A 234,075-nucleotide genomic window follows, 5' to 3' on the forward strand; every position below is an offset into this window, starting at 1 on the left:
ATTGCAAGAAATTCACACTGCCATAGCTAGAAAAGACGGTTGGGGAGTAGGACCGACTGACGTGGTGTTACGAGACCAGTTAGTGACCGGGATGAGAGATGCTCTGATAAAACAGGCCCTGCGGAAACATTTGCGCGCGAAACCTCACATGACCTTTGCAGAGGTGGGAAGTGAGGTGCGTGCATTAACAGGAGCAGGGGGTGACAGTCTCGGTGGCGAAGGTCCAGAGCGGGGAGGTGGCCGTGAATTCAATTGCTGAACCAGGATGGGTGGAAGATCTGCGGAAAAAGATTCAATCTATGAGGGAAGATCTGACCGATACTAAAAGGAAGATGTCCTCGTTAAGTACACCCAGAAGCAGAACATTCACAGAACCGCGACAGGATGGAAGAGTATCTCGTCAAGAAGGGCCCCCAACTTGCTACCACTGTGGAGTTTTAGGACATGTGGTCTGGGTGTGCCCGCAATGGGGTTGGCCACTACAGTGCCACCCGTTAAACTAGGAGGCTCCGAGGCTGGGGGACGCTGCCCGGAGCCAGTACAACTCGAAAGGAGAACCAATAGTCCCAACAATTTAGTGTCAGTGTGTCCATTAGTATGGGCCAAAATGGATGGACGGGCTGTACGCTGCTTGGTAGATACGGGCTCAAAAGTAACCATGATGCCTGAGACGTACTTTAAGACACTTACCAGAAGCCATGAGACCTGAGAAGGGGGTCAGTGATCAAGTTGATGGCAGCCAATCAGCTACCCATCCCAGTCGCAGGGGTGGCATGGATGCAGATTAAGGTCTGTGGCCGCAAGGGAGTGGTGTTAACCGTGGGCAACTCCACCCAAGGACATACCGTCACACTGGGATTGAAAGTACTCCGGGAGTTTGGAAGTGTTCTCACTAATGAGTCTCCTAATGTGTTCCTGAAACAGTGGAGCCCACATACACCACAAAGAAGAGTATTGCAGCAGTTGATTCGGATGGCCCAGGCACAAGAAGCTTCCTGTGATGGGAACATGCTGGGAAAAGTAATTCCAGCTGAAGCCAATCTTGACTTACCACTGGGTCAAAGTGTGCTTTCACTACCTGTTCGAGCTTGCACCCCGCTGGAAGGGGTTGAAGTACAACTAGAACTGGCTACTGTGGAGAATTTACCTTTAGGGCTCTTAGTAGCCAGGACATTAGCTACCGTACGCGATGGAATGGTATCCGTGCGGTGTGTGAATTTAAGGGAAGACGCTTTCTCCCAGAAGGGAAATTGGGCAAAACGTAGGTATGCCAGAGGAGCCGATACCATCACAGGCCATTCAATTAAAGGCAAAAGGGGAAGATTCATGGACTGTAGCTGTGGAGACAGCCTCTGTGTTTGAACCCCAACCACAGAGAAAGGGGCATCACCTCTTGGTACAAACCCAGACTGAGTTGACAGTTCATACCATAGCAGGTGGAGGCCTTACTAGGAAGTTACCAGAACGCGTTTGCTCGACATGAGGATAATTTCGGCTGTACGACTGCCATCACACTTGAGATTCCAAGGGATAATGCTGTGCCTCAGAGAGTGTGATCGACAGATTCCTCTGCAAATGTACCAGGAGGTAAAAGGGATGCTCACACAAATGCTACAGAACGGTGTCATTCGACAGAGCCAAAGTCCATGGGCTGCGCCCATAGTCCTAGTGCGGAAAAATAGACTGTACGCTACGGTTCTGTGTGGACTATCGCAAACTAAATGCCTGCACAGTGCGAGATTCTTATCCACTACCCTGTATCGAAGAATCCTTGTCCGCTCTGGGGAGAGCCAGATACTTCTCCACTCTAGACCTGGCTAGTGGGTACTGGCAACTGCTGATGTCAGAACATGACCAAGCGAAGATGGCCTTTATACTACCTATGGGCCTGTACGAGTTTAATAGAATGCCGTTCGGATTGGCTAATGCTCCCGGTACTTTTCAGCGACTCATGGAAAGATGTCTAGGAGATCTAAACTTTGAAGCCACTCATTTACCTGGATGACATAATTGTGTTTGCCACCACATTTGAAGAGCATTTACAGCGTCTGGAGCAAGTACTCAGCCGGCTCCAGAAGCATGGGCTGCAAGTGAAACCTTCTAAATGTCATGTGTTCCGCACTCAAATTGAGTACCTCGGGCATGTGGTTTCTGCAGAAGGCGTGAGACCGTCCCATGAAAAGATTGCAGCAGTGCAGGACTGGCCTACCCCGAGTACCATCAAGGATGTTCGAGCCTTCTTAGGGTTGACTGGGTATTATCGACAGTTCGTGAAAGACTTGACCCATATTGCAAATCTGTTACTAGAGCTGTTAAAAGGAGTGCCATATAGAGGGAAAAAAAATTGAGAAATTCAGTGGTGAGAGCGTCAGGAGAGAGCGTTCCAAGCTTTGAAAATGGCTCTGACAGAAGCCCCAGTCTTGGCCTATGATGACTTTTCGCAACCGTTTATTCTCCATACAGATGGGAGCTTACAGGGGCTGGGAGCTGTGTTGTCGCAGATCCAAGATGGAAAAAAAAGAGAGTGATTGCCTTTGCGAGTCATTCCCTCCATGACTCTGAATGTAATCCAGGCAACTACAGCTCGTTCAAACTAGAATTGTTGGCATTAGTATGGGCCATGACAGAAGTTTGCAGAATACCTATCTGGGTCTAAGGTTCTGGTGCACACTGAAAACAACCCACTGGCTCACCTGGAGAATGCAAAGTTAGGGGCTCTGGAGCAGCGCTGGGTGGCTAGAATGACGTTAATGGGAGAGGCTCCAATGAAAGACAGATTGCTTTATAGAAAGGTCCAGCTGCAGCAGGCACCGTGTCACTTGGCAAGTAGTGATTCCTGAGTTGCTGATACATCAAATGGCCACAGAGGCACATGAAAAAGGGGCCCAATTCGGTCAGGAAAAGACCTTTCAGTGGTTGCAGAGACTGGTGTACCATCCATTGCTAAAAACGGTGATGGAAGTAGTGTGTCGGCTCTGTAGGAACTGCAAACTGTCCAAACCTCCGGAACAGAGGGTCCTCACACAAATTATAGTGACCTTTGCCCAGCTAGAAGTATTGATGATTGACTATTTGACAATTGGGTCGGCCCATCAAGGGTATGAACACTGCTTGGTAATGATGGACCATTTCACCAAATTTGCTGTTGCGACTCCTACCCGACACCAAACTGCGGAGTCCACGGCCTATGCCATCTGTAAAAACTTTATCCAGGTATATGGCTGTCCGAAGAGGATACACTCGGACCAGGGGGCCTGTTTTCTAGGACGAGTGATGGAGGAACTACATCGCATGTACCAAGTTGGGAAGTCTCCAACGATGCCCTATCATCCACAAGGTAATGGAGCATGTGAATGATTCAACAAGACTCTTATTCAGATGTTGGGAACGCTGGAAGAAGATCGTAAGATACACTGGCCTGAATTCGTAGCAGAACTGGTGTGGGTATACAACAACCGCGTACATTGTACCACAGGGTACACCCCTTACACCCTGCTCTTCGGCAGACCAGGCAAAGAGATCACAGAGCTGGACCCAGAGGACTACCCACGGGCGGGGGTGTCCCACCTGGGTACGAGAACACAGTCATTGGTTGCAGACACTACATCGTCTGGTGCAGTTGGATCATCCAGAGATGGCTCCACTACGGGGGACAGCTCTACAGGCCAGAGAATGGGTATTAGTCACAGAGAAACGTCCCCAAGACAAGTTAGATCGATGGGAAAAAAAACACCATATCGTGTGCGTAGACAAGTCAATCCTGAAGGGTCTGTCTATGAAGTTCAGCCCAAAGGGGCCGAAGACGCTCCTACTCGTGTTGTACACCGAAACATGCTACGTTCCTGCATGTCTAGAGACTCTGCTTGAATTGAGAAAGAAAAACATGATGTTCCTGAGAATCTTCCATTAGTCACTAGTGAAGAGGAGGAATGCCCCAAACAATCACGGAAAGGAAACCCCCCCCCCCCCAACCGATTTGATCAGGATTGTTTTGTTTGGCAACAAGTTGTTCGAAACTTAGAGAAGTGTGTCCACGGAATGGTGAGCACAAAGAGGGGGAATGTAAGGAGAACCCAGCTAGGCGTGCCTCCTCCGTGACGGGTCAAGAACCGTTGGGGCTGTCACCTATCTTGCAGGGTGGAAAGAGTAAGGCTTCAGACCGTACTCTGTACTTGAGAAAAGGGGGCATGGATAAGCTGAGGGAACTGCAGCGTGCGAGTAATCAGAGTTTGGGCGGGAAATACGAGCGTGCAGAAGACCTGTGAGGAGGCTCGAGCTGACAGGCTGTGCAAAGGTTTAGGTCCAGGCTGGAGAGGACACAGCAAGACCACTAGAGACTGTCAACGGAGTTTTGGTCCGACCTCCCCATCACCGCGGACTTCGTTAACATCGCGGACACCGTTGACACAGCTGACTCCGCCTAGAACACTGACTGAGAATGACAAGGTCGGTTAACGGGACGCAGGCATGCATCGAAACAGTACGATGAACCAGGCCGCCTGTGGTGAACTGTGTCTTGACTGTGCTGTGCGCCTCAATGGGACAATCACAGCGGGTGATAAGGACGATTTTGTTCTCTCCGTTTCTGTGCCCAAGACCCGCATTCGTACCACGAGGAATCCCCGCATATGACAGGATTATCAGTAAACATCGCCATCAAAGGATTGAAGACACTGTTTTCCTCAGGACTGCGACGGATCCTTACTGCGGCACAGTCCAAGTGCCATCAGCGATACTCAGGATTCCAACTGTGACTGGTGCCAGAGTGATAATTTTATTATTGTATAATTGCTTTTAGCCCATTCCTGTTCTTCTAGCTGTCTGTTGTTACCAGCTGTTTTGGGGAAAATCATCTCTCAATTCCCTCTCTGTGTGGAGAATCCGCTGTAAATAAACCCGTTACCCTTGGTCTGGGTACGGTCCGTTACTGCATCATACGTGCCTTCTCACACTGGTCTATGATCTTGTCCCTGACATCCATATAAAACTCTTTGGTCTTGCCCATGTTGCAAAGGTTAGAGTCTGACTGAGTCTGTGGACAGGAGTCTTTTTATAAAGGTGACTATGTAAGACCGCTTTAATGCAGGTAACGAGTTGATAAGGAGTGTCTAACTGGTCTGTAGGAGCCAGAACTCTTAATGGTTGGTAGGGGGATCAAATACTTATTTCTCACGGCAAAATGCAAATAAATTTATATAATTTATACAATGCGATTTTCTGGATTTTTGATATTCTATCTCTTGGTGTTAAAAATAACCCACCCTTAAAATTATAGACTGTTCATGTCTTTGTCAGTGGGCAAACTTACAAAATCAGCAAGGGATTAAATAATTATTTCCTTCACTGTTTATGGAGGAGGCAGATTGACTTACAAAGCCATCCACATTTGTTAGCAGATTGAACTGGATCCATTGGGGAATTGGGAGCCAATGAAGGGATATGGAGAGAGTTAAGGATGGACTAATGATGCGAGAGTGTTAGCAGGGAGGCCACAGTAGTCGAGGTGGCACATAAATTTTAGTAGGTTCAGCATTGAGAAAAGAACGTATTCTTGAAATATTTTTGAGTTGAACGTGGCATGAGCTGGCAAAAACTTGGATATGCAGTTTGAAGGACAGAGCAGAGTCGTGGGTTACTCCGAGACAATGGACTTCTGAGATAGCATGATATTTATTGTGATAGAGCGGGTAATAACGGGCGATCAAAAGTTTGTATCTGCATCAAAATGGCATCATTAAATAAGTCCGCTCGGCACACAAAAAATAAGCCCTAACCCAACCTAAGTTCCCGAAAAATGGAGATGCTACGGGTATCGGGAAATGGCGCTTTTTCTTTTATTTTAAAACAAACTTTGTAATTTTTTTTCACCACTTATATAAAAAAGAACCTACACGTTTGGGGTCTATGAACTTGTAACAACCTGGAGAATCCCATAAACTGTGGGATTGCACTTTTTTGGCAATTTCACCGCACTTGGAATTTTTTTCCCGTTTTCCAGTACACAATATTTTAAAATCAATGGTGTTGTTCAAAAGCACAACTTGTCCCGCAAAAAAATAAGCCCTCACATGGATATTTTGGGCAAAAAAATAAAAAAGTTAAGGCTCTGGGAAGAAGGGGAGCAAAAAAATTAAAATGCAAAACCAAAAATACCTCTGGTCGTTAAGGGGGCCACAATGCGGAAAACACATTTTAATAAGTGACATGAGGCTGTGCTTTTTATAACAGTAGTATGCATACTATTAATACGTATCTAAAACATGACATAACTTTTTGTTTATATTCCTGTGACATTCACTTATGCACCTACAATTAGACAAATACTTCAGCCAATAATTTATTTTCTGTTTTACCCAATCTTAACTTCATCATCCATTTCCATAGGTGATTCCATAAAATGCTGTCAAAAATTTCCAAACATCCAAGTCCATTTGGCAAAATATTTATTTATAATAAATCTGTTCAAAAGCAGTTGGTCACATCAGTTATTCATTGTACATTATTGGGCTATTACAATGGTATTGATAAACGTATATAAACGAACTGCTTTTTTTGTACATTTTACAAAAGGAAATTAAAAAAAAAAAAAAGAAAAAAAAGAAAAAAAAACACAACAGAAACACATGGAAAAAAAAAAGAACAGGCGGATTCCGTTAAGACAAAAGGCAAAGCAGGATGAGTCGTCTGCACTCAGGCAATTGCTGCCATTATTCTTACCCGTACAAGTCCTCTGCACCATGAATGCAACAAGGCTTTAGTTTAGGTGCAGGCTCTGAAGAACGGAATCAGATGTCATGTACAGTAGCAGCTCCGGTCAACTGAACAACAGTACTGTATGTCAACACTGGGAATGGTTTCTGATAGAATTTCAAGCTGCACACAGTACTTTATACACCAGAATAAAAAACACATTACTCCCATTCAGTAGTTCCTGGTGGCTTTGATGTCAAATCATACATTACTCGAGAAATTCCTGGGATCTTCTTAATTTCTGTCACCATTTTCAAAACAACCTACAGATAGTAGAGGTGGAAATAAACAAGCAGTTTAATTAAAGAAAAAAAAGTATATTTTGGAGACAAGTCTTATATGCTAGTTCATTGCTAGATTTATTCTATTAAAATGGAAAGTGTTGTGAAATTTATTTTTGCATTATTATTGATTAGACAATACATTTTAATACAGAATCACACGTACTGTTTTAACATGCTAGCATTAAAATTCCGGAGCTATCTTGCATTAGGGACCCAGGAGTCTTCGTCCCGGGGCTGGCTCTGCCCCCCAGTGACAAGGATCGCTACAATTGACTATTCAGTTCTGAAGAGCCAACCATAGCGTTTTTCAGTGTTTCAGGCATTCAGATTTCCTGAAACACAGATGCCCAGCCTACGATCGGTGCTGCAAGACCACCAGTCATAAGCCGGTGCCCAGCAATGCTAGGATCACAAGAACCCGCTCCGATCCTGTAAAGCACCTGAAGGGTTAATAAAGTTCTTGAATATAGTTTTGAGCATCTCGAAGGTAGGACATTATTAGAATAGTGACACTTTTGGGTATTTTCTGTCATATAAGCCGCTCAAAGTGACTTCAAATGTGAAGTGGTCCCTAGAAAAAACAGTTTTGTAAATTTTGATGAAAAAAATGAAAAATCGCCGGTCAACTTTTAACCCTTGTGTAAAACAGGATTTTTTGGGTTGCTTACCGTAAAATCTGTTTCTCGGAGCCTTCATTGGGGGACACAGAGACCATGGGTGTATGCTTTGCTGCCACTAGGAGGCTGACACTATGCACAAAAAAATGTTAGCTCCTCCTCCGCAGTATACACCCCACCGACCGGCACCAATTTCTTCAGTTAGTGAGAAAGCAGTAGGAGAAGTAACAAAACAGAATGAAAACAGGACAACTCAACTGTAACCAACCGACAAACATAAGAACAGGAGTTGTAAAACATGGGAGGGTTCTGTGTCCCCCAATGAAGGCTCCGAGAAACAGATTTTACGGTAAGCAACCCAAAAAATCCTGTTTTCTCGTTCGCCTTATTGGGGGACACAGAGACCATGGGACGTCCCAAAGCAGTCCCTGGGGTGAGAAACAAACTTCCATCAGGCCAGCGGACTCACCACCACGGCCTACAGAATCAGTGTACCTAGGCTGGCGTCCGCCGAAGCGTAGGTGTGGACTCTGTAGAATTTCACAAACGTGTGAACCGATGACCATGTTGCAGCTTTGCAAAGCTGCAGCGCGGAAGCTCTGTGGCGCACCGCCCAGGAGGCACCCACTGCCCGAGTAGAATGGGCCCTGATCACCGGAGGGGCTCCGCGACGCTTAACTCGGTAGGCTTCCAAAATTGCCGATCTGATCCAGCGAGCAATAGTGGCCTTTGACGCCGAGTGACCTTTCCGCGCCCCATCAGGGATAATGAAAAGAGACTCTGTCTTTCGCAAGGAAGTCGTCCTAGACAGATAGACTCTTATCGCCCTAACCAGGTCCAGCTTGTTCAAGGACCGCTCTCGGGGATGAGTTGGATACGGACAAAAGGATGGTAGCACGATATCCTCGTTGAGGTGAAACGAGGACACCACCTTCGGCAGGAAAGAGGGCGGAGGCCGCAGAACTACCTTATCCTGGTGGAGCACCAGAAAAGGGGAGCGGCACGAAAGAGCTGCCAATTCCGACACGCGCCGGACGGAGGTGATGGCCACCAGAAAGGCTACCTTCCAAGAAAGGAGAGAAAGGGAAATATCCCTGAGGGGTTCAAAGGGAGGACCTTGCAGAACCTCAAGAACCAGATTAAGATTCCATGGATCCACGGGCGCCCGGTACGGCGGAACCGTGTGAGCCACGCCCTGAAGAAAGGTCTTAACCTGAGGACGGGAAGCCAATGTTTTCTGAAATAGAATGGACAGCGCCGAAACTTGACCCTTCAGGGAACTGAGGGCAAGGCCCGCATCCAATCCTGCCTGAAGAAACGCTAGGACTGAAGGGAGCGAAAAGGACATGGGCGCGATGTCATTGGTCTCACACCAAGTGAAATAGGCCTTCCAAGTACGGTAGTAGATCCTGCCCGTTTCAGAACCTCGGTCTCAACAGCCACGCCGTTAAATTGAGCGGCCGAGACTTGGGGTGGCAAATCGGTCCCTGAGACAGCAGATCTGTAATGTCTGGAAGCTTCCAGGGGGCGTCCGCGAGAAGGTTGACAATGTCCGCGAACCAAGACCTTCTGGGCCAATTCGGGGCGATGAGAATGACTGGAATTCCTTCTGCCTTGATCTTTTTCAACAGGTTGGGAAGAAGAGGCAGAGGAGGGAACAGGTAGGGAAGGTCGAACTGGGACCAAGGAACGGCCAGGGCGTCGGCGCCCACTGCCAGAGGGTCCCGAGACCTGGACACGAATTGTGGGACTTTCCTGTTGAGGCGAGACGCCATGAGGTCTACATCCGGGGTTCCCCACCGAAGGCAGAGCAGATGAAACACCTCCGGATGGAGGGACCACTCTCCCGCCGCGAGACCCTTGCGGCTGAGAAAATCGTCGGCCCAGTTGTCTACGCCGGGAATGTACACCGCGGAAATTGTCGGAACGGAAATCTCCGCCCAACGAAGAATCTTGGACCCCTCCGCCAGGGCTGAGACACTCCGTGTTCCCCCTTGGCGGTAGACATATGCCACCGCTGTGGCGATGTCTGTCTGAATCCGTACCGGCAGTCCCTTGAGGAGCCTTTCCCAGTGAACAAGAGCAAGATGGATAGCTCGAATTTCCAGAATGTTGATCGGTACTGATTCCCGATCCGACCATCGACCCTGAACAGTGTGGTTGCGGAACACTGCACCCAAACCGAGGAGACTGGCATCTGTGGTTACTATCTGCCAGCGAATGGGAAGGAAGAATCGACCCGATAGAATGAGGTGACGACAACCACCAGTTGAGGGACCGCTTGATCCGGTAAGAAGGAGGAACAGGGCGATCCAGGGACCGAGGCGACCTGTTCCACTTCGACAGAATGGCCTGCTGGAGAGGTCTGGCGTGAAATTGGGCAAAGGGAACTGCCTCTATCGCCGCCACCATCTTTCCCAGGACCCTCCTGGCTGTACGGAGGGACGGGAATCGTGAGATCTGCAGCGATCGTACTTCCTGCTGCAGAGAGAGAATCTTCTCTTGTGGGAGAAAGACCCTTGACCGAGGAGTGTCGAACAGAAGGCCTAGAAAGACCAGGCGTTGGGTAGGAACCAGACAGGACTTTTTCCTGTTGACGATCCACCCGAAATCGGAAAGAGTGTCCAGGATGATTGACAAACTTTGGTGAGCCTGTTGAAATGAGGGAGACCTGATCAGAATATCGTCTAGGTACGGGAAAAGAACGAGACCTCTGACTCTCAACAAAGCCATCAACGCAGCCACGATCTTCGTGAAGAGTCTGGGAGCGGTGGCAAGACCGAAGGGGAGTGCGACGAGCTGGTAGTGGTGCTGTCTGAGGAGAGAGGCGATAGCCGTAGAGAACCCCGGGATCAAGGCTGGATCCTTTGGAGGCCGGGATTCGAAGAAACGATCCCGTGGGAGAGAGACGAACTGTATCTTGTATCCTGAGGATACGACCTCCCTGACCCAAGCGACCTCTACGGAGGCCAGCCAAACGTCCCTGAAGGAAGGAAGTCGGCCTCCCAATTAGAAAGGCCCCTCGCGTGTCCGACGATAGTCATGCTGAAGTAGACCGTCCAGATCCAGACGGTCTGCCCTGGGAAGAGTGGGATCGCCAGGAAGGAGTGGGTCTGAAGGAAACTTTCTTTCTCTCCTGGCGAGCCTGCGGTCTCTGTTGGCTGGAGGAGTTGTCCGCCGTATTGAAACGGCGGAAAGTCCGAAAGGGTCGAAACTGACGCCTTAGTGGAGGTCTGCGAGGATTGGACTGAGGGAGAAGTGAACTCGTGCCTCCGGTGGAGTCCTTAATAATCTGGTCCAATTGGGACCCAAAGAGGCGCACCCCCTGAAAAGGCAGGTTAGTGAGGGACTTTTTAGAAGACAAGTCCGCTTGCCAGGCCTTTAGACAAACTGTACGTCGAATTGCAACTACGTTGCTTGATGCCTGAACTGCACAGGATGCGGCATCCAAGGAAGCGGAAAGAAGATAGTCCCCAGCATGGGAGATCTGATTGGCGAGATCGGCCAAACGCTCCGGTTGCGCCTTATCTAAGACGCCTTGACGAAGGTCGTCTGCCCACGTGGCTATGGCCTTTGCTGCCCAGGATGAAGCAAAGATTGGGCACACAGCCGCTGAAGCCGCTTCAAAGGCAGACTTCGCCAGGGATTCTATAATCCTGTCATTAGAATCCTTTAGGGACGCCACGCCTGAAAGCGGGAGAACCGTGTTATTGGAAAGCCTGGACATGGGCGGATCCACCGAGGGAGAGGCCGACCAGTTGTCCGTGAGCTCCTTAGCAAATGGGTAGAGTACGCCTAGACGTTTTCCTCTTTGAAAGCGTCTGGTCGGATCCTCTCTTTCCTTGGTAAAAATCTTCCCAAACTCGGAATGGAAAGGAAAAACCCTGGAGGGAGTTTCTGCCCGTCTGAACGAAACCTCCTGATCTGAGGATTTCGCAGGGGAGTCAGCAATATCGAAAGTATGATGGATCGCTGCAATGAGGTTCTGCACTGTGACCTTTATGTTTGCATCTTGGTCTGAATCCAGCTCTAAAATCCCCTCAGATGACCTGTCCGAAAACGCTTCACCTGACTCAGGAGAGGAGGCCCGAGAGGGAGGCTGCTGAGAAGGGCTATGCGGTGAGATGGGACGAGGAGAGGAATCCGGCTGGGCATCTTGCCTGGGTCTTTTGCGACTAACGCTGGCTGACTCAGATGGAACAATTTGGGACCTGCTTGGCCCTGCTGAAGAGTCCAGGGGCAACTTATCAAGAACGGCCACCAGGGACTGAGACACCTTAGTGAGGTCTGCCACTGATTGAGATAGCGAGGAGGCCCAGCCAGGCATGGGGTGTTCACTCTCACCTGGAGCCATAGATGGCTCCTGGACGGCGTCAGGCTGAATTGGGTTGCTACAATCCAGGCAGAGGGGAGTGGACTGGCCTGTTGGAAGTTTGCGATTGCACGAAGAACATGCAAAGAACTTGACTAAAGTGCAGGGGGGGCAGTAGAGCGGGTACGATCAGACTTAGAGGTAGACATAGTGAAAAGCTGAGGTAATGCCGGAAGGTTGGGGGACAGAGGGCGGAGAAGGGTCAGTCTGCAGTGCAGAGCTACTCACGGTCCGGTGTCCCCAGAAGCGATGCTCTGCGACCTGTCAGTGGATGCAGGTCAGAGCGAAATCCGGCCGATAGACCTCCTGAAGGAAAAAAACCAACTGGCAGAAGATGATCCGATGACGAGCTGGTGTCCGGCTAACAGGCTGGTAAAATGGCGCCTGCCTGAGAAAGAGCGCGCGTCCAGGAGAGGAGGGAGGGCGGAGCACATCGCAGGGTTAAAATTCACCGCCCTCTAGCCAATAGCAGGCTGGGCAGGTGAAGGACAGGCGGTGGGAGGGCCTGGGAAGAGCGGGAGAGAAGCCCGCTTAGAAGAAAGGGGCAGGGGGGCGTGGCCGCGACGCAGCGGTAGGCCCGAACTGAAGCCGGGGCCTAAATTAGTTGTGGCGGCCGCCTGTCAGCAGGGGGTCAGCGCGGAGGTCGGAAGAAGGGGACGCCGCAGCCGCAAGCCGCTCTCAAGGGGAGGAAAGGAAAAAGGCCCTGTGCTCCCTGTCTCCAGAAAGGGGGGGGAATGGGGGGCCAGCAAAAGAGAGCATGGTGTGCCTATAGATGTAGGGCGACTGCGAGCGCCCGCATCCCTGTGCCATTGAAGAGGCCCCCTGTCCGTCGGGAATGAGCAGCCAGGTAATAAAAATTAAAAAAAAAAAAAAAAAAATCTATACTCACCCATCCCCGATCCGTTACCTGGGTCTGAAGAAGTCCTGCGTCTCATCCAACCGACAGGCTCTGGTAGGCGAGTGGGAGGGAGACTGGCGACAAGGACCCCTGGAGTCGCTGGCACGTCTTGGTGTCGGCGTCCGTCTGGCTGGTCCTGCAGCGGAGAACTGCAAGGATACGGGGTGGCAGTACACGCCGTACTCGCAGACTCCATGTGTGAGTACAGATGTGACTTTTCACTCTGTATCCCTCCGTAGAACCTGTAAAGGAACGACGCACGACAAGGTAGATATGGGTCTAATGAAAGACCCGTGTCCACCTCCTACTGACACCAAGCTAAACTGGGGAAATTGGTGCCGGTCGGTGGGGTGTATACTGCGGAGGAGGAGCTAACATTTTTTTGTGCATAGTGTCAGCCTCCTAGTGGCAGCAAAGCATACACCCATGGTCTCTGTGTCCCCCAATAAGGCGAACGAGAAAGTAGACATGTGGGAAATGTTCTTTATTAACCATTTTGTGTCACATAGCTCTCTGATTTCAGGGCATAAGCATTAAAAGTTTGAAAGTAGCAACATTTTTTCAAAAAAAAATTTTTTTTTTAATAAATAAACGCGTCAGATCGAATAAATTTTACCACCATCATGAAGTTCAATATGTCATGAAAAAAAAGTCTCAGAATCTGTGGAATACGTTGAAGAGCCTCAGAGTTATTACCACATGAAGTGGTTGTACTGGTCAGAATCGTAAAATTTGGCCTGGTCATGAAGGTGCAGACAGCCTTGCGTGGGTCAAGGGGATAAATACTTTATATTTTTTCAATTGTGGAAGGGGAAAAAAAAACTTAATATTGAAGTGTTTTTACCAGTGAAGACACATTGGGATCATCCACTGAATAGTGAAAAAGGGGTGAAGATCACCCGCTCTACTTCTGCCAGAAATAAATGTAGCATGGTGGAATTTAAGCGATGCTGTTGGAAGAAAGGAAGAACATGGGACCAAGACCCACATTCTATATACAAAGAACGTTACAGTTCAAGTTGCCTGTTCCTCATCACTAATCTCTACTGTACTGTGACAAAACACCAGATGCCTACATTACATTAGGCAGCACAGTGACATTACATCTCTAGTAAGCACACACACCTGACTGAGAATAAAGCAAAAAATAAATTGTACATTTCTGCTATCATTTCTTAAGGTGTGTGTTTCATAAAATTGGTGGTAGACTCCCCACATTGCACAGATTTTGTTCCCTTCCCATTGCAGAGGGTGAAATCTGAAGTCTAAATAATTTCAGCTGGTCATTTTCTGCAGCAGATTTTTTATGTTTCATGTAGAGGAGATTTCGTAAGATGCAGCAAATTTTCCAGATGGACAATTCACTGTACAACCGCCTCGTGAACTCACCCTTTGAGTACTGCAAACTACAGGTCATTCATGGGGAATTTTGAATTATTTGGTAGCTGCACCAGTTTTCTGGAATGCACTGCTCCGGACCACCCGACTAATACCTAGCCCATGCTTTCAAGTGGGCTTTAGAAACATCTCACTAGACAGGCCTATCACCTCACTTCACTAACATAACTCTCTCCTACTCCACAATTCTAAAATTTTTCTCATAATCTGCTCCCTCCTATTCATCTGTGTCCACATCCTCCATGCGCACCACAGCACTTGGTAACTGCACTTAGATACTGGCTAAAGACGGATCATGCAGCATAATATGAAACCCTATAATGATGATGGTTGGGACCATACATGACAGGCACGTTCTGCCTGTTGTATCCCCCTATATCCTTAGAGATTCTATACCTGTGAGCAGGACCCTCACTCCTCCTGTCACTGTTGAACTCTGTTACTTTGTGATGTCACTATTGTCTGTAGATGTCACTGCTTAATTGTAAAATGGTAACATTTTCATTTTCAGGGGAAGGGGGGGGGGGGGGGGAGCGCACAAAAAAGCTTTTTAACTGTTTACATTTTACCCCACTTAAACTGTAAAATTACTCAGGTAAAAAAAAAAAAAAAAAAAAAAAAGGATGTAAGAAGAACACGAAAAGGATAGGAAAAAAAATACCTCTTCTGGAATCTCATTGCCGGGAGTAGCAGCAATGCCAGTCATAAAATCGCTGGTGATAAAGGTACGGATAACCACAGACCTCTGACACGACGGCTGTTTTTGCAGAGGATCTCGATCAAAATGTAATGGTGTCAATATAACAGGCATCTGGCTTATCTTGCTGGCGTAACCTGTGAAAATAAAGAGAAATAAACCACGAGTGCAGGACTGTATGGAAAACCACACTATACCTAGTACCTAGTGGAGATGTAGCGAAATTAGACACACAACAGTCAGGTTTATATAGCAGGTTTGTATTCCACATTTATAAAAAAAAAAAAAAAAAAATATATATAACCCCTTAACGTCCAACGAGGAACAGTCAGTCATTGACCATCTCCCCCGCTTTGATGAGGGCTCTGGCGGGAGCCCGCATCAATGCCGGAACATGTCAGCTGTTTTGAACAGCTGACATGTGCCCGCAATAGACGCAGGTGGAATCACGATCCACCAGCGCCTATTAACTAGTTAAACACTACTGTCAAACGCTGACAGCAGCATTTAACCAGCGCTTCCGGCCACACAGCTGGAAATGCACGCATTGCTGACCCCAGTCACGTGATTGGGGGTCAGCGATGCGTTGGCTTAACAACCAGAGGTCTCCTGGAGACCTCTATAGTTATTGATGCCGGATTGCTATGAGCGCCATCCAGTTGTCGGCACTCATAGCAATGTTGTATTTCTGCTACATATGAGCATCGCCTCTATGTAGCAGAGCCGATCGTGCTATGGCAGCTTCTAGCCTCCCATGAAGGCTATTGAAGCTTGCAAAAAAAAAAAAAAAAAGTTTAAATCACTCCCCTTTCGCCCCATTCAAAATAAAACAAAAAAATCACACATACACATATTAGGTATCGCCTCGTTCAGAATCGCCTGATCAATAGCATACAGTCCCTTACATATACCAAATGTGGAGGAGACGTAGTGCATAACCCAAGGAAAGTTCTCTACAACTCCACACGATCCTTACCAGACTCTCTTAAGATATTATGTGCCTCAAAGTCGGCTTGCCGCAATGTGCTGAGCACTCCTGTTGTTAAAAATGTAGGAGTGACATCAGTGGGGGACTCTTTCACTGGTGGTCCAAACACATATACAACTCTGCAAACAAAAATGTACAGGGCAGGTTAATCTAACCCCAAATAATCAGAAGGCAAAATATTGGGCATTTGAGGACAGAGGAATACCACACAGAAAGGAGCCCCATCAGATCGCACAGACTAGATGAGTACGTGACATAGTACGTGGCATACCTGTTAATGTTGTGGCACATGCGAGGAATTAGTCTGGATAGGTACATGAGAGACTCCCAGTGTGGGGCGTCTTTACTGGAAATACCACAAACGTAGCTGTAAGAGCGACAGTCTCCCTACAAGAAAAAAAGAATCTGTAATCATCTTGGTACACAGAAAAATAATTCCACATTTCTTTTTTTTTTGCCTGCAGAAATCAGATAGCTTTCAAAATGAGTGGTTGTTAGGAGGCAATACGGACAAAAATTTTTTGCACATAGTTACAGTACACAAAAACAATTCTAATGTTTAGCCAGAGTCTCATTATTAGGCCGGAGTCACACAAGAAACTCCCGAGAAACTGGCACGAGTCTGGCACCTCAATAACCGACATTCGGGATCGGAGTGTGCGGCTGCATGTATTTCTATGCAGCAGAGCGCTCCGATCCCGAGTGTCAGGGATTGAGACGCCAGACTCATGTGACTTTCTCGCAAGTGTGACCCCGGCCTTAAGTAGAAAAAGGTAAAGAGTTTAAGTTTTTTAATAGCTAGATATTACCTTTTTAAAAAAAACAAAAAAAAAAACAAACATCTTTATTTTATTTTCTGTACAAGATTATGTGAAGCATCTACCAAAAAGGTATTACATGAATGGCCCCTAAGAAAAAATCTGAAAGATGTCTTATTTTTTTTATTTTTTTTTTTTTTTGAAGAAGAATTGGGCATATCTTGGCGATATTCATTATACAGTAGTTACATAATATATGTAATCTTTCTTTAAAGTGGTTGTTCAGTCTAAACCAAGAAGTTCGCAGTCACTATGTGATTGCAGACTTGTGAACCCTTACAGTGCAGGCACTGTGCTCTGTGAAGATTTACTCGTGTCAGACCGGGGAACGGAGGTCACGTGACCATAAGTATGTGAAATGCACACTCCTGGCCAGAATTCGACAGGACAGTTTCCGGCACGCTCAATGCAAGTGTATTGTGAGAGGCCAGAAACAGTTTTGTCGGATTATGTCCTGAAGCATGCACAAAGCATAGCTGTGGTCACGTGACCGCCGTTCTGAGCGTCCACACCAGTGAATCCTCACAGTTCGTGAGCAACAGAGAAAAAAAAGCAGACTTGTCTTTGTTATGATGGTAACTTCACAGTATAATGTGTTAACTTATTACCATTTGTCTCAACTGAAAAAAAAAAAAAAACTACTGAGTTTTTCACAAAGAATGTGTACAAGAATACATAATTATGAACAAGTAAAAAGCTAAACACTGTTAGCAAGTACTTCTATGCAAAAAATAGAGTTCTTTTTGGAACTCTAATGAGCCATAGTGATCAAGCTATAAGTGGTGGTGGGCATATGCGAGGACCCCATTTCTCAGTTATTTCCCTTGGTCAGTATAATGGAACAAACAAGTGATCCACTCACGTCGCTGCTTCATCCATTTTATGCAGGCCGCTTTACTCTTATTTTTACTTTAATTATAATATTAATACATAATTAAGCCCACAAAAAATCTCTTATTTCTAACAGAAATACCAGAGTAACTGCACAAATACAAGTCCTCACCTGCACTCCAACAGTTTTGATAGGTAACAAGAAGGCATTCAGTGAATGTAGACTAGTGATGTGCATCAGTTTCTCCTGGTCCTCTTCTGTTGTACAAGCTTTGACTCTCTGAAGGAGAGTGTGAGGCTGCAGGGATTAATAACATACGTAAGAAACACAGCATTACAATATCACACAAAGCGGGGCAATGTGCAGGCCGCTCAGGAGCAATTTTCATACATAATATATACAGCACATGATAAATATATCTATGATATGTACGTACAGCATCATGGCTTACATATGTATATACACAGATATATCTCTATTAGTGATGAGGGAACGTGCTGGGATGAGGTGTTATCCCGCATACTCGGTGCTAACCGAGTGTCATCAATGTGATCAAATAATATGTTTGAGTCCCCGTGGCTGCATGTCTCGCGGCTGTTCGACAAACCTAACACATGCCGGGATCGACTAACCAACAGGCATCATTACCAATCTCCATTTATATAAAACTACCAACGCTTACATCATGACAGGCAGAGAGAATATATATTATGTGTATATCAGCATTTCCCACATGTCAGGTTTTCAGGATTTCCTTAGTACTGCACAGATGATGGCATTATTATTAAAGTATCAGACATTGCCACGTTCTCTCACCTGTGCAATATCAGGGAAATCACGAAAACTTGATGTGATGATGGGGTTTGGGATCTACACACACCAATTAAAACCTAGTGCTAGAACACCACTCTTTGATACCTGGGGATCAGACCTTTAAAGTGATCCACAAATCCTAGTAGTCCGATGTTCCTGAATGAGCTGACCAACAGTACCAGGTACAGCTGCCCCTATGGACAAGCCACCACGCCTGAGTACACATTGCAGGTGCAGAATTTTTGTTCCGATGGTCATGAGCTCTAACCACCTCCGATTACTCATTGATCATCTAATAGGCCATTACGGTGGGTTGTTATTCTTTGTATCTTAAAGGAAACATCCCTTTAAGATACAAAGAATCCCTTAAAGTTTTACTGCTGCTCTATAATTTTAATACATGGCAAACAGGCGAACAAATGCCTGATTAACCACAAGATACACAGAATTAGCACACGTACCTTTTTAACACTTGCTGAATAATCTGCAACTATTTTTAATATGTTATTTGTTTCAGCAAAGTCTTTACAGACATAAGGCTCTTCGGCACATATAACACGAATTGCTAATCCGGGACCTAAAAGGAAAATACTTTAAATGAAAAATTGATCTGACAAATTTAACTCCAGAGTAACATTCATCAACCACTCATCAAGACTGGCGCGCACAACACCAAAGATACAATCTCCTCCACTGCATGTTTCTTTGATGCTTTTGCTTGCGTACCTGGGAAGGGATGTCTGCTCACAAGTTCCTCAGGAAGCCCAAGCTCTCTTCCCAATATACGAACTTCATCCTTGTGAAAATCTTTTAATGGCTCTATGACTTTTCCCTAAAGAAAAGGTAACAGTAGTAATCTTATGAATGTGGAGCACAGAAGTTGCTGAAATTATTTTCTGTCTGCCATAAATTCTCCTACAAAATTACTTTATAAAATTTCGCCGGGCTCTTCAGCTAGTTACTTTATAAAATTTCTGAGACCCTTATAAAAATTAAACATTTGGGGCCAAAACATTTTAGTGGTAAAACATGGATTTTTGTGAGTACTCACCGTAAAATTCTTTTCTCCGAGACGCTCATTGGTGGACACAGGTACTGTGGGTGCATGCTACTGCCGTCTGGAGGCTGACACCAAGTATACAAAAAAAGAGTTAGCTCCTCCGCCGCCGCATACACCCTCGCCCCGATTGCGGCAGAAACCAGTTTAGTGCAACAGCAGTAGGAGAACACAAAACCAATTTAGCCTTAAAGCAGAATACCATATGTCTGAAAAAGGACCACCCTAATTTTAAAAGGAACCATATTAATTAAATAAACAAGAGCCCACTGGCTACTAGGATGGGTGCTGTGTCCCCCAATGAGCATCTCGGAGAAAAGGATTTTATGGTGAGTACTCACAAAAATCCATGTTTCTCGTTCGTCTCATTGGGCGACACAGGTACTGTGGGACGTCCTAAAGCAGTCCCTGGGTGGGAAGTTGACTCACCGATCCAAGCCACATGCACCTCCTGTCTAAAGGTGCGCCACTGCTGCTTGGAGAATTCTTCTACCCATGCTTGCATTTGACGAAGCCTGAGTATGCACATTGCAATGCTTAGAAAAAGTGTGCAGGCTGGATCAGGTTGCTGCCTTGCATACCTGCTCTGCCGAAGCGCCCAAGAGGCACCCACTGCCCGAGTAGAGTGCGCCCCTATCCCTGCTGGAATTGGTGCACCTCTAATATGGTAAGCCTCTTGAATAGTTAGACGGATCCATCTGGCTATGGTAGACTTTGAGGCTGCGAGTCCCTTCCTGTGCCCTTCAGGGACCACAAACAGTGAATCTGTCTGGCGAAAAGGTGCCGTCCGCGACACGTACCTTCTGAGCGCTCACTAGGTCCAATGCGTGGAGCGCCTTTTCCACCTGATGTACTGGCGGTGGACAAAATGAAGGCAGAACAATGTCCTCATTAATGTGAAATGAGGACACGACCTTCGGCAGAAATGGGGGAGCTGGTCTAAGAACTACCTTATCCTTGTAAAAAGGTAAGAAACGGTGCCCTACAAGATAAGGCTGTCAACTCCGAGACCCGCCTAATGGAGGTTATGGCTACCAAGAATGCGACCTTCCTGGAAAGATACGACAATGAAATTTCTTGTAACGGCTCGAAAGGAGTCTCCTGCAGGACACTCAGGACCAGGTTAAGGTCCCAGGAGTCTATGGGTGCTCTATAGGGGGGTACCAAATGAGAGACCCCTTGAATGAACGTCTTGACCTGCATATTAGTAACGATTCTTCGCTGGAAGAGGACAGACAAGGCCGATATTTGTCTCCTAAGGGAACTCGGGGCCAACCCTGCGTCTAGACCTGACAGAGGAAAAGCCAGGATGTTGGGAACCGAGAAGGACAGTGGAGCAACCCCGTGCTCTCGACACCAACCAAAGAAAACCTTCCAAGTGTGATGGTAAATTCTCGCCGAGGTAGGCTTCCGGGCACTAACCATTGTAGCAACCACTTCACGCCCAAACCCTGCCTGGGTCAGAATCCAAGATTCAATGGCCATGCAGTCAAACACACGGCCCCCGAGTTCGGGTGGCAGATCGGCCCGAGATAGTAGGTCTGGTCGTTCCGGCAGACGCCAAGGAACGTCTGCGAGGAGCTGCACTAGATCCGCGTACCATGCCCGACGGGGCCAGTCTGGGGCCAGCAGAATTGCCGGAACCCCGTCTTGATTTTCCTGATGACCCTCGGAAGTAGCGGCAGCGGGGGAAACAGGTATGGGAGCCAAAACTGGTTCCATGGTAGGACCAACGTATCCACTGCGATCGCTAGCGGGTCTTGAGACCGAGCGACAAACACGGCCACTTTGGCGTTTACCCTGGAGGCCATCAGATCCACATCCGGTGTCCCCTACCGTTGGCAAATCTGCTGGAAGACGTCGGGGTGCAGGGACCATTCCCCGGACACGACACCCTGCCGGCTTAGGAAGTCCACTGCCCAATTTTCCACGCCTTGTATGTGGACTGCTGAGATTACCGAGTGGTTCACTTCGGCCCAGCGTAGTACATGCTCTATCTCGCGAATGGTTGCCCTGCTGCGCGTGCCTCCCTGATGATTCAGGTACGCCACCGCCGTGGCGTTGTCCGATTGAATCCGGACAGGACGTCCTGCTAGAAAGTGCTGGAAATGTTGCAGTGCCAACCGCACCACTCGTATCTCCAACAAGTTGATCGGGAGGCGTGCCTCCTGTTGCGACCATTGCCCCTGGGCCGTGTGATGGCGGAAAACTGCTCCCCAACCGAGGAGACTCGCATCGGTTGTGATCACGAACCATTGATCTGGGGGGGAAGGGTTTTCCCTGAAGAAGAGAGGAGTCACGCGTCCACCACTGCAGTGACCGTTTGATCTGAGAAGACAACCTGCACTGATGATCGAGCGTGAATGGACTCTTGTCCCAAGATGACAAGAGGGCGTGCTGCAGGGGACGAAGATGAAATTGGGCAAACGGAATTGCTTCCATTGCCGCCACCATCCTCCCTAGAACCCTCATCCCGAACCGAATGGTGTGAGGGGCTGGATGTTGAAGCCTCCGAACTCCCTGCCGGAGCGCTCGAGCCTTGTCCTGAGGGAGAACTACCAACTCTCGGGAGGTGTCGAAAACCATCCCTAGGAACAAAATCCTCTGAGCTGGGACAAGAGATGACTTCTTACCGTTGACCAACTATCCTAGGCGGGAAAGGGTATCCAGCGTGATGTTGACATTTTCCTCGCATGTCCGAAAAGACGGACCTTTCACCAAGAGGTCGTCTAAGTACGGCAAGATCACTATGCCCTGAGAGTGTAGAATGGCCATGACGACCGCCATTACCTTCGTGAACACTCTGGGGGCGGTGGGCAACCGGAAAGGCAGAGCTACAAATTGGAAATGCCGACCACTGATAGCGAAACGTAGGAACCTTTGATGCAGAGGAAAAATAGGGACGTGCTGGTAAGCATCCTGGACGTCGATCGAGGCCAAGTATTCTCCCTGCTCCATGACCGATATAACTGAACGGAGGGATTCCATTTGAAAGTGTCTGATTCTGATGAAACTGTTCAAGAGGTTTAGGTCCAGAACCGGCCTTATTGTACCGTCCTTCTTAGGGACCGCGAACAGGTTGGAATAAAAACCCTGAGTTCTCTCGCACTCTGGTACCGGAACAATGACCCCGTTGCGCTGAAGTACCTCGATGGCCCCTAGCAATGCCTCTGCCTGGGCTTCCGCTTTGGGAAGCCGGGAAAGAAAAAATCGTATTGGAGGGTATCTGACAAATTCTATTTTGTACCCGGACTATACTAATTCCGCCACCCATGCGTCGCGTGCTACTGCAACCCAGACGTGGCAGAACCGGAGTAGACGGCCGCCCACTCTGCCGTCTTCGGGTAAAGGATGCCCCCAGTCATTTAGCTGAGGGTCTCTGGGACCTGGCTCCCCTTGACCTGGGTAGGCGGCCTCGCATCCTGCACAGCGGGTTGTCTCTATACGTGACCTGACGATCCTTGTCTTGGTTGTAGCGAGCTGGGGCGGAAGAACTGGCCGCTGCCATCCACCCAGGGCTGCGAAATGCCCGAAAGCGTGCCTGAGGCTGACGCAATGGCAGTTTAATTTTCTGCTGTGGGAGAAAACTGCTCTTTCCCCTTGTAGCATCTGAGATGAGTTTGTCTAATTTTTCCCCAAATAGGCAGCTACCCTGATAAGGCAGGGAAGTCAAGGATTTCTTGGAAATCAAATCAGCCCGCCACAGCCTTAACCACAGGGCTCTCCTAATGGCGATTGCATTCGCCGCCGCTAGTGCTGCGCAATTAGCCGCATCTAAGGATGCATTGATTAAATAGTCACCCGCCATCACGATATGACATGCTATCTCAGACACCTCCGTCGGTAGGTCTCTATCCTGCAGGACCTAAAGATTCTGACCATGACATCATGGCCTTGGCTACCCATGTTGCCGCAAATGAGGAAGAGAGTGCTGATCCTGATGCTTCATATACCGAGCGGCCAAGCTCTCTATGAGGCGATCCGTGGGGTCTTTAATGGAAAAAAACACTAGGCACCGATAAAGTTTTTGAGGCCAAGCGTGACACTGGGTGATCCACAACCGGAGATTCTGCCCATCTCTTACAGAGCTCTGGTGCAAACGGATATCTCGTTTCTAGTGTTTTCTGGCCCGAAAAACGCTTGTCTGGACGTTCCCTGTGACACTGCACTATGTCCTCGAACTCTGGGTGAGTGCTAAACACCCCATTCGGTCGCTTGGCCTTCTTAAAGGACACCTTATGACCTGAGGTTAGGGAGACGTCCTCCTCAATACCCAAAGTCTGATTGACAGCTTCAATGAGACTGTCCACCGTCTCCCGACACCCCGGGGTATCCAGGTCCAGGGATTCCTCCGCGTCATAATCTGAACTCTGCTCGCTACCGGAAAATGGTGATGGTGAACGAGACGCCGCACTCACGGATGCCGAAGCACCGTAGGGGCCCGGAGACGCAGTGTGGGTTCTTTTCCTATGCGTCTGCCTAGAGAGAGTGCGGCCCCTGCAGGCCGGAGGCTCTTGTGAGGCGGATGAACTCTCCCAGACAGGCGAGCCGTCGTCTCTTCCCCTATGCGGGGCCTGAAGGGTCTCGATCGCCTTTGTAAGTGAAGCCATGGACCGCGAGAGCGATAACGCCCATTCCGGGGGATCCAGACCTCTGGGCTCCGTCGCAGGGGAGGGCTCTTGGGCGCGTTCGGAGTCACAGGCCTCACATAACTTAATAGTCTGCGCTCGTGGGAACATAACCCCACAGGAAACGCATGCGGCATAAAGGAACGTGTGCGTTTTTCCTTTCCCAGACATATTGCTGCTTAGGCTTAACCTATGAGAGTTGAGGGGAAAGGAGGAGGAGGAGGAGGAGGATAACCCCCTATCGCACGTAGCGTGGCTCCAGGGACGGGGCCACACTTACCCTGCTCCTGTGTCCCCCCCTCCTGGTCGCGGCCTACCCTATATTGAAGCTGGGGCTTCAATTTGTCTGGTGCCCGCCCTAGCCACGGGGGGCGGCGCTGGATGTGACGTCACGCCGGGGGGCAAAACTTCCACCCGCGGCCTAGGCCGAAGCCGCGGTCTAAATTACTCACTGCCCGCCCGCTGGCGGCCCTGCTATCCAGGCGATCCCTCCAGCACCTCCATGAACCGCTCTCCTCACCCACGTGCTGGCGGTCTTCCACATCCGCGGCCCTGATGAGCCACATGCAGGTAGTAGGGAGGGAGGGAAGGAGGAGAGGAGGCGAGAAGGATGCGAGGATAGGAGAATGGGGGGGGGGGGGGAAGGAGGGGAATGGAGCCTGCCGGATTGCAGCCTTAGGCCCATAACCGGTCAATTTTTGGCCGCACCGCTGACCTGGAGCCTCTCCCAAAACGCTGCCCAGGGCCCTCCCCAGCCATCCATACCTGCAACTCCAGCCACTAGGTAGAGGAAATGGGGTAATTCATTTGGACGGTGCAGGCACCCTAACTCCGTCCGCCTTGCAGGGGTGAGGAGAGGGACAGCCCGCCATGCGTTGGTGGAGCAGTGGGGGCCGCACAGACTAGTCTTGTGCCTCTGTGCAAGCCCATGGTTTCAATACCTAGGGGTGGACAGGGCTAAGTCTGGCATAATGTCCCACGCCGCAGGAAAGGATACGTGGAGGGATACTCGCACGTGCTCGCCTGTTGATGGTTTGGGGAAATGGGATCCTTTCAATAGGATGCGTTGCCCCTGTCTTATCTTCATAAAATAAAGAAAAAATAGAAGTCTGGGGAAAAGTCCCAGATATGTCCCTCGGTGCGGGAAAGGATACGCGGAGACGATACTCAACGCGTGCTCGCCCGTTGATGGTTTGGGGAGATCGGACCCTTTCAATAGGATCCGTCGCCCCTGTCTCATCTTCACAGTAACATAGAAAAAAAAAAAATAGTCTGGAGAGATCCAGACTGTGTGTGCCTGCATAGAACACTAAGCAAAAAACTGGTTTCCGCCCGCAATCGGGGTGAGGGTGAATGCAGAGGAGGAGTTAATTTTTTTTTTGTATACTTAGCGTCAGCCTCCAGACGGCAGTAGCATACACCCACAGTACCTGTGTCCCCCAATGAGAAGGAGAAACTAATTATTCTTGCTTCACCACCCAATGTGGTGTCAATATGCTCACTGCACCCCTAAATGAATTCATTGAGAGGTGTAGTTTGTAAAATGAGGTGACTTATGGGGGGGTTTCTGCTGTTATAGCACCTGCCAATGTGACATGGCACTCAAACCAGTCCAGCAGAATCTGAACTCCAATATGGGACTTCTTCCCTTCTGAGCTTCGCACTGTGCCTCAAAAGTAGTTTTCCTCCACATATAGGAAACTGCACAAAAAATTATAAGGTGCATTTTCTCTGGATACCTTTGTAAAAATAAAATTTGGGGCTACAAGAACATTTTAGTGAGAAAAATATATATATTTTTTATTTTCACAGTTCTACCTTATAAACTTCTGTGAAGCACCTGTGGATTCAATGTGCTCACCACACATTTAGATACATTCCTTGAGGGGTCTAGTTTTCAAAATGGGTTCACTTTTGGGGGGTTTCCACTGTTGAGGGACATAAGGAGCGTTACAAAGCAACATGGCATCCGCTAATTATTCTAGCCAATTTTGCACTCAAAGCCAGGAGAAATTGAAAAACAAATTTTAGGGTTTATTTTCTCCTGTTACTTTTGTGAAAGTAAAAAAAATTGGGACTAAAATTAAATGTTTTGTGAAAAAAGTAAAAATTTTCTTTTTTATTTCCACAGTGCATTAATTTCAGTGAAGCACTTGAAGGGTTAAACTTCTTGAATGTGGTTTTGAGGAGTGCAGTTTTTAGAATGGTGTCACTTTGGGGTACTTTCTGTCATATAGGCCCTTCAAAGTCACTTCAAATGTGATGTGGACCCTAAAAATTGGTTTTGTTTTGTTGGAAAAATGAGAAATTGCTCATCAACATTTAACCCTTCTAACTTCATAACAAATGTATAAAAAATTATGTTTCAAAAATTGTGCTGATTTAAAGTAGACATGTGAGAAAATGTTACTTGCAGTGGGGGAAATAAGTATTTGATCCCTTGCTGATTTTGTAAGTTTGCCTACTGACAGAGCCATGAACAGCCTGTCTGGTCCAATGGGTGTCGCAGGTCCGGGTTCGGCGCCTCCCATCTTCTTGGGACGCCGACCTCCTGCTTGATTCCTCACTCCCGGCATCGCACTTCTGTACAGGTGTATTATCTGTCCTGTTGAGGGCAGAGCAAAATACTGCAGTGTGCAGGCGCTGGGAAAGGTCAGAGAGGCCAAGTGCCTGCGCACTGCAGTACTTTACTATGCCCCTCAACAGGGCAGATAAATACGCCTGTGCAGGACCACGATGCCGGGAGTGAGGAAGCAAGCAGGACGACGGCATCACAAGAAGATGGGAGGCATCGGACACGGACCTGCGACACCCATCTGACCGGACCGGACCGCCCCCCCCCCGGGGGAGTATAATAAAACCTATTTTTCCTATATTGCAGGTTGGACCGGAGGGCTTGTCTACAGCATTATTGAACGCTGTAGATAGGGAGCGGCCGCAACAGGTGACAGGTTCCCTTTAAACACAAATCGGTAAACACCATAACGAGAATAAAAATGCATACACAAGAATTATGGTTTTCTGGTTTCGGAAAAAAAAAAAAAAAAATTCAGCTTGCCACAACAAAAACAAGCAGTCACACAGGTGCATTGATGGAAAAGTAAAAAATTTTTGGGTCTCGGAAAATGGCGACAAACTGGAAATGCATATTTCTAACCATTTCACCCCACTTGGCATTTCCCCCCTCATTTCAATACACTGTATAGTAAAATTAATAGTGTAATTCCAAACTGCAACTCACCCAGCTAAATACAACCCCTTTGGATAGTTTATCAGAAAAATACAAAACTTAGGAGGTCTTGGAAAAAGAGGAGGAAACCACCATGGTTACTTACCGGTAGCCGGTTTTTCCGGAAACCATGACAGCACACCTGAGAAAGGGATCCGCCCTGCCAGGACAGGAACCTACCTACTGAGATATAAGGAGCTGCACCTTTCCCCCGCTTCAGTTGGGTTACAGAGCATTGAGAGGACTTCCCGGTTAGTACATGTTAATCCAACACCACATCACACAAAAGCACCCTACTAAACGTGCACACCCATACGGTGAAAAAAGGGGGGGGGTAGGAATATACGGGTGCCGTCATGGGTTCCGGAAAAAACTGCTACCGGTAAGCAACCATGGTGGTTTTCCCTTCACCCATGACAGCACACTTGAGAGATTTTTGGAGACTTCGAAACACCTTAGGGAGGGACAACCGCTTGCAGCACCCTTCTACCAAAGGTTAAGTCAGCAGAGGAGGATAGGTTTAATCTATAGTGTTTAAAGAAGGTTGAAGGTGAGGCCAAGGTAGCAGCCTTACAGATTTGATCAATCGATACCGCTGCCTTTTCAGCCCAGGAGGTCGCCACGGCTCTGGTGGAATGAGCCTTAATGCCGTCAGGAATCGGAACACCAGGAACACCACTAGCTGAGTAGGCTACACTAATGGCTTCCCTAATCCATCTAGCAATAGTTCCTTTTGAAACCCCATAGCCTTTCCTGGCACCCTGAAAAGCTACGAATAAGGACTGGGACTTCCTCCACTGGCTAGTGACAGATATGTATTCTAGCAGGGCTCTCTTGACGTCCAAACTATGGAATTTTTCCTCCCCTGAATTTTTTGGATTGTCGCAGAAGGATGGAAAGATAATCTCCTGACCCCGATGGAAATCTGATGCTACCTTAGGCAGATAAGCGGGGTCTGTTCTTAGTACCACCCTGTCCTGAAAAACTTGTGTTTAGGGTGGATTCACTGAGAGAGCCTGCAAGTCGCTTATTCTATGGGCCGATGTAAGGGCCACTAAAATGGTTTTTAGGGTCAGAAGTTTTATGGGGAGCTGATGTAACGGCTCATATGGTTCCTTTGTAAGGGCCTCTAGTACTAGGTTTAAATTCCAAGGGGGCTATTGTGGGTATTGGAATCGGTCTAGCCCTATGACAGGATTTGATGAATTTGGCTATCCATCTATTTGCTGCCAAGTTGCAGTTATAGAGCGCCCCTAGTGCAGACACCTGAACTTTAAGCGTATTTACCGCTAACCCCAGCTGCAACCCCGATTGCAAAAACTCCAAGATGGCACTAATCGGGGGTTCTTGCTCTAACGGCTTACCTAGGAACTGTAGGAATTTATTCCATGTTCTGCCGTAGATATTAGTCGTCACCGGTTTTCTACTCTTAAGCAGGGTGGCCACCAACCCGGGAGAGAAACCTCTATCCCTTAAAAGCGACCTTTCGAATTCCACGCCGTCAGATGGAATCCTTTGACTTGAGCGTGGAATATTGGGCCTTGAGCTAGTAGGTCCGGGATTTCTGGCAGAACCCATGGATCGGAGAGGGACATTCTCCGCAGTGGAGTAAACCAGGGCCTTTTTGGCCAAAATGGGGTTATTAGAATCACTCTGGCTTGATCGCTCCTGATCTTCTTGACAACTGTTGGGATCAGAGCCACTGGGGGGGGGGGGACGCATAGGCTAGCCTGAAGTTCCACTGAATGTGCAATGAGTCCACTGCCCATGGATTTTCCCTCAGGTTTAGTGAGCAAAACCTTTGTTTGCCTGTTATGCTTGTTGGCAAAGAGGTCTATCACTGGTTTTCCCCAATGCTGCGTTATTTTTTTGAAAAACGGACCGATTTAGAGCAGATTCTCCTTGCCTCAGAGTATTGCGGCTCAGGAAATCGGCCTTCATGTTTTCTGCCCCTTTTATGTGTAAGGCTGTTAAGGAGTGTAAGTGTTGCTTCGCTCTGCCAAGGATGTCGTCTGCTGCTTTCATTAGGGAGTGTGATCTTGTCCCCCCCCTTGGTGGTTGATGTACGCCACCGTTACTTTGTTGTCCGACATGATGCAGACATTGCGACCCCTGAGTAGGGGAATAAAGTGGCTAAGGGCTTTGTTCACTGCCCACAGTTCTCTCAGGTTGGAGGATGACCCCATTTCTTGAGGCGTCCAGGAACCCTGACCTACGTGACCCCTTAGGTGTGCCCCCACCCCGAGGAGCTTGCGTCTGTTAGAATCACGTCTGTTGTCTATTTGTCCCAAGGTATTCCTGAGGCCAAGTTTGTACTGTCCAGCCACCAGTTGAGAGAGTCTCTGAACTCTAAGGAAAGCTCCAGCCTTCCTTCTAAACGCCCTCTTAGCAATCTTTGTGCTGATAGGATCTCCCACTGGAGTTGACGGGTGTGAAATTGAGCCCACCTGACCGCCGTAATACAGGACATCAGGGTATCTAGTAGAGACATTGCCTTCCTCAACGTCATCTGAGGTTGGTTTCGGGCAGCCAAAGCAATGTTCTGCACCTTCTCTATTTTGGTATCCGGAAGCAGACACGCCTGCTGCCCTGAGTCAAGGATAAATCTCAGGAAGGTCTGTTGCTTTAGGGGTTGTAGTTTTGAATTTTTGAAATTTATTATCCACCCTAATTCTTGTAAGGTGTCGGTCACCCGGCTTAACTGTGTTGTACAGTGGTCCTCTGAGCTGCCCACTATGAGGAAATCGTCCAGGTAGGGTATTATGACCGTATCGTGAATCCAGAGGAAGGCTGTTACCTCCGCTATGACCTTGGTGAAAACCCTCGGGGCTATAGATATACCAAACGGAAGAGCTCTGAATTGGAAATGCCTCACTACGCCTTGGATATAAAGCGCTACCCTCAAGTATTTCTGGTTACCTGGATGGATAGGGATGTAATAATATGCATTCTTCAGATCGACTATGGTCATAAAACAATCTTGATGTAGTAGCTTTATGGCCGTTGTCACCGACTCCATCTTGAAGGTCTGATTCCTTATCCACCGATTGAGCCCTCTGAGGTTTATAATTGTCCTGAACAATTGGTCCGGTTTCTTTATCAGAAAAAGGGGCGAATAAAACCCCCTTCCCTTCTGTGTGTCTGGGACTTCGTAAAGGACCTGCTTGTCTATCAGGTTCAGGCTCTCCGCTTCCAAGGCCAACTGTTCTTCGGTCGCCTTTCTGATAGGGGTAACGACAAACACAGCTTTTGGCTGGTGAACAAAGGGGATTCTCAGGCCTTCTCTTAAGACGCCTAGGATCCAGGTATTGGAGGAGATCTTTACCCAGGCCAGGGAAAAGAGTGCTAATCTCCCCCCCTACTGGAATACTGGCGTCATTGTGGCGATTTTTTCCTTTTATTCTCCCATCTTCTTCTGTTGGCCGGAGGACGCCCCCTATTGAATCTTCCACCCCTCCGAAAGGGCCGTGTTCTCTCTGTCGGGAACCTGGGGAAGCCTTTTTTCCTATCGCTTGCCTTTTCCAGGATATCGTCTAAGTTCTTCGGTAATAAGAACCGACCATAACAGGGGAGGGAGCACAGTTTAGCTTTAGACTGCAGCTCACCTGGACAGCCTTTAAGCCATAGTGCACGTCTGGCAGCATTTGATAATCCTGCTCCCCTAGCAGTCAACCTCATAGAATCCGCCGAGGTATCTGCTAAAAAAGCTGCTGCCCCATGCAAGAGATACATATTTGCCAATATCTTCTCTCTTGGGACCTTTGATGCTAGCTTCCAGTCTAGCTGCTGCAGCCAGATCATCAGGGAGCGTGACGTGCAGGTGCCTGCTATCGCCGGCATTAATCCTCCCGTTGTCGCTTCCCATGCATGCCTCAAATATGAATCCCCTTTCTTGTCTAGCGGGTCCCTAAGAACCCCTGAATCTTCCAGGCCAGGGCCGATTTTTTAGAAGACCTGGATACCGCTGCGTCTATTTTTGGGACCTTGCCCCATATCTCCGCATCCTTGTACTCAAAGGGGGTATCGTCTCTTTGAGGTGGAGGGAAGAGCCCGATTTTTCGGGTTTCCTCCACTCTCTCTCAATAAGCGCTTGGATCTTTTCATTCACTGGAAAGGTCCGTTTTTTTTCGCTCTTGGAGCCCACCAGATATAACGTCCTCTAGGGTTTTAGCCGCTTTCTCTTCCTCTAGGCCCATCGTTGTTCTAATGGCCTTTGGAGAGCATCTGTGTCTTCTACCGGGAAACATGGCTTACCCCCTGTGTCGCTGTCTGAGGAGGATGCCTGTTCTGTCTGAGACGAGGCCGAAGAGGAATTTGAGGGAGAACTAGGGGGATTCTTTCTACCTTTCCTTCCTTTTTTCAATAGGGTCTTAATTGAGCCCTCCATTTCCGACCTAAAGGCCGATATCAGATTAGCCGCGAAACTAGGCGCTTCCTCCGCCATGGTCCGCTGAATGCAACTGGCGCAGAGGGTCTTTCTGCCAGTCTCTTGCTAGGGCCGTTTTACATATGGCACAGTCCCTATTATTCTTCTTACTTCCCGCTTTTTTGGGCCTTTCCTACGGGGTCAAACATACAACAGAGAAACCCTATTAACATAAATGCTAGCATTCACCACCCGTAATCAAGGGTACCGGACTAGGAGGCTGCGTCGGAGCACGTGACCTGTGCTCTCTGAATCTCCCGACCTGCGGCTGGGGCGGCTGCTGCTCGAGCGGCTTCCATGTTTGCAGCCGGAGAGCTGTGAGGGAGGCAGAGACAAGGACCTCTCCTGCTCTGACTCCATTCTTGCACCGCCTGCCCTGCCGCAGCTCCTCATTTAAATGTGGCCTCCGTCCTGGTGTGTGTCTCCTCCCCTCCCCCCTGCCATGACAACGTCGCCACCTGCTGACGTCAGCCGGCGCATTTCCCACAATCCTCTGCGCCGCTGACGTCAGCAGCCGGAAGACGCCCGCGTCTCTCCCCTACCAGACGCCTGGGGGATCGAGATGCGGGCGCGCGCGCGCGCAAGGGGAGGGTGGCGCGGTGGGGGCTTCCAGGAGCCACCGGGATCCCACCTGCACCCACACAAACCCAGAGCCCCGGAGGACCCCAGAGACTGTGCCTCCAGCACCCGACGGCCAGCGCTACAGGTAAGGCACCTGTTCTTCCCGCGCCGGGACAGGGTCCTTTTTTTTTTTCTTCGCCCATGATAGGCACCGCCGACAGTGGGATTCCTTCCAGGACAGGAATCCAACTGAAGCGGGGGAGAGGTGCCACCCCTTATATCTCAGTAGGTTCCTGTCCTGGCGGGGTGTGCTGTCACTTGGTGAAAGGAAAAAAACGAAAATCGCCTGGGAGTGAAATCCATATACAGGGATGAACCTAAACTATTTGTGGCCAAACAGAAGGTAAAGTGCACCCCTTTACACCCTGGCCCTTTTCCATTTTCGCACTTGCTTTTTCCTTCCCTTATTCCCAGAGCTATAACTTTTTTATGGCCATGTGAGGGCTTTTTTTTTTTTTTTTTTGAGGGATGAGTTGTACTTTTGAACGACACCATTGGTATTCACATATTGTATACTGGACAACGGGAGAAAAAAAAATCCAAGTGTGGTGAAACTGCAAAAAATGGGGAAATTCCACAATTTTTTTTAACCATGTTGACCAAATACTAAAACTGACCTGCCAATATGATTCTCCAGGTCATTACGAGTTCGTAGATACTAAACATGTATAGGTTATGTTTTATTTAACCGGTGAAAAAAAAATTCCAAAGTTTGATTAAAAAAAAAAAATAATATATATATATATATATATATATATATATATATATATATATATATATATAGCGTCATTTTCTAAGACCTGTAGCGTCTCCGATTTTTGGAATTTGGGGCTGGGTGAGGGCATATTTTCATGCGCCGAGCTGATGTTTTTATTGATCTCATTTTGGGGTAGATATGATGTTTTGATCGCTCTTCATTGCATTTTAATACAATGTGGGGGAGACACAAAACGTAATTCTGGCATTTTGACTTTTTTTGTCGTTACGTTGTTTACCAATCGGATTAACATATAATATATATATATATATATATATATATATATATATATATATATATATATATATATATATATATATATATATAATATGTTAATCCGATTGGTATATATATATACCAATATATATATTTATATATATATACATACATACACTGATAGATCGGGTGATTCAGAATGCGGTGATACCAAACGTGTATTTTTTTAATGGTTTTATTTTGAATGGGGCAAAAAGGGGGAGGGGGTCATTTAAACTTTACTTTTTTTTTTTTTTTTTTTACAAAAAAAAAAAAATTCTTTATACTTGCTTTAATTGTCAAGGGAAACTAGAAGCTGGGATCATCCAATCATTTGTGCTACACAGAGCAGGTCTTCAGCCCTTCTCTGTGTAGCAGAAATGCTCACTTGCTATGAGCACCGACAGCTGGGCGGCGCTCAAAGCTATCGAGCTATGACAACCACAGGGCTCTCCTGCAGACCCTGTGTTGTCTTGCCAACCCATCGGTGAACCTCAGTCATTTGACTCCGGCACAGATGGTTGGGATTAGGGACGTTCTTCCAGCGGGATCATGTTAAATGTCGCTGTCAGAGATTGATAGCGGCATTCAACATGTTAACAGCCACGGGTGGATCATGATTCCACCCGTGGCTGTTAGGGGCACGTCAGCTTTTGAAATAAGCTAACATATGCTGGTAAAGACGTGGGTTCAGCGCCCACATCAAAGGGGGAGACACATGTGCCGTACATATACGGCACATGTCGTGAAAGGGTTAAACAAATCATTTGTCATAGGCACAGATTAATATGCAGATGACACTAATAATCTGTGCTACTTGAAAACAAGGAATATCATTAATAGCCTAAAATGAATCGGTCATTTCCAGGAATACAGACATTACCTCTTCTCTTAGCTTCCTGATGAGTTCTGTATCATTGTGATGAGTTTTAATAACTTCTGCTTTAACGCTGGCAATGAGAGATGCACTTTCAATCAGATCTGGTCGTAATGTACCTTGTGCAAGGAAAACTTCATCAGGGTTAAGGTTCATTTCACCAATAACTTCATTGGCAATCTAGAATCAAATTATAGTATGTATAGGTTACTGTACATATGAATGTCAGTGATTCATTCTCATTAACAGCTTGTTAAGATGTCTACCAGTGTCTTACACTGATCTAAGCGCCACCAACATATACACACACCTTTACAAAGGTGTCACCAATAATTTTCCTCTTCTCCTCTGGATTTGTTGTCATGTTAAGGGTCTTGCTGATTCTTTTACGCGGAGTCCGGTCCTCCTCGGATATTGGCAACGTTGTGGTACCATTGTAAAATGAGTGTGCTGCGTTCACAACTGTGGAGAACACGAGGGATGAATGATTGTTTGTCATATAGGACATGAAGAACCAGGCTAGGTATCAGTCTGAACTAATTAAAATGGTGATATACAGTAATTGCTACACAACGACCTGCTGGCTAGGTGAATGTAGAATTAGACGACCGGTAAAGGAGGATTGATTTAATTAGGTCAAAGTAACTAAAATGTAACCTGTTTCTTCACAGACATACCCGTACCAATGTATCACCCAACTTTACTATGAGTGGGGGTGGCCGCCAACTGCATTTTGTATTACAACTTCCACAAAAGAACTGACACTCAAGTTTCCCAGACTCAAAACCAAGGCAAATTTGTCATTTTACTTACAACATGGAAAGTTTATAAAAAGGGTAAAAGGGAAGCTATAGGCTCAATTCAGATTTATTTTAATAATTTTTTCAATACGTTGCAATCTAAAAATGAGACCTTTTAAGTAAACACATTTTTTTTATTTTAGTTACTTGTAAATGATTTATGGGAAATTAAAATGTGCCCTAAAGGGACAGACAAGATTGCTGTTAGAAAATGGTGTAACACTGAACTGTAAATCAGATTGCCAGAGCACTAAATCTCTCAAAAATCACCGTGCAGCAGATAATGCCCATGTAAAGACTAGCCTAGAAGATGTATGGAAACATGCTTGTCCAGCATCAATCAGACAAGGAGCAGCAGCTGACAAACCACAATTCCAAAAGCCTTTACCAACGTTATGCCTGCAATTGTGCTAACCCAGAAGTGAGCATATCCCACACTAATCTGCAAATATTGTGGTAGGAAGCAGTGTCTATTATCTTCCGTTTTTAAAACGAAAACTTTGAGTCCAACTAAACCTGGACTCATTAAATGCTAAATTTCTTATAAGGCTGGTTTCACACTTGCGTTTTTTAGCGCTGCGCCTTGTGCGCTATTGTGCATTGCTCCCCTATCTTTAACATGGCAGGCGCATGGTATAGCGCTTGTATGCGTTCATGTGCATTTTCGTGCGCTGCATTTTTTCCAGGTGTGCGCCCAGGCGCGCCACACGCAACATGTTGCAGTTTTCTGTGCACCCAACTGCTGCCAAAAAACGCATGCGCACGTTAGCGCACAGAATGGGCAAAAAAAAATTACAGTCTATGGGATCGCACACGTGCACTAGGACATGCGCACGCATGCTTTAAAATCGCATGCATTTTTAGAGTTAACATGGCGACAAACTGGTTAAATCGCATGCGCAAAAAAACAGCAAACACATGCAAAACGCTTAATGCGTTTTTTTGCATGCGTTTGGAATGCGCACGAGGCGCAGTGCAAAAAAACGCTAGTGTGAAAGTAGCCTAAGACGGTCAATTCTGACTTTTTTTTTTTTTTTTTTAAAGTTCCAGCCTCATAGGTTCTAAGAAACCTATTAATGTAGTTTGTATAGGGAAATATGATGACAGCCGCTTTAAAGGCATTCTTTATTAAAAAAAAAAAAATCCCATGTACCTAAACTGCTGGTGAGAAGTAGCTGGCTGCTAGTGTACCGATCTGCCCTGACTGTATATACACACACTTATGGAGTACTATTAACATTTTGCACAATCTCACAGTAAATTTAGCTTTTTAGGACAACTCCTATACTGAAAATTTCTTAAATGTTCTTATCCATGTGAGTAAAGGGGCATTTGTAGTATACAACAGACCTCTGCAACTGGTGAAAACTAAATGCGAAATAGAAAAGACGCCCCATTAAAGGAGACAGACCTTTAACTTGGATTCCCAGCTTTTTCAGTGCCTCCTCCACAGACTGACTCTCTCTTTTCCGCATAAATCCATTGTCTATATGAACGGCGATAACTTGATCTTGGTTTAAGGCTTTGTTCAGCAGAGCGGTGCAGACAGTAGAATCCACTCCTCCACTCAACAGTACCTGGAGGGGACGATAACAAAACTTTTCCATGGCACTGTGTATGAATCCAACTGCAAACTATTACCTCCGGCCATCTGTATGACAATTACAAATATGAAATTATTACTCACCAAGACCTTTGATGAACCGACTTTCTCCTTAATATCCCGTATACATTCAATCTCTCTATTCTGAACTGTGAAAGTGCCGCTACACCCAGCAACATCGTACAAGAAATTCTTCAACATGACTTTGCCATTCTCAGTTAGGCCAACTTCTGGGTGGAACTGTACCCCATACAGTTTTTTGGATTCATTTGCTATGCCTTGGAGAGAGAAAATAAAAGTAGCAATAATTCTATGAATAAATCACATTTCGTATTTGCAAAATTTTAACAAATAAAATATTGTTCGATTAAATATTTCTCTCTTTCCCCCATGATGGCACCATTGAGAGAGGGATCTGCCTTCAGGGACAGGAAACCTACAGATGAAAAAGGCGGTACCTCTCTCCCACATCAGTTGGTTTCCTGTCCCGGACGGGGAACCTAAAGCACGTACCTGCAGTCGACGAGGGATTCCGGGGACCGAACCAGTCCGGTAATAGGCAGCGGGGCTCCCTGCCTCGGCTGGGTCGAGGCCTTGGGCGGCCTTCCCCCGAAGCACCACCACCGGGGTCGGCGGGCCTTGAGGGTGAGTGAGGAAAGGCAGTGAAGATCAAGGGGGGCTGCCTCCTGCAAGTATAGTGGCGGCGGTCACTACAGGAGAGCCCCCCGAGCGCCGGACGCGGACAGCCTGTGGAGGGTGGCGGCGGGCACCGGGAGCCGCAAGTCACAGAGCCTGCTTGACCTCGGAGCGGCCTGTGGGGGGTGGCGGCGGCCACCGGGAGCCGCGAGCGATACGGCCCGCCGAGAGGAGGGCGCAGGATACCGGCACCGGGGGCACGCAGGACGTCGGCAGGGCGCGCGCGAACACAGCTCCCTTGAAGGGAGGCGCGGTGCACTACTGGGTAATCCGCAGTGCGCATGCGTCCACTTCCGGCAGGGCGCAGGGCTCGCTGGGAAGACGGCGGAGCCAAATTCAAAAAAAAAAAAAAAAAAAAAAATGAGATCATGTTTAAAACCCCACTGAAGGAGATAGAAGCGGTCACCATAAGTGGGAAGCCACAGAAAGAGGACAAACAGCGGCGGTCCCCAAAGCAGGGACCACGGCAAACGCAGGAACAGCGCCAGTGCGACTCTTCCCAGCAGCGCAGCAGTAGCGGTCATACAGGATCGCGGCGCAAGCCAAAGCTCCACCATGGAGGCACAGCCAGAAGTGGATTCAGCAGTGGAGATAATCCCTACGCCCGAGACGGTATCTCTCGTTCCACAAGGAGGGTGAGCGATCACCGTGAATGCCCACTCGCTAATGTGCGATTATTAATTTTTTTCTTTTTCAGGGGCGTAAATGCACAACCAAATCCAATCACATGGTATGTGCTATATGCACGTAGGAGTTACCCCCATGTGGGGAAAAAAAAGCTCTGTGCGGCGTGCATAGAGCAGACCATACAGGAGGAATCCCCGAGGTTTGCTTTAGACCTCAAAACACTAATAAGGACCCAAGTCGAGTACGCCCTTAAGGGCGTTAGAACCTCAAAGAAAAAGTGTAGGTCCAGTCATAGATCTCCAGAGTCCAGCGTTAGTGAGTCAAGAAGTGAACTATCTGACTAAAGTAATTCATCATCCTCCCAGTCCTCTTCATCATCCTCAGAAGGGGGACACAGCTGCTTCTCCATTGAAGAAACGGACGCCCTGGTAAAAGCTGTGAGGACAACTATAGGGTTGGTAGATGAACGCCCTAAGAAAACGGACCAAGATCTAATGTTCGGTGGGCTAGAGCAAAAAAAATCGGAGGGCGTTCCTGGTCAATAAGAAAATTCACTCCCTAATTAAACGAGAATGGAAAAAGCCAGACAAAATGTCCTAACACCAAAGAGGAAATACCCCTTTGTCGACCCGGCCTGCTCCCTATGGAGTAAAGCACCTAAATTAGACGTAGCAGTTGCAAAAGCCGCTAAAAAATTTGCCCTGCCCTTCGAAGACATGGGCACCCTGAAGGACCCAATGGATAAAAAAAGCAGATACTTTTTAAAAAAATGCTTGGGAGGCGGCAGGAGGGGGGTTAAAGCCAGCCATAGCGGCCACGTGCACGGCACACGCCCTAATGGTCTGGCTGGACCACTTAGATTCACAAATAAAGGAAAAAGTCCCAAGAGAAACAATACAAAGATCAGTTTCTGTAATGAAGGGAGCAGCAGCTTTCCTGGTAGATGCGTCCGTAGACTCGACCAGGCTGGCAGCCAGGACAGCAGCCTTCTCGAATCCCGCAAGACGTGCCTTATGGCTGAAATGCTGGCCGGGAGACTTGCAGACAAAAACCAAATTGTGCGCAATCCCATGCGAGGGGGAATTCTTATTTGGCCCAACGCTAGACGACATCTTGGACAAGGCAGGGGACAAGAAAAAATCCTTTCCCGGGTTCCCTAGTAAATCATACAAACGGCCTTTTTGGAACAGAAGGCTTATGCGACGAAAGCCCCCAAAAGGGAACAAAGAAGGGAGGATAGAAGGATTAAAAATAAAGGCTTTATGTTTAACAAACCCCCCGACAACAAGAAGCCACAATGAAGGTACTCCCCAGGTCGGGGGAAGATTATCCTACTTTCTCCAGGCCTGGAAAAAAATATCTGCGAGTTCATGGATACTGAGCATAATAAAGGAAGGTCTGAGGCTAAAATTCAATACCCTCCCAAACATTTCTTTTGTGATAACGCCCCAAAGGACATCACACGAGCAGCTGGCTCTGCAACAAGAAATCGCAAATCTAAGGGAGAAGAACGTATTACAAGAAGTCCCCTACCAAGACAGAGGTAAAGGCTTCTACTCCCCTCTCTTCATTCACAGGAAGCCAGATGGATCGTAAAGGGCGATCATAAATCTAAAAAGACTGAACAAGTTCCTGGAAATTCAGCACTTCAAAATGGAGACAATAAAATCTTGTGTAAAAATGCTTCCCCCATCTTGTTTCATGGCAGTATTAGACTTGAGAGACACACATTACCATGTACCTATTCACAAAGACCACAGGAAATACCTCAGGGTGGCGGTGACGATCCAGGGGGAGATAAAACATTATCAGTTCAGAGCTCTCCCCCTCGGGCTAGCTATTGCTCCAAGGGTATTTACAAAGATAATGTCAGAAGTAATGGCCCACATGAGAGCAAAACATCCGGATAGTCCCATACCTGGACGATCTCTTAATAATAGGCGTCACCTTTCACCATTGCAAACAACATTCATCCACTCAATGCCGACTTTTATTCCCCATTGACTTGCATTGGGGTCGGGTTTAGGACAAAACTCCGACTTTTTTTTTGCCCTAGTCGGACCAGTTTCATCTGAAACAAATTTTGTTTCATGAAACCCGATCAGACCAAAGTCGCTCAACTCTAGTCATGAGATCTCTACTGAGTCTAGGATGGATGCTGAATTTGCCCAAATCCAGACTTGTACCAAGTCAGGTGCAAGAGTACTTGGGGATAATATTGGACTCAACCGAACAAAAATGCTATCTTCCGCAGACACAAAGATTCAAAAGATGACACTGATGGTGTCACAAATGATAGCTTCCCCAGTCACTACTCTGAGAAAAGCAATGTCTCTATTGGGGTTAATGACAGCCTGCATACCAGCAGTACAGTGGGCACAAAGCCATACTCGAGACTTACAGTGGGAAATATTAATGTATATAAAAACTATAGGAAAAAAAGAGCGCAATAGGGTCTTATCCGAGTTATTGTTTGAAAGAAATAAAGGAATACACTCACCTTTTCCAGGAGAGATTTAAACACATAGGATCAGTTATCAGCTTGCTGCACGTCCAAAGGTTCACTCTGTGACCGCCGTAACATTAAACTTAATGGAACAATAATTCATGGACTTAAGTGCGCTGCTGAACAAATAACGAATCCAGATGAGATAAAAGGATTAACCATTTCCCAACGCGTTTCGAAGTAGATAGTACTTCTTCCTCAGGGGATGACATATATGACATCCCCTGAGGAAGAAGTACTATCTACTTCGAAACGCTTTGGGAAATAAATGGTTAATCCTTTTATCTAATCTGGATTCGTTATTTGTTCAGCAGCGCACTTAAGTCCATGAATTATTGTTCCATTAAGTTTAATGTAGTGGGAAATATTAGACGCAGACGTTTCCCTACACGGGAATTTAGACAGGCAATTTGACAGCTCACCAAGCACAATACAATCCTTAACATGGTGGTTGGATCCAGTCAGTCAATCTAACCAAGGGGGTTCCTTGGGCATTACCAGCAACAAAGATCCTGACTACGGACGCAAGCCCCTGGGGGTGGGGTTCACATCTAGGCAACCAGATGGCGCAAGGGCCCTGTACTCAGGGAAGAGAGTCAGTTTCCTCAAATATGAAGGAGCTACTGGCAGTAAAGCTAGCTCTCGTTCATTTTCTAGATTCACTTCGCTCCCAACATACAAGGGTCTTCTCAGACAACCAGGTAGTGGTAGCATATCTAAACCACCAGATCTTGAGAGCTGATGGAGGTGACAAAATTCATCGTTCACCTAGTAGAACACAATCTAGAATCCCTGACAGCAGTTCACATAAAAGGTTTGGAAAACCGAACAGCGGACTTCTTAAGCAGAACAAGCCTAAAACAGGGGGAGTGGGAACTAAACCAATCAGTCTTCAGCCAAATTGTGAAACTCTGGGGCCGGCCAGAAATAGACTCATTTGTGAACAGTCAGAAACGGAAGTTGGAAATGTTCTGCTCGATCGATCCCTGGGGGGGCCCAATAGCTCTAGACGCCTTCACGATCCCCTGGGATTATCATCTGGCTTACACCTTCCCTCCAATATCTTTCATCCCTTTAGTACTGAGGAAAATACGGGGGGACAAGGCGACGGTAGTGGTAATAGCGCCCTTCTGGCCACGGAGAATATGGCTCCCCTGGCTAAGAAGAATGTCCGTAACAGATCCCTGGGTTCTACCATAAGCTCCAGACCTTCTATCCCAGGGACCAGTATATCACCCCCATATAAAAAACTTACACATGACAGCTTGGCTTTTGAGAGGGAACTCCTAAGGCCTGTTTCAGACATCAGTTTTTTCTGTCAGTCTAAATCCGCCAAAATAGCGGAAAACGGATCCGCAGGTGGACTGACAGAAACGGGGGTCAGCGGATGTACGGATCCGCCGATGTTAAAAGTTTAAAGGAACCGCGCCTGGGAAAAAAGAAAAAAAATTAAAAATTAATACTGTCGGATGTAGTGGTATCCGGAAGAGAGCGGGCATCTGCGGTGAGCGATCATCTCGCAGGATGGGGGTGAGCGCGCGAAGTGAGACCATGAGGGAGGAGATCGCGCGATGAGAGACGTGGAAGATCGCACGATGTGAGACCATGAGGGAGAGGAGTGGAAGATCGCGCGATGAGAGAGAATGTTCATCCAGCAGCGAGACTTGATTCAGGGTTAAAAGGGGAAAATGTGGATACGGACAGCAAAAAAAACGTTGCATGGTCTGTTCGGTCATCTCAGCGGACACCAAAATTTTGGCGGATCCGCACAAATACGGACGCAACGGATGATCATCAGTCAAAATCCGCCGATAATGAAAGTCAATGGGGAAAAAAACGGATCCGTCATGCAAAATGGCGGATCGGTTTTTTTTTTTTGCAAAACGGCGGATTTTGACTGATGGGGAAAAACGGATGTGTGAAACAGGCCTAAGCAATAGGGGCTTCTCGCCAAACTTGGTTTCTACGCTACTACAAAGCAGAAAACCAGTAACCACTAAAGCGTATGGCAAAGTATGGAAAAAATTCATGTCAGTGTCAGGCTCCAACCCAACGGGAGAAATCCCAATAGACAAAATTCTGGAATTCCTACAGAAGGGGTTGGAAAAGGGGTTAGCTACCAGCACCCTAAAAGTACAGGTAGCGGCCTTGGGAGCTTTGTATAATCATAACCTAGCCAAAAATAGATGGGTTATGAGATTTATTAGAGCCAAGTAGATCCAGGCCGATCCCCCTATGCACCCCCCACCCCCCCCCCCGGGATCTAAACCTAGTGCTAAACGCACTAACCAAATCTCCCTTCGAACCTCTAGCAGAGGTTCCCTTAAAAATATTGTCCCTTTACACATCCCTTCTCGTAGCCTTCTGCCCCCGCATTAGTGATATGCAAGCTTTGTCTGCCCACTCACCCTTCACGCAAGTACTGCATGATAGGGTAATTCTTAGAACCGACCCAGCATATCTCCCCAAGGTATCGTCACAGTTTCATAGGACCCAGGAAATCTCCCTACCCTCCTTCTGTCCCAATCCCAAGAACAAAACAGAGGAGGTATTATACACTTTAGATGTAAAATGGTGCCTGGTCCAATACTTAGTAACCACAAGGGAGTTTAGGAAGGATACGACTCTGTTTGTCCGTTTTCAGGGTCCTCGGAAGGGTCAAAAAGCATCGAAGGCCACACTAGCGAGATGGATAAGGGAGGCCATCAACCTATCCTACTCCTCCTGCGGGGCGGCCATCCCGGAGGACATAAGGGCCCATCCAACCAGGGCAGTGGCATCATCCTGGGCGGAAAAAGCCGGCACTTCAATAGACCAGATATGTAGATAGATCTGCCACTTGGTCTTCCCCCCTCTACATTTTTCAAACATTACCGTCTAGACTTGACCTCCTCTTCAGATCTCGCCTTTGGGAAAAGGGTTCTGGAGGCGGTGGTCCCTCCCTAGATGTACAATCTTTGTAATTCTCTCCGTGGTGCCGTCATGGGGGATAGAGAATTTTAGTTACTTACCGATAACTGTATTTCTCTGATCCCATGAGGGCACCCGTACATCCCCTCCCTTTCACACACAGGTGTGCACATTAGAATGAGTTAGCATGCTTCAGTACTTAGCCACACGGTGCCTCTATTAAGCTTAATTTGCTTAATTTTGGATTTTTTATAACCATTTGAGTTGCAGCTGAAAGTTCTGTGTAATGCTCTGTAAAACAACTGATGTGGGAGAGAGGTACCGCCTTTTTCATCTGTAGGTTTCCTGTCCCTGAGGGCGGATCCCTCTCTCTCTGTGGTGCAGTCATGGGATCAGAGAAATACCGTTATCGGTAACTAACTACGATTTTTGTTTACTTCCTATTGTACCTACCACGGATACGTTCTAGCAGCGGTAGCCAAACATGCAGGGCTGTGGAGTCGGAGTTGTGGAGTCGGTATAAAATGGACCGACTCCTAAAATATATAATAAATTGGGTACAGTTCAATGCAGAATGTGCTGAATATTTCTTCATAGGAATTTGGGAAAGTTATGAAATGTCCTATAAATGGTTGTTCTATTACTGATCTAAGGCTACATTCACACAAGAACAGGTTCTTGCTTTTGTAACGGTCAATGCTTCAAACATGATAAGTACAATTAAACTGATGAATGAGAGTAATGAACAACAGCTAGAAGAAAATTTAGGATGCAGTATGTTTGAGATGGAAGGCCACAGTGTTGTTCATGTAACTGAGGAACAAACAGATATTACAACAGAAGAACAGCAAAATTATACTTTAGAAATAGATGATCTTGTTGAAGCTGCTTGAAAACACATTCATATTCATCACATGCACTGTGTTGTGCACACGCTGCAGCTGGCATTAAGAGATAGTCTGCAAGAGGGACATGCTGGAAATCTGATTGGAAAAGTGAGGAAATTGGCTATTGCCGCCAGAACCCCTAAAATTGATTCCATCTTGAAGAGACGTGCAGGGAAAGGGGCAATTGTCGATCAAGCCACTCGGTGGGGCAGCACTTATTCAATGATTGAGCGATTGCTTGAACTAAAACAGTTTCTTATAGATATGGCGAACCCTCAGGTAACCCTAAATGAAGGTCAATGGACACAAGTGGCTGTATTGAAGGAATTGCTTAATCACCCATTTACCGTGACTAAAAAATTACAAGCTGAGGATTTAACTCCTGGCATTTTCATAAGTGAGTGGAAGAACTTGCTATTTTGCCTGTCCCAAAGAGGAGGTTTAATCGCAGATGGCATTTCTGCTTCAATTAAACGGAGAAGTATCATTTCTCCTTGCGGAGAATGACATGCTAAGCATGGTTGAGATGAGGAGACTTAAAGCCGCAATGCTCCTCTGGGAAATATGCTAATTATGCAAATTGTCCCTTCAGGGAGGAAGAGGACTAGAACTCTAGTGCCACCTATTGGAAGTAGCAATCCTAAAAGTCAATGTCGACCCTTTAACGAGCCTTGTTACACGACTTAGGATAAAAGCCAAGCCAGAATCTCAATTTGCAGACACTGTGTTTCGGGGTACTGCCCCTCGTCAGTGCAAAGTGTGAGATCTGGTTTGGCTGTGAGAGGCGTCTGTTGTGAGTTCATTTTCCCCTTCACCATTGAGGTCTGATGAACTCCCTCTTCTGGTGAAGGAAGGTAGTGAGGCTGATTACAAAGCACCTGAGCAGAATGATGATGACTGGGTGACTGGGATTGCTGATTGGATATAAGGCAGGCGACGCCCTTCTGCCTTGCGGGTGATTTCTCTGAGGGATTCTTGGAGACCAGTCTGATTCCTGCTCCTCAAAAGCTAAGTTTTCTGCTCTACTTTTTGCATTTGTGTTTTGGTTTTGTTTTGCCTTGTTTTTCTGGATTTCTGCCTTTCCCTGCTGGGTGAGCTGAATTCCTTTGTGCTCTGTCTTCAGATAATACCTGAGTACTTATATAGTCTTTTTGAAGCCTAGCGTCTTCAGGGCTTTTTTTCCCTATCAGTCTGTTGGCTCTTGTTTTTGAGAGGGTTTTGGCGGATTGCTGACAGCAGCTTTTCTATTCTGTCCTATTTAGTTAGCTTGGGCCCCATCATTTGCTCAGCCTATCTTTCTATCTGTGTGTGTTTTTTCACCTTGCTTCACCGTCATTATATGTTGGGGGCTGCCTATTGCTTTGGGGTCTGCTCTGGGGCAGTTTAGATTTCCCTTTCTGTCTTTAGGCTATGTAGTTCTCCGGCTGTGATCGGGGGTCTAGGGCACTGTAGGAACCCCCCACGGCTACTGCTAGTTGTTGTTGTTAGGTTCAGGGGTCTGCAATCCGATAGCTGCCAACTTCTCTGGTTTTCTGGACTTAGCTAGTATTTCTGTTTTTGCCTCCTACGGTGACTCATTCATAACAGGCGTCTGACCGATATCCAAGAAGTATCATTTCTCCTTGCGGAGAATGACATGCTAAGCACATCTAGATGAAATTGTCTCTCTTCAGAGAGGAAGAGACAACATGTAACAAGGCTCGTTAAAGGGTCGACATTGACTTTTAGGATTGCTACTTCCAATAGGTGGCACTAGAGTTCTAGTCCTCTTCCTCACTGAAGAGACAATTTGCATAATTAACAATGAAAGAGAGACACAGCTATTGGAAAATAAAATTTTTCTGTCAGCTGTTTATGTGGACCCAAGTCATCGTACATTGCTTGATGATCAACATCTTACTAAAGGAAAAGAAGCTCTGACTGAGGTAGCAGTTAGGATGAGTGGCCTACAGGAGGACTGCCAGGCGCAAGAGGACTCTGGTCCTGACAGTGCTACTGCTGCCATATCTTCATCCTCATCAGATAAGGAGTTTGACTTTGACAAGTACTTGGATGACATGGAGCAGGAAAAGCGTTGCCGCAAGGAAAAAGATTTCACTCCGTCTCCTATAGCAAGCAGATTGACCATATTTCAGCAAAATGTTTCACTTGGTCTCAAAGAAATAGAAAAATTCAACCGTTCATCAAAACTGACCGTGCATGAGGCAATTCCTTTATACCCGGAAATTGTTCGAGATGTTGCCCATGTGGTTACGGCTTTGCCTCCAACCCAAGTTAGTGTAGAGAGGTTGTTCTCTGGCCTTAAAATTATTAGGTCAGATTTGAGGTAATCTATGAAGGAGGATCTGATGGAGGCAATTGATATTTCTTAGAACAAATTCATAGACTGCACAAATGTTATTTAGTATGTTTTTGTTGAAAACGGTTTTTTGCCACTTATATATCTATGTAATAAACTATGTATCTATCTCTATCTCTCTCGCTATCTCTATATACACTAGCTGAAGAGCCCGGCGTTGCCTGGGCATAGTAACCAACTGTGGTTAGTTATAACAAATTATAATGATTTTATTGCACATAAAACCATTTCACATATATTCAACACTGCAGATTTGCAACACAAATTAATCAAACGATTACCCAAGTATCCTGTCCTGTGTGATACTTTCTGCTGAGCTGTGTATCTAATCCTATCGTGTGTTACTGACTGCTCAGCCGTGCATCTAATCCTATCCTGTGTGATACTGACTGCTGAGCAGTGTATCTAATCACATCCTGTGTGATACCATCTGCTAAGCCGTGTATCTAACCCTATCCTGTGTGATACTGACTGCTGAGCCGTGTACCTAATCCTATCATGTGTGTTACTGACTGCTCAGCCGTGTATCTAACCCTATCCTGTGTGATACTGACTGCTGAGCTGTGTATCTAATCTTATCCTGTCTGATACTGACTGCTCAGCTATGTACCTAATCCTCTCCTGTGTGATACTGACTGCTGATCCGTGTATCTAATCCTCTCCTGTGTGATACTGACTGCTGATCCGTGTATCTAATCCTATCCTGTGATACTGACTGCTGAGCTGTGTACCTAATCCTATCCTGTGTGATACTGACTGCTGAGCCGTATATCTAATCCTATTCTGTGTGATACTGTCTGCTGAGCCGTGTATCTAATAGACGATAACACCATAGAAATGATAAGAGTAATAGCCCTCAGTTACCACGACTGTCTACAAAGAAAACTGTTGCTGATAGCAACCAATAACAGCTCATTTTTCATCTTTTAAACAGCTCTGGGACAGCGTGGCGAGTTTTGAGTTTTGTCTTTTATGTGGTGAGGTAGGTGTATGTGTGGTGAAATGTGTGCTGAGGGTGGTATATGTGTTGAAGCACGTGGTAGTGTGTGGCACATTTTGTGTGTATGTTCATATCCCCGTGTGTGGTGAGTATCCCATGTCAGGGCCCCACCTTAGCAACTGTACGGTATATACTGTTTGGCGCCATCGCTCTCATTCTTTAAGTCCCCCTTGTTCACATCTGGCAGCTGTCAATTTGCCTCCAACACTTTTCCTTATCACTTTTTCCCCCCATTATGTAGATAGGGGCAAAATTGTTTTGTGAATTGGAACGTGCGGGGGTAAAATTTCGCCTCACAACATAGCCTATGACGCTCTCGGGGTCCAGACGTGTGACTGTGCAAAATTTTGTGGCCGTAGCTACGACGGTGCAGATGCCAATCCCGGACATACACACACGCATACATACACATCGAGATTATATATTATATATATTACAGTGTTTTACATATTTACAATTTATTAGATTTTTGTGTTCTAAAGTTATATTCCAATAAAAATATATTATGTTCTAAATATCTTGATTATTGTATCATAAAAGTGATTAAATGTCTGATGTTCACATTGTACTACAATAAATTTTTCACTTAAATATAAGTAATATATGTGGGAGTCGGAGTCGTGGAGTCGGTGTAAGGGAAAATGAGGAGTCGGAGTCGCAGGTTTGGCTTACCGACTCCACAGCCCTGCAAACATGTGCAGTGCTGATGTTCTATTGAGCTTGTGAGCGCTGCACTAAACAGGCCAGGATTCCTGGAGCAGGATTTTAGCTCCTGATCCCAAAGAATCGTCATTTTAATTTTTATTTAAAAAAAAAAAAAGGTTCCCTTTAATTACCACTGCGCTGCCAATGAAGTAGAAGAAAACGAATGGTCAGGAGTTATATAGAATCCGTCATCTCAGCAAACATAAAAGGCTTAGTAAATCATTGCATTTCCCATAATAAAGCAACTCTGACATTGTTTCCTATTGTGGTATTAGCAAAAAAAAAAAAAAAAAGATGAATACATTGACAAACTGCTGTGTCTAGCGCCATTACAGACACGCTATCCAATCAGTGCAGGACTGTAAGGGCACACCCCTTTGCAGGTAGGATGGTAACACCCACATGACAATTTACGTCTACATCTATCGGGAGCAACAGCATGACACAATATTATAAGACAACACGCTCATGAATTGTTATTTCAAGTGACTACAAGTATTAACTAAAACAGGCATGTCAGGAGACATGAAAGCTCCTCCTTAAATTGCAACTAAAAAGTACAAGAATAACAGTTTTTGTGCCCTCGAAGTATGGAAATGACAAGTGGAAGCCAAGCTTCGTAGTCAGTGCAAATACAAGTCTATTTTTTGGGAGGCACAGACATTGCCAATGTCAGCATCTTGTAAAAATGTGATAAACCCCAAGTGCACAAATAAGAGCAGGCTGCATCAACAACACACAGGTGTCTCAGCACCTGCTCCATCAAGGGATAAGATGCAGGCTTCCATCTGGAGGATGGTTTGTTACCCTGGTAAGGTATATGTAAGCGTGGGACAGATCCATTCCTATAAATAGCACTTGTAAGAAGACAACTCTGATCTGACAGAGGAGTAAGACTAGGACAGAAGTCACTAGAAACAGACGTGCATGTACGAGCAGGGCGACCCATAGTCACATACGGAAAACATCACATATATACCTGCTACTATGTTTCCAGATTGTGCAACCACCTTAAATCCGTCAGCAACCTTGTCCACGCTGTCTCCATGTGTTAGCAAAACGACCTCCTCCTTCTGCAGCCCCCTGCAAGCAAAGAGCACAACTAGTACAGAAGCCCAGACAGTTTCCATGAAACCTAAGAGGCAAGGAGATAACATCACTGCGACTCGCAGCCTGGCCAAACATCCCGGTACCAGCTCTACGGTTAGGTGGATTAGGCAAACCATTAACCTATAAAACATGAACCATCACTACAAACATCTCGATAATTCATCTTCAACCACTAGGAAAGTGCAGAGCTCATACAGTGACAGGACACCTCCTACCTGAACAGAGAACATGTATTGTCAATGCTGATGCTGAAAACTCCATCTTCCCTCACATTTTTCTTGTGGACAGTGCCTCCAAATACTTTATTCATCATCTGCAGGTGACAGGACAGGAAAGAATAGTGGAGTACGTATTTAACGCAATCAATACCTTATTCTACTTTCATAAGGATTCGTCTTAAAGGGGTTATTGGGCGCTAATGAAATTATGACCCCACACCGGCTGATACAAATGCATGGTGAAAACTAGATCTGGGCATGTAGGAAATAGTCTGCATGTCCTTATCTTTAGATTAGGACACATGCACAATACCTGCCAATCCGAAGTGCATGTCAGCAGGTATGGGGCTATTAATGTTATTGGCTCAGCTCACTCCGGATGAGGATGTGAGTGGTACAAGTTTAGCGCCTGATATCCCCCTGTAAAGCATTTATTGTATGTAACTATGTAAAGCAGTCAATACAAGAGAATATTCTGCTACAGATGGATCTGGATAAGTTGGAAACTTGAGCCGAAAGGTGGCAGATGCAGTTTAACAATGATAAAGGTTATACACATGGGAAGAAGTAATCAATATCACCATTACACACTGAACGGGAAACCACTGGGTAAATCTGACATGGAGAATGGCTTGGGGATCCTAGTTAATGATAACCTTACCTGAAGCAGCCAGTGCCAGGCAGCGACTGCCAAGGCAAACAGGATAATGGGGTGCATTAGAAGAGGTCTGGATACACATGATGAGAGCATTATACTGCCTCTGTACAAACCCCTGGTTAGACCACACATGGAGTACTGTGTACAGTTTTGGGCACTGGTGCTCAGGAAGGATATAATGGAACCAGAGCGAGTACAAAGGAGTGCAGCAAAATTAATAAAGGGGATGGGGGAACTACAATACTCAGAGAGATTAGCAAAATTAGGGGACAATACAAATATCTCTCCGAGGATCTGTTTATACCAAGAAAGGTGAGGGTCACAAGGGAGCATTCTCTGCGTCTGGAGGAGAGAAGGTTTTTCCACCAACATAGAAGAGGATTCTATACTGTTAGGGCAGTAAGAATCTGGAATTCCTTGACTGAGGAGGTGGTGATGGCAAACTCAGTGGAGGGGTTCAAGAGAGGCCTGGATGTCTTCCTGGAGGGTAACAATATTGTATCTTACAGTTATTAGGTTCTTTAGAAGGACGTAGATCTGGGGATTTATTCAGACGGAATATAGGCTGAACTGGATGGACAAATGTCTTTTTTCGACCTTGCTAATAACTATGTTACATGCCCTTCCACCGAATAGCCCTGTATAGCTGTGATCATGAGGGTCCATTGCAATCATGCAGAAATTATAGCCTCCTTCCTTCTTACACTTCAAAAAAAAAAAAAAAACGACATACAACAGTCATTTAATTTCAGCTCCACAATCAAAACTTCAAGGGGGCATTTAGTGGGCACTATTGTACCTGGTCAGCTTGTGTCATAATGACATTTATGTATTTATTTCCCGTGAACCCTGCAGATTGTGGGGTCCAGTCTAAAGGGCAAATCCAGATCACGCTCAGCGCCAAACCAGTACCTTAACCGGCCACCTCTTCCATCTAGATGGAAATAGACGATGTCTCCTACATCATGCACACACTGTTTGTAGTGTTGAACTTGCACAGTGGAATGAGATACCTGCGAGGGTGCACCTCACTCTGCCCTACTGAACAGCCAAGGCGCTGGCAACGTAGGAGTGGAACCAGCACATCACATGAATTCACTCCTCTAGTCTCATATTGCACTATGTGGAAGACAGATGTCATGGACTTCCAATCCACATAGAAGAGGTGGCATTTGAAGAGCCCTGAGTAACGCCGAGCACGATCTGGCTTTGCCCATTGGAACGGACAGTGCAGTTTCCATGTAGCACGGGACATGAATAAACACTTTCAGAGGTATGCAAAGGTACCTATGTGGGCATAAAATGGTTCTAGGAAACTTGTTGACAGGCTTTTAAAAGGTCATGCACATGGCTAATAAAATGCACAAAACTGGTGACCGGTTCCCTTTACCCCCGAAGGCGGTTTGCACGTTCATGACCAGGCCAATTTTTACAATTCTGACCACTGCCCCTTTATTAGGTAATAACTCTGGAACGCTTCCATGGATCCCGGCCATTCTGAGAAAGTTTTCGTGTGACGTATTGAACTTCATGATAGAGGTAAAATTTATTTCATAGGACTTGCGTTTGTGAAGAAAAAAAAAAAAAAAAAAACAGAAAATTGTGAAAAGTTCGCAATTTTCCAACTTTGAATTTTCATGCCCTTAAATCACAGATATGTCACACAAAAATGTTAATAAACAACATTTCCAACATGTCTACTTTACATCAACACTATTTTGGAACTAAAATTCTTTTTTGTTAGGAAGTTATAAGGGTTAAAAGTTGACCAGCGATTTCTCATTTTAACATATTTTTTTTTTTAGGGACCCCCTCACATTTGAAATCACTTTGCGGAGTGTATATGATAGAAAATTCCCAAAAGTGACACCATTCTAAAAACTGCACCCCTGAAGATGCTCAAAACCACACTCAAGAAGTTTATTAACCCTTCAGGTGCTTCACAGGAATTTGGAAGGAGAAAACAAACATTTAACTTTTTTTCCCTCGAAAATTTACTACATTTTATTTTGACAAGGATAACAGGAAAAAAGAATGGCCCCTGAAATTTGGTTTGCAATTTCTACTGATACCCATATGAGGGAGAAAACCACTGTTTGGCCACACCGGAAAAAGGAAGGAAAGGAGCACCATTTGACTTTTTGAACGCAAAACTTGCTGCAACAATTGTCGGATGCATGTAGCGTTTAGAAAGCCCCTTATGTGCCTAAAGAGTGAAAATCCCCCACAAATGACACCATTTTGGAAACCACACCCCTCCGGCGACTGATCTAGATGTGTGCTGAGCATATTGAACCCCCAGGTGCTCCAGTTTATAACACTGAGCCATCAAAATAATAAACTCACATTTTCCTCACAAAAATGGTGTTTTAGCCCTAAGTTTTTAATTTTTCTAAAAGCTAATAAGGAATTTATTTTTTTTTTTTTTTTACAAAAAAACTGAGGGCCATTTTTTCCTGAGTGCACCAATACCCTACATGTAAATCGGGAAATATTTTTCAGGCACAGTGCGAAGCTCAGAAGGCAAGGAGTGCAGATTTTACTGCTTTGGTTTGCAGGTACAATGACCCACTGGGAGAGCCCATGAAGTGCCAGAGCAGAAACCTCCATAAGTGACCCCATTTTTCAAATTACACCTCTCAATGAATTCATCTAGGGGTGCAGTGGTCATTTTGACACCACGAGTGTCAGAATTTTATACCATTGAGCAGTGAAGAAAAATTAACTAGATTTTTATCATCAAAATTCAGTTTTAGCCCCAGATTTTACATTTTCACACAAGAGGAGGGTAAAAATGGCACCAAAATTTCTGCTGAACATGGCAATACCCCATATGTGGCTGTACAGTACTACTTAGCCATACGGAGAGACTTGGGAGGAACGGAGTATTATTTGCCTCCTGGAGCACATATTTTCCTAGAATAGTTTGCGGACTCCATATACAGAGCCTTTAATTGCGAGAAGAGCAGAATCCCCTTTCAAGTGACCCAGTTTTGGAAATTATACCCTTTTGGGAATTTATCTATAGGTGTAGTGCTGATTGACTCCATGGGTATTTTCCAGAAACAAGCAGCAATGAATGTTGCCAAGTAAAATTGCAAACTGCAGTTGCAGTCACCCTTAAGTTAGGCGGACTCTCATTGCTTCAGAAATGCCAAACGTGGACGCTATATGTGGTTTAGGTACACTGTGGGGATCAGAAGGGAGGGGGCATTTGGAAGCACAGAATTTGCGGAATTTCTTTTGTCGGGTCAGGAGACGTTTCGCTTTTCCAGAGCCTTTGTACTACCAGTAACGTGGCAGCCCCCTATATTTCCAATAACAGATCTGAGTGAGAACTTTTTTTGAGGATTGAGTTGAAGCTTTTATTGGGAACATTTTACATGACGTTTGGGAACACAGTTATCCATCGCTCTACGCTGAGCACTTAATTTGGGGTTTCCATCCAAATCTGAGAGACGTGGTTCAAATGAAACTCCAGAGGGATCCATTCACTATATTGAGGCAGCAGGGTTACTCTAGACTCTGTCTGGCCTCTGCTCACGGTGTCCTTTACAGAAGTGCACAAAACTGTGCCGATGGCACTTTCATGCAGGCCTACAAAGACGGACACCGCTGGATCACAGGCTTAGACGGTGTCCATAGTGCCTCCATCTGCCTTATTTAATGGAATCTTCTGCCAGCAGTTCTGTCTGAATCATGTATTTCAGAGATTTAAACAGAAACCCCGATTTAACCGCTCAACGCAGAGCACAGGATAAATGTGCGCCAAGCCTTTCTGTGATCTTTGGGAGGTAGAATGAAAAAATGTACAGTAGGTGAAGAATTGGTTTTATTAATTTTTTTACGCCATTACTCGTGCAGCATACAACTGATTAGGCGACTTTATTCTTAAGGTCGGTGCAATTACAGCGATACCAGATTTGTATCGGGGTTTTAAGTTTGGCTGCTGTCACACTATAAAACGCATTTTATTGCAAAAAAAAATAGTTTTTGCATCACCACATTTTGAGAACTATAATTTCTCCATATTTTGGTACACAAAGTCAGCTGACGTTTCTAATGGTACCATTTTTGGGCACATGACATTTTTCGATCGCTTTCTATTCCGATTTTTGTGAGGCAGAATGAACAAAAACCAGCAATTTGGGAATCTGTGTTGAGGAGGGGGGGGGGATTTATGCCATTCTGTATGTGGTAAAATTGATAAGGCAGTTTTATTTTTCAGATCAGCACGCTTACAGCGATACCTCGGATTCATATGTTTATCTATTTAAGGTTTTGGCGATTTTATACAATAAAGACTATTTTATAGAAAAAATAATCATTTTTGCATCACTTTATTGTGAGAGCTACAACTTTTATTTTTACGCTGATGGGGCTGAATGATGGCTTATTTTTTGGGGGACAAAATGACGTTTTCAGTGGTACCATTTTTATTTATATCCATCTTTTTAATCGCTTTTCATTTTACTTTTTGCTCAGGGATATGATAAAGCATTGTCTTTTGCCTTGTTTTTATGGTGTTCACTCAAGGGGCTAGTGGGACAGATTATAGGTCAGGTAGTTGCGGACACGGTGATACCAAATATGTGTACTTTTATTTTTGTTTTGTTTTTTTCTTCATTTAAATATTGATTTAGAGATACAATATCTTAATTTTATTTGATTTTTTTCATATTTTTACAATTTAAAAAAATGCTTTTATTTCTTTCAAATTTTTTTTTACTTCGTCCCACAATGGTAAAATCATTTTTTGCAAACTGATTGCTTCTACAGCATGGAGATGAAGCAGCATCTCCTTGCTATGGAAACTGTCAGCTCTGCACTGACAGACAAACTTGCTCATCATGCACTGGGCATGATCGGCAAGGTTGCTAGGTCTGTTGACGACATCAGATCACCATGGCAACGACTGAAAAGGCAGATCTAAAGGCAGAGGGGCCGTCAGCCACCTGCCGACTTCCGGAATTCTTCAATTGTGTTCGATCACAGCATTTCAGGGGGTTAAAGTGCCGGGAGTGGTTTGTGACCGCTCCTGGCACTTAGTGCCAGGTGTCAGCTGATTCTGTGAGCGCGAGCGATCACGATATAATATTCCGTCCATGGTCAAATATGCCCAGGGATGGAATATTACATCTGATGTCAGAATAGAGTTAAACACAGATTATATAATATTACACATTATATATATAAAAAAAATTTTTACACACACACACACACACACACACACACACACACACACACACACACACACACACACACACACACACACACACACACACACACAGATGGGCTCCTGGTTCCTAAACCCTCAAACATGAAAATTTGTATATAGAACATCGCACAGCTCCTGCCTGAGAACATGCACAGAGGATTATGAATTCAATAGAAAACATGTATAGCCACCCACCGATCTGCAGGCAATTAAAGAGCTTAAAAAATTAAACATGACAGTTGGAGGTCTATTTAAGACCCCCATCGCAGATCTTTGTCTCCTTTTGAAACTCAGCCACAAGCCGAGCTTAATAGACTAAGATTTTTCACCGTATACTGTAATATACATAATATAGATATCGCAAGTGTTCAAATTATAAGCCATTAGCTTTTGGTGGTTTTGGTCACACTTGCATTTTGTCATTGCTCTGACCCCTAGAGGTACAGTAGCATGAGGCGGTGTCTACAACCCACAGCAGTTGCTCAGGTAGTACAGCTCATCCACGTGAGCTGTGGCAAGAAGGGTAGCTGTGTCTGTCAGAACAGTGTCCTAAGCATATAGCAGACACCAGGAGATGTGGATGGGGCAGTAGGATGGCAACAACCTCCTCCTCCTTTGTATAAAGGAGGAACAGGAGGTGCAGTGCCAGAGCCTTGCAAAAAGACCTCCAGCAGCCACTAACATCCTTGTGTCTGCTCAAACTGTCAGAAACAGACTCCATGAGGGTGGTATGAGGGCCCGACATCCACAAGTGGGTGTTGTGCTTACAGCCCAACAAGGTGCAGGGCGATTGGCATTTGCCAGAGACTATTAAGATTGGCAAATTCGACATTGGCGCCCTGTGCGCCTGACAGTCTGGAGACACCGTGGAGACCGTTCTGCTGCCTGTAACATCCTCCAGCATGAACAATTTGGCAGTGGGTCAGTAATGGTGTCGGGTAGCATTTCTTTAGAGGGACACAGCCCTCCATGTGCTCGCCAGAGGTAGCCTGACTGCCATTATGGTGAGACCATATGCAGGTGCACTGTGTTCCTTCTGATGCATGACAATGCAAGGCCTCATGTGGCTGGAGTGTGTCAGCAGTTCCTGCTGTGATGAAGGCATAGATGCCATGGACTGGCCTGCCCGTTCCACAGACATGAATCCAATCGATCACATCTGGGACATCATGTCTCGTTCCATCCACCAATGACACGTTGCAGCAGACTGTCCAGGAATTGACTGATGCTTTTAATCCAGATCTGGGAGGAGATCCCTCAGGTAAACATCCACCGACTCACAGGAGCATAACCAGGCATTGTAGGGAGGTCATACAGGCACGTGGAGGCCACATACACTACTGAGCATCATTTCCTTGCTTTGAGGCATTTCCACTGAAGCTGATAAGCCTGTAATTTGATTTTCAACTTTGATTTTGAGTATCATTCCAAATCCAGACCTCTATGGGATATTCATTTTGATTTGCATTATTCATTTTTATATTTTACTGTTCTTAGCACATTCCACCATGCATTGAATAAAGATTTGCAACTCAAATATTTCATTCAGTGATATCTAGGATGTGGTAATTTAGTGTTCCCTTTATTTTTTTTGAGATATATAGATAAATGCACACACAGTATGCTCACAACAGTGAGTACACCCCTCACATTACTGTAACAAGACTGAAGATATGACACTTACTGTTTGCCACATGGGTTTTTTTGCCTTCCTCTGGATCAACATGTTAGGGAAGGTTAGGACAGGATATGGGTTGAACTAGATGGACTTAAAGTCTGCCTTCAACCTTAATAACTATGTTACTTTGATACAATGTACAGTGGTCAGTGTACAGCTTATACAGCAGTGTAAATTTGCTGTGTCCTCTAAATAACGCAACACAGCCATTAATGTCTAAACAACCAACAAAAGCCTACGTGAAAATGGCCAAATTGTACCCAATTAGCTATTTGCCCTCCCCAGTGTCAAGTGACTTATTAGAGATAAAAAGTCTCAAGTGTGAATAGGGAGTAGGGGTGTTAAATTTGGCGTCTTCGCTCTCACACTGATCACTAGAAATTCAACATAGCAACTCATGGCAAAGAACTCTGAGGATCTGGAAAAAAAAATTGCTACTCTATTACATAAAGATAGCTGGGGCTATAAGAAAAAATTGCTAAAACCCTAATATTGAGCTGCAGCCCAGTGGCCAAGACCATGCAGCGGTGTAACATGTCAGCTTCCACTCAAAACTGGCCTCACCATGTTCAACCAAAAAAGTTGAGTGAATGTGCTCAGCGTCATATCCATAGGTCGTCTTTTCAAAATAGACGTATGAGTTCAGCCAGCATTGCTGAAGAGGTTACAGGGGTGGGGTGAGGGGGTTAGCCTGTCAGTGCTCAAACCATTCACCACACACTGCATCAAATTGGTCTGCATTTCTGTCATCCCAAAGGGAGCCTCTTCTACAGATGATGCACAAGAAAGCTAGCAGAGTAGTTTGCTGAAGACAAGCAGACTAAGAAAATGGATTATTACAACCATGTCCTGTAGTCTGATGACCAAGGTAGACTTATTTGGTACAAATGGTGTCGACCAGGTGAGGAGTACAAAAACAGTGCAGGGCAGCATTTCAACATGATAAAAACACACCTCCAAGACTACCATTGCCTTGCCAAAGCTGGCCAAGCATGTCTCCAGACCTAAACCCTATTGAGCATCTGTGGGGCATTTTCAAAAGGAAGGTGGAGGAGCGCAAGGTCTCCAACATCCACCAGATCCGAGATGTTGTCATGGAGGAGTGGACACCTGTGAAGCTCTACTGACCTCCATTTTCAAGAGAGTTAAAGCAATGCTGGAAAATAGTGGTGGACACAACATTTTGACACAAGAGCACAATTTTTACATTTTCACCTAGAGGTGTATTCACTTTCATTGCTAACAGTTTAGACATTAATGATTGTGTTGAGTTATTTAGAGGGCACCCTATGTTTACACTGTTATACAAGCTGTACAACAACTACTTTACAGGAGTAAGTGTGTGTGTGTTACATGCACCCCCCCCCCACACACACAGTTTTTCCCCCTGTAAAAAGGGGGGGGGGGGGAACGTGTTATTGCAACATTCATAAAGTCTGATCTTTTAAAATATGGACTAAAATAACCTGATTGGCAAATGACGTAAAGAGAAGAGGAATATAATAAAATTTGTCATCTCACTAAAATTAAATAAAATATGGTTGCAGAGCTCTTTTTATATTAGTTTATAGCAAATGGGGAAGAAAAAAAAATTGGGCAGGGAAGAAACTGGCAATGGAGGAGTACAGCTCATACAGGCTCACATGATCCCAGGTAGGAATTACAGAGAAAGTGATACCATGTATAACCGCCTCTCGTAGATTGAGTTAAAGAAACGCTCCCCTTAAAGCAACAATTTACAAATACCTGCATGCCATAGCAGATCCCAAGCACTGGCTTGCCAATGGTGAATATAGCAGAGTCAAACCATGGAGCATCTTCAGCATACACTGAGTTTGGTCCACCTGATATGATGATTGCTCTATATATAAGAAGAAAAGGAAAAAGTTGTTTATAAGATCAAACAAATTTAAATGTAAAAAGAATTTCATATTTCATTAACAGCATATACTGCCACCGGGGACTGAGTTTTCTCCGGTGATCATCTTCAAGCTTCGCTGTGTTCTGGCAGGCTGGATGATAGCATAATGCCACCGTTCAGCAAAAGGCAACCAGGCATAGCAGAGATGGACTCGTCATGGGACAATATGTATATCGTCTTGGCGGACAGGTAAGGATATTGTTGATTTTTTTTTTCTCTTCCAGGAGACGAGGGTGTTGGCGGAATAGGCGATGCAGTAAGTATGGTTTAATTAAGACCTATTAGAGGAGTCTGTGTCATTATTTCAATTAAAGGACTTTATTCTGGCTTTGTCTTTATTTACCATGTAACTATAGGATTAGTAATGGATAGGTGTCTTAAGGGGGTTTTACACATAGCGATATTGCTAACGATATCGCTATGTGTGATACTTACCTCCGACCGGCTCCCCCGCTGTCTGATCGCGCGAGATCGGCCGGCTCCATTTCTCGTCGGGCGCTTATTTCTGGCGCCGACTAGCGACGCGTGGACGCGGGCGGGACGACGTCAGGATCGCCACGTCTGAAAGGTAAGTAACGACCGCTGTATCGCTGCTGCATCGCTGTGAGATCTGCCTGTGTGGCAGCTCACTAGCGATCATTTAGCGATGCACCAGCGATCCTGACCGTGTCGTATCGTGGTCGGAATTGCTGGCGCATCGCTATATGTAAAAAGGCCTTTATAGACGCTTCTCCATTACTAAGCTGTGGGCTTGATGTCACCAGACAATACAAAGGTGACATCAACCCCACAAATATGAACCCGACTTGCCACCGCTACAGGGCAAATGGGAACAGCCAGGTAAAGTGCCAAAATTGGCGCATCTTTGGATGTGCCAATTGTGGGTTGGCTGCGGGCTGCTATTTTTAGGCTGGTGAGGGATAAAATCCATAGGCCTCGCCAGCCTGAGAATACCAGGCAGCAGCTGTCTGCTTTTTCCTTGCCCAGTTAACAAAAATAGGGGGACCCCACGCTATTTTTGTTTGGAGGGGATCTCACCATTTTTACTCACCATCCAAGGTAAGCTAACTGCTGCGGCCTGATATTATCAGGCTGGTAAGGTTCATGGATATCGGATCCTTACCAGCCTGAAAATACTCGTCCCAGTAGTCCGCTTTACTCTGGCTGGTTAACAAAATATAGGGGGACCACCACTTTTTTTTTTTTTTTTTTTTTTTTTTAGATTATTATTTATTTTTTAAAAAAGGAGGGGACCTCTGTGCTTTCCTCCACTTCCTGTGTCATGTTCTTCTGGCTGTGTCACAAGATTCACCATTAAGTAAATTAGTACACATGTGTAGCAAGCTGCGTACCCGCACTTAATACGCATGTGACTAGTAAGATAATGCGGTTTTACCGCATCTAATGATAGTGAATGGGTTATTTACGCAGCGGAGACTGAGCGTGTCCGCTACATAAATTGACATGCCGCGGTCTGGAGAGACGTGCCACATGTCCGTCTCCGCGGGTGAGCTGCGGATACATAGTGGACATGAGATTTCCTAAAATCCCCATCCACTATGCTGTAACATCTGGATGCTGCAGGTTGGACATTGCAGATGTACGCAGCATCCAACCCGCACGGTTTACTGACTGTGGAAACATACCTCAAAATACTGTATCTGCAAGCTGGAAATCACTTTTTTTTCCTTTTTCAGAAGCCAAATTTCAATTATCTTTATTTCAAGTGAAAAAAAAACGGACGCAATGAAAAAAACGCATCAAAAACGCAGGTGACCTGCCAGTGACATCAGATGCAGATTTCACCTGCGTCAAATCCTGAACAAATACTGAGCCATTCCTGATCATGCGCTTTAAGAGTATGTTCCCACGGTCAGTAAATGCTGCGGGCTGGACGCTGTGAACCTCCGCAGCATCCAACCCGCAGCAGCCAGACGTTACAACATAGTGGATGGGATTTCAAGAAATCCCATGCCCACTATGCGTGCATAGCTGCCTCCGTCTTTCCAGAGAGCAGCATGTCTATCTGGCGGAGATGCGAGTCTCCACAAGATAAATATCACCAGTTCAATGTATTGGATGCAGTGAATCTGCACGGTTCAATAAACACGTGCGGAATCACCTGTGTTCAAAAGCCAGCAGCGCTTTGGATGGAGCGGACATGTGCTGCATCCAAAGCACTGCCAGTTACAGACTGTGTGAACGTAGCCTTAAAGGCTGTACAAGGCTCTCATAGACGTGCATTGAGAGCTTGTGACAGTCACATCGGACTTCCGGTCAATCAGAAGTTGAGGTCACAAGATGGAGCCGTCAGACCAAAGTAGCGCCGGGAGACAAGTATACTAGAGGCACAGAATTTACAATAGTAGAATAACACCAGGGGTGAAACAAAAAGCGCTGGTGTGATGCTCTAACATACATACTAAAATATACTCTTCAGAGGAAGAGTGCAATAGATGTCTAGTGGGGGTAGCAGTCCTGAAAGACAATATCAATACGGTAACAAGCCTTGACTCAGGAATTAAAATAAAAATCCAATCCAACCCCTTCTTTCCTGGTGTTTACACTCTTTATCTACTATATAATCATCTAACTAATTCTGTCTGTCTCTCTGTAACAGAAATCCCGCGTCGCTGATTGGTCACGACCGGCCGGGCGTGACCAATCAGCGACAGGCGCAGTCCGGCCGCGAATTGGCGCGGAATTCGAACTACGCACGCCACCGCTTCCGTCGGGAGATCTGCGGCGCTAGCCGCTGATCTCCCGACGGTTCCCCGATGAAACGTGAAAGATAAGAAAAAAAAAGTTAGATTATACTCAGCCAGGCGTTCGGTCCAGTCCAATGGGTGTCGCCGTCCCGTCCGTCGCCTCCCATCTTCATACGATGATGTCCTCCTCTTTGCTTCTCCCTCGGCTCCTGCACACGCGTACTTTATCGGCCCTGTTGAGGGCAGAGTACTGCAGTGCGCAGGCGCCGGACCTCTCTGACCTTTCCCAGCACCTATGCACTGCAGTACTCTGCTCTGCCCTCAACAGGACAGATAAAGTACACCTGCGCAGGAGCCGAGGGAGAAGCAAGGAGGACATCGTATGAAGATGGGAGGCGCCAGATCGAACCGCGACACCCACCGTCCCCCGGTGAGTACAATCTAACGTTTTTTTTTATTTTTCAGGTTTCATCGGGGGCTTATCTACAGCATTATAGAATGCTGTAGATAAGCCCTTGATGAAAGTGGCCCCAGCTTATGGAGCAAAAGTGGGGTGACAGATTACATACATATTCTAGAATACCCGATGCGTTAGAATCGGGCTTCCATCTGGTGGCTTATAAGTCTCCTTAAACCAGCATGGCATTCTCTACAATGGGAACTGTACCCACATAGGTCAACTCAACTAAGACACATGTCACCTTGGTTATAAGGCTCAGAAACATTAGTCAGTGAAAAAATTGCAGCGATAGCTTATTTAATGTAGCAAGTCCCTTTGGAGTTTCTGTTGGCAGTGCCGATAGAATGAATGGAGCAGCAGGCTATGCTTTCTCTATAGGACTGCACTCTGCTTTTCCAGCAGACCCATATAAAATGAAGATAGGTAATAACTTATTTTAACTAGACACCCATTTAATCAGGGATGTAGAGTTGGAGTCGGTGTCCATTTTGGTGAAGTCAGAGTCACTATGAAATGGACCTACTCCAACTACTAAAATAAATAATACATTGGGTACAGTAGTGCAATGCAGGATGTGCTGTAAATGTTTTCAGAATAATTTGGGAAAGTTATGTACTGTCCTATAAAGGTCTGTTCTGTTCCTGATCTAAGGATCTCGGCTTGTAGCGGAGATGAATCTGTGCTGCACTTTATGTACATGCTCAGTAGCGACCAGGGCTGTGGAGATGATTCTGTGCTGCACTATATGTACATGCTCAGTAGCGACCAGTGCTGTGGAGATGATTCTGTGCTGCACTTTATGTACATGCTCAGTAGTGACCAGGGCTGTGGAGATGATTCTGTGCTGCACTATATGTACATGCTCAGTAGTGACCAGGGCTGTGGAGAGGAGTCTGTGCTGCACTTTATGTACATGCTCAGTAGTGACCAGTGCTGTGGAGAGGAGTCTGTGCTGCACTATATGTACATGCTCAGTAGTGACCAGTGCTGTGGAGATGAATCTGTGCTGCACTTTATGTACATGCTCAGTAGAGACCAGTGCTGTGGAGATGAATCTGTGCTGCACTTTATGCACATGCTCAGTAGCGACCAGTGCTGTGGAGACGAATCTGTGCTGCACTTTATGTACATGCTCAGTAGTGACCAGGGCTGTGGAGATGATTCTGTGCTGCACTATATGTACATGCTCAGTAGTGACCAGTGCTGTGGAGATGATTCTGTGCTGCACTTTATGTACATGCTCAGTAGTGACCAGTGCTGTGGAGATGAATCTGTGCTGCACTTTATGTACATGCTCAGTAGTGACCAGGGCTGTGGAGATGATTCTGTGCTGCACTATATGTACATGCTCAGTAGTGACCAGTGCTGTGGAGATGAATCTGTGCTGCACTTTATGTACATGCTCAGTAGTGACCAGGGCTGTGGAGATGATTCTGTGCTGCACTATATGTACATGCTCAGTAGCGACCAGTGCTGTGGAGATGAATCTGTGCTGCACTTTATGTACATGCTCAGTAGCGACCAGTGCTGTGGAGATGAATCTGTGCTGCACTTTATGCACATGCTCAGTAGCGACCAGTGCTGTGGAGATGAATCTGTGCTGCACTTTATGTACATGCTCAGTAGCGACCAGGGCTGTGGAGATGATTCTGTGCTGCACTATATGTACATGCTCAGTAGTGACCAGGGCTGTGGAGATGATTCTGTGCTGCACTATATGTACATGCTCAGTAGTGACCAGTGCTGTGGAGAGGAGTCTGTGCTGCACTATATGTACATGCTCAGTAGTGACCAGTGCTGTGGAGATGAATCTGTGCTGCACTTTATGAACATGCTCAGTAGAGACCAGTGCTGTGGAGATGAATCTGTGCTGCACTTTATGCACATGCTCAGTAGCGACCAGTGCTGTGGAGATGAATCTGTGCTGCACTTTATGTACATGCTCAGTAGCGACCAGGGCTGTGGAGATGATTCTGTGCTGCACTATATGTACATGCTCAGTAGTGACCAGGGCTGTGGAGATGATTCTGTGCTGCACTATATGTACATGCTCAGTAGTGACCAGTGCTGTGGAGAGGAGTCTGTGCTGCACTATATGTACATGCTCAGTAGTGACCAGTGCTGTTGAGATGAATCTGTGCTGCACTTTATGTACATGCTCAGTAGAGACCAGTGCTGTGGAGATGAATCTGTGCTGCACTTTATGCACATGCTCAGTAGCGACCAGTGCTGTGGAGACGAATCTGTGCTGCACTTTATGTACATGCTCAGTAGTGACCAGGGCTGTGGAGATGATTCTGTGCTGCACTATATGTACATGCTCAGTAGTGACCAGTGCTGTGGAGATGAATCTGTGCTGCACTTTATGTACATGCTCAGTAGTGACCAGTGCTGTGGAGATGAATCTGTGCTGCACTTTATGCACATGCTCAGTAGCGACCAGTGCTGTGGAGACGAATCTGTGCTGCACTTTATGTACATGCTCAGTAGTGACCAGGGCTGTGGAGATGATTCTGTGCTGCACTATATGTACATGCTCAGTAGTGACCAGGGCTGTGGAGATGATTCTGTGCTGCACTATATGTACATGCTCAGTAGTGACCAGGGCTGTGGAGAGGATTCTGTGCTGCACTATATGTACATGCTCAGTAGTGACCAGGGCTGTGGAGAGGAGTCTGTGCTGCACTTTATGTACATGCTCAGTAGTGATCAGTGCTGTGGAGTCGGAGACAGGGAAATTGAGGAGTCGGAGGTCTGGCTTACCAACTCCACAGCCCTATTTTACGCCATCATTAAAGGGGTTGTCCGGGCTTTGTATTGTAATCATGGAGTGGCCCAGAATACAGGACGATTTTCCCTCCTCACTAGTTTCACTTTCCATAGAACACTGTTCAGCATGTGTCTGGGGGAGGAGCAGCTGGGTGGTTCTGCTCTCTGCACTGAGGATGCTAGAGGGGGAGGATTTGTTACTGTGTAATGAGGGCTTCTTCATGTGGACGGGGAGGGTGGGGTTGTTGCTATAGAGGGCATGTTTGGAGTAGAGTAGGAGGCTACGACTAGTACTCATTTCAATGCCATAACACACACCCCCAGACGTTCTGTTCAGAATATCTAGAAAACCGTGCAAACTAGTGACCGGAAGTAAATTACTTATTGTCATAATTCTGCAGCCCAGATATGTACTGAGATTATGTGAAAAGCCCGGAAAACCTCTTTAAATTATGCCACAGAATTAGAGTTCCTGCAATCTAGCATGGCCAGTCGGACCCCTAGTTATCAGCCACAGTTCAGGACCCTGAGGATTAAACAGAAAAAGTTTTACACTACTTCTGTCTTTTTTTTTCTTTACATCTATTGAGTGTTACTATACAAATTAGGTATCCACACAACCATAACCTGATGAATTCAATTAACCGGTTATTTAGTGTAAAACTTGAACAGTTTCTATAAGTCAAGAATGCAAAAACTTGTCTGGTCATCAAAGCAGTTTTAGATCAAATATTTTCAACATAAAAAGTCTTTCTACAAAATATGAAAAAAATGCTTTGCCATTTTCACAGAAGGCTATAAAAAAAAAAAAAAAAAAAAAGTAATCTGATTTTCTGCAGGTCTAGATTCACCAACACCTACCTTTTCTAAATGTAACGTCTGGTGAGCCGGCATAGTGTTGGGAAACACTTTCCTGCATTTGTGGAGACAATTCTACCTATCTCAGTCCATCAGATGTGGGATGAATATAATCTCAGGACCGACATATACAGTGGATGTGAACGAGACTCCTCTAATCTTCCCATGAACCCAAAATATTAAGTCTGTGTGGGAGAGATTCGGTCTACATGACACTGGCATCCTGAAAAATTCTTATACAGAAACATTTCAATGTTATGAGAAAATCCAGATAACAGGAGTAAGTGGCAGCAGGGCCCTTACCGGAATCCCTGCTCTCGTATAGCAAACGCCGGCGTCTCCAGAGGATAGATCTCCGACTGCACAAAAAACTCTCGCACCCGGCGGTCTATGACTTTCCCATACTGTGCACCAGCATCCAGAATCACCACGGCCCCCTCGTAGTGATGCTCGCCATCCTTTACTTCAGCTCCGGGCTTGGCAAGCTAAAAAAAAATAAAAATGAGAAGCACAGATATTAGGACAAGGCAGCGCTCACAGGTCACACATTACCATTCATCCATGTGAACAGGATTGCAGGAAAATTAAGATAGAAATCTGGACTTTGTGTAGTCTGTTTTTACCTTGGCCATAACAGTCTGGGAATATGTGGCAGAGACCTATTGTAGCAGCCAGGCTGGTGCGTTAGTGGGGTGATGGGCAGAGGGTTCAGTCCCTCAGAGGGTCCAGTAACGGGTGTAGACGTCCGATAACTACACTCAATGAGCAGAGCCCACGGCAGATTAAACCCGCACACACGTGACCACACACAGGAAGGCATCAATGGCTGGAGGACTAATTCCATTAAATGCTGGTGATACAGCTCAATAGCAGGGTGAGGAGCCCTGCCTGGACCATGTGAGGACATGGAGACAAAATCTGCACACATCCTGCTCATCAGCCTCACGCCAGAGAATCACAAGACTTCAAGTCATGAGTCTCGGCCATTCATAAGGGGGAGTGCAGCCAAGTGGAGTGGCGGACCATAGCTGCTGAGTTTTCCAACAAGACGACGCTTCAAGAAATGCTAGAAGTTTTTTTTTTCCCTTTGGTCTTTTCCTGTACACTTTTTCATTGTTTTTGGCTGTCTTTAGGTTTTTTAACCTTCCCTGCCACTCCATTTTGTAACAAAGATAAAAGTTCCTTGTTCTGCCAATCATTGCAGGTCCAAGTGGTCAGACACCCATTGATCATCGACTTGTCAGTGCTGCTGTGCATAGGCAGTAACCTGTATTCATCACAACGCCCCGTTAATACAGTACTATTATCTGTGAACTTTAACTGTTCCGTCTATGAATGTGAAATATATGGTAGACATGGGGCGTCCACTTATCAGAGAAATGGCGTTGATACTTGGAAACTACTCCTATAAATGCACCAAGAGTGATTATATTGGAATGAGCACCACAAAGCTTTGGATGAAGCTTCTCCAAATCTATCAGTTATGGTAGGACTGGGTGACCATCTAATGAGTGTGCGCGAGTTTACCTACACTTCCCAGGTAGCAGATGATGGAGACAAGAAAAATGGGGCAAGAGAAGAGTCTCCCGACTCCCTAATAAACATGAACCCCACAGTGCTTGTGTCAGAAGTGGGAAGAGTGAAATGATGGCACATTTAGAAAGGCCAAACAGGCGTGAGTCATCAGCCTGGGTAAACAAGGTCCAATCTGCCAAACGAGCGGAATGAGAAAAGTCACCATTACCAGCAGTGCATCGAGCCATGAAAACAGGTGATGTTCTGCCGCTGACACGACAGTATGGGGGCAGAACGATCGTATTAATGACAGTTGGCTCCTGACAGTACTCATCGGCCTCTAAACATGACAATAAATGAGCACCGATAAAGTGCTGGACTATAAACAAGTCTATCTACAGTACTTGAGAACAAAACACTATGGGATTTATCCTAGATCGCCTATTCTTATTATTGCACTTTATACAATATTAGTTATAAAACTGTAAAGTGCTGCGGAATATGTTGGCGCTAAGATTATTATTAATAATAAGAACATATACCTATAGAGCTGTTACCCTTGTATCCCCCTCTGGACTTGCTCCAGGCACTGGCCTGTACGCGATATCTAGGTGTCGCCACCCCTGCTGTATCGTGTCTTAGAATTGCTTTTACTTAAATGTCCTTAGTGCTAAGATTTTATTATTCCGTGTAAAAAAAATTAATAAATTTGAATATTGCTTTCGTGTCCACTCCTTTCAGTTATTCGCTCCCCATTCAGCAGCTTGTCTTAAAGGTGGCGTCACACGTCTATGAGACACGGACTGTGCCCAGATCTCCTGTCACATACACGACTACGAGACCGGTCAGGTCGGGCGGAGGACTGCAACCCAAACACAGACCGCTGCCAGGAGCCCATGTGTGGACCCTGGAGCTCGCACACGTACGGGGGGAGGGGGTAAATACCATACTAATCAGAACATAGCCCAACACTACAAATATGTATTAAATGCTCAGGCTCCCTTAGATAAGTTAGGCCTCTTTCACACATCAGGTTTTCTGCTTCAGGCGCGATCCGGCGCTTTTGACTAAAACCGGATCCGTCAAAATGCAATGCCGGATCCGGTTTCCCCCCCATTAACTTGCATTAGAGCCGGATCGAGCCGGATGGCCATGCGTTTCATCCGATTTCCGCCGGATCCGGCTTTTCATACAATGAAAGCCTATGAGCGCCGCAATGCGCCGGATCCGGCGGCCGGATCCGGTTTCTTTGGTCTGAGCATGCTCAGTAGCTCTGCCCACAGGACATATATAAAAGCAAGACAATGGGACCCTCAGCCACACCCAACATGCCACCCAAGCCAAGAACCAGGAGCAGGAGAAGGCAGCAGACATCTGCAGCAGCAGCACCATCAGCACCACCCCAAATGGAGCAGCATGCTGAACAACGGGAGGGGAGTCCAGCAGCAGATGAGAGACGGTAATTATCAAATCCCCCATTCCTCCAAACTAGGGCTATGGAATATCAAGATATTCATTGGCCCTTTGTTTCTCTTTATTCAACAGCCGCCCAATAGATGCAGCAGCAGCAGCAGCAATGGCAGCAGCAGAAACACCACCCACAGCCATGGAGTCTGGCCATGAGGAAGACAGCACATCTTCTGGGAGCCCTCCCTCGCATCGTCAGCGTTTGACGGTAAGTTTTTATTTCCAAAATCCATCATCTCTGTAATATATGTGTATTCATTGCCTTTTATTTCAAAACAGGAATCACAAGATGAAGAGGAGCTCCCAGAAGAAGAAGGAAGGGGTGGACAGACACTTGGAGTGGGCTCACAATTGGTAAGTTTTTTGCATCAAACGCAGAAACACAACATCACACTACACACAACACATAGAAAACAATGTTCTGTAGACCACACACAGCAAACAAATGCCTACATCCAAAGACACAACATTTTTTGTTTTCTTCTCTAGTCTTCCCAATCTGGTGCTCGGCCAAGAGGTCCTCGCAGTGCCTCCCAGGGTCGTCGGCGACAGCAACGCGGCGGTCACCAGCGTGTAAGTATAAATATTTTTGCTTTGTTTTTTTTGCACTTTTTATTTCATTTCTTTTGTGGAGGCTAATTATGTTATTTTTGTCTTTTTCTTTAACAGCCTTCACAGCGTGCTCCCGACTCTGACGGTGAGGATGGAGGGATTGATGTGGACCGCCTCATCGATCTCGTCAGAGAAAGGGAGCCGCTCTGGAATATGGCTGACCGACGCCACGCTGACCTGATCGTTACCCGACGACTCTGGGAGGAAATCTGTTCGCTCCTTGTGGACCGCTGGGAGGACCTCGAAGCTCGGGCCCAGATTAAAGAGCGTAAGTATATACAGTACCGGTTGCTTGATTTAAACCAGTGTTTCCCGAACTCCAGTCCTCGTGGTCCCCACGGATCATGTGTTCAGGATTTCTATTTACTTTGGAAATCCTGAAAACATGACCCCTGGGGACCATGAGGACTGGAGTTTGGGAAACACTGATGTTGTATACTAACCACTTTGTCCTTTCTCGTTTCAGGGGAGAGAATTGTGAAGCGGTGGCGGTCTGTGAGGGATCGTTTCAAGAAGGAGTTCAATAAAGAGATGCGGGCCCCGAGTGGATCTGGAGGACGCAGGAGCAAGTACAAGTACGCACGAGCCCTGTCGTTCCTCCGGGAGACAATGCTCACCAGAAGGTAAATATTACACACCACATGTGACAAAAAAATGTTTAGATGTAACTTTTTTTTTTCAGCCAGGGCCATACCATGTCACTATTTTAATTGTTTTTTTTTCTCTTTATTCCACAGCACGGTGAGCAGCACTCGGGAGCCTGCACGATTGGACCCTTCTGAGGCGATCCCTGAGGAGACCGGCACCGAGGGACACTTCGACCGCCCCGGTACATCTGCACCTTCCCAGCCTCCCCACACATTCGACCCATCTGTCCCATCCACCAGCACAGGAGCATCGTGGCTGCCTACATTACATGAAGCTGCTGGTGAGGAGATCGCTTTCCCTTTACCCCACCCTTCTGCCCCTGCCACCTCTAGTACACCTGCGGGTACTGGGCGGCAGCGGCAGAGGGGTCAGGAAAAGACTTATGCGCCAGAGTTCTTGCATCTGAATGCATCTTTCCAGAACTGTCTAAAAGTCTTGTCAGAGCAAATCTCCGCAGGCTATCAGCAGATCAACCCCAGCATTCTGGAGGTGAAGACACTTCTGCAAACCATGCATTCAGAAGCAAGATCTTCGCCAAACCACACCTTTTTCAGGTCTGTTGTGGAGCGCATGGAAACGCTCTCTCCTGCCCAGCAGATGCATGTAATGCATTCATGCCACGCTGCTCTCCAGCAAGTTACCTCCCAACCTCCTCCTCCCACCACAGTAGTTCCTCCACCTGCACCCCCTCCAGCCACTTTCCATCCTCCCCCTCCTATTACATCTACACCCCCTCCAGCCACTTTCCATCCTCCCCCCTCCTATTACATCTACACCCCCTCCAGCCACTTTCCATCCTCCCCCTCCTATTACATACCATCCACCTCCCCAGCACCATCCACCTCCCCACTTCCAGCAACCTGCCCCGTACCAGACATCTCCCCACTTCCAGCAACCTGCCCCGTACCAGACATCTCCCCACTTCCAGCAACCTGCCCCGTACCAGACATCTCCCCACTTCCAGCAACCTGCCCCGTACCAAACTCCTTCCCCATACAACTTGCCATCAACATCATCTGCTCCTACAGTCCCTGCCCAACCCTCCACTCCACCACCCACCACCTCTTCTGCTTCCCACATGTCCACCCATTCTGTAGTTTTTTCCACACCTTCACCTCTGTTCCTTCCCCACCACGATCCCAGTCCTCTCTCCACACTCCCAGTGTCGAAGTGTCCCGCAGCCCCTACAGCAGTATTTCCACCACACACTACACAGATTTATAATGTGTGTATTTAAATAAAAATGACCAGTTTTATGGTTTCAAAGCTTTATTAAACAAGTTTATTAAAATTTTAAAAAAGTTTACTAAAAAAAACATTTTTCAATAAAAGTTAAATTATTTTACACTGGTTGTCTGTCATTTCTTTCTGCGGCGAAAAAGGTTAAATACAGGGTATTTAAAAGGTGAAATGGTATTCAAAACTAGGTATATAACTGTGGGTAAATTTTAGCTTTTTGCCACAGTTGTGTTCCTGGTTGTGTTTGAAGCAAAGTATTTCACCTAAAAAGTTGTGTTTATTGTTGGTGATTTCCTAACAATGTACACAACTTTTGTTAAAAGGTGAAATACTTTGCATAAAACACAACCAGGTACACACCTGTGGCCTAAAGCTAAAAATAGAGACCATGACAAGATAGCCAACTTTGGTTGGCAAAGGTATATACTGTTGGTACAGAAGGTACACAAGTTTGGTTGGGCACAAATCTTTCACACTCTGTCATCCTGCCAGTGTACTCTGCCTTGAGGTGACAAAGTATAGTGCAAAATTGTCCCTCATTACTGAAACCGTCACAGAACTTCTAGTGGTAATGTCATGGTAATCTTGCAAGGTGGTTTCTTCAAAGGTGTCCTCAATGGAAATGGGTTCCTTGCAGAAAACAAAATTGTGGAGTACCACGCACGCTTTGATCACCTCGTCCACAGTTTCTGTCTTGAGGTTGATCGCAGTCAATAGGACCCGCCATTTGGCTGTCAGAATACCAAAGGTACATTCAACCATTCTTCTTGCTCTTGTGAGGCGGTAATTAAAAATGCGTTTTGGTCTTGTCAATCCTCTGCTAGAGTACGGTTTCAAAAGGTGTTCTGACAGCTGGAAGGCTTCATCCCCTACTCAGACAAATGGCATAGGTGGACCAGATGTTTGCGGCAGCGGTCTAGGTGGTGGGAACTGGAAGGTGTTTCCATACAGTTTACGCCCCATGGCAGACAGTTTGAAAACTTGAGAGTCATTGGAGCGGCCATAGGCCCCAATATCAACCGCAATAAATTTGTATTCCGCGTCAGCGATGGCCATGAGGACAATTGAAAAATATTTCTTGTAATTGAAATATTCCGATCCCGATCCGGCTGGCTTTACAATGCGGATATGTTTCCCGTCCACAGCGCCCAAGCAGTTGGGAAACTGACATATCTGTTGAAACTTGTCAGCAATTTCAATCCACCTCTCTGTTGTGGGCTCTGGTAAAAACTCTTCAGCTAAGGAGTCCCACAGTGCACGGCATGTGTACTTCACAATTCCAGATATGGTGGAAATCCCGAGTCTGTACTGGAAATGCAGTGACGAAAGGGATTCTCCAGTTGCAAGAAATCTGTGGGGAATTAAAAAACAATAAATTAGTTTTAAATCACAGCATTACATACCAAAACTGAGCTATAACACTTGGAGATACAAACTACCACCAACAAGATTGCAGTGAAAGTGTGCTCTGATGCGATCACATCCAATAAATGTGGCTTACCTTAAAGTCACCATCAGACGCTCTGCGGGTGAAACAGAGAAGCGGCAATAGGTGTCCGCTTTTCTTATGAGGTGTGCAATGCGCTCCACCAAGTAATCAAAATTCTCCATTTTCATCCTAACATATCCAAAAAATTTCTCCGGGTTTCGTCTAAGGTCCATGCAGAGTGTAGAATAGACCCCACGCGTCATTCTCTTGGCTGTGATGGGGTGGATCCACAAACGTCGTCTACGATGCCTGATGCGCTGCTGTCTCGCTCTCTCCTTCTCCAGAACAATCACCCTCAAACGATTCGCCTCCGCTATAAAATCCGCCAAATTCTTCAAAATATTTCCAATGACAACATCCATCTTCGCCAGTAACTTGCTCTTCTCTCCAACCTGCACTTTCTCCTCTACAACCTGTCAAAGAAGGGCTGTAGGAACATGCTATATATAGTTTTCCAGTAGCCAATCCCGTTCGGAAGGCCACAAGGGTCAATTTTAAAAACCGGATCCGGCGTAATCCGTCGAAAAATGGATGAACCGGATGAGACGGATCCGGTTTTGTCTGTCAAGAAAAAGACGGATCCGGCAGAAAACCGGATCCGTCACATCCGGTTTTACTAAACATTTGCCGGATCCGGCGTTCCGGCACGACGCCGGATCGCGCCTGACACCGAAAACCTGAAGTGTGAAAGTAGCCTTAAGGGCCGTCTATAGTCTCCACAGGAGACCACTGTAGGTGATACCTCATGTTTATAGAGACCCCCAAACTGCACTGCCCACCATGTGCTCAGTTATAGGATAGTCGTCATATCCTAGGAATGTGAGGGGAAGGGGAACATTAGGGTCTATATCAGGGGGAAGGAGCACATTAGGGTCTATATCAGGGGGAAGGAGCCATGGAAAGTTTAACGTTCAAACCCAAAAATAGGGCGAAAGCGAAGTGGTAAAAAGTAGTTGAGGCGACACAGCCGCACCCTCCCAGCCACGCAGTTACTATTGTGCTGAATTTGGCCATAAAGCAGTCGCCCTTCATAGATCCGAGAACGCGGAGCCCATAAGCCCTGGTACAGGGTCAGCACCAGACGATGCCCGCTGCCACCTCTGGGCCTTACGACCTGGGAATAACACCACTGCCCGGCAGCACCAGCCATGCCACAGGATCATACAACTGGACAGAAGTCAGGGGGCATGTCAGGCTGTGAGCGCATCATCACACCCCACACTGTCACACACAATCAGCACTTGGGGCTCAAAGAAACAATCCCCTTAAAGGGAATCTGTCCCCCCTTTTCTGAGATATCGTATAATGATATCATTCAATTGTGTGTCACATAAGGATTCTCTTAGTACTTTTGCTTCCCCCTGACCCCGCACCTTTCATGCATAAATACCTTGTTTAGCTCTACGCAAGAAGAAATGAATAGAGCAAGACAGGGAGGGGGAGGGGGAGTTGAATAAGCCCCGCCCATCGGACCAGACCGCGGCAGTTTATATACATCTGAACCGATATAAACAAGATATTTATGCATGAAAGGTGCGGGGTCAGGGGGAAGCAAAAGTACTAAGAGAATCCTTATGTGACACACAATTGAATGATATCATTATATGATATCTCAAAAAAGGGGGGACAGATTCCCTTTAAGGGGAGGTGTGTCCTAAATGATTGGGGGAGGGGTGAAAGTTCCTGGCAGGATCCCTTTAAGGTCCCTATTGAAATGAATGGGGAAAATCGGAATGAAAAACTTGCATTTCCACAACTGACGAGAACCCAAACCCTGCAGCCCACGGACGGCAATACGGCAGCGCCCCGCTCACACGTGGGGTCCCGCGGGGCAGTCCGGGATAAACTGGAAGGGTTTTTTCTTTATGAGGTAAAGCTTTTGTGGCAGATTCCACATGGAAATGGCTGCTGCATCTGGTCTCTTCTGCGGACGATCACCTGCAGCAGATGTGGGTTGTGGTCGGGTCTGTGGGGATTTGGGAGCAGAAGCCGTTCCCATCCGACCAGTGTGAACTGCGCCTAAAGGGCCAGTGCCGCTTCCTCGCTGCCATCTCTCCCGGCACCGAGGCTGGTGCGGTGCGTTACCGGGCTCACACACACGACAGCCCAGGACCGCCGTGCACCGTCACCACCGACAAGGCCTCGGCTCTGCCCCCGGCTCAGTGCTGCCCCCGTCTGTCCTCCCCGCTTCCCCCACGCTGCGGCTCGTCACTGACCTTGGCGTCTCCGTTACATAGAGCCATGAGTGGCCGCGGGGTGAGCGGCAGGCCGGGACGTCTCTGAGCGCGCGGCTTTGGCGCCGGATAGAATGGTGGTAGAGAGTGTGTGATCCGCAGTCTCCCCGCCTCCTGCTCGTCCGCCTCTAGGGGGCAGCAGAGCTTCAAGTGAAAGCGAGACGGCCACGCAAGACGCCATGTTAGGTCCGGGAGAGACCCACTTTGTAGTTCTCTCGCTTTAGAGAAACAGTTACAGCCCTCACCACTAAGGTACAGGAAGACACCAGGGTCCTCGCTGTCCGTCCGTGCTCCCAGCGCCTCGTTACTGACTGCTGCCACCAACTACTAGACCTGCCGGAAGGTGCGTGCCCTCATTAAACATGGCGTCCGCGAAGTCTCGTCACGTGCGTTACACCTGTGGGAGCCAAGCCTCGCTCACGGTACAGCGGGATTGGATTGGGAGGTTGCTGGCTCCGTAAAATATCTTCCCCAAGCAGCAAAATACCGAATACTCAGTTCCGAACAGGTTTCATGGCTTGGAAATTGTTCTAGGACGGACGTTATTACCAAGCTGGCCGGTGAGAAATGGTAGTGATGAGCTGTCAGTGCCAGGTAAGAGAGGACGGCTAGGATAAGGGCGTAACGGGCGCCGGGGTCCACGTACGGGGTGGAGGGACAAGTGTGGGACTGTCACTCTCAGCGTGTCTGTATACTGCGGGAGTAGTACTAAGCACAGGCTCACGGCGTACACACATTACACACTCAGAACAGCACACGGTGTACACCCACATTACACACTCAGAACAGCACACGGTGTACACCCACATTACACACTCAGAACAGCACACGGTGTACACCCACATTACACACTCAGAACAGCACACGGTGTACACCCACATTACACACTCAGAACAGCACACGGTGTACACCCACATTACACACTCAGAACAGCACACGGCGCACACCCACATTACACATTCAGAACAGCACACGGCGTACACCCACATTACACATTCAGAACAGCACACGGCGTACACCCACATTACACACTCAGAACAGCACACGGCGCACACCCACATTACACACTCAGAACAGCACACGGCGCACACCCACATTACACACTCAGAACAGCACACGGCGCACACCCACATTACACACTCAGAACAGCACACGGCGCACACCCACATTACACACTCAGAACAGCACACGGCGCACACCCACGTTACACACTCAGAACAGCACACGGCGCACACCCACGTTACACACTCAGAACAGCACACGGCGCACACCCACGTTACACACTCAGAACAGCACACGGCGCACACCCACGTTACACACTCAGAACAGCACACGGCGCACACCCACGTTACACACTCAGAACAGCACACGGCGCACACCCACGTTACACACTCAGAACAGCACACGGCGCACACCCACGTTACACACTCAGAACAGCACACGGCGCACACCCACGTTACACACTCAGAACAGCACACGGCGCACACCCACGTTACACACTCAGAACAGCACACGGCGCACACCCACGTTACACACTCAGAACAGCACACGGCGCGCACCCACGTTACACACTCAGAACAGCACACGGCGCGCACCCACGTTACACACTCAGAACAGCACACGGTGTATACACATAGCACACATGGTATATACCCACGGCACAGCATACATGGTGTATACACACACGGGTAGCATAAGTCACCAGTACCCAGGACAAGGGAAGTATTTTGAGCCCCCCATCATTGGACCGTCCGCCTTACTGAAAGTGCGGATTCGGGAGAAAATGAACTTCTTTTCTCCAGGGAGCCGCCGGCTTTCAGTCATGGAGACGTGCTACAGTCACCGCTGACATTACAGCACAACTCACTATACTGTGTGGCTGGCAGCCGGTTGTGCAGGGCGAGCTGTCGGTCAATGTTCCGCTTGCAGCTGCTTCTGACATTAGAGTATGCGATGTCTGTAATTGCATCGGTTTCCCCTCTACGCCTGAAAGTCGGTGGCTCCTTGGAGGAAATAAGTTCATTTTCTTCCGAGTCCACTCTTTCAGAAAGATGGAGGTTCAGCTTTGTAACCCTAGTTACTTACAAATTAACCCTATATGTGCAGGTTACAAGCATTTTCCGCAGTAACAGGTCCCCTTTAAAGTACAACACAGTGCAGCGAAGATTCACCACCGCTCATCCTCGGATGATTTCACATAGGTGGGGTAGAATTTTTGGACTTCCATAGAATTTGGAAATGGCAAGTAGGTGGGATATAGAGCAGTCATTTTTAATTGGATCTGAAAGGCATCTTTTTATCTGGGTCTAAAGCCGCTTTCATGGACTTGTTGTGTTCTGACCAGTGATGGAGAATGTGCTTAGATAAGGTGTTATCCGAGTGTCTTCAGCATGCTCGAATAATATGTTCGAGTCCATGCAGCTGCATATCTTGTGACTCTTAGCTGCAAAACATGCAGGGATTACCTAACAAACAGGCAATCCCTGCATACAGGGCTGCCACTAGGAATTTTGGGGCCCCATACTGGCAACAATTTTGGAGCCCCCTTTAGACTCCGCCCAGGCTCTACTCCAACCCCGCCTCCACTCCTCAAACTGTCCACAGTCCCACCGCTCTCTTGGAAAAACTCCACTTCTCACCAATCACACATTAACAGTTCCCATCACCAGATCACACATATAGCCCGCAGCTTTTGCTTTGGACAAAAGATTTTTTAAGCCGCCATCACAACACTGTAGACTGTTTTGGCCGAGCCCTACTCTAATGTAACCTATTAAATATTTGTTAAAATATGCAATACAATTTAGGTACAGTATATTTTTTATTTATTGACCTGGGAATGCACATCCCAGGTCAATACGATTAGTCCCCAATCCCCACAATTTTAAGCGTGCCCTGAAAACGCATTTATTCAGACTGGCCTACCGCCTCAACACATTAACCTAATCTATCCCTGTGTGGCACAGCCAAAAGTTTTACCATAACCAGGTTCCCCGCTTCATGTTCCCACATGCTTTATGCATCCATTAGCCCTCTGCATCTGTACTGTTACAGCGCTTAACATTATGGCTGGTCCATACAATCAGGGCAACTGTTACCACCCACCTTTCGTGTCTCCCCTTTTTTGCTCATAGATTGTAAGCTTGCGAGCAGGGCCCTCATTCCTCTTGGTATCTGTTATGATCTATGTGATTACTGTTATGCTGTAATGTATATTGTCTGTACAAGTCCCCCCTGAAATGTAAAGTGCTGCGGAATATGTCAGCGCTATAGAAATAGAATTTATTATTTATTTTTCAATTTTTAAAATGACCAATAATATCACATACAAGGGACAAATACCATCGCACCAAGTCCAGACCACATATTACCACCACATAGAGACCCATAATACCACATACAAGGAACAAATACCGCCACACCATGACCAGACCACATATTACTACCATAGTGACCGAATAATATCACATACAAGGAACAAATACCATCGCACCATGACCAGACCACATATTACCACCACAAAGTGACCAAATAATAGCACATACAAGGGACAAATACCACAACACCATGTCCAGACCACATATTACCACCACATAGTGACTGAATACTACAATGCTGATCAGTAATAAAAAAAACACAATACCATCACCATAAGTGCCATTATACACAGGAGTTCTGGACTTAGTATGCCGTGTCTATGTACAGGTAATACAGTGATCAATGACATTATACACAGGAGCTCTGTATATAATGTACAGGTAATACAGTAATCACTGGTGACATTATACACAGGACCTCTGTATATAGTATACAGTATATAGTGTCAGTGTATAGATAACAGTAACTCACCAGTGATGTATCTAGGTGAAGTCCTTCATCTTTGCTTTTCATCTTTCATCCAGCACAGACCGCCATCACGTCTTCCAGCCAGGACTCGTCTCTGCAGGCAATAACACAGTTTTCTAGAGCTCCGCTTGCAGAACACATTACTTATTTTTTCCCAACTTCTGCATTACATCACATGAAGAAAAAAAGGCGACATAGTGTCACTCTACACAGTAACAGGACCATCCCCCCATTTAGAACAGTATACTCAAAAAATAAAATAAATACATCTTGTCTTGCATTCTGCCCCCATCATGTCTTGCATTCTGCCCCCATCATGTCTTGCATTCTGCCCCCATCATGTCTTGCATTCTGCCCCGGGCCCCCCGGATCGCCGCTTTCAATTTAAAAAAAAAAAAAATTTGGCTGGCGGCTGTTAACTATTGACGTGCGGGCCGATAGGCCCACATGTCAATAGCGTTCAGCTGCCGCAGCGCCGCTAGGGGCCCGGGTTAGCGTGCTGGTAGGGGCCCGGTGAGCAGATGAGACGGGGCCCGATGCGGGCCCCCTCTGCCCACCGGGCACCATACGCCAGTCAGGGCAGTGATGCCCTGATGGCGGCCCTGCCTGCATGTGTTGCAGTTGTCTAACAGCCGCGAGACATGCAGGGACTCAAACATATTTTTCGAGCTCTCCGAAGACACTCAGTTACCACCCGAGCATGCCGGATAACACCTTATCTGAGCACGTTCGCTCAACACTGCTGACTTCTGACTTTGTCCTTTCTTTCCTCAGATTTAACATTTCCAGAACGGAGATTTCCAAAGAAAGAATAAGAAATGTCCCTCACCCAGAAAGACAGCAGACAGCGTCGCCAACATTTGCAGTTTTCTGGAATGAACAGTAACAACCAAAACTACCAAGATGAACTGGAGGAAGGAGACAGAGAGGCGTTGTTACAGGACTCAGAAGTGCCTGCACACAGAGGACTTTCCGGTCTCAGAGGAGAGCTGGGGAATATCCTCTTACTGCTCTTCCTATATATTCTGCAGGGAATTCCTTTGGGACTGGCTGGTAGTATTCCTTTAATTCTGCAGAGTAAAAATGTTAGTTACACGGACCAAGCCATTTTCAGCTTTGTATTTTGGCCTTTCAGCCTGAAGCTGCTGTGGGCACCGTTGGTGGACTCTCTGTACATCAAGAGGTTCGGCCGCAGGAAATCCTGGTTAGTTCCTACACAGTACCTCATCGGGCTGTTCATGATGTACCTGTCCTTAACAGTGGATGATCTTCTAAGTGGAGAGCATGGACCTGATATGTTGGCTATAACCGCTACTTTCTTCCTGTTTGAATTTCTGGCTGCCACTCAGGACGTTGCTGTGGACGGCTGGGCCCTGACCATGCTCTCGAGGGAAAATGTAGGTTATGCATCTACATGTAACTCTGTAGGCCAGACGGCTGGATATTTCATGGGGAACGTTCTGTTCTTGGCTCTTGAATCTGCAGACTTTTGCAACAAATACTTAAGATCTACGCCGCAGCCTAAGGGAATGGTGACACTTCCAGGTAGATTTTCTTTCACACTCGCTCTGGCTTATAATGTTTATCAGTTCCTATATATGTGAATTGTTTGTCCAAGTTCTATTGAAAAAATGTTTAAAAAGGATTCCCACCTTAGATCCGCATTATAGGCCATGTCTGATTGGGGTCTCGCCTATTGGAAGCATAGGGGTCTCCTTATCCTTGTGCTGCAAGTCAAGAAGGCCATGTCCAATGGAGAGAGGTTGTCACAGACGTACACAGCTGTCAGTATTGCAGTATGTGGGAATGAAAGTTTTTTTTTCCTAGTTTCAGAAAACCCCTCTCCCTGAGTGCAGCGTGTTTGTGTTTTCCCCATCTTCCCTGCTGAGTCTCCACCATTGCTCTTGCTGTCTGTTATCGTCTGCATCCCCTGACGTCATGAAAACAGCGCTGCCACTAATCGAGGAGCTCAGTGGCTCTGCTCAAGCTGCTCAGAGTCGCTAAGCTCGCCGATTGGCTGCATCACTGTTGACATAACGTCAGCTCTGCAGACATCACAAGCAGCGGAGGAGACTCGGCTCTTGATCTGGGGAAGATGAATCAGGGCTCAGTCAGAAGTCATTGATTTTTCTGCTATGCAAAAAAAGACCAGTCCAGGCTTCGTCAGATTTTCATCTGCGTTTGGTCAGAGTCTGTTTTTTCCATCCGTTTCATCTGTTTTTCTCATATGGAAAAAAAAAATGGAGGTTTTTTTTAAGCTTCTCCTATCAAACAGTCTTTAAAAAATGGATAACAGATGGATGGCAACTGAATGCTTTCTGATTTCCTTATCACCCCCCCCCTTGGACCCATAGACTTGTATGGGAAATTTTGATCCATGAATCATATCAGAATTGGACATGTCTCACTCTTTTGCTCAGTCTGAGAAAATACACGGACATGGGGACAGTCCCATGGACTGCAGCAGGTACCAGTTCTATCACTGAAATTATACATAACCTGTATGTGAAAAACTGACATCCGAATGAGCCCTAAAATGCCACAAAAAAACAAAGTGCCGCCATTAGTGAAAAATGGATTAAGTTATCGGTCTCGTGATGCAGCAGCTCAAAGGAACATGGCCTTAAAGGGAATCTGTCAGCAGGATTTTGCTATGTAATCTGAGAGCATGATTCCAGCTAAGTCACTTTCTGGGGTAAAACCACACCACTGATTGGCAGCTTCCAGTGTACACTGTATATTGTCTTCAAACTGCCAATCAGTGCCGGGGACACAGATTAGCTGGACTGGCCTGTGTTAGTGGACATGAGGTCTGCCTGGGAAAAAATCATGGATGAGGCAGTATCGGTTCAAATGTCTGACGGCTCCACAAACCATGTGTGTGAACTCGTCCCAACGCTGGTTCCCGCTTGCAGGAATAAATGGTCCCATTCTGATGGTATCCAGGACTCTTGAAAATTGTGGGGAATTAAAATGCAGTTTCTATGGTAAAGCTGTACTACATTTTTTTTGCATGACCATTAATCTTTATTTAGTATAGAGATGAATCCTTTTTCCAGGTTGCCTGTAGTCAGACCTGAAAATTCATACATCATACTTCTAATGTTTTTTTTAACGGTCATTTACTTTAGGTGAGTGATTATCCTACAGGACAAATGTTTAAAAAAAAAAAAATGTGCTCATTGGTAAGTCTTTGGATTTTAGCGACTATTTGAAGTTTTCAGAATTTAAAGGGGTTGAACCATTACTGGACGAACACTGCTTAATAAATTCTGGGCCCCACAGAAGATATAAAAAAATGCATACTAGCCCCCCCTAGCTGTTACATTTCAACAATTTTGGAATTGTTCTTGATGTGACTTGACCGCTGCAGGCAGTCAGAGGTGGCTGATCAGCTGCAGCTCATCGATATTCCATTTAGAGCAGCAGTGGTCTATAGATTGTGGCGTTGCGTGACCAATGCAGGAAATGTCATGTAACCCACCGGGACCTGTAGTGCTGACATCGCTGCAACAGGGCAGCTGCGGAGGCGAGAATATATTGTTTTTATTTTCGACTGGGCCCTGAAGTGATGAAGCAGTGGTTGTCCAGTTGAACAATTCCTTTAAAAAAAACTAAGATGCCTATCCTCATTTGACAAGTTGCTCATCACTTGGGAAATACCGCACAGCACTCTACTACTGCAGTTATACACTAATGTGAACCTGGGTGTTAAAGTGATAGCGATTCTGGACAATAAATGAATATTAGATTATTCATGATGGCTATTTCTATTTAGCTTATATGTAGACTGAGAAAGTTAAAGGGGTTTCCTACCTCTAGGGACAAAATACTTGTGTTTGGGGCTAAGATTAATTGCCTTCTATAACATCTGTATTGCACTGTCTAGTTCTGGCTGCAAAATGAGTTAACTGAGAATCTGTCAGCTGGCTATGATGGGGACTATGTAATGCTAGGTTCACATCGCGTTAGTGCCATCTGTTTAACGTATGCGTTAAGCGGATGTGCTAACGCTGATGTCCTTTTTGGCTTTTTTGGACCGATTGCGCTAACGCATGGTAGCATTGCGTTAGCGATACAGGTCTATTTTCAGCGGACGCATCCGTTTGCTGTGTGTTGTGGTAGGCCGCGTTTGAGGGTGCGTCACAAAGTAACGGAACATTGCTAACGCATGCTGATTTTTGACATGCGTTACGATAATGCCTGGCAATGGGTGCGTTAACGGATCCGTTTTACAGTGTTAGTGCCGCTTAGTAACAGAAGCGTTAAACGTATGGCACCTAACGTGATGTGAACCCAGCCTTACTCTTTTGTCTGGCTTTTTGCTGAACTCCTCTCAATTGATTTATGACCAGGAATCACATCAACATTTTATGTTAAGAGAAACAAAGTGACTGTAAAAGCAAAACCGTGCAACAACTCAATTGCAAACAAAAAGTCCCCCAGAGGTGGAGAGCCCCTTTTGGCCAGTAAGATTTCTCTGTGTATTGTAATGCTATGTGATTTTACACGTGTCATGCATATAAGCGATTCCTCTTCTGACCGCACTTCTTGTCCTGTCCTCTGACCGGTGTTATATCAGGAATTTCACAGATTGTATCGCAGCGGATGTATAATCCTTGGTTCTGATCTTGCAGACTTCTTGTTCTTCTGGGGAGCAGTATTTCTCGTCACCACAACCTTAGTGGCGGTGCTGAAGAAGGAGCACACAAATAACAGAGTTAGCAGAGAAGAGACGGAAAGTGTGAAAGAGGCGTATGGCTTGCTGCTGAGCATAGTGAGGATGCCTGCTGTCCAGAAATTCTGCCTCATGATCCTAACGGCCAAAGTGAGTACCTCGCATGTATCGCATTAGATTTATATTTGTTGTACGTTTAGGCCAACGCCAAATGTTTTGAGTTTCAGGGACCGTGTACAGACCGCGATCCTAGATCTCCTACCCATACTAAACAGCCTCCTGGCCAATGCCAGGCTCCTGAGACCCCCGACTGTCTGCACATCACACTGAACACGGGCCAGGAATTGCAGACTTGTAAAGCCACCTTTAAATGGGTTGTCAATGATATTTATATTTTTATGAAGGCTGGAAATGCTTTAGAATTACTATAAAAAACAAAACACACATTTATTCTGCCGTCTCTCCTGTTGTCTAACCGTTAAAACTGTTCATTGATTGGTTTCTATGGGCAACAAGGACTTTGTCTTTTAGACAGTTCTGAGGCCAATAGTGAGTAGGTAAACCTTCACATCAAGAGCACTATGGACTATGTACTGTATTGTTTGGGAGTATAAGATTCACTTCTTAGCAAGAAAAATCTTGCTGAAATGTGTGTCCAGAGCAGCCCTCCTCCTTACTGATCTGGGAGTGTGGTCAGAAAGCTGCTCCTCCCCAGTCACCTAAATCACAGAAATGCGCCTCTCCCTGCTGTATACTGACCTGTCTGATCAGTGCAGGGTAGGAGACATGTGGGTCAGTCTGCCAGACCCTCCTCTGCTCCAGCGCTGGTCTCTCACATACATCTCCGCTGGTCAGCGGGTCCTCCTTTATCCTCTACTCCAGGGGTGAAAGGGAATGTGTAGAGGTGACTGCTGCCACAGGGATTCTGCTAGGAGCTGTAGCAAGGCAAGCTGGCAGTTTTGTTACTTTGTGCCACAAGATGTAGATAGTATGTGATTTCATGATGCGATGGCTCAGCTCTGCTACATCTGTCCAGAACCTCCTGATTCAGCTGTTGCTGTGCATTCTCTCAAGTCCCAGTAAACAGCCATTTTGCATCGGTGAAAGACGTGTATGCAAACTTTCATGCAAAGATGTCACCTAATCACCTAGCCATAAAGCAGCTGAGACCTGAAGTAATGTTTGTACAGTTTAAAGTGCAAGAATGACTGTTTTTCTATAGTAATTTAGTTTGTGTTTTTGCCACATTCTTTTATCCCTGTGCAGTTTTACCACAGGAAAAGTGTTTTACAGTACCAGCAAAGTGACCAAGGTTTCTGAAATCTCTTGCACATGCTGCTTATTTTTTTCTTGCAGATTTGAACCTTTAATTCATTTTTCCAGATCCGCAGACTGTCAATTCTTTCAGCGATGTTGCAGCGTTTTTCACCCATTCAAATAAATGAGGTTAAAAGACACGTGAAAGCTTATCAGAAATGCTCATATTTTACACATTTTGGTATTCTGTGCAAAAAAATCTGCCACAAATACTCAACTTGTGCCGCAGAGTCTGTTACCTCGCCCTTTTCCTACTTCTTAAGGGCCGTTTACATTTAGAGATGGACCAGCGATCCGACCTGGTCAGGATCGCTGGTGCATCGCTAAATGATCGCTAGTGAGCTGCCACACAGGCAGACCTCACAGCGATGCAGTAGCGACGCAGCACACGATACTCACCTTTCACACACGGCGATCCTGACGTCCTCCCGCCCGTCTCCACGCGTCGCTCATCTGCGCCAGCAGGAAGCGCCCGACGAGAAATGAAGCCGGACATTCTCGCGCGATCAGCGATGGACAGCGGGGGAGCCGGTCGGAGGCAAGTATCACACATAGCGATATCACTCGCAATATCGCTATAACGTCACAAAATTGGTGACGTTATAGCGATATCGCTATGTGTAAAACCCCCTTTAGATCATCATGGAAGTTTTAATTACTATGACAGTTTTTTCTTATTTTCTTTTGTCTAAGCTTGAGTGCGTCCTATAGTCCGATGCGGCACTTGGCATAGAGTATGTTACATGGGCTTCCAAGTATGATGGAGTACAATGGCACTAGTCCTGACATCCCAAGATAGTGGACATTTACATACAGGGGCCAGAGGTGCAAAGGCTGTGTACCAGTTACAACAATACATATTGGCTAAATGCGCTGTGAATTGGCCCCTCTGTGAGGAGAGCATGGCTGACACCATCCTGCCTGATGAGGATGAAGGACATGCTCGCTTTGTGCTGTTGAAGGCTACATCAGAGTTTGTTCTTTCATAGCTTTAATAGGGTTAAAAAGTCTTTGGCAGAGAATTGGTCCCTCTGCATCCTGCAATCAGGGCTGCGTCCATGTTTAGCGTGTCCTTATGGCCTTCTGTTTGGTTGCTTTGTCAGCACAAGGCTAAAAAAATGATAAACTGACACTGAGAACTGTTCCATTCAACAATAACCAATGAAAAATCAAGTATATATATTTTACAATGTCATCCTTCCCAATCTATAGACAGTATGAAATAGGGGGAGAGACCCCACTGGTTCAGCACTGTCACTCACTGGATGACTTGTACTTGTCACAAATTCAGTTTTCCCTGCGGCAGATCTGCAGCTCTGTACCAACCCCATCCACAACATTTCTAGCTCTTCTTTCAACACTGGGTATATGCAGAAAGTTGCCACTAATGAAGGGGGGGGTTTGCCATAGATCAGTGGTCCCCCAACCTTTCTGACCTTGAGAGCCACATTCAGCCTACAGAGACGGTCATGAGCCACATTCAGCACTGAGAGAGGGTCGCAAGCCACATCCAGCTCCCACTCCCTTCAAAGTAGTGTCAACCAAAGCCCCAATTATCGGTAAAATGATAACCGAAACTTTTCCACAGAAATCACTCCAAAGCAGTACACCGAGATCCATGGGTTCCCACAATACCCCCATTCAGTATTCTCCCATCAAGGACTCCCAACACACTGTCACTTTGAGCACCTCCGCTAACAGGTAATATCATCCTCCAGCATACCATACCTAAAACATCTCCAAACCCCTAAGACCAGTAAATGTGCATCCAGATCTGCTCTTCTGTGCAGGGCTACTCTCAAAATTCACCATTATGAGATGTATTCTTCATATGTGTTTGCTAGACCTGGACCTAATGCACCAAGCTGACAGTCGCGAGCCACATGTGGCTCCCGAGCTACAGGTTAGGGACCCCTGCCATAGATCATGAATTTGAGGACTACCTTACATTTCAGGAGCTCAACACTTAAGCCCCCGTTACACATAGCGATATCGCTAACAATTTCGCTGTAACGTCACCAATTTTGTGACGTAGCAGCGATATTGCTAGCGATATCGCTATGTCTGATACTTAGCTCCGACCGGCTCCCCCGCTGCTCATCGCTGGTCGCGCAAGAACGTCCTGGACCATTTCTCGTCGGGCGCTTCCTGTGGCGCCAACGAGCGATGCGGGCGGGAGGACGTCAGGATCGCCGTGTCTGACAGGTAAGTAGCGACCCCCGACCCCTGCTATGTCGCTGGTGAGATCTGCCTGTGTGGCAGCTCACTAGCGACCACTTAGCGATGCACCAGCGATCCATATCGTTGTCGGGATCGCTGGTGCATCGCTAAGTGTAACGGTACCCTTAGAGAACAGGCGGCACTGTAGCATATAAAAGTTTTTTACCAAAACTACAGTAGGAAGCCAGTTAGTGCTGGGATTGGAGTCACTGCCCTTAATTTATGCTGTTCTCAGATGGAGCAGGAAAACCAGATAACAGATTCTGTCTTAAATGGGTTTCTCAGCCTTTTAGAATGGATAGCTTGTCCTTAGGGCAGGCCATCAATATGAAATCAGTGGGGGTCCACCTATCAGCCCCTCACCCGCTCTACTGTGTGTTAGCAGCAGCTTGTAGGCTGGCGTGTACATGCCTGCGCTGTACTCCTCACACTGCTGATGCAGGTATGGCAGCATTGTCTTAGTCACTTCAGTGGAACAACAATGCAATATCTTGTACATCGCAGGCAAATACTAATCGGCCTGCAAGCTGCTGTACGCATTCATGAGGTTGTGCAGTTCCTTCAAAAAGCTGATGAGAGGGTATGCCGATAGTTGTCCCCCTCACACACACACTGATCTAATATTGATGGCAGAGGGTAAGTTAGCAATTTTAAAATAATCCTTTTAAGTGGATTACATAAATGTGATATGAACGGAGACTAACTGGGTCTGGATTCACACATGCAATTTTTAAAGCAGTTCTTTTAAACTAGAAATATAAAAAGTATAAAGGAAAGACTTGTCCCTTCTTTTCTATACTCTCATGTGTTTCAGGTGGGAATCCCTCCATAAAGCGATCCTCTACGTATAGCAGATCATCCATCCTGACCAGTTCTATAATCCACTCCCAGTAATGATATTCACCCTGCGGATCCCCTGTGTACACAAGATCATCCATCCTGACCAGTTATGTGATCCACTCCCAGTAATGATATTCACCCTGTGGATCCCCTGTGTACAGCAGATCATCCATCCTGACCAGTTATGTAATCCACTCCCAGTAATGATATTCACCCTGCAGATCCCCTGTGTACAGCAGATCATCCATCCTGACCAGTTATGTAATCCACTCCCAGTAATGATATTCGCCCTGCGGATCCCCTGTGTGCAGCAGATCATCCATCCTGAGTGGTTATGTAATCCAGTCACAGTAATGATATTCACCCTGCGGGGATCCCCTGTGTACAGCAGATCAGCCATCCTGAGTGGTTATGTAATCCACTCCCAGTAATGATATTCACCCTGCAGATCCCCTGTGTACAGCAGATCATCCATCCTGACCAGTTATGTGATCCACTCCCAGTAATGATATTCACCCTGCAGATCCCCTGTGTACAGCAGATCATCCATCCTGACCAGTTATGTAATCCACTCCCAGTAATGATATTCGCCCTGCGGATCCCCTGTGTACAGCAGATCATCCATCCTGAGTGGTTATGTAATCCAGTCATAGTAATGATATTCACCCTGCGGATCCCCTGTGTACAGCAGATCAGCCATCTTGAGTGGTTATGTAATCCACTCCCAGTAATGATATTCACCGTGCGGATGTCCTGTGTACAGCAGATCATCCATCCTGACCAGTTATGTAATCCAGTCACAGTAATGATATTTACCCTGTGGATCCCCTGTGTACAGCAGATCATCCATCCTGAGTGGTTATGTGATCCAGTCCCAGTAATGATATTCACCCTGCGGATCCCCTGTGTACAGCAGATCAGCCATCCTGACCAGTTATGTAATCCACTCCCAGTAATGATATTTGCCCTGCGGATCCCGTGTACAGCAGATCAGCCATCCTGACCAGTTATGTGATCCAGTCCCAGTAATGATATTCGCCCTGCGGATCTCCTATGTACAGTCTGTGGCAGGATTTGTGTGCTCGCCTCTTCTGTGATGGCTGATTTGTTTACTCACTCGTTCGTATGCCAAATACAGTCTCCAAATGATCTGGAGAAGCAAATAAGAGGACTAATAGAGGTGTAGTAATGTCCCTGCAGGAGCTGCTGTCATACTCTGCAGTAGACCGTCCTGGTGTATTTCCTGCTTTCCTCAATCATTTAGTTTAGAAGTCAACTGTCAGCAGGTTCATGCTTCCCTGACCATGTTCATAGTACCCCTGATTACACCAGGCTATGTTTTACTCTGGTGTGCTATACTTTCTTACACAAAAACATAGGTTTAAAATGTGCCTGACTTGTGGAGAAGTGTCCACTGGGGGGCTCCACTGAGCTTTCTTCTAGCCATGCTAAAGCTGGAGTCACACATAGCGACTTACCAGCGATCCCGACACCCGATATCAAGGTGTCAGGATCGCTGGTAAGTCGCTATGTGATCGCTGGTGAGCTGTCACACAGACAGCTTCACCAGCGATTAGCACAGCGATGCCGAGCGTGCGGCATCGCTGTGTTCGTTAGCGCTGATGCCATCCCTGTAAAAAAATAGAATTAAAATAAAAAATATTGTTATTCTCACCTTCCGACGTCCCGTGCAGCCTTCCTATCTCCACGCTCCGGTCCCAGTGATCCTTTGCGAGAATGACCGCGAGAATGTCACGGTCTCGCGGGAGCGCGACGTCTCGCGGTCATTCGTGCAAAGGATCACTGGGACCGGGAGCGTTGAGAGAGACGGAATGGCTGCGTGGGATGTCGGAAGGTGAGAATAACAATATTTTTTTTTTATTATTTTTTACAGTTGATTGGTCTCCTGCCTGTCACACGCAGCGATGCGTGCTGGCCAGCGGGAGACCAGAGACGAAAAAAATGTCCAGAGGTTTCTTGCAGCGATACCGGCAGGGGGGCTGATCGCTGTCACACACAGCTATCTCGCTGGTGAGATCGCTGTTGTGTCACAAAAGTTGTGACTCGGCAGCGATCTCGCTAGCGAGATTGCTATGTGTGACTCCAGCTTAAGTCTGACTGACATATCCCTATTTGTTAGACACAAAAGGAAGCCCAATGCTATATGGCAACAAAAAGGAGGCGGTGACCTAATCAAATAAACCGCCATAGTAATGCAGATTCCACTCTATGAATCTAATGAAGAGAGGAGAAAAAACGGAGTAATGGATTAAAAAAATTAGTAGAAAAGTGTAAATTTTATTCCAAAGTAAATAGCAAAAATTACCATTATAAAAACACAATGACAATACATTTCAAGAGACACAAACAGGACAACATGATGGAAGCATGAACCTGTGCAGACCAAGCCAGTGGCACAAGAAGACCATATATCAAATAAAACCCTAATGGTGCCAAGCATAGCCCTGTCCCAACACAAAATAAGCAAGCAAAAATATGCTAAATGTGTTTAATAATGAGGGCAGGGTATGGGGTAAAATGGCAAAGTGCTAGTGGCATGGAATTGGTAAGCCATATCCATAGATTCTAATAATGCTCAAAAAATGAGGATATAACGTTGCAAGGACTGCTTACCAAGATGTGCACAGCAACCAGGTCAAATAGGGCAACCCCCGACGCGCGTTTCGCGCTCACACTGGGCGCTTTCTCAAGGAGGGTTGCCCTATTTGACCTGGTTGCTGTGCACATCTTGGTAAGCAGTCCTTGCAACGTGTTATCCTCATTTTTTGAGCATTATTAGAATCTATGGATATGGCTTACAAATTCCATGCCACTAGCACTTTGCCATTTTACCCCATACCCTGCCCTCATTATTAAACACATTTAGCATGTTTTTGCTTGCTTATTTTGTGTTGGGACAGGGATATGCTTGGCACCATTAGGGTTTTATTTGATATATGGTCTTTTTGTGCCACTGGCTTGGTCTGCACAGGTTCATGCTTCCATCATGTTGTCCTGTTTGCGTCTCTTGCAATGTATTGTCATTGTGTTTTTATAATGGTAATTTTTGCTATTTACTGTGGAATAAAATTTACATTTTTCTACTAATTTTTTGAATCCATTACTCCGTTTTCTCGCCTCTCTTCATCATATCCCTATTTGTGTATGGGGGGTAGATCTGTCACTCCAGCTTAGGTGGACAGGGAGAAGCCTCAGTGAAGCTGACCACCCCCTGTCAGTCCAGCTCAGCTGAGCAGGGAGAAGCCTCAGTGAGGCTGCCCACCCCCTGTCACTCCAGCCTCAGTGAGGCTGCCCACCCCCTGTCACTCCAGCTCAGCTGAGCAGGGAGAAGCCTCAGTGAGGCTGCCCACCCCCTGTCACTCCAGCCTCAGTGAGGCTGCCCACCCCCTGTCACTCCAGCTCAGCTGAGCAGGGAGAAGCCTCAGTGAGGCTGCCCACCCCCTGTCACTCCAGCTCAGCTGAGCAGGGAGAAGCCTCAGTGAGGCTGCCCACCCCCTGTCACTCCAGCTCAGCTGAGCAGGGAGAAGCCTCAGTGAGGCTGCCCACCCCCTGTCACTCCAGCCTCAGTGAGGCTGCCCACCCCCTGTCACCCCAACTCAGCTGGGCAGGGAGAAACCTCAGTGAAGCTGACCACCCCCTGTCACTCCAGCTCAGCTGAGCAGGGAGAAGCCTCAGTGAGGCCGCCCACCCCCTGTCACTGTAGCTCAGTTGGGCAGGGAGAAACCTCAGTGAAGCTGCCCACTGGATACTGAGTTCAGTCTGTCACTTTTTAAAACTGCATTTTGCTGTCCTCCTATACAGCTAGTTAGAACTGTTTTTGGTGCACATACCAGTCTGCTGTGTCGAGGAACCATCTTGATTCTCTTGCTGTTTTCCATTTCCATTCACTGTTCATGGGTCTCCTGTTGTAAGCTAAAAGCCTAATATATGACTAATTTGGAGCTGTAATTTGCAACAGGCACACATTAGGTAGAAAAGTCTCAGTGACATGGCACATGTACACAGTTGTGTGGTGCATTTTTGTGTTCATGAATGCTTAGTATTGAGAGAAAAAATAAAAGGTGTAATGATAAAAGCAATATGCTCCACCTTTAATAATAATAATAATAATAATAATAATAAATTTTATTTTTATAGCGCCGACATATTCCGCAGCACTTTACATTTCAGTGGGGATTTGTACAGACAATAGACATTACAGCATAACAATAATCACATACAGTAGATTATAACAAATACCAAGAGGAGTGAGGGCCCTGCTCGCAAGCTTACAGTCTATGATTTTTAATCAGTCTATGATTTCACCTTTTAAAGGGTTGTCCCGTCCAACTCGATAAGTGCTGTCAGTCTGTGGGATTCTCCGGTTTCTGAGTCTGGAACGGTGGGTATGTATGAGTTATAATGAAATGGGAGAGAGGTTAGCTCACCAACTTGAATCCTCTAGGTGCAAGGAACTCTGTTCTGATCACACGTGTAACAACAAAAGAGAAGAATACATTCCAGCTCCAGGAAGAATTAAACAAATTTCTTATTTTAGCTTTTACTAAATAAACAATCATGGCTCTAGGCAGAGTAACACAGATAAAAAAGTGACACGTTTCAACTGTGCACACGTAAGCGTTTTTTTTCGCGTTTTTTCCCTGCAAAAACGCTTAAACGCATACATTAAGCATCCCATTGTTATAATGCATTCTGCAATTTTTGTGTACGATGCGTTTTTTTGTTTTTTTTTTTGCAATAAAAACGCATTGCAGAAAACACAGCATGTTCATTAATTTTGCGGAAAAATCCGCATTTACAACTATATTCAATGAGAATGTGGATACTCCGGAAAAAAACGTGCAAAAAATAAAAATGCTTATTTCCTGGGAAGGAATCAGGTTTTGCTCAGGAAAATTCTGCTTACGTGTGCACATAGCCTAACTGCGGTTTCTATCTGGGCTATGTATGAGTTATACATACTCCCGGCCATAGGGCATGGCATCGCTCCTTACACTTGTATAGAGCAAGGCCGCGCTGGTGTAGTTATGCGGCCGTGCAGCGGGCCTGGCTGACTAGCGGCCCTGGCCTCGCTCCATACAAGTGAATGGAGAAAGGCCGCACACACTAGACAGGCCCTGGCCTAGAGTATGTAGAACGCATACATACGCCCCTGTCCCCGACTCCGAAACTGGCGAATCCCCAGTGCAAACAATGCGGGATTCATAAGTCTGCAGTCATATGGAGTGACTGCAGACTTATCGATTTGGACCGGACAACCCCTATAATGTTTGTCTTACAGATTAGAAAATTAGGTAAGGCATTTCTTGTGGTGTGAGTAGTCACCACAGCGTCCTAATAAATGTACAGCAATTTATGTTGTTTACATGTTCTATAGATGTTTCCAGCCCATCATTGCTCATAATGGCAGGTCAATTTTAACATTTAGTGAACATGGTAGATAAGAAACGCCAAAAACAATTGTGAAATTGCACTTTTTTTGCAATTTCTCTCCAGTTGGAATTTTTTCCTGTTTGCCAGTACACTATATGGTAATATCAATGGTGTCATTCAAAAGTACAACTCGTCCCACAAAAAACAAGCCCTCGCATGGCCATATTGCTGCAAAATAAAGTTATGGCTCTGGAAAAAGGGGAGCAAAAAATGGAGAATCGCAAGGTGGTGAAGAGGTTAACCGTTATCTATGTCTTTTCCAGATTGGATTTTCAGCTGCTGATGCCGTTACTGGACTTAAACTGGTAGAAAGGGGGGTTCCCAAGGAACACCTGGCCCTTCTGGCAGTGCCAATGGTTCCGCTACAAATATTACTGCCGCTGGTAATCAGCAAATACACTGCGGGGCCCAAGCCTCTCAATGTCTTCCACAAAGCCATGCCATTCAGGTGAGTGTGTGCGGAAATGTAAAAAATTCTAGGGCTAGTGATGTATCAATCAGGCACTAAGATATCTTCATTATGTGAAGAAAAATATTCACTCATACCAGAAAACCGTTTTGAAACCATTGTGGTTCTTTAGCATTTATATGCTCTGGATGTGCGCTACAATAAGTCAGTGGATGGGATTTAAAAGCTAAATTATTCACATTTCATTACATTTTTGAGCTATTGATGGGGATCTCTGGATGCAGACGACCCTCGGCTTGCAAGATATAATGGGTTGTACCTATCATTAAAAAATAAAATAATAGACAACTTTTTAACGAGAGTCTGTCATCAGTGTTATGCTTACCTTTCTGAGTAAAATAAAAGCTAGTTTTATCAGACCTACTGCATGCAACCTATGAAGTGACAGCACTTCAATCAAACAGGGTCTGTTATCAGTTTTTTTTGTTATATAGTTTAAGACGCACCCCTCCCATCCTCTTAATATATTGCAGTCATATTATACAGCACTGTGTACTTATGGTATTTCTCATTTTGTCTTTCTACCCAGTGAATTCTTCTCTTTTTTCTATATAGAAATATAGAAACAGGAAGTCTCTTCTCCCTGCATTTATCGTTCTCTTCACCGCTGACCCAGCTGCTCCCTCCTCCACCAGCCATTGACTTTTTTAGTGATATATGACTCATACAGGGAAAATGGTCCTCCTGTTTCTACATCGCGCTTAGAAGGATTCAGCTAGTCAGTTTCTAATCACAGTATGTCATAAGGCCCCGTTACACACAGCGAGATCGCTGATTTTGTGACGCCACAGCGATCTCGCCAGCGACATCGCTGTGTGTGACATGTATCAACGAGCGGCCCCCCGCCGGGTATCGCTGATCGTGCTAGAACGTCCTGGGCCGTTTTTTGATCGCTGGTCTCCCGCTGGCCAGTGCGCATCGCTGCGTGTGACAGTGAGAGGTCAGCGACGCTGGGAGCTGGTATCCAACGTGTAAACAGCGGGTTTCTAAGAGCCACGCGGCTCTTAGATACCCGCTTTTTACGTTGGATACCAGCTTACTCGCTGGTTCTGATCGCTGGTGAGTCTGTCTATGTGACAGGTCACCAGCAATCGCCTAACTATGTCCCAGCGATCCCATCCACGTCGGATCGTTGATGGGATCGCGGGGACATTGATGCGTGTAACGGGTTACATAGACCGAATGGAAAACAGAAGAATTAGCTGGGAAAAGGGCAAAATAAGCAATTGTGTAAGCACACAGTGCTGTATAATGTGATCACTGCAATGTATTAGGAGGATAAATATTTTGATGGGAGGAGTGCTTCTTTTGGTAATAAGATAATAAAAAAAATGATTATTTTTAGCATATACTAAAAGACCATATATAAATTTCTTTCAGTTTAGTAGGTAATTGTATTACAGAGAAAAGACATGGCACTTTAGAAAACTAACTGCATATTAATACTTCCTCACCTTTACTCTTTGCATTAAAGGTTACTTATGGGCCTGGAATTTGCCTTCTTAGTTTGGTGGACGCCACATGTAAGCCACCAAGGAGGGTTCCCCCTATACTACTACTTCACTCTACTGCTGAGCTACGCATTACATCAGGTGACTGTACACTTATTGCTCTAATAATAGAGCAGCTTTTGTTTGAAATAATCTCTATTCATACATCAGCACTGTGTGCACAAGACCGTACGGTACTGTGCAAACGTCTTAGGCTACTTTCACACATCCGGTGTGTGGGGTCCGGCGGCGTGCGGCGAAAAGCCGGGCCGCCGGATCCGGCCTGCAGCCGTGACACCGGATGTGTATGCGGCGAGACATACGGCTCTGACATGATTTAAAGGAGCCGAAGGAGGAGGTGGACAGAGGCAGCCGCTGAGAGACAGCTGCTGAAAGGGAGGGGAGGAGAGGAGACAGAGGAGAGGGGGGTGGAGAGAGAGACATGGGGGGTTAACACTTAGTGTCCAGGCGAGAGAATCTCTCTCTCTTGCCGGGCACTTGTGGGGTTAACCCCACAGAGAGAGATCTCTCTCTCACCCAGACACTGTGAGTGTTAACCCCACAAGTGCCCGGCGAGAGAGATCTCTCACAAGTGTCCGGGTGACAGAGAGATCTCTCTCTCTCTCTCGCCGGGCACTTGTGGGGTTAACATTCACAGAGTCCGGGCATGCGCTGTGGAAAAAGCCGGTCCGGCGCTGACAAAAAACGTTGCAGAGAACGTTTTTTGCAGATGCCAGACGACTAATTTTTGCCGTGTCCGGCAGTAACCGGACACGACGCATAACCATCCGGCACGATGCGGCGACCATGAAAGCTTATGGGACAAAACCGGATCCAGTGCTGGATCCGGTTATGAAAAATTTCGCCACATCGTGCCGGATTACTAAAACCGGATGTGTGAAAGAGGCTGGTGTGGCGAAAAGTGCTACAAAGTAATAGTTTGTATTATGTTAATTGATAAATGTAAAGTGAATGAACAAAAGAGAAAGTGAAAATCAATATTCTGTGAGACCGCCCTTTACCTTTTAAGGCTTTGTGCACACGCTGCAGATTCCGCTGCAGGTTTTTCCGCGCGAAAACGCAGGTAAAGTGACCTGCGGTTTTGCCCTGCGGTTTCACACCTCTACTATGGTAAAGGTATGAAACCGCTGCAGAATCTGCACAAACAATTGACATGCTGCAGTTTGTAAACCGCAGCAAAACCACGCGGAAAAATCCGCACCGTCAGCACAGCGTTTTTGAAACCCCATAGGGTTTCATTGTACTGTACATGGTCAGTGGAACTGCTGCGTTTCCGCAGGGCCAAAACCGCTGTGGAAACGCAGCAGAATCCGCAACGTGTGCACATAGCCTAAAGCCCGTACCTTTTCCACTTCACAGTGAGGGGGGGAGTGAAATGTCAGTCAGTACCGATGCTGAGGTGGTCTAAGGAGGTATACTTTAATCAACATGCATGTAGTCAGAAGACTAAGCTTATATAAGCCACCTTCCCTATTTCCATATTTCTTATTATTCTCTGTCTTGACCTTAAACTCAACCTGTCACCAGGTTTTCCCAATATACACAATGGCCATTGTCATTACCTCCTCTTTTACAGTAGTCTAACAACCTGTATAGACGTTTCCAACTCCCTCTGCATATCCCGAAGAAAAACGTTTTATAATCCGCTCCTACAGCACGGTCCGGTCTGATGGGCATCACTGGTCTTACTCGATGCCTCCTCTTTCCCCACAATTGCCACCTTCCTGCTATGCTTCATGTGGATGGCACATCCTACATCATCGTTATATCACAATCTCGGTGCTGCACAGGTGCACTTCTATCTGCCCTGCTGAGGGCCGAGCAGCATACTGTAATGCGCATGGAGCTGACAATAAAAGCCCTGATGACCCGCAAGGAAGGCCGGCGCATGCACACTACAGTACTGTGCTCTAGCCTTAGCAGGCCAGAGTGGTATCCCTGCACAGTAGCGAGAATGCGGGTGCTCTGGGGATCACTATATATACGTTCATTTACGTGAAGCAGGGCAGGAGGGTGGCGAATCCCATGGAGAGAGAAGGCGTTGAGCAAGACCAGCGACGTCCATTGGACCAGATCTCGCCAGATGAGTGGATTATAAAAGGCATTTTCTTTTGGCTCAATCTGCCTGAAGGTGTTTTGTGCACACGTAATCTGTACCTTGAGTGACGGGAGAGACTGTACTTTAGGTGGTATGGATGCCAAGGCAATATGTGATGCCCTGTGCAGGATACTCGCCAGCAGGCTGTTACAGCTCTCTACACAAGAGTATCAGTGGGGTATTATTGGTGGAGGGAGTTAACAGTTTGTTCATCCTGTAAACTCCTGCATAATATCAGGCTCCTGGATTTTTATGGTTTCTTCTTGTTTTCCAGGTTGCTCTGTACAGTATGTTTGTTGCAATCATGGCTTTTAATGCCAAAGTTAGTGACCCCCTTATTGGAGGGACATATATGACACTTTTAAACACCGTTTCTAATCTTGGAGGGAACTGGCCGGCTACAATGGCTCTTTGGTTTGTAGACCACCTAACAAGTAAAGAATGTGTTGGAGCAGATGGACAGAGCTGTGCAGACCATGACGCCTCGGAGGTAAATCTATAGATGTGTTCAGGAGTTTAACAGAATAATAACTTTCTATCATCTATTTATATAATTGCCTTGTAATGTTTTCATTTCCTGTTGTGTCCAGATGTCACCGTATCCCAGAATTCCAAGTGGAGTAAGTTCACCGACCGCCATATTGGGACACCCAAGTGATGGGTGTCTCAATATGGAAACTGCTGCTGGTACCAACCTATTGCGCAGTACCACCAGCGAAACACCGTCGCACCACACACACTATATGCCGTACACACCACACACACTCACACAGCCTCTTGCGCGGTACCACCAGCGGAACACCGTCACGAACACGCTGCCGAATGATTCACTGACTGCCGCCATCTTTGTACAGGAGGAGCGCATGCACAGTTTTAATGTGACCGCCGCTATCTGTCTGCACAAGGATGGCGGCGGTTTGATTTTCTGCGCCTGTGCGAATTACGCGCAGGTGCAGTAAATCATTCGGCTGATCCCGGCGGCTGATGCGCGACGTGTCTACAGGCAGAGGAAGCCGGTCACGTTAAAGGGGTTTCCCTCGAACGAAAGTTCATTTTAAAAATTGACTGTGTCTGACAGTGTAAGGAGCATACCGCATCTCCTGGGCAGAGGAGGAAGCAAAAGACAATACTGACATTACAGCAGGGGATCACAGTGGATTCATTTTGTGAGGTAAAATATTTCACTGACTATTTTTAAAAAATATTTTACCTCACAAAATGTATCCTCTTTGATCGCCTGCTCTAATGTCAGTATTGTCTTTTCCTTCCTCCGCTGCCCAGGAGCTGTGGTATGTTCGGTACACGGTCAGACACAGACAATTTTTAAAATCCAATTTTGTTCCTGGGAAAACCCCTTTTAAAAAGCAAATATCGCCAACATGGCTCCTCCTAAAAAGTACAACAATGACAATGAAAGGAAAGCAGCAAAGGCACAACGTCGAAGACAACAACGGGCAAATGAGACGCTTGAAGAGCAACAGCATCGCTGGGACAAAAACAGTGCATGTAAGCGTAAGCATCAAGCACGAGTCCCCTGATACAAAAGTCATTAGATATCACAGGATGCCATTAGGCAACAACAGCGCCATAAACAGAATTCTGCAGTTTTAACAGCAAGCAGACAAGGGGGACAGCACATGGGGTAGACAGGTCAAAGAAAAGAGCACAGACGGGAGAAGTCAGCACATGGGGAAAGAGAGAGTGGATAGGTGGGTGATCACATGGGGGGGAGATTATCAACACTGCAAAGCCTGCCCCCATCGTGACATTACCGCCCTCCCGATGTGATAGCATCGGACCTCCATCTAGTATTCATATAGTTGTACATTATGGTATTGTAAAAAAGCAAAAATATTCTGTTTGGTTAGTCATATTAATGAGTGAAGTTTGTGGCATTTATTATACAATTGTCTAGATTGATCGCTACTACAATCTTTTCAATGGTGAAAATTGTGTAGTTTTTTCTCCATCCTTTCTGTTTTACTAGGTATTGTTCCTGTATTAAAGGGAATGTGTCAACAGAAAATGACCTATTGTTTTAGTCAGATATTTATGATACTATTTTTTTTTTTTTTTTTTTTTTATAGTTAATTTTGCAATTTTCACACTCGTCACTATGTTTAATATTAGGTCAAGATCCTGTGTTACATACTGTATATAGCGACGTTGTCTTTGTAAACCTGTCTGTGATGATAATGAGACTGCTGAAATACTGTGAACAACAGGAAGTAAGAGTCTAGCATTAGGCTTAATGTGAAAATTTGGAGATTTCTGATAACTATTCTGAGTCCGAAAATTCAACCTCAATGTTTCACTGTTCATGCGTGCCTATGAAAATATCACATGAGGCATGATATTAACCAATATCTTATTTTTTTTGTTTTTTTTCAGTTGTGTACAAAATTGGGTGGCTCCTGTGTTACCATCTTAGATGGCTATTTTATAGAATCGGTAATATGTGTGGTCATTGGATTCTGCTGGTGGCTATTTCTGGGACCTGCATTTAAGAAATTACAGGATGAAGGCCAGACTTCATGGAAGTGTCGGCGAAGAAGTTTCTGTTAGTGAACATCTTTCTGCCACAACGGTGGATCTTAAAGTGTTTCCTTCTATTATCAGAGAGACTAGAGTAAGGGCTACCATCTACATTACAACCACAAACGGCTCCACCATTTGGTCTGTGGCTGGATGTGTATTATTTCTCTAGATTTTTAAACTAATTTCCTGTGCATTTCCCTGCAGTACCTTCCTTATGGGCAAAGCACATGTCGACCACTGAGAGAAGAGCGTGCATACAGACTGGTTATTACCGATATGATGAATGCTTATCCTTCATTGTTTAGATGCTTTAAAATGGAAATTACTTGACACAAGAAGGTTTATTTGAAGAGGATAAATATATATCGGCTCTCTTGACGTGTGTTGTAGTTGTTACTGGTATTCCCAAAGAAATAACAATTTCTTACAACTCTGCATTGTGCTGTTCCCATAATTCCTCCTAGAAATATGTGAATAAATTCTAAACTGGGGGTTACTATTTAATGTGTCCCTGCTCAGTCAAACACCCACAGCACTGATTGGACACATCCACAACCAGTACCGCCCAGTTGTCAGTTTATTCCTAAATTTCTTGATAGAATAATAGAGGATCGGCAAAGTGCAGAATAATAGGAAAAGATGCTTTAGAATTGTTGTTTCATAGGGAATACAAATAGTTATGAAATCATACATGTCAATCAACAGTTGCTCTTTAAAGGGAACCTGGCACCTCCAGAAAGGCTATTTACTTGCAGATGTTAGGTTAAACTGCAGGTAAATATCATCAAAACCATGCCTGTCTTAGGCTGGTTTTACATTTGCGTATGGAGTAGTTGTGGAGGGATGCGGACTTCCTCCGTGAAGCTCTGCTACAGCCGCTCCGCCTCTGTCGGCATGTGGCCTGCGTACCCTATCTTTAGCATTGGGTATGCAGGCCGTGTGGATGCCTCCGTATGCGTCGTTTTGATGGGGCGGCGACCACACCAAAATGCAACACGTTGCGTTCGGCGCAGGTCGCCGCACCGTCAAAACGACGCATACGGAGGCATCCACATACATCCGTACGGCCTGCGTACCCAATGCTAAAGATAGGGTACGCAGGCTGCATGCCAACGGAGACGGAGGTGCGGCTGTGGGCGGAGCTTCTCGGAGGAAGTCTGCATCCCTCCGCAGCTCCTCTACATGCAAATGTGAAACCAGCCTTGCCTGAGCAGCAGATACAGGGAAAAAATGTGCTGGAGAGTGATTACAGCCGTGCACACTGTGTAGTGAGTGGTGAATGTAGCTGCCTCCTGGCACCATCCCCTGTGACCTGAAGGTAGCAGACGCATGGAGAATATAAGCTCATTTTCTCCCTCTAGCCGCTGCAGCAGTGAGATAGGCAGGCACAAATTTAATGCAGTTCATGTTCAGATAAACTCTATATCTGCAAATAGCATTTCTGGACTTGATAGGTTCCCTTTTGAAGTAATATTTATATAAGAGAAAAAAAACTATAATTATACATTTCGAAGTTTATCTGCAGAATTTTGCACCTAAACCTTGATAAAATGTGGGTAATATTTTTAAGGTAAAAGGTAAAGAAAGAGTATTTTTTTTTTTTTTTTCTTTTAATCCGAGACACCAGCATTTAATAATTTGGAGTTTATTTGTTTCTTAATAGTATCGATAATGCTAAAGTGCTCTATTTCTTCAGTACTGGGGTCTGTGCCCACACACATATAGACCTTTGCAAGTGGGCTGGTCAGTATGTGGCTTCTACTAGCCTGACTTGTGGCAGTAGGTATTCCCATATTTCTGCAGATTATATGATCTGATTCATCAAAGCTTTCACACCAGAATTCTGGCGCAAAAGCTTTAAAAAGTTGCAAAATTTAGTCACAACTCAGAGTTGCGCCTAAAGTTTGCGACTCTTTGTGATTACATTCCAGTTTCTCCCAGATCTGCTAAAATGGGCAAAGCTGGGTGGAAGTAGGGCAGGACGTCACAGCTCATCTAATTCATGACAAGGTGTAGTGTTCCATACTCCAGAAATCTCACTCCAGTCCCTATCTGGAGTAAGATTTCTGTGGTAGCGCAATGAGGTACATGCCACCTGTCAGATGCTGTAGGTTCATGAAGAGGCATGCAACTCTTCATGAATTGCCAACTTCTGGCTGCAACACACCTCGTCATCAAGACTGGTATGAAGAACACAGTCTTGATTAATCAGGCCAATAGTTTGAAGAAACTGCTAAAATAGCAGCATACCATAGTCTTATCAATTATATAGGAGAAAGGACAATCTACCTAATTTATTAGAAGGACTCATGAGAAAAATATTATTCGTTGAAAGGTCAACCAAAGAAAACAACCTTTTGTGAAGAAGGTGAGTGTTAACGTGAACTGTGAGCAAGTTCCCACTTTCATTCTGGCGTGAAAATAACTCTCCAAAGTATAATAATAATAATGCCTAATAACCTGGAATAAATAAAATAAAAGGGGTTTGTAAAGCTCGACAACAGACTATGTAAGCCACCTATTGAAATTAACCGGACCCTTTTCTCGTGATTGATGTGGATGACTTCTCCTACGTGTGTCCAAACAGCAGAAGACTGGAGCATGTGTTGTTGTAGGCAGAAGAATCAATGGTCCTGATGCGACTTCCAGGTCATCGGCTTCATCATTCCCTGATGTGGCATCTCTGCCTTTAAAGAGGTGTGCGCTTGGAAGTAATTCCTCTGCCCAAATTATGGAAAAATGGCATGTGTAGTTTAGTCATATAATACCAAAGAAAACAACCAAGCGTATAATCCAAAAGTGTAAATATTTATTCAAAAAATTTCATATAATAAAAATTGCATCGCATAACAGAGGCCACTATACCACAAAAATGACACTGCCACTGGTACACAGTTGTGGCCAAAAGTATTGACACCCCTGCAATTCTGTCAGATAATACTCAGTTTCTTCCTGAAAATAATTGCAAACACAAATTCTTTGGTATTATTTTCATTTAATTTGTCTTAAATGAAAAAACACAAAGAATTGTCCTAAAGCCAAATTGGATATAATTCCACACCAAACATAGAAAAGAGGGTGGACAAAAGTATTGGCACTGTTTGAAAAATCATGTGATGCTTCTCTAATTTGTGTAATTAACAGCACCTGTAACTTACCTGTGGCACCGAACAGGTTTTGGCAATAACTAAATCCCACTTGCGGCCAGTTGACATAGATTAAAGTTGACTCAACCTCTGTCCTGTGTCCTTGTGTGTACCACATTGAGCATGGAGAAAAGAAAGAAGACCAAAGAACTGTCTGAAGACTTGAGAAACCAAATTGTGAGGAAGCATGAGCAATCTCAAGGCTACAAGTCCATCTCCAAAGACCTGAATGTTCCTGTGTCTACTGTGCGCAGTGTCATCAAGAAGTTTAAAGCCCATGGCACTGTGGCTAACCTCCCTAGATGTGATCGGAAAAGAAAAATTGACGAGATTTCAATGCAAGATTGTGCGGATGTTGGATAAAGAACCTTGACTAACATCCAAACAAGTTCAAGCTGCCCTGCAGTTCGAGGGTACAACAGTGTCTATCAGTCGGCGTCTGAATGAAAAGGGACTGTATGGTAGGAGACCCAGGAAGACACCACTTCTTACCCCGAGACATAAAAAAGCCAGGCTGGAGTTTGCCAAAACTTACCTGAAAAAGCCTAAAACGTTTTGGAAGAATGTTCTCTGGTCAGATGAGACAAAAGTAGAGCTTTTGCAAAGGCATCAACATAGAGTTTACAGGAGAAAAAAAAGAGGCATTCAAAGAAAAGAACACGGTCCCTACAGTCAAACATGGCGGAGGTTCCCTGATGTTTTGGGGTTGCTTTGCTGCCTCTGGCACTGGACTGCTTGACCGTGTGCATGGCATTATGAAGTCTGAAGACTACCAACAAATTTTGCAGCATAATGTAGGGCCCAGTGTGAGAAAGCTGGGTCTCCCTCAGAGGTCATGGGTCTTCCAGCAGGACAATGACCCAAAACACACTTCAAAAAGCACTAGAAAATGGTTTGAGAGAAAGCACTGGAGACTTCTAAGGTGGCCAGCAATGAGTCCAGACCTGAATCCCATAGAACACCTGTGGAGAGATCTAAAAATGGCAGTTTGGAGAAGGCCCCCTTCAAATATCAGTGACCTGGAGCAGTTTGCCAAAGAAGAATGGTCAAAAATTCCAGCAGAGCATTGTAAGAAACTCATTCATGGTTACCGGAAGCGGTTGGTCGCAGTTATTTTGGCTAAAGGTTGTGCAACCAAGTATTAGACAATACTTTTGTCTGGCCCACTTTTGGGTTTTGTGTGAAATGATCAATGTTTTGCTTTTTGCGTCATTCTCTTTTTTGTGTTTTTTCATTTAAGGCAAATTAAATGAAGATAATAATACCAAAGAATTTGTGATTGCAATCATTTTCAGGAAGAAGCTGAGTATTATCTGACAATTGCAGGGGTGTCAATACTTTTGCCCACAACTGTATATAATAAACCATGTTACAAAATTTCGCACAATTCCCTTTTTAATATATGTGCAAAATCTGCAATTATAATAAGGTATATGTGCAAAAAAAAGTCTACAAAAACATGGGAGATGGAAATATGAAGTGTAAGAACTTATACAAATGTTTAATAAAAAGACCCCTGATGAAGTGAGACACGAAACGTGCATTGGGGTGATTTTGACAGCAACTGGCTTGATGTAAGTCTCCTTTTATAAATGCTGCTATATGTATGGGATTTATTTTAGCCCCTATTCTCTTGTATCGGTATCCAGTTCCACTTATTTCACTTTGATGGGCACATTATTTATTTTGGGTACATTTGGCAAGTTTTTGCATATACATTGAGGCAATACACTTTTTTTGCACATGCATGTAATCTTGTCTTATAATTATTTAATTTATGCACTTGTCATTATGATTCATCATAAGGGGTCTTTTTATTGAACATTTGTATAAGTTCTTACACTTCATATTTCCATCTCCCATGTTTTTGTAGACTCTTTTTTGCACATATACCTTATTATAATTGCAGATTTTGCACATATATATTGAAAAGGGAATTGTGCAAAATTTTGTAACATGGTTTATTATATATACCAGTGGCAGTGTCATATTTTTGTGGTATAGTGGCCTGTTATGCGATGCAATTTTTATTATATGAAATTTTTTGGAATAAATATTTACACTTTTGGATTATACTCTTGGTTGTTTTCTTTGGTATTATTTACTAGTTTGAGTTCTCTGTCCAACTGTATTGGTTTGTGGACATTATTGTAACAAGACTTGCCAGTCATATGCTGCACTGCAGAGTGTTCAAGAAGGATCCCGATTAAATAGGAAAAGAGAAAGAGGGCCTGGTTTAGCATGATTTCAAAGGGTGTCTTGAACTGTCCAGATTTGCCTAGCTGACAGTTGTGATCCACGTGGCATGCAGCACGGGGACTAAAGTAGATTCTGGGATACTGGGCATTACAAGATATTAGTAATTTTCAAGCCAGAATTCGTGCTGGGAACAGTTCAGTAGAGTAAAACCTAAGGACAGGTTCTCTTAGATTATTCTTAGTCTGAACAGGAATTATTCTAACTTGAGGTACGTCAAATTGTTGCATTTCTTCTTTCCAGAAGTGTTCTGCTGCTCTCATAATGTGACAGTACCATATGGCCATGTTTACATGGGGTATATTTACTTCTGATTTTCTACATCAAACATACAGTACAATACAAGTGAATGGATTTTAGAACAAATTTTAGCACATGATGCAGATTATAGAATCCACAGAATGCTTTGTTCTGCTACGGATTTGCCTCCAATTTCTTAAACAATATTTTTATTGAGGTTTTCAGAGTAATAAGCAAAAATGTAAGGCATACATTTATACAATCACATCCAAATGAATTTTGAGTGATGTAAAGCAAGACATCACAGTGTAATGACATTACAATCTTATCAACACTTGAAATAAGTGCGGTAAACAATAAACATAATAAAAAAAAAAAAGGAAGAAAAATAAAGAACCTTTACAAAAGTACACTAGGCACCTAGATATATGAAATTTTGGCACATCATGAATCAAAAAAAAAAAAAGAAAATAAAAGTTCAGGATATGAAATCTTCTATTTTGGGCTTGAGTTCCACCCATCTATACCACCTTTCATCAAATAACTTTATTGATATATTGTTAATGTAGTGAATCCTCTCATAAACACAGTGTTTATCTACCAGCATAATAAGCGTGACAATATCTGGAGGTTGCTTACTGTTCCAACCTTTCGCTATGAGGAAAGCTGCGGACATAAGAATGTGAGCGGCCAGGAACTTTTCCTTTTTAAGTCTGTGTATGTCTATGAGTAGCAAAGCTAAAGCAGGCTGTGGCTGAATACGCTAATTACATATGAGTGAAAGTAAGTCAAAAACTTTAAGCCAATATAGCTTCAATATAGGACATCCCCAAAAGACATGAAGTAAATCTGCTTGAGATCCACAACCACGCCAACACGTTCCAGAACCCCCCCCTCCAAAGTGCCTGAGTCTATTTGGGGTGAGGTAATATCTGTGAACTAACTTGTAGTGTGTTTCAAGTATGTTCATGCACCTCGTAGATTTAACCGCAATTTTAAGAGATGAAGTCCATTGAGGGATATATATCTGTCTCTGCAGAGTGGTTTCCCATTTCTCAAAGCATCCCTCATTAGTGAAGGTGTCCTTGCCAGTCAAGCTGTTATACAGAGGTCTGAGATAGCTCCCATGTCTGGGGGACATGCTAAATAAAAAATTATAAATAGTGTGGTTAATCAAAACCACTCTGCAGAAGTATTTCTTATATTTATTGTATTCCTCCTTGAGCAAAAGATATTTCATGTATTCTGTATTAGGAATTCCAAATCTGGTCTTAACCAGCTCAAAGGGCATGACTCTGTTGTTATCCAACAAGTCATCCACAAAAGTGATTGGAAACTTTGCCCAACTGTCGAACATAGGTCTTAAGGAAGTCCTGACAGGAGACAAAAAGGGGAGTCTCAATTTTTCAGTTGAAAAAGGGGAAACATTAGATTTTCCTTTACACAAGTGTGACCAACACAACATAGAGGCTCTGAGTATTGGATTATCTATATTCACAATCTCTTTTCTGTGCAAAAGAAAGTATGATATAAACAAAATTGGTTCCCTGTTGGGCATCATATCCCTTTCAATTTTTGGCCATTCCAGTTCAGTCTGTTCCGTGAACCAACTTTTTGTTAATTCAGTCACAGTGGCAAAATAGTATGCCTCCAGATCTAGAAGAGCTATTCCCCCATTTTCTTTAGATTTGAGTAATGTACGTTTCTTCACTCTAGGTTTCCGGTTATTCCAAATAAACTTATTCATCTGGTGGGTTAATTTTTGTATGGATATGGGCAGAGGGACATTCCTATATAGGAACAGGACTTTAGGAAGGCAGAACATTTTGCCTCCAATTTCTCCTACCTTACTATAAAGGTGAAATGTGCTGTAAAATCTTGCAACCACACGTCAATACATTCTAGTTAGAGTGTTTCCAGGAATAAGTGTCTTCTGCTTATTGGTTTGCGCTAGTTTAGTGTAATAGAAAAGAACTGTTACTTCTCCCCTGCTCTGGCTACATCTCCGCACCGCTACTGTGGCCTTTGTTGACAGGCTGCAGCGGTAATGTCACGACTACAGCACATTTCACTGCTGCAGTCATGCACTGAACTCGGTGGCCCATGTCTTCCACATCAGCAGAGCTACCATGCTCAGAGATTGATGCAGTGAATGTTTGCTGTAGTCTTGATGTCACCACTGTAGCCAATCAAAAAAAGCTGGAGCAGGGGTGAAGAGGCATTGCTGGAGCCGCAGAGGGTGAGTAATGACTTGCCTAATGGTACAGATGATTTTACTCTCTGATTTTCATTATCTCAAAATGACTGCGAAACGGTTCTAAATTCTAAACCTTGCATGCAACATATAATAGAAAAGTCATGTAGATTGTGTAGCCCTTACACTGGCATATGCGGGAGCATCCAAGCTCTGGAGCTCCAGCCTATGCACATGTGCTGGTATATACAACATAGAGTGGGATATAAAGTGCTGTCATATTGACAGCTGATAACGATAACTCTAGTATTTCAGCACAAGAAGGTCGATTCTTCTTACAAGAACTGAATTGTGAACACGTTACATAAAGCCTTTTCTATTTCTACGATTATACATCACTACTAGTAGCCTCGGTTGTACATATTTTCTCTTCCGTACTCCTCTACGGGCTGGGACCAGGAAATCCAAAGGTTATTTTACTATCATTTCCATATTTTGTTTTTTATGCTTTTTAAATGTTTGTAAAAGAAATCAATTATCTTTAATCTAACGTCAGGAGGACATGATTATCAAAAAGTTTTTGTATAAACTGGAATCATTACTTATATGATCTATTTTCCTAAATTGCTTGATTGATCACAAACAGGAAATTGCAGAGGGTGAATCTTTGTTAAAATAAATATAAATATTAAAGACAAAGATTATTGATTGTACATGTCGTGTGTATTTTTATTATTGTATAGGCATAAAGTAGCATATGTCCATGTATAGTTGTGCTCAAAAGTTTAAATACCCTGGCAGAATTTTTGCTTTCTAGGACTTCCCTCCTGACAGCACCATGGAGTTTGTCCTCCTCCTTCTTACAGGAACAGGAAACGCGCGAGAGGTTAAAAGACCCCTCCCCACCCCCTTCCCTTAGTGTTTTTCCTGTCTCTGCATGGAGGGACGCACGAGAGCAAGCAGGAGCTTAACGGAAGGGCTCAGGGGGATCGTTCGGCACAGCTAATCCTTACCCCTGTCAAGAGGTCCGAGGCCGACACTCTCCAGTGGGGAGTCCCTCGGTCACAGAGACCAGTCGAGCAGGAGCTTATATGGGGGGGGCTCTCTGCTCTGGCCAGCAGGGCACTGCATCTTCTGGAAAACGCGCGGTGTACAGATCCGTCGCACTTCCGGTGACATAAGAGAGGCGCCGGGTTCCGGGGTCGGCGTGCGTTACAGGATGGAAAGCGGAAGTGATGCGGAGACAGGTAATAAGACCATTACCTGGGTCACCGGAGGCACTCATCATGCACAGGGCTGTTATGATGAGTCACCGAAGGAGGAAAAAACAAAATACCATCTAAGTCCAGAAAAACCAGAGAGGTTGGCAGCTATCGGATTGCAGACCCCTGAACCTATCCACAACAACTAGCAGTAGCCGTGGGGGGTTCCTACGGTGCCCTAGACCCCTCGATCACAGCCGAAGAGCTACATAGCCTAAAGACAGAAAGGGGAAAAACTAAACTGCCCCAGAGCAGACCCCAAAGCAATAGGCAGCCCCCAACATATAATGACGGTGAAGCAAGATGAAAACACTAACACAGATAGAAAGATAGGTTGAGCAAATGATGGGGCCCAAGCTAACTACATAGGACAGGATAGGAAAGCTGCTGTCTGCCATCCGCAAAAACCCTATCAAAATGAGCCAACCGACTGATAGGAAAAACAGGCCCTGAAGTCGCTAGGCTTCAAAAGACTATATCAGCACTCAGGAATATTCTGAAGACAGAGCAAAAGATCAACAGATCAGAGACAAAAATGGAATTCAGCTCACCCCCGGCCGGGGATGGCAGAACTCCCAAAAAAAAGGCAAAACAAAAACAAAACTGAAGAGTACAAAGCAGAGCAGAAAAACTTAGCTTTGAGACGCAGGAATCAGACTGGTCTCCAAGAATCCAGCAGGAAAATCACCAGCCAGGAAGAAGGGCGTCGGCAGCCTTATATCCAGTCCTCAATTCCAGCCACCCAGTTATCATCTAGCTGCCCAGGTGTTTGGTAATCAGTCTCACTACCTTCCTTCACCAGAGGAGGGAGTTCATCAGACCTCAATGGTGAAGGGAAAAATGAACTCACAACACAGGGCAACAGGTAAGTGCATTTGATTCAGTCCCACCTTCTTTTGCAGCAGCCTGATTACCCCTTCTCTCTATAGTAAAATAGGATAAGGGAACCCCTGCTATGTCCCTCCCTATGCCTAAGAGGTCTGGCAAGGCCTCTGTAAGCTCCAGGTGATGCCCTATATGCAGAAAACACCATATCCACATTGGGGTACCTAGGTTGGCTCCTCAATGGGCAGATGTTGAACTTGGTGCCGGGAAACAGGGAGATTTTCCTGGGAATGCTGTTGGATTCCAGACGCGGAGCATCCTTTCTGCCAGAAGAAAAATGAGATGGTGAGAAACAGAATCCGAGAGTTCGTGAAAAATTGGGCTTCACTCGGGTCAGAAATGAAGATTCTAGGCCTCCTGACAGCTTGCATCCCCTGTGTCCACTGGGCCCAGTTCCACTCAAGAGCCTTGCAGAGGGAAATCCTGTCCGTCTGGGACTGATGCCAGATATCACTCAACAGAGGAATGTCCTCATCCCCTGTGGTGAGAAGATCGCTACTCTGGTGGACTCTGCCTGAAAATCTGCAGTTAGGCATTCCTTGGATCTCCTCACCTTGCGTAGTGATCACTGTGGACACCAGCAAGGAGGGATGGGGAGAACACTCGGAGGGAAGGATTCTTCAGGGCAGATGACCATCAGAGATACGGTCCAATTCGTCAAACTACAGTGAGCTCTACGGAGTGTGGGTAGCCCTAAGGCGAAATCAATTGTGGCTAAAGGGGCAACATGTCAGAATCTTATCAGACAATGTAACGACAGTGTCTTTCTTGCGCTACCAGGGGGGCCCCAGATAACGTGCTTCCCAGCATCTGGCGTACAGAATTTTTTCCTGGGCAGAGCAGACTGCCCTTTCAGTGGCAGCGGTTCATCTTGAGTGTTCCCAAAACGTAGTGGCGGATTACCTGAGCAGACAAAAGGTCTGGCCAACGGAATGGGAACTAAACGAGGAGGTATTCCAGCACTTGTGCCAACTTTGGGGTACGCCTCAAATAGACCTAATCGTGACCAGAAAGAAATCAAAGGTCACCAGATTCTACTCCCTGAATCCCACGGACAATTCAAAAGCGGTCAACGCGTTGAGTCAGAGGTGGGACAGGTCTCTGTCTTATGCCTTTCCCCCTATGGCACTTATCCCGAGAGTACTCGGGAAGATCCAGGAGGATAAGGCAAAGGTACTTCTGATCATCCTGTATTGGCCAAAGATAAGTTGGTTCCCGCTGCTAAGACTAAGAACTATGGCCTTAGAAGAAACTGTCATACTTTCCCTGAGGAAATATTTAATTCACTAGGGCCCAGTCTTCCACCAGAACCTGGAAAGACTTCATCTGTTGGCCTGAATCCTGAGTGGAATATCTTAAGGGTTCAGGGGTTGTCGGTCCAGGTTATTACCACGATTCAGGCTAGCAGGAAGCCAGTCACTTCAGCAATATACAATAACATCAGGAAAAGGTTCTGTTTGGAAGGTGGCGGGTCCGATGTTGTTCCCGGTAGGCCTGATATTCCAAGGATCTTAGATTTTCTTCAGGCGGGATTTAATAAGGGTCTTAAACCAAGCACCCTTAAAGTCCAGATATCAGCATTAAGCATACAGTCATATGTTAAAGTGTGTGCACCCCTATTAATGTTAACCTTTTTTCTTTATAACAATTTTGGTTTTTGCAACAGCTATTTCAGTTTCATATATCTAATAACTGATGGACTCAGTTATATTTCTGGATTCAAATGAGGTTTATTGTATTAACAGAAAATGTGCAATCTGCATTTAAACAAAATTTGACCGGTGCAAATGGGTGGGGAGGGGCCTTTTAACCTCTCATGTGTTTCCTGTCCCTGTAAGGAAGAGGACGACGACCTCAATGGGGCTGTCAGGATGGACTCCTGGAAACATAATTACCGGCAGTTCTAATACCTATTTTATTGACTTTTTTTTAGAGAATGAATAATAACACCAGAACTTTTTCTCCACTGATGATTAGTGGTTGGGTGAAGCCATTTGTCAAACTACTGGGTTTTATCTTTTTAAATCGTAATGACAACCCAAAACATCCAAATGACCCTGATCAAAAGTTCACATTCCACATTTCTTAATACCGTGTATTGCCCCTCTAACATCAATGACAGCTTGAAGTCTTTTGTGGTAGTTTTGGATGAGGTGCTTTATTTTCTTTATTTTCTCAGATGGTAAAGCTGCCCACTCTCCTTGCCAAAAAGCCTCCAGTTCCTGTAAATTCCTGGGCTGTCTAGCATGAACTGCGCGCTTAAGATCTCCCCAGAGTGGCTCAATGATAATTGAGGTCAGGAGACTGAGATGGCCACTTCAGAACCTTCACTTTGTTCTGCTGTAGCCAATGACCTGTTGGCTTGGCCTTGTGTTTTGGATTGTTGTCATGTTGGAACGTCCAAGTATGTCCCATGCGCAGCAGAATTTGCTGATAATGTGCTGCATTCATCTTTCCTTCAACTTTGACCAAGTTCCCTGTGCTTTTTTTGGCTCACAAATCCCCAAAACATCAGCAATCCAACTCTGTGCTTTACTGTCGGAATGGTGTTTCTTTCATCGTAGGCCTTGTTGCGATCTCTCCAAATGTAACATTTATGGTTGTGGCCAAAAGGTTCAGTTTTGTTCTCATCACTCCAAATTACCTTGTTCCAGAAGTTTTGAGGCTTGTCTCTGTGCTGTTTGCGTATTGTAGGCGAGATACTTTGTCATTTGTGCAGTAATGGCTTTCTTCTGGCGACTCGACCAAGTGCCTCCTTTATTGTGCATCTTGAAACAGTCACAACAATAGTTTTCAGTGAGTCCTGTATTTTAGCTGATGTTATTTGTGGGTTCTTCTTTGCATCACAAACCATTTTCCTGGCAGTTGTGGACAAAATTTTTGTTGGTCTACCTGACCATGGTTTTGTTTTTACAGAGCCTCTGATTTTCCATTTGTTAATCACCGTTTGAATACTGCTGCCTGGCATTACCAATTCCTTGGATATCTTTTTGTATCCCTATCCTGTTTTATACAGTTCAACTACCTTTTTTCCCATAGATCCGTTGACAATTCTTTTGCTTTCCCCATGACTGATAATCCAGAAACGTCAGTGGCTAGACGAAAGATGCAAGTGTCTGTCTGGATCCCAGAAACTCACTCAGCTTTTATGCACACACGCTGATTACAAGCAAACAGGTCACAAGTGAAGATGTTGCTAGTGATGAGCGAGCATGCTCAGTACTCGCCCGAGCTCGCGATGCTCGGCTAGCGCCCAGCATTTCCAGGTTTGCTCGGCTTGAGCTTGGGTCCACGCCCTGCATGCTTGGCGCTCTTTAGAGTGCCAATCAACATGCAGGAATTGTCTGCCACGCACTGAAATGCCGCAGCCATGTTGGTTGTGGCATTACAGTGATTGGCTGGCCGCGCAGCCTTATCAGGTCTATATCAGACCTGGCGCCACCCTGCTCGTCCCAGTCAGTTCCGGAATCGCCAGTGTCGGGAGGGTTGCTTCAGCGATAGGGACAGAATAGGTGTCCAGGGATAGGGACAGAATAGGCCTCCTCCATAGGGACAGATAGGGAACTTACAACTAACCTCAGTAATATCATTGTACAAACATCATTGTAAATAACTTCTTGCAAATACACCCCTGAATATTTTATCTCCTCAACCTCATCTTAGATTGTAAGTTGTCACTAGCAGGATTGATTTTTGTTTTGGTTTAATTATTGTTCTCGTTGTTACTTAGTGTAGATTGTAAGCTGTTATCAGAAGGGTAGTTTTGTTTTGGTTTAATTATTGGATTATTGTTATCGTTGTTACTTAGGACTGTTATGTTTGAAACTGTTAAATTGTGAATACGTTTTTGCTCTATAATAACTCTGAATCTTCAAATTAGAGCATAGATAAGCAGGATGCAGATATTAATTATGGTGTCATTGACGCTCACCCTCTTTGTGGATTTGTCAAAGTTTTGAAGGATGTTACATATGTTAGACATCCATGTCCACTCCTCACATGTTATGTGTGAAGACAGAACTGAACACCAACAACCTTGTTAATGCTGGTGGACTATTCAACAACTGCCATCTTCTGCTCACAAATCTTGTCACCTATTCTGTCCCTATCCCTGGTCACCTATTCTGTCCCTATCGCTGAAGCAACCCTCCCGACACTGGTGATTCCGGAGCTGACTGGGACGAACAGGGTCTGTCAGAATAGGTGTCCAATAGTGAAGAAAATGACAGTGAGAAATGGAGTGTGATTGGGTAAGTGGAGAGTGTGACACTAAATATGTATTGGGGGATATATACATACAATATAGAACATTATATACTTATATTTATGGCACTTTCAGTCATTTGGTATAAAACATGGATGCATATATGTCTATGTATGTAGCAAGGGGTACTGGGGTGGTAGTCTGGACCATGCTCACCCACTAAACACAGTCTGTAGACACCTACCTTCTCTTTCTTTTGTCTCAGCAGTCCAGGCAGTTAAGAGACTGGGGATACATCTTTACTCCAACAAGGAAAACGTAACTTTTTATTTAACAATGATGAAGGATGGACAAAAAGAGAATTTTAGCATTGGCTTCCTGCTCTCTCCCTGACATTTGCTGTAGTCGCATGCACAACGGCCGCAGCAGCTGAGGTTCGCAGTTGTCCAATCGCTGGAATCTGGGCGCCTGAGACCCCTTCAGCGAAGGCCCTCCTCAAAGTCCTGGAGGCCTGTGTTGTAGTCCTTCAGTCTTTCAGTCTCTAAGAGCCTTTGATCTGGGGCAACATATCTTTCCTGTTCGGGAGTCTGGAAATGCCCCTTCTGCACTATACATCTGCCCTTGCCGAGGATCTGGGCAGTTGTCCCTGAAGCAGCAGCTTTCTCCCGCCTTTCTGCTGCTGCTGCTTCTGGCCCAGCCCATAATGTTAACTGTTGACTGTCCCTAACTCATATACAGCCATTTAAAGGGGAACATCCCAGTACAATATCATACATAATACATTATAATACAAATACAGCATAAAATTACAAGACCTAAAATATAGTGCACGGGGGGACACATAGGAGAAGGAGAAGGCGTAACTGAGGAGACCGGCCACCTATTACATGTATATGAAATGATAACCGATGGAGGAGCCAAAAGCAAAAGGCCAGTTGCTTTGTTTATGAGCATTTCTGTACCATCTACAAAGTTGTTCTCCATTTCTATCCCTCCCTTCTATAAAATTGATTGCAGGCATGCAACATCTTTTTTTTTCTTAATTCCTTTTTGATGACTCTTTGTTTGAAAATCCCAGGGATACTCAGTCAAAACTTCATCAGGAGGCAGAAACTGTGGTTACTGCTCCAGCCTCTGCACTATCCCTGAAATGAACAATTAGCAGTGACCTTCATTTTAGGGGCTTGGCTATTCACTGTGCAATGTGCACTGTGTACTGCGCGCAAAGACTGCGCATCCTCACCAGACTGTAGTAATGAGCCGGCAGCAGATCAGAGCGCACCGTCAGTTCACTTTGTAAGATGAATACTTGTCTAGTAGAGAGGAATACCAACCACCCTCAAGTTACGCTTTTAAAGGGAATCTGTCACCAGGTTTTATGTAAAAATATCATTCAATTTAGTGTCACCTCTGCATTATACAAGTACTTTTGATATCCCTTCACTCCTCACCAATAATATATAAATATCGTTTTTATTCCTCGAGCGGTGTATGTAAATATGCTCAGTCTAGTCTGATGGGCGGGGCTTATTGTCCATCTCCACCACCCATCCACTGCTTGCTGTATGTATTTTCTTCTGTGAATATCACAGATCGCTTAGAGTTACCGCGTGTACACATTCAAATGGCCTCTCGTGTGTGCACAATATGCTTTGCCCAAATATACTTCCAGGCCATAGAACGCAATCACTTATGCCCTATGTGGTGTAGTAACCACTGTTTCCACTAGGGGACGCTGTGTGGATGTCCCAAGAGAGAGGATGAGTGGCAGAATCCTGAAGGACGGTTATGTATCTCAAGGTGGGTGGCCTTGAGATGGAGACTTATGTATATGTGTGGATCAGCAATGACATTGCTGAGGTGTTGCTTCAATGTGTCAGGGAGAAGTCTCCAGGTAACTAGAGAGATGGGTGGACCTGGTTACCTACAAACCCACCCAGGGGGTGTGTTTAAAGAACACTGTTGTAAAGAGTTTGTAAATGCTTGAAGGACCTGTGATGAGGTCAGAGTCATGTGACCCGTTGGGCGGGGTTATGAACCATATAATGTGGCCAGGGTAGGTCACAGGTGGTGAATGCTGGGACCTGGTTGGTCTATTGTGAAAGGCCCTGTCTGAGAGAGAGATGGGGTGTCTTCCTGACAGCAGGGAACGCTGTTGAATGGCTGCACGTGCCTGGGAATTCCCTGGAGGGAATGGACGTCTGCCGCATGGTGAAGGAACCGTGAGCTGACCCTGACGGGGTGAGACATCTGAGGCTAAAGAGCCTGTGTATGATAACCTGTGACCACAGGCTTAGCAGAGTGAAGCTCTGTCACGGACGCTATGCTGTAATGTGAAGTTTATGTGGCTGCTGTGGGTTTATGATGGAGGAATAAACCGCTTGGACTATGTTATGGTTTATGAAAACCCGGTGCCGGATGTGTTTTATTCGCTGCCTAGCGAGGATCCTCTAACTGAATGACAGCGCTACCTCACAATTGGTGGAGAAATGCTATGGGCAGTGTTGTAGCCTTGTTGCTGGGAGCAACGGAAGAGGACTGCAAAATTTCGGTTGCTAAGAGCAACGGTTTCCAAAGGCACATGGTGCAGTGCTGGCAATGCTGAGCGGGGAGAGCCGGTCAGTGGAAGAGACTTATAGGACACCTCTGCTGTAGAGGGGTCCAAGAACCTGCGCGGCCAGCAGGTGACAGTCGTGAAAGCCATGTTGTACTGACCGGGGTCAGTGAGAAAGAGACTGGTGATTGCTGTAGGGTGCCTCTGTGGAGAAGAGGTATCCGAGGACCTGTGTGACTGACACAGGTAACGGACAGGTGTTCGTGTTGCACTGACCAGGGTCAGTGATAAAGACTGTGTACCTGGAGGGTTCAGTGAGCAAGGTCCTAGAGGGTCAGTGTTGGGAGGTTCTGGAAGAAGAATCGGATCCCTGGAGCATGTGGTATGACCTTGGACGTGGTGAGGCGTGAGTGTTGGGCAGTCTCAGGTGGAGACGGATGTCCTGAAAAGCACCCGCTAAGCCCCTGGACCTGGTGAGGCCGGTGTGTTGAGAAACCCTGGGAGGAGGGTCGGCTCCCTGAATAGCACCCGGCGCACCCTGTGTGTTGGACGGTCTCAGGCGGAGACGGTACGTCCTGAATAGCACACAGACAGGACACGTGAGTTTTTTGTGTGGTGTGTTTTTTTTTTTTTTTTTTTTTTCTTCTTTTCTCAATTCAGCCTGCGGTGGCTCAGTGGGAGTCAAGAAGGGGACAAGCGGCTTCCGGTAACTCAGCGGGGTTATGAAGAGGACACCAGCCGCTGTGTGTGAACAGCAGCCGGTGGTGTCGGAGATCGGTGACAGCAGGAGCTGTGGTGGTGCCAACAAGGACTTGTGTGGTATCGTAAGAGACAAACTGTGTTGTGTGAACTGTGGTGTGAGAAGACCGGTATAACGGACATGGGGAAATCCCAAAAGGGGGCGGTGGCCCAAATCGGGGTGGTAGCACAAAAGGGGGTAGATTCACAGAAGGGGGCGGTGAACCAAATTGAGGTGGTAACCCAAAAAGAAGTGGAGTCCCAGAGGGGGCGGTAACCCAAATTGGGGTGGTAACCCAAATAGGGGTGGAGTCCTGGGAGGGGGCGGTGACCCAAATTGGGGTGGTTCAGGAAATGGCAGCACTGGTTGCCTCACTGGGTATGTCTGGGGAACCGCAGTGTGTCTGTATGAGTTTTGAGGAGTGCGATATGTATTTTCCGGATAATGACGGGCCACAGGTGTGTACCATGATGCTGCACCGGGAAGGAGTCTCTGGTAGACTGGACTCAGAGAGTCAGGTGACTCTGACAGGAACTTCTCTCGTTTTATCTCTGACCGAGAAAAGCGCCAGGGTCCGCTGTAAACATGGGGTCACGGTGAACTATGCAGTAGACAGAGTAATGTTCGAGGGGACCAAAGGTCGTAAGTGCCAAGGGAGTGGGATACCATGTGACTTAGTCTATGCCTTGGAGAGGGGCCGGGACTTTGTGTTGTTTGATGATGTATGGTCGAATGAGGGAGACGTTTCAACTGTTGGATTAACAGACGTTGAGATGGTGACGCCTCCTAAAATGGACAGGTCTGATGTAGAAGTGACTGGAAGAAGGGGTACATCTGCCCAACTGACGGACCTGATGTCTCGTGACATGACGGATGGTGGGCTGGGAGATGAGACGACTGGGCTAGACACATTGGTGGTGGACGCTAACTGGAGGGTTCACTCGTCTGGTGGGACTGACCCAGTGGTACCCTTTGACAATATAATTAAAGAGGTAGTGGTGAGACACGTGCTGGCCAAAAGAGAACAGGATCGTGAGATACAGCTGATAAAGGAGACAGTGGAAGGACATCTCGAACAAGAAAGAGTCCTGAGACAAATGGCCAAGCACAGAACTTTGACAGTGATGAACAGCAGCCGGGTCCGACTGGTGGTCGAACGGAGCTGTTGGTGCCCGTCTTGGCAGACGGTCATGAAGAGATGAGATCTCGTGAAGTTGGGGAGCTAAGAACTGAAGAAGACAGTCACCCGATCGGGTCAACTGTAGTGAGGGAAGTGTCCGTGGTAAAGCCAGAGCCTCCTGGCCAGGAAGAGAGCAAGGCCTCGACCTTCAAGTTTGTGATTGATGTACCAAAAGACATGCAAGAGGCCTGTGCTGAGGAAGGTATGCATGAGGCTTTCATAGAGGCGGTCAAAGCGTGTAAGGTGCACTGGGCGCCTGAGACTCGGCAGTTGGTGATAATGTCAGCCAGGGAAGACACAGCAAAGCGGGTGGCTGTCCTGAAAAACATGCATCTGCAGTGTCTCCATGTCAAACAGTTGGTTAGACGGAGTAATATGAAAGCTGCTCGACGCCTAGAATTAGCAAGAGAGGCTATGGATTGGTTGGGTTTGCGGAAAGAGGTAGCTCTGGTTCCCAAAGGTCTGATAGGGAGAATCATTGGAAGATTTGGGAAGGTAATGCAAGACCTTATAAATAGCTCCGGTGTGGTGAGGGTGAGGATCCCTCCCAATGATGAAGACCAGGTATCCAGTGAAGAGGGTAGGATTCCCGTCCTGGTGGTTGGCTCCGTGGAAAGCCTGAGAAACTTTCAGATGCTCTTGGAGTATCGAGTGGGGTACCTGCAAGAGATTGAGCAGTTGAGGCTGGACCATCGGCGAATCACTAAAGAGGTTCGGAACACCAAGTGGCGGCCGCCTTCAACCCGAGATGTAAGGACCCGAAGGGTTCCGCCTAGAAGTGACAGTGCAGATGGCCGAAGAATGTCAGCAAGTGGTAGTTCGACTGGCAGAATGATGGTGAGAGTTCGTAGTTCCTGTGAGACCCTGAATGAGTCAGACTCAGGCCAGACAGTAGGCCCAACTAAGACTGATGACCATACCAATGGGGGGAGCTGGTCGGGGAACGGAACTTACAGGGAGAGGAATGTGGTGACTAGACAGTGTCTGATGACACAGACAGACTGTAACTGGAGGGCCAAAGATCAGGGCCGATATTCAGACTGCTGGGGGCGGAGGAGGCCTAACGTAGAGATGAGGCCGTATGATAGATGGAGACGGTTCTCTCGACCTGTGGGACAAGGTGTAATGAGTGCCCGGTCTCGAGAGCCTGATGTAATGTGTGCACGGTCTCGAGAGCCTGATGTAATGTTGTGTGTTCAATCCCACAAGTTTGAACAAAGGGGGAGGTATGTGGTGTAGTAACCACTGTGTCCACTAGGGGGCGCTGTGTGGATGTCCGAAGAGAAAGGATGAGTGGCAGAAACCTGAAGGATGGTTATGTATCTCAAGGTGGGTGGCCTTGAGATGGAGACTTATGTATGTGTGTGGATCAGCAATGACATTGCTGAGGTGTTGCTTCAATGTGTCAGGGAGAAGTCTCCAGGTAACTAGAGATATGTGCAGGCCTGGTTGCCTACAAACCCACCCAGGGGGTGTGTTTAAAGAACACTGTTGTAAAGAGTGTGTAAATGCTTGAAGGACCTGTGATGAGGTCAGACTCATGCGACCCGGTGGGTGGGGCTATGAACCATATAATGTGGCCAGGGTAGGTCACAGGTGGTGAATGCTGGGACCTGGTTGGTCCAGTGTGGAAGGCCCTGTCTGAGAGAGAGATGGGGCGTCTTCCTGACAGCAGGGAACGCTGTGTTGAATGGCTGCACGTGCCTGGAAATTCCCTGAAGGGATTGGACGTCTGCCGCATGGTGAAGGAACCGTGAGCTGACCCTGACGGGGTGAGACATCTGAGGCTAAAGAGCCTGTGTATAACAAGCTGTGACCACAGGCTTAGCAGAGTGAAGCTCTGTCATGGACGCTATGCTGTAATGTGAAGTTTATGTGGCTGCTGTGGGTTTATGAAGGAGGAATAAACCGCATGGACTATGTTATGGTTTATGAAAACCCAGTGTCGGATGTGTTTTATTCACTGCCTAGCGAGGATCCCCTAACTGAATGACAGCGCTACCTCACACCACGCATGCGCAACATTGTTTTTCGGCTATTCCCACAGTTGGGCAAAGCATACTGCGCACACGCGAGAGGCCATTTGAATGAGCATGCGTGATAACTGTACGCGATCTGTGATATTCACAGAAAAGAATACGTACATCAAGCAGAGGAGGGGGAGTGGAGACGGAAATTAAGCCCCGCCCATCGGATATAACCCTGTGTCATCTGGATGTCAAAGTAGATTATATATGGTTTACATGACTTATTTTATTGTCCAATAGTGAGGAAGATGAGAGTGAGGAGGAACAGGAGGAAACATCTTGGGGGAGTGAGGATTGGAGTGTGATTGGGTAAGAGGAGAATGTGAGACTAAATATATATTGGGGGATATACACATACAATTTGGAACATTATATACTCATAGTTATGGCACTTTCAGTCATGTGGTATGAAACATGGCTTCATATATGTCTATGTATATGCAATGATCACTGATGGAGGAGCTGAAAAACAAAAGACCAGTGAGGTCAGATCCTTTGTTCATGAGCATTTCTGTACCATCTACAAACTTGTTCTCCATTTCTATCCCTCAATTCTATAAAATTCCTTTCAGGCGTGCGACATCTTTTATTTTTTTCTCTCTTTCCTTTTGATGACGCTTTGTTTGAAAATCCCAGTGCGTGCTGGGATATTTAAACAAAACATCATTAGGGGAGAAGCTTCGGTCACTTCCCCGGCCTCTGCACTATCCCTGAAATGAAGCATTAGCAGTGACCTTCAATTCAGGGGCTTGGCTGTTCACTGTGCAATGTGCACTGTGTGATGCGCGCAAAGACTGCTCTTTCTTGCCAAATCAGAAAAGTAGTAATGAGCAGGCAACAGATCAGAGCGCACTGTCAGTTCACTTTGTAAGATGAATACTTGGCTAGTAAAGAGGAGCACCAACGGCCCTCACGATACGCTTTTAAAGAGAATCTGTCATCATGTTTTTGGGATATCATGTAAAAATATCATTCAATTTAGTGTCACCTATGCATTATACAAGTACTTTTGATACCCCTTCACTTCCCACCAATGATACATAAATACCATTTTAATTCCTCCCGTGGTATATGTAATTACGCTCGGTCCAGTCTGATGGGTGGGGCTTATTGTCCATCTCTCCACCCCCTCTCCTCTGCTTGCTGTACATATTCTTTTGTGTGAATATCACAGATCGCGTATAGTTACCGTGTGTGGACATTCAAATGGACTCTCGCGTGTGCGCAGTATGCTTTGCCCAAGTGTGGGCAAAGCATAAAATCATTATTGCGCATGTGCCAGCATACTCCATGGCATTCTTTGGCCCGGAAGTATACAAGTATACTTCCGGGCCATAGAACGCAATCGCTTATGCCGACGCATGCGCAATATTGTTTTTCGGCTATTCCCACAGTTGGGCAAAGCATACTGCGCATACGCGAGAGGTCATTTGAATAAGCATGCGTGGTAACTGTACGCATTCTGTGATATTCACAGAAAAGAATGCACACATCAAGCAGAGGAGGGGGAGTGGAAATGAAAAATAAGCCCCACCCATTGGACCGGATCGAGCATATTTATGTACATCGCGCGAGGAATAAAAATGGTATTTATGTATCATTAGTGGGGAGTCAAGGGATATCAAAAGTACTTGTATAATGCAAAGGTGACACTAATTTGAATGATATTTTTACATGATATCCCAAAAAAGTGGTGACAGATTCCCTTTAAATGCTGGGAAATCATCTTACAATCTGCAGTGACAGTGCGCTCTCCTCTGTTGCTGTTGAGAGAATGCACTGCTTTGTGCATATCACGGCTGATAACTTTTATCTGTAGACTTCCTAAGTATCAATTCTTTTAATAAGAACTTTATTTTTTCATTTCAGCTGCTTTGATTCCAATGAAACACTTGCATCGCTAAGTGAAGTGCCACTGCCGTAAGTAACTGGTGTAATCATGGTCCACAACTTTCAATGATTTAGTCCTCAGTACCTTTTAACTATGAGATATAGGTGCAGTCAGAGGTGTAACTTGCACTTCTTGGGTTTCAATGCAAATTATGTAACAGAGCCTCTCAGCTATTATAACCATTTGTAATAGTGATGAATATATATGTGGCAGATAAGGGTGTCCCAATGCATGTGAGGAGATCTCACATGGCAGACGCAGAGGTATCCAGTGAACTCCTAGTTGCTCAACTCCTAGCTGCAATGTCAATCAATCAGCACCCTACGATCGGTTTGCGTAAGGGCCGATCGCCATGCAAAGTGACAGTCGCCATTTTAAAGCCCTTTTTAATACTGCTATCTTACTTCACAACAGCATTTAAAGGGTTAAACTGATGCAATCATGGCTAGCTGCAGTTGCATCAGATACTGCTTGATGCCACAGGTGGTACAGGGGGGCAGGCTTTACTCTTGAGCCTGCTCCATACACAGATAGTGCGCCCTCAATAAGGGGTTAATCGGGACTTTTCATTCAGCATTTCCAACCCCAATCTTTATATAACCCTGTGTCATCTGGATGTCAAAGTAGATTATATATGATTTACATGACTTATTTTATTGTCCAATAGTGAGGAAGATGAGAGTGAGGAGGAAACATCTTGGGGGAGTGAGGATTGGAGTGTGATTGGGTAAGTGGAGAATGTGAGACTAAATATATATTGGGGGATATATACATACAATGTGGAACATTATATACTTATAGTTATGGCACTTTCAGTCATTTGGTATAAAACATGGCTGCATATATGTCAATGTATATGCAATGATAACTGATGGAGGAGCCGAAAAATAAAAGACCAGTGAGGTCAGATCCTTTGTTCATGAGCATTTCTGTACCATCTACAAAGTTGTTCTCCATTTCTATCCCTCCATTCCATAAAATTCCTTTCAGGCGTGCGACATCTTTTATTTTTTTCTCTCTTTCCTTTTGATGATGCTTTGTTTGAAAATCCCAGTGCGTGCTGGGATATTTAGACAAAACATCATTAGGGGAGAAGCTTCGGTCACTTCCCCGCCCTGCACTATCCCCGAAATGAAGCATTAGCAGCCACCTTCATTTCAGGGGCTTGGCTGTTCACTGTGCAATGTGCACTGTGTGATGCGCGCAAAGACTGTGCTTTCTTGCCAAATCAGAAAAGTAGTAATGAGCAGGCAACAGATCAGAGCGCACTGTCAGTTCACTTTGTAAGATGAATACTTGGCTAGTAAAGAGGAGCACCAACGGCCCACAAGTTACGCTTTTAAAGAGAATCTGTCATTATGTTTTTGGGATATCATGTAAAAATATCATTCAATTTAGTGTCACCTATGCATTAAACAAGTACCTTTGATACCCCTTCACTTCCCACCAATAATACATAAATACCATTTTAATTCCTCCCGTGGTATATGTAATTACGCTCTGTCCAGTCTGATGGGTGGGGCTTATTGTCCATCTCTCCACCCCCCTCTCCTCTGCTTGCTGTACATATTCTTTTCTGTGAATATCACAGATCGCGTATAGTTTTCATGTGTGCGCATTCAGCATTCAAATGGACTCTCGCGTGTGCGCAGTATGCTTTGCCCAAATGTGGGCAAGGCATAAAATCATTATTGCGCATGAGCCAGCATATGCCATGGCTTTCTATGGCCCGCAAGTATACAGGTATACTTCCAGGCCATAGAACGCAATCGCTTTTGCCGACGCATGCGCAATATTGTTTTTCGGCTATTCCCACAGTTGGGCAAAGCATACTGCGCATGCGCGAGAGGTCATTTGAATAAGCATGCGTGGTAACTGTACGCGATCTGTGATATTCACAGAAAAGAATACGTACATCAAGCAGAGGAGGTGGAGTGGAAACGGAAAATAAGACCCACCCATTGGACCGGATCGAGCATATTTACATACATCGCGCGAGGAATATAAACGGTATTTATGTATCATTAGTGGGGAGTCAAGGGATATCAAAAGTACTTGTATAATGCAAAGGTGACACTAAATTGAATGATAGTTTTACATGAAATCCCAAAAAAGTGGTGACAGATTCCCTTTAAATGCTGGGAAATCATCTTACAATCTGCAGTTACAGTGCGCTCTGCTCTGTTGCTGTTGAGAGCACACTGCTTTCTGCATATCACAGCTGATAACTTTTATCTCTAGGCTTCCTAAGTATCAATACTTTTAATCAGAATTTTTTAATTTTTTCATTTCAGCTGCTTCGATTCCAATGAAATGCTTGCATCGCTTAGTGAAGTGCCACTGCCGTAAGTAACTGGTGTAATTATGGTCCACAACTTTCAATGATTTAGTCCTCAGTACCTTTTAACTATGAGACATAGATGCAATCAGAGGTGTAACTTGCACTTCTTGGGCTTCAATAAAAATTATTCAACAGGGCTCCTCAGCTACTATAACCATTTGTAATAGTGATGAATATACTGTATATGTGGCAGATGAGGGTGTCCCAATGAATGTGAGAAGATCACTCATGGCAGATGCGGAGGCCTCCAGTGAACTCCTAGCTGCAATGTCAATCAATCAGCACCCTACGATCGCTTTGCGTGAGGGCCGATCGCCATACAAAGTGTCAGTCGCCATTTTAAAGCCCTTTTTAATACTACAATCATACTTCACAGCAGCATTTAAAGGGTTAAGCTGATGCAATCATGGCTAGCTGCAGTTGCATCAGATACTGTTTGATGCCACAGCTGGTTCAGGGGGGCAGACTTTACTCTTGAGCCCGCCCCATACATAGATAGTGTGCCCTCAATAAGGGTTTAATCGGGACTCTTCATTCAGCATTTCCAACCCCAATCTTTATATAACCCTGTGTTATCTGGATGTCAAAGTAGATGATATATGATTTATATGACTTATTTTATTGTCCAATAGTGAGGAAGATGAGGAGGAACAGGAGGAAACATCTTGGGGGAGTGAGGATTGGAGTGTGATTGGGTAAGTGGAGAGTGTGACGCTAAATATATATTGGGGGATACATACAATATAGAACATTATATACTTATAGTTATGGCTCTTTCAGTCATTTGGTGTAAAACATGGCTGCATATATGTCTATGTATATGCAATGATAACTGATGGAGGAGCCAAAAACAAAAGACCAGTGAGATCAGATCCTTTGTTCATGAGCATTTCTGTACCATCTACAAAGTTGTTCTCCATTTCTGTCCCTCAATTCTATAAAATTCCTTTCAGGCGTGCAACATCTTTTATTTTTGTCTTTCTTTTTGATGATGCTTTCTTTGAAAATCCCAGTGCGAGCTGGGATACTTAGACAAAACATCATTAGGGGAGAAGCTTCGGTCACTTCCCCGGCCTCTGCACTATCCCTGAAATGAAGCATTAGCAGTGACCTTCATTTCAGGGGCTTGGCTGTTCACTGTGCAATGTGCACTGTGTGATGCGCGCAAAGACTGCGCTTTCTTGCCAAATCAGAAAAGTAGTAATGAGCAGGCAACAGATCAGAGCGCACTGTCAGTTCAACTTTTAAGATGAATACCTGGCTTGTAGAAATGAGCACCAACTGCTCAGAAGTTACACCTTTAAATGTTGGGAAATAGTCTTACAATGTGCAGTGACAGTGCGCTCTGCTCTGTTGCTGGTGAGATAGAGCACTGCTTAGTGCACATCACGGCTGATAACTTTTATCTGTAGGCTTCCTAAGTATCAATTCTTCTAATCAACAGGGCCCCTCAGCTACTATAACCATTTGTAATAGTGATAAATATATATGTGGCAGATGAGGGTGTCCCAATGCATGTGAGGAGATCACACATGGCAGACACAGAGGCCTCCAGTAGACCGCTAGCTGCAATGTCAATCAATCAGCACCCTACGATCGCTTTGCGTGGGGATTGATGGCCAAACAAAGTGGCAGTCATCATATTAAAGACCTTTTCAATACTGCTATCAAATATCACAGCAGTATTTAAAGGGTTAAACTGATGCTATCATGGCTATTTCCAATTGTATCAGGTACTGTGGATGCAAGCTATGTAACAAAGCCATCACTGGTGGTTCAGGGGACAGACTTTACTTCTGAGTCCGCTCCATATATAGATAGTGAATCCTCAATAAGGGGTTAATCTGGACTCTTCATTCAGCATATCATACCCCAGTCTTTATATAACCCTGTGTTATCTGGATGTCAAAGTAGATTATATATGATTTACATGACTTATTTTATGTGTCCAATAGTGATAAAGATGAGAGTGAGGAGGAATACACTTGGAATAGTGAGGATTTTACTTTCAGTAGGTAAGTGGAGAGTGTGACACTAAATATATATTGGAGGATACATACAATATAGAACATTATATACTTATAGTTATGGCACTTTCAGTCATTTGGTATGAAACATGGCTGCATATATGTCTATTTATATGCAATGATAACTGATGGAGGAGCCGAAAAACAAAAGACCAGTGAGGTCAGATCCTTTGTTCATGTGCATTTCTGTACCATCTACAAAGTTGTTCTCCATTTCTATCCCTCAGTTCTATAAAATTCCTTTCAGGCGTGCGACATCTTTTATTTTTTTCTCTCATTCCTTTTGATGACGCTTTGTTTGAAAATCCCAGTGCGTGCTGGGATATTTAGACAAAACATCATTAGGGGAGAAGCTTCGGTCACTTCCCCGGCCTCTGCACTATCCCTGAAATGAAGCATTAGCAGGGACCTTCATTTCAGGGGCTTGGCTGTTCACTGTGCAATGTGCACTGTGTGATGCGCGCAAAGACTGCGCTTTCTTGCCAAATCAGAAAAGTAGTAATGAGCAGGCAACAGATCAGAGCGCACTGTCAGTTCACTTTGTAAGATGAATACTTGGCTAGTAAAGAGGAGCACCAACGGCCCACAAGTTACGCTTTTAAAGAGAATCTGTCATTATGTTTTTGGGATATCATGTAAAAATATCATTCAATTTAGTGTCACCTATGCATTATACAAATACCTTTGATACCCCTTCACTTCCCACCAATGATACATAAATACCATTTTAATTCCTCCCGTGGTATATGTAATTACGCTCTGTCCAGTCTCATGGGTGGGGCTTATTGTCCATCTCTCCACCCCCCTCTCCTCTGCTTGCTGTACATATTCTTTTCTGTGAATATCACAGATCGCGTATAGTTACCATGTGTGCGCATTCAAATGGACTCTCGCGTGTGCGTAGTATGCTTTGTCCAAATGTGGGCAAAGCATAAAATCATTATTGCGCATGAGCCAGCATATGCCATGGCTTTCTATGGCCCAGAAGTATACAGGTATACTTCTAGGCCATAGAACGCAATCGCTTTTGCCGACGCATGCGCAATATTGTTTTTCGGCTATTCCCACAGTTGGGCAAAGCATACTGCGCATACGCGAGAGGTCATTTGACTAAGCATGCGTGATAACTGTACGCGATCTGTGATATTCACAGAAAAGAATATGTACATCAAGCAGAGGAGGTGGAGTGGAAACGGAAAATAAGCCCCACCCATGGGACCGGATCTAGCATATTTACATACATCGCGTGAGGAATATAAACGGTATTTATGTATCTTTAGTGGGGAGTCAATGGATATCAAAAGTACTTGTACAATGCAAAGGTGACACTAAATTGAATGGTAGTTTTACATGAAATCCCAAAAAAGTGGTTATAGATTCCCTTTAAATGCTGGGAAATCATATTACAATCTGCAGTTACAGTGCGCTCTGCTCTGTTGCTGTTGAGAGCACACTGCTTTCTGCATATCACAGCTGATAACTTTTATCTCTAGGCTTCCTAAGTATCAATACTTTTAATCAGAATTTTTAAATTTTTTCATTTCAGCTGCTTTGATTCCAATGAAACGCTTGCATCGCTTAGTGAAGTGCCACTGCCGTAAGTAACTGGTGTAATTATGGTCCACAACTTTCAATGATTTAGTCCTCAGTACCTTTTAACTATGAGACATAGATGCAATCAGAGGTGTAACTTGCACTTCTTGGGCTTCAATAAAAATTATTCAACAGGGCTCCTCAGCTACTATAACCATTTGTAATAGTGATGAATATACTGTATATGTGGCAGATGAGGGTGTCCCAATGAATGTGAGAAGATCACACATGGCAGACTCGGAGGCCTCCAGTGAACTCCTAGCTGCAATGTCAATCAATCAGCACCCTACGATCGCTTTGCGTGAGGGCCGATCGCCATACAAAGAGTCAGTCGCCATTTTAAACCCCTTTTTAATACTGCTATCATACTTCACAGCAGCATTTAAAGGGTTAAACTGATGCAATCATGGCTAGCTGCAGTTGCATCAGATACTGTTTGATGCCACAGCTGGTTCAGGGGGGCAGACTTTACTCTTGAGCCCGCCCATACATAGATAGTGTGCCCTCAATAAGGGGTTAATCGGGACTCTTCATTCAGCATTTCCAACCCCAATCTTTATATAACCCTGTGTTATCTGGATGTCAAAGTAGATGATATATGATTTATATGACTTATTTTATTGTCCAATAGTGAGGAAGATGAGGAGGAACAGGAGGAAACATCTTGGGTGAGTGAGGATTGGAGTGTGATTGGGTAAGTGGAGAGTGTGACGCTAAATATATATTGGGGGATACATACAATATAGAACATTATATACTTATAGTTATGGCTCTTTCAGTCATTTGGTATAAAACATGGCTGCATATATGTCTATGTATATGCAATGATAACTGATGGAGGAGCCAAAAACAAAAGACCAGTGAGGTCAGATTCTTTGTTCATGAGCATTTCTGTTCCATCTACAAAGTTGTTCTCCATTTCTATCCCTCAATTCTATAAAATTCCTTTCAGGCGTGCGACATCTTTTATTTTTGTCTCTCTTTCTTTTTGATGATGCTTTCTTTGAAAATCCCAGTGCGAGCTGGGATACTTAGACAAAACATCATTAGGGGAGAAGCTTCGGTCATTTCCCCGGCCTCTGCACTATCCCTGAAATGAAACATTAGCAGTGTCCTTCATTTCAGGGGCTTGGCTGTTCACTGTGCAATGTGCACTGTGTGATGCGCGCAAAGACTGCGCTTTTTTGCCAAATCAGAAAAGTAGTAATGAGCAGGCAACAGATCAGAGCGCACTGTCAGTTCACTTTGTAAGATGAATACTTGGCTAGTAGAGAGGAGCACCAACCGCCCTCAAGTTAAGCTTTTAAAGAAAATCTGTCATGTTTTTGGAATATCATGTAAAAATATCATTCAATTTAGTGTCACTTATGCATTATACAATTACTTTTGATACCCCTTGACTCCCCATCAATGATACATAAATACCATTTTTATTCCTCCAGCGGTGTATGTAAATATGCTCAGTCTAGTCCGATGGGCAGGGTTTTTTGTCCATCTCCACCCCCTATACTCTGCTTGCTGTATGTATTCTTTTCTGTGAATATCAAAATTCGCTTAGAGTTACCACGTGTGCGCATTCAAATGACCTCTCGCGTGTGCGCCACATGCTTTGCCCAACTGTGGGCAAAGCATAAAATCATTGCGCATGCCCGGCATCCCCCATGGCTATCAATGGCCCGGAAGTACACAAGTATACAGGGATACTTCCAGGCCATATAACGCAATTGCATATGCCGACCCATGCGCAATACTAATTTTTGCTTGTGCCCACAGTTGGGCAAACCATACTGCGCATGTGTGGGAGACCATTTGAATGAGCACGCGTGGTAACTCTACGCGATCTGTGATATTTACAGAAAATACGTACAGCAAGCAGAGGAGGGGGAGTGGAGACGGACAATAAGCCCCACCCATCGGACCGGACCGAGCATATTTACATACATATATTCCGTTTTTATTCCTCCCGTGGTGTATCATTGGTGGGTAGTCAAGGGGTATCAAAATAATTGTATAATGCATACGTGACACTAAATTGAATGATATTTTTACATGATATCCTAAAAAAGTGGTGACAGATTCCCTTTAAATGCTGGGAAATCATCTTACAATCTGCAGTGACAGTGTGCTCTGGTCTGTTGCTGCTGAGAGAGCGCACTACTTTGTGCATATCACGGATGATAACTTTTATCTGTAGGCTTCCTAAGTATCAATTCTTTTAATCAGAACTTTATTTTTTCATTTCAGCTGCTTTGATTCCAATGAAACGCTTGCATCGCTTAATGAAGTGCCACTGCCGTAAGTAACCGGTGTAATCATGGTCCACAACTTTCAATGATTTAGTCCTCAGTATCTTTTAGCTATGAGACATAGATGCAATCAGAGGTGTAACTTGAACTTCTTGGGCTTCAATGCAAATTATGTAACAGGGCCCCTCAGTTACTATAACCATTTGTAATAGTGATGAATATATATGTGGCAGATGAGGGTGTCCCAATGCATGTGAGGAGATCACACATGGCAGACACGGAGGTCTCCAGTGAAATCCTAAATGCAATGTCAATCAATCAGCACCCTACGATCGCTTAGCGTAAGGGTCGATCGCCATACAAAGTGACAGTCGACGTTTTAAAGCCCTCTTTAATACTGCTATCAAACTTCACAGCAGCATTTAAAGGGCTAAACTGATGCAATCACGGCTAGCTCTAGTTGCATCAGACACTGTTGGATGCCAGAGGGGGTTCAGGGTGTAGACTTTACTCTTGAGCCCGCTCCATACAGAGATAGTGCGCCCTCAATTAGGGGTTAATCGGGACTCTTCATTCAGCATTTAAAAACCCCAATCTTTATATAACCCTGTGTTATTTGGATGTCAAAGTAAATGATATATGATTTGTATGACTTATTTTATGTGTCCAATAGTAAGGAAGATGAGAGTGAGGAGGAAACATCTTGGGAGAGTGAGAATTGGAGTGTGATTGGGTAGTGTGAAACTAAATATATATTGGGGGATATATACCTACAATATAGAACATTATATACTTATAGTTATGGCACTTTCAGTCATTTGGTAAAAAACATGGCTGCATATATGTCTATGAATATGCAATGATAACTGATGGAGGAGCCAAAATCAATAGACCAGTGAGGTCAGATCCTTTGTTCATGAGCATTTCTGTACCATCTACAAAGTTGTTCTCCATTTCTATCCCTCAATTCTATAAATTTCCTTTCAGGCTTGTGACATAATTTTTTTTCTTACTTACTTTTTGATGACACCTTGTTTGAAAATCCCAGTGCATGCTGGGATACTTAGACAAATCATCATTAGGGGAGAAGCTTTGGTCACGTCCCTTGCCTCTGCACTATCCCTGAAATGAAGCATTAGCTGTGACCTTCTATTTGGGGGTTTAACTATTCACTGTGCAATGTGCACTGTGTGCTGCGTGCAAAGACTGCGCATTCTCACCAGGTCAGATCAGTAGCAATGAGCCGGCAACAGATTAGAGAGCAGTGTCATTTCACCGTTTAAGATTAACACTTGGCTTGTGGAGAGGGGCACCAGCCACCCATAAGTTACGCCTTTAAATGCTGGGAAATTGTATTACACTGTGCAGTGACAGTGCACTCTGCTCTGTTGCCGGCAAGAGAACGTACTGCTTTGTGCACATCGCGGCTGATAACTTTTATCTGTAGGCTTCCTAAGTATCAATTCTTTTAATCAACAGGGCCCTTCAGCTACTATAACCATTTGTAATAGTGATGAATATATATGTGGCAGATGAGGGTGTCCCAATGCATGTGAGGAGATCACACATGGCAGAAACGGAGGTCTCCAGTAGACCCCTAGCTGCAATGTCAATCAATCAGCACCCTACGATCGCTTTGCGAAGCGGCTGATGGCCATACAAAGTGGCAGTCGCCGTTTTAAAGCCCTTTTTAATACTGCCATCATACTTCACAGCAGCAATTAAGTGGTTAAACTGATGCAATCACGGCTAGCTCCAATTGTATCAGGTACTGTGGGTGCCAGCTATGTAACAGAGCCATCACTGGTGGTTCAGGGGGCAGATTTTACTTTTGAGTCCGCCCCATACATAGATAGTGTGCCCTCAATAAGGGGTTAAGTGGGACTCTTCATTCAGCATATATTACCACAGTCTTTATATAACCCTGTGTTATCTGAATGTCAAAGTAGATTATATATGATTAACATGACTTATTTTATGTTTCCAATAGTGAGGAAGAACAGGAGGAAACATCTTGGGATAGTGAGGATTTGAGTTTCAGTATGTAAGTGGAGAGTGTGAGACTAAATATATATTGGGAGATATATACCTACAATATAGAACATTATATACTTATAGTTATGGCACTTTCAGTCATTTGGTATAAAACATGGCTGCATATATGTCTATGTATATGCAATGATAACTGATGGAGGAGCCAAAAACAAAAGACCAGTGAGGTCAGATCCTTTGTTCATGAGCATTTCTGTACCGTCTACAAAGATGTTCTCCTTTTCTATCCCTCAGTTCTCTAAAATTCCTTGCAGCCGTGCAACATCTTTTTTTCTTACTTCCTTTTTGATGACGCTTTGTTTGAAAATCCCAATGCATGCTGGGATACTAAGACATAACATCATCAGGGGGTAGAAGCTGCGGTCACTGCCCCGGCCTCTGCACTAGCCGTGAAATGAAGCATTAGCAGTGACCTCCATGTGAGGGGCTGGGCTATTTCTTGTGCAATGTGCACTGTGCTCTGCTCACAAAGACTGCGCTTTCTCGCCAGATCAGATCAGTAGTGCTGAGTCGGCAGCAAAGCAGAGCGCAATGTCAGTTCACCGTGTAAGATGAGTACCCGGCTTGCAGAGAGGAGAACCAGCCGCCCACAAGTTATGCCTTTAAATGCTGGCAAATCGTCTTACAATGTGCAGTGACAGTGCTCTCTGCTCTGTTGCCGGCGGGAGAGCGCACTGCTTTGTGCACATCACGGCTGATAACTTTTTATCTGTAGGCTTCCTAAGTATCAATTCTTGTAATCAGAACTTTCTTTTTTTCATTTCAGATGCTTCGGATCCTATGAAACAATTTCATCGGTTTCTGAAGAGCCATTGCCGTAAGTAACTGGTGTAATCATGGTCCACGACTTTCAATGTTTGTAGTTCTCAGCTACTTTTCACTATGAGACATAGATGCAGTCAGAGGTTTAACTTGAACTTCTTGGGCCCCAATGCAAAATATGTAATAGGGCCCCTCAGCTGCTATAACCATTTGTAATAGTGATGAATATATATGTGGCAGGTGAGGGTGTCACAATGCGACTGCTCGCTCTACACCCCCTATAGCTATATGTAAATGTCCATCTCAGATACCAGCAAACTATTTTTTTCCTAAGTAATCTATATAGTTATGCTCCTGAATGCTATCATATGTCATTGAATTTAAAGGGAATCTGTCATCCATTTTTAGTGATATCATGTAAAGATATCACCCATTTGTGCGTCGCATAAGGATTCTATTAGGATTTTTGATTCCCCCTGACCCTGCACCTTTGATGCATACAGTAAATACCTTTTTTATCTTGGTGGAGATGTATGTAAATCGCCGCCATCAGGTCCGATAGGCGTGGCTTATTCGCCGTCTCCCCCACCCCACCTCGGCTTGCTGAACGTAATCTTCATCTGTGAATATCACAGATAACGACTTCCGGGGCATAGACCACGCTGGAAAATACCGGCGCATGAGCAGTACCGATTATATGCTTCGCCCACAGTTGGGCAAAGCATACTGCGCAGGCGCCAGAGGCCTTTTCAATGTGCAAGCACGGAAAACAACGTTATCTGTGATATTCACAGATGAAGATTAAGTTCAGCAAGCCGAGGAGGGGGGGAGGCGAATAAGCCCCGCCCATTGGACCGGACGGCGGCGATTTACATACATCTCCACCAAGATAAAAAAAAGGTATTTATGTATCAAAGGTGCGGGGTCAGGGGGAATCAAAAATCCTTATAGAATCCTTATGGGACGCACAATTGGGTGATATCTTTACATGATATTACTAAAATGGGTGACAGATTCCCTTTAATAACGAGACACACTGTATACATGTTATCCATCAAGTAAGAACTTTCATCGCTGCATTTGCATTAATACTGGAAAAAAATGAATACGGTATATATTTTAGAATTAGTCTGACAAGCTAACGTTAAAAGAATTTCTAACACTTTTTCTGCTCAGAGAATTATCAAGTTTCAAGGGTTTATCTATTTGTTCATTTCATGCCTCTCTGTGTCGTAACACATTGGTTCCCATTACACAATTACTGCCCCGCACCCTTCACTTGTCTGTCTAAAGGGGTAAATATTTGTCAGAAAGGAGGTAATGAAGAGAATGTCAGAAAAGGAACAATATATGGATAGTTATGGCACTTTCAGTCACTTGGTATAAAACATGGCTGCATATACGTAATGATAACTGATGGAGGAGCCAAAAATAAAAGACGTATGAGGTCATTTCTGAGTTACTGAATATAGTCTATGTTATGTGTCCAGTAGTGAAGAAGAGGAGCAAGCAGTGGCCATGGATGCCATAGAGTTGGAGATGACAGAGGAAGACCACAGTGCAGAGACCACCAGACTGTAAGTAGAGAGATAGTGACATATACAGATATTATTGGCCCTATATGATTTTAGATATTTATTAGTAACTGATGAATGACTTGTTATCACTGGGCAGAGACTGAGGAGGATATAAAACATGGATGTACATATTGGGGGCTAGTGATTTTTGGGGTCCCCTACACCAGAGTTACAGTAAGCACAATTTTCTGAGCGCCTGGTCTTTTCTGATTATCGATGCCTGCTCCAATGTGGCCACGAGGCACTGAAAACAGACACCAGCCCCTCTATCTTCAACCTTGTTAGTCAAAGTGGCCATCCGGAATACTGTTTCCAGTGCTCACTGGCCAATTTGGGGAGGAAAGAAAAACGTGGATTTCTCTGGAATAAGACATCGGTTCGCAGACATCAATATATCATTTTATTCAGCTTTCCATGATCTGTATGGCCATATAGACGGCATAGGAGGGTTGATCCTACTGACAGATTCTCTTTAAGTCACTGCATTTACTTAGGACACACAAGTATCTCTGTTTCTAATGAAAACTTTATTTTTGTCACAGGCCAGAAGTAAAGACTGCGTGCGCCGACACAAAGCCGATCCCGTAAGTAATAAGAGCGATCGTGGCTGCATTTGCTCTAACGAGACCTTGGGCTTTAGATCGATGACGTCACATTGTGACATAAGCGCAGGACGTTACACAGGATAATATCGCTGTATATATCCTCAAAGACTGATCACAATATCCTCAAAGACTGATCACAATGATAGTGTGAACTGTCTGGGTCTCAATTTGTTTGCTTTGGATTTTTTTTTTCAGATGCAAACGTAAATGGTGGATACCAAAATGTTTCAGGAGGACGAACAGGACCCAGGTCAAAAACATGTAGGTACCTTAACCTCTTCCCACTTATGGACATGTCCTTATGTCCTAATTGCTGTTTTCTAGATGCAAAAGTATTCAATGATTCATCCCGGCAGGAGATCAGTCCCATGCAAATGCTTGTGAAACCGATATTTCTACAATGAGCTAATAATCAGTAATGACATCTATCCATCTATCTGTATCATGTAGAAATGTATAGGAAAGAGATTATGTTTATTGTCTGTGTCCTTATGGGACCAGGATTTTTCCCGATAATTATTTTACAAGGTATTTATTTGTGATCATTTCTTCTATTTCTCCAGCAGCAGAAGTGACAGCAGCAAAAAAGCGCGACGTCCACCAAAGTAAGGAAAAGCTTCCCCCATTGTTGTATGTGAAATGTTGTGACACTGAGGCTCCTGATATTAGGGGTATTAACATTTTGTGTCTTCCCTTTATATCTTTATGCTATATTGTATATTTTAATGGAAGAAGCTATTATATAAATGTCTATCCATACGCCCCATAGTGAAAGAAAAGCATTTCCCTTCTCAGTACTCTACGTCTAAACTCACTAACCCTCTCACCCTTTCTTCTCCCTTCTAAACACTATTCACCAATTTTTTCGCTTCCTCTTAGGGTCCTCAGACCATTTTTATGCTGCTTCGGGATCACAACAACAGATTAAAGAAAAAAAAAAGGTAACTATGGAGACTTGGGGTCAGAATGTGACAGTGAGACACAGGAGGGGGGAGAATGTGAGACACAAGGGCAGAATGTGAGACACAGGAGGGGGCAGAATGTGAGACACGGGGCAGAATGGACACGGGGGCAGAATGTGAGACATGGGGGCAGAATGTGACAGTGAGACAGGGGTCTCAAGGGGGCCCCAAAAATTTTGCCAGTATGGGGCCCCGAAATTCCTAGTGGCAGCCCTGTATAGGAGGGGAGGTCACATTGCGATATTCAATATCAGGAATGATCTAACTTTGTTGCTTGAGCTCCATATCTAGGAGTCCTGCCAGCTGCTGTAATAATATTTCTCCTGTTTCATCATCCCAACGTTGAGCCGAGTTTTCCCTTCTGGCTTATAAAGTGCCGATTACCGGTGGTGCGCATGTGCGGGACAGAAGGACAGGCTGCATCTCAAGCTGTATATAGAGCAGCGGCCCTTGTGGTCATGTGATGAGACTCCCTTCCGCGTAAGACTCCGGTCACATTGTCTGACGTCACACGCTGCATGACTTGTTCAGAGAGTTGAGCCTGATCCGAAACTCTAACCATAGCATACATCAATAAAGTCTGGCTCTTTATCTACGCACATATTTTTACTGCTCTATTAGCCAGTTTGTGCCGAAACAAGCACAAGCACCAGGGTTGGTGTCATGTCTGACGTAGGATAGTCCATGGGTATATAACATATACTGTATAGTTAGAGCTATTCAACTGCCTATTACTCCATGGTATTTCCATCATGCTCTGTGTCCACTTTCTTGCCTATACTGACTCAGATCTTTTGACATGCACTTATATCATGTTTCAGGTGATATTTATGTGCACTTTTGAGCTGTTTATATATTGAGTTACCTTTATAGCCTGGACCCCTACACAACCATTTATGTAATGCGTTGCCTCCTGCTGTGTGTCGTCATTCACTGCATGACTCACTTTTTAATTTGTTATGTATGTAACCTTTATGATCTACTAAATTATTATTTTTTTTCCATGGTACATGACGGCACCACGAGAGAGGGGATCCGCCCTACGAGGACAGGAAACCTTCAAGATAAAAGGGGCAGCTCCTCTCTCCGCATCAGTTGGTTTCCTGTCCTCGACAGGGAACCCTCAAGATGAAAGCCTCTTTGAAGATTCCGAAGAAGAGGATGCCTGGACCTGGGTCGGGTGATTAATGGCAGGCATGGGTTTGCTACACCCGACACCAGGTACCGGTAGTTGCCTCGGGGGCCATATATGCCTATGTCCCCCCTGAGCGAAGGCATGGCCACAGCCGGGCAGATGCCCAGGCGAAGCGGAGTACCTTGGCGGTGGACCCTCCAAGATGGCGGCATACAAAGCAGGTCCAGGAAGGCCACTTGTAGTGTTCCCTCCCTGTCGACGTACAGTGGCCATGCAGCCCAGGAGACACATTGGTGCCCGGGCAGAAGAGCTCCTCGGAGGCCACTGACAGTGACCCTCCCTGTCGAAGCCCAGACACCGGACCCCGCAGCGTACCTGCAGTCATAGATGTGATTCAAGCAGCTGATGTGGGGCTGTTCCAGGTCCATCGGCGGGTAAGGAGTGTCTGGGGGGCCCCGAAACAGGCGGCCCGGGTTCGTCTGGCCGCACCAGGAGGGGCGCGCGTTGGGAGCGCGCATGATGGCCGACGAACCGGAAGTGGTTGCGCGCGACCCGGAAGTGGAGCGGCGCGCACAGCACCGCGGGGCCTGGGAGAAGCAGGAAGTGTGCACGGTCCCGGGGGGGGCACGTAGAGGCAGGGGGCGCGCACGCATCCACATGGCAAGCGGACAGGTGCAAGGCAGGTAAAAAAAAAGGGTGCTATTTAGGATCGCCAGGAAAGGCGAGCAGGCGTCACAGCACCAATTTTGAGTGAGGTGACTACTTGCAGCCACAAGCAGCATAATGGAGAGCCTTTCGCCAGAGCATGTGCAACCGCGCCAGGAAGCAAAGGAGAGGCGGTCGTGCTCAGAGGAGAAAGCAAAGACACGCCGCAGCAGGAGTGAGAGCCACTCGGGCAGCGCATGGGCGGATCGTCACCGCAGGAAAGAGGGGTCCATAGTCTCGTTGGGAGACAGTGAAAGGACCAGCCAACCTCCAGATCCGGTACCCGTTCTATGAAGCGTCCGAGTGGTGAGTGAACTTCGAGAAAGTCCAGTAATCTAATGTCTGTTCTCTTTCTCTCTTTCTCCTCTCTTTCCTTCTCCTCCTCCTCTTATATACATTGACGGGGTGGAGTATAGGAGGTCCTAAATGTAGAGGGAAGTCAAAAAATAAAGAACGTGCTTTATGTAAAAGTCCCGTAGAAGCAGCCTGGAACAAAAAGTTATGCCAGGAGTGCATTAACAAGACCATAGCAGAGGAGACACCCTCATTTTCGGATAGTCTGAGGGCCATAATTCAGACAGAAGTTTCCAAGTCAGTAAGAGCATTACAAACTGTAGATACAGAGAGGAAAACTAGGAGATCAAGCCCCTCAGGGGTCTCTCAACAAGACTCTACAGGGTCAGAGGACGACTCAGATAAGTCACAGTATTCAGGAAGTAGCTCGGACGGGGAAGATACGTTTCCAGTAGAAACTACGGATGAACTCATTAAAGCAGTTAGATCTACCATGGGGCTAGTAGAAGAACGGACAAAAAAGACAGCCCAAGATCTCATGTTCAGCGGACTGCAAAAGAAAAAACGTAAGACCTTCCCTGTTAATGAGCAACTAAAAGCACTCATAAAACGCGAATGGGAAAATCCAGAAAGGAAGTCCCAGATAACGAATTCCCTGAAGAGGAGATACCCCTTTGAGGAAGAGGCATCCTCATCCTGGGATAGAGCCCCTAAAATTGATGTAGCGATACCAAAGGTCGCCAGAAAATCCTCCCTACCCTTTGAGGACTTAGGGTTTCTAAAAGAGCCGCTGGACCGAAAGGCGGACAATTGCCTTAAAGCAGCCTGGGAAACCTCGGCTGGCGCACTAAGACCCGCCATCGCAGCCACTTGTGTGGCTAGGTCCCTGAAGATATGGATAGACAACTTGGAGGATCAATTAGACCAAGGAGTTCCCAGAGAGACGATTCTGGAAGCATTACAGGCTATTAGAGCGGCGGCAGATTTTCTCGCAGAGGCGTCAGCAGATTCGGCCAGGCTAGCGTCAAAGTCAGCAGCCTTAACCAATGTAGGAAGGCGTGCGGTGTGGCTCAAATGCTGGCCGGGGGACACCCAGGCAAAAATGAAACTTTGCTCTCTACCATGTGAGGGAAATTTCTTATTCGGTCCGGCATTGGATGAAGTGTTGGAAAAAGCGAGTGATACCAAAAAGAATTTTCCGAAACAACCGTTTCAAGCCTTTCGGCGCTCCTTTCAGAGGGGCCGAAAATTTAGAAGGCAACAATTTAAAGATCGTGACAGAAATAATTCTGACAGGCGATACAGAGGAGGGAGAAGCTTCTATTTCAGTAAGCCCCCTAGAGAAGCCAAAAAACCCGCCCAGTGACGGTCCTTCTCTGGTGGGGGGAAGGCTCTCTCACTTCCTCCCAGCCTGGGAAAGGATCTCATCCAGCACCTGGATCCGACAGATAGTAGGGTCAGGTCTGGAGTTAAAATTCCACCACTGGCCACCACAGAAATTCATTCAAACTCCGGTACAATCATCCCAAGAAAGACAAAAGAGTTTGGAAGAGGAAGTATTATTGCTTATACAAAAACTCGTTCCAGAAGAAGAAAAGAAGGAAGGCTTTTACTCCCCCCATTTCTGATAAAGAAACCAGACGATTCCTGGAGGACGATTGTAAATTTGAAAGGCCTCAACAAGTATCTAGTAGTCCCATCATTCAAGATGGAGACGATAAGATCTACAGTGAAACTCCTTTTCCCTCGGTGTTACATGTCGGTCCTGGATCTCAAGGACGCTTACTATCATGTCCCGATCCGGCAGCAAGACCGCAAATATCTCAGGGTGGCAGTCCAGATAAACTCTCAGTGGCATCATTTTCAGTACAAGGCTCTGCCCTTTGGGGTAGCAACAGCCCCCCGGGTCTTCACGAAGTTAATTGCGGAGGTCACGGCACATCTCAGAGAAAAAGACGCTCTAGTAATACCATATCTGGACGACTTCTTGATAGTGGGGAAAGATTTCGCTCACTGTCAGGAACAAGTCAAGACAGTGATAGAGACTCTTCAGACTCTGGGTTGGCAACTGAACTTCAAAAAATCCAGGTTGGAGCCAACGATGGTCCAGAATTTTTTGGGCCTAACAATAGACTCGGTAATACAGGAGTGTCGCCTCCCAGAGGAGAAAGAAGAGAAAATCAAAAACCTAATCAGAACAACATTAGGAAAGCCAACAATGACTCTGAGGAAAGCCATGTCAGTGTTGGGGTCCCTAACCTCCTGCATACCAGCGGTAAAATGGGCCCAATTTCACACAAGGGAACTTCAGTGGTGTGTGTTACAAAGCGATCTGACGCTTCAGGGGCAGTTGGAACAAAAGCTCACCATCCCGGATCCTGTACTCCAGTCGCTAAAATGGTGGTTACAGATAGAGTCCGCTCCGAGGGGAGTACCCTGGACATATGCAGCCTCCAGAGTAGTCACGACAGATGCCAGTCCCTGGGGCTGGGGAGCCCATCTAGACACCCTGTGGCTCCAAGATCCTTGGGCTCGGGAGGAAAAAGATCTGTCCTCAAACGAGTGGGAGCTGCTAGCCATCGAAAGAGCGCTGGAAGGATTACTGACACACCTGAGAGGACATCATGTGAAAGTCCTATCGGACAATCGTACAGCAGTTGCATACGTAAACCATCAAGGGGGCACCCGTTCTCGGTCGTTAATGGGAATAGCAAAAAGAATCCTGACTCTGGCGGAACATCAGTTCCTCTCATTATCGGGCCTGCATATCCGGGGCGCGGACAACCTGAAAGCGGACTTTCTGAGCAGGAACCTCTTAAAGCAAGGAGAATGGTGCCTAAAAGAGTCCATTTTTCAACAAAAAAAAGGTGGGGAAAACCCATAATAGACCTCTTCGCCTCAAAAGCCAACAGAAAAGTTCAAAAATTCTGCTCCCTAAGACCAGCAGACATGCCACTGGCGGTAGACGCCTTCAGAATAAAATGGACATCAGGTCTCCTGTACGCATTCCCTCCGATATGCCTCATTCCATTAGTCCTGAAAAAGATCAGGGAGGACCAAGCCAGAGTAATTATGATAGCTCCCTTTTGGCCAAAAAGGCCGTGGTTCTATTGGCTGAGAGTGATGTCAGTGACAGACCCATGGGTGCTCCCAGAGGATCACGACCTCCTAACTCAGGGTCTCTTCAATCATCCTCCGAATTCCAGGCTGCATTTGACAGCCTGGAATTTGAAAGGTCACTATTAGAGAAGAAAGGTTTTTCAGCGAGATTGATTTCCACCCTAATCAGTAGCAGAAAGCCAGTGACTACAAAAATATATGGGAGAATATGGAGGAAATTTTTGTCCACCTCAGGCCCTATACAGGAGGGGGAAGTGCCTGTGAGGGCAGTGCTAGAATTCCTACAAAGGGGTTTAGACTTGGGCTTAGCGGTCAGCACCCTGAAAGTACACGTTTCAGCCCTGGCAGCATTATTTAACTATGACCTGGCAAGCGATGGATGGGTCGCCAGATTTATCCGGGCCTGTACTAGAGCTGACTCCGTCCCATCTCCTAAACCTCCTCCCTGGGATCTAAATTTAGTCCTATCATCACTAACGGAAAGTCCGTTTGAACCGATAAACGCAACATCAGATAAAGTGTTAACTTTAAAAACAGCCTTGTTAGTAGCGCTCACATCGGCACGTAGGGTTGGGGACTTACACGCACTATCAGCAGATCCACCATACACTCAGGTTATGGACGATAGAGTCGTGTTGAGATTAGATCCAGCATACCTCCCTAAGGTAGTGTCGAAATTCCACAGAGCTCAGGAAATAATCTTGCCATCCTTTTGTCCTAACCCCGGTAACAAAAAGGAAGAGAGATTACATTGCTTAGACGTTAGAAGATGTATCCTACAGTATTTAGAGGTGACAAAACCATGGAAGAAACAGAGGGCCTTATTTGTCTCGTATCAGGGAGCAAGGAAAGGCCTTAAAGCCTCTAAGCAAACTATAGCTAGATGGGTGAGAGAGGCCATCATACTAGCATATAGTAGTGCAGGCATGGCTGTTCCAGAGGGCCTAAAAGCCCACTCCACGAGGGCCATGGCAACATCCTGGGCGGAGAAAGCGGACGCCTCCATCGACCAAATCTGTAAGGCGGCCACTTGGTCCTCTCCATCTACCTTTTTCAGACATTACAGATTAGACCTATCTGCTACCTCTGATCTCACATTTGGGAGAAGAGTGTTACAGGCAGTGATCCCCCCCCTAAAGAGAATACAAATCTCTGTAACTCTCTCGTGGTGCCGTCATGTACCATGGAAAAACACGGGTATTACGTACCTGGTAATGTGTTTTTTTTTCATAAGACATGACGGCACCCTTATATTCCCGCCCTATTTGATCACGTCATTAGTTGGGTGTTTTTTGTTAGTATTATACACTCCTTGGTGTTGGAAATTTAGCAGTGTAAAATAGGTATTATTTATGTGTACACTAACCTGCGGAGTTCCTCTCGTGCTCTGTAAAACAACTGATGCGGAGAGAGGAGCCGCCCCTTTTATCTTGAAGGTTTCCTGTCCTCGTAGGGCGGATCCCCTCTCTCGTGGTGCCGTCATGTCTCATGAAAAAACACATTACCAGGTACGTAATACCCGTGTTTTTTACACAAAGTGCCACCACTCAAGATCTGGAAGTGACCCCTTCTGTACATCCCGACCACCAGCTGGCCTCCATTCAGGAGAAGGGGAGACGCAGGCACGGCGCTTCTTTGACCCACATTAAGAATGTGTCGGAGTGGGGCTGGGACTGCCAGCTGCTTCCTCCATTACGATGCTTGTCCCTGCACAGGAGTCCAGAGAATCGTTGACTGCATCAACCCATGGAGGCTCTGCTGATGAAGCAGACAGGTTGTTGAGGCACACTTCAAGCCATGGCGATTCTTCAGTAGGTCTTCTACGAAGATTGGCTGTCAGTTACCCCATGTATGAATACCATTTCTGAAGGAAGAAAGGATGGCAGACAAGCAGGAGCAGGGATCAAGCCATGAAGAAGTTCTCCAGGTACAGATACTCCTTCCGGTCCTTGCTAGCTTTTTATCCCCTTAACAGATGGTCAGATGAAAACCCTACTGCCCAATGATCCCATTATCACTTGGCAGCAGATTAATATTCCCCCCAGCAGTATCCTTGACACAGGTCATAACTTTGATGGAATCTAAGCCTGTTACCCATTAACCAATCTGCCCATATTAGGTGGAAAAAACAATCATTTGGGGCAGAAGATGTCTTTCAAAAATGATCTGTCATTAGCTTTCCTTTGGGATACTTATAATCTTATATGGATCTCTCTTTACTGGGAACATTTCTAAATACATCAATGAGCGATTAAAACTTGTGATGGAAAGTTCGCCCTCTTATCTACATGGCACAGCAGACTTGTTACCGAAGATGAATGTGTTATACACCGATGATGCCCTCATGCTTGTGAGGTGCATCGGGCACTTTAAGGCTGTGTGCACACGATGCAGATTTGCAGCGGATCCGCAGCGGATTTTACCGCACATATCCGCATTGTGATGTACAGTAGCCTTAAAATCAATGAAAAAAAAAAACCGCTGTGCAGACACTGCGGATTTTTCCGCGCGGTTTTCCAGCGGTACAAAATCCGCAGCATGTTACTACTTTTGTGCGGTTTTCCATCTCCCCTGTCACCAAATCTGCAGGGGGAAAGCCGCACAAAAACCGCAATAAAACCACAGGAAAAATGGAAGCAATCCGCAGGAAAAATGCAGGTCATTTGACCTGCGGATTTCTTCTATTCTGCGCGGAAAAATCCGCAGGGCTAAAAAATCCGTCTGCACTCAGCCTAATGGCTTGTATTCTGCATCTTATTTATTATCTATTGCCAACGTTAAACAAAATAAGGCAGAACTGGTTACTCAACACTTGGATCTTGTGCTCCCTCACTCTTTTTTTTGTATTTAATGTGCCTTTCTACCTACTACTTGGGAGCTCAGCTATGGGGGCTGTGGGAGTGAGACCCTTTACTGTCAGATCATCACTCATCAGTGGTATCATCTTTTGGGCATGCAGGATTCACTTTAGGACCTTTGAATGTGAGTTATACCCAGCGTCCAATAATCTGTGGTATCGCCAAACATCGGTCATATACACTTTGGTTCCTTCCTGTATTCACAAAGCTTGAGTTGACGATATGGAGAAAAATCACCCTGCCTGACATATGTATTGTTACTGAGATTAGTATAGACATGTCTTGGCAAGCGGACCTAACAATGCTTATTTTTTCCCTTCTTTTTTTATAGTCATCAGACACAAGATAGCAATGGACCATCATTGGAAGAGAACAAAAGAGCTGGACATTGTCATTTGAATATATGTCATCAATAAAAAAACTTATGTTTTATCACATGTATTATGTATCTGAGTTCAGTCCAAATATTTCATGATATTTTGGGTGAGATGGAAGGAAAGTGATGCTAGAAAATTGAATGAACACACATAGTTGTCATGATATTCAAACTTAGACAAAAACTGGTTAAAGAAGCAATATATTTCCTAATTAATTAAAGAAATGGCCGGAGTGAGCCTCCCGGCCCCCTGTAGGAGGCGTGGGCGGAGGCCATCATGATGGGGGGGTTGGAAGGTTTAGTGAAGGGAAGGGTTAATGGGGAGGGGGAGCTAGGGGGTATTTAAGCCAGGGGCTGGGGTTTCCCACCCTCTGTTCCCGCTTTCCCAGCTCCAGAACAGTCCCACACGCTTACCGGGATGTCTGGAGTGGATCAGGCCCTGGACAGACTGCGGGCAGCACCGGCGGGGCAGCCTCCGGGATGGTTGGAGGCTCAAGTAGCTGGCCTGCTTCAGGGGGCACCAGTGCAGGCCGAGGTGAAAGAGCAGAGATCCAGGCGGGCGAGGCCTCCGGAACGGCTCTCGCCCGACACCGCTCCCCGGGCCTCGCGTCGCCGCCGGAGCCCCTCCCGGGACCCTCCAGGCCGCGCAACGCTCACCCCCCCATCCAGGGCGTTGCGGCCTTGGAGGAATCCTCAGGTGCGGCGAGGCCCTGTGGTGGTATCCGGACCTTCGCCCCAGGGCACGAGGGGGCGGAACCGGCGCGCACCAGGCTTCAGGCTGCACCAGCTCCTTCAGGGGGCCGCGGAGGTTATGGACGTGCCGCGCGGCCTGCCTATTCAGCCACATGTATTTCAGCTGCCGGCAGAGAGGCGGCCTGCTGGGTGGCAGGGCCGGGTTCTTCTTCGTCCCCCAGCAGTGTTGGGGAACCGGCTGTGGCGGTGGGGCGCCGCTGCGCTGGCCCAGCAGCTGCGCCTGCTTCAGACGAGGTGACAACACCTTACAGCTCTGTGGCTGCAGCGGGACCGGCGGGCAGCCTAGCGGGGTCGGCGCCGGCTGCAGGAAGATTTGGACGAAGGAGGACGAGGACGGTTTTGGGCTCCCAGCTGTCGTGGGGGGGCCCTAGACGCCCAGGTGCATCGTGATGGCACATCGCCAGGAGGCTTTCGACTTGGGGATACCGCCGCCTGGTTCAGTCCAGGGGTTCAGGCCTCCCACACTGGCCCTTGCTGCGGGGGTGTTCGGGGTACAACAACGCTGCAGCGAGTCCGCCACCGGGAGTCGCGAGGTCCACGAGGCGTCGGGGGATCCAGGCTTTCCGACTGGAGGGCACACAACCCCCTCGCAGCCCGGTGAGTATGTGTCTATGTCCCCTGTTTGTCACCCGCTTTTATCTTCGTCAGTGGTGGTAGGGGGGCCCTCAGCAGAATCCAGTGGCATCGGGTTTGAGGCTGGGTTGAGCAGTTCAGGGTCGGCCGGGGGCGTGTGTGATATGCTGGCAGATGTGCGTAGCTTGCTGTGGTGCTTGGAGCGGGGTTTTGTTGGGTCGTCACCGGTAGCAGCATGGGTTGGGCCGCAGGGTTGTCAGGTCAGTGCGTGGCAGTGCCGGGCCCTCGCGCTGGCGAGCCAGTGTTGGTGCAAACCGACAGAGAAAAGGAGTGTTGTGTGCATCTGGATGATTGGGCGCATGTCGAGGTGTACGTGTGCTTCGAAGGTTCGTTGGGGGGTCATTTAAAATGGAGGTGAAAGAGCGGATTTGGAAGGATGAATATGTGGAAATATTTTTGTTATTGCCTCTTGAGAAGTTTAATTTGGATTAAAGTAAGAAAGAGGATAGCAAAAAGGAAGAGAAAGAAAAGCGGAGGTGGCCCTTGATTCCTCAGACATTTGTAAATTGGCAGCAAGCTTTTGCCATTTTGGCAAGTGTTATTGGGGAAAAGGCCCCTGACAATTGCTCCGCGCTGTTTTGTTATTTGGATGCTATTGGGGATGCTTACAGAGTATATGGCGGTCAGGCGTGGCTGAGGTATGACGAGCAATTTCATCAGAGGAAAGCTGTGTGTCTGGCTATTCGCTGGGACCAAAAAGATATTGGTCTGTGGATGCGTGTGATAGCGCAAAATATGTTTGGGAGTTCCTTTCATGGGGGGGCTGGAAGCACCAGCCAGAGTAGCGGCACCTCCAGCTCTACGGGTGGCGGGGGTCAAGGGCAGTCAGGAGCGCACAAGGCGGGGGTGTGCTGGCAGTTTAATGACGGCCAGTGTAAGTTCGGGGCCAACTGTAAATTTAAACTCCTCTGCTCAAATTGCAATGGCGCCTCACACGGGGCGTCAAAGTGTTTCAAGAAAGGGAAGTCCAGAGCTGGGGGCGGTAGTTCGCAAGGGGGAGACTCCGGTGAATCTGGAAAGGATGGTTCCCTATCTAAATAGGTACCCGGAGAGGGAAAGAGCGGGGCTGTTGTATTCAGGTTTTAAGGAGGGTTTTCACATACCCAGTCCTCCGTTTGAAATCCTGTTTGTTTTTGAAAAATTTGCGCTCAGCCGTGGAGCATTCTTCAGTTGTTTTGGAGAAACTCAGGAAAGAAGTTTCGTTGGGTCGCAGATTTGGTGGTTTCCCCGTTGGGGGTGGTTCCGAAGAAGGAGCCGAATAAGTTTCGGCTCATGCAACATTTGGCTTACCCACGTGGGAGGTCGGTTGACGATGGTATTGACCCAGAGATTTGTTCGGTGGTATACTCTTCGTTTGACGAGGCGGAGCGTTGGGTGCGAAAATGTGGTCGTGGTGCCCTTATGGCTAAGACAGATGTTGAATCCGCTTTTCGTCTACTTCCGATTCACCCTGAAAGCGTAAAGCTGCTGGGCTGTTTTTGGGAAGGCAGGTTTTTTGTGGATAGGTGTTTACCTATTGGTTGTTCGTTGTCCTGTGCGTATTTCGAGGCGTTTAGTTCCTTTCTTGAGTAGGTCGTGTGCGACGTTTCTGGTTTCGACTCAGTTATTCATTATTTAGACGACTTCTTGTGTGTTGGCCCGGCTGATTCTTCACGTTGTTTCAGGATTTTGAAAGCCATTGAGTGGGTGGCGGATCGGTTCGGGGTCCTGTTGGTGCCCGAAAAAACTGAGGGCCCCAGCATGTGTTTGCGTTTTGTTTTTTGGGGATCGTCATCGATACAGTTGAATGGGAATTTAGGCTGCCTGAGGACAAGCTAGAAGATTTGAGGTCTGAAGTGGTCCGAGCGTGTCAGTTGCGGAAAATATTGTTGCGGGATCTTCAGCCGCTGTTGGGGAAGCTTAAATTCGCTTGTTGGGTGATGCCGATGGGTCGAGTTTTTTCACGTAGGCTGGCTAGCGCTGCTTCGGGGATTCGGGCTCCCCATCATTTTGCTAGGTTTTCGGCTGAGCTCAGGGCTGATTTGGCGGTCTGGGAGTACTTTTTGGAGGAGTACAACGGTCGCTCGTTGGTAATGGCAAATGTGGTTGGTAACGATGCATTGGATTTGTTTACAGACGCAGCTGGCGGATTTGGTTTTGGCGCCTATTTCAGAGGGCAAAGGTGCGCAGCTCAATGGCCTGACGCGTGGTTTTCGGCCGGCTTGGTGCTTAACATCATGTTGTTGGAGATTTTTCCGATTCTGGTGGCGGTACATTTGTGGGGGCAGGATTTTCTGAATCGGCGCGTTCGTTTTAATTGCGACAACATGGGTGTTGTGAGCGCAATTAATGGTCTTACTGCATCGTCCCCTTCAGTTGTTCGGGTTTTGCAGCATTTGGTGCTATTGTGTTTGTCTTTGAATGCACATGTGACCGCGACGCACGTGCCCGGCGTGAAGAACAAGATAGCTGACTCTCTCTCTCGTTCGCAGTGGGATCGTTTTCGTTGCTTGGCTCCAGAAGCAGAGTTCGAGGGTCTAATTTGTCCGGAGGAGCTGTGGAGGGTGGCTTACGAGCCGCAGAGTAACTGATCGAATCGTCATTGGCACCGAAAACTTGGGAGGCCTACTGGGCTGTGTGGCGCATGTGGAAAGAGGTCCTTACGGCCGGCCCCACCAGTGGGGTTTGGCTCGAGCAAGAGGGAATGTTGTTGTCTTGGTTGGGGCGGGGTGCGGGCGAAGGTTGGTCCCGTGCGAAGGTGACGCGCTTGTTGGCAGGTTTGTCTTTTGGTTTTCGGTTGCGTGGGTGCAGGGATTTCACGAAAACATTTCTGGTAAGACAGGTGGCAAAAGGTTTCCGCCGTTTCCGAGGGGGGTTGATTTAAGACAGCCTGTGTCGTTTAATATGCTGGAGCAATTGGGGCTGGTTCTGGGATCGGTCTGTGCTGATCGATATGAGATTGTGTTGTTTCGCCTGGCCTTTTCGTTTGCATTTTTTGGGGCTTTAAGGATTGGGGAGCTTGTGTCTCCCAATAAAGAGTCGATGGGTGGCTTGTTAGCCAGTGATGTTGTATTGACCTCCCAGGGGGTTGAATTCTGGCTGCGTCAGTCTAAAACGGACCAGTCTGGTAAAGGCTGTCGAGTGGTGTTGGGTGGCATGTCTGGTTCTGGAATGTGCCCGGTTCAGTGTTTGCGTAATTTTTGGGAGCTTCGTCCCAGTTTGAGCGGATCCTTGTTGTACCACACAGACGGGGGTAATTTGTCTCGGTATCAGTTTGGTGTGTTTTTTAAAAAATCCATTCGATGTTTGGGGATAGATGATTCCCGATTTGCCTCTCATTCATTGAGGATAGGAGCGGCGACCGAGGCTGCAGAGCGTGGTTTGGGTCCCTCTTTCATACTACGCATTGGCGGGTGGAGGTCTAATCGGTATCGCAGTTATGTTCGGCCTTAAGTTGAGAGGGGGGGTTTGGTTGGTGGTGTTCATGGGGTCGAATAAATGTTTGAGGGGTTGGCGTTAAATTTATACTGTATGTTTTTCCTGTTAGTGTCGTTATGTGTTTCAGGTGCGGAACCGCTTGCTGTCTTGATTTTTGGTCACTCCTTCGTTTATTGGGGAGCATTGCGAGCCAATGTCAGGAACGAAGGCAGACAGTTGGGGATTCCCAGGACTGTGGCAGTAGTGCGGTGGCTCGGTTTTAGGGGCCTGGTGTGGCGTCGGGTGTTGCCGGAGATCCACGAGTGCGTCCGGTTGGACCGGGCACCAGATATTCTCGTTATTCATGCTGGGGGTAACGATCTGGCTGTCCGGCCCTTTCGGGAGTTGATCAAGGACATTAAGCAAGATTGCTTGCGGTTGTGGTTGATGTAACGGGGGATCACGATTGTGTGGTCTGAGATTGTGCCACGCAGGCGATGGTGGTCTATGAGATCGTTGGAGAAGGTCAATCGGGCCAGGATTAAGGTTAACAGAGCGGTGTCTGCTTTTATAGTTAGAAATGGGGGCGTTGCCATGCGGCATTTCAATTTGGAAAAGGGCGATTTTTGGTTGGCGGACGGGATCCATTTAAATGCAGTGGGTTCCGATATTTGGGCCCTCGCCCTTCAGGACGGTATAGAGAAGGCCGTCACATGGCGGGTTGTGGGGGTCTCTGGTCATTGAGGTGTTCAAGGCCCCCTCATTGTGGCGGTTTTAGGGGAGTCCTTGAAGTCGGTGGAAATTGGTTTTGGAGACTCGGTGTGTAGGGTCTCCTTCGTTAAAAGGTATGCTGGTCGCGATCTGGTGAAAGGTGGATGCGGAGTTTTCCGTCGGAAGAGGGCGGATCTCCAAGTAGTTTGTGGACAATATCTATTGGTGTGCTGGTGCTCCAGAGCCTGTGGGGTAACGGCTGGGATCAAATGGACGGGGTTTGTTCACAATATTTTGGACTACTTCACCATGATCTTGTGGCTTCAAGGACTTCTCCTTCCAGTGTTAAAGTCATTGTACTTATGTTATTTATGATACAGTGTTTACTGTTTGTTTTGTTGATATAATAAAAGGCTGCTGTGGCCATAAAAATTCCAAAGAAAATACCGGTGTCTGTGTATTAGTTGGCGCCGGGGAGGTGGTGGGGGTTTTTTCATGGTCACGCAGGGGTATCGGGGGAAAGTCAAGACGCTTGATCTCCCCACGAGGTAAACACTTGACAGTACCAATGTCAAGAAAGTTTTAGCAAATTTGGCTGATTTTAAAAGGAACATGTCAGCAAATACAGAAAAAAACAGTATTTACTTGCACTCAAAGTGATAATCTGCAGGCAAATCCTGTTTTAAACATTATTGCAAATAATGCATAACTGAATACAAGGTCGATGTAATATGAGCTCTGTAAGTGCATTTACTCTCCCTAAGTCCAATTGCACATGTTGAATATATAGTGAGTTTTTTACCGCAGTATTTGTAAGCCAAAACCAGGAGTGAAACAGTCAGATGAAAAGTATAATAGAAACACATCACAACTTCTGGTTTTGGCTTACAAATACTGATGTAAAAAAAATGTACCAATTACGCTACGTCTTCACGTGGCATCAAAGAGTAAAAGCGTTGCAGCAGAAAAGGCTGCAATGTTACTGTTTCTCACCAGTATAAGTCAGATAAGTACAGATAGTGCAGCCTGGCAGTAGGAGGATATGGCGCAGCAGAGAATCACCTGCACTATAGTCAGTTAGCAAGTGGGGAGGAGTAACAATTTCTATAGAAAAAAGTGCTACACCTGGGCTTTAGATAATGCCATGAAGAAATATGCTGAGCCACTGTGTAAGGACTCTTACACCGAACAGACTCATGCCTGAGTGTGAGTGGCTGATATGCATTTGTAAGGGAGGGACAGGACTGTATTCGTGACCTGAAATACTGTAACATCGATGTCCAGTCCTTCCCCTACAGAAAACTGTATTATTCCCTTCAGCATACCTGCATCTCCACCTCCAGACTTCTATGGGCACTTCCCAGGCAACGACGGTCCCTTCTTCAGGCGACCCCCAGTAACAGAGATACAGTCTGGTGTTGTGAACTCTCTTAATCCGACTTTTGAGGCAAGGCTCCCTCTGGTGGATACTGCTGGTAGTGGAGCTGGTCAACATGGTGTTAATCCAACAGCTGCAGAGGATGGTTGGAGGAGTGGGGTAATGGTCAGAAAACAGATCAATATAATCAATGTCATATGAGACAATCACATGACCAAATCATGTGATCGCAACATATCCCAGCACATGGCAACAGGGTAACCCATGCAAAAATGTATAAATATACCCTAGAACAAATAGTCTACTAGCACCAATTAGTACAATTTTTCAGCCGAGATAAAAAAAACTTTAATCAAAAACATTCAAAAAATCACAAGGAATAGAAAGACAAGAAGGCATGGGGATCAACAGACAAAACAATCAATGACATATGACAAAATCTACATAAACTTCAGGACTATTCAGTCCCAATGTCCTCAGGCCATTCAAAACCTAGTAAGAACAAGAAAACAAAACAAAATTAAAAAAACAAATATATACAAAAAACGAAAGAAATACCATCAAGAATTCAGTGGGTAATTTACAGGCAAATCTGTTAATTATACTCAAGATTAAGGCCTTTTGGCTGTAACGTATCCAAAGTAGAAATCCACTTCAGTTCCTTTTTCTTTAATAATTTAATCCTATCCCCACCTCGTCTTGACATAGGGTCCCCATCTGTCACCCTAAATCTCATCTGATTGATGGAATGTCTACACTCAATAAAATGCTTCGGTATTGGTAACTCTAAGAGCTTGGTCCTGATGGTACTTTTGTGTTTACTAATCCGTGCCCGTATTTCCATAGTGGTCTCACCCACATACATTAACCCACAAGGGCATGTGATTACATAAATAGCAAAGTTCAAGGAGCACGTATATCTTTCTCTTATAGTAAATTTTTTACCAGTTTGTGGATGATTAAAACTATCTCCTTTAATCATATTGCTACAACACGCGCAACCTAAACAAGGAAAATTGCCAGACTTAAGTGGGCTAAGCGTCAACTGTCGGAGAATCCTGTCCGGACCAACATCGTCCCTGACAAGTTTATCTCTCAAATTCCACCCACGCCTATAGGACAAATCAGGTCTTCTAGCAAACTCAGGGACATCAGGTAAACCTTTGTGTAGGAGATCCCAGTGTTTATTTAAAACACCCCCAATCCTATTAATGATCGGGCAAAATGTTGACACAAAAGGTACTCATTTGTCATTAGTTTTATCCCGCTTCTGACATATCACATCCGGGGTCAAATCCATGACTTTATCTTTAAAACGTCTGACATTACAAGTCGGGTATCCCCTATTCACAGATTTTTGACACATATCATTAAGTCTAATGTCCAATTTATTCTCATCTTTGACAATTGTTCGTGCGTGCAACATTTGACTCCATGGGAGAGAATCCACCATCCTCCTCGGATGATTACTACTGTAGACCAACAGACTGTTCCTATCGGTCTCCTTAATAAACAAATCCGTACATAGTGTATCAGCCTCCTTGTACTGTAAACCATAGTATCCAAGAATTGTACATGAACCACCGATTGGGTCCAAAGTAAATTTTAATTCTGGAAAAACACCATTCAATTCAGATTGGAAACTATACAAATCCTCAACTGTACCATCCCAGATACAAAAAATATCATTGATGTAGCGCCATCAGGCCCTGACATGGCACCAGTAGATGGACTTGTACACATGCTGTTCCTCGAATGCCGCCATATACTGTAGATGTTTGCATAAGTAGGGGCCACATTGGACCCCATGGCGGTACCCCGCACCTGTAGGTAATAATCATCCCCAAAGAGGAAATAATTCCTCCTGAGGATGAAACCTAGTAGGGTAAGGAGCAGCTGTGCACCCTCTGGGGCCATGTCAGAGCCCAACAGCACCACATCCACGGCCTGTAAAACCTCTCTCATGCGCGATTGAGGTATACAAAGACAACACATCAAAAGAAACCAGTACGATATTAGAATTAACATTGACATCCTTAATTTTTTCCAAACAATCATTCGTGTCCATAATATATGAACGTGCTGATGTAGCAAAACCCCTCAACGCCCTATCCAAAAAGATAGCCACTTTGTTGAAAACTGAACCTCTCCCTGAAACGATTGGACGTCCAGGAGGGTTAAACAAATCCTTATGGATTTTGGGCTGGGTATATAGCATAGGTGTAACGGGAGCATCCACAATCACAAAGCTTCTGGTCAATGAGTCCGTTATCAAGGGACTCACTCACCAGAAGCCGCAATTCTTTCAGGAAACGAGAAGTCGGGTCACCTTCTAATCTGGTATATACGTCTGTATCAGATAATTGCTTCATTATCTCTGCCTTATCTTTGACAGTATCCATTACCACCACTGCCCCACCTTTATCCGCATTTTTGATGGTAATGGCTGTATTATTAGATAACCGCATCAGTGCCTGCATCTCAATACTATTGAGGTTCCCCCCACCAGTAGATCTACAGTATAGTTTTTCTTAAGTTGCATGATATCCCGTTCAACCAACTTGATGTACGACTCAACAAAATTATTTTTAGCAGGAGGTAAAAAATTACTTTTGTTATACAGACCCACTCCTTGAAGAGTAAACCCAGAGAAATCACATTCATCAGAATTATTAGAGGTACCCTGTTTGTCAGAAAATTATTTTTTGGGATTCATTTTGTCCCCGTCTGCTATTGAAATGGACCCGGCCAAGGTACAGGCCATCTATGATTGGGTTCAGCCCACTTCTCTGAAGGCCCTTCAGAAGTTTTTAGGTTTTTCTAATTTCTATCGTAAATTTATAAGTAATTTTTCTGGTATTGTTAAACCACTGATGGATTTGACCAAAAAAGGCGCTGATGTGGTGAATTGGCTAGAGGGATGCGGAGGGCACCATCAATAGTAAGATTAATTGGGAGAGATCCAACCACAGTATGTCAAAAAATGTACATACTGTATAAATCACCAGGAGAAACAAAGAAGACATACATCAAAAGCAGGGATCACCATAGAAAAATTATCAATTTTATTACATGAGATATACAAGACACCAAAAAAAAGATTAAAAACATTTAAAATAGACAAAGGTTATTAGCATAACCTATAACCTTGGGAGCAATAACATGCCCTACAAAACACCACCCGGTTATATACATATGATGTGTGTGGCAAGTCCACATAACAGATATAATATGTATAATACACTAAGCCCTATACAAAGGATCTAGATATATAATATGGCAAGGTACAACAATTTAAATACGCCAAGAGCCAAATCCTAAATGTAGATATTTATGAGTATGCATTCGGGGGGCAAAAAGACACACAATGTGTATGGTTGGCTTTATGCAGCAAATTTAACCTACATGCAAATATTTAGGTAAGGGGAAGGAGGAAACGGGTATAAATATATGAAAATACACACCATAAAAGTTCTAAATAAATCAGAATGGAGTATTGTGGCATCAAATAATAGTCCAGTATAGTGAACCATAGTAAAGGTCACTATTAGCGTTGAGCGACTTTTGCTTTTATTGGGTTGAGTTTCGTTTCATGAAACCCGACTTTTCCAAAAGTCGGGTCGAGCAAAATCGGCCGACTATAGGGAAAAGTCGGGGGTCCGACCGAAACACGAAACCCAATGTAAGTCAATGGGGAATTAAAGTTGGCAGTGAGAGGAGGACAGGAAACACACCTACAGTGCACATTTGAATGCCAAAAGCATCAATTCTTCTTACTTAAGCTTGTCAACCTTAATTAACTTCATAATACAAGTTACGCACTGAAAAATGGGGGTTATTCGGCTAAAGTTGTGGGGGGGTAGGGCTGGCTCCAGGTTTTCATGTGTCCTGGGCGAAAGAGCGCCCCTTTAACACATACCACAACTCATCATGCTCCGATACGGCAGAGAAATAGCGGTATAGTACAATGAAAAATACTTCACTTTTTACATCTCTTGACGAGGCCCATCTATTTCTCCATACAGAATCATTGGTCCCATATAATGTTTGAAACAGTATATGATGAGCTCCACATAATGCTACAGTATATGTTGGTCCCCATGGATGAAGCTCCACTGTCTTATGGGCCCAAATAATGCTCCAAACATAATGGGCCCCATTTCTAATGCTCTAGTGTATAATGGGCCCTGTAAATGCTGCTCCAGTGTCTGATGTCCACCTTTGGAATGTTCCAGTGTATGGTGGGCCCCATCTATCATTCTCCAGAGTATAGTGCTCCCCAAAAATTGCTGTCCCAACATTGAAAACAATTAAATAAGTCTCCTCGCTAGGGAATCCCTGTACTAGTCTGGACTCCTCGTCGTCCCCATCTTCTATCTCACTGCACAGTATTTCAACCTTGCAAGTGCTGTGATCCTGAGCAAGCAGGGGTGCCCACTCTTTTGCAACGGCACTGGCACAGGGCCCCTGATAGTACGGTGGTGTGTCTGACGGCGGGTGGGCCGAACCTGCACTTTCATCTGCAGCTTCCTCTTTGTCACCGTGTAAGATGGAACTGTATATGGGAAGGGTAACCTGAGTTTCATCAGGTCAGATTCAGGCCGTGTAGCGTGCAAGGGGAATGTAGTGGTCTGGGTCAATGTACCAGCAGATTTATCGAGCAGTGGCTAGGCATCAGTGCACTTGTGTCGCCCCCAGGAGTACGGTCGCCACAGTGGCATTACCTTCCTCCTAGGGAGTGTGATGTCATGCTTGGGAGCAAAGAAGGATCTCTCTAGCAGGTTAACTGATTGGACGGCGTTATTCCCACGAGTCACGACCCTCCAAACAGCGTTCATGAAGGCAAAGTGTTTGTTTTACGTGGGCAGTATGGTTGCAAAGCTGAACCTTAAAGGAATGTCCAGAAGGGCACCACCAGGAGTGGAGCCTACAGCGTAATTTGTCTCAACACGAGCAACCTCAACCATCCAGCAAAAAAAAAGATGCACACATTGCAAGCTTAATTCCGTTAACGAAAGAGACTCTGACATGCCCCGCGGTCCGAATCCGGCTTACTAGAGGGACACGCGAGGCTCTGGCACGTGAGATTGGCCACTAACTGGTGTGTCATGCCCTTACATGTCCGTGGCTGCATGTGCGCTACACTGAAAAGGCCAGCGTTTGTCGCTTATAGGTGCAGATAACCCGCTGAACAACGTTAGTGATGGGGATCTGGGATTACAATTATTACCCGCGAACGATGATTTCCCAGTAGGTGCAGGTCAACCGCAGTTCCGGAATTAGGCCTAACCGTCATTCCTGAAAAAATGAAAAACTTACGTGTGCAAACCACAGGTGCTGTAGCTTGCTTAACAGCTCGCCAGCCGTTCTCAGGCCCAGTATGGATTACACGTGATTGCACAAAGGTGAGAAAGGGTACCGTATCCCCGGATAACATGTATGGATAGCATAGTGTACACATTCAAAATATATGTCTATAGATCAGGAGGCAGGCTCAGACGGTGTCAGGCCCAGTATGGATTACACGTGATTGCACAAAGGTGAGAAAGGGTACCGTATCCCCGGATAACATGTATGGATAGCATAGTGTACACATTCAAAATATATGTCTATAGATCAGGAGGCAGGCTCAGACGGTGTCAGGCCCAGTATGGATTACACATGATTGCTCAAAGGTGAGAAAGGGTACCGTATCCCCGGATAACATGTATGGATAGCATAGTGTACACATTCAAAATATATGTCTATAGATCAGGAGGCAGGCTCAAACGGTGTCAGGCCCAGTATGGATTACATGTGATTGCACAAAGGTGAGAAAGGGTACCGTATCCCCGGATAACATGTATGGATAGCATAGTGTACACATTCAAAATATATGTCTATAGATCAGGAGGCAGGCTCAGACGGTGTCAGGCCCAGTATGGATTACACGTGATTGCTCAAAGGTGAGAAAGGGTACCGTATCCCCGGATAAGATGTATGGATAGCATAGTGTACACATTCAAAATATATGTCTATAGATCAGGAGGCAGGCTCAAACGGTGTCAGGCCCAGTAGGGATTACACGTGATTGCACAAAGGTGAGAAAGGGTACCGTATCCCCGGATAACATGTATGGATAGCATAGTGTACACATTCAAAATATATGTCTATAGATCAGGAGGCAGGCTCAGACGGTGTCAGGCCCAGTATGGATTACACGTGATTGCTCAAAGGTGAGAAAGGGTACTGTATCCCCGGATAAGATGTATGGATAACATAGTGTACACATTCAAAATATATGTCTATAGATCAAGAGGCAGGCTCAAACGGTGTCAGGCCCAGTATGGATTACGCGTGATTGCACAAAGGTGAGAAAGGGTACCGTATCCCCGGATAACATGTATGGATAGCATAGTGTACACATTCAAAATATATGTCTATAGATCAGGAGGCAGGCTCAGACGGTGTCAGGCCCAGTATGGATTTGACGGCCCAGACTACACAGCGGAGGAGCAGGGAGAGGTAAAGATTGCAAATGCTGGGGCCCTGCCCAACCAAGGGGGGCCCACTCGTGGGCGTCGGTACTGGCACTGGGCCCCTCATAGTACGGTGGTGTGTCTGACGGCGGGTGTGCACCACCACCGTCAGAGACACTTGATTGCACTATGAGGGACCCTGTGCCAGTGTCCGCGCCCAAGAGTCGGCCTACCAGCCTGTCCATGGCAACGGCACTCGCACAGTTTCGTGCGCTAGGTGGTGACACCGGCCATGGGGGGGAGAGGCAGCACAGTTAGGGAGTTTTAGAAAGTGGCATATGTTGATGTTGGACATTCAAAATCCTTGGAAACCCATGCATGGTTAATTTTAATGAAGATTAGATCATCCACATTTTGGGTTGACAGACGGGTCCTTTTTTCTGTCAGGATAGATCCAGCTGCACTGAAGACTCTTTCCGATAGCACACTTGCAGCTGGGCAAGCGAGCTCCTGTAAGGCATATTGTGCCAATTCAGGCCAGGTGTCCAGTTTAGCGGCCCAATAGTCAAAGGGGAATGACCTGTGTGGGAGAACATCGATATGGGAGGAAAAGTAGTTTGCAACCATAGTTGACAACTGCTGTCTCCTGTCACTTTCCATCAATGCAGTATTACCAGTTGTGTGAGCGGTACTTGAAAAATCAGTCCACAACATTGTCATGAAACCCCTGTCTCCAACGCCACTTCTGCTGTGTGCACCACGAACACCTCTGCCAAGCTGCCCCTGGCCCGTACGGCTTGTGTGAGAACCATCACCACTGCTGTGTGCTGGGAATGCCTCAACCAACTGGTTTACCAGAGTTGCTTGTTTATTAGCCAATATTAGGTCAAGGTTCTCGTGTGGCATGATGTTTTGTAATTTGCCTTTATAGCGTGGATCCTGGATGCTGGCCAACCAGTAGTCGTCATCGTTCATCATTTTGGCAAAGCGGGGGTCCCTTTTTAGGATCTGCAAGGCATAATCTGACATGTGGGCCAATGTTCCCGGAGTCAATGATGCACTGCGAGTGCTGGTTGGAGGAGCACTTTCTGGCAAATCCACATCCCTCCAGTCACGCACAAACCCTGTACCAGACCTTGCCATGCCAACATTTTCACTTGCCCCACGAGATGCATCATCCTCCCCTAAGTAATCATCCCCATCATCATCCTCCTCCTCCTCTTCTTCCTCCACCTCGTCCAGGAGAGGTCCCTGAGCAGACAATGGCTGAATGTCATCAAGGATTCCCTTCTCCTCTTCGTCAACATTGGCTGCAGACGCTCCTTAAGGTGCGTCAAAGTTTGCATGAGCAGACGCATAAGTGGGATGCTCATGCTTAGGATGGCGTCGTCTGCGCTTACCAGCTGTGTGCATTCCTCAAAACACTGAAGGACTTTACAGAGGTCTTTCAGCTTCGACCACTGCACACCTGTCAACTCCATGTCTGCTCTCAAAGTGCCGGGCCGTGTATCCTCCCACAAATGCATTATGGCCTGCCTCTGCTCGCACAGCCGCTCAACCATGTGCAGGGTGGAGTTCCACCTTGTTGCAATTCGATAATGAGGCGGTGGTTGGGAAGGTGGAGCAATCGCTGCAGCTTCTGCATACGAATGGAGTGTACAGGCGACCGGCGGATGTGCGCGCACAGTCTTTGCACCTTCTGGAGCAGGGCTGTTAACTCCGGATAATTGTTGAGGAAGCACTGCACCACCAGGTTCAAGGTGTGAGCCAAGCAAGGTATGTGGCTGAGTTTTGAAAGGGCTATGGCTGCCACAAAATTACGGCCGTTATCACTAACTACCTTGCCTGCCTCAAGATGTATACTGCCCAGCCATGACTCAGTTTGTCACTGAAAGTACTCGGCCAGCACCTCCGCGGTGTGTCTGTTCCCCAAACACATCATCTGCAACACAGCCTGCTGATGCTTTCCACTAGCTGCTCGATAGGGGGACACCTCGTGTGCAACAGTGGCAGCTGCAGATGGAGTGCTCGTATGACTGCGCTCTGTGGACGAGCTTTCGCTTCTGGAGGAGGAGGAGGAGGGTTGAACACCTACAGCCAACTGTTTCCTATACCGTGGGCTGGGCAGCACTGTCCCACCACCGCTGTCCCCTGTGGACAGTGCATCCACCACATTAACCCAGTGCGCAGTGATGGACACGTAACGGCCCTGGCCATGCCGACTGGACCATGCATCTGTTGTGAGGTGCACCTTTCCACTCACTGACTGCTTGAGTGCATGGACAATGCGGTCTTTCACATGATGGTGGAGGGCTGGGATGGCTTTGCGAGAGAAGAAGTGGCGACTGGGTAGGTCATAGCGTGGTACTGCATAGGCCATGAGTTCGCGGAAAGCTGCGCTTTCCACCATCCGATAGGGCATTATCTCTAACGAGATTAGTTTGGCAATGTGGGCGTTCAAACCCAGTGAACGCGGATGAGAGACTGAGTACTTTCTTGACCTACTCATAGTCTCTGGGAGGGTGAGCTGAACTTGAGAGCTGCATATGGTGGAACTAGCGGTGGACAGGGCGGACTGAGAGAGGGTTGATGATGGTGATGGAGTTGGTGTTCTTTCTGATGGCCTAGATTCAGTCTTTCGTTGATATAACAGTGGGATTCCCTGACTGCTTTGGCCTTGCAACGACACCTCAACATTTGCTGCTGTGCTAACCGGTGGGCTTACAGTGGGGGAAACAATGTAGCGTTGCTGACTACCTTCTTTGTGATCAGTTGCACATGTGGTATTGAGGTTTGGTGTTGTGTCCACGCTTGCAAGTGCATGCTGGTTAAATGTCTAAGCATGCAACTGGTATTCAAATTTTTCAGATTTTTCCCTCGTCTAAAGGTCTTTGCGCACTTCTTACAGATAACCTTGGCCTGATCATGTGGATTTTGTTCAAAAAAGTGCCACACTGCACTCTTCCTACTTTGGAAGACATTTTGCGGCCTAGCACGCTGTGCTATTTTGACCGTCTGGACAAGCTGTCCAGCAACTCTTTTGATTTTTGGAACCTGTCTTTGGAGTGCTCCGGGCCTGCCAGATAACAGCTGTTGCGATGTCGATGTCTGCTGTGGATGCTCCTCCTCCTCATCTGAGCTATTGGAAGCAGCACCCTCTTCCCCCAATGGATGCCAATCAGGGTCAACAACTGAGTCATCCATCACCTCCTCTGCAATGTCATGTGCACCTTCCTCTGTGTCACCGTTGGTGGTATAGTATGCGGGAAGGGGCACCTGAGTCTCATCAGGGTCAGAATCTGGCTCATTACACTGCGAGGACAATGAAGTGCTCTGACTGAATGTACCAGCAGAATCATCTATCAGTGGCTGTGCATCAGTGCACTCCATGTCAGATTCATCTTGGCCTGGGTAATTCACCATTTCACTTGATAACCCAGGCATGGTATGTGAAAACAGCTCCATGGAGTAATCAGTTGAATGGCCTGCGTCATCCTTCAATCTTGGTTGGGGTGAAGGACACAAGGAAAGGTGTGGTTCATGAACATGACCCTCCAATGACGACTCAGTGCTTTTATTTTTTACAACTTCAGAAGAGGAGGCGATAGAGCTGGAGGCTGAGTCAGCAATGTTACCCAAAACTTTTTCCTGATGCTCTGGCTTTAAAAGCGGTTTGCCAACTCCTAGAAAACTAAGCCTTCGAGGCCTCGTGGAGTCAGATGATGACGCAGGCTCAACACCTCCTGCATTCGGTCCTATTTTGCTTTTGCCACTACCATCAGATCCACCACCAACACCATCATTACCAGCTGGCAACCCCGCCCAATTCCACGGCCTCTTCCACCAGCCTTCCTCATTTTTGGTAAAAATGTACACAAAATCCCACAAACTATATAGTAATGTAAAACAAGGTACAAGGTGTATATAGGACAGGGGAGACGTCGAATTTCTGAACACACTTGTGGACACTGTTGGATTGTGTGAGGCCCAGTTAATATCACACTGCTATGTCACAGACTCAATGTTGTAGGTGTGAAAAATGTCACTATAGAACAGGGGAGATGTAGAATTTCTGAACACACTTGTGGACACTGTTGGATTGTGTGAGGCCCACTTCATATCACACCGCTATGTCACAGGCTCAATGTCGCAGGTGTGAAAAATGTCACTATAGGACAGGGGAGATTTAGAATTTTTGAACACACTTGTGGACACTGTTGTGTGAGGCCCACTTCATATCACACCTCTATGTCACAGGCTCAATGTCGCAGGTGTGAAAAATGTCACTATAGGACAGGGGAGATGTAGAATTTCTGAACACACTTGTGGACACCGTTGTGTGAGGCCCAGTTAATATCACACCGCTATGTCACAGGCTCTATGTCGCAGGTGTGAAAAATGTCACTAATGGACAGGGGAGATTTAGAATTTCTGAACACACTTGTGGACAATGTTGGATTGTGTGAGGCCCAGTTAATATCACACCGCTATGTCACAGGCTCTATGTCGAAGGTGTGAAAAATGTCACTATAGGACAGGGGAGATGTAGAATTTCTGAACACACTTGTGGACACTGTTGGATTGTGTGAGGCCCAGTGAATATCACACCTCTATGTCACAGGCAGAAATTGGCTAGTGTATGACAAACTACAAGGTGTATATAGAATTGGGCAGAATAGGAATCTCCCTATAGTGTAGGTCTGTAAGAATGGAACATGTCCTCGACTTATCCTTACAGAGTGACACACAGATAGCTTCACTGTTGCCGTGATAACAGCCGTTACACGGTACTGAGAGAGGAGCGTGCACGTACACCGCTGTCCGGTGTCCATAAAATTGTCAAGCTCCGTGTTTTTTAAGTATACGGACTGACACACGCTGTCTCTCTATAGTTTTGAATGTGATCAAACAGCAAATATACTTAACTGTTTGAAAAGCAGACAAAACTAGAAGGTGGAGGTCTGTAAGAACGGAACATGTCCTCGACTTATTCTTACAGCTATCAGGAAGCCTTATAAGGCAGCCTAACAACCAACACAGCTGATCCAACAAAATATAGCCTCCACTTGCACTGCACACACAGTGATTGGTGTGTTGTACAGGCAAAATCGCTAGCAGCAGAAGCAGTTTTTGGTGTCTTCTTCCCTGCCTAACGCTCTCCCTACAGAATCAGCAGCAGCAGCAGCTCTCCCTATTCTGAGATCAGCATGAGTAACATGGCGGTCGGCGTGCACACCCTTTTATACCCCCTGTGACACCCCCAAAGCAAGACAATCACTTGCATGCCCTTCTCAAAGATGGTGGTGACCCCTGCCTATGTCATCACATTGCCCACAGTGTCCGTGGATCCTGATTGGCTGAAAAAGGGTGGAAAACAAACTTTTGAAACGCGACTTTGACGCTAAAGTCGCCGAGCTCGTGGCCGACCTCACCTTAGGGTCGGGTTTCGTTTCATGAAACCCGACTTTACCAAAAGTCGGCGACTTTTGAAATTTTTCAACCCGTTTCGCTCAACTCTAGTCACTATATTAACCCGTGTTTAAAAATTCAAAGAGGAACTATAGGGTTAACCAAAACCAGAGTGTGTAGCAAGATAAGAAATACACGTCCCCTCCCATATACTTTACCACCCAAGGCAGCAGGCAGATAGAATAATGACGGACATGCTCATTGAGTACAAATAACCATCATGCATAAAAATGGTGTAGGAGGACCAGGGATTGCTCCCATAACCCGACGCGTGTCGTCACAACTGTGACTTCAACAGGGGGACATTGAGGTGATGTGGTGAATTGGCCTCCAGAGGCAGTCTCGGCGTTTCAGGAACTTAAGTGGAGAATCACTTCTGCTTTGGTTCTGCGGCAACCTGATGTTTCACTCCCATTTCAGGTATAGGTAGATGCTTCTGAGATTGGTGCAGGAGCCGTTTTGTCTCAAAGGGATCCGGTAACCTCTAAGATGAATCCGTGTGCCCTCTTTTCTCAAAAAATTTCCCCATCTGAATGTAACTACGACGTGGGGAATCGGGAGTTGTTGGCCATGAAGTGGGCATTTGAAGAGTGGAGACATTGGTTGGAGCGAGCTAGACATCAAGTTGTGGTCCTTACCAACCACAAGAATTTGACTTATCTTGAATCAGCCAAGCACTTGAATCCTAGACAAGCTAGGTGGGCCTTGTTTTTCATGCATTTTAATTTTGTGGTCACCTTTCTTCCGGGCACTAAGAATGTTAAGGCGGACGCCCTTTCTAGGAGTTTCTTTGCGGATTCTCTTGATGTGACCGAGCCTACTACCACTCTAGGTGAGGGTGTGGTTCTTTCCGCCATTTCACCCGATTTGAGACTTGCCCTGGAGGAATTTCAGGAGGACAAACCTGAACGATGCCCTGTGGGGAAATTGTATGTCCCTGACCAGTGGAGGAAAAGAGTGATGGCTGAAATTCATTGCTCCGCACTGGCTGGTCATCCGGGTGTTTTTGGTACCAGAGATATGGTGAGTCGGTCTTTTTGGTGGCCTGCCTTATCTCGTGATGTCAGGAATTTTCTGCAGTCCTGTGGGACTTGTTCCAGGTCCAAGTCCTGTTCTCGTTCTAGTGGTTTGTTGATGCCCCTACCGGTGCCCAGCAGGCCATAGACCCATATTTCAATGGATTTTATTTCTGATCTCCCTGTCTTTCAGAGAATGACTGCTATCTGGGTGATTTGTGATAGATTTTCCAAGATGGTCCATCTTGTACAACTCCCGAAGTTGCCATCTTCTTCTGAGTTGGTGCCCCTGTTTTTACAACAGGTGGTTCATATGCACGGGATTCCTGAGAACATTGTGTCAGACAGAGGAGTCCAGTTTGTTTCCAGATTTTGGAGGGCCTTTTGTTCTAAACTGAAAATTCAGCTATCTTTCACCTCTGCATTTCATCCTCAGACCAATGGACAAACTGAGAGAACAAACCAGAATTTGGAATCCTATTTGAGATGTTTCATATCTGCTGATCAGGATGACTGGGTCTCATTTCTGCCCTTGGCCGAATTTGCTCTAAACAATAGAGCTAGTTCCGCCACTTTGATGTCTTCGTTTTTTTGTAATTTTGGTTTTCATCCTCGATTTTCTTTGGGGCAGGTGGAGGCTTCTGCTTGCCCAAGTGTGGATTCTGTGGTGGACAAAATGCAGCAGATTTGGGACCAAGTAGTGGACAAGTTGTCCCACTCTCAGGAAAAGGCCCAACGGTTTTCCAACCGGCATAGGACCTTTGGTCCCCGGTTCAAAGTGGTTGATATGGTTTGATTGTCCTCAAAAAATATTCCGATGAAGGTTGCGTTTCCAAAATTCAAGCCAAGGTTCATTGGACCTTATAAGGTTTTGGAAATCCTTAACCCTGTTTCTTTCCATTTGGCTCTTCCAGGTACGTTCAAGATTCATAATGTTTTTCACAAATCATTGTTGAAAAGGTTTGTGGAGCCAGTAATTCCTGTGGCGGCGCCCCCTGACCCTGTATTGGTTGAGGGTAATTTGGAGTATGAGGTAGAGAAAATATTGGACTCTCGTCTGGCTAGACGGAGACTCCAGTACTTGGTCAAGTGGAGGGGTTATGGCCAGGAAGATAATTCTTGGGTCTCTGCTTCTGATATTCATGCCGAGAGATTGGTTCGTGCTTTTGACCGGGCCCATCGTGATCGGCCTGGTGGTGTGGATGAGGGTTCGGTGACCCCTTCTCAAGGGGGGGTACTGTTGTGAACTCTATTAATCCGACTTTTGAGGCAAGGCTCCCTCTGGTGGATTCTGCTGGTAGTGGAGCTGGTCAACATGGTGTTAATCCAACAGCTGCAGAGGATGATTGGAGGAGCGGTGTAGTGACTGGGAGTACATAAGCGAGCAGATTTCTCTCAGTGGCTGCTGTTGATACTCCTTTCTTTGCTTATTGAGGATATCTGTCTCCTGCCTGATCCTGCATTTTCCAGCTAAGTGTCCTTTGCTAAACCTTTGCATCTGATATTGCCTTGCTGTCAGGGGTCAGCTTGCTCCCCCTGGGGCTGCTGGCTCCTGCCCTGTATTTTGGTATCTTGTGTTTGCTTGTTCAGTCTCCTGCTGTATTAGCCTGCTGCTAGCTGCCAATTCACACCTGAGTGCTGATATAGTGGGGGCGAGGTTGTGCAAACCTCAGTGTTTTTGTACATCAGTCGTGTTGGAATTTTTAGGGTTTTTGTGTGATTGCAGACAGTGCCTTTTCTGTCCTGTGCTATCTAGTCAGTGTGGGCCCCATCATTTGCTCAGTCTATTTTCGTTCTGTGTCTGTTCTTCATCTTGTCTCACCAACAATATATGTTTGGGGGCTGTCTATTCCTTTGGGGATCTGCTCCGGGGCAGTTTAGATTTCACCTTTCTGTCTTTAGGCTTAGTTAGTCCTCCGGCTGTGACGAAGTGTCTAGGGCAGCGTAGGAACACTCCCCGGCTACTGCTAGTTGTGTTGTTAAGATCAGGGGTCTGCAATCCACTGAGTGACCAACCTCTCTGGTGTTCTGGTGGCATAGCCTATTGCATTCGCCTCCTCGGTGACCCATTCATAACAGTCTGGGTAAACTTGAACACTCTCTTTACTTAATACTTCACAGGTTACATCCACAGTTGGCTCATCATGATATTCATTTGGTTCCTCATCTTTCCCTGCTTGGCTGTCACTTCTGTGCAGTACCGTCCTAGACTGCTCCCCGGTTCCTTCCTGGCCTAACCTCACCATGATGACAATTCCTTCTGTCTGTTTCGCCCCAGACTTGAAATCATCAGTCACCAGGTTTGGTTGCCTCTGGTAAAGCATCCGACCCATCTGTACCGAACTCGCCGAAGCTCCAACTTCCTTCATCTCCTCAGTCCAACCGACTACTGCCCTAAAAGCATCTGCCTAGATGATAAGTCACCACATCTTTCCTTGCCTGCACTGGCCCACTGCTATGACACACAGTTGCTGTGGGTAACATGGGCTGCAGCACTTTAACGTTATGTGGTTGCCGAGCTGTCCGGGCCTATAGCCCATGTGGACACTTTGGCACCCTGGCCCCGTCTGATCTAATTTCCTAGAAACTTCTCTCTTACTACACGGTAGCCCCTCCTACAATTAACCCTCTATGAACATCCTATAAACTATGTGCCGTATTTGCGCCCATTTTCGCCATTCCTCAACCGCTGCTGATGGTCTTGCAGCACTTCAAAAGCAATTTAATTTTCCAAACCACAGACTCATTCGTGACCTGCCAACACGGTGGAACTCAACATATCATATGTTGGCAAGGGTAAGTGAGCAGCAGAGGGCACTTGCTGAATACCAGCTTAAACATGCCCGTCACATTGAGACTCCGCCAAGACACATAACAACTGTCGAGTGGGTATGGATCGCTGATATCTGTGAGGTGCTTGATAAGTTTGAGTACTGCACCAAGCTTGTGAGTGGTGATCAGGTTATTATCAGCGTAACCATCCCTATGCTATGTCTGCTGAAAAAATCGCTGCAGAATAAAAAAATGGAATCTTTGCGTGCCCAGCAGCTGGATATGGAGCAAGATTTCACAATGGGTGATCCTACCCAGCCCACCCAATACCATCAGGTAACATTGGGGGATGAAGATGATGATGAAGAAAATGAGGAGGGAGAGGACTTCTTTTTCAGTGGTACCGAGGGGACACCTCATGCTACAGAGGGGAATCCCAACCCCAGCTTCATGTCTGTCCAGCATGGGTGGGCTGGAGAGGAGGAGGTGAAGGAGGACAATCAGTGTGAGGAGAGGATGGGTATTGTTCCTCCTTCTGGAGTCACAGAAGATTTGCCTCTTTGCAGCTTGGCACACATGGCACACTTCATATCTGACTGTCTGTGCCAAGACCCTCGCGTAATCCACATTTTCAGTAGCAACCTATACTGGTTGTCCACCTTTCTAGACCCACGGTACAAGGACAAATTTCCTTTGCTACTGTTGCAGTCACCAAGGGGTTTCACAATGGAATTCTTCAAGAAGGCTGTTGTCGATCATTTGATGGCAACAGCACCCTCAGACACCACTGCTAGCACAGGTACCAGCTCTGTGCAACAGCATGCATTAAAGGGGAGAGACACGCCAAGCAGGTCCAAAAGAGGTAGTGGTAAAATGTCCACAAACTGGGCCATCTTCAATAAACCGGCTCATCACCAAGGACTAGCTGGAACAGTATCAGTGTCAAGGAGGGAAAAGTTGAACAAGATGGTCAACAACTATCTAAGTGACCATACATGCGTCCTTCCAGACGCTTCTGTACCGTTTAATTACTGGGTATCCAAGCTGCATTGTTGGCCCGACCTCTCCTTCTATGCCTTGGAGGTGCTGGCCTGCCCTGCTGCTAGTGTGATGTCAGAGCGTGTTTTCAGTGCCGCTGGGGCAATCATCACAGATACACGCACACGGTTGACTACAGAGAATGCAGACAGGCTGACTCTGATAAAATTTAACAAGGACTGGATTTTGCAACAGTATTTAAGCCCTACAGATGACAATATCCCAACCTAAAGTCACCCAAAACGCTATTTTTAAAAAAATTGGTGATCACATTCATCCCTTCCCATGCAAGCCTCTTCTATTCTTCTTACACATGTTTTCAAATCCTGCTTCTGCCACATGTGCATCATGGTCAATAAGCTAAAAATAATGTTATGCTAATTAATATTTCCCATCGGAGGCACTTGTGGTGAGAGTGAGACCCTTCTTCCTTCATCAACCATGCTATCATGCCCCTTGGGCTAATTTTTTGGAGACACTATGGCTATGCCTGGACACTGGGCACTGCAACCTCTATGCTAGTAGTCCTAGCTTCATCATAATTGTTTGGCCCTTCAGACCTGTCTTGCTTCCTTCATCAACTATGATACAGCCCCTTGGGCTAATTTTTGGAGACACTATGGCTATGCCTGGACACTAGACACTGCAACTACTATGCTAGTAGTCCTAACTGCTCCATCATTGTTTGGCCCATCAGACCTGCCTTGCTTTCTTCATCAACCATGATACAGCCCCTAGGGCTAATGTTGTGAAGACACTAGGTCTATGCCTACACATTGGCCAGTGGCAGTGGAACAACAAGGACAGTAATCCAAGCTTTATTATTGTGAATCCCTTGTGATGATGATGATGGGTGGCTTCTTCCTGCGTTAACCATCACACAGCCCCTAGGGTAGATCGCTTTCCTTACACCACTTACACACTTAGCTGTCAAAAGATCGCCTCCATCATCACTCGTTCTTACGGCACTTCTGAGATATCACTGCTGGCACTGCGTAAGTGGCGTACGAGTCCCGCTCTGCCGGCAAGAAACCACTGTACTTCAAATAGTGTTTGTACATTCTAGTGAAGCAGTGGTGTAAAACCACTCGTGCAGCGCCTGACCAGGTGCCCCCATGTTTTATACATTTGTTTACAGCATACATTTTTTAACATTTACACATTTTTTGCGTTTTCCTCGGCCCCCAGACCACTTTGTAGGGTCCAACAGACAATTACTCGCATTTTCCATTGACTATCATTAGACTCGCTAATCGTACCGAATACCCAAGTATTAGGCCGGAGTCACACTACAGCGAGATACGGCCGAGTCTCACAGGTTAAAAACAAGCTCTAGCACCGGCACTCCGGAGCAGAGCGTGCAGCTCCATGTTTTGCTGTGCGGCTGCATGCTCCGCTCCGGAGTGCCGGCGCCAGAGCTTGGTTTTAACCTGCGAGACTCAGCCATATCTCGCTGTGTGTGATCCCGGCCTTACGGTATACTCGGTACGAGTATAACGAGTCCGAAACTTCACTACTTGCTCATCCCTACTTCTAAACAGACAGCAGGATTTCATACCACACAATATCACAGCAGAAAATTCCAAAAAATACAAGTGAACTTTCATTTGGGTGCTAATTTTACACTGAACGAAATAGAGCCAGGGGCAGTGATAAAAAAAGCACTATCTACGGGAAAAAGAAAACACTAAAATAACCTAGTAAGCAAACAACGATAAGTTGTAGAAGTGAAAAAAGGAGGTATGATGCTGTATGGCAGCAAAAGAGCAAATTTATGGTGTTTACAGATCCTTAGTGAATCTAATGGCGACAACCAGAGGAGTGCTGCTCATTCTTATGGCTCGGTTTTTCTACAGGCATAGTGGGTTTGCGCCGGTAGACTGCCCATAGGAAACCACCTGCTAAGGGACAAAAAAATCAACATTTATACACTATACATTGGGTGTGTGAAGGGGGAGGGTTGTTGCAGCTGATGGCACTGATCAAGAGAGCAACAATCGCAGTCACAGAAGGTGCAACCTTGGCTGGGTCCATTGAGGAAGGGGCCTGACGACACCAGCATACCTTTTTTCTGTATGTGTGTCCTTCAACGCACATTCAGTTGAAATGTATAGTGACTCAAAGAACCTCCTGCCCCCTGCTTCTCAGTAGCTATTCAAGCCACCAGCCAGTCAGAGTCCAGCAGCTGAAATAGACATGCCCGTTGGTGGTGGCGCATGTCATCACTGCAATGCATGGCATCGACCCCAAACCAGCTGTGGAGCATGAAGAGGACACTGCTCATTGTGGGAGGGTGGACAGGAAAGAGGCACCATTTTTTATGTGTTGCAGAAGAACAGTGTACATTATTGAAGGAGGGGGCAAGGGCAAGGGGCATTATTAAAGGAAGGGGACAATATGGATAATATTATTAAAAAGAAGGGCCATGATGGGGAAGATTGTTAAAGAAAGGGACCAAGATGGGGAACATTATTAAGGGAAGAGGACAGGATGGTGGAAAATATTAAACAAAGGGGCTATTATGGGGGACATTATTACAGGACAGGAGAAATTATTATAGGATGGGGTACATCATTACAAGATGGGTGACAATCTATGGGGATCAGAATGAAGAACATACCGTACATTATTTATTCACGGTAGCAAATGGGGTCATTATTACTGTATGAGGCATTTAGGAGATAATATATTATGGGGGCAGATTAGAGGACACTATTACTTCACAATGGGTGACATTAATAATATTCCCCAAGTCAGTCAGTAGAAAAAAATAAGCTTGGCACCAGGACCAGTACGCTAGTATTAAGGCCGGGGTCACACTGGCGAGGAATACGGCCGAGTGAGAGGCGCTAAAAGCACGCATTAGACACGGACCAATGATTCTCTATGGGGTCACTCGCACCAGCCGTATATTTCTCATCCGTATTCTACGGTCCGTGCCAATCGCAGCATGCTGCGATTGTCAGCGTACTACGGCCATAGTACGCCAATGCAAGTCTATGGGTGCGCAAAAAATACGGATTACACACGGACCACACATGTGACTTGCGAGAAATACGCACCCGGTGTCTTTTAGCAAAGCCGGCAATTCAGTGCGCTATACAGTAAACCCACACTGACAGGTTTAATAAAGAAATGAAAGAATAGCTATAGACACATAGAATACATATATATATACATGCATTCTATGTGTCTATATCAATTATTTCGTTTCTGTTATAAAACCTGTCATAGGGCTCCATTATATGTCCATTTTGCAAGCCTGCGAGAAAATCTCGCCATACGGATTACATACAGATGCTGACATGCGCAAAATACGCGACCACACCTTGATTACGGATGACATATGGATCACCGTTTAGGGGCCATTCTTCCGTATTACGCATGTAAAATACTGACCGTATTTTGCGTCGGTTAGTGTGACCCCGGCCTTAGTGTGCATTGCTGATCATCTCCATGGAAATCCAGTGGAGAAACAAGGAACTCAGGTGTTACCAGAAAAAGCAGTGCAACAAAATGTCCAGAGAAAAATAAAGGGCAGCACTCATTGTTCCTGTTGCAATCCTTTATTCAAAGTGATTAAAATATGGTGGCGGGAGATATGTGCAGAGACAACAGTGGATTACAGGCATTTTGCGCTGTGTGCGCTTTACGGGTCCAAAGGTGAGGGAGAAGTGACGAGACACTGAATAAAAAAAGGATCAACCCACCTGATTACATCAAGTGTTGCTACAAAGCGCAAATGGCCTCATCTGTCCGGATAAACAAAAGACAAAAAAGGTTAAAAACATTCACCAAAACAATAGTGGCCGAATGGTTTTGCCGATATAGATAAAAACACATGGACAGAAGATGACGTAACAATAGATCGGGGGAGGAGATGAAATCATGGACCCTGTGTGTAATATTGCCTATATACAGAATGTGAGAGGTGACATGGTAGGGACAAAAAGTGCAAGTCCTGCAATTATGATTACCTATTGCTCTAAAGCCAGGTAACCAATTATTGGATCTTGTTTTAAACCAATTGTGGACTAAAATATCTTTGAGGTTTGTGCTTCTTCTTGAAGATATTAATGGTTTACGGGCCACTATGTCTGCGATGTCATCATCTTTCTCCGAAATGTGCCAGTTTTTTATTGATGGCCGCTCTGATCTCTCTGTCCATGGACCCAAATTTAAAGCTAAAAATGAATCTCTTTTCACCCCCTTCCATGGAGCTTAAATTCTCCTGTAGCAGAGACTTCTAGTGTGCGCTTCTACGGGTCCAAAGGTGAGGGAGCTTTAGTGAGAGCGCGCTTCAAAAAGGGGTTCCTAGGAATAGATTCGAGGAATTTTTTTTTTTTTAATGCTGAAGCTTGTTTCAAAAAACGATCAGCCAATACCAAAAAAACTCATCTTTACAGCTGGTTTTTAAGACCGAGAAGGGTCAACAGCAGCCTTTTCTGAAACAAGCCTCAGCATTAAAAAAAAGATCATGCGCTGACGGGCACAGGCCTGATTGGTTTAACTCCCTAGTGACCACCAATACGTCTTTTTACTGAACTGAGATATGAGAGAATAGCATCCTCATACAGATGACAATCCATCAGCTGTCAGCTGTGCACTATAACTGACAACTTTCTAAATCAGCCACTATCAGTGTTGGCACCAACCATAGCTGTTTAACCAGTTAAATGCTGCTTTCAATAGTGACTACAGCATCTAGATAGTTAACCGAGTGCGGAGACTCCCTCTTTAACCCAATTGGCACCATGAGATCTTGATTGTGTGGTCCTGATGCTTGCCATGGCAGTTCATGATCATGATCAAAAGAATGCCTTAAGGGGGGGCGTGGCCTGCTTGCTAATGGCACCGGTCACTTAGCTGCTGAGCTCCAGCCACTTCGACTCCTAATCGGCTCATTGCGGCTCGCCAGCGGCACCAATCTCTCTGCACACGGGGGGGGAGTGCTGCGGAGGTATCCAGGATCGTAGCATGCCAAGGGGAAAATCCCAGAAGAAGCCGTCCCCGGCGAAAGTTACAGACTTCTTCTCCAGCACGGGGTGAGGGAAAATGGCGGCAGCATCCTCCTCCACAGCTTCCTCACGCTCATCCAGGAGGGGATCCACAGCAGGCCCAGACTTGGACACAGACGCTGCAGATATACCGCTTACCAAAGGTACAATGCAGAAACTGCTCAGTGCCCTCCGCTCATCACTGCAGCAGGATTGGAAAGATATGGTGGCTGAGCTGAGGGGAGATATCACTGCCATAGGCAGCCGTACAGCACATATTGAATCTAAAATGGGGGAGCTGACAAAGTCACACAATAGCCTCATTGATGCCAATGCAGCACTGGAGGAACAAGTGCAAAAGCTCCATACCAAGGTCTTGGATTTAGAGGACAGGTCCCGCCGAAATAATATAAGAATCAGAGGAATTCCAGAGGCCATACCAGACAAGGGGCTGCAGAGTTTTCTGGGCTCCTTGCTGCAGGAGCTGCTCCCAGACCTGACTGCAACTGATTTCCTGGTGGACAGAATACACAGAGTCCCTAAGCCTAAATCCCTCAGTGCTGATGTCCCTCGGGACACTTTAGCTCGCCTGCACTTTTACAAGACCAAAGAAGCCCTGCTGCAAGCCCTGAGAAAGAGACCCCCTCTGTCTGAGCAATTCCGGCACCTGTCCATTTTTCCAGATCTGTCTGCAGGAACCCTGGCAAAAAGGAGGGAATTTGCTCCTTATACCAAAGTTCTCAGGGATGAAGCTATATCCTATAGATGGGGTTTCCCTGTAAAGATCCTGCTTTTCCGAGCAGGAAATACCCACGCCTGCCATTTCCCACAGCAGTTGGCAAAGCTCCTATCCTCATGGAACTTGGCAAATCTCCCGGCCAGATCTCCAAGAGCTACAGGATCATCCCAACAGGATAAAGTGAATGAAGATTGGTCCGTCGTGTGAGTTATGTGATATGTTTGAGTCGCGGCTGAGACTTAGTTGCTACTTTTAAGGTCCGCTGGTTCTGTTCAACCAGGACCCTGAACCCCCATGGCGGTAAATTTCCACCATACCGCAGGCCCCTTTTTTGGGCTTTTTTCTTTGTGGACTGATGCTCCCTACATCAGTAATGTTAGTGTTGTCAATATTGTTAGTGTTATCTCTTTCCTGCCTAACCTTCCTTTTCCCCCTGCAGCTCTAGGCAAGAGACTTTTTTTTCATGTACAATGGTACTGAACTGTATGTCTATAAATGTTAGGGGTCTGAACTCGCCAGCCAAGAGATCCATGTTTTGGCGGGAAGTGGTTAAATCCAAATGTGATGTAATATGTGGTCAGGAGTCTCATCTCCTCCAAGGGGACTCGCACAGGTTAAATAATGCTAAATTTCCTTTCATACTGCTGGCTTGTGGAAAAAAAAAAAAGGCTGGAGTATTCATTTGTGTAAAAAATACTGTTGCGTTCACACTATATTCACAACATTTAGACCCTGACGGTAGATACGCCATTATTAATTGCTCCATAAATGGATCTAAGTATACTATTGCAACCGTTTACGCCCCCAACTCTGGTCAGATCAGCTTTTTGCGGAGGTTTCTTTCCAAGCTTTCATCCGTTAAAGAGGGTAAGCAAATAATCTGCGGGGATTTTAACAAGGTAATGTCCAGCACTCTGGATTGCTCCAATACTGCTGTAAAGAGGAAGGAGATGAGCACAATAATTTCAGAAAGGCATCTCCATGATATATGGAGATACCAACATGCAAATGAGAGGGACTACACATTCTTCTCGCCTCGGTTCACCTCTTACAGCAGATTGGACTACTTTCTGGTTGATAGCTCACTTATTATGGATTGCTCAGATTCAAAAATTGGACTTATAGCTTGGTCGGACCACGCCCCCATATACCTGACAGTTCAGGAGCAAAACCGCACACCTGTTTTTGCCCGGTGGCGCATGAATGACTCCCTCCTAGCCTGTAGACAAATCTCTGAGGAGTTGCAGGCCGACCTCGCAGAGTTTTTTAACTTTAATGATAACAAGGAGGTGACAGAGGAAACGCTTTGGTCTGCACACAAGGCCTATATTAGGGGGTCATTCATCAAAATTGCCACTAGGGAGAAAAGGAGGCGTCAGGCAACTTACAAAGCTCTACTGTCCCACATAGTACTTTTGGAAGCCCACAATAAATCTGCCCCAAACTTGTCGACATCTGACGAACTCAGGAAACTAAGAACACAGCTCCGCCAGGTGTTGATGGCAGACTATGAGAAAAACTTAAGATCCCTCAAACGGCGGTACTAGGTGATGGGTGACAGTTCGGGTGCCTTACTAGCCAGGAGGGTTAAAAAACGAGAAATGCAAAATAAAATTGAATACCTCGTGACGGGTTCTAATGCCACAATACGCAACCCAACGGAAATAGCCAACGCATTCGCTGACTGTTACCAGTCTCTCTACAACCTTAAAAATGACCCCACTGCCCCAAAGCCTACCCAAACGGCAATTAATTCCTTCTTAAACAATATTAATCTTCCTCGGTTATCTGCAGTACAGCTGGAGCAACTAAATTCTCCTTTTCCTCTGGAAGAGGTTCGCCAGGCGGTGACCACAGCCAAAAGAAATTCAGCTCCAGGCCCAGACGGCCTCACTAACTCCTATTATAGGCAATTCACTGAAACCCTGTCTCCTTTCCTCCTGAGACTTTTCTCCTCTTGGCGAGCCACAGCAGATATTTCACCAAATAATCTAGAGGCCATTATAACTACCCTGCCAAAACCAGGAAAACCCCCTATTTCACCAGGAAACTTCAGGCCAATATCCCTCCTAAACTGCGACTTAAAATTGTACGCCAAAATAATCTCAGCTAGAATACATAAAGTTCTTCCATCACTGATTTCCCCGGATCAAGTGGGGTTTGTGGCGGGGAGGCAGGCGAAAGATGGGACGAGACGTATGCTGGATCTGATTGCGGTGGCTGAGGGGAGGAAAATCCCCAGTGTATTCCTGTCCCTGGACGCAGAGAAGGCGTTCGACAGGGTGCACTGGGGATATCTGAAATCTGTTCTGGCCAAGTTTGGTTTCAAAGGCCCCATACTTAATGCCATAATGGCGCTGTACTCTAACCCTAACGCCAAAGTTCTGGCATCCGGATTTATATCTCGGAGTTTTGAATTAACCAATGGGACACGCCAGGGGTGTCCGCTCTCCCCTATCATCTATGCCCTTGCTATAGAGCCTCTGGCGCAGACTATCCGTGAATGCCCTCGGATCTTGGGGATTCGAGTGGGGAGTATAAATCATGTGGTCAGTCTATATGCAGATGACGTGATTTTATCTTGCACTAATGTAGAGGTGTCCCTACAACACGTAATGGAGATCCTGTCCTCCTTCGCTCAAGTCTCGTATTACAAGCTTAATATTACCAAGTCCTTAATTTTTCCGCTCTTCTTGCCAGCCTCTACCAGAGCCACTCTTTCTCATCTTTACCCTTTCAAATGGGAAGACGAGGGAATCCCCTACCTGGGTATTATACTGGCCCCGCTACACTCCGTGATCCGGAAAAATCTGCTGACCCTGCACACCTCATTGGATAAAGAACTTACTCGCCTTTCTCTTCTCCCGCTCTCTTGGGTGGCGAGAATGCAGACTTTTAAAATGATCTGTCTCCCAAAAATTATCTACTTACTTCGGTGCCTGCCCTAACAATTCCGCAACGGTATCTCACCAAAATTCATTCGCTAATGAGTAAATTTATATGGGCTGGGAAAAAACCTAGAATAGCCCTGAGATGTATGCATGCCCCGTTCAGTGGTGGAGGAATGGGTATTCCTAATATTCTAACATATCACAGAGCTGCTATCCTGGAACCGGCTCGAGATTGGTGGAAGAATGATTCAGACTTGAGATGGTTACAGATTGAGTACACCTGGGCACAGGCCCACTCCCCTAAACAATTCATAGACTCCCTGCTCCTAACCCCTTCGCCCCCCGGCGATCTTCTACCCACCACAGCAGCTCTAAAGAAAGCTTGGTCCTTATGGAGCAAGCCAGTGTCACAGGCTCTAGGTCCCAGCCTTCCCCTTAGATCGCTGGAAGCCTTCATTCCGAATTTGAATCTTGCCGCCTGGACACGTGGAGGTCCAATTACCCTAGCAGATCTCTATAGAGAAGGCGTCCTACTCCCGTACTCAGAAATGTGTGTTAAATTTAACCTCCCCCGACACAGTTTATTCCAGTTTTTTCAAATACGTCACTTCCTTCAGTCCGCTCCTCACCTACCGGTTCCCACAACAGCCGACCACGCCGCAATTAAAAAATTCTTTCAAAATAGCAAAATCAAAGGCCTTTCATACATCCATAACCTGCTAAACTCCCCGGAACCGGACAAACAATTGCCGTATATGCTCAAATGGGAAAAAGATCTAGCCTCTCAGCTTCCGTCGCAAGAATGGTTCGCGGCCTCAAAATGGATCCACAAATTCTCTTCATGTCTCAATCACATAGAGCAATTAAAAAAGGTTCATCTGCGGTGGTACAACTCCCCTACTAAACTGGCTTCTTTTTCCCCACATATGTCACCTTTGTGCTGGAGGGGATGCAACCACAGGGGCACCTTGTGTCATATGTGGTGGTTTTGCCCTAAGTTATCTAACTTCTGGCAGGAGGTGTTCAATCTAATCCATGAGGTTACTAGTCTCCGTCTTTCCCCAAACCCAACCTTAGCGGTGCTACACATTGGCCAAGATGGGATCCCGGATCTTTTAAAAAATATCATTTCTCACATTCTCATAGCCGGCAGGTACTGTGTGGCATACAAGTGGAGGTCGGTGAGCCCCCCTACAAAAACACAACTAATTGAGAGGACCAACCTACACTGGCTATACGAAACCAACTTGACCCCCAATCTAGAGAAGAGAACGGTGAGACTTAAACAATGGCATCCGTGGGCCACTTCCCTTTATGCAACGGCCCTCCCCCAGATACAGACACCTACACCATAAATAAATTGATTGTGCCTAAGAATGCCATGCATGTAGAGCTGCTTCCCCTTCCCCCTCCCCCCCCTCTCCCCGCTTCTATGTTCAAGTTGTTGTTGGAAGGGGTATTTAATGTCCCAGATTGATATTCTAATAATGGCTCGAGGTTATTCCACCTCTTGCTACTCATTGCTCCTGTTCTTGATGTTTTTGTATGAGAAGTTTGTATTTTTTCTGAAAACTCAATAAAAACCTTTATGATAAAAAAAAAAAGAATGCCTTAAGAGTAGAGTTGAGCGAAACGGGTCGAAAAAATTCAAAAGTCGCTGACTTTCGTCAAAGTCGGGTTTCATGAAACGAAACCCGACCTTAGCGTGAGGTCGGCCACGAGGTTGGCGACTAGAGCGCCAAAGTCGCGTTTCAAATGATGCTTTAGCGCCCTTTTTCAGCCAATCAGGAAGAACGGACACTGTGGGCAACGTGATGACATAGGCAGCGGTCACCACCATCTTTGAGAAGGGCATGCAAGTGATTGGCTTGCTTTGTGTGTCATCACAGGGGGTATAAAAGGGCGTGCACGCCGACCACCATCTTACTTATGCTGATAACAGAATAGGGAGAGCTGCTGCTGATTCTGTAGGGAGAGCGTTAGGAAGTCCAAAAGAAAAAAAAGCTGCTTCTGCTGATAGTACTTTTCACTGTAGTTAGTGTGCAGTGAAAGGTGAAGATTTTTGCTTTTGTGCAGCAGCGCTGGTGGTGATTAGGCTGCCTTTTAAGGCTACCTGCTTTGCTGTGTGCACACTGGTGTTCAAACTGCTTTTTTAAAAGCAATCCCAATTTTATTGTTTCGTCCTGGTGAGGTACTGAGCGTTCATTTTTTCACACACCGTACAGTGGTGTACGCTCCTCACACAGTACGGTGTACCGGCTGTTATCACGGCCAAATTGAAGCTATCTGTGTGTGACTCTGTAAGGAAAAGCCGAGGAGTTTGTCCGTTCTTACAGACCTACATCTTAGAGTTTTGTCCGTTTTTCAAACAGTTTCGCATATCTGCTGTTTGATTACATTCAAAACTAGAGAGAGACAGCATGTGTCAGTCCGTATACAAAAACACGGAGCTTGACAATCTGTGTGTGACTCTGTAAGGAAAAGCCGATGAGTTTGTCCGTTCTTACAGACCTACACCTTAGAGTTTTGTCCGTTTTTCAAACAGTTTTGTATATTTGCTGTTTGATTACATTCAAAACTAGAGAGAGCGTGTGTCAGTCCGTATACAAAAACACGGAGCTTGACAATTTTACATACACACACCGTACAGCGGTGTACGTGTACGCTCCTCACACAGTACCGTGTACCGGCTGCTATCACGGCCAAATTGAAGCTATCTGTGTGTGGCTCTGTAAGGAAAAGCCGAGGAGTTTGTCCATTCTTACAGACCTACACCTTAGAGTTTTGTCCGTTTTTCAAACAGTTTCGTATATCTGCTGTTTGATTACATTCAAAACTAGAGAGAGACAGCGTGTGTCAGTCCGCATACAAAAACACGGAGCTTGACAATTTTACATACACACACCGTACAGCGGTGTACATGTACGCTCCTCACACAGTACCGTGTACCGGCTGGTATCACTGCCAAACTGAAGCTATCTGGGTGTGACTCTGTAAGAAAAAGCCGAGGAGTTTGTCCGTTCTTACAGACCTACACTCTAGGGAGATTCCAATTCTGCCCAATTCTTTATACACCTTGTAGTTTGTCATACACTAAGCAATTTCTGCCTGTTACATTGCGGAGTAATATACACAGGGCCTGACTGAATACAACTGTGTCCTGAAGTCTGTAGAGAGATTCCAATTCTCCCCAGTCCTCTATACACCTTTTTTACACCATCCAGAATCAGCCTGTTAATTTGAGGTGTAATATACCCAGGGCCTGACAGAATCCAACTGTGTCCTGAAGTCTGTAGAGAGATTCCATTTCTCCCCATTCCTCTATACACCTCTTTTACACCATCCAGAATCAGCCTGTTACTTTGAGGTGTAATATACCCAGGGCCTGACAGAATCCAACTGTGTCCTGAAGTCTGTAGAGAGATTCAAATACTCCCCATTACTATATACACCTTGTACCTTGTTTTACAGTACCATATAGTTGGTGGTATTTTGGGTACATTTTCCCCAAAAATGAGGAAGTGTGGTGGAAGAGTCCGTGGAAGTGGGCGGGGGTTGGCAGCTGGTAATGATGGTGTTGGTGGTGGATCTGCTGGTAGTGGCAAAATAGCACCAAATGCAGGAGGTGTTGAGCCTGCGTCATCGTCTGGCTCCACAAGGCCTCGAAGGCTCCCTTTTCTGGGAGTAGGTAAACCGCTTTTAAAGCCGGAGCTTCAGGAACAAGTTTTGGCTTACATTGCTGACTCAGCCTCCACCTCTATCGCCTCCTCTTCTGAAGTTTTAAAAAATAAAAGCACTGAGTCGTCATTGGAGGCTCATGGTCATGAACCACACCTTTCCTTGTGTCCTTCACCCCAACCAAAATTGAAGGATGCGGCAGGCCACACTACAGATTACTCTATGGAGCTGTTTTCACATACCATGCCTGGGTTATCAAGTCAAATCGTGAATTATCCAGGCCAAGATGAATCTGACATGGAGTGCACTGATGCACAGCCACTGCTAGATTTATCTGCTGGTACATTCACTCAGAGCACTACATTGTCCTCGCAGTGTACTGAGCCAGAATCTGACCCTGATGAAACTCACGTGCCCCTTCCCGCATACTATACCACCATACACGGTGACACACAGGAAGGTGCACATGACATTGAAGAGGAGGTGATGGATGACCCAGTTGTTGACCCAGATTGGCATCCATTTGGGGAAGAGGGTGTCGCTGCCAATAGCTCAGAAGAGGAGGAGGAGCATCCGCAGCAGGCATCGACATCGCAACAGCTGTTATCTGGCAGGCCCGGAGCAGTCCAAAAACGGGTTACAAAAACCAAAAGAGTTGCAGGACAGCTTGGCCAGGCGGTCAAAATAGCACAGCGTGCAAGGCCTCAAAATGTCTTCCATAGTAGGAAGAGTGCAGTGTGGCACTTTTTTGAACAAAATCCTAATGATCAGGCAAAGGTTATCTGTAAGAAGTGCGCAAAGACCTTTAGCCGAGGGAAAAATCTGAGAAATTTGAATACCAGTTGCATGCTTAGACATTTAACCACCATGCACTTGCAAGCGTGGACGGACTACCAAACCTCACGTACCACATGTGCAACTGCTCCCAAAGAAGGTAGTCAGCAACGCTACATTGTTTCCCCCACTGTAAGCCCACCGGTTAGCACACCACCAGCAGCAAATGTTGAGGTGTCGTCGCAAGGCCAAAGCAGTCAGGGAATCACAATGTTATATCATCAAAAGACTGAATCTAGGTCATCAGAAAGAACATCAACTCCATCACCATCATCAACCTTCTCTCAGTCCGCCATGTCCACCGCTAGTTCCACCATATGCAGCTCTCAAGTCCAGCTCACCCTACCAGAGACTATGAGTAGGACAAGAAAGTACTCATCCTTTCATCCGCGTACACTGGTTTTGAATTCCCACATTGCCAAACTAATCTCGTTAGAGATGATGCCCTATCGCTTGGTTGAAAGGGCAGCTTTCCGCGAACTCATGGCCTACGCAGTACCACGCAATGACCTACCCAATCGCGACTTCTTTTCTCGCAAAGCCATCCCAGCCCTCCACCTTCATGTGAAAAACCGCATTGTCCATGCACTCAAGCAATCAGTGAGTGGAAAGGTGCACCTCACAACTGATGCATGGTCCAGTAGGCATGGCCAGGGCCGTTACGTGTCCATCACTGCGCACTGGGTTAATGTGGTGGATGCAGGGTCCACAGGGGACAGCGGTGGTGGGACAGTGCTGCCTAGCCCATGTTATAGGAAACAGTTGGCTGTAGGCGTTTGACCCTCCTCCTCCAGAAGCGAAAGCTCGTCCACAGAGCGCAGTCGCACGAGCACTCCATCCGTAGCTGCCAGTGTTGCACACAAGGTGTCCCCCTATCAATCAGCTAGTGGAAAGCGTCAGCAGGCTGTGTCGAAGATGATGTGTTGAGCGACAGACACACCGCGGAGGTACTGGCCGACTACTTTCAGCGACAAACTGAGTCATGGCTGGGCAGTCTACATCTTGAGGCAGGCAAGGTAGTTAGTGATAACGGCCGGAATTTTGTAGCAGCCATAGCCCTTTCAAAACTCAGACACATACCTTGCTTGGCTCACACCTTGAACCTGGTGGTGCAGTCCTTCCTCAATAATTATCCAGAGTTAACAAGCCTGCTCCATAAGGTTCGAAGACTGTGCTCGCACATCCGCCGGTCGCCGGTACTCTCCAGTCATATGCAGAAGCTGCAGCGATTGCTCCACCTTCCCAAGCACCGCCTAATTAACGACGTTGCAACAAGGTGGAGCTCCACCCTGTACATGGTTGAGCGGCTGTGCGAACAGAGGCAGGCAGTAATGCATTTGTGGGAGGATACACGGGCAGGCACTTTGAGGGCAGACATGGAGTTGACAGGTGTGCAGTGGTCGAAGCTGAAAGACCTCTGTAAAGTCCTTCAGTGTTTTGAGGAATGCACACGGCTGGGAAGCGCAGATGATGCCATCATAAGCATGAGCATCCCACTTATGCGTCTGCTCATGCAAACTTTGATGCACATTAAGGAGCAGGCGTCTGCAGCCGAGGTTGATGAAGAGGAGGAGGGAAGCCTTGATGACAGTCAGCCATTGTCTGCTCCGGGACCTCTCCTGGACGAGGTGGAGGAAGAAGAGGAGGAGGAGGATGATGAAGGGGATGATTATTTAGGGGAGGAGGATGCATTTCGTGGGGCAAGAGAAAATGTTGGCGTGGCAAGGTCTGGTACAGGGTTTGTGCGTGACTGGAGGGATGTGGATTTGCCAGAAAGTGCTCCTCCACCCAGCACTCGCAGTGCATCATTGACACCGGGAACATTGGCCCACATGTCAGATTATGCCTTGCAGATCCTAAAAAGGGACCCCCGCATTGCCAAAATGATGATGACTACTGGTTGGCCAGCATCCTGGATCCACGCTATAAAGGCAAATTCCAAAACATAATGCCACAGGAGAACCTTGACCTAATATTGGCTAACAAACAAGCAACTCTGGTAAACCGGTTGGTTGAGGCATTCCCAGCACACAGCAGCAGTGATGGTTCTCACACGAGCCGTAGGGGCCGGGGGCAGCTTGGAAGAGGTGTTCGTGGTGCACACATCAGAAGTGGCATTGGAGACAGGAGTTTCATGACCATGTTGTGGACTGATTTTTCAAGTCCCGCTCACATGACAGGAGACAGCAGTTGTCAACTATGGTTACAAACTACTTCTCGTCCCATATCGATGTTCTCCCTCACAGGTCATTCCCATTTGACTATTGGGCCGCTAAACTGGACACCTGGCCTGAGTCGGCACAATATGCCTTACAGGAGCTTGCTTTCCCAGCTACAAGTGTGCTATCGGAAAGAGTCTTCAGTGCAGCTGGGTCAATCCTGACAGAAGAAAGGACCCGTCTGTTGACCCAAAATGTGGATGATCTAACCTTCATTAAAATGAACCATGCATGGGTTTCCAAGGATTTTGTCCCACCTTACCCTGATGACACATAGGTTGCCAGAAAAATGGCTTGCTTTGGTCCTCCTCTTCCTTGGACTTGACCAATTTCGCCTTTTGCAGCAGCTGAATGTCCCACATCAACATATGCCATTTTGTAAACCTCTCTAACTGGGCTGCCTCCCCCCCATGGCCGGGGTCACCACCTAGCGCACGCAACCGTGCGAGTGCCATTGGGGGGAGGCCGACTATTGGGCGCGGGCACTGGCACAGGGTCCCTCATAGAGTGTGCCCCCCTTGCTTGGTCAGGGTCACAGCATTTGCAATGTTTACCTTTCCCTGCTCCTCCGCTGTGTAGTCTGGGCTGTCAAATCCTTCACTGGGACTGCCACTACAAATTTATTGAACTGATAGATGATGGTTAAGACGTAGCTATGACCTGTCCCGCTAGCCGGGCTCTAGCTTCAGATGATCAATGGCTTCCATTTCTTATGGACATGGACTCACAATGACATGCAGTGGTGGTTTATCATCAGCTTTCACAGTTTTCCTACTCACAGACGTGTGACATTCCGGTGCACATTTTTAAATGTGCGCTCTCATGCCAATCCCATAGAATCGCCTATGGCCTGTGGCTTCTGTCTTTTGCACTCCAAAGTTACGTGACAGATCATGATAGGCAGTGAGCACCATGTTTACATCTCTCCCTGTGATAAAAATTTGATAGAGATGAGTAACGGTGATGGGATCAACGGTACTGCGATACAGCAACACTTTCTTCACAAAGAAATGTTTTCGCTGTCTCCACACACAAATTAATTGAGGGTCAGCATCGCCTCTGAGAATTGTGACGGAAGTTTTTCCCTTGATTAGTAATTCCTAGATTTCTGCAATCACTAGACTTTATGTAAGTAATTGTATGCATCTCATTTCCTATTTTGATTAGGCGGATTAGAAACTTTGTAGTTAGTAATGTAGGGATTCGTTCTGGTATGCAATAGCCGGGCGGCAGTAACGAGGCAACACACAGGCATAAAGTCCAATTCCAGTGGTTTTAATGTCACTCAGTAACCAGCAGCTTAACAAAACATAAGGAAAACCAAACACATACTACAGCTTGGAGAACCACTGGTTCCAGACTCACCCCTTGCACGGGACGGGCGTAACTAAGCGGCTGCCAGGTCCTGCGGCATCCGCCAGGTGCCATTCCCGGGGTTCTTCCGAGTCTTGCTGCTATAGTCCTGCAGCACGTAAATCCTGTACACAAGTTTCAGGCTGAGTCCACACAAGTTCCTGTATCGTCCAGAAACACACTCACACTGTGGCAATTACCAACCTCCATTACATAGGGCCTAACCCCTCCCACCAGTGAGGTAGACACCACATGGGCTGATCACATGACCCTGACATCATCGCAGGTCCCGTCTTTAGGGAAAAACCCGGCCAAACATTAATCTGCTGGGAGAAACATATCTTCCATCCAGTAAAACACCCTTTACTGTGCCACAGTAAATAAAACTCCGCTAAGGACAGCTGATGACATTGATGCCAAATTGACCCAATAAGTTTATCATTTTCTGGTGTTGGAATTGTTTAGGGCAGGCAGCAGATTTTTGGTTGTTTTTCATCAATGACAATATTTAGGAAACTGCCCCAACAATGATGTACTATTACTGCTGTGCCGATCGCGATTCTTGATTTTCAAGCACCAGTTTTATAACATTGATATATCGTAAACTGTGACCGAGAAAAGTTGGGACAAAAGCAGGAGGTAATTTCTGCGTAGTTAGCAGTTATTTTTAAATGTGGTAATTCTAGAAAAGTAGTCAGTCATGGCCTGGTGCTTTTCATATAGTCACACAACTCCTGAGTGAAATATAATATTCTTACATCAGCCCGATTAGAAGATACAGTGAAATATTCCAAAGTTAATCACAAAGAATGTCATTAGTTTTTGCTTTATGGGGAACCTGTCAGCAGCTTTAGGTTCCTTTGCACTTCTTTTATTCCAATCTTTGCTTCCATAACAAAGTAATCAATTATTCATTTTTTTTGCAAATTGTGATGCTGGCTAGTCAATTTTCACAGACAAGATGCGAGACAGGGGAGTAAAGGAGCTCGGGGTCCAATGCCTGGAGTGTACGTCAAAGGAAATGGGACTAGACAAATGAATAGTCAAATGGTAATGTCAAAGGTCAGGCAGCAAAATCAGTTAATAGCAGAGCACAGAGCTCAAGAAACACACAAGACTGAGCAAAGCTTCGATTAGCAATGGTCTGACCATTATAGGTGACATCTGATGAGAATGGAGGAGGCTAAGCAGGGCATCTGGACAATCCTTAATTTACATGGTGTAGCCTGGCATGCCCCAGCCCTCGCTTTGGCAACCGAGCTATCCCATTCACAAAACTAACAGCCCAGCATGTCACTCACTGTGTCCCTAGGACAATGTCTTGCAGAATCGTGATACAGATAAGGCGCAAGTGCAGAAAGCTTGTCCCTCCACTTACAGCTTTCAGTCCTCTTTGCATCTTTCCCCTGCAGTGTAATGGCCCCAAGTATAATGGCCCCATACAGCCTTCCATAAAGTATACTGGGCACCTCAAAGCCTTCCATATATTATAATGGAACTACATTACCCTCCACATAAAATAATGGCCTCCACATAGCCTTCCATGTAATATAATGAATATAATGGCTTCCACATAACCTTCCATATAGTATAATGGGCCCTACATAGCCTTCCATATAATATAATGGCCTCTAATTAGCCTGCCATATAATATAATGAATATCATGGCCCCCACAAAACCTTCCATATAATATAATGGCCTCCACATAGCCTTCCATATAATAAATGGGCCACATTGTCCTTGATTAAAATATATAAATAAATAAATAAAAACTCTGCACTGCTCGACACAGGTTTGTAGTGACATAATCGCACCTGCTGCGCTGAGAGGCTAGCCTCCTCTATTATTGCTTTCAACTGTTTCGGCATCCAGGATACCAGTACTGTTACAAGTGCGATACCAAGCAGTGGGTGTTGTCACCGCTAGTACCGGACCCCCGACTCACGGGCTGCATAGCCATTAGTGGTATGCCACTGGTGGCAAGCTGACACTTTAAATGATACCATATTAAGTTTGGGGTCCACTAGAGGGGTTGTTCCCTCATTTTATATACCATGTAACTGTACTTTGTGTTTGAAGCTCTTTCAAATGCCTGTATCGTATTTTGGTATATTCATCATACTCTGACTGATGTCTGGATTGTAATATTTGTAATATTTGACCTATTTAGGTCTGATGTTTATAATTGTTTAAATATAAAATTTAATAAAAATTTACCTTTAAAAAAAATGATACCATTTTGGGGAAATTAAAACTTTATGATCAATTTTTTATTTTAATTTTTAATGAGTGGTGGTGGCCAAATAAACCTGTAGTTCTTTGCAGGATAATTTCACTCCTTCCTCAATGCCAAGTAAGAAGAAAAGCCACAAATAAACATGGCAAAATAGAGCTAAATTATAGAAAAATAATACAATGCAATGATAAAAACATAAAGCAAAATGGTCTAAATCCAGTTGTGTCCATAAGAGGTTAGAAGCCCATTCCATGTATAAGGCATTGTCTGTAGGTGATTGTGAGGTCATGGAATGTTGTGCCGGTGACATAAAAGGAACTGCCGAGCGGAACTCTCCTTTGAGGGTTACAGTTGGTGGAGTGTGAGTATGCTTTTATTATCTCCTGATTTATGTCCTATCCTATCCCTTGTGTCTATGACTTCCCCTCCTCATTTCCATCATTCTCTAATAATAATTGAATTTTTATTTTGCTAATGAGCAAAATGTGTAATTTATGCAACCGGCCTTCTGTCTTTGTATCCACCATCCATATGTGGGTACAATACAGAGCAATGTATAGATTAGCCTTAATTAAGAATCTATATATATAATTGTCTTATCATGTCTGTCTGTAACCGAAATCCTGCGTCGCTGATGGGTCGCGGCAGTTGGGCCGTGACCAATCAGCGACAGTCGCTTAGTCGTCGCGGCAACACGGTCGCATCGCTTATTGTACAGCCACATTACAGCCGTTAAAGGCATCACTGCTGCGTCGCTCATTACACAGGCACAGTCCTATACATATACAATACATTAGGTAAGAGCAGAACAGTGACAGCAGCTCTGGGTGTAACTGGAGTACAATACATTAGGTAACAGCAGAACAGTGACGGCAGATCTGGGTGTAACACGAGTATAATACATTAGTTAAGAGCAGAACGGTGACTGCAGCTCTGGGTGTAACTGGACTACAATACATTAGGCAAAAGCAGAACAGTGACTGCAGCTCTGGGAGTAGCTGGAGTACAATACATTAGGTAACAGCAGAACAGTGACTGCAGATCTGGGTGTAACTGGAGTACAATACATTAGGTAAGAGCAGAAAAGTGACTGCAGCTCTGGGTGTAACTGGAGTACAATACATTAGGTAAGATCTGAACAGTGACTGCAGATCTCGGTGTAACTGGAGTACAATACATTAGGTAACAGCAGAACAGTGACTGCAGCTCTGGGTGTAACTGGAGTACAATACATTAGGTAACAGCAGAATAGTGACTGCAGCTCTGGGTGTAACTTGAGTACAATACATTTGGTAAGATCTGAACAGTGACTACAGCTCTGGCTGTAACATGAGTATAATACATTAGGTAAGAGCAGAACGGTGACTGCAGCTCTGGGTGTAACTGGACTACAATACATTAGGTAAAAGCAGAACAGTGACTGCAGATCTGGGTGTAACTGGAGTACAATACATTAGGTAACAGCAGAACAGTTGACTGCAGATCTGGGTGTAACTGGAGTACACTACATTAGGTAACAGCAGAACAGTGACTGCAGCTCTGGTTGTAACTGGAGTACAATATATTAGGTAACAGCAGAACAGTGACAGCAGCTCCGGGTGTAACAGGAGTATAATACACTAGATGGTGGCCCGATTCTATCGCATCGGGTATTTTAGAGTCTCTGTTAAAATAAAAAATAGTTATATACTCACCTTCCGATGGACCCCGGACTCTTTCCCTCCTCTCACCACGCGCCCGACATCTTCCGGTTCCACTAATGCTTAGCGAGAAGGGTTGAAGATGACGTCACTCTCGCGAGAGCGCGACGTCATCAGCGGTGTTTCGCGCAAACCATTACTGGAACCGGAAGATGACGGGAGCGTGGAGAGGAGAGAAAGAGTCCAGGGGCCATCAGAAGGTGAATATATCACTATTTTTTATTTTAACAGAGACTCTAGAATACCCGATGCGATAGAATCGGGCCACCATCTAGTATATCATAACTGCCATAAATCTTTATCTATTAACATTTTTAATCACAGTCATATAATATTTAGATGGTCTAAGGGGTAAAGTTTCTCCTTGAAGAGAGTGTCAAGTTGGTGTAGGGAGACTTATAGGCAATAAAATGCTTCCCCAGGAATTTAAAAATGCAAGTGGTTTGTCCAGAGGAAGAAGACAGGAGCTCTAGTGCCAACCATTGGAAATATCTTTTCACTGATGAGAAGCAAAAAATCCCAAACACTTGTCTGCAAAAAAAGTTTCTGATTTTGTTTACTATCCTAAGTCATGTGACGAAGTCCTTTAGAGGGTCTATCTTGACTTTTAGGATTTCTACCTCCAGTGGGTGGCACTAGAGCTCCTATCCTCTTCCTCTCTGAAGAAGTTATTTCCTTGATATGTCAATAATTACATTGATATCTCTTGTGTAAAGTTTTGGTATAAGGGAAGGAACCGAAGAGGGTTGTACAAGATTTTAAATATATTGTCTCATTTCTTATAAAAACAGCACCACACCTGTCTGTCGGTTGCGTCTTGTATTACAGCTCAGCTCTACTCACTTCTATGGAGCTGAGTTGCAAAAACAACACATAACCTGTGGATAGCTGGGGGTTTTTTTTGGAAGAAATTAGTTATGCTTTTCTAATTCGGTACAGTCCCTTAAAGGACAATTTCATGTAAACTGGATTGGTTGCAGGTTTTTGTCACTTACGACAGTTACTGTTGCTACTGGTGATTAGTAATCCAAGGCAAGTGATGACATCGCACGGTGACATCACAGTAACTGCTGAGGGGGACAATAACTAGAGGGCTGCAGTTGGCAGTTTAGTGTAAGTCAGCTTTGCATTTGCCTCTATATGTCCTTTATTATGTTCTGTTACTTTCTTTCTTATCTGTAGGTATTAACCCTGTAAGTTCAGAATATCTCTTCCCCTTATAGATTTTCATTCCCTTACTTAAAAGTGAATCTTTATTTAGTTAATGATCTGAGGTGTCAGTAACCGACTGATCCCCCTTCATTTCTTCACAGATATCAGACCAGGAATGAAATTTGACGTCTACTGTAATTCTTTTTTTCCTATCATTTCAGGATTTTGTTGTTTGAGAGAGAGAGAGAGAGAGAGAGTTGTTTGTGAGAGGAATAAGGTAAATTCTTACTTTTCCTAAATCTATAATTTCTCTGATAGACTGGGGTCATTTGATGGCATAGAGTCATCTTCCATGTCACTCATAATATTCTGCAACTTCTCTCCCCATAGAGAGAAGCTCCATGTGAGTGAGGAGAATGGCAGATGACTCTGTGTTACCATCGAGCATTAGCCTTAGGGAAGAATCAGACAGTCGTAAAACTTGGACGAAGATCACAACGCAATGCTCGGACTGGCCTTCATCTCTCCTGACACGAGCATGACAGCTGTATAAAAACACACGCTGTCACGCTCGGGTCAAGAAAATCACTGGTCAGTCCAAGCATTGTGTTGCGATCCTCCTCTGAGTAATACAGCCGTCTGACTCTTCTCTAAGGCCAAGTTCAGGCATGGCAGAATTATAGTTTTGAAATTTTCATTAATAAGAGTAATTCATCCAACGCTATGCCACAAAAATATATTTTTATGTAACATGGAGACCCAAGTAAAATTTAGCGCCTTTTGGCTTTTTTTTTACCCCAGCCAGGACACTTTTCAAAAATGTTGGTACGGCCTAGTCGTTGGTAAGGGAAAGGCAAGGTCCAACAGAATAGTTATAATATGCAACAAAAAGTGTTATAAAAGGGGCAAACTCCACCCAAAGTCCGGTGTTTGGGGTTTTATTTGGAGGGTTTGCCATGTTGGCTTGCGGAGTCATTACTGGCTTATGTGTCCCAGTTTTGGCAACAGTAATATTCATAAGTATAAGTCGGTGTCTCTATTCTATAACTACTCTCTATATCTGAATATAAAAACTGTCTAGTGACCTTTGATGATCTTCTGTTATCAGCCATGAAGCAGGTGACATCAATTCTCATTGTCTTCTTACTCTTTAATAGGAGGAAGTTAGCGGAGGAGGAAGAGGAGGAGGAGGAAGTGGAGGAAGAGGCGTAAGAGGAGGAGGAGGAAGTGGAGACGGAAGAGGAGGGGGAAGAGGAGGAGTAAGAGGAGGAGGAGGAAGAGGAGAAGGAAGAGGTGGAGGAGGAGAAAGAAAAAGAGCAAGAGGAAGAGGAGAAGGAGGAAGAGGAGGAGGAAGCGGAGGAAGAGGAGTAAGAGGAGGAGGAGGAGGAAGTGGAGACGGAAGAGGAGGGGGAAGAGGAGGAGTAAGAGGAGGAGGAGGAAGCGGAGAAGGAAGAGGAGGAGGAGGAGAAAGAAGAAGAGCAAGAGGAAGAGAAGGAGGAACATCTGGATAAGATGTATGTATCTGATATAACTGTGATTATTCATTTTCCCATATTCTCCCTTTAATAATTCACAGAGATATCTGCACTTGTTATATTAAGGTTCAACACTATCATTTCTCTTCCTACCGTTTTGTGAATGTGTAATATTATCAATTTTTTAATTGTTTTTTCTTTAACAGATTGATACACAAAATGGAGAATGCAAAGTGAGTATTCGGGTATTTATCTTATTCCATCTTCCTACCACATTCATATACGAGTGGTATGTGCCATCATTATGGAGGACTCCATAATGATGGCATCATGGCAATACCGCTCTCACTCATGGGCATTTACAATGTTTCCATATGAAGTATACAGTTGTGGCCAAAAGTATTGACACCCCTGCAATTCTGTCAGATAATACTTAATTTCTTCCTGAAAATGATTGCAAACACAAATTCTTTGTTATTATTATCTTCATTTAATTTGTCTTAAATGAAAAAAACACAAAAAGAATTGTCCTAAAGCCAAATTGGATATAATTCCACACCAAACATAAAAAAGAGGGTGGACAAAAGTATTGGCACTGTTCGAAAAATCATGTGCTGCTTCTCTAATTTGTGTAATTAACAGCACCTGTAACTTACCTGTGGCACCTAACAGGTGTTGGCAATAACTAAATCACACTTGCAGCCAGTTGACATGGATTAAATTTGACTCAACCTCTGTCCTGTATCCTTGTGTGTACCACATTGAGCATGGAGAAAAGAAAGAAGACCAAAGAACTGTCTGAGGACTTGAGAAACCAAATTGTGAGGAAGCATGAGCAATCTCAAGGCTACAAGTCCATTTCCAAAGACCTGAATGATCCTGTGTCTACCGTGCGCAGTGTCATCAAGAAGTTTAAAGCCCATGGCACTGTGGCTAACCTCCCTAGATGTGGATGGAAAAGAAAAATTGACAAGAGATTTCAATGCAAGATTGTGCGGATGTTGGATAAAGAACCTCGACTAACATCCAAACAAGTTCAAGCTGCCCTGCAGTCCGAGGATACAACAGTGTCAACCCATACTATCCGTCGGCGTCTGAATGAAAAGGGACTGTATGGTAGGAGACCCAGAAAGACCCCACTTCTTACCCCGAGACATAAAAAAGCCAGGCTGGAGTTTGCCTAAACTTACCTGAAAAAGCCTAAAACGTTTTGGAAGAATGTTCTCTGGTCAAATGAGACAAAAGTAGAGCTTTTTGGGCAAAGGCATCAACATAGAGTTTACAGGAGAAAAAAAGAGGCATTCAAAGAAAAGAACACGGTCCCTACAGTCAAACATGGCGGAGGTTCCCTGGTGTTTTGGGGTTGCTTTGCTGCCTCTGGCACTGGACTGCTTGACCGTGTGCATGGCATTATGAAGTCTGAAGACTACCAAAAAATTTTGTAGCATAATGTAGGGCCCAGTGTGAGAAAGCTGGGTCTCCCTCAGAGGTCATGGGTCTTCCAGCAGGACAATGACCCAAAACACACTTCAAAAAGCACTAGAAAATGGTTTGAGAGAAAGCACTGGAGACTTCTAAGGTGGCCAGCAATGAGTCCAGACCTGAATCCCATAGAACACCTGTGGAGAGATCTAAAAATGGCAGTTTGGAGAAGGCACCCTTCAAATAGCAGGGACCTGGAGCAGTTTGCCAAAGAAGAATGGTCTAAAATTCCAGCAGAGCATAGTGAGAAACTCATTGATGGTTACCGAAAGCAGTTGGTCGCAGTTATTTTGGCTAAAGGTTGTGCAACCAAGTATTAGGCTGAGGGTGCCAATACTTTTGTCTGGCCCATTTTTGGAGTTTTGTGTGAAATGATCAATGTTTTGCTTTTTGCTTCATTCTCTTTTGTGTTTTTTCATTTAAGACAAATTAAATGAAGATAATAATGCCAAAGAATTTGTGATTGCAATCATTTTCAGGAAGAAGCTGAGTATTATCTGACAGAATTGCAGGGGTGTCAATACTTTTGGCAACAACTGTACATTACTTTCACTAATAGAGACTTTAGACCCCGTTGTATTCTTCATATGGTTACTCATCCTATTCCCCCATAGGATAAGAATGAGGTCATGAAAAAATTACAGTACTGCCAAAAATGTACCCGAACCTCCTGACCAACCAAATATGGTCTTAGAGTCCTAGATTAAAGGACAATCATAGTTTGCACTACAACCGATCTCAACATAGATCTATATAGATTCTAGAGGTGATTTCCATGCTGTTAAGAGACAAGAGATATAGATTTTTCTACTCTTTATATGAGCCATGGTGTTACAGGGATAGTCCGAAATACAAAGTGATTTTCATTCTATATCCCTATCTATTTAACCCCAAAATTGAAGTTATTTTCTAATAAACTTTAATTAAAAATTCCATATCCTTCCCTAACTACACGATCCTACTGCTTTTCTTTCTTTTTTCTTACTTTCTTTTTGATGACGCTTCATTTGAAAATCCCAGTGCATGCTTGGAAACTCAAATAAACCTTCATCAGGAGGCAGAGGCTGCAGTCACTGTCCCAGTCTTTGCCCTGTTACTGAAATTAAGTGTTAGCAGTGACCTTCATTTTTGGGGCTGGGCTAGTCCTGTGCAAAGTGCACAAAGACAGTGCACTTACTAGCCGGCGCAACTCAGTAGTAATGAGCCGGCAACAGATCAGAGCGCACTGTCAGTTCACCTTTTAAGATGAATACTTGGCTTGTAGAGAAGAGCACCAGCCGCCCACAAGTTATGCCTTTAAATGCTGGGAAATTGTCCTACAATGTGCAGTGACAGTGCGCTCTGCTCTGTTGCCCGCAAGAGAGCGCACTGCTTTGTGAACATCACGGCTGATAACTTTTAACTGTAGGCTTCCAAAGTATCAATTCTTTTAATCGGAACTTTATTTTTTCATTTCAGCTGCTTTGGATACACTGAAACAATTGCATCATTTAATGAAATGCCACTGCCGTAAGTATCTGGTATAATCATGGTCGACAATTTTCAATGATTTAGTCCTCAGTACCTTTTAACTATGAGACATAGATACAATCAGAGGTGTAACTTGAACTTCTTGGGCTTCAATGCAAATTATTCAACAGGGCCCCTCAGCTTCTATAACCATTTGTAATAGTGATAAATATATATGTGGAAGATGAGGGTGTCCCAATGCATGTGAGGAGATCACACATGGCAGACACGGAGGCCTCCAGTAGACCCCTAGCTGCAATGTCAATCAGCACCTTGTGATCGCTTTGCGTGGGGACTGATGGCCATACAAAGTAGCAGTCGCCGTTTTAAAGACCTTTTTAATACTGCTATCATACTTCACAGCAGCATTTAAAGGGTTAAACTTATGCTATCACGGTTATCCCAAATAAGGCTGAAAGTATTAAAGCTCATCCATTATAATATAACAAAACCCAAAACAAAATGGACTAGAAGCAGTTCATAAAAAATATATGAATTTTATTGTGCAAATATAAAAAATGAAAATAAGATCATACATACAGTCATATGTTAAAGTTTGGGCACACCTATTAATGTTAACCTTTTTTCTTTATAACAATTTTGGTTTTAGCAACAGCTATTTCAGTTTCATATATCTAATAACTGATGGACTCAGTTATATTTCTGGATTCAAATGAGGTTTATTGTACTAACAGAAAATGTGCAATCTGCATTTTAACAAAATTTGACCGGTGCAAAAGTATGGTCACCTCAACATAAAAGTGACATTAATATTTCGGAGATCCTCCTTTTGCAAAATTAACAGCCTCTAGTCGCTTCCTGTAGCTATTAATGAGTTCCTGGATCCTGGATGAAGGTATTTGTGACCATTCCTGTTTACAAAACAATTCCAGTTCAGTTAAGTTTGATGGTCGCCGAGCATGGACAGCCCGCTTCAAATCATCCCACAGATGTTCAATGATATTCAGGTCTGGGGACTGGGATGGCCATTCCAGAACATTGTAATTGTTCCTCTGCATGAATGCCTGAGTAGATTTGGAGCGGTGTTTTGGATCATTGTCTTGCTGAAATATCCATCCCCTTCAACTTCGTCACTGATTCTTGCACATTATTGTCAAGAATCTGCTGATACTGAGTTGAATCCATGTGACCCTCAACTTTAACAAGATTCCCGGTGCCAGCATTGACCACACAGCCCCAAAGCACGATGGAACCTCCACCAAATTTTACTGTGGGTAGCAAGTGTTTTTCTTGGAATGCTGTGTTTTTTAGCCTCCATGCATAACGCCTTTTTGTATGACCAAACAACTCAATCTTTGTTTCATCAGTCCACAGGACCTCCTTCCAAAATGTAACTGGCTTGTCCAAATGTGCTTTTGCATACCTCAGGTGACTCTGTTTGTGGCGTGCTTCCAGAAACGGCTTCTTTCGCATCACTCTCCCATACAGCTTCTCCTTGTGCAAAGTGCGCTGTATTGTTGACCGATGCACAGTGACACCATCTGCAGAAAGATGATGCTGCAGGTCTTTGGAGGTGGTCTGTGGATTGTCCTTGACTGTTCTCACCATCCTTCTTCTCTGCCTTTCTGATATTTTTCTTGGCCTGCCACTTCTGGGCTTAACAAGAACTGTGAAAAACACTCTCTGGCAGTTCAGGATATATGACGCTATTATTGCGATCCACGATGGGAACTCCCTGACCTGTCTTTTATATATATATTTTTTCTTTTGGTCACTTGACCTGAATATTTGCTTACAATAGGACTGCTTTGCCAGAGGGGTGGCCCTCGTGTCTTGCCTGTATGCTCCTTGGTGCACTATCTTACTATGTATGATTATTTATATATTTTGTATGCACAATAAACATTTATATATTTTTATACAAAAAAGTATTTCTCTTGCTGTCACCGCGTACTCCAGTTTCTCTTGTTATGGTTTAACAAGAACTGTACCTGTGTTCTTCCATTTCCTTACTATGTTCCTCACAGTGGAAACTGACAGGTTAAATCTCTGAGACAACTTTTTGTATCCTTCCCCTGAAAAGCTATGTTGAATAATCTTTGTTTTCAGATCATTTGAGAGTTGTTTTGAGGAGCCCATGATGCCACTCTTCATAGAAGAATCAAATAGGAGAACTACTTGCAAGTGGCCACTTTAAATACCTTTTCTCATGATTTGATACACCTGGCTATGAAGTTCAAAGCTCAATGAGGCTACAAAACCAATTTAGTGCTTCAGGAAGTCAGTAAAAAGTAGTTAGGAGTGTTCAAATCAAGAAAATGATAAGGGCGCCCATACTTTTGCACCGGTCAAATTTTGTTTAAATGCAGATTGCACATTTTCTGTTAGTACAATAAACCTCATTTGAATCCAGAAATATAACTGAGTCCATCAGTTATTAGATATATGAAACTGAAATAGCTGTTGCAAAAACCAAAATTGTTATAAAGAAAAAAGGTTAACATTAATAGGTGTGCCCAAACTTTAACATATGACTGTAAATAATTAATAATATAGTATATAAGGGAGTCAGCAAACACCTAGACACCACATACAGAAAGGTCTGGTAATAAAGTGGCAATATAATAGAAATCACATATACCAATCAATATGGCCGTATGAGTACACAAGAGGTATTAAATAACATGCAAAAATGTAATAACCACCCAAAAAAGAGGGGGATAATAAAGTGCAAAAGAGAAAAATAACTAATCAGTGGTCATATAGAGTGCCACAGTGCATATATTAGTGATCCAAAACCGGATCTACAAAGAATTGACCACAGAGAAATTATAATCCCATACCTAATGAGTAGAGTTGAGCGACTTTGGTCGGATCGGGTTTCATGAAACAAAATTTGTTTCAGATGAAACTGGTCCGACTAGGGCAAAAAAAACGAAACCTGACCCCAATGCAAATCAATGGGGAATAAAAGTCGGCACTGAGTGGATGAATGTCATCCGCCCAATGCCGACTTTTATTTCCCATTGACTTGCATTGGGGTCGGGTTTCAGATGAAACTCCGACTTTTTTTGTCCTAGTCGGACCAGTTTCATCTGAAACAAATTTTGTTTCATGAAACCCGATCCGACCAAAATCGCTCAACTCTACTAATGAGACCACTGCTGCCATTAGCCAGACTGCCAAGGAGGGTAAAAGGGACTTAAATAAACTGTAATGAAGCAAAAAATAAACCAATCTTACTGTGATGTGGGCTGAGGGAACCCCAACGCGCGTTTCGCTACTTGCTTCTTTGGGGCACCCCCCAGCCCTGTGGGGTGCCAGCTATGTAACAGAGCCATCACTGGTGGTTCAGGGGCAGACTTTACTTTTGAGCCCGTTCCATAGAGAGATAGTGCGCCCACAATAAGGGGCTAATCGGAACTCTTCATTCAGCATATCTTACCCCAGTCTTTATATAACCCTGTGTTAACTGGATGTAAAAGTAGATTATATATGATTTACATGACTTATTTTGTGTCCAATAGTGATAAAGATGACAGCGAGGAGGAATACTCTTGGAATAGTGAGGATTTTACTTTCAGTAGGTAAGTGGAGAGTGTGAAATTAAATATATATTGGGGATATACACATACAATATGGAACATTATATACTTATAGTTATGGCACTTTCAGTCATTTGGTATAAAACATGGCTGCATATATGTCTATGAATATGCAATGATAACTGATGGAGGAGCTAAAAACAAAAGACCAGTGAGGTCAGGTCCTTTGTTCATGAGCATTTCTGTACCATCTACAAAGTTGTTCTCCATTTCTATCCCTCAATTCTATAAAATTCCTTCCAGGCATGCAATATACTTTTTTTTTCTTACTTCGTTTTTGATGACGCTTTGTTTGAAAATCACAGTGCATGCTGGAATACTCAGACAAAACATCACCAGGGGGCAGAAGCTGCGGTCACTGCCCCATCCTCTGCACTATCCCTGAAACTAAGCACTAGCAGTGACATTCTATATAGGGGTTTGACTATTCACTGTGCAGTGTGCACTGTGCGCTGCATGCAAAGACTGCGCATTCACACCAGATCAGATCAGTAGTAATGAGCCAGCAACAGACTGGCGCACTGTCAGTTCACCTTTTTAGATAAATACCTGGCTTGTAGAGATGAGCACCAACTGATCAGAAGTTACACCTTTAAATGTTGGCAAATCGTCTTACAATGTGCAGTGACAGTGCGCTCTGCTCTGTTGCTGGCGAGATAGAGCACTGCTTTGTGCACATCACGGCTGATAACTTTTATCTGTAGGCTTCCTAAGTATCAATTCTTCTAATCAACAGGGCCCCTCAGCTACTATAACCATTTGTAATAGTGATGAATATATATGTGGCAGATGAGGGTGTACCAATGCATGTGAGGAGATCACACATGGCAGACACAGAGGCCTCCAGTAGACCGCTAGCTGCAATGTCAATCAATCAGCACCCTACGATCGCTTTGCGTGGGGGTTGATGGCCAAAGTGGCAGTCACCATTTTAAAGACCATTTTAATACTGCTATCAAATATCACAGCAGAATTTAAAGGGTTAAACTGATGCTATCGTGGCTATTTCCAATTGTATCAGGTACTGTGGGTGCCAGCAATGTAACAGAGCCATCACTGGTGGTTCAGGGGGCAGACTTTACTTCTGAGTCCGCTCCATATAGAGATAGTGAACCCTCAATAAGGGGTTAATCTGGACTCTTCATTCAGCATATCTTACCCCAGTCTTTATATAACCCTGTGTTATCTGGATGTCAAAGTAGATTATATATGATTTACATGACTTATTTTATGTGTCCAATAGTGATAAAGATGAGAGTGAGGAGGAATACTCTTGGAATAGTGAGGATTTTACTTTCAGTAGGTAAGTGGAGAGTGTGACACTAAATATATATTGGGGGATATATACATACAATATGGAACATTATATACTTATAGTTATGGCTCTTTCAGTCATGTGGTATAAAACATGGCTGCATATATGTCTATGAATATGCAATGATAACTGATGGAGGAGCCAAAAACAAAAGACCAGTGAGGTTAGATCCTTTGTTCATGAGCATTTCTGTACCATCTACAAAGTTGTTCTCCATTTCTATCCCTCAATTCTATAAAATTACTTCCAGGCATGCGACATATTTTTTTCTTCCTTTTTGATGATGCTTTGTTTGAAAATCCCAGTGCGTGATGGGATACTCAGAAAAAACATCATCAGGTGGCAGAAGCTGCGGTCACTGCCCCAGCCTCTGCATTATCCCTGAAACGAAGCATTAGCAGTGACTTTCATACTAGGAGTTTGACTATTCACTGTGCAATGTGCACTGTGCGCTGCACATACTCACCAGATCAGATCAGTAGTAATAAGCCGGCAACAGATCAGAGTGCACTGTCAGTTCACCTTTTTAGATGAATACCTGGCTTGTAGAGAGGAGCACCAACTGCCCACAAGTTACGCCTTTAAATGCTGGGAAATTGTCTTACAATGTGCAGAGACAGTGCGCTCTGCTCTGTTGCCGGTGAGAGAGAACACTGCTTTGTGCACATCACGGCTGATAACTTTTATCTGTAGGCTTTCTAAGTATCAATTCTTCTAATCAACAGGGCCCCTTGGCTATTCGCTTTGTGTGGGGGTCGATGGCCATACAAAGTGACATTTGTCATTTTAAAGCCCTTTTTATAACTGCTATCATACTTCACAGCAGCATATAAAGATGTAACTGATGTGATCACGGCTAGCTCCTGTTGCATCAGGTACTGTTGGATGCCACTGGTGGTTCAGGGGGCAGACTTTACTCTTGAGCCCGCTCCATACAGAGATAGTGCGCCCTCAACAAGCGGTTAATCGGGACTCTTCATTCAGGATATCCTACCACAGTCTGTATATAACCCTGTGTTATCTGGATGTCAAATTAGATTATATATGATTTACATGACTTATTTTATGTGTCCAATAGTGAAGAAAATGACAGTGAGAAATGGAGTGTGATTGGGTAAGTGGAGAGTGTAACACTAAATATGTATTGGGCTATATATACATACAATATAGAACATTATATACTTATATTTATGGCACTTTCAGTCATTTGGTATAAAACATGGATGCATATATGTCTATGTATGTAACAAGGGGTACTGGGGTGGTAGTCTGGACCATGCTCACCCACTAAACACAGTCTGTAGACACCCCAGCCCCTTCTACATGAAACACAGGACTGATACAGCCTTTCCCCGAAGAGTTACCTTCTCTTTCTTTTGTCTCAGCAGTCCAGGCAGTTAAGAGACACGGGATACATCTTTACTCCAACAAGGAAAACGTAACTTTTTATTTAACAATGATGAAGGATGGACAAAAAGAGAATTTTAGCATTGGCTTCCTGCTCTCTCCCTGACATTTGCTGTAGTCGCATGCACAACGGCCGCAGCAGCTGAGGTTCGCAGTTGTCCAATCGCTGGAATCTGGGCGCCTGAGACCCCTTCAGCGAAGGCCCTCCTCAAAGTCCTGGAGGCCTGTGTTGTAGTCCTTCAGTCTTTCAGTCTCTAAGAGCCTTTGATCTGGGGCAACATATCTTTCCTGTTCGGGAGTCTGGAAATGCCCCTTCTGCACTATACATCTGCCCTTGCCGAGGATCTGGGCAGTTGTCCCTGAAGCAGCAGCTTTCTCCCGCCTTTCTGCTGCTGCTGCTTCTGGCCCAGCCCATAATGTTAACTGTTGACTGTCCCTAACTCATATACAGCCATTTAAAGGGGAACATCCCAGTACAATATCATACATAATACATTATAATACAAATACAGCATAAAATTACAAGACATAAAATATAGTGCACGGGGGGACACATAGGAGAAGGAGAAGGCGTAACTGAGGAGACCGGCCACCTATTACATGTATATGCAGTGATAACTGATGGAGGAGCCAAAAGCAAAAGGCCAGTTGCTTTGTTTATGAGCATTTCTGTACCATCTACAAAGTTGTTCTCCATTTCTATCCCTCCCTTCTATAAAATTGATTGCAGGCATGCAACATCTTTTTTTTTTTCTTAATTCCTTTTTGATGACTCTTTGTTTGAAAATCCCAGGGATACTCAGACAAAACTTCATCAGGAGGCAGAAACTGTGGTTACTGCTCCAGCCTCTGCACTATCCCTGAAATGAACAATTAGCAGTGACCTTCATTTTAGGGGCTTGGCTATTCACTGTGCAATGTGCACTGTGTACTGCGCGCAAAGAAAGATCAGAGCGCACCGTCAGTTCACTTTGTAAGATGAATACTTGTCTAGTAGAGAGGAGTACCAACCACCCTCAAGTTACGCTTTTAAAGGGACTCTGTCACCAGGTTTTATGTAAAAATATCATTCAATTTAGTGTCACCTCTGCATTATACAAGTACTTTTGATATCCCTTCACTCCTCACCAATAATATATAAATATCGTTTTTATTCCTCGAGCGGTGTATGTAAATATGCTCAGTCTAGTCTGATGGGCGGGGCTTATTGTCCATCTCCACCACCCATCCACTGCTTGCTGTATGTATTCTTTTCTGTGAATATCACAGATCGCTTAGAGTTACCGCGTGTACACATTCAAATGGCCTCTCGTGTGTGCACAATATGCTTTGCCCAAATATACTTCCAGGCCATAGAACGCAATCACTTATGCCCTATGTGGTGTAGTAACCACTGTTTCCACTAGGGGACGCTGTGTTGATGTCCCAAGAGAGAGGATGAGTGGCAGAATCCTGAAGGACGGTTATGTATCTCAAGGTGGGTGGCCTTGAGATGGAGACTTATGTATATGTGTGGATCAGCAATGACATTGCTGAGGTGTTGCTTCAATGTGTCAGGGAGAAGTCTCCAGGTAACTAGAGAGATGGGTGGACCTGGTTACCTACAAACCCACCCAGGGGGTGTGTTTAAAGAACACTGTTGTAAAGAGTTTGTAAATGCTTGAAGGACCTGTGATGAGGTCAGAGTCATGTGACCCGTTGGGCGGGGTTATGAACCATATAATGTGGCCAGGGTAGGTCACAGGTGGTGAATGCTGGGACCTGGTTGGTCCAGTGTGAAAGGCCCTGTCTGAGAGAGAGATGGGGGTGTCTTCCTGACAGCAGGGAACGCTTTGTTGAATGGCTGCACGTGCCTGGGAATTCCCTGGAGGGAATGGACGTCTGCCGCATGGTGAAGGAACCGTGAGCTGACCCTGACGGGGTGAGACATCTGAGGCTAAAGAGCCTGTGTATGATAACCTGTGACCACAGGCTTAGCAGAGTGAAGCTCTGTCATGGACGCTATGCTGTAATGTGAAGTTTATGTGGCTGCTGTGGGTTTATGATGGAGGAATAAACCGCTTGGACTATGTTATGGTTTATGAAAACCCGGTGCCGGATGTGTTTTATTCGCTGCCTAGCGAGGATCCTCTAACTGAATGACAGCGCTACCTCACAATTGGTGGAGAAATGCTATGGGCAGTGTTGCAGCCTTGTTGCTGGGAGCAATGGAAGAGGACTGCAAAATTTCGATTGCTAAGAGCAACGGTTTCCAAAGGCACATGGTGCAGTGCTGGCAACGCTGAGCGGGGAGAGCCGGTCAGTGGAAGAGACTTATAGGACACCTCTGCTGTAGAGGGGTCCAAGAACCTGCTCGGCCAGCAGGTGACAGTCGTGAAAGCCATGTTGTACTGACCGGGGTCAGTGAGAAAGAGACTGGTGATTGCTGTAGGGTGCCTCTGTGGAGAAGAGGTATCCGAGGACCTGTGTGACTGACACAGGTAACAGACAGGTGTTCGTGTTGCACTGACCAGGGTCAGTGATAAAGACTGTGTACCTGGAGGGTTCAGTGAGCAAGGTCCTGGAGGGTCAGTGTTGGGAGGTTCTGGAAGAAGAATCGGATCCCTGGAGCACGTGGTATGACCTTGGACGTGGTGAGGCGTGAGTGTTGGGCAGTCTCAGGTGGAGACGGATGTCCTGAATAGCACTCGCTAAGCCCCTGGACCTGGTGAGGCCGGTGTGTTGGGAAACCCTGGGAGGAGGGTCGGCTCCCTGAATAGCACCCGGCGCACCCTGTGTGTTGGACGGTCTCAGGTGGAGACGGTACGTCCTGAATAGCACACAGACAGGACACGTGAGTTTTTTGTGTGGTGTTTTTTTTTTTTCTTCTTTTCTCAATTCAGCCTGCGGTGGCTCAGTGGGAGTCAAGAAGGGGACAAGCGGCTTCCGGTAACTCAGCGGGGTTATGAAGAGGACACCAGCCGCTGTGTGTGAACAGCAGCCGGTGGTGTCGGAGATCGGTGACAGCAGGAGCTGTGGTGGTGCCAACAAGGACTTGTGTGGTATCGTAAGAGACAAACTGTGTTGTGTGAACTGTGGTCTGAGAAGACCGGTATAACGGACATGGGGAAATCCCAAAAGGGGGCGTTGACCCAAATCGGGGTGGTAGCACAAAAGGGGGTGGAGTTACAGAAGGGGGCGGTGACCCAAATTGAGGTGGTAACCCAAAAAGAAGTGGAGTCCCAGAGGGGGGCGGTAACCCAAATTGGGGTGGTAACCCAAATAGGGGTGGAGTCCCGGGAGGGGGCGGTGACCCAAATTGGGGTGGTTCAGGAAATGGCAGCACTGGTTGCCTCACTGGGTATGTCTGGGGAACCGCAGTGTGTCTGTATGAGTTTTGAGGAGTGCGATATGTATTTTCCGGATAATGACGGGCCACAGGTGTGTACCATGATGCTGCACCGGGAAGGAGTCTCTGGTAGACTGGACTCAGAGAGTCAGGTGACTCTGACAGGAACTTCTCTCGTTTTATCTCTGACCGAGAAAAGCGCCAGGGTTCGCTGTAAACATGGGGTCACGGTGAACTATGCAGTAGACAGAGTAATGTTCGAGGGGACCAAAGGTGGTAAGTGCCAAGGGAGTGGGATACCACGTGACTTAGTCTATGCCTTGGAGAGGGGCCGGGACTTTGTGTTGTTTGATGATGTATGGTCGAATGAGGGAGACGTTTCAACTGTTGGATTAACAGACGTTGAGATGGTGACGCCTCCTAAAATGGACAGGTCTGATGTAGAAGTGACTGGAAGAAGGGGTACATCTGCCCAACTGACGGACCTGATGTCTCGTGACATAACGGATGGTGGGCTGGGAGATGAGACGACTGGGCTAGACACATTGGTGGTGGACGCTAACTGGAGGGTTCACTCGTCTGGTGGGACTGACCCAGTGGTACCCTTTGACAATATAATTAAAGAAGTAATGGTGAGACACGTGCTGGCCAAAAGAGAACAGGATCGTGAGATACAGCTGATAAAGGAGACAGTGGAAGGACATCTCGAACAAGAAAGAGTCCTGAGACAAATGGCCAAGCACAGAGTTGAGGAGCTCGAGAAAGAAGTCTTGGAGCTCAAAGAAACTGTAAGTGGTCTTCTGCAGGAGAAGAACTTTGACAGTGATGAACAGCAGCCGGGTCCGACTGGTGGTCGAACGGAGCTGCTGGTGCCCGTCTTGGCAGACGGTCATGAAGAGATGAGATCTCGTGAAGTTGGGGAGCTAAGAACTGAAGAAGACAGTCACCCGATCGGGTCAACTGTAGTGAGGGAAGTGTCCGTGGTAAAGCCAGAGCCTCCTGGCCAGGAAGAGAGCAAGGCCTCGACCTTCAAGTTTGTGATTGATGTACCAAAAGACATGCAAGAGGCCTGTGCTGAGGAAGGTATGCATGAGGCTTTCAAAGAGGCAGTCAAAGCGTGTAAGGTGCACTGGGCGCCTGAGACCCGGCAGTTGGTGATAATGTCAGCCAGGGAAGACACAGCAAAGCGGGTGGCTGTCCTGAAAAACATGCATCTGCAGTGTCTCCATGTCAAACAGTTGGTTAGACGGAGTAATATGAAAGCTGCTCGACGCCTAGAAATAGCAAGAGAGGCTATAGATTGGTTGGGTTTGCGGAAAGAGGTAGCTCCGGTTCCCAAAGGTCTGATAGGGAGAATCATTGGAAGATTTGGGAAGGTAATGCAAGACCTTATAAATAGCTCCGGTGTGGTGAGGGTGAGGATCCCTCTCAATGATGAATACCAGGTATCCAGTGAAGAGGGTAGGATTCCCGTCCTGGTGGTTGGCTCCGTGGAAAGCCTGAGAAACTTTCAGATGCTCTTGGAGTATCGAGTGGGGTACCTGCAAGAGATTGAGCAGTTGAGGCTGGACCATCGGCGAATCACTAAAGAGGTTCGGAACACCAAGTGGCGGCCGCCTTCAACCCGAGATGTAAGTACCCGAAGGGTTCCGCCTAGAAGTGACAGGGCAGATGGCCGAAGAATGTCAGCAAGTGGTAGTTCGACTGGCAGAATGATGGTGAGAGTTCATAGTTCCTGTGAGACCCTGAATGAGTCAGACTCAGGCCAGACAGTAGGCCCAACTAAGACTGATGACCGTACCAACGGGGGGAGCTGGTCGGGGAACGGAACTTACAGGGAGAGGAATGTGGTGACTAGACAGTGTCTGATGACACAGACAGACTGTAACTGGAGGGCAAAAGATCAGGGCCGATATTCCGACTGCTGGGGGCGGAGGAGGCCTAACGTAGAGATGAGGCCATATGATAGATGGAGACGGTTCTCTCGACCTGTGGGACAAGGTGTAATGAGTGCCCGGTCTCGAGAGCCTGATGTAATGTTGTGTGTTCAATCCCACAAGTTTGAACAAAGGGGGAGGTATGTGGTGTAGTAACCACTGTGTCCACTAGGGGGCGCTGTGTGGATGTCCGAAGAGAAAGGATGAGTGGCAGAAACCTGAAGGATGGTTATGTATCTCAAGGTGGGTGGCCTTGAGATGTAGACTTATGTATGTGTGTGGATCAGCAATGACATTGCTGAGGTGTTGCTTCAATGTGTCAGCGAGAAGTCTCCAGGTAACTAGAGAGATGTGCAGGCCTGGTTACCTACAAACCCACCCAGGGGGTGTGTTTAAAGAACACTGTTGTAAAGAGTGTGTAAATGCTTGAAGGACCTGTGATGAGGTCAGACTCATGCGACCCGGTGGGTGGGGCTATGAACCATATAATGTGGCCAGGGTAGGTCACAGGTGGTGAATGCTGGGACCTGGTTGGTCCAGTGTGGAAGGCCCTGTCTGAGAGAGAGATGGGGCGTCTTCCTGACAGCAGGGAACGCTGTGTTGAATGGCTGCACGTGCCTGGAAATTCCCTGAAGGGATTGGACGTCTGCCGCATGGTGAAGGAACCGTGAGCTGACCCTGACGGGGTGAGACATCTGAGGCTAAAGAGCCTGTGTATGACAAGCTGTGACCACAGGCTTAGCAGAGTGAAGCTCTGTCATGGACGCTATGCTGTAATGTGAAGTTTATGTGGCTGCTGTGGGTTTATGATGGAGGAATAAACCGCTTGGACTATGTTATGGTTTATGAAAACCCAGTGTCGGATGTGTTTTATTCGCTGCCTAGCGAAGATCCCCTAACTGAATGACAGCGCTACCTCACACCACGCATGCGCAACATTGTTTTTCGGCTATTCCCACAGTTGGGCAAAGCATACTGCGCACACGCGAAAGGCCATTTGAATGAGCATGTGTGATAACTGTACGCGATCTGTGATATTCACAGAAAAGAATACGTACATCAAGCAGAGGAGGGGGAGTGGAGACGGAAATTAAGTCCCGCCCATCGGATATAACCCTGTGTCATCTGGATGTCAAAGTAGATTATATATGGTTTACATGACTTATTTTATTGTCCAATAGTGAGGAAGATGAGAGTGAGGAGGAACAGGAGGAAACATCTTGGGGGAGTGAGGATTGGAGTGTGATTGGGTAAGTGGAGAATGTGAGACTAAATATATATTGGGGGATATACACATACAATGTGGAACATTATATACTCATAGTTATGGCACTTTCAGTCATGTGGTATGAAACATGGCTGCATATATGTCTATGTATATGCAATGATAACTGATGGAGGAGCTGAAAAACAAAAGACCAGTGAGGTCAGATCCTTTGTTCATGAGCATTTCTGTACCATCTACAAACTTGTTCTCCATTTCTATCCCTCAATTCCATAAAATTCCTTTCAGGCGTGCGACATCTTTTATTTTTTTCTCTCTTTCCTTTTGATGACGCTTTGTTTGAAAATCCCAGTGCGTGGTGGGATATTTAAACAAAACATCATTAGGGGAGAAGCTTCGGTCACTTCCCCAGCCTCTGCACTATCCCTGAAATGAAACATTAGCAATGACCTTCAATTCAGGGGCTTGGCTGTTCACTGTGCAATGTGCACTGTGTGATGCGCGCAAAGACTGCTCTTTCTTGACAAATCAGAAAAGTAGTAATGAGCAGGCAACAGATCAGAGCGCACTGTCAGTTCACTTTGTAAGATGAATACTAGGCTAGTAAAGAGGAGCACCAACGGCCCTCATGATGCACTTTTAAAGAGAATCTGTCATCATGTTTTTGGGATATCATGTAAAAATATCATTCAATTTAGTGACACCTATGCATTATACAAGTACTTTTGATACCCCTTCACTTCCCACCAATGATACATAAATACCATTTTAATTCCTCCCGTGGTGTATGTAATTACGCTCGGTCCAGTCTGATGGGTGGGGCTTATTGTCCATCTCTCCACCCCCTCTCCTCTGCTTGCTGTACATATTCTTTTCTGTGAATATCACAGATCGCGTATAGTTACCGTGTGTGGGCATTCAAATGGACTCTCGCGTGTGCGCAGTATGCTTTGCCCAAGTGTGGGCAAAGCATAAAATCATTATTGCGCATGTGCCAGCATACTCCATGGCATTCTATGGCCCGGAAGTATACAAGTATACTTCCAGGCCATAGAACGCAATCGCTTATGCCGACGCATGCGCAATATTGTTTTTCAGCTATTCCCACAGTTGGGCAAAGCATACTGCGCATACGCGAGAGGTCATTTGAATAAGCATGCGTGGTAACTGTACGCATTCTGTGATATTCACAGAAAAGAATACACACATCAAGCAGAGGAGGGGGAGTGGAAATGGAAAATAAGCCCCACCCATTGGACCGGATCGAGCATATTTACGTACATCGCGCGAGGAATAAAAATGGTATTTATGTATCATTAGTGGGGAGTCAAGGGATATCAAAAGTACTTGTATAATGCAAAGGTGACACTAATTTGAATGATATTTTTACATGATATCCCAAAAAAGTGGTGACAGATTCCCTTTAAATGCTGGGAAATCATCTTACAATCTGCAGTGACATTGCGCTCTCCTCTGTTGCTGTTGAGAGAGTGCACTGCTTTGTGCATATTACGGCTGATAACTTTTATCTGTAGACTTTCTAAGTATCAATTCTTTTAATAAGAACTTTATTTTTTCATTTCAGCTGCTTTGATTCCAATGAAACACTTGCATCGCTAAGTGAAGTGCCACTGCCGTAAGTAACTGGTGTAATCATGGTCCACAACTTTCAATGATTTAGTCCTCAGTACCTTTTAACTATGAGATATAGGTGCAATCAGAGGTGTAACTTGCACTTCTTGGGTTTCAATGCAAATTATGTAACAGAGCCTCTCCGCTATTATAACCATTTGTAATAGTGATGAATATATATGTGGCAGATAAGGGTGTCCCAATGTATGTGAGGAGATCTCACATGGCAGACGCGGAGGTCTCCAGTGAACTCCTAGGTGCTCAACTCCTAGCTGCAATGTCAATCAATCAGCACCCTACGATCGGTTTGCGTAAGGGCCGATCGCCATACAAAGTGACAGTCGCCATTTTAAAGCCCTTTTTAATACTGCTATCATACTTCACAGCAGCATTTAAAGGGTTAAACTGATGCAATCATGGCTAGCTGCAGTTGCATCAGATACTGCTTGATGCCACAGGTGGTTCAGGGGGGCAGTCTTTACTCTTGAGCCCGCTCCATACACAGATAGTGCGCCCTCAATAAGGGGTTAATCGGGACTTTTAATTCAGCATTTCCAACCCCAATCTTTATATAACCCTGTGTCATCTGGATGTCAAAGTAGATTATATATGATTTACCTGACTTATTTTATTGTCCAATAGTGAGGAAGATGAGAGTGAGGAGGAACAGGAGGAAACATCTTGGGGGAGTGAGGATTGGAGTGTGATTGGGTAAGTGGAGAATGTGAGACTAAATATATATTGGGGGATATATACATACAATGTGGAACATTATATACTTATAGTTATGGCACTTTCAGTCATTTGGTATAAAACATGGCTGCATATATGTCAATGTATATGCAATGATAACTGATGGAGGAGCCGAAAAATAAAAGACCAGTGAGGTCAGATCCTTTGTTCATGAGCATTTCTGTACCATCTACAAAGTTGTTCTCCATTTCTATCCCTCAATTCCATAAAATTCCTGTCAGGCGTGCGACATCTTTTATTTTTTTCTCTCTTTCCTTTTGATGATGCTTTGTTTGAAAATCCCAGTGCGTGCTGGGATATTTAGACAAAACATCATTAGGGGAGAAGCTTCGGTCACTTCCCCGGCCTCTGCACTATCCCTGAAATGAAGCATTAGCAGCCACCTTCATTTGAGGGGCTTGGCTGTTCACTGTGCAATGTGCACTGTGTGATGCGCGCAAAGACTGTGCTTTCTTGCCAAATCAGAAAAGTAGTAATGAGCAGGCAACAGATCAGAGCGCACTGTCAGTTCACTTTGTAAGATGAATACTTGGCTAGTAAAGAGGAGCACCAACGGCCCACAAGTTACGCTTTTAAAGAGAATCTGTCATTATGTTTTTGGGATATCATGTAAAAATATCATTCAATTTAGTGTCACCTATGCATTAAACAAGTACCTTTGATACCCCTTCACTTCCCACCAATGATACATAAATACCATTTTAATTCCTCCCGTGGTATGTAATTACGCTCTGTCCAGTCTGATGGGTGGGGCTTATTGTCCATCTCTCCACCCCCCTCTCCTCTGCTTGCTGTACATATTCTTTTCTGTGAATATCACAGATCGCGTATAGTTACCATGTGTGCGCATTCAAATGGACTCTCGCGTGTGCGCAGTATGCTTTGTCCAAATGTGGGCAAAGCATAAAATCATTATTGCGCATGAGCCAGCATATGCCATGGCTTTCTATGGCCCGGAAGTATACAGGTATACTTCTAGGCCATAGAACGCAATCGCTTTTGCCGACGCATGCGCAATATTGTTTTTCGGCTATTCCCACAGTTGGGCAAAGCATACTGCGCATACGCGAGAGGTCATTTGAATAAGCATGCGTGGTAACTGTACGCGATCTGTGATATTCACAGAAAAGAATACGTACATCAAGCAGAGGAGGTGGAGTGGAAACGGAAAATAAGCCCCGCCCATTGTACCCGATCGAGCATATTTACATACATCGCGCGAGGAATATAAACGGTATTTATGTATCATTAGTGGGGAGTCAAGGGATATCAAAAGTACTTGTATAATGCAAAGGTGACACTAAATTGAATGATATTTTTACATGAAATCCCAAAAAAGTGGTGACAGATTCCCTTTAAATGCTGGGAAATCATCTTACAATCTGCAGTTACATTGCGCTCTGCTCTGTTGCTGTTGAGAGCACACTGCTTTCTGCATTTCACAGCTGATAACTTTTATCTCTAGGCTTCCTAAGTATCAATACTTTTAATCAGAATTTTTTAATTTTTTCATTTCAGCTGCTTTGATTCCAATGAAACGCTTGCATCGCTTAGTGAAGTGCCACTGCCGTAAGTAACTGGTGTAATTATGGTCCACAACTTTCAATGATTTAGTCCTCAGTACCTTTTACCTATGAGACATAGATGCAATCAGAGGTGTAACTTGCACTTCTTGGGCTTCAATAAAAATTATTCAACAGGGCTCCTCAGCTACTATAACCATTTGTAATAGTGATGAATATACTGTATATGTGGCAGATGAGGGTGTCCCAATGAATGTGAGAAGATCACTCATGGCGGACGCGGTGGCCTCCAGTGAACTCCTAGCTGCAATGTCAAATAATCAGCACCCTATGATCGCTTTGCGTGAGGGCCGATCGCCATACAAAGTGTCAGTCGCCATTTTAAAGCCCTTTTTAATACTGCTATCATACTTCACAGCAGCATTTAAAGGGTTAAGCTGATGCAATCATGGCTAGCTGCAGTTGCATCAGACACTGTTTGATGCCACAGCTGGTTCAGGGGGGCAGACTTTACTCTTGAGCCCGCCCCATACATAGATAGTGTGCCCTCAATAAGGGGTTAATCGGGACTCTTCATTCAGCATTTCCAACCCCAATCTTTATATAACCCTGTGTTATCTGGATGTCAAAGTAGATGATATATGATTTATATGACTTATTTTATTGTCCAATAGTGAGGAAGATGAGGAGGAACAGGAGGAAACATCTTGGGGGAGTGAGGATTGGAGTGTGATTGGGTAAGTGGAGAGTGTGACGCTAAATATATATTCGGGGATACATACAATATAGAACATTATATACTTATAGTTATGGCTCTTTCAGTCATTTGGTATAAAACATGGCTGCATATATGTCTATGTATATGCAATGATAACTGATGGAGGAGCCAAAAACAAAAGACCAGTGAGGTCAGATTCTTTGTTCATGAGCATTTCTGTTCCATCTACAAAGTTGTTCTCCATTTCTATCCCTCAATTCTATAAAATTCCTTTCAGGCGTGCGACATCTTTTATTTTTGTCTCTTTCTTTTTGATGATGCTTTCTTTGAAAATCCCAGTGCGAGCTGGGATACTTAGACAAAACATCATTAGGGGAGAAGCTTCGGTCACTTCCCCGGCCTCTGCACTATCCCTGAAATGAAACATTAGCAGTGACCTTCATTTCAGGGGCTTGGCTGTTCACTGTGCAATGTGCACTGTGTGATGCGCGCAAAGACTGCGCTTTCTTGCCAAATCAGAAAAGTAGTAATGAGCAGGCAACAGATCAGAGCGCACTGTCAGTTCAACTTTTAAGATGAATACCTGGCTTGTAGAGATGAGCACCAACTGCTCAGAAGTTACACCTTTAAATGTTGGGAAATTGTCTTACAATGTGCAGAGACAGTGCGCTCTGCTCTGTTGCCGGTGAGGTAGAGCACTGCTTTGTGCACATCATGGCTGATAACTTTTATCTGTAGGCTTCCTAAGTATCAATTCTTCTAATCAACAGGGCCCCTCAGCTACTATAACCATTTGTAATAGTGATAAATATACAGTATATGTGGCAGATGAGGGTGTCCCAATGCATGTGAGGAGATCACACATGGCAGACACAGAGGCCTCCAGTAGACCGCTAGCTGCAATGTCAATCAATCAGCACCCTACGATCGCTTTGCGTGGGGATTGATGGCCAAACAAAGTGGCAGTGATCATTTTAAAGACCTTTTCAATACTGCTATCAAATATCACAGCAGTATTTAAAGGGTTAAACTGATGCTATCATGGCTATTTCCAATTGTATCAGGTACTGTGGATGCAAGCTATGTAACAGAGCCATCACTGGTGGTTCAGGGGGCAGACTTTACTTCTGAGTCCGCTCCATATATAGATAGTGAACCCTCAATAAGGGGTTAATCTGGACTCTTCATTCAGCATATCTTACCCCAGTCTTTATATAACCCTGTGTTATCTGGATGTAAAAGTAGATTATATATGATTTACATGACTTATTTTATGTGTCCAATAGTGATAAAGATGAGAGTGAGGAGGAATACTCTTGGAATAGTGAGGATTTTACTTTCAGTAGGTAAGTGGAGAGTGTGACGCTAAATATATATTGGGGGATACATACAATATAGAACATTATATACTTATAGTTATGGCACTTTCAGTCATTTGGTAGGAAACATGGCTGCATATATGTCTATGTATATGCAATGATAACTGATGGAGGAGCCGAAAAACAAAAGACCAGTGAGGTCAGATTCTTTGTTCATGAGCATTTCTGTACCATCTACAAAGTTGTTCTCCATTTCTATCCCTCAATTCTATAAAATTCCTTTCAGGCGTGCGACATCTTTTATTTTTGTCTCTCTTTCTTTTTGATGATGCTTTCTTTGAAAATCCCAGTGCGAGCTGGGATACTTAGACAAAACATCATTAGGGGAGAAGCTTCGGTCACTTCCCCGGCCTCTGCACTATCCCTGAAATGAAGCATTAGCAGTGACCTTCATTTCAGGGGCTTGGCTGTTCACTGTGCAATGTGCACTGTGTGATGCGCGCAAAGACTGCGCTTTCTTGCCAAATCAGAAAAGTAGTAATGAGCAGGAAACAGATCAGAGCGCACTGTCAGTTCAACTTTTAAGATGAATACCTGGCTTGTAGAGATGAGCACCAACTGCTCAGAAGTTACACCTTTAAATGTTGGGAAATTGTCTTACAATGTGCAGTGACAGTGCGCTCTGCTCTGTTGCCGGTGAGATAGAGCACTGCTTTGTGCACATCACGGCTGATAACTTTTATCTGCTGGCTTCCTAAGTATCAATTCTTCTAATCAACAGGGCCCCTCAGCAACTATAACCATTTGTAATAGTGATAAATATATATGTGGCAGATGAGGGTGTCCCAATGCATGTGAGGAGATCACACATGGCAGACACAGAGGCCTCCGGTAGACCGCTAGCTGCAATGTCAATCAATCAGCACGCACCCTGCGATCGCTTTGGGTGGGGATTGATGGCCAAACAATGTGGCAGTCATCATTTTAAAGACCTTTTTAATACTGCTATCAAATATCACAGCAGTATTTAAAGGGTTAAACTGATGCTATCATGGCTATTTCCAATTGTATCAGGTACTGTGGATGCAAGCTATGTAACAGAGCCATCACTGGTGGTTCAGGGGGCAGACTTTACTTCTGAGTCCGCTCCATATATAGATAGCGAACTCTCAATAAGGGGTTAATCTGGACTCTTCATTCAGCATATCGTACCCCAGTATTTATATAACCCTGTGTTATCTGGATGTCAAAGTAGATTATATATGATTTACATGACTTATTTTATTTGTCCAATAGTGATAAAAATGAGAGTGAGGAGGAATACTCTTGGAATAGTGAGGATTTTACTTTCAGTAGGTAAGTGGAGAGTGTGACACTAAATATATATTGGGGGATACATACAATATAGAACATTATATACTTATAGTTATGGCACTTTCAGTCATTTGGTATGAAACAGGGCTGCATATATATCTATGTATATGCAATGATAACTGATGGAGGAGCCGAAAAACAAAAGACCAGTGAGGTCAGATCCTTTGTTCATGAGCATTTCTGTACCATCTACAAAGTTGTTCTCCATTTCTATCCCTCAATTCTATAAAATTCCTTTCAGGCGTGCGACATCTTTTATTTTTTTCTCTCTTTCCTTTTGATGACGCTTTGTTTGAAAATCCCAGTGCGTGCTGGGATATTTAGACAAAACATCATTAGGGGAGAAGCTTCGGTCACTTCCCCGGCCTCTGCACTATCCCTGAAATGAAGCATAGCAGGGACCTTCATTTCAGGGGCTTGGCTGTTCACTGTGCAATGTGCACTGTGTGATGCGCGCAAAGACTGTGCTTTCTTGCCAAATCAGAAAAGTAGTAATGAGCAGGCAACAGATCAGAGCGCACTGTCAGTTCACTTTGTAAGATGAATACTTGGCTAGTAAAGAGGAGCACCAATGGCCCACAAGTTACGCTTTTAAAGAGAATCTGTCATTATGTTTTTGGGATATCATGTAAAAATATCATTCAATTTAGTGTCACCTATGCATTATACAAGTACCTTTGATACCCCTTCACTTCCCACCAATGATACATAAATACCATTTTAATTCCTCCCGTGGTATATGTAATTACGCTCTGTCCAGTCTCATGGGTGGGGCTTATTGTCCATCTCTCCACCCCCCTCTCCTCTGCTTGCTGTACATATTGTTTTCTGTGAATATCACAGATCGCGTATAGTTACCATGTGTGCGCATTCAAATGGACTCTCGCGTGTGCGCAGTATGCTTTGTCCAAATGTGGGCAAAGCATAAAATCATTATTGCGCATGAGCCAGCATATGCCATGGCTTTCTATGGCCCGGAAGTATACAGGTATACTTCTAGGCCATAGAACGCAATCGCTTTTGCCGACGCATGCGTAATATTGTTTTTCGGCTATTCCCACAGTTGGGCAAAGCATACTGCGCATATGCGAGAGGTCATTTGAATAAGCATGCGTGGTAACTGTACGCGATCTGTGATATTCACAGAAAAGAATACGTACATCAAGCAGAGGAGGTGGAGTGGAAACGGAAAATAAGCCCCGCCCATTGGACCGGATCGAGCATATTTACATACATCGCGCGAGGAATATAAACGGTATTTATGTATCATTAGTGGGGAGTCAAGGGATATCAAAAGTACTTGTACAATGCAAAGGTGACACTAAATTGAATGATAGTTTTACATGAAATCCCAAAAAAGTGGTGACAGATTCCCTTTAAATGCTGGGAAATCATCTCACAATCTGCAGTTACATTGCGCTCTGCTCTGTTGCTGTTGAGAGCACACTGCTTTCTGCATATCACAGCTGATAACTTTTATCTCTAGGCTTCCTAAGTATCAATACTTTTAATCAGAATTTTTTAATTTTTTCATTTCAGCTGCTTTGATTCCAATGAAACGCTTGCATCGCTTAGTGAAGTGCCACTGCCGTAAGTAACTGGTGTAATTATGGTCCACAACTTTCAATGATTTAGTCCTCAGTACCTTTTAACTATGAGACATAGATGCAATCAGAGGTGTAACTTGCACTTCTTGGACTTCAATAAAAATTATTCAACAGGGCTCCTCAGCTACTATAACCATTTGTAATAGTGATGAATATACTGTATATGTGGCAGATGAGGGTGTCCCAATGAATGTGAGAAGATCACACATGGCAGAAACGGAGGCCTCCAGTGAACTCCTAGCTGCAATGTCAATCAGCACCCTACGATCGCTTTGCGTGAGGGCTGATCGCCATACAAAGTGTCAGTCGCCATTTTAAAGCCCTTTTTAATACTGCTATCATACTTCACAGCAGCATTTAAAGGGTTAAGCTGATGCAATCATGGCTAGCTGCAGTTGCATCAGATACTGCTTGATGCCACAGGTGGTTCAGGGGGGCAGACTTTACTCTTGAGCCCGCCCCATACATAGATAGTGTGCCCTCAATAAGGGGTTAATCGGGACTCTTCATTCAGCATTTCCAACCCCAATCTTTATATAACCCTGTGCTATCTGGATGTCAAAGTAGATGATATATGATTTATATGACTTATTTTATTGTCCAATAGTGAGGAAGATGAGGAGGAACAGGAGGAAACATCTTGGGGGAGTGAGGATTGGAGTGTGATTGGGTAAGTGGAGAGTGTGACGCTAAATATATATTGGGGGATACATACAATATAGAACATTATATACTTATAGTTATGGCTCTTTCAGTCATTTGGTATAAAACATGGCTGCATATATGTCTATGTATATGCAATGATAACTGATGGAGGAGCCAAAAACAAAAGACCAGTGAGGTCAGATTCTTTGTTCATGAGCATTTCTGTTCCATCTACAAAGTTGTTCTCCATTTCTATCCCGCAATTCTATAAAATTCCTTTCAGGCGTGCGACATCTTTTATTTTTGTCTCTCTTTCTTTTTGATGATGCTTTCTTTGAAAATCCCAGTGCGAGCTGGGATACTTAGACAAAACATCATTAGGGGAGAAGCTTCGGTCACTTCCCCGGCCTCTGCACTATCCCTGAAATGAAACATTAGCAGTGACCTTCATTTCAGGGGCTTGGCTGTTCACTGTGCAATGTGCACTGTGTGATGCGCGCAAAGACTGCGCTTTCTTGCCAAATCAGAAAAGTAGTAATGAGCAGGCAACAGATCAGAGCGCACTGTCAGTTCACTTTGTAAGATGAATACTTGGCTATTAGAGAGGAGCACCAACCGCCCTCAAGTTAAGCTTTTAAAGAGAATCTGTCATTATGTTTTTGGAATATCATGTAAAAATATCATTCAATTTAGTGTCGCTTATGCATTATACAAGTACTTTTGATACCCCTTGACTCCCCATCAATGATACATAAATACCATTTTTATTCCTCCAGCGGTGTATGTAAATATGCTCAATCTAGTCCGATGGGCAGGGTTTTTTGTCCATCTCCACCCCCTATACTCTGCTTGCTGTATGTATTCTTTTCTGTGAATATCAAAATTCGCTTAGAGTTACCACGTGTGCGCATTCAAATGGCCTCTCGCGTGTGCGCTGTATGCTTTGCCCAACTGTGGGCAAAGCATAAAATCATTGCCCATGCGCCGGCATCCCCCATGGCTATCAATTGCCCGGAAGTATACAAGTATACAGGGATACTTCCAGGCCATATAACGCAATTGCATATGCCGACCCATGCGCAATACTGATTTTTGCTTGTGCCCACAGTTGGGCAAACCATACTGCGCATGTGTGGGAGACCATTTGAATGAGCACGCGTGGTGACTCTACGCGATCTGTGATATTTACAGAAAATACGTACAGCAAGCAGAGGAGGGGGAGTGGAGACGGACAATAAGCCCCACCCATCGGACCGGACAGATCATATTTACATACACCACGAGAGGAATAATAACGGAATATATGTATCATTGGTGGGGAGTCAAGGGGTATCAAAATACTTGTATAATGCATACGTGACACTAAATTGAATGATATTTTTACATGATATCCTAAAAAAGTGGTGACAGATTCCCTTTAAATGCTGGGAAATCATCTTACAATCTGCAGTGACAGTGTGTTCTGGTCTGTTGCTGCTGAGAGAGCGCACTGCTTTGTGCATATCACGGATGATAACTTTTATCTGTAGGCTTCCTAAGTATCAATTCTTTTAATCAGAACTTTATTTTTTAAATTTCAGCTGCTTTGATTCCAATGAAACGCTTGCATCGATTAATGAAGTGCCACTGCCGTAAGTAACCGGTGTAATCATGGTCCACAACTTTCAATGATTTAGTCCTCAGTATCTTTTAGCTATGAGACATAGATGCAATCAGAGGTGTAACTTGAACTTCTTGGGCTTCAATGCAAATTATGTAACAGGGCCCCTCAGTTACTATAACCATTTGTAATAGTGATGAATATATGTGTGGCAGATGAGGGTGTCCCAATGCATGTGAGGAGATCACACATGGCAGACACGGAGGTCTCCAGTGAAATCCTAAATGCAATGTCAATCAATCAGCACCCTACGATCGCTTAGCGTAAGGGCCGATCGCCATACAAAGAGTCAGTCGCCGTTTTAAAGCCCTTTTTAATACTGCTATCAAACTTCACAGCAGCATTTAAAGGGCTAAACTGATGCAATCACGGCTAGCTCTAGTTGCATCAGACACTGTTGGATGCCAGAGGGGGTTCAGGGTGTAGACTTTACTCTTGAGCCCGCTCCATACAGAGAGTGCGCCCTCAATAAGGGGTTAATCGGGACTCTTCATTCAGCATTTAAAAACCCCAATCTTTATGTAACCCTGTGTTATTTGGATGTCAAAGTAAATGATATATGATTTATATGACTTATTTTATGTGTCCAATAGTAAGGAAGATGAGAGTGAGGAGGAAACATCTTGGGAGAGTGAGAATTGGAGTGTGATTGGGTAGTGTGAAACTAAATATATATTGGGGGATATATACATACAATATAGAACATTATATACTTATAGTTATGGCACTTTCAGTCATTTGGTATAAAACATGGCTGCATATATGTCTATGAATATGCAATGATAACTGATGGAGGAAACAAAATCAATAGACCAGTGAGGTCAGATCCTTTGTTCATGAGCATTTCTGTACCATCTACAAAGTTGTTCTCCATTTCTATCCCTCAATTCTATAAATTTCCTTTCAGGCTTGTGACATAATTTTTTTTCTTACTTACTTTTTGATGACACCTTGTTTGAAAATCCCAGTGCATGCTGGGATACTTAGACAAATCATCATTAGGGGAGAAGCTTTGGTCACGTCCCTTGCCTCTGCACTATCCCTGAAATGAAGCATTAGCTGTGACCTTCTATTTGGGGGTTTAACTATTCACTGTGCAATGTGCACTGTGTGCTGCGTGCAAAGACTGCGTATTCTCACCAGGTCAGATCAGTAGTAATGAGCCGGCAACAGATTACAGAGCAGTGTCATTTCACCGTTTAAGATTAACACTTGGCTTGTGGAGAGGGGCACCAGCCACCCATAAGTTACGCCTTTAAATGCTGGGAAATTGTATTACAATGTGCAGTGACAGTGCACTCTGCTCTGTTGCCGGCAAGAGAACGTACTGCTTTGTGCACATTCCGGCTGATAACTTTTATCTGTAGGCTTCCTAAGTATCAATTCTTTTAATCAACAGGGCCCTTCAGCTACTATAACCATTTGTAATAGTGATGAATATATATGTGGCAGATGAGGGTGTCCCAATGCATGTGAGGAGTTCACACATGGCAGAAACGGAGGTCTCCAGTAGACCCCTAGCTGCAATGTCAATCAATCAGCACCCTACGATCGCTTTGCGAAGCGGCTGATGGCCATACAAAGTGGCAGTCGCCGTTTTAAAGCCCTTTTTAATACTGCCATCATACTTCACAGCAGCAATTAAGTGGTTAAACTGATGCAATCACGGCTAGCTCCAATTGTATCAGGTACTGTGGGGTGCCAGCTATGTAACAGAGCCATCACTGGTGGTTCAGGGGGCAGATTTTACTTTTGAGTCCGCCCCATACATAGATAGTGTGCCCTCAATAAGGGGTTAAGTGGGACTCTTCATTCAGCATATATTACCACAGTCTTTATATAACCCTGTGTTATCTGAATGTCAAAGTAGATTATATATGATTAACATGACTTATTTTATGTTTCCAATAGTGAGGAAGAACAGGAAGAAACATCTTGGGAGAGTGAGGATTTGAGTTTCAGTATGTAAGTGGAGAGTGTGAGACTAAATATATATTGGGGGATATATACCTACAATATAGAACATTATATACTTATAGTTATGGCACTTTCAGTCATTTGGTATAAAACATGGCTGCATATATGTCTATGTATATGCAATGATAACTGATGGAGGAGCCAAAAACAAAAGACCAGTGAGGTCAGATCCTTTGTTCATGAGCATTTCTGTACCGTCTACAAAGATGTTCTCCTTTTCTATCCCTCAGTTCTCTAAAATTCCTTGCAGCCGTGCAACATCTTTTTTTCTTACTTCCTTTTTGATGACGCTTTGAAAATCCCAATGCATGCTGGGATACTCAGACATAACATCATCAGGGGGTAGAAGCTGCGGTCACTGCCCCGGCCTCTGCACTAGCCGTGAAATGAAGCATTAGCAGTGACCTCCATGTGAGGGGCTGGGCTATTTCTTGTGCAATGTGCACTGTGCTCTGCTCACAAAGACTGCGCTTTCTCGCCAGATCAGATCAGTGGTGCTGAGTCGGCAGCAAAGCAGAGCGCAATGTCAGTTCACCTTGTAAGATGAGTACCCGGCTTGCAGAGAGGAGAACCAGCCACCCACAAGTTATGCCTTTAAATGCTGGCAAATCGTCTTACAATGTGCAGTGACAGTGCTCTCTGCTCTGTTGCCGGCGGGAGAGCGCACTGCTTTGTGCACATCACGGCTGATAACTTTTTATCTGTAGGCTTCCTAAGTATCAATTCTTGTAATCAGAACTTTCTTTTTTTCATTTCAGATGCTTCGGATCCTATGAAACAATTTCATCGGTTTCTGAAGAGCCATTGCCGTAAGTAACTGGTGTAATCATGGTTCACGACTTTCAATGTTTGTAGTTCTCAGCTACTTTTCACTATGAGACATAGATGCAGTCAGAGGTTTAACTTGAACTTCTTGGGCCCCAATGCAAAATATGTAATAGGGCCCCTCAGCTGCTATAACCATTTGTAATAGTGATGAATATATATGTGGCAGGTGAGGGTGTCACAATGCGACTGCTCGCTCTACACCCCCTATAGCTATATGTAAATGTCCATCTCGGATACCAGCAAACTATTTTTTTCCTAAGTAATCTATATAGTTATGCTCCTGAATGCTATCATATGTCATTGAATTTAAAGGGAATCTGTCATCCATTTTTAGTGATATCATGTAAAGATATCACCCATTTGTGCATCCCATAAGGATTCTATTAGGATTTTTGATTCCCCCTGACCCTGCACCTTTGATGCATAAATACCTTTTTTATCTTGGTGGAGATGTATGTAAATCGCCGCCGTCAGGTCCGATAGGCGTGGCTTATTCGCCTTCTCCCCCACCCCACCTCGGCTTGCTGAACGTAATCTTCATCTGTGAATATCACAGATAACGACTTCCGGGGCATAGACCACGCTGGAAAATACCGGCGCATGAGCAGTACCGATTATATGCTTCGCCCACAGTTGGGCAAAGCATACTGCGCAGGCGCCAGAGGCCTTTTCAATGTGCAAGCACGGAAAACAACGTTATCTGTGATATTCACAGATGAAGATTAAGTTCAGCAAGCCGAGGAGGGGGGGAGGCGAATAAGCCCCGCCCATTGGACCGGACGGCGGCGATTTGCATACATCTCCACCAAGATAAAAAAAAGGTATTTATGCATCAAAGGTGCGGGGTCAGGGGGAATCAAAAATCCTTATAGAATCCTTATGGGACGGACAATTGGGTGATATCTTTCAGTCACTTGGTATAAAACATGGCTGCATATACTGTACGTAATGATAACTGATGGGGGAGCCAAAAATAAAAGACGTATGAGGTTATTTCTGAGAGAGTTACTGAATATAGTCTATGTTATGTGTCCAGTAGTGAAGAAGTGGAGCAAGCAGTGGCCATGGATGCCATAGAGTTGGAGATGACAGAGGAAGACCACAGTGCAGAGACCACCAGACTGTAAGTAGAGAGATAGTGACATATACAGATATTATTGGCCCTATATGATTTTAGATATTTATTAGTAACTGATGAATGACTTGTTATCACTGGGCAGAGACTGAGGAGGATATAAAACATGGATGTACATATTGGGGGCTAGTGATTTTTGGGGTCCCCTACACCAGAGTTACAGTAAGCACAATTTTCTGAGCGCCTGGTCTTTTCTGATTATCGATGCCTGCTCCAATGTGGCCACGAGGCACTGAAAACAGACACCAGCCCCTCTATCTTCAACCTTGTTAGTCAAAGTGGCCATCCGGAATACTGTTTCCAGTGCTCACTGGCCAATTTGGGGAGGAAAGAAAAACGTGGATTTCTCTGGAATAAGACATCGGTTCGCAGACATCAATATGTCATTTTATTCAGCTTTCCATGATCTGTATGGCCATATAGACGGCATAGGAGGGTTGATCCTACTGACAGATTCTCTTTAAGTCACTGCATTTACTTAGGACACACAAGTATCTCTGTTTCTAATGAAAACTTTATTTTTGTCACAGGCCAGAAGTAAAGACTGCGTGCGCCGACACAAAGCCAATCCCGTAAGTAATAAGAGCGATCGTGGCTGCATTTGCTCTAACGAGACCTTGGGCTTTAGATCGATGACGTCACATTGTGACATAAGCGCAGGACGTTACACAGGATAATATCGCTGTATATATCCTCAAAGACTGATCACAATATCCTCAAAGACGGATCACAATGATAGTGTGAACTGTCTGGGTCTCAATTTGTTTGCTTTGGATTTTTTTTTTCAGATGCAAACGTAAATGGTGGATACCAAAATGTTTCAGGAGGACGAACAGGACCCAGGTCAAAAACATGTAGGTACCTTAACCTCTTCCCACTTATGGACATGTCCTTATGTCCTAATTGCTGTTTTCTAGATGCAAAAGTATTCAATGATTCATCCCGGCAGGAGATCAGTCCCATGCAAATGCTTGTGAAACCGATATTTCTACAATGAGCTAATAATCAGTAATGACATCTATCCATCTATCTGTATCATGTAGAAATGTATAGGAAAGAGATTATGTTTATTGTCTGTGTCCTTATGGGACCAGGATTTTTCCCGATAATTATTTTACAAGGTATTTATTTGTGATCATTTCTTCTATTTCTCCAGCAGCAGAAGTGACAGCAGCAAAAAAGTGCGACGTCCACCAAAGTAAGGAAAAGCTTCCCCCATTGTTGTATGTGAAATGTTGTGACACTGAGGCTCCTGATATTAGGGGTAGAAACATTTTGTGTCTTCCCTTTATATCTTTATACTATATTGTATATTTTAATGGAAGAAGCTATTATATAAATGTCTATCCATACGCCCCATAGTGAAAGAAAAGCATTTCCCTTCTCAGTACTCTACGTCTAAACTCACTAACCCTCTCACCCTTTCTTCTCCCTTCTAAACACTATTCACCAATTTTTTCGCTTCCTCTTAGGGTCCTCAGACCATTTTTATGCTGCTTCGGGATCACAACAACAGATTAAAGAAAAAAAAAGGTAACTATGGAGACACACAGGGGCAGAATGGAGACTTGGGGTCAGAATGTGACAGTGAGACACAGGAGGGGGCAGAATGTGAGACACAAGGGCAGAATGTGAGACACAGGAGGGGGCAGAATGTGAGACACGGGGCAGAATGGACACGGGGGCAGAATGTGAGACATGGGGGCAGAATGTGACAGTGAGACAGGGGTCTCAAGGGGGCCCCCAAAATTTTGCCAGTATGGGGCTCCGAAATTCCTAGTGGCAGCCCTGTATAGGAGGGGAGGTCACATTGCGATATTCAATATCAGGAATGATCTAACTTTGTTGCTTGAGCTCCATATCTAGGAGTCCTGCCAGCTGCTGTAATAATATTTCTCCTGTTTCATCATCCCATCGTTGAGCCGAGTTTTCCCTTCTGGCTTATAAAGTGCCGAAGTACCGGTGGTGCGCATGTGTGGGACAGAAGGACAGGCTGCATCCCAAGCTGTATCTAGAGCAGCGGCCCTTGTGGTCATGTGATGAGACTCCCTTCCGCGTAAGACTCCGGTCACATTGTCTGACGTCACACGCTGCATGACTTGTTCAGAGAGTTGAGCCTGATCCGAAACTCTAACCATAGCATACATCAATAAAGTCTGGCTCTTTATCTACGCACATATTTTTACTGCTCTATTAGCCAGTTTGTGCCGAAACAAGCACAAGCACCAGGGTTGGTGTCATGTCTGACGTAGGATAGTCCATGGGTATATAACATATACTGTATAGTTAGAGCTATTCAACTGCCTATTACTCCATGGTATTTCCATCATACTCTGTGTCCACTTTCTTGCCTATACTGACTCAGATCTTTTGACATGCACTTATATCATGTTTCAGGTGATATTTATGTGCACTTTTGAGCTGTTCATATATTGAGTTACCTATATAGCCTGGACCCCTACACAACCATTTATGTAATGCGTTGCCTCCTGCTGTGTGTCGTCATCCACTGCATGACTCACTTTTTAATTTGTTATGTATGTAACCTTTATGATCTACTAAATTATTATTTTTTTTTACATAAAGTGCCACCACTCAAGATCAGGAAGTGACCCCTTCTGTACATCCCGACCACCAGCTGGCCTCCATTCAGGAGAAGGGGAGACGCAGGCACGGCGCTTCTTTGACCCACATTAAGAATGTGTCGGAGTGGGGCTGGGACTGCCAGCTGCTTCCTCCATTACGATGCTTGTCCCTGCACAGGAGTCCAGAGAATCGTTGACTGCATCAACCCATGGAGGCTCTGCTGATGAAGCAGATAGGTTGTTGAGGCACACTTCAAGCCATGGCGATTCTTCAGTAGGTCTTCTACGAAGATTGGCTGTCAGGTACCCCATGTATGAATACCATTTCTGAAGGAAGAAAGGATGGCAGACAAGCAGGAGCAGGGATCAGGCCATGAAGAAGTTCTCCAGGTACAGATACTCCTTCCGGTCCTTGCTAGCTTTTTATCCCCTTAACAAATGGTCAGATGAAAACCCTACTGCCCAATGATCCCATTATCACTTGGCAGCACATTAATATTCCCCCCAGCAGTATCCTTGACACAGGTCATAACTTTGATGGAATCTAAGCCTGTTACCCATTAACCAATCTGCCCATATTAGGTGGAAAAAACAATCATTTGGGGCAGAAGATGTCTTTAAAAAATGATCTGTCATTAGCTTTCCTTTGGGATACTTATAATCTTATATGGATCTCTCTTTACTGGGAACATTTCTAAATACATCAATGAGCGATTAAAACTTGTGATGGAAAGTTCGCCCTCTTATCTACATGGCACAGCAGACTTGTTACCGAAGATGAATGTGTTATACACCGATGATGCCATCATGCTTGTGAGGTGCATCGGGCACTTTAAGGCTGTGTGCACACGATGCAGATTTGCAGCGGATCCGCAGCGGATTTTACCGCACATATCCGCATTGTGATGTACAGTAGCCTTAAAATCAATGAAAAAAAAAAACGCTGTGCAGACGCTGCAGATTTTTCTGCGCGGTTTTCCAGCGGTACAAAATCCGCAGCATGTTACTTCTTTTGTGCGGTTTTCCATCTCCCCTGTCACCAAATCCGCAGGGGGAAAACCGCAGTGGAAAACCGCACAAAAACCGCAATAAAACCGCAGGAAAAATGGAAGAAATCCGCAGGAAAAATGCAGGTCATTTGACCTGCGGATTTCTTCCATTCTGCGCGGAAAAATCCGCAGGGCTAAAAAGTCCGTCTGCACTCAGCCTAATGGCTTGTATTCTGCATCTTATTTATTATCTATTGCCAACGTTAAACAAAATAAGGCAGAACTGGTTACTCAACACTTGGATCTTGTGCTCCCTCACTCTTTTTTTTTGTATTTAATGTGCCTTTCTACCTACTACTTGGGAGCTCAGCTATGGGGGCTGTGGGAGTGAGACCCTTTACTGTCAGATCATCACTCATCAGTGGTATCATCTTTTGGGCATGCAGGATTCACTTTAGGACCTTTGAATGTGAGTTATACCCAGCGTCCAATAATCTGTGGTATCGCCAAACATCGGTCATATACACTTTGGTTCCTTCCTGTATTCACAAAGCTTGAGTTGACGATATGGAGAAAAATCACCCTACCTGACATATGTATTGTTACTGAGATTAGTATAGACATGTCTTGGCAAGCGGACCTAACAATGTTTTTTTTTTCCCTTCTTTATTTATAGTCATCAGACACAAGATAGCAATGGACCATCATTGGAAGAGAACAAAAGAGCTGGACATTGTCATTTGAATATTTGTCATCAATAAAAAAACTTATGTTTTATCACATGTATTATGTATCTGAGTTCAGTCCAAATATTTCATGATATTTTGGGTGAGATGGAAGGAAAGTGATGCAAGAAAATTGAATGAACACATATAGTTGTCATGATATTCAAACTTAGACAAAAACTGGTTAAAGAAGCAATATATTTCCTAATTAATTAAAGAAATGGCCGGAGTGAGCCTCCCGGCCCCCTGTAGGAGGCGTGGGCGGAGGCCATCATGACAGGGGGGTTGGAAGGTTTAGTGGAGGGAAGGGTTAATGGGGAGGGGGAGCTAGGGGGTATTTAAGCCAGGGGCTGGGGGGTTCCCACCCTCTGTTCCCGCTTTCCCAGCTCCAGAACAGTCCCACACACGTACCGGGATGTCTGGAGTGGATCAGGCCCTGGACAGACTGCGGGCAGCACCGGCGGGGCAGCCTCCGGGATGGTTGGAGGCTCAAGTAGCTGGCCTGCTTCAGGGGGCACCAGTGCAGGCCGAGGTGAAAGAGTGGAGATCCAGGCGGGCGACACCGCTCCCCGGGCCTCGCGTCGCCGCCGGAGCCCCTCCCGGGACCCTCGAGGCCGCGCAACGCTCACCCCCCCATCCAGGGCGTTGCGGCCTGGGAGGAATCCTCAGGTGCGGCGAGGCCCTGTGGTGGTATCCGGACCTTCGCCCTGGGGCACGAGGGGGCGGAGCCGGCGCGCACCCGGCTTCAGGCTGCACCAGCTCCTTCAGGGGGCCGCGGAGGTTATGGACGTGCCGCGCGGCCTGCCTCTTCAGCCACATGTATTTCAGCCGCCGGCAGAGAGGCGGCCTGCTGGGTGGCAGGGCCGGGTTCTTCTTCGTCCCCCAGCGGTGTGGGGGAACCGGCTGTGGCGGGGGGGAGCCGCTGCGCTGGCCCAGCAGCTGCGCCTGCTTCAGACGAGGTGACAACACCTTACAGCTCTGTGGCTGCAGCGGGACCGGCGGCCAGCCTGGCGGGGTCGGCGCCGGCTGCAGGAAGATTCGGGCAAAGGAGGACAAGGACGGTTTCGGGCTCCCAGCTGTCGTGGGGGGGCCCTAGACGCCCAGGTGCATCGTGATGGCACATCGCCAGGAGGCTTTCGACTTGGGGATACCGCCGCCTGGTTCAGTCCAGGGGTTCAGGCCTCCCACACTGGCCCTTGCTGCGGGGATGTTCAGGGTACAACAACGCGGCAGCGAGTCCGCCACCGGGAGTCGCGAGGTCCACGAGGCGTCGGGGGATCCAGGCTTTCCGACTGGAGGGCACACAACCCCCTCGCAGCCCGGTGAGTATGTGTCTATGTCCCCTGTTTGTCACCCGCTTTTATCTTCGTCAGTGGTGGTAGGGGGGCCCTCAGCAGAATCCAGTGGCATCGGGTTTGAGGCTGGGTTGAGCAGTTCAGGGTCGGCCGGGGGCGTGTGTGATATGCTGGCAGATGTGTGTAGCTTGCTGTGGTGCTTGGAGCGGGGTTTTGTTGGGTCGTCACCGGTAGCAGCATAGGTTGGGCCGCAGGGTTGTCAGGTCATGCGTGGCAGTGCCGGGCCCTCGCACTGGCAGGCAAGTGTTGGTGCAAACCGACAGAGAAAAGGAGTGTTGTGTGCATCTGGATGATCGGGCGCATGTCGAGGTGTACGTGTGCTTCGAAGGTTCGTTGGGGGCTCATTTAAAATGGAGGTGAAAGAGCGGATTTGGAAGGATGAATATGTGGAAATATTTTTGTTATTGCCTCTTGAGAAGTTTAATTTGGATTAAAGTAAGAAAGAGGATAGCAAAAAGTAAGAGGAAGAAAAGCGGAGGTGGCCCTTGATTCCTCAGACATTTGTAAATTGGCAGCAAGCTTTTGCCATTTTGGCAAGTGTTATTGGGGAAAAGGCCCCTGACAATTGCTCCGCGCTGTTTTGTTATTTGGATGCTATTGGGGATGCTTACAGAGTATATGGCGGTCAGGCGTGGCTGAGGTATGACGAGCAATTTCGTCAGAGGAAAGCTGTGTGTCTGGCTATTCGCTGGGACCAAAAAGATATTGGTCTGTGGATGCGTGTGATAGCGCAAAATATGTTTGGGAGTTCCTTTCATGGGGGGGCTGGAAGCACCAGCCAGAGTAGCGGCACCTCCAGCTCTACGGGTGGCGGGGGTCAAGGGCAGTCAGGAGCGCACAAGGCGAGGGTGTGCTGGCAGTTTAATGACGGCCAGTGTAAGTTCGGGGCCAACTGTAAATTTAAACTCCTCTGCTCAAATTGCAATGGCGCCTCACACGGGGCGTCAAAGTGTTTCAAGAAAGGGAAGTCCAGAGCTGGGGGCGGTAATTCGCAAGGGGGAGACTCCGGTGAATCTGGAAAGGATGGTTCCCTATCTAAATAGGTACCCGGAGAGGGAAAGAGCGGGGCTGTTGTATTCAGGTTTTAAGGAGGGTTTTCGCATACCCAGTCCTCCGTTTGAAATCCTGTTTGTTTTGAAAAATTTGCGCTCAGCCGTGGAGCATTCTTCAGTTGTTTTGGAGAAACTCAGGAAAGAAGTTTCGTTGGGTCGCAGATTTGGTGGTTTCTCCGTTGGGGGTGGTTCCGAAGAAGGAGCCGAATAAGTTTCGGCTCATGCAACATTTGGCTTACCCACGTGGGAGATCGGTTGATGATGGTATTGACCCAGAGATTTGTTCGGTGGTATACTCTTCGTTTGACGAGGCGGAGCGTTGGGTGCGAAAATGTGGTCGTGGTTCCCTTATGGCTAAGACCGATGTTGAATCCGCTTTTCGTCTACTTCCGATTCACCCTGAAAGCGTAAAGCTGCTGGGCTGTTTTTGGGAAGGCAGGTTTTTTGTGGATAGGTGTTTACCTATTGGTTGTTCGTTGTCCTGTGCGTATTTCGAGGTGTTTAGTTCCTTCTTGAGTAGGTCGTGTGCGACGTTTCTGGTTTCGACTCAGTTATTCATTATTTAGACGACTTCTTGTGTGTTGGCCCGGCTGATTCTTCACGTTGTTTCAGGATTTTGAAAGCCATTGAGTGGGTGGCGGATCGGTTCGGGGTCCTGTTGGTGCCCGAAAAAACTGAGGGCCCCAGCATGTGTTTGCGTTTTGTTTTTTGGGGATCGTCATCGATACAGTTGAATGGGAATTTAGGCTGCCTGAGGACAAGCTAGAAGATTTGAGGTCTGAAGTGGTCCGAGCGTGTCAGTTGCGGAAAATATTGTTGCGGGATCTTCAGCCGCTGTTGGGGAAGCTTAAATTCGCTTGTTGGGTGATGCCGATGGGTCGAGTTTTTTCACGTAGGCTGGCTAGCGCTACTTCTGGGATTCGGGCTCCCCATCATTTTGCTAGGTTTTCGGCTGAGCTCAGGGCTGATTTGGCGGTCTGGGAGTACTTTTTGGAGGAGTACAACGGTCGCTCATTGGTAATGGCAAATGTGGTTGGTAACGATGCATTGGATTTGTTTACAGACGCAGCTGGCGGATTTGGTTTGGGCGCCTATTTCAGAGGGCAATGGTGCACAGCTCAATGGCCTGACGCGTGGTTTTCGGCCGGCTTGGTGCGTAACATCATGTTGTTGGAGATTTTTCCGATTCTGGTGGCGGTACATTTGTGGGGGCAGGATTTTCGGAATCGGCGCGTTCGTTTTAATTGCGACAACATGGGTGTTGTGAGCGCAATTAATGGTCTTACTGCATCGTCCCCTTCAGTTGTTCGGGTTTTGCAGCATTTGGTGCTATTGTGTTTGTCTTTGAATGCACATGTGACCGCGACGCACGTGCCCGGAATGAAGAACAAGATAGCTGACTCTCTCTCTCGTTCGCAGTGGGATCGTTTTCGTTCCTTGGCTCCGGAAGCAGAGTTCGAGGGTCTAATTTGTCCGGAGGAGCTGTGGAGGGTGGCTTACGAGCCGCAGAGCAACTGATTGAATCGTCATTGGCACCGAAAACTTGGGAGGCCTACTGGGCTGTGTGGCGCATGTGGAAAGAGGTCCTTACGGCCGGCCCCACCAGTGGGGTTTGGCTTGAGCAAGAGGGAATGTTGTTGTCTTGGTTGGGGCGGGGTGCGGGCGAAGGTTGGTCCCGTGCGAAGGTCACGCGCTTGTTTGCAGGTTTGTCTTTTGGTTTTCGGTTGCGTGGGTGCAGGGATTTCACGAAAACATTTCTGGTAAGACAGGCGGCAAAAGGTTTCCGCCGTTTCCGAGGGGGGGTGATTTAAGACGGCCTGTGTCGTTTAATATGCTGGAGCAATTGGGGCTGGTTCTGGGATCGGTCTGTGGTGATCGATATGAGATTGTGTTGTTTCTCCTGGCCTTTTCGTTTGCATTTTTTGGGGCTTTGCAGATTGGGGAGCTTGTGTCTCCCAATAAAGAGTCGATGGGTGGCTTGTTAGCCAGTGATGTGGTATTGACCTCCCAGGGGGTTGAATTCTGGCTGCGTCAGTCTAAAACGGACCAGTCTGGTAAAGTCCGTCAAGTGGTGTTGGGTGGCATGTCTGGTTCTGGAATGTGCCCGGTTCAGTGTTTGCGTAATTTTTGGGAGCTTCGTCCCAGTTTGAGCGGATCCTTGTTGTGCCACACAGACGGGGTAGTTTGTCTCGGTATCAGTTTGGTGTGTTTTTTAAAAAATCCATTCGATGTTTGGGGATAGATGATTCCCGATTTGCCTCTCATTCATTGAGGATAGGAGCGGCGACCGAGGCTGCAGAGCGTGGTTTGGGTCCCTCTTTCATACTACGCATTGGCAGGTGGAGGGGTGGAGGTCTAATCGGTATCGCAGTTATGTTCGGCCTTAAGTTGAGAGGGGGGGTTTGGTTGGTGGTGTACATGGGGTCGAATAAATGTTTGAGGGGTTGGCGTTAAATTTATACTGTATGTTTTTCCTGTTAGTGTCGTTTTGTGTTTCAGGTGCGGAACCGCTTGCTGGTCTTGATTTTTGGTCACTCCTTCGTTTATTGGGGAGCATTGCGAGCCAATGTCAGGAACGAAGGCAGACAGTTGGGGATTCCCAGGACTGTGGCAGTGGTGCGGTGGCTCGGTTTTAGGGGCCTGGTGTGGCGTCGGGTGTTGCCGGAGATCCACGAGTGCGTCCGGTTGGACCGGGCACCAGATATTCTCGTTATTCATGCTGGGGGTAACGATCTGGCTGTCCGGCCCTTTCGGGAGTTGATCAAGGACATTAAGCAAGATTGCTTGCGGTTGTGGTTGATGTAACGGGGGATCACGATTGTGTGGTCTGAGATTGTGCCACCCAGGCGATGGTGGTCTATGAGATCGTTGGAGAAGGTCAATCGGGCCAGGATTAAGGTTAACAGAGCGGTGTCTGCTTTTATAGTTAGAAATGGGGGCGTTGCCATTCGGCATTTCAATTTGGAAAAGGGCGAGGGCGATTTTTGGTTGGCGGACGGGATCCATTTAAATGCAGTGGGTTCCGATATTTGGGCCCTCGCCCTTCAAGAGGGTATAGAGAAGGCCGTCGCATGGCGGGTTGTGGGGGTCTCGGGTCATTGAGGTGTTCAAGGCCCCCTCATTGTGGCGGTTTTGGGGGAGTCCTTGAAGTCGGTGGAAATTGGTTTTGGAGACTCGGTGTGTAGGGTGTCCTTCGTTAAAAGGTATGCTGGTCGCGATCTGGTGAAAGGTGGATGCGGAGTTTTCCGTCGGAAGAGGGCGGATCTCCAAGTAGTTTGTGGACAATATCTATTGGTGTGCTGGTGCTCCAGAGCCTGTGGGGTAACGGCTGGGATCAAATGGACGGGGTTTGTTCACAATATTTTGGACTACTTCACCATGATCTTGTGGCTTCAAGGACTTCTCCTTCCAGTGTTAAAGTCATTGTACTTATGTTATTTATGATACAGTGTTTACTGTTTGTTTTGTTGATATAATAAAAGGCTGCTGTGGCCATAAAAATTCCAAAGAAAATACCGGTGTCTGTGTATTAGTTGGCGCCGGGGAGGTGGTGGGGGTTTTTTCATGGTCACGCAGGGGTATCGGGGGAAAGTCAAGACGCTTGATCTCCCCACGAGGTAAACACTTGACAATACCAATGTCAAGAAAGTTTTAGCAAATTTGGCTGATTTTAAAAGGAACATGTCAGCAAATACAGAAAAAAACAGTATTTACTTGCACTCAAAGTGATAATCTGCAGGCAAATCCTGTTTTAAACATTATTGCAAATAATGCATAACTGAATACAAGGTCGATATAATATGAGCACTGTAAGTGCATTTACTCTCCCTAAGTCCAATTGCACATGTTGAATATATAGTGAGTTTTTTACCGCAGTATTTGTAAGCCAAAACCAGGAGTGAAACAGTCAGATGAAAAGTATAATAGAAACACATCACAACTTCTGGTTTTGGCTTACAAATACTGATGTAAAAAAAATGTACCAATTACGCTACGTCTTCACGTGGCATCAAAGAGTAAAAGCGTTGCAGCAGAAAAGGCTGCAATGTTACTGTTTCTCACCAGTATAAGTCAGATAAGTACAGATAGTGCAGCCTGGCAGTAGGAGGATATGGC

The 234,075-nt window shown here is 45.6% G+C and overlaps 3 protein-coding genes across 5 annotated transcripts; 2 read left to right on the forward strand and 1 right to left on the reverse strand.

Annotated features, from left to right (window-relative positions):
* Window positions 1-6,426: 6,426 nt before the first annotated feature.
* On the reverse strand, window positions 6,427-75,353 carry GMPS (guanine monophosphate synthase). The gene is made up of 16 exons (XM_073579012.1): window positions 75,195-75,353; window positions 66,312-66,493; window positions 59,039-59,153; window positions 49,736-49,833; window positions 49,390-49,493; window positions 36,805-36,998; window positions 36,529-36,694; window positions 34,628-34,779; window positions 34,324-34,497; window positions 19,194-19,299; window positions 18,929-19,044; window positions 17,826-17,951; window positions 16,276-16,391; window positions 15,993-16,123; window positions 14,981-15,153; window positions 6,427-7,013 (listed from the first exon to the last, which is right to left on the reverse strand). The coding sequence occupies exons 1-16, from the start codon at window positions 75,219-75,221 to the stop codon at window positions 6,912-6,914; spliced, it is 2,082 nt and encodes a 693-aa protein (XP_073435113.1). The 5' UTR covers window positions 75,222-75,353; the 3' UTR covers window positions 6,427-6,911.
* On the forward strand, window positions 74,714-100,561 carry SLC33A1 (solute carrier family 33 member 1). 3 transcript variants are annotated; one of them, XM_073579014.1, is made up of 7 exons: window positions 74,714-74,848; window positions 79,833-80,603; window positions 83,696-83,886; window positions 93,831-94,015; window positions 95,511-95,628; window positions 97,920-98,135; window positions 100,037-100,561. In XM_073579014.1, exons 2-7 carry the CDS (start codon window positions 79,877-79,879, stop codon window positions 100,208-100,210), a joined length of 1,611 nt encoding a protein of 536 aa, XP_073435115.1. In that variant the 5' UTR covers window positions 74,714-74,848; window positions 79,833-79,876; the 3' UTR covers window positions 100,211-100,561. The 3 variants fall into 3 exon arrangements, with proteins under 3 accessions (XP_073435115.1, XP_073435116.1, XP_073435114.1); XM_073579015.1 differs by lacking the exon at window positions 74,714-74,848 and adding an exon at window positions 75,464-75,555; XM_073579013.1 differs by lacking the exon at window positions 74,714-74,848 and adding an exon at window positions 75,600-75,806.
* A 13,840-nt stretch (window positions 100,562-114,401) lies between these two features.
* On the forward strand, window positions 114,402-145,470 carry LOC141092820 (uncharacterized). The gene is made up of 18 exons (XM_073579147.1): window positions 114,402-114,416; window positions 114,636-114,688; window positions 121,111-121,179; window positions 122,740-122,790; window positions 123,429-123,488; window positions 125,056-125,106; window positions 127,058-127,117; window positions 128,676-128,726; window positions 130,967-131,017; window positions 132,959-133,012; window positions 133,787-133,837; window positions 135,273-135,359; window positions 135,902-135,943; window positions 136,160-136,225; window positions 136,528-136,569; window positions 136,844-136,905; window positions 143,719-144,107; window positions 145,370-145,470. Exons 1-16 carry the CDS (start codon window positions 114,402-114,404, stop codon window positions 136,890-136,892), a joined length of 852 nt encoding a protein of 283 aa, XP_073435248.1. The 3' UTR covers window positions 136,893-136,905; window positions 143,719-144,107; window positions 145,370-145,470.
* Window positions 145,471-234,075: the final 88,605 nt, after the last annotated feature.

Source organism: Dendrobates tinctorius, unplaced genomic scaffold (assembly GCF_039654945.1).
Source record: "Dendrobates tinctorius isolate UK_male_01 unplaced genomic scaffold, ASM3965494v1 ptg000060l, whole genome shotgun sequence".
Classification (NCBI taxonomy): domain Eukaryota; kingdom Metazoa; phylum Chordata; class Amphibia; order Anura; family Dendrobatidae; genus Dendrobates; species Dendrobates tinctorius.

What these genes read in the sequence shown, in the direction of transcription:
- GMPS (XM_073579012.1), bottom strand. Translation starts at nt 75,221, where the DNA reads ATGGCTCTATGTAACGGAGACGCCAAG. An exon ending in ATTCAGCAAGTGTTAAAAAG is followed by an intron (nt 17,952 to 18,928) that starts GTACGTGTGCTA and finishes TAATCCCTGCAG; the next exon opens with CCTCACACTCTCCTTCAGAG. An exon ending in ATGTGCCACAACATTAACAG is followed by an intron (nt 16,124 to 16,275) that starts GTATGCCACGTA and finishes TTTTGTTTGCAG; the next exon opens with AGTTGTATATGTGTTTGGAC.
- SLC33A1 (XM_073579014.1), top strand. Translation starts at nt 79,877, where the DNA reads ATGTCCCTCACCCAGAAAGACAGCAGACAGCGTCGCCAACATTTGCAG. An exon ending in TCATGATCCTAACGGCCAAA is followed by an intron (nt 83,887 to 93,830) that starts GTGAGTACCTCG and finishes TGTCTTTTCCAG; the next exon opens with ATTGGATTTTCAGCTGCTGA. An exon ending in CACAAAGCCATGCCATTCAG is followed by an intron (nt 94,016 to 95,510) that starts GTGAGTGTGTGC and finishes TTTGCATTAAAG; the next exon opens with GTTACTTATGGGCCTGGAAT.
- LOC141092820 (XM_073579147.1), top strand. An exon ending in CTTAGTGAAGTGCCACTGCC is followed by an intron (nt 125,107 to 127,057) that starts GTAAGTAACTGG and finishes TGTGTCCAATAG; the next exon opens with TGATAAAGATGAGAGTGAGG. An exon ending in AGGACCCAGGTCAAAAACAT is followed by an intron (nt 136,226 to 136,527) that starts GTAGGTACCTTA and finishes CTATTTCTCCAG; the next exon opens with CAGCAGAAGTGACAGCAGCA.